This window comes from Diorhabda carinulata, chromosome 5 (assembly GCF_026250575.1).
Source record: "Diorhabda carinulata isolate Delta chromosome 5, icDioCari1.1, whole genome shotgun sequence".
NCBI classification, from domain to species: Eukaryota; Metazoa; Arthropoda; class Insecta; order Coleoptera; family Chrysomelidae; genus Diorhabda; species Diorhabda carinulata.
In genome coordinates, this window is record NC_079464.1 from 13,099,850 (window position 1) to 13,388,207 (window position 288,358).

Consider the following 288,358-nt stretch of genomic DNA (forward strand, 5'->3'; position numbering starts at 1 on the left):
TTTTGAGAGTCAAAAATTCCACCGTTGACTAGAGATGATGGATCAATCGCAGTTACAGCTAAAGAAAAACTTGTTGGGTCGCTTCTAATTTGCCTTGAATCGCGGGAAAAACTATTTACATTGGTTCATCGATGCCAGGAATAGAATTTGACAGAAGAAATACGTAGATGAACAACAAGTCTGCAACTCTTTTCTGTATCATACAAAGAGATCCTAGCAGATTGGGAACTTGCCCGGGTTTAGACCATACTAAAAAAGTAAGAAAAAAGACGGTTCCCAAAAACAAAGTTATTACAACAATCACATCTCTAGAGCTGGAAATTCCTCGAAAAATTCTATCGGCCTCGAACTAGACGAATCTAGGTAAGAATATTAGCTCTAGAATATCTCCAAATCGTTATGTCTCTTCCTTAGATCTGTAGATAGATTTTAGCTAGAGCAAACCATACTCAGCATTTAAAACAAGTCTTCTTGCGGCAACGATGGGTTATCAGTTATTTTTGAATTTTCTGGAAGTGATGATTTACTTTTTATGTTCTCTTTGGATAGCGGTGTCTCCCTAACTACCTTAAAACAAATATAATTGCTCCCCTGCACAAGGGCCGTCATAAAAACACAAGTAACTAGTGTCCTATTATATTATTACCAATCTTATCAAAGATAAACGAAAGACAAACCAATATGAGCGAAGTTGCGATATGGCTATTTTTTATTCTAAATAGTTATATTCATGAATAAAAAATGAAATATGTAAAACATTTTATTTATCTTCTTCATACTTCATGCTATAAGGGGTTAAAAAAGTTGAAACTTATTCTTCTTAATGTTATTACTAATGGATTCTACAGAGTGTTTAAAAAAAAGGAGATCCCGCCTGTAGAAAAGATATAAAAGTGGAAAATATTTGGGATTTGCTTGGTAAAAATTTTTCGCAACGCCATCCGTATTTAAAATAAAGGACGTTGAAGCAACGAAATTTGAACTTTGGAGTTGTGGGAAGGTAATGGTAATGGAAAGGTAAATAAAAATCATGTTTTCATGTAGTTCACAGTATAATAAATACTGGTATACTTTAGAATTACATTATAAATATACAATGTGTATCGTTTTTTTTGTATTTTTTGTGGTTTTAAAATATTTTCTGAAAATAACAATTTCCCACAAAGCAATAGTTCAAACATCTAACTTTAATAATAAAACATGATTTACAAGTCACAGATATTTTACGAACAGTAAATATGTTGCATTTTGAGAAAACTTTTGGACTTTACATAATTCTCTTTGAATTTTATTATCGGATACGTGTATACACATATAAAACGGTCCAAAATTTTTCTATTACATTTAAAATACAACAAGTTTGATATAATATTATATTTGACGCTAAAAAGGCAATTATACTCACAATAATGTTGAACGGTTTGCGTAAAACACTAGTTTTTTTTCTTCAATTCATGAAGGGCAAATTATTTTCTTCCATAATTAAAAATTGTACAAATTCATTCTATTCTTTAAACTTTTTTATTTATATTATATAATTATGTTTCGGAAGATAGCAAAAAAATGGTTTTGTTGAATAAACAATATAAAAATTTCTAAAGCCGGCCTTATACGAGGGCAATATGTTGCCAAATATTGCCACTGACGTATACGATCTTGCTACAGAATTCAGCCGGTTGCTGCTGATGTCAAATTGAAATAGAATTTGGGCAACTATTCGTGTGATCTTAAACGTTCTCCCGTTTACTTTTGAATACTTTTGATGCAGTTATGTAATGGCCAAACTGTTATGTTTACAGAAGATTATCGAAATAACGATTTTCTGAAATCAGAGAATCCAAAAAAAATAAGAATCTTCGCACGCAACGTTATTGAGAACATAAAGCACTACTAGAAGACAATCTCCAAAGAAAAACTTTAGATGGTGTTATAAAGATTGTTTATCTTTTCTATTGGATGTTTATCTACCTCGAGAGAAAACCAGTGTTGTATTTCACATTTTTTCTTTCTCGCTGAGTTAAAACGACGAAAATTGCAGTTTACTTTTGAATATTTTTGAAATAGCTATGGAATGTCCAAACTTTACAGAAGATTAGATATAAATAACAAATTTCTGAGATCAGAGATTACAAAAAAAATAAGAATCTTAGACGCAACGTCATTGAGTGTTATAAAGATTGTTTATCTTTTCTATTGGATATACCTCGAGAGAAAACTACTGTCGTTTTTTACATTTATGGGGAATGAACTGATTTGTGCGACTGACGTCTTTCCTAAAGACTGTTGCATGCTACTTATTGCCAATTGTAGCCTTGATATAAGACTGGCTTAAGCTTTTCAATCAAATAATACATCTTAATGTTTCGATAATTCGGTATTGTTTGGAATTGACATTATGTGGCCTTACATCGAACTGAATTGTAGTCAAATTTAATTCAATTTAATTTGTACAATTTTTAATGTTAATTCCAAAGCTGAATATTTGACCTTATGATTTGACCAAAATTCAAGCAAGACAACTGTTTTTACGCAAATTAACACGAAAATGGATTCTTAAACATAATTAACATAATATTGTCAAAATATGGAATAAATGGTCAATGGATATTCAATACTCTAAAATGCTATATCCACCAAAACAAAAATTAAAAATTTGTAAGTAGTCAACTTTTATGATATTTGTTTTTGATATTTCGGATATGAATTGGTACTTTTGGTCCCAATATTAAAGAAAAATAATCGTGACAATGGCATATTTTAAAATTGAAGACATTCAAAAATGCACTAAAAATTGAATCAAATAGAATTTTTTTCTCGTACATACTTCTAAAGTCTTTTTCAGTCTTCATAGATATACCTACTACCAATCACATTTTTATTTTAATTTTATAAATTTTCGCTAGCAATTATTTTGGATTCGACTAGAATTTGAGCTGATAGATCTACCTCAGGAAATGAGTGGGGTTGATCTATCTCACGAAATTTTTTTATAAATTTTCCAAATTGAATAGTTTTGCTGTGCCCATCGTTTTAAAAACGATTTTGGAACTTACGATACAATTGTTCAACCCTTATTATAATGACGTGTGCTCTGCAAAACCATTTGAATTAGTTTATTTCTTGTGAAGATCTTCACTATACTGAATTTAAAAAAAAAGTGAGAAGACACTTTTTGGTGATAAAAGCTGTACTAATATTAAACTAGACTACTTATAAATAAATAAACTTTGGAATATGTTAACAGCAAATTTTAAATTAGGTTTTTGATGTCTGAATATTTTTTACAGATACAATCCGAAATTAGTTCATATAATTTTTATTTTCGAAACAGACAATTTTTTTAAACGGGCAGTTTTATTCCAATCTTTAGTATTACGTTTCTGTGTATAGTTCTTCAATGTCATTTTTAGAGTCGAATTACCACATTCATAATCAAATTATTTTTTAAACTTACATCGACTTGGTTTTTTACTAAATTTGCGATTTATTTTATTGTGACCACCGTCACATATACTAATATTAAAGTATCAGTTTCATACCCAAACAATCATCATGATACTTCAATTATAATTGTGTTCGATACGGCCCCGTAATTTTTAAAATAACTAACTACATTATTTTTTTCGATCTACTGAAAAGAAGTTGCATATTCGTTTTTTGTTTTGAAAACGAAATAACAATATAAGTATATGAAATAAAAATTAATGAAAAGACCATAAAATTATGGAACCGGAAAGTATACCAGGGCAGGCATCGAAAATAATAAAAATTGTAAAAAAAATTATAGTAGGACGAAACCTATTAAAAAAGGTAGAGAATATAGAAAAATAAATTCCAGGTGATCCGAGCTGGGGAAATGAATAGTGGTGAGTTTTTAAGGGTAAAATATGTTTTTTTTATTTCCGCCAAAACTATGAGTTCTTTAGGAAAAACTCGAAGGATAAAGTTGTAGATAATCAAAAGATCTATAACCATTGTTCGTACACTTTTTTCACATAACCTCAAAATTTATGTGAAAAATTGGAAAAACATGTTTTTGGGTTTTTGTTTGTATCTTTTACAAAAATTACACTGTAATTTATTTGGTTTGTAATATTTTATTTTTTTACTTTATTTTGGCTTAAGATCCAAAAAGCACCCTAATTTTTAATGGAAAAATCTCATATCAAACTATTCGATTTTCGTGAGAAGTTGATGGGTTTTTTCTTCGTCGAAATGTCTACTTTTTGATGGTATAGAAAATATACAATACTATGGAAAATTTTTTAGAAAATGCACAAAAACGAAAAATCTGAAAATTTTTTTCGTCATTATTGAGAATTGGTTTTAAATTTACACTTAAAGAATGTTACACGGTTTAAATGCACAAATTTTCATGGTTATAAATAATGCTCCAATGTGGGAGAAAAAAAACTTTGATATAAATCAAATTAAAAATCGAAAAGCGTTTGAAAAACTCTTTGACAGTTTTATTTTGAGTCCTAAACCCGCAACACTATTTGAAACTGCATACTTTTGCAAAAAGTGTCCTTTTTTTACCCCAATATTAATCAAACTGCCGTTTTTTCTATTTTTTAGTCATACATACTTTTTTTGACGTGAGGAGGGCCTGGTGCAGATACGAGACCGCGATTTAAGCGACAAGATTGAGATAAATTTTCGTGTGAATCCCTTTTTGAGGTTGAAGATTTTGACTCTTCAGAAGTTTAGATTTGCATTCTCTGGATTACTTTCTTAGAGAATATCAAATTTTATATAAGGATATACCTCAAAATAAATAAATTTTAATAAATAATACAACTAGAATCAATAATTAATAAGTAGAAAATTGGATTGGTCGATGGATTCAAAAAATAGTTATTTACATTATAAGTCCGGGAAGTGATTTAATACGGTACGAGATAGATATTTATGGACGGGGCGACGAAGAGCCAAGTCAAGAATATCTAATAGAGTATTTAGAAGTGGACGATGTACAGGATACTGGTTCTCAGTCAATGGTTTCGGGCTTTTACTGTGATTTACGGTGCAATATTTGGATGTGTTTAGAAAATATAAAAGCTGGAATACACACAGTTGACGGGGCACGTAAAGAAATTGCTGAATTAATTTTGAGCGTCCAGAAAAGTACACTGGATATTGCTTCAGAAGGACTTCGTCAACGCTGGGGATGATATTAATGTTTTAAAACGGCATGGTGGATGGAAGAGTTCATCATTAGTTATTGATGTTAATTGATTTTTTATTTCTAATTATTTTAAACGGGATTGGGAGAATTTAAGGATAACGTAAACTGCCATTTTCCAGACTCAACTTAGTACTGTAAAGTCGACTTTACTTATGGATATATCTTTGAGCACTCGCTTTTACATATTTCTCATATTTTTAAGTGCTGAGTTTCATTGTCTTGCATATACGTTGATTTGCTTATGTGAAAGGAATATTCAACTTCAATCCTGTGGATATTATAACTAACACGCGTTTTAAAAATACTACGAAAAATTTCAGGGTTGTATTAAATACAATTATATGGCGGAAAACCGTCGAAATTGTCGGATTATGGAACACTGCCACAATCTCTTGTAGTTTGGAATATTATGGAACTTGATGATGACTTATTGGGTACGAAACAAACACCCTAACGTAACATATGAATTATGGTAATCCTCATGAAGGAGTTTATGAGAATGACAAAAATCCAGGTTTGTATTTAGAAAAAGTTCAATTAATGATGAAAGTGGGAAGCCGAAACATGTATTTGGTTGTTGCAATGAAATTCCCATATTCGGAACACTCAGGACAACTGATAATAAATTTCCAAATTTACAGAATAGCTCTTTAGCTTGTTTATAGGCCGTTTTGAAAATATTTATGATTAGTTAAAAGAACGTAGTGCCAATTGTCGAATAAAGTTTACCTTTTACAAACTTCCATCGACTCAAAAATTGAATTTAGTTCAAAACTATATGAGACTATTTCAAATAAATTTATATAAGGAGTTTGTCAACTTACATATAGTTCAGCATCCTCACGAATCCATAATATTCAAAATTTTTCGAAAAAACAAACCGAATTGGAATCAAAACATTGTCATGGATGAACAAAGATGCCGAAGCAAATTTAGTAAATTTTATTATATCTAATTGAAATCTACGGTTCTGTTATTTGGAATAACACCCTGTATAATATTTTCGCGGACGATAACATAAGTAGAACATTTCAATAGTACAGAGTAGCTTCTAAGTGTTCATTTATTTTTTTTTTCAATATTTCAGTATAGATACTACTAAATTCATAATACAGAGTGATACTTATGATAGTCCAGTCATTTAAGGTCGTTCACCTGGAAAAATCGAGATATCCAGGTAGAAAGTCCTTCAAACTTGTTCATTTAACATCTTAAAACTCCGCTTAAAACTCTTCGGGGGTCAAAAGTCAAAAAAATCGATTTTTTGCAAATAATTCGTTTCCTATGGTTTCCTATGGTCTATTTATATTTATTATCAATATTGTAGAGCATTAAATTTTCTACAACTTTTGTTTAAAAAATTTTTTTCATATGGTGAATTGTTTTTGAGATATAGGGCAGAGCGCTCGCGGTTAGCATTCCGTTTGAAATCCATTGGTAGTCCCGATCAAAATAATAATAATTTGGATGAACTGGCAGCAGCATTTGAAGAAAAAAACTGTCCAGTTCAACAGGAAGACGAAGAGGATGAAGAAGAAGAAAATTGAAATTGAAATAATTACTATAAATAAGATTTATATATGATTAAAATTTTTCTCACTACGATTTTGAAACTACACGGGCAGGTAAGTGCTATTAAATGAATTTATACTTGATTGGAAATAGATAATTAATCAAAAAATATATAATGAAATATAATGCAGTTGTTGATAAAAAATGAAAACTACATATAATTACATATTTAGCAATAATTTATAAACTTTATAAGAGATTATTTTGATCGGGACTATCGGTTGATTTCAAATGGGCGCTCTGCCCTCTATCTCAGGAACTATTCACCGTATGAAAAAATTTTCCATACAAAAGTTGTAGAAAATTTAATGCTGTACAATATTGATAATAAATATAAATAGCGTAAAACCCAGAGGAAACGAGTTATTGGCAAAAGATATACATTTTTGACTTTTAATCCCTGATTTTTAGAGTTGCTCACATCGAATAATATGTGAGCTTTGAGAGGAGTTTTAGCATGTCAAATGAAAAAATTTAAACGAATTTATAGCTGGGTATCTCGATTTTCTGAAAATCTTGACTAAATCTACGTAAAATGACTGGACTATAAGGTTTTTTAGTATCAGTTGGTTTCTATATATTATCGTAGATATTATCGGTAGATGAAAAATTATTTAGACCTGATTTATGGAGCTTTGAAGAATTTTGTGAACCGTTTTGAAATATGCCACGAGAATCTTGTTTGAACCTGTTTTTTTGCTACCATAATGAAGACGGTATTATGAGAAAAATCTTTTAAGCTACTGATTAGGATACAAACAAAAATTACGTAAATTTGAAACCTTTACAAAGGAAATACAATTGTTTCAATTCGAATGATAAAAACTAGATGTATCTTATTTATATACAGTGTATCACACTGATTTCTATCTTTGGAAACGTAAAGAATAAACTTTCCTCATATCGGGCTATCCATATAAAATTTGTACCCCTAACAATTTCGATTTTTTCAAATTTGTTCTAAAATTTCTAAAACAAGAATTTATTGTTGTTTTTAATTTCTTTTTCATCCCGCTAACAACAAGAACTAGCCCTTGAGAAACCTTAACGGTAATTACTTCAAACGTATTTTTAATGGACGAAGTTTTTCTTGATCGATGATTATTATTATTAAAATACCAATTGTTGAACCCTGTTTATTGTACATCAGAAGAATTGAATTAGTAAAACTGTACTATAAAACTATAACTGTACTATAACTACGACACCTGGTGACTACGGCGCTTATTGGAGTATTGTGGACAACTTCTTAGCATGTGGTTCACTGTTAATGGTATTTTGCAGTGCTGATATTTGATTGAGTCGAGTATGCCAGATGCCTAGTCTACGATTCGTGGGAGATAGTTTTCTGAAGTCGATGGACCGTTGAAGTTCATGTAGCTTAGTGTTGCAGCTTGTCCAGTGGTTTGCCCATCGGTCGCGAATACAAACGTCTCATGCTAGCTATGACATCATTGTGGATTTGTATTAAATCGCTGTTGAGGCTAGCTGTCGAATCTACTTGTATTCCTCATGTATTCCAGTCTGAGACGGTACCCAGATTAAAGTAAACCAGTGCTTGCCAATGGTCAATGGAGTCGTGAATATTCCGAATGATAGAGTGTTGTTTGTCGTCAGGGAATAGGGAGCTCAAGGCTTGGAGGACTGCATATAATTATCCTGTGTAGACGATATCCTTTGATTGTTTGATGTGAATTGGCTACGGCACAATCTACGCCGACTTCAGATTTAGATGCATCAGTATACAGAATATGATTGTAGTGAGTGCAATTGATAATATTTTGAAATCTTTGTTTCAGTTATCGTTGTTTCATGTTTAGGGAATTTGCTAAGAATATTGAGTTTTGGTTGTCTCTTCCAAAGAGGATAGGAAGGAATAGGAAGTTACACTTTTAATTGAAAAATTTGAATAAATTGGCTCTGTTTGAAATAAAAAACATGAATATACTATCAGAGATGACGCCGTTGAAGTAGTTGTCCGGATTAAGAATATTATATATATATTTGTGGTATCATAAACGAGTGTTCACGAGAAACTTTATTTTTCCGATGAAAGTACGGTGTAATTTTCCTCATAACGACATATCTAATGAGAAGAAACAATCAAGAAGTTTATTGACAAATATTTTGAGATACCACATTGTCTAGTCACTGAGTAGTGATGAGAATTTGACTAGAGCCCTTTCCTTGAACTTGTTTATCATCATATAATCACCCAAACACGGTAAAAAATTTTTTAACGAACATTAATTTGGATGGAAAGCTTCACTTTGGATTGTACATTCGTTGAATTGATCCTTTCAAAATTACTGTTGTTTTATTCCAATAATCCAAGCAGATTTAAAAAAAATTAATGATCCAAAATAACAAACAACAAACTAAAACCGAAAAAAATAGTTTCTTAAGTGCGGATCAACTGTTCCAATATCGGTAGAAAATACTAAATCTAGCTGAAAATTTATTAGATTTAAACAAAAAATGGAACATGATTGGCTTTATTTTCATTTGTATTACCAATAAAGTGATAAAAACTTGAAAGTCTTAAAAAATTATAATCCTTATAGATTGTAATGGAAACAATCTCATGCCTATTTTGTATAATCAATCCAATTTATGGTGGAGTTATACATAATGTACATTACAAGGGCAGAAAGTTGAATTTTCGGCCCGATTTTTCTTCCTAGCTGGTACAAATTACAAATTTTCGTGCAGGGACGAGAGTGAAAAGTACATGTGTTCGCTTAGGGCATTATGACGCGCAGGGCCGTAAATTCAACTTTTGGCCCGTGTATTATAATGCCCGCGGGTACTTCTCACTGGAAATTGATGTTAAACCTTCGTCCCTAAGATCGAAAGTACGTACTCTCGATCGAGGTATGAAATATTATGAAATAAGCAAACTTTTTGCATTTTCGCTATTTTTATTATTAAAATAGCATTATAATATGTTTGGTAGCAAATCTATAGACTCACACGTAAATTTATTTGATATTTTATAGAATAAAACATTTTAGGTTATATTTATATTTTGATTTAGCAGATGATGACAGTGTACTGGAAATTGAATACAAAATAAGAAATAGAAAACGAACTCTTACTTTATTCATAGAAATATCCCTTTAGGTTGATCACATTTTTCTGTAACCCTAAGGGATGCAAATACAAATTTCCAGGTGGTACACGTATACAAGTTTTTTTCATCAGATTGTAATTTTTCAGAAAATATGTTACTTTTATATTTATTGAAAATAAAGCAGATTCTGGGTGATTTTTGTTTAATTTGAATTAATTTTAGTTGGAATTCTCAATCGCAAATTGAGCTGATCGGCACTTGAAAAATCATTTTTTTTCCGGCTATTTACTTCTTGATTCAATCGAAAGTTTTCATTTTTCCGCTAGAAGTATAGATTTTCCGAGAGTACGGTATTTTCTTTTTTTGTCACTTTTTTGAGGGGTTTAAATTATTTAATAGTATTTTTTAGTAGTAAAATAAAAATGAAGCTAACCATGTGCGATTTTTCTATAAAATCAATCATTATTCTGTTTTTCCGACAGAGTTTGTACATTTTTAATACAACTCGAGGGTGAAGTGGAAACAAAAAATCATGCTGAAGCGGTTCACAGAGGTTACAAGTTTCCAAATTTCGGATCAGGATGAGGGAGAAGGAGTAAATGATTTTCCAATAATTCCAAAAGTCACTTTTGAGACTGCGCACGAGTCTCCCTGGACTGAATCGGAATGAAAAAATGTCTGAAAATGCCTCACTTAATTAATGGACGCCCCTATGCACTCTAGAGAAGAAATTCATTGTTTATTTTGTAACCATATTAAATCAGTTGAACTTAACCTCAAAGAATAAAAAAAACTTGTGCACTGGCGCATGTGCAAACACTGTTCGCGTTGGCAAAGTTTATTGGGAATTTATCTTTATATTTTGAAGATTTTTAACCAGTAACCTTCTCGAATAAAAGTTTTTCAAGGGTTCATATTTTCGAGATATTTTGAAAATATTTCAGTCTTGATTTGGAGAGTTTATACAAGAATTTAGATCTTAGTTTGAATTTAATACATAATACATGAAATACTGAAAATTATAATTTAATTAGATAGTCGTAAGATGGATGAAACGAAAGCAAATCCTTTATAATCAATCTCAAGATTGATAAATATAAATAAATAGTAGAATAAATAGTTGGATATACTCACAACTCTTAGTAAATACCACAAAACTGGGACTGAGCTATTTCTTTCTCAATGCAAAGGTTCAAAAAAATTATTTCCATTTATTTTTGTTGTATCCCACTACACATATTACATACCTACTAAGTAAAAAGTCTTAAACTACATTAGTTAAGTGCCATCACCGTGTTAGTGTCTCATTTACAAAAAAACTATATAGTGATTTTTTTAAACCTAACCTTGTACTGTAATTGTCAAGAATTTGACGTATAATAGTAACTACTATCTATTAAGTATACACTTTGTATGAAACATTTACAAATGAAGTCGGCAAGCATTCCATATGTCGTCTTCCATAACAAAATTATTTTTATGACTGTTTATCTTCCTGTTTCTAATAGTGGAATAATCAGAGGTACAAAAAATAGTGAATCACAAAGTTTTATGGAACTTTTCCACTTACCTAGTTTTGTGGCTCCTACCAGAATATTTAGTTTTTTCTGAAGGTCGCAGCTTTACCCCATAGTATCCAAAAAATACTAGATCCCATCACATGGTAACAAACCATGAAGCAAAATAAGCATCAACAACAAACCAAATACCGATTTTCAAAGGCACTCTTATAAAAGGGTGCAAGTAGGAATATGTAAAAGTACGAATCATTTTACACCGTGGATAAAGGGAACCAATACCCCCAAATATTTCGAATATCAAAGCAATACCTAATAAAACAAAAATAAAATGCTAAGGAAATTCAAGACGAAGAAGTAGAAAAATCTGACATAAACTAATTAATATGAATCAAATCAAACTAATCGAAAAAAGAACCGGCAATCGCTCTAGGGCTCTATAAGTAAATGACTTAGGAGTTGGTCTAGTCGAAAGAATCAAATGTCTAAGTAAACAAGTAAACTTTGATCGATTTTCTCGAAGAATCGTTCGGATTTCGGGATAGTCGAGAAAGTTGTGAGGGAAGGCAAATAGAGTCGCAGCTCTTTTGGAATCGTTCAAAAGAGCGCTCTTTTAGGTGAACGGTTCACTTGCCCACCTCTGGTCCCACTACGGGACTCAGTCGCACCTCGACATTCAAGATCCTACTTTCGAGTAGTAATATTTTTAGGGTGAAAGGCTTAAAATGCCATGTCTTTGGGGGAGAACTCTCCTAATTTTATAATTAAATTTTTGTATTGTACAGGGTCATTCACGGAAACCGGATGTTTTTGAAGTTTCTTTTATTCATAGCATTTACATTTCAGTCATTAAGATGGAGCTGTGGACGCTAAACCAAAGCTTGTACACGTATGACAGTTTTGTGAGAAATGACGAATCCATAACTGCTGTTCATCGAGATTTCCGCCGTCAGTTTAATATCCATCGTAATGCAAGTATCCCTTCTCGTAACACAATATTGAGATGGGTGAACAACCTTCGAACAAGTGAATCAATTGAAGAAAAAATCACCGGGTCTCCAACAAATTCCGGAGAACATTGAACAAGCTTTTGTCAGAAGCCCACGCCGCTCTATTCAGAGGTATTCAGCAGCAATTCAAATGAACACAAATACGGTAAGACAAATTCTGCATACAGATCTAAATTTCCATCTTTACAAGCTACCCATCGTGCAGCAGTTAAAATCGCAATTAGTCAACGCGTCACCCAGATTGATGTAGACATGCTGCAAAGAATTGAGGCCAGTTTCCATCAAAGGCTACGACAATGTATTGCCCAAAATGGACATCACTTGCCGGATATAATTGTTCTTAAGTGAGTAGATAATAAATGCTACGATCTAACAAGTGTTTTTGTACCAATAAAAGTTTTTTAAAGTAAATATTCGATTTTATATGATTATTTTAAAAACATCCGGTTCTTATGATTGGCTCTATATTATTATCGTGTTTGTAGTACATCAGAAGATAATTCTAATCAAAGAATTCGAAAGATTCATTTTGTCGAGATTTGAAAGCTGGGAACTAAGAAGAATGTAAAAGAAATTATTGTCAACGAAATACCGGAACGAGAAAACTCAAAATAATTTACCTCATAGGAAAAAAACATCGTCATAATGAAAGTATGATGAAATTGTGGAAGAAATCTATGTTTTTTGGAAGTCCTTTTAAGGATTAATCAACTGGACTAAAATACACTAATTCAGAATACAACTGGATTTGAGTACCCTCACGCCCATTGGGACTATTTATAGCCTTTTTACCTTTCTGGGCTATACAACTGAAACTGATCCCAACTGTACTTACAAATCATTACTGATTTCTTCTATTACTTCTTTGAAAACATTTCTAATTATTTTTAATGCAAATTATCTGCAGCTGAAGTTATTTTACAATTTTGTGGAATTATCTAGAATCAGTTTTCTAAGTCTTTGGACTGCAACACAAGTTTTTGAATGCAGTTAAAATTATTCAGTTGAAATATGTAGTTAATTGTACTAGAAATCAACTATGGATTTATTTTGTGTCATTTTACAAAAAAAATCGTATACAAAAATTTAATCGAAATTTGTTTTTGATGGTTTCTTCTTAAATTATCAAGTCCAGAAAAAAACTAAACTGCAACCATGAGATTTCTGGCGAGAGTACGGATGTATGGGAAAATTATATTAGAAACTTACGTAACTTACGCTTCAATGTTGTGCAGATGTATATGCATCCATCTGTGTGAAAAGCAGAGTACAAAGTATTTATGTTATCATAGATTTCTTATTGTTACTAAACTGTTGTCCAACTTCTTCGCTAATTCACATGCAGCCTTCTTCGTGAGGTAACGATGGTCACGATTCTTTATTTGCCACTGACAAGGTTTCGATTTGTAAATTCAAGTAAAAACTACTAGTACCGAAATTGTCTTATTACCCAACATATTTTCATATTTTGGTGACAGGAGTTCAAAATTTATAGAAAAATTGATTCAAAAAATATCAAAGAATTGGTTATAATTTGAATAATGACTATACATTATTAGGGTGATTGTCTAGCCTTTTCAAATTTTCCTATTTAATGTAATCAAAATTCTCACAAAACATGTTCTTAGGGTTGGCTTTTCAGTTTCTTATCGAATTATCTACTAAATTTGGAATTACAGATAATTTATGAAATATTTCACAATATAACTTATTATATTCTCAAATTTGTGTTTTTGAGCTTCAGAAAACTGCATAATTGAGTAAGGTTATCCTTAAAAAAATAGTTAGAGTCATTCCAAATAACCAAATTTTTGAGATACAAAAAAATTATCTAAATCTGAAGATAATACTATTTTTGACGTTTTCCATTCTACATTTGAGCTTCTGTTAAAGTTTGTGCTGAGCTACGACTAAATATATCTAAGAAATTCTCAAGTCTATTATTTTATTTGCTTTTTTTTTCAAATTATCCACTCTCATTAACATTTTAGAATCAGAGTTGGTTCACACTTCTAATAGATTAAATGTGATAGTCAGTGTTGACACACATTTTCAGAAACACTAGTACAGTGTTGCCCTACAGTACTGACTAATAGATTAAATATTATTTTGCGGATGATGCGAGAAAAATTATTGCAATTTCTTTCTTCAAACTTCAAAATTTAATAATTTTTGAATGGCTGTAACTAGTCTTTTTTTGAAGATAATCTTACTTCGTTATACAATTTTCTAAAACTCAAAGACTCAATTTTAAGAATTTAATTTAGTTATTCGTAAAACAACTGCATAAATTATGTGTAATTTTAAATTTAAAAAATAGGAAACTAAGATGAAAAAAGCGCCCCCTTAGAGCTATAGAGCTTATGTTTTAGAAGGATTTTCTTTTTCATCAAATAGAAAAAATTGAGAGGTCAGTAAGAGTCAGAAAAAAAAATATTTGGAGCATCCTACTATACATGTAAAGTTTTGGAAGACGACAGAGTATCGCTCAGAAAAAAAATTATAGCCTAAAAATATTGCAACATAAAACAAAACAAAATCTACAGATAGAAAAACAAATCTTCTAGTCCTCATATTTAACCGTCTTCAAAATGATTAAATGTGGGAAAAAGTATATACTATTGTTTGTTGTGGTTATTAAAAGAAAAACGAAAACTTTGTCGATATAAAAAACATCAAAATCGAGTTGCTGAGAGGTTAGCAGGCACACCAAACGTGTGCTGAGACGAAATAAATCTATGTACATGCTCATCAAAGCAAAAAACCTTATGTTTATTACTTTTAATTCTTTTCTTATACTCTGCAACTAAAAAATATTTAACAAATACGTCCTTGATATAAAAATCATTAAAATTATGTGAATGTAAAAAAAATATGTAGAAATAATAACTATTCAGAGTCTTATAGTTGTGAAGAAAAGCTAAAAATTGTGGAATGATAATCTAAAATCTAGTAAGACCTTGGTCGTTTGTTTTTTAACAAAAATACTGACACTGGGTGCAAAAAGAATATTTTAGAAACAGTATTCTCACAATAATTTGATTTTAGCACCATTTTTGACTACTTTAATTAAATTTTCAATACCAATACTTTGATTCAACTTCTTATCATATAGTATAATAGGTAACAAGTTATTAACAATTTTTTGCTTTATTCACCCTAGATCAGTGTTTCACAACGTGGGATCCTCGCACCACAGGGGTTTATTGCAGCTAATATTAGCGGATTGGTTTGATATATCTTATATGCAGTATCAAGAAGAGTTAGATAACGAAATTTAGTCAATTGTGCGAGGAAATTGTTTTTACCATTTCCATCTTCATAGTTTAGTTGAATGTGGATAGGTGCTGAAAATGATTTACTGAAAGAAAGGTTTGGGGAAGCATGGTACAAAAAAAGATGGGAAACACTGCCCTAGATTGATAATTTTTATCTATACATAGTTTGCTAAGATTTGAAGATATTTTGATCTGCTAATTTTGATTTAATTTCAAAATAACCGGTTCAAAAATGGTACCTGTCAACTTGGTTATGTACGTGCAAGATTACTGCCTCGGTATCACTTAAATAATTATAAAAAAGAGGAAATTTTTCACTTAAAAGGTACAGAATAGCTAACTTTAACATAGCCCAACTGATGAAAGAAAGAAATTACTCATAGTAATAAACAAGTAATACATGTACAACAAGATACAACAAAATAATAATAATAATAATAATAATAATAATAATAATAATAATAAGAGCATTTTAGGGTTAAAACAAACTATTCTGTCATAACTTACGAGAACTACATTTACTGCAGCAATGTACAAATTAATTCTTATAATTGTTAAAACAAAAAAAAACCAACGTTTGTTTTTTTTAGTACAAACATTAAATAACAATATGAGAACACAATTATTTTCCATTCAGAAAATATGTACGGTAGTGTTGGACTTCTAATAAAGGAAATTAGGAAACGAAATCGTTTTTTCACGTAATAGATTTCGAATTTTATCAATTGTTAATCTAAGTTGAACTAATCAATGATATTAAGGAGTGCTATACATGTAAAACCCAGTTTTAAAAATTCCTATTTATTCAAGTACAAATTTAAAATTAAGAACCTTTGTCTGACACAGAAAGATCAAGTTTTTTAATGTCACAAATTTTTTTTCTGATGCCTAGGATGGGTTGCTAAGTTCAAGTTTGTAGGGTTGTAGCCCGTGGTACAAATCCACCATCTTGAAATCATTTTTGCACCAAATATTGTTAAGTTATTCACGAAAAATGGAGATTGAAATTGGAACAAGATTATTAACATGGAAATAAGCTATGAAGTTGAAGAACATGAATATCAATATAGAGAAAAGCAATGGTAGTGGGGAAATAAGAAGAAGAATTCAAAATCGAAATATATGGAATACAATTGGAACGAGAGTTTCAGACATTGCATCGGATCATAATCCTCTGATAGCTGATATTAAATTCAAGCTCAAAAATGTCTGGTAAAATTAAAACTGGATATCAGAAAGAACAAATTGATAAAGATATTAACAGCCAACTGAAACAAATAAAAGATGAAGTTGACAATACAGAAATCTGGAACACTTTTAAAGATCACATTTTGTAAATAATAAAAAAACACATTAAAAAGCGTCCAAGACACAAAAACAACAATGGATGACTGACGAAATCCTAAATTTGATGGAGTAAAATATAAACAGATACAGAAAATAATCAAACAAAAAATAATAATGGTCAGAGAAGATTGGATGAAAGATAAATGCATTGAAATGGAAGATTTACAAGACAAACATGACACTTTCAATATGTTCAAAAAAGTCAGAGAAGTAGCTGGCCTATACAACAAGAAGACACCTCATACCTTAAGGGAATCAAAACGAAAAATAATCGTAGATAAAAAAGAAATTAGAATAATTTGGTGTGTGTGTGTGTTTGTATCAAAGAACTGTATAACGACTCTAGATCAGAAGAACAAATGGCATTTGATGAAGGCGAAGGACCAGAAATACTAAAGTCAGAAGTGATACAGAGTTGGAAAAAAAAGCAAGAAAGCTGTTGGACCAGAGATGCTAAAACTTGTACATGAATAAAATACAGGAATATTAGTCAAACTCTTCAATAATGTTGTTCAAAATACGAATTAGTAACTTTGCCAAAAAAAAATAACATCAAAAGCTCTATAGACTGATAAATCTTTTGAGTCACACTATAAAAATATACTTGAGATTCATCGACGCTAGAATCAGAAATAAGCGCGAAGAAGATCAAGATGAAACTCAATTCGGCTTCAGAAATTGTTTGAGAAAATGAGAAGCACTTTTTGCATTGGTATTCGATCGAGTACAACACGATAAGTTTATGAATATATTAACAGAAATAGGAGTTGATAGTTCTGACGTAAGAATCATCGAAAAATCGACAGAAGAATGCAAAATCTTAAGCTATAAATACAATTAGATGAGCAGTCGTTACAGTTATACTGTGTGACGACTTGAATGGACTGCAATGTCTTTTAAACGCCATTGACAGAGTTGGAAGAGAGATGGATCTAAACTTTAACTGTTTTAAAACAAAATATATGGTATTCAGTCGATTCAGAGTGTCCAGTTTGAAATATATTGGTGTCAAAGAGACTTTAAAAATATCCACCATTAATCGTTTAGAGGCTTTTGCTCAAGATACCGTGGGCAGATATGCAAACCGTCTTTAATAGAGCAAATGCGGTTCGTGAGTTGGTGGATAACATCAAATGCAGAAAAAGTTAAAAGTAATGTTGAAGGTCGTAGAGGAAATGGAAGGAAACAAGCCTCTTGGTTAAAGAATACTAGACAATGGACTGGAATAAGAGAAGCAGGACTAGCTCAAGATAGAGAGAGTTTTGCCATGTTGAACGCCAATGTCAAGGAGGCTTGATACGGCACGTTAAGAAGAAGAAGAAGGCGCGGAATAGAGCGATGAGAATCAAGAAGCAAAGCTTAATGGAAGAATTAGTGCGGCAATCTAACTTTATAATACGTTAAATAGATATAACAAAAAACACCAAAACGAACGTGTATAATTAAATATTTCGACCTACTCTTATATATGGTAGCGAGAACTGGATAAATACGATCTCAAAAGCAAATTTCGAGCAGTTGAAATGGAGTACGTAAAGAAAAGATCGAATAGGAAACGAAACGATAATAGAAGACTTGAATATGTAGAACATGTGATTAAAATAAATGAAAAACAACGGCTTAGATGCTTTGTATATCTCTGTAGAAGGAAAAAAGAATTTGTCAAGCTAGAGGAATGGGAAAACACAACTTTAGGTAAAAAAAAGTATCATGGAGGGAGGGTGTGAAACAAGATAGAAATAAAAAAGTTTTGGGCATGAATAACAAGTTACCAACAGAAGGTACCCACAGGTATATGATTTTATTTAATTATATATATTTTTAAGTTCGAGAAAGTCTACTAATTAAGTTAGAAGAAAACATCTTGTGTAGGCTGTCAACCTGAATAAGAAAGAGAGCGAATTTTGTAAAGCCTTTCTACTTTAACTCTTATTAGAGAAGTGAACAGATACCGCGTTCGCTTATAGGGCGTGCAAAATCTTAATCATCCCGTTCAAAAGTTTATTATTCTTTACGAAAACAACAGGAACTGGAACTGGAATAGTGAACCTGAACATGTTGTGTTCTAAAATTCTGTTAGGTTCACAGGATTCGATTCAATAACATAATGAAGCTCAGTCCATTTGACACATCCCTGTAAGTGACTTTCTGAATAACTATTATTACAGCGCCGGATAGATCGTTGTGAAAATGAAGATACTCCTTGTATTCAAGATTTAATATTTTGGGGTTATGTTAAAGAAGCTATTTCTTGCGACATATCTGAATATGAGTGCATGAAACATATAACTTTGAAATTTCCTCTTTTTATAACTAGCAAGATTGTTTTCAATATGTACTTTAATAAATATGAGCTTGTTTATAATACAGAGTTTCATTCATAGCTTTTTCTTATTTTTTTATTTTGTACAAGATTCTCAGTTGAAAAAATGATTTATTTTCAAAGTCTCATTTGAACAGAAATCTATTACGAAAAAAATTTTTTCATTACTTTGAAGATAATGTTTGTAAATTCGAAAAATTGAAGTGCCAACTCGACGCGCCTAAATTGCTGTATAAGCAATTAGAAACTTATGTATTTCAACATTTAAAAAATAGGTTTTTTACGCGTATACTCTCTAAAGGTTACTTTACATTGTTCAACTGTAACACATTCGTTTGGACCGCATTTATATAAAAAAATTTATACTCCAGGCGGCGATTCCAAATACCAAGATATTTCTTCTTTTTTCTCAATAACTACTACTTAAGAAATGGTTAAATGATTACTAGAAGCAGCCAAAATCCAAATACTCAAACATTTATAGATATAAAATTAATTGAAATACGTACAAAATGAAATTTTTTGAAATATATATCAATCAGATTTCTATGCTCTGTCCTTATTCACTTTCTATTTAACATAGTTTTGCAAGGTTATATAGAGAAGTTTCAAAGTTACAAACAGTTATATATTAATTTCGCAGTATCTTGTAACATTGTGAGATGTTGATATAAAAAATCTTTTAATACTTTAAAACCGGATTCTCACTGCGCAAAACTGTCTCGCCTTCGTTCTTACTCCGAAACTTGTGAGTATTTTTCGAAGCGATCCAACAGTTTCGCCAAATAATTTCGCGCAGTGACAACCCGTCTTATGGCATATTTGTAAAATTATCAATAGATGGAAAAACTGTGTTTGTTGATAGTGAGTAGAAAGTCGAATTGGTGATTCAAATATAAACCGGAATTTGTGAATAAACGAGGGAAAAGTTGCTGCACTGGATGTTAGACTATATAGTCTGTTACGAAGCGTAGAGAATTCGCGTAATTTCGCTTTTTAGTTTAATTCTAGAGGAAGAATGTTGTATCAGTGTCTGTTGCGCAATGCATCGTTGTTTTATCGAAGATAATGTAAAATCCGCGGAAATTTCCCCAGAAATTCGGATGAGTGTCTCTCCAAACCTCAAGTGTATAAATAGTTTCAAAAAATTGCGAGAGGTGGTAGACTTACAAACCGACACGATATAGCTGGAGGGCATCGGCTTAAATAAATAACACATGAACGGCTCAACCACCACAAATTCCAGCCAGTCGGTTGCCAAAACTTTCGAGCAGAAATTCACACGTTTGGAACTTAGCACGCGTTTGTTGTAACGGTATGAAAAGGAAGGAAAAAAACGTTTTGTGTACCGTGTTGTGGGATATTAGAGTGATAATTGCGGTTGATTTTCTCACTGAACAACGGTCTGTGAATGCGCAGTATTGTAGTAACCTTCTAAAAAACACGGTGTAACCTGTATACAGATAAAAACGAAGCGAAATTCCAATAGATCAGTGAACAACGGTTTTTACCTCAGTTTTTCATCAAGACGCATCGATTTGCTTAAAATTTTAACAATAGATACTTAACAGCTTAAAAAGAAAAGTCTACCCTATGCCTATATGTGCTTTTACTCTTGGGGTGAATACCACCGTAACTAGGGAGGGAAAAATTACTATATGGATTTTGATTATGAAGAATCAATACTTTTTGACTCATTCTTGATTGAATTTTTATTAAAAAAAAGCAAATTTTGGATCGATTTTTCACAATTAACTCAAACACTTTTTATCGAAAAAACTGTAAGGAGGTTGAATGTACCTTTGAAAAGAATAAAAAGAATTGGTTCTAAATCTAACACAAAACGAGTTATTTCACTTATTTAGTGAACCAAAGATTTAAAAAAATTGAATACATGAAAAACGGTCAATTTTACCTGTGACCTACCTAGTGAGTCTTTTTTAAAAAACTTCAAAAATCCATCCAAATGAGACTTTTTAAGACTTCGTAATACATAAAATAATGAAGTGATGATAAAAGTAAGAAAGCATCCCTTCATTTCATAGATAAAACACATCATCTCTAACCTAATTGAAAAAAATATTTATAAATTTACAAATCACTCTAATTGAATAAAAATAATAGGATCAAGACGTTTGAATGGTTTGGAGAAACCTTTTTAGGAGATTGTAAATTGTAAATTTTCCCCCAAAATGATTTTTAATCGACTATCTAGCTCATAAACTAAGAGAGTTTATACTTAAAACAAACACTTGGATATAATATGGGATGAAATATATTGATTAAGGGTTGAAAAACATAAATAGTATCCTAAAACATCATGCGATCTTAATTTTAATACTACAAATGTTTTTTAACTTTCTAAATGTATCAACATTTATTTTATTGAATATTGAAAATGGTTATATAATTTCCAAAATTTCACGCAAATCCATGCGTCTTGATGGAATTCCGACTTTAGCAGAACAAAAAGGATTTTTGTAAGGAGAAGGGTTTGTTGGAGTAGGCCTTGATATAGGAATAGCTCCTCTGTAGGGCTGGATAGTGCTAGAAACATTATAACGCCCTACTTATAGTTTCGATTTGTCGCCATGTGAATTTTATTTATTTGGCCCGAGTATTAAGTGACATGCCGAGTTATTTTCACGAAATGGTACTAAACTTTCTCTTTGTGTTGATAAATTTTTCATTTCAAATCCTACATATTAATTAAAGAAATTATTGAGAAATCAATATAATGTTGCTTGTATCGTTTAAATCACCCTTCATAACATTGCAATATCTGATACAGAAAATATCCAGGATATTCTAGTTAAAAAAATGTTTCTGGTATCAATTTAAGTCAACCTGTATATTTTAAAATATCTTGTATGATAACTGAGTAGTTGGACTAATGCTATACTCTATATTTCGAATAATCTTGTAGTGTTTGCCTTTTAAAACTTGTTTATTAAAAAAATACAAAAAGAAAACCAGACGCCTGAAGTATCAAATAAAAGGCATTGAAAAATGTCTATAACAAATTATCACAATAACTAATGTAAACGTTTACAAACACTAGGTATTCAAAAATTGCACAAATGGTGGCACACTTGCAGTTTTTTTCCACATAAATTTCACAATTTTCGTATATATATTACAATTTTGAAGCCGAAACTTGTTTTTCGATAGAGGAAAATTAATTATTGGTTACAACAACTAGTAGAATATATTTAAGCTTATTTATGTGAAGCAAATCATTTCATATTCACATTAAATATAAATTTTAGTAAAAAATACCAGTATGTAATCTAATTGTTTTATGAAACAGTTATATGCCACTAGATGTCGGACTATTCGAAAGAGGTCAACAATCTTGATTCGAATTTTAGTAAATCATTACTAAATTCAATTTTCGTTTAATTTTCCGCTACCTTTTTGTTTTTTTGTCCGCTCAAACTCAAAACCATCCTAACCTTTTTAAAAATTAACAACAAAAAAATTTGGCGCAAGAGTTTAGTCATCAGAGGTATTTCAAAAGTGAGGTTATGTATAAGTTAGGTTTGTTTTTGAACAATGAGCTTCTATAGAAATTGCGATGCAAGCGTAAAAAGTGAAACACACAAACATTTAAAACAGTGTTTTCAGTATTTATGGGAATTGGAAGAGCCACAACAATCTAAACTTGAATATATGCGAATTGTTCAAAATTTCTTTATAGTTGATACGACTCAATTACATTATAATATCATTAAAGTGAATTTATCCAATTGTTATACAAATTATATTGAAAAAAGTCATTTGACACCTTTTTTTTCTTCATCTACAATGCGTTTACAGTTTCTATAAATTATAAGAAAAAACTGTAGCTCATGATGCCTGGATAAACAATTCGAATTTGTTTACTAGATAGAAACCAAATAATATAAAGTCCTTTATTGTTTGTTATTTATTACAAATCGGACCAAAACGAATTATGGGCCTCACAAAAAGTTTTTCACTTTAAAGTCAAGGTGTGTACAAATCTCACATCAAACGAGTTTTCTAACAACTTAACTCTCAATTGTCAATGATTGTTTATATACATTCCAAACTTTTTTTGAGAAATTTTGTATTTTCTGTGAAAAATATCTGCCGGTGAGAAGAGGATTCCCATTAAAGGTTATAAAGTATGATGGAGAGCCCTTGAACGATCGAAAATATAATCTAATCAAAATCACATTGGAAAAAGAACAGGATAAGGTACAGGAAGAGGGATGTGACAGATTGCGTGATTTATAGGGGTATAAGGCTGAAAAAGTGAGCGAGAATCAGGATAGTTTCAAAAAGAAAAACTTAGTTAGTGTTGCAAATTTTCATAAGGTATTCCAAAACAAATATTAAACATGAAGCTCTTCTTTGTGGATTTCAAGCAAGTGTATGATGCAATAAGTAGAAAGCATTTGATCCAGGCGCTAGCAGCACTCTGAGAAAATACTACATTTGTTGAAAATAACATTGATTAACAACGGGATCTAAGTAGTTGTCGAAATAAGTCTATCGGAACATTTTGAAATAAAAAAAGGTTTAGAGCAAGGAAACTCACTATCAAAAATGCTGTTTGCCCTTCGGAACTACTGAACAACGAACTGTGAATGCGCAGTATTGTAGTAAGCTTCTAAAAACCACGGTGTAATTTGTAGACAAGTAGGCAAAAAGTAGCTTAAAAAAAAGTCTACCATTTGCCTATACGTGCTTTTAGTCTTGGAGTGATTACCAACACAAGTAGAATGTGTTCATTTTTTTGTGGAAACTGACCGTGGAAGTTGATATAAAAATTACTCTATGGATTTTGTTTTTGAAAAATCAATAATTTTTGACCCATTCTTGATTGAATTAGGCAAATACTGGGAGTGACAATCAAGGTAGTTTCAAAAAGGAAAAGTTAGCTAGTGTTCAAATTTTCACAATATATTCCAGAATAAATATTAAGCAAGAGATTCTTCTTTGTGGATTTCAAGCAAGTGTTTGATGCAATAAGTAGAAAGCATTTAATCCAGGCGCTAACAGCTCTCGGAATATCTAAGAAAATGCTACATTTGGTAAAAATGACATTGAATAACAACGAGATCTAAGTAGTTGTCTGTTGTTTGAAACAAAAAAGGGTTTAGAGCAAGGAAAAATTTCACTTGTTACGTTAGTTAGCACAAAGTAGATTATTTTGCACTATAAATTCATAATTTTAGTCAAAATAACTGCATAGGTTGCTACCAATTTCTAAGATACTCAATGAACTTTTTTATTGGTATGATAACATCAGAAATAAAAAGTACCACAAAGGTTTTACACCTCCAGACCACATACCTTCACAGAAATGATAAAATGAACTCGTACTGATTAGGTGATTTTTAAATTTTTTTTCACTGTGCTCTAAATCAACGGAAAAATGAGTCTAATATAGATAGATGCTTGGAAACCTTTTACTGAACCGGAAGCATTGAAAAGTACATCTACTAGAAAGAGTTTCAAGGGAAGGAAGAATCTGGAAGACGCTCTTATGATTTTACCATTGTTATAAAATCTAATAAATATGTTGCTTCTCAAGGCTTGCTGTCTAAGGAAGTAGGTGATGAAACTAGCCGAAATTGACAAGTACAGATTATATGGGGAAGAAAAGAAATATAGTTACAGAATGTCCAAAAACCAACAATTATCAATAGTGAAGCTTAACCTTCTACTAAAAATAATCCTGAAAAGTAATGGCATCCGAACCCAGGGGATATTTTACAATAACAAAACACAAAATCTTGTCTTCGTAGATGACTTATAAGTAGAGCGACAGAGGATTAAGAAAAATGAACAGAAATTGAAAGCAAAAGGAAATAAACTACTCATAAAATAACTTTACTCAATTGAAAGTAACGTCAAAGAAAAATATGGATTAGAGATTTGATAGCCTCCAGGAGTTCGATTACCTGGGAGTGACAAATGGAGAAGGTGGAACTAGGGAAATCGACACAAGATTAAGATCAGAATATATTTCAGTGTACAAGACAGTTATACAACCAACGGTGCTGTATCAACATATGCGACAGAAAGGTACTAAGAAGAAAGATCAAAGCTGTGGTCAGAGAAAAAAAGATTCCGTTGGATAGACGAAAATAATTGAGAGAAGAGACGAAAGGGAAAAGAGGGTGTCCACGAAAAAAATAGATATATGCATGTAGATAATATTTATAAATAATAGAAAGTAGTCATGAACAAAAATAAACGGAGTGGAAGCGCAGAGCGGGAAAAAATTGTTGCAAACATAATTTTATTCCCATTCCTTATGTTTTGAGTAATTCAAGCGAATGTTGTGTAAATTAAATCCTTTTTTCTATATAACGGACAATCTGTAATAATTCAAAAACATTGGAGTATTCAAATTGATCATGAGACCTTAGACCACAACGAAATGTTTTATCGGCATTCGATTACTGTTTCTATATAGTTAAGATACAAATGAGTTTTTTTAACCATAAAGAATTTCAAAGAAATCGCATATTATTTAAATTACATTCTATCCGAGATCACGAAATCACAAGTCCTTGGAGTTCTTCCAATTCAAATTCTGTAGTTTTTGTGAATAAAAAATCTGGCACATATATGGTTGGAATGTTTCGATTTGAACATCAAACTAAATTTCTCACTTATTCTTTTGATTAAAACGCTTGTGTTTATTTCTATCTCTCCAACTATGTTTAGACAATATACTTGAATTAAGAGAAAGTTAGTTTTAACGTTCAAAGGATATGTATAAAAGCATACCATATTATATACACCTTAGTATTGGATTATTTGGTCCAACTTAAATATGTGTTGTTTTACTGTAAAATCTGGTTGGGTTTGCGGGCGTTATTTCAATAAATATCAGTTTTTTTACCATTTTTCAATAAAGTATTCGCCTCATTTCATTCAAAATTATGGTAAATCAACTCGTTTTTTGCAATTTATACTTTTATCGTTCATTAGAAATGATATAAAGGAGACTGACATGAAATAAGAACGAAAAAAATTGAATTTTCTGATATTTTCAACAATATTTAGAAAAATATCACAGTTTCTAAAACTAAAAAAATTCCTCTTTTTGTTTATACTTAGGTATATATGGAATGTATTAATAAACCTGAAAACATTTTCAAAATCATTTTGATGTGTACAAAACATGGAATGGATCAAACATTAATATAACTTCCTGTCCTGATAATTTTATTCCGTCTTGCTATTGTTTTTTATATTCCTTTTTACTCATCTTCCACCTTCCATCATTAATATGAGCAGTTCAAGCCTAGTATTCGTTCAAGTACTCAGCTAAGTTAAGTCCAGACATCCTAAGTCAAATTAGGTGAATGTCTCGGTAAATCGACACACCCAGTATATTACCACGTAAACATTTGTATTTTAACATCGTAAAACTATTCTCGAAACTCAAATATTATTGGATTATCGCAAGTTTTGAAGTCATGGGTCAAAGGTCACACAAATCGATTCTTTTTACATTTTTTGCAAATATCTCGTTTTCTATGGGTTCTACGCTAGAGAATTTAGTTCTCTACAACTTTTATGATCACTATTTTTTTATACTTTGAACTGTTTTCGAAATACAGGGCGTAGAGCGCGCGGTCAGAGAATTATTCGAGGTCAACTGGTAGTCTCGATCAAAAACTTATAATATTATTGTCAAAATTAATAAAAATTTCGAGAACAAGTTCTAATTTCAATTTTCTTCTTCTTCTGAACTAACAAAATCAACAACAAGTACTAAGACGCATTGGTTGCTAAAGAAAACTGTTGACAATTGTTAAACAGAAATCTAAACCTCCACGTCAGAATAGGATTCATGGAATGTTATGTGTGATCAGTACTGCTGATAACTTGGACCTTGAAAGCACAAATGATCAAAAAACTTGATATATGGCTCTATAGACGCATCCTGGAGACACCAAGGACTGATAGAGTCATCAACGACGAAGTATTAAGACGCATTAGTCGCAAAAGACAATTAAGATAAGAAACGACAAATACCTACTGCTACAGAACATAATTGGACAAGCGTTAATTGTTGCGAGGAGATGCATTTAAAAACGTGGTCGCCAACCTTCAATAAGAAAACGGCGTAAAAAGAAGAAGAAAAAACTGTTTTTAACATAATAAATCGTAAGAGAATTTGAAAATATTCATTTAATGAACCAGAAACTAAATATTATTATAGAAAAAAACTATTGTATTTCAATAAAGGATATAAAAAAGATTGTCCGCTTGAAAAATAACAATCCCTTGCAATTGTTTAAAGGATTTCAGTTCAAACAATATGGCGCGTGGTTGCCACATGGTAACATGCAGTCGTATCATCAGTAGGGCAATTTGAAGAGAAATTTAAAGATGAATTCAATTCAATGTTTTTCCATTGTTGTATAATCGTTGTTTTTTCAATTCCATGTTATCATACCATAAATATTTGTTTTAACTGATACTTATTGAAGATGGAAAATGTTATATTTATATATGTAGATGTTAATACGAATGGTATAGAATGATATTTTTTTGAAATAACGCTTATAACTGTCGGAGTCGGTTTGGTAATGGTTGGTCGTAATCTGACGGTTGTTGAAATGGAGGAAAGGGGAAAATGAAGCATTTTTTTAAAACTCTACCTGGAGTCAATCTTTTTTCTCTCAAAAAACAAAATAGCTTCCTTTTTTTCAAATATATAATATATTCAATATATCTTATATACTAAGTAATATTGATGTAAATATATATGTATGTATATACCATCTAATTGCACTTCATTGTTTATATGACAAAAAAATCAACAAAAATATCACTTGGAAAATCGATGGTATCACGGAATTTTTTACAATCAATTTTCCATTATTTTTTTTTGATAGAACGAAGTCTTCACACAAAAATATAAAAATAATTTTTAATAAAATCTATGTTCAAATTTAAAAATTACGATAATTGTTAATTTTATTTAGACTAAATTTTTGGTTAAAGAAATCTGGAAGTTAACTCAAGTATTAGAATATAGAAAACAATCAACTTCCATTTTTAAAAATTAATATTTTATTTTTTTTTGTGTGTAGAGTCCGTTAAATATGAAAAGTTCAAAGTATTTTCATCAATCAACTACTTCTAATTGTTTAATTTTATATAATAATATTTAAGATATTTTTAGAGAAAATATACATCAAAAATTTTGATTAAATCACAGATAGATATAATTTTTTTCAATTTTTGGGAGTATCCCGAGGGTTTTTCGATATATATATGATAAATCTTATCATCAAAGCAGTTTTAAGATTCATAGTACATAACCATCATTCACAAGGCTAGTTAGAAGTATGGAAACAACTAAATATCTCACTAACGGACGAAATTAGAAAAAAGATTTTCCAAACTTTGTTTTAGGTAATGAAAGTTTTTTATATTTTTCCGTTTGTGTAATATTCATAAGTTTGACAACTTTCACTGTAACATCTAATTGATAAAATATATTGCGACAATCATTTTTTTAACAGCATTTTAAAATTAAATGAATAAATTATCAATTTTTTCAAGTTTCCATTAACAAAATGGTTATGTACTAGTCTTTAGGTATATTCTATACAGGATGAGGTATATTTCACGTCGAGGACACATAGAAGAGACATTTATATGTTGGGGCATGCCAAAAACACCGAACAATAAACATTTATCAACGTAAGAAAGTCAAACTTTTATTTTTCAAGGTAAAACTTTTGCGTACATAAAGAAATATAAAATAAAAAGAAATCATGTTGCATTATACGAAATCTACTAGATGGTCTAGAATCTATATCAATTTTTATAGTTGTTATACACTTTTTTCAAGAAAAAAAAACCAAAAAAGGCAACAGAAGGCACTTTAATCACAAATATTCTCTATAATCATGTTTATAAATTGCTCACATGGAGCCAATCAAACGATCTTTATAATAGTAATAACGAAAATAATTTTCAAACCGATAGAAAATGTAATCAACTGAAAAATATGCTGAAACAAGTCTAGACGACGTACTCTTTTTGAATAATTATTTTGCGTTTAAGTCAACTCTCGATCGCTAAAGTATTTCTCGCACAAGTCAAACGAAACTTTTGGATATGAATGAGGGTTAGTCGTCCAGTCCAATTGCAACCAAAACCCATGAAAATTAGTTTGCGCTCTATCGATACAGTAAAAGTTAACATCAAAATTTTGGCCGCTAAGCCATATATTTTTGTTTAAATTTTCAAAATTTCGAATTTTGCAAATAACTCGGAATCTATGCCGAATTTCGAAAAAAGTAAGGGGATCAAAAAATTTTCAAGAAAAAAGGTTTTTTGTGATTTTTTCCTAAAATTACTCTTACAAAAAGCGAATTTCGTGTTACTGGATTTTTCAACAGTGTAATTTTTGCGGATAACTCAAAAAAGACTCGAAAGAAATCCTCTTTTAAATTTTTGATTGTTGTAAGTACTTTAAACTTAAGTGTGGGACAGGGATGATCCTTAAAAACGCTATTCTTGTAAGAACTTTACTTAAACATTTATCAAAAATAGAGAAAATATAAAAAATCGAATATAAGAAATCAATTGCAATCTAGTCGATTTCATCACCACTCTCGAGCATTTCTTCGAAGAGTAATTCCGTGCTCGTCAGGGTGTCTTCACTGTCTTCTCCTGCAGGACTGGTCTCTCCGTATTAAAGAAATTCTCCCAGTAGATAGAATAGATAGAACCGGAAGTCGGCCATCTTTGAATATATTTTAGTTAAAAATATCGTATCCAAAAACCCAAACGTAGATATTTTCATGATTTATTTTGCCATATACAGATAGTTTTAACTCGTCGTGGGACACCCTGTATATTTCTACAAAGAAATTATATACAAAGAAGAACGATCTGATCAGATGACCATGTATAGAAAAAAAAAAAAGAATAAGGAAATATTAATGGATGGAACTGAAATGATCCGAAGATGAAAAGATCACTACAAAGAAATATTGAATGCAGAAAACGATGGAGGACAATACCGGAATTAATACAGAAGTAAACGAATGGTAAATCCTCAGGAGATGACGAAATACAATCAGAATTGATTAAATATGGTGGAACTACACGTAAGACTCCAAAACCAGTTCTTGAAAAATCTTAAAAAGGCAAAGCCACATCTGTACAAAGTAATAATAAGACCTTCAGTGAGCTACGAAGACGAAACGTGGATTCTTAACAAAGCAGAAGAAGTGAAGTTAAATATATAGGTAAGGAAAGTAATCAAGGGGATACCAGGGGATAAAAGGAGAAGAAGAATTCATTTGGAGAAGTAGAACTGAGAAAATTCTATAGTTTTCTTTTTCCACCCTCTATATTTATAGGTTTGTATTTTTTCAGCACAGAGCATTGTTTTTTTGGGCACTTTATTGAAATTTTTCAATATTCTGATCATTTTCAAAAAAAAAACGCGTATTATAAACAAATTCATTTACAATATAGCAAAGAGATGGCATCTTAGATGACAATGTCTGGTTAAAGAAACCAGTCTGCAACTAAATTTTGCGCCTGTTTGAGTGCTTAGGTTAGGTGTATGCGTGGAGTAGTTAATTGGTAAGATAAGCATAATTTATGAGAGCCTTAGCTCATGTTCATCCCAGATATTATCATTAATTTCTACAGAGTATATTTAACGGACAGATTACTCACTTCCCAAGTCACTGAGAACCCAAAATAGCTGGATTACCAGAAGACGCAACAACTTGAAATTAATATTATATTTGAAAAGAGTGTTTTATATATTCTAGAGAAAGCTGAGTACTTATAAATATATCCAAAAGCAAAATTATAGAAGTAGAAATGAAGTTCCCACGCAGAGTTGGAGATGTTAGCAGAAAGTATCGAATAAGAAATAATAAAGAGAAAACAGTTCAAAATAGAGGTCTTTAGACTGGCAAAAACGATTTGGTAAGCTAAAGAAAAGGAAAAGAGAAAATAACAACGCTTGAAGAATTATTGAGAAAATATAATTGCCGTAATTTTAACAGAAGAAGATATGAAAATAGAAAACTTGAAGAATATGATTACAATTTTCTTTACAAAAGTGAGGAAAAGTAAATACGTAGGAGGGAGCTATCGGAGATTGCTTGGACAGCTGCGAGCTCGTTCGCCAATGAGATGCTGAAAAAATTTCGCTTGGAAAACAGAGAAAAAAGGGATAAGCATCTAGAGAGAGGAAAATATTGAGAAATTTCTGTATAGCTAGGAATTTCCATGGAGAAAATAGAGGCCAGAGGTTAGTTTAATGATATGAATTGTCAAAAAAACTCTCGGTCAATAAGTTCCTCAAAAAAAAATCAAAATTCCAAAGCAAAATATTACCATGAAAAATATACAAAGTCTGAGAAAAAAATTCAAAATTGTTGAAAAATTTACCTAAACACATTTTCACCTATTTGCAATTATGATTCCGAAGATACTGTGATAATTTATGAGAATGAATTTTTTCAAATCCGCGATTAAACACGTTTCAATTTATTAATATATCAATAATCGTGTTTAAAAATTATTGCTTCATATATGGAGTGTATAATTGTTTTTGTTTGATGAAGGAGTTTGTAAATATAACTTCTCAACATAAGTAAAATATTTTACTCTTTTTCAATTAGTTTGATATGGAAATATAAAAAAAATCGTTTGACTTTTTCACGTATTTTGTGTAATTTCAATTTGATTACATTTGTTTAGAATAGTTAAAAACATCTAATATACAGTTGACTGCTTTGATGGTTAGCAAAAAACCTATCTCATAATGGAATCAAAAATAAAATTTTAAATCGGTGTAAATGAAGACCGTTACCGAAATAAAATATACAGTTGATTCCACTACTACTACTACAAAAAAAGAGAAATTGAACAGAATAAAAACAATAATTTATTATTATCATCAACAAACACCGTCATATATCGAGCTCATTTTTTTACTTACAACCACGTATTTTTTTCCAACATGGAAATTTTGTTATCTATATATTTCTATATATATATATATATCTATATATTTTTTACTTCTTTTAAGAAAGTACGTCTTCAGAATAAAATTCTGTCACTTACGATAGGTACTAACGTTTCGGGTTGATGTCAGTCTTGTGGCCCGTCTGTCTCCGAGGCACTACTGGGCGCACTTTCCGCCATTCCTGAAAAAGTACAATTAAATAATATATCGTCAAAAACATAATGAATTTTAAAAATAGATATAAATTATAAAAATAATACTTTTTAGAAAGAGTTCTGATATAAACAAAAACCGATTCTTCAGGTGTAGAAAAACGTCGCCCTAGTTATGTGAAGAAGAATCCAGAACAGAAAATTAAATTACGTAAACAACTGTCAGCATTTTATTAGTATAAATATGAATATTATAAACATCAAAATAATGAATCTAGTTCATTCGATGAATCTTGTTAATTCAATCGTGAAAATAATCAAGTTAATTCGCTTATAAAATTGTAAATTGTTAAGTTTTGTAATAATAAAGTTTTAAAAAAAAGTTTCCAAAAGTAAAATCCTCAACACGTTGAGCCCTAACCAAAATTGATAAGCCTTTCCCTGAGCCCAATTTTTTTTTGTTTTTTTAACATTTCATATGGCGTGTGGATCCTAGTAAAAATAATTTTGAAATAGACAGTGCGAAAAAATGATATTTTTTTGTGTGCGGTCCTTGGGCCCATTCTGGGCTCGAGGAAAATTTCTACATTTTTTTGCACTTTTTATTCTATATAAATTTTTTCATTATGTTTCTTTGAATGTACATACATTCTATCTGCAGTATGAAAAAATGAAATTTTGTTTGTTCATAAATATACACAAAAATATACAATGTGTTTTCAAAAATATTATATGAGATCAAAATAATGGTTTTGGGTGAGATCATATTTATTTATCTGCTATGTTTATTTTGCGTTAAAACATTTAGAAATATGTTTGATATTGAGTGAATCTCTTATACCTGAGGTCTTTCTCAAGGATTGATAAGACTAGTTTGATTTATGACCCATGCGAATTTTGAATAGCCCTCGCAACGGATGTGGATTAAGTGTAGGGTAATGTTTCAAAGACCCAGAACTGTCCAACCAAACTGTAAAACACATGTTTTTTCTTGGGCTCTGGAGAAGATTTTAAATAAAATATGCCGTGGTCCATAGGTCTGCTTTGGGCTATGGGAAAAGTTTAGTTGCGGCCCTATAGTCCGCACTGGGGCGCAACGTGTTAACTCCCCCGTAATTTATTTTTAATCTACGGGAATAATAAGAAATAATTGCGTGCCAAATGGCGGATGAGTCATCAATTTTTGATTCGGTTTCTGCGATTGGTTGACAAACAGATGCTTGTGTACCATTCAGAATTGACCGTTCTACCTTGCTAAAACAGTCGATTGTTGTTTATTTTCGGGTTTATATATATAGATCCATGATTCTTTGCCTGTTACGATCTTATAGACGTCTTTTGAAGCATCGCGATTTAATTTTTTCAGCAAAAGGAGATTGTTAAATCATGCTTTTTGACAGCCAAATTTTCATGCAGTATCTGAAATAAAGATATCAGTTTACGCACTGCATCGATGTTTTCTGGCACAACAGCTTATTTTGGACGATCTTCACGAAATTAATCCTGTAGAAAAGTGCCACCACGAGATGGGCTTCACCACCAAAAGTTGGAGCGAGTTAATAGACACACTGATTTTGATTTAATCCACGTCGAAAGTCTTAGAAAATCATTAAATCAAAACAACTCAAATTGCACGTTCACCGTCAAAACTGTCCAGCTTTGATTTGACATCTTCCCATCAGTGTTGTCACGTCTCAAAACTACCCTCGGGTATGTATATTGAGGAAAGATGGAAAAATTGATGCGAAAATGGTTTTTTTCTTAACAAAAGCGTATCCATTTAATATTTTAAGGGATTATCTAGGACGATATATATTTTATCACGATAGCAAAGCGCTTGACCTCATCTGTGAGGAGTAAAGGTGGAGCAAACTCTCTCTTATGGGGTTTAATTCAAGTTATCGTTACCCTAAGTGTTAAAAATTTCAGTTATTAACATTGTCTGTCGTATTTTTTTTAATAATATCCTCTTTTCGTGGGTCTACTGGTGCAAACAAGATCTTTTATTTGAGTGGTCAAATAAATATACTTCCACATCCTATTCACCTAACAGGTATGCTCGATCTAAAAAATGCCAAACATATATGAAATAATGTGCCGGGGAACCATTACGTTGATAGAATGGCATGAAGTGACAATTCGGATCTTAAAATGTGTAAATATCTTACTCCATTAACTGTTTCATAAAAAAAATGTACCAATCATTTGGTAGACCGACGATCCTAATGTTGGATTTCCCACATCTATCGAGGATTCGTTTCGCACCAGTAACACATGTTATAGCGATTTACATGACCATTACTATGAAACATGAAACGTAGCATTATCTGTCCACAAAATTCGTGAAAATAACAGGTAATTTATCAAAAAACGTACTCAAACTTCCTAGCTTCTATTTAAGTTTGTCAAGAGAAATCGATATATCTAAAATATATGAATCAACGCCCTCTAGTTTATAAAAATCGGCTAAACAGAACCGGACTTACAAGCATTTTTTTATAACCACTTTTCATCTATAGACTTAATCTTAATCTTAATACGCAGAATTCGTTGGAGAATGCGATTCTAGTGTATTGAATGCCACCTAATTGGGTAACTTATAAGAAACTTTGCATTTTTATTTCATATTTTCAAATCCGCACTATTGGTGCACCTAAAATTCTGAAAATCTAGAGGCCACTGAAGCTGTAGAACTCTTTTCTGAGATATGGTCGACGGCCGTTCTTTGTTGCCCACCCGTTAGTATCTTAATAACCTTGGATCTATTCTATATAAAGAGTCCGTATCTGTTTTTCCTCAAAATACTGTTACTTCATACTTCAGAAAATTCTATAAGCTTTAGAAGCGTTTTTGTTCAGAAACCGCATTTGCTCGATGGACGAAAAAGTCTATAATTGATTTTCACAAGCAGATGACGACGTTATAACTTCTAGAAATAATTTCAATAATTTAGAAACTTACCATTATGGTCTAGTTCCGGCAGGACCTCTCGAAAGCGCACCAACATTTCTGGTTTCAAATTTTCAGGTTTCACTAGGTCCTGTTTTAAGAAAATTCTAGGTTGTTGCTTTCGGTCTTCGTCAATTATTTTTCTTTCGCTAGACGTATTTGAGTCGTTCGAAAGTTCAATCGTATGAACCTCCGAAATGTCTTTGTCAAATCGAGATGATGAGTCATCGTCAATGTTTTCATCTCGGGAAGTTTCGCCTATGAAATATAAAATGGAAATGTAAATACACACAAAGTGATTTTCGGAGAATCTCAAAATCGACGTACCTGTGACGAAATTTAAGGGGCTCATACTTTTTCGACACGATTCGTCTTCCGAACTATGAGTTCCGTCTAAAGTAGTTGGTTTGGATAATGGTGTTAGTCTACTATTTCTACACAATTGATCCAATAGCGCTTTATTCGACATATTTTCCGGAGCGACGTTTTTATCTTCATTCAAAGATTTATCTTCGTTTCCGGGAACACCAGATTCCAAACTCGATCTTATAATACCATCGAGAAATGAACCGTTCGCTGAACCACCATCTAATAAAGCTTCCGCTCGTTGCCTTGCGTTTTTAGATAGTGGTGGAGCAGATGAGGCTTGAGGTGTTGACCTTGAAGAGTCTTCTTGAAGTTTTTGCATCATTTGAGATGCGAAAAACTCCGTATTCGGACCGGGAAATGGTGATGTTGGAGCCCTCGTATAATCTAAAATAGGAGGAAATCCCGGGGGTGCCCAAAAAGGGAAAGGAGGAGCGTTATATCCCGCTAAAGGTGCCATACCAGCTTCAAATAATGGCAACTTCATTCCATTAGGCGAGGTTGGCGAAAACTTCTGCGGTGGTTTCATTAGAGGCTTGAGTTTATCTTGGGAATTTCGTATGTCGTTTTGTTTGAGACTCGCAATTTTTTCGTCAACTGGATTTGGTTTTGGATCGCGCTTGCGAGGTCGCATCAAATGCCTTTCTTTTACTTTGTATTCGAGGGTGGAATGAGGTACTCCGTAGTAACTGCCTGCACGATGGACTGACATTTCACCTCTTTGAACGGCGCGTACAGCTTCCACTAAACTGTCTCGATCGTAATTTCGGTATTTTCCTCTTTTGGGTCTTGTACCTGTAAATAATATAGGAATTATGACAATAAGAGCTTAAAAATGGGAATATTTACCTTTTCCACCAGTTGGAGCGTTATTTGTTTGAGGTTTTGGTGGTTGCTGTTGTTGGTGTTGAAATTGTCTGTTGATATCATGTTGAGTTTTTATAACGGAAATTCCAGCTCCTAATGGGGGTGTAAATCCTCCACGTTTGAATTCAATATCTAGCATTGGCCTTCTCGGTTCCATAGACTGTTGGAATTTTTGACTAATACTTTGAGCTATAACATCTTTAACGTCTTTTATTATGTGACCTTTTGAAGGTAGTATTGGTGGAGATCCGGACTCGCTGGTTACGGGGGGAGAGATTATGCTTCCAGCTGAAAACAATATATATATATATATATATATATATATATATATATATATATATATATATATATATATATATATATATATAACTCACTTTAATACATGGAGATTTCAATTTATTAATCAGAGGAAAGAGAAAATCATATCATGAGATACTTTAAATTACTTAGCAATTTATTGTTTTACTCACCTGTAGGTTCGACTTGATTTCTAACGGGATCGCTTCCATTTTTATTTGATGTCGTCGGTTTGTAGGACGGAATTTTAAGTATCACATTTGATGGAGAATCTTCAGTTTCCATATCGGATTCCGATTTAGTTCTCTCACATTTCGTTATCACCGAGTTACTCGGGCTCGGCCTCGAAATAAGCTTTTCGCTGGCTCCGTTATTTTGCATCTTCAACAACTGATCTTCGGTGATCATTCGTTTCATTAACTCGGGTATCATATTTGAGACAATTGAGCCGTCAGGGGTTTTATGGGGGAGCATCGATTGGGAGGCGAGGAGAAAGTTTTGAAGGTAGGGCATTTCGGTTTGATCTAAACCACCCTTTTGAAGAAGTGTTTTCAATGTGTCGGGAATCTGAAATCATTAAAAATTATAATAATTTAAAATTCTATGGATATAACTGTATTTACAAGAGATATTTCGCTTATTTTTACCTCTCTACCAGCACTAAATCTAAACAGATCTTCCATAGATAGTAGAGGAGCTTCTAAAGCCTTTTCTACTTCTTTTTCTTCCTCCGTTCCGGATAAATCTTTTTCATCTTCCATAGCTTCTTCTTCTATCGGCGTTGTACTATTTAGATGCGATTCCCTCTCTTTTTCCAGAGCTAACTTATACACTTTGTTGCGTAACGTCGATCTGTAAATAAAAAATATTCATGTTCTGATACCAACAATACAATTCTGAATAGTATTACATATTACATACAGAACCATAGAAACAAGTTTGGAGACAAAGCTCTTGTCACCATAAAAGAAATATATTCTATTTAGGTGAAACATGGAACAATAAGGAATATGCACAGAAGAAATTTTGGCAAGATGGAACAGATACAAATCGAAAGCAGATTTTTCCAAATAATTCATCTACTGGATTGAATCCACTAATAGGAAGGGGAGGCAGACAGATAATAGTACAGATAATAATACACACAATAATTTATCTACTGATTTGGATCCACCAACAGGAAATGGGTGCAGACTGATGATAGTACACATCGGCAGTTCAAATGGTTTTGTTAAACGTAGTTTATTGACTTACGAATCTACTCGTTCAGATGATTACCTTGAAGACATGTTTGCTGATGTTTTAAAAGACTAGTTTGAACAAATTTCAGAAGTCTATGGGGATAGAAAGAAACATGGATCAATAAGGGACATACAACAAATAAATTTTGGCCAAATGGAGTATAAAAGAGGCTTTTTCAAATAATTTATCTACTGATTTAGATACACCAACAGGAAATGGGTGCAGACTGATGATAGTACACATTGGCAGTTGAAATGGTTTCGTTGAACGTAGTTTATTGACTTGCGAATCTACTCGTTCAGGTGATTACGATGAGGACATGTTTGGCGATTTTATAAAGACTAGTTTGAAGAAATGATAGATCTTCCAGAAGTCTATACCAATAGAAAAAAAACATGAACCAATAAGGGACATACAACAAATAAATTTTGGCAAGATTGAGTTTAAAAGAGGATTTTTCAAATAATTTATCTACTGATTTGGATCCACCAACAGGAAATGGGTGCAGACTGATGATAGTACACACGGGCAGTTCAAATGGTTTTGTTAAACGTAGTTTATTGACTTACGAATCTACTCGTTCCGGTGATTACCTTGAAGACATATTTGCTGATGTTTATAAAGACTGGTTTGAACAAATGATAGACTAGAAAGAAACATGGATCAATGAGGGACATACAACAAATAAATTTTGCCAGTCATTTTCATAAATTGAATATAAATTGAAAAATGTATCCAGTAATAAATTTTTGGATGCATTTGAAAACACTGAAACTGCTAAATGTAAAAACAGCTAAAATAGGGATAAAGGGCATATTCATTACAGCCCACACTATAGTTTACTTGTTAATGAATAAGTGTGAAGATTTCCGCCAAGGAAGTTTTCCTGCTGGAATCAATTTTCGCGGAAGGTTTATTGGTGGGAAAATTTAATATAAAACAGGAAGGTTTTAGTTTATCTTCCTTTTCTGAAGACGATTACTTGGTTATCGAAGCGCGCGTCAAACAGTGTGTGTTGTTGTAGTGATATTCTAAACAGTATGTTTCCAACAAACAACAAATATATTGAGGCACACTGTATATATCATAAGAATAAGACCAGGTAGATTAACAAGAAAAATAATAGAAGCAGCAAATACTGATAAACAACGAAAGGCAGACAAAGAAAGAAGTTGATATAGCGAATGAAGAATGAAGAAACAAAGTGTTGAAAGACAGAGATAGGTATAAAGGATTTTAGTACTCTAGTTAGATACTTGAAAAGAAAAAAAGAAATGGGGAGAAGATGAATAAAGTAGCGTGTTTACCTGGGAATCCCATAAATTACGGCTGCTCGTCTAGTACCCAATTTTCCCGATTGTATGTCTCTGAGGGCCGCTTGAAGTTCGTCCTCTGTGTAAGTTCGTCGGCCTGCAACGGCGGACATTCTAGGTTTCGCTCTGAAATCAGAACTAAAATTATAGATATATTAAGAGGTGTTGTTACGAGTCTATGTTTTCAAAATTCATTATTTTTTTGATAACTTTCGTAATAATGCAACGACCGATTAGAAGTTGAATATTATTTGGATAAAATGTTTGTTTACAAAAGACAAATTTGTTGTAGATAAACATCTTCACGAAAACAAAAGTTTTCTTAAGCCCGATAGAACTTTAAATTGTTAATACATAACAGAAAAAATTGAATTTATGAGATAAATTCATGCGTGGTTGTTTTGAAGGAGCGTGCAATTTTGGGGCAATTTTTTTGGGTATTACAAAGAACATAAACTATGTTGACGTCCAAGATTTTAATTGCTGCTAGTATTTCAGCAAAAACAGGAAATTATTGAGACGTGTACATGTTTTAATTACAATAAATCTTACATCTCGATCGAATCAATGTCATCCATATTCGTTAATTTTGTTTATCAAACAACTGAGCAAAGCTAAATTAGATTTGTTGTAAGTATTCCCAGTAACCAGTACAAATTGACTTATAAACTATTTTTCCCTAAGAAATAAGTAACAAGTACTTAGATTAATAAGTTATTTTACTTGAAATTGAAAATTCAAGTACCCAGAACAAAGTATACTAATATCAATTGCATAAGTTATGTGAGGCACAATCAATATTTAATAAATACGCACGATACGTATAATTAGTCTCCAGAACTGAGTAAAGAGGTTATAGAACTTGTAAAGAAAGTTCTAACAACAAACTACCAAGAGCTTTGGAAAAATTGTGTTGAACATGTTATCAAAGAAGAAGATGTAGAGTATGTGGTACCACCCTCTTTACAACCCTTCATAATTCAATCAAATAATGAATTTAATTCAGACGATTCTGACTATCATTAATATATATATATATATATATATATATATATATATATATATATATATATATATATATATATATATAAAGATGCTTTGGAATTGAAATGTTTTTTTTTGTAAAAGTTATTTTCGATTATGGTTTTTGCTATGAAATTTCGTTTTCCAGAAAAAAAAAACGAATGAGGTACAAAAAGGGCTCAGTTCACGTCTGATACCCGGCTTAAGCCAAAACAAAATATTTTCAAGTTCCAAGTAGGACTACAATTAAATGCATCTACATATTTTAAAAAGTATTTATAAAATTAATACATTTACAAAATGAGGTATCTACGACTATGGTAGATCAAACAAAATTGTCCGCAAGGGTTTTTATAATCTGCAATTGATATTGGAAGAGCCATAACTATTCCTTTAAGTACTTTCGTCACTTCAATTACGTATATTAATTAAAATAAATGAATGGAGGTACGCACATGGAAGAAACTTGGGATATTAGAGAAAAGCTAAAAAGGAATTTTCTGCCACTGATCCGACTTCAAAACAAAAAATATAATAATAGCCATGTTTTTCTCTGAATGCCATAGTACAGTGTGGTACAAGTGTGTACCACTAAAGATCTATGGTAAGTTTATAATTTATAAATATTTCTAGCTTTTTCCTTCGTTATGTGCTTAGCTTAAAACTATTCTATGTAGCTAGGTACTCCGATCAACAAAAAAGTTTTCTGAATAGCAGCATCTTTCCTGGACATCTGTTTGGCTTCTTTCGCTGCTAGGCTCTAGTAGGACGTTTAACGAATCTGCAAATCAACTTGTCGATGGTTGATCTGGAATCCACGGTTGTCACATACGCTTTTGTTTAAAAAACTATTTTTTAAGAATAATTTGATCTCTACATTTGCACTACTCACAACTAACTACTAACTGTATTTCGACTTATATATAATATCGTATTTACGTTCATAATCTTCTCAGTATTATTCGAAACAGTAACCAGTTCTATTCACGAATTCTGAAGTATTAATTATTTGTATAATGTTGTTGTTTATGTATACTTTCAAATCATTCACTGATTCTGAAAATTAAATATTCCAATGCGGACCTGGAAAAGTCATTTACTATTCATTGCTCTTTTTGTAAAGATATAGTTGCCCAATAACCACTTTGAAATGAGCCTAATATTCTACATCTTACTGGAATTCTAGTCTTAGAAATAAATCTGATGTAAATGTTGGAAGAACTTCTTGGCATTGTCGGTCAATTCCTTTACGTCTATTTACTACGAATCTGCGCGTTCTAATTGTCTCTGTTGTGCCTCTTGAGATTGTGATTGACGCAACTGCACCGTGCTCACACGCACATCTGCATTGTTTTGTTTGCCTGATCTTCGTGCTCTTATATCTTGCAGGTCTTGCTGGTATTACTTGACTGTACATGTAACCTATAAATAAATCAAGTTAAAATACTATTTGTAAAAAACACTGACTTAATATTGTATTCGTTTGCTCAGTATTTGACTTACCCTTCACAATAAATAAAACACGTATATTCATTAAACACGTACACGTTTCTGTTTTGATTTAAAACTATTTTCAAAAAATTTTAAGTACAATATGTACCGGTACGGTAATGGCCGTTGTTAGCAGGAGCTCACAACACGTGTTTATTTACATGAGACGACTCAGTTATTAATATATCATTATTGCACTGGAACGTAATGATAAGTTCACGATAAGAGTAAAATTAACATGAGGGTTGCGAAGAAAAATCGAAATGATATGTATAACAGTCAAAGGAAATTGAATTGAATTGCCATCTTGCAATCCTATTGCGAATCTGTGGATAAAATAGAAGTAAAAATCGCGTTGGAAAAATAGGGGTTGATCGTAGCAGGGTGAAGGATTGAGAATTTTGACAGTGACAAAGTAAATACAAAAATGTTGCCAAAAAAAAAATAAAAAATTCATAATTAACTAATAAAAAATAGGAGTCGATCGTAGAGGATTGAAAATTTGTAAAATTTTATCTAAAAAATAAAAAAAATAGGAGTGGACTAAACTTGACATTTAGGGGAATTAAAAAATAGATGTTCGATACTCAGACCTACCGGATATGCACACAAAATTTCATGAGAATCGGTCACGCAGTTCAATTACAAACATCGCAAGAATTTTATATATTAGATACTCTTGAATAAATTGTATTATTTTACTGATTACTTAGTCAAAGTACTGGAAGTAAATTTCATCAAGTTTCATCAAGTACTTCTTGATGAAACAAGGAGAAGTACTCAACGTAAAAAAGTACTGAAAACTTGCAGTACATTTTTACTACAAGTACCTCATTTCTGAGCAAAGCACAATTTTTCTACTAAACACAACTTTTCTATGTTATATAGGTTTAATTTTCAAATGAGGTGCAAATATTGGTCTCAATAATTATTTTCAGTACGATCAGTTTGGGTAAGAAATAAATTCACAGATTCATTTAAGTTAAGCGAGTCTGGATAATTTGATGGATGTGTTCAAGCGTGGGAGTATTCATGATGATTTGCTGGAGTGTATTGATAACTGATGCAAAAATTTAAGTTAGGTTAGGTTAGGTTAGCACATTATGACAGTTCGTTTGACAGTTATCATCTATCTGACTTAAAATATAACCAGTTCATTTTATTTTTTAGTTGTATCACGGTTTTAACATTTGATTAAGTTTTATGACATACGATTAAAAAAAATAATACTTGTCTCATACATTCACCTCCTACGCCTCTGTAGTTCAATTAAATGCAGAATACCTAACGTAATAGATGAATATATACGACGACCTATGAGAGAGACATATAAATGCAATTCTGCCCTTGTCCCACTTCAAATTCGCCTCTATGGGAAAATTCATTGACACTAATTCAAAACCGGCAATTTTAAGCACCGACAGAACTTGTGATTTGCATTTCATCTACGTAATTTCGAGTTTCGTCAGAACTCAAAACATACCATTACTTCAAAATGATTTAATTTTTATATCAAGAGACCCAACATTCATTTTTGAACTATAATAAAATACGATTACTTTTTTGACACGTTTTCATTTATTTATGTGAGTTTAGGTAAGGTTCTATCCAAACGTTGGACGTATTGTGTAGTAGCGCAGTACAAGATGAGAAATAAGTGAAAAATTTCTAGAAAATTGATAAATATTGACGATTCCGAAAATACTGACAAAAACAGGTAAATTATATGCATTATCAACTGCAAGCTGGAAATTAGAACAGAGGAAAAGTTGGATAAATGTAAAGAAATGTGAATGCCGGTAAACTTTGTTCAGCCTTAGAGGCAGTAAATTAACAAATTTTTGGTTTCATCAAGTTCTATTTTTCTTTGGGACAATAAATATAACTAGAAAAAATCAAGTATTTTGATGAGTCTTTTATTGGTCAGGTATTTTAGTCTATTAGTTGTACTATTAGTGAAGCACCTTGTGATAGACACATTTTTTGTTTATTATCAGGTTCCAGAACAAATATCTCAGATGTTATTTCGATCCTTCAACATTCCACATATAATTGACTATGGTAAAAATACGGATTTTCTAGATTCAGACTACAAACTTTCAGAGACTGACCTTGAGATTTTGGTCATGGTCATGGCAAATGCAAAAGGAATGGAAATTGAAGTCGTTTAACTCAAACGGCAAATCATTTGGGGTCATCGAGATCCTCTGAATACAAACTTCAACAACTTCGAATTTTCCTTTAAGTATAATCGTGTAAATCACATCATACATAAACTGAATTACTATCAAACGCGTCTAGTGGTTGGTTCATGTTTAGAAGCATGATTACCTACTTCCAACCTAACCTACACTCTTACATTCTACGCTGATGAACCAGACACCAGCCAGACCTTCAATGTTGGTTTAAATCCTTGTTCTTTGACGATATCTGCCACAAATTAGATCATTTGGAAGCAACAAATGTATTTTTGTATCGTGGCTATTAAACCATGTTTCATGCGTTATCTTACACAATGATACTGTTTACATGTAGTGCTGGTACTAAATTTTCTTTGAACGAAGACTAAGACTCGGAACGAACCCCTTCAATATCCTGGTGATAATATAAACAGCACTACTCAACATGTTTTGTTTTTCTTCTTTATCAAAAGACTAATTTTCATCTACTGAATATGAAATATGGAAGTTCTTACAAGTAACCGTCACTGAACTCATTGAAATATTATCTGCCTATATTAATAGGATCCCCGCTTGTGGACCCCCAATTTTTAGATTTTCTGTTTATTTCGTTTTTTTATATCACGTCTGATGTCACGTCCAACGGGAACAAGATGAAAAGTATTCTATATTCTTTTCCTGGCTTTAAGCTATTTCCATACCAATTTTGGGCCAAATCTGTTCGGCAGTTTTTACTCAAATATTTATTAAAAATGAAACAGTTTTGATTCATATAAAATATCTCTAATATTTTGGTATTCTAAATTTTTTTTAATTCCAAGTTTTCTTCTGAAATAATCTCAATCGGTATCGGAAAAGTAAAATTTCCAAGTTTTATAATTTTCTATTCTTACTGTTGCTGTGATTATAGTTTTTCTTCCTTTTCACTTTTTCAATGTTTATTATCACTTTAATTAATTTATGAATGATTTGTTTATAAATCTGTATTTTGGTGATTTAACGGCGTTGCCAGATGTCGTTTTCGATGGACTTTCGGCGATTATTTTAACCCTTACACTGCTGAAGAAAAATATTCTCAATCTACTCGAGACAAAATGACTTTAATCATTGTCTATTTTTCTGAACATGAGATTAAGAAAACCTACTTACCAATCCAAAACTATACAGAGCAATAGAGAAACGTTCAGACTAGTCAGTAACCTTATATATTGAATATTACATAACCTTTTCATATCATAGATTAAATACGTATTTGCCAATGAAAAAATTTTACCAAAAGCTTCAGCAAAACCAAAATTTCTAATAGAAAATCAATTAAAAGAAATACTTAGAAGGCAAGTACTTTTTTAAAAAGACTATAGACAAAGTTCTTAATCGGTTATAGATGATGAGATAAACCCAGAATTGAGTCAAAATAGGTCATGGGAACTTTTAAAAGAAATAGCATTTCAGAATGTTTAGTTTAATAGAAAAAAAAGTGTAGTATTGAGAAGAAATTACCTGAGGACTATAAAAAATTAAGGAGCCAAAGTAGAAATATATATTATATTGAGATGGATCGATGAAAGACATACATCTATTAAATTTTGATGCTGTTGAAAAGAGGCTTTTTCAAATAATTGATCTGCTGGTTTAAATCCACTAACAGGAAAAGAGTGCAAACGGCAGTTAAAGCAGTTTTGTTGAAGGTGGTTTAATGACTTTTGGATCTACTTGTGACTACCATGAGGATATGAATGCTAATGCTTTTAGAAAATTGATAACGGTTGTGGGTTTCCTCCATAAATAAAAATTTAAAAAGTATGATATTGATGAAATTGCAGAAAATCGTGGAATGACCTTTGCGAACTGAACCCGATTGAACTGGTATGAATTCGGATGAAGGGAGAAGTTTCAAGAAAAACTAATTTCTTTAAAGGCATCTGATCTAATTAAAGAAGCTGGACAATATTACTGATAGATCGTGCCACTCACTGTAAATAGTGCTTGCAACAGTTCATCTAATTATTCCGATTCTAATTTATATTTGTAAGAATAATTATACCGATTAATTTTTATATTAAAATTATTCTTTCTAGGTTGTTAAGAAATCAAAGTTTTTACCTATTTATATAACCACTACGCCACGATGTTTTTCAGGTGTTTGGAAGTTATCAGGTAGGTTAATTAGGTGAAAATATATTACATCAATCATTTAGTCGTATTTTTCTAGTTTTTTTTTGGTGAAATTGATAACTTTTCTGAGCTTTTCATATCAATATACGCCCCTGTGTGAAATTTGAACAAAATCGGAGGCAGAAGATTTTTTTGTAATTTTTATAACAAATTTTATAACCTTCGAAATTTGAAAAAATAGCCTACATCGAAAGTAACGAAAAATCACGTGGTATCATGTATTTTCTAATGGAGATTTTGAAAATCACATCAGTTTTTCAGTTTGAGCAATAGTTTTCCCGAAAATCCGATTTTCATAACTTTTCTACCTTTAAAGAATTTTTTCAGTGAAATTGATAATTTTTTTGAGTTTATCACATCACAATACGCTCCTGTGTGGAATTTGAGCGAAATCGGAGGCAGAAGATTTTTTTTGTCATTTTTAAACCTTCGAAAATTTTGAAGAAATGGTGAACTAAGTAACGAAAAAAACACGTATTGTCATGTATTTTCTTATGGAGATTTCGAAAATCAGGCTACCATTGTCAAATCCATATGACATTTAAGTAAGTACCAGCTCTCACGACTTCAAGTAAATTTTCATGACATTCGATTAACCAGAGTTAATTTATCATTCGTCCTTGATGAAAAAAAATTAGTTTTTCATACCTTGTGGAAAAATGGAACATGTTTGGAAGTTATAAGCAAGTTATCTAGGTGAAAAGAGTAAACTGTCTATACAATAGTGATACGCCTATGGATTACGAATGCTTCTTCATTTATTACTCTCTCATTAATAAAAATAGACTATAGAAAATTGGTTCATCCTTGGGACCTCTGTATGGTACAACTATAAAATAGGTAAATAATCGTAAAATGCGTAGAAAGTTTTTTTTGTCCATATCCTTTATCTGGAATACATCGATGGGACTACAGCTTCTATGGATAAAATATTTTTACATATTTAAAGGCTTCAACCGAGACCATTGAGTTTTTTTTAAACGCGAGACGTATTTTGGAACATTATTTTAACATAGTAGACTAGATAATTTCTAATATTACTGCGTAATAACAATTTCTTACCACACCACGTGAATTTATAACCTAAATCCAATCAAAATAAATTAATTACAAATACAACATAGAATTAATTCACTTATTCGGCTATATTCGCTTGTTTTGATTTCCAAACCATCATCGTGATTGTTTATCGAGTTACCATTTTGCGAGGCCTAAAAATTGAAGCGTAATTTGTTTTCGAGTGGGATAGGTTAGTCAACTCTGTACTGTTATCAATGTTTTATTTTCGATTCTACGAAAATTTTAGTGGTAATACTCTCTGATAATAACGTATCGTTTCCTAACTAACTTCGTATGGAATTTAATGATTTTCATTCGATACAAGTTTTTATTTTTAACCATAAAATCCTAAAGCTTCATTTTTTTACGTTAATACAGAAGACACGTCAAATTCAAGTATCTTTAATTTAAATGTATATAGAGTTATAGGCCAAATTAATATATTTTGAACAAATAATTTCCAGGAATCTGAAAACCGTTTCAAAACCTCTAAAACCGTGTAATTTGAGATTGTATCATCCCTCATTGGCGAGCTTAACATTTGGTAGCCAAAAAAACCACCAAATTATTTCACTATTTAAAGTTTTTTGCTTGTAGTTGGGAAACGGTGAATCAGAAAATGTAATTCTATTTAAAAATACAGAGAACTAAATTCTGTCTTTTTGTAAATTGACATACGAAACTTCAAATTCGGTTGAGTGGTATAGCCGAAATTGAATGTTTAAAACGAAAAAATTTGTATTTCGGTGCAAACTCACATTTTGCGGCTTTCCAAGACCACATATTTTGAAAACAGATACTCTTATTGAAAAAAAACTCGTGGAATAAAAGTTGTAGAGTATAAAATTCTATGTAAACTTACTGCCTCAGTTTCTCAATTGAGTCAATTTAGAAATGGATGATTAAAAAAGTATTCAATCATTACATGCTGAGATCTTAACTACAGTCGAAGAAAAAAGAATAGAAACATTGACAAAAAGAAGTATAGAAAAGAAGAATGAGAAGCATCTTGGAACGAACAGAATTTTCTCTGGCTGGACTGCTTCTTCAGGAACCTTCAGCTCTTCTACAGTAACTGTTGTCTCTGGTTTCTTGCCTTCTTCTTCGACAGTAATAATTTTTGTCTTTTCTTGTTTTCCGTTTTTCTGTTTCTTGTTGACGCGTTTCTTTATAACCTATTTATTTGACTCTCGAACGGTACCTTTAGGGTTACTTGGCGGAAAACTACTTGATTGAACTTAGTCTTCAATCATTTTTTCCATTTCATACCATTTTCTTCTTCATCGTCACTTATATGATCAACATCACTTGCCTCTCATGGATATAAAAATTCTTCATACTCATTATTCTCCAAAGTAACTGACTCTATAGAAACAAATCTATACTCATGCACGAAGGGGTTTTCACCAAAATTAAAGGTAGAAAGATATAATCTTTGGTAAAAGTGTGTAATAGAGTGAGCTACATATTACTAGACCTGTATTACTCCAAAATTTTTTTTTTACAAAAAAGATCACGGAAATGTTCGCTTGGGGTACATTAGTACCATCCTCTTAGCTTTATGAGAGTTAAAAATTCATTAATTTCCGTTTGTTATCTTGGATAAGCTGCACTGTATATTTTATTGAAGCTAATGAAAAATTTGTTTCTTATAATAATTGAAAACTATTCGAAGTTTCGACCGAACCCCGTATATGAGTTAGCAAAGCAAATTACACAATGTTAGCATTTATTTTATGACACAAACAAATTAAAAAAATAAATAAAACGGTGTTTAACACAACCACTCACCGACGTGGTATCAAAGAAAGATGATGCGATCAAACCCTGGCACTGCACTTTTATCCATGGCCACTTCACTTGCAGTGATGGAAAAAACAAAAACCGAATTATTTTCGCGAGTTGAATGAGTGTGTGGCACTCGGCAAACATAGACGGTAAACAATTGTGATACATACGCAGATATAAAAAACAAATAGACCATATGCAGTGTGGTGATTGACCCCGATGATAATAGGAACTGCATGGAAATTATTTGGGATTTAAAAAAAAATACTCACAGCAAATATTGAATATATAGGGAGTGAAAAAATTCAGTGATAGGGCTTCTATCACCATTAACATATCACTTACAAATAATTGGTTTTTCTATTCGCTCAATCATATATTGATATTAATCAACTAGAATTTATTTCAATTAAGAAGCTTTTTTTCTAGTGAAGTAGAAACCACTACATCCTTGTCAATATGCATACCAAACAGATATTGCATTGGCACAATTGACAATCGGATTTCAAAATGCTTCGACGAACAATGTCTTCGACAATACTCAACAAGAGGCTGTCGAAAGAGCACTAGACGCGAGAGGAGTAGATAGGACACAACTTTTATCCACAAGAACAGCAGAAATGAAAGTAGGGGAGACACCATTTCTATTACTGCTAACAGAAGATGTTCACAAGGGGAGTTGCATCCCCATTTATGTGGAGTTTAGTGGTAGACGAACTCTTATGCGAGTTGACTGACCTCTGTCAAGGATACTTAGAGAATCAACACTAAGATATAATTCAGAGAGGACACAACTACACAAGTAGGTGGTGTCGATCGTTGGTATTAAACGTCAGCCCGGATAATACCTACCCAATAACCACCACTAAAGGAAAAGCCTATCGAACCAGAGAGGTAGGTCATTGAATGGAAAACACTGGGATAATATCTATGACTCACACTAGATACTAAACTTTTGTGGAACAAACATGAAGAAGAGGTAATCACTAAAGCCACGAAAGCACTGAGAGGAATTGGGGTGGATGTACACGGCACGGATTGTGAGACCAATCATCATATATGGAGCAGTGGTTTGGGTTACTAGAGCTATTCTAAACACCACGAGGAACAATCTTTCGAAGATACAAAAACTAAACCGGGGCTGAACTATGATGTATAAATTATTTCTTTTTTTCTGGAACTTCAAAGTTGAAAAACTATGTGAATGGATGATTTCCGCACCCAACATATATACATCAAATTCTTAATCATAATTTTCTCTATAACATACTAAAATTTTTAACGAAATCTAGATAATTACCAAATTTTCACTACTGTCAGTATCTATATTATTTATTATAAATTGTTATAATTATGTCCTACTAAAATAATATTTAATGGAAATTGCGATTTTTATCAAACCACGAATGAAAACTAACTTAAGAATTAAGAAAACTTCTATTATCTGGCAGTTGTATCAACTAAGTTTTCATCGATTTTGATTCTCCATATTAAGTTAGATATGAGAAAAACGTCCCTTTTCATAGCAGTTGTAAAAAAAGTATTTAGGGGCTGAGACAGGCAAAGACTCTTCTGAAAAACTATAACCAGTGGAGATCTGCTGAATGTATTAGTCTAAATAAAATATAATGTAGGTGAGAATTATATATTATCACAAAATTTGAAACATCAAATTATTTGATTTTGAATAGGAACCGAACAAAATAATAAAGATCTCTAATTTTACGAGTCTCGACAGAGCATGAAAATGTCCTGTAAGCGCGAAAGCATTTTAATACGGTCGTTATTTTACGAAAATGTACAACTCTAAATCTAGTTTTCATATTAGTATTTCATATAGTAAAAGACTCAAGATAAACGTAGCTATAAACGTGAAATATCTGAAAGGTTACGACGCCGTTTTCGTGAATTGGAAGTTTTATTGGTTATTTTACGCAGTGGAGAATATAACAATTGCGTTTATTTAACTTCGCTGGTTTTGTAGTCATAAAAAGTAATTTTTGTTATAACCTTCATTTAAAGTTATAAAGTAACGAATAAATTCATCACACATACAAAATTCTGTATCGATTACGAATCGCAGCTCTTTTACGTATCTTTATTTTCAGTTGCTGAATATATCAGAGTGATTCATGTATAAAAAATAATTTTCGAATAATTCAGTGGCGTAAAAGTGCTAGACCGGTCTGTTAAAAAGTGTAGGAAGTAGCCGGGACCGCTTAACCTCACTTTTGAGTTTACTTATAGATATAAACGAGAAGGATGTACTAGTGTCTGTTGAACTACGCATCAAGGACGAGTAGTGGTGGCAAAATTCCACATGTATGGCACCCCTGAGCAAATATTACCGATGAGAACGTCAGCGCTGTAGAAAAACTCACTTTAGAAGTCCGACGCAGTATTGGGCGTCAGCGTAGGTGATATTGAGTAAATAATCTATGATCTGCTCCGTTAACGTAAAATTTCAGCGAGATGGATGGGTGTGAAGACGTTCGAATATTGAGCAGAAATTCACACACTGGGAAGTTTGCACGCGTTCCCTGCAACGTTATGAAGAGAATATATAAAAGACACTACAATACCCATAATGAACTACACCGCTAAGACACGGCTAAAAACCGCGAAAACCAAAAGAATGATGGAAACAGCAGAGATGAAAAAGCTACGGAAAACCTACTGGACAGGGAAAGAACTGACTACATCAGAAGATTGTATAAAATAGATGACGTCAACGGATGGATTCTATCAAGAAAGAAAGGATGGAATGAGCAAATAAGTCGTATGTGTATCAACAGACTGGTCAAGATAGCACGCGATAAATCCCCATTGGGCCGAAGCAGAATCTGAGGCAAAGATTTCGAAAATAAAACAGGCAACTACGCCTAATAAATGGAAGAAGACAAAACTCAGGTTTATTCCAAATGTAAAAATAAAAAGGTTGAGGAAGTGACAGATGTCCGTTTCGTAAAAATGTGCTCCCCTCAGAACAAAAATGTAATACCAATTGGTATGAGAATATTGAAAACCCTCTTATTATATGGATTTCACCTCGTATTTATTATTTTCCTAGATATTTCATGTATCATCTTGATTTACTCGGCACTCTAGTAAAATTTAGAATCTACAAGTATCTTTAGTACATGCATGTTTATAATATAAAATAAAATACCATTAGTCTTACAAATACCGTTCTACAAAATAAAACATACGATAAGAAAAGCTTGTGACCGATAAAAGCAAAGTCGTTCCAAGAAAAAATATTTAAACTTTCATTTAACAAACCATCTTTTAAATGGCGCTGCATTTATTTGTTATTGACCCCTTTCGTTGGATTAAAGTATGTGAGTTCATTTAACTGCCTATGTTTTGTTTTTAACGAGAAAACGTCTAATTTTAACACAATAGTTCACTTGAAAGTACTTTGCCATTGGCGATATCACAAAATGAATGACTTATTAATTTTATTTCACTCGATTGCACTCGATTTATTATTATTAGGACAATGAAATTATTTGTCATATTTTGTTTCCATTTATTTTCCGCCATATTGAGTTATTTCAATTTATTTTCCATCGTTTTTTGAGTAGTCAAATGACTATATTCGAGTTGAATAGTTTTTTGAGTGAATCAATTATATTTGAAGACATAATTATATTTGAAGACATTGAATAGTTGTTGAGCCAATCGACTTTATTTCAAAACATTTTGAGCAATTTCAATTTATTTTGGATCGTTTTTTGAGTGAATCGATCATATTTAAAAACATTTTGAGTTATATGTATTTATTTTCCGCAATTTTGAGTTATTTCAATTTATTTTCAATCGTTTTTTGAGTGCAGCGACTATATTTGAAGACAATATAACGTTCTTTGAGTGAATTGAATATATTTCAACACATTTTGAGTTATTTCAATTTATTTTAGATCGTTTTTTGAGTGAATCGATCATATTTAAGAACATTTTGAGTTATATGTTTTTATTTTCCGCTTTTTTGAGTTATTTCAATTTATTTTCAATCGTATTTGAGTCAACTGACTATATTCAAATTCATTGAATCGTTTTTTGAGTGAAGCGACTATATTTGAAGATAATATAACGTTTTTTGAGTGTACCGACTATATTTCATAGCATTTTGAGTTACTTCAATTTATTTTGAATCGGTTTTTGAGTAAATCGACCATATTTAAAAACATTTTGAGTTATATGTATTTATTTTCCGCAATTTTGAGTTATTTCAAATTATTTTGGATCGGTTTTTGAGGGAATCGATCATATTTGAAAACATTTTGAGTTATATGTATTTATTTTCCGCAATTTTGAGTTATTTCAATTTATTTTCAATCGTTTTTTGAGTCAATTGACTATATTTGAAGACAATATATTGTCTTTTGAGTGAACAGAAATTTTATTGATGCTTGTCAAATTCACTCTATCATCTGAAATCTGTATGTCTACTTCATATATTTTTTCAAAACACGGCTTGGATTGAATTAAATTAAATCTCGAAGCTTCATTTTTATCTTTAGAAAAACAACATTGAGTATCTAAACCTATCTAGAAAAGCCCCAACCAAGTTTCTAGTTAACTTTCAGTCTCTGAAGACGATAACTTGGTTATCGAAACGCGCGTCATACAGTGTATTTGTGATTGTTGGTGTATTGGTAGTGGTGTTCGATATGATTATCACGAGTAATACAAGTAACTTCAACTTTGATATATTATTTGTGTTACGTAGATGTTTATTATAGACGATATGATGTACTATGAGTTTATTCAATTGGGGAATGCACCTGTGACCATCACCGTTTTTCAAGATCGCTGCAGCACTCTCCAGGGAGCGGTTTCCCCAATTTTGGTATTGATAATATTTGATTTGAAATATACTCACTTGAATATATGCCTGGAATCTAAGGTAGGCAATCTAACATGGTTCGCAGTCCCCACTTTCTGCTCGTGTGTTGTAACGCTGCTATTATTATTAACGGAACCTTTACTTAGGTCCAATGGTTGTTCTCCACCCACATTGTTTGATCCTCCATTACTTTTCTCGGCGTCGTTCAACGTCGCCGCAGTATGGAACGATCTCGCAACGTTCGCCAGGTACCAATTGGGATTAAGGAGAGTGGGGTTGTAGAAGGGTAAATTGGGGGTAGGGGTTCCTACGGGACTGGGGCCCCCAGATAAAGCCGCTACTGCTAGCGCGGCCATAGACATGTTTTCGATCGTTGTCATTGCCGTTTGTGGTGGCAGTGAGTGCTGAATGCTGGGTCTGAAAAAAAAAACAACATCAAATTGGACGATACTTACTATCAATTATCGTCAATTTTCATATTCGTTCCGAGATATTTCGTTTTGACTTATTTACTTATGACTAACAAGAATCTTTGGAAACTGTAAATTTTGAATAGTAGAGTGAACAGTAATTACTACGCAAATAATTTTATTTCATCTTTCTGTCGTATATATTAAATACAAGATCCAATATTCTGTTCGATTATTTCAAAATATTGTAATGAAAAAGTCGGCCCTGGAGTCGGTCGTGTCCGTAGTGAAATTTTACAATTCGGCGAAGGCGCGGCACATTGATATACGTTTTATATATCCGGAATTCGTTTGATATTTGTTTCTATATAAGATTTCATCATAGTAGGCGATTTGTTTACATTGTTCTTTTTTGAATTAATTTCTAGAAAGGTCTATTTATTTATTTGTTTTGTTTGTTTATCTTCTAGAATTTTCGAGAACTTTGTTTGGATATATAAACGGGTGTGTTCATCGAAATTTACTTAGTTTGAAATGGGCATAGTGAACAGGACGAAATAGAAAGTAACCGAAGAATTTAAATAAATTATATAATTTAGTCAAGTATTAGTATTAATCTAATTATTATAAGTTAGTTAAGTGTAGTTTTCGAATAAATTAAGTTTGTGAAAGACAGTGTTTATAAAGACCTTCGCCATTATAAATAAATAACAAAAATGTAACATCGGTGTCAATTGTGGGGTATTGTAAATAAATAATCACATAAACATGGCTAAAAGACTTGAAAGTAATCGCGAGTGGAAATGTCGTCCTTTTCGTCCATTTTACTAGAAATTGATCAGACCAAATTGGGGGACTCGTCTTTGAATGCATTAATTTTTGACTCTTAGGCATGTTTATATCACTATTTATTTACAATACCCCATCAATGTAATGATTTTCTCATTTATTCATACAATAATTATATCAGTTGGGTGAATCTATAAGAAAAACAATATATTGGTTAATCTGAGGAACGATCTTTCTGCGGATATCTTGTCATTTAGAACTGATATAGCCAATGACATGGAAATTTCATTCCTTGAATTGGATATCGAGAAAAATATGAAAACGTTGAATGAGAAGAAGAAATCTGATATGGAGAATGAAATGACAACGATGAAAAATCAGATGGACAAAATAACCAAAGAGTTAGAAAAAAAGATTGGAAATTCGAGAACAGAAAATATTTTAGGAGAAGAGTAGGAGATCGAACAAATGAAATCCTGCAATTCGAAAATACTACTCAAAACCAAACCCAACGACAGTTTAACACGTGTTAAGGTTTGACGGTAAGACGTCTTGGACCAATTACGTTTTTTGAGTGAATCGACTATATTCAAAAACATTGAGTCGCTTTTTGAGCGAATCGACTATATTTAAGGACATTGAATTGTTTTTTGACTTAATCGACCATATTTGAAGACATTGAATCATTTTTTGAGTAAAGCGAATTTATTTGGGAACAATATAACGTTTTTTGAGTAAACCGACTATATTTTAGAATTTTAAACATTTTAAAACATTAAAACATACTTAAAACATTATATTTAAAAACATAAAATTTATTTTCGGTCAATATTTTGGGTGAATCCACCATATTTGAAAACATTTTGAGCTATATGTATTTATTTCCTGCTAGTTTTGAGTTCTTTCATTTTATTTTCAATCGTTTTTTGAGTGAATCGACTATATTTAAAGACATTGAATAGTTTTTTGTGTGAATAAATTATTTTTGAAGATGTTGAATAGTTTTTTGAGTCAATCGACTATATTTCAAAACATTTTGAGTTATTTCAATTTATTTTGAATCATTTTTTGAGTAAATCAACCATATTTGAAAACACTTTGAGTTATATGTATTTATTTTCCGCAATTTTGAGTCAATTCAATATCTCTTCAATCGTTTTTTGAGTGAATCAACTATATTTCAGAACATTTTGAATTATTTGAATTTATTTTCAATCGTTTTATAAGTGAATCGACTATATTTGTAGACATTGAATAGTTTTTTGAGTGAATAAATTATATTTGAAGAGATTGAATAGTTTTTTGAGTCAATTGACTATATTTCAAAACATTTTGAATAATATCAATTTAATTTGGATAGTTTCTTGAGTGAATCGACTATATTTCAAAACACTTTGAGTTATTTCAATTTATTTTGAATCGTTTTTTGAGTAAATCAACCATATTTGAAAACATTTGGAGCTAGATGTATTTATTTTCCGCAATTTTGAGTTAATTCAATATATCTTCAATCGTTTTTTTAGTGAATCGACTGAACTCAAAGACCTTGAATCGTTTTTTAAATGAATCGACTGTATTCAAAGATATTCAAACGTTTTTTGAGTGAATCGACTATATTTCAAAACACCTTGAGTTATTTCAATTAATTTTGGATCGTTTTTTGAGTGAATCGACTATATTTGAAAACATTTTGAATGATATGTACTTATTTCCTCCAATTTGGAGTTATACCAATTTATTTTAAATTGTTTTTTGAATGAATCGACTATATTCAAAGACATTGAAACGTTTTTTGAGTGAATCGACTATATTTCAAAACACTTTGAGTCATTTCAATTTATTTTGAATCGTTTTTTGAGTAAATCAATCATATTTGAAAAAATTTTGAGTGAAATGTATTCATTTTCCGCAGTTTTGAGTTATTTCAATTTATTTTCAATCGTTTTTTAAGTGAATCGACTATATTCAAAGACACTGTAACGTTTTTTGAGTCCGATTTTTTAGTGATTTGCTGACAATGACTCTAACTCTGTATTTTAGCAGATACTACTAAATAATATTGTAGTGAGAGTAATATGTTATACGGCTGGAAGGACCATAAAATATTATAGTCTACCGAATTATTTAGTACTTTTAACTTAAAATTGATTCAATAAATGAAAAGTTGGTTTATAATACCAATGTGGAGTTGATACCTGTGATGGTGATTATTGTTGAGCAACCCCCTAGAGGTAGGTAATAAAGATGTCGGTACTTCGCCGTCGCTATGACTGTCGGAAGTTTCCGAGTCCGAAAGGCGGGGACTCTGAAAAAAAAAAAGAATTATGAAAATAATTTCACATTTATATGAAAACATCTTTCAGTTCGCTTAATAAAAAGGATAACAACGTTATATTTGGGCTGAGAAGACTACTTCTTGCAGATGGATAGGATAGCTGAGTATATGAGGTACTCGATCAATTATACTTATAATGGGATAAAAATGTTAAGGTCTCAGTTTATTTTCAATAAGGAATTAATGACCTAACTCATTCTATTATAAATATATTAAAAATTTGTAAGGTACATTCAATTTATAAGTCTTGGGATATAAGTAAACATTGACAGCATTATTGAACTTCTTCGGGAACAGTACTGAGAAAAGGAGACCCAGCCACCATCTCTATTCATAAGAAAAGAAAGAAGTTAGCAAATACCGAGGTATATGTTTACTTAGCACCATAATTAATCTTCTAGCTCTATCCATCGCAAAATATGGTAATATGTTAATAGCAATAAGGCTTCTGACACAGTTGTACTGAGATAAATTATAGAATATAATAAGCCTATGCTTGGTTAACCTAAAAGAGGCTTTAGACTAGGAAATCTCAGAAATTCATCACGATTACACACTCAAATATGACGTTCCAGTAACAACAGGAATTAGACAGGGTGACAGTCTAAATCCAATGGATTCGAACCGTTTCCTGGACCACATGATAAACAGAGTCAAAATGAATCTGTCCTTATAGCAGAATACGAAGACAATATACGACGTATGCTTCAACCAAATGACAGAAGAGTCCATATCTATCACCAAGGCAAAGTCTATAACAATAAGTAAATACCAAGTACGTCGAAAATTAGTAAGTTATGAACTTCAACTGTCTAGTCTAGGAAGTATAAAATCAAGAAATAAGCTCACACAGAAGTCAACAAGGCCGTCAGAATCTCTGGAAGGTTGTGCGACGTTCTATGGCGCAAAATATTCATATCCACTGTACGTCCCATATTAACCTTTGCAATTAAAACAAGAGCGGGTACAAGCAGGACAAAGCAGCTTCTCCGAAGAACAGAGACGAAAGCCCTTAAATCAATAAAATAATCCCCAGAGACAGTAAACGCAGTTAGATAGGCTTACGACCAGATAACAGATGTAGTCTGATAGTTACAGAGAAGAAGATCAGAGTGGAAGGCACACGTGAGGCGAAAAAAAAAATTCAGGGAGAAGCCAATCATCAGAAGATAAGCAGGCAGATCTCCGAATAGTTGGGCCGAATCATGGACATTCATATTAAAAGCTCGAAACTAATTGAATTGAAGATGTATATCATACAATACTCCATCAAACTTCTCCCTGATTTTCTTAATTTCAAATACGTTATGAATAATTTTTATTAACTTTAAGATTCTCTTTTTGGAAGTGCGAAATTGGACTTGTTTATATCTCTAGGGTAATGGAAAGTCAGTTAACTTAAAAAACATTTATGTATGGAAACTATTAACATGTATAGTTGACAAGTATCAAGTTATTCAGGAAAGATATACATATATATCAATGATTCAATGACCGCGATTGAGTTTGTTCAGCATTTCCTTGCGTCAATTGACACGAGCTTTCTTTTGAGAGATTGTCAAATTATGCGGTATCCAACGCGAACTAATCTTCTTGACAGTCAAATGTTCAAGCAATATTGAATGTATGCGATGGAACTTATGCTTTAGTATATCTCAATATCACTGTATGTCACATGACGATCCTGCAATATCAGTTGAACCACAGCGTTGATGTTTTCTGGCACCACAGCCGATTTTGGACGACCTTCTAGAATTTCATCCTGTAGCGAAGTGCGATCACGATTGAATTCGGAAAACTAGCTAAACACAGTGGTTCGAGATGGTGCTTCAAGAAGAAAATTGATGGGTACTGCTATTGGTTCCACGTTGAAAGTTATAGGAAATCATGGCATGAAAATTTTGATCAAGACGAATGTTTCAAGTCAACTGAAACAGAACTCGTATGACAACAAGTTTTCAGTACGTTCTCCGTCTTTATACTTTATAATGACTGTGTCAGATTTGACATATTCACTCCGATGTTGCCATATGTCAAAATTTAAGTAGCAGTCTTCGTTCCTGCTTAATATTGATTGCCAAGGAACTTGTGGTCAGAATTTTTGGAAGAGGTTGGATTGAGCTAAGGGAATCTCTAAGAATAAAGTAATTAGGAAAGTCTGTCGAAGCAGCGGATCACATTTTTATCTAATACTGCCATCATTTGTGGGCTTTCTTGGAGCTCAAGCATAATATCCAATTCTGTATCATCACTTTCATCATTGATAGGTATTTATATCTGTCGTACATGAGCAAGAATTTTACATAAACGTAAACAGGATGAAAAATACGCATCAGTAGTATCGTTTTGTGAAGAATACTAAGGTGGGTATATAAGATTTCAATTTTTCACAGAAATTTTTGTTTTTAGTAATATTTTCGTATACTTTCAGATATAACCGCTTATTTAAACATGTAGGTGACAACCACAGTTTTGTATCTTGTTCTTTAAGAGAGAAAATAACTACTTTCCTGGCTTATACCTCGACGAATATTAGAAACGAGATGTAATTCAATATTTTGATATATTGGAAGCACCTCGCCATAAAAAACTTCAGTTCCTGTATGTAAATATATATTTATATACAATTATCGAAATATTTGGTAGTTTCAAAACCCCTAAAGGTTCATGTCCGATTAGAATATATCAATATTTTTTATCAGCTCAAAAAATGTAATGTATTGTAAATTGAAACATAAACATCCTTTCCAAAATCACGGATGTTATTTGTTATTGTTCAAAAATAAAGATCTGAAACTAAAAATTGAATTAAATAAATTTAAAAGAAACTCATCTTACAGCATTTATTTGATTTATCATTAGTAAGCTAGAATTTATAGAAAACTCACAATTATATTGTCTGACGCGCGTTTCGATAATCAATTTATCGTCTTCAGAGACTGGAGGTAAACTGTAGTAGACTTTAGTCTCTGAAGACGATAACTTGGTTATCGAAACGCGTGTCAGGTAGTGTAATTATGAGTGTTGGTGTAGTGATGGTGTGAATAGTGTATTCAGTTTGATTTATTATTGATTAAAATCTTAGTCAGATCATGTGAATTGGACCCCTATCACTATTTGATAGAAAACTTATTAAAATTTAATTATCGAAAGCATAAAAATCATCCCATAAAATTATTACCTTTAAAATTTATAATTTCACATAACATTTGCAAATTTCATTTATTATTATTATCATATTTGTTATCAACTTTTTATTAAGCAAATTGATATTTTAATGAATTTTCAGTACGACAATCGAATTTTTAACGCATTTTTTATTAAACGCTATCACTAGTTTTTTGTGCGACTGTTTGTCTATTGCACTGATCTTTCCTCATGGGAAGCATGTAGCAGCTCGGGTTTTTCGCATTTAATTCCTGTATTGCTGTAGATGTGTCTAAACCAAAGATATTTTTGGGCATTGTCAGAAAAAAATTCAATAAATCAAAATTTCATCTCATTGATCAAACAACCTCAAATGATGAATATTCGAAGTCTGATCGAGTATTAAATAACGAGACTGATTACGAAAAAACTGTTTTATTATAAAAATTATTCTACATTCGAATGCTCCCTTTCAATATACTATACCCTCCTCTCTCAACACACCTTTCCATACGTTTTTTCCATTGATAGACGCAGTGCTGGAAGTCTTCTTTGGTGATGTCCTTTAGGAGCTCTGCCGTTTTTTGCTTTACCGGTTCCATCGATTCAAATCGGGTCCCCTTCGACCTTCGTCTAACTTTTTAAGGAAATCTGAGGAGACCCGTTGTCGCTTTTGGTCAAAAGTAAAATTTTTTGGCATCAGCTTCGCACAGACTTTTTTCATGTGTAATTCCCTCGTGTAAAATTTTTGTAATCGTTTCTTTATCGGCGTTTACAGCCTCGGCAATCATCCGGATGCTCATTCGACGATCTGCACGCACAATTTGGTTGATTTTGTGACTGTTTCCGGAGTTGAAACAGTCACAGGGCGACCTGGGCGCTGATCATCTTCAGTGGTCTTTCGGCCCTCACTAAAGCGCTTAAACCACTCAAAAACTCGCGCACGAGATAGAGAATTGTCCTCATAGGGCTCTTGCAACAATTTATAGCACTCAGTCGGAGTGTTTTTCAATTTAACGAGAAATTTTTCGTCAACCGCTTCTGCACAAATAATATAATAGTGGCGGAAACGTATTTTGGGACGTTGCACCCGTCTAGGGCGCCCTCTAGGCGAGCAGTTTCGTTATTTAATAGCCATACCTTGTATGATAAGATGTAAATGTGAATCAGCATTAATCCACATCAAATGACAATATTTGCGTATAAAGGGAAAACCTAGTTTTCAGAAAAAAGTTAATTTTTATGCCTTCTAGTTAATTTTAAAGCACTATGATTTTTGGACCAAATATCCGAATATCCAACCATTGTGAAATTGCTTCTAGTGATAAATTTACTCTGAAGATCGCTTGACATGATACAAGTCAACTTGTACGGAATTGCATGCAAGTTATTGGTCAATACACTGCATAGATAAATATTGCATTTCATTTAATATTTGTGTAGGGTTTAAATATGAACATTTCAGCACTAGGTAAACTAAACAAGAAAAAAATGGTCAGTGCAGTAGAGAAAGGAGTATTAATCAAAATCCTAACCTCAAATTTCATTCAATATTTTGTGCCTAGATTAACAATGAGAATAAATTTAAGTCTTACGAAAGTCAGCTGATCTATTGAGCAATAAGTAACTAGATTTCTTCAAAGAAATGCAGCTCACATGCAATAAAATGACATTAAACTGATAAAGTTCCAAGTATGAGATCTTGCATGAAACAATCTGCGCATGCTTTTGATCAAGAAATATTGCGTCTTGCATTGCATTGCATTGCACGTTGTCTTGCATCATGTCAAGCGGCCTTTAAGAATCAATTAACATACATAAACCCTTTTAAACGCTTTTTCCTCAGTATTCCCTTTCGGGGATACTGAAAATTTTTTATTAAAAAAAATTGTTGTTAAAATCAAAATTTTCGAAAACTGTTTTAAAGGATGATTTTTAGGTATGACTACTTTCGATAATTTATATTTCACATACGTTTTCTATCATTAATTTGTAAAGGGGGTCCGATTAACATGATCTGACTCCCCTTTATACCATGTTCTCGTTAAATAAAAAGTTTTTTCCAAGAATCACCAAAAGAAAAAGGATAAAACATACAAATATAAATCATTTTATAGACATAGCATAAATGAAATTTTAATAATGTAAGCATTTTAATATTTTAATTCGAATTTCGCGCTGTAGAAAGGGAATTTTGAGAGTTTAGGTTGGTAACACCGATAGAGACTCGCGTCAGATAGATGTTAACACAATGAAGTTGAAGATTATTTTGAAAAAGTTTTTTTTGAATTTATTCTGGCCATCCAAGAACGAAGTTTACAATAATGCTTTTACTTATTTGCTTCTATGCGAATCGTAAGCAATAAAACAGCGTATCCACGCTGTTTGGTTCAAATTGCATTCAATTATCAGCTTGAAATTATCATAGTCTTGATATCGACAAGTATAATTTGCTTTTTTAGTATGTTTCCAATGAAATAAACCACATCCTGTGGATTTTACAGGCTTCTTAATATAATTTTGCATATTTAATGGTTTCCAAATCGGATTAAATGACGCATCGCTACCGAACGAACAATCACTTGTTAGATATTTATCTACATTGGTTTGGAATTTATGATACATTGATATTATGTAATATAAATGTTAAGAGTCAAATAATCACAGTTAATTAAAAATTAAGATAATTCTTGGTATAAGAATTGATGAGAAAGTAATGAGTTTGATATCGAACACCCCACACTTATAGGTATGACATTGAGGATCTCTTCAGTGCTAGTACACGAGCGTATCCAGTTATTTCTTTGAATTTCTATAAATCTTAAGTCTCCTTTCGGGAAATCGTTAAACCTAATGAATAAACTGATAGTGCCTATAATGACAATGAAACAAAATGATTGGATTATTATATTGCCATCGGTTACTAACAAGTGTGAAAAATCTTAAATTAATCTGATCGGTTAAAATAGGTACAGACCAGAGGGTTAATCTTATATTAATCTTGTGAACCAGAAAAAGATAATGTGGTAACTACTGAGGAATAACATTAATCAATACAACAATGAAAATATTAGAGAAAAGAATCAGATTATAAGTAGAAGACAAACTTGAAGAATCTCATAGTGGATTTCAAATGGAAAGAAGTACTCAAGATCATGTATTTATTTTAAAACAAATGATAGAAAAAGCAATACAAGAAAAAACGGGATTTTACGTGGTCTTCTCAAATTTAGAAGCCTTTGATAGTGAGTAAATAGAGAGAAAATATGAAATATACTGACCAAAAGAGGAGTCAACTTATGGATAATGAAGATAATACAAAATATCTATGGAAATAATGAGAATTCAGTCATAAGAAATCAGAAAATATCAGAAGGCTTCACTACAAACATGAGATTAAGACAAGATCAAAGGTTGAGTCCAATACTATTGTGTGATACATAAGAATGAAAATAAACAAGAACAAAACAAAAGTAATTGTTGGAGAAGAAGAGACCAAGATAATCATGAGATACAGAAAGAATGGAACAAGTTAAACATAACCAATAACTACGAACCATAATAGACGACATCGGAACATAAGATGATGATATAAACAACAGAATTACAAGAAATAATAAGCCACGAACACTAAATTCATCAATATAAAACAAGACGTCGATTCATGTCATTTTAGGGCATAAACACAAAATTATTGGACATTTTAGTTTCTATCATTAATTTGTAAAAGGGGATCTAGTTTTCTGACTCCCCTGTATACCATGTTTTCGTTAAAGAAGAAAAAGAATTTAGATCTGGCGATCTATGATAATAAATCATGAACATTAAATGCATCAATATAAAACAAGATACAGATCAATTTGGATTTTAATCTTGGGTATTCACAAAACGACAAAAAAATGAAATTCGGGCCTCAGATCGACATCTTCCATATTTTGCAGCATGGTATGTCACAGTTCCACGTATTAGTAATAATATAACAAGCTAAAAGTAAAATTAATCAGCTATACTATCCGGGCATAGAATCATTGAATCTTCATCACCAGTAACATCGCTTGGATGCGCTTGCTTTTAAGCTGACCAATTTCTATGAGCTTGGAAAAGACATTTGGATTATTATGTTAAAGAGAGTGGTTACGTTATAACTCAAATTTAGCAATTTATTTGATTTGTCAAGCATTTTTAATTATCGCACAATAAGTTATCAAAATTCGAATAAATACGTCGATCCACTCGTCTATTTTGTAACGGCTCGGCCGACAAGCTACGTCATCAGCGCCGATCACTTGACTAAAGGATTAGTCAATTCAATACCTTAGTATCTACTGAAGACAATGTTGATTTTGACCAATAGAACTTCACAGAAATCGGAGCTGAGTAGACGATTCGAAATAACAAGATCTTTATCTTATATCTTACGAAGTTTATGTTCCGGTGTAACTCGGGCTTTTACTGATTCTCTGGTGATAAAATAATTAGTCATTGCAAGGGAATCTATTTAGGGCAGGTTGTCTGATTGGCCACGAACAAACCAATGCTCCATATTTATCAATAAATCACCACTTTAACTTGCGAATCAAGTAAAGTCAAGTCTATACAATCGGCGCTGATGACGTAGTATCTATTTGGATCGGATCTTGGGCAGTCTAAAATAAATCCACACATTTTCTTTAATAAGTATGCTATCTATGTTATATTTCAATATTTACTAAGGTGAACCTCATTTAATTTGGAGTATTTTGGTAAAGCATCCATTTTTTCTTAATTTTTTCTTGCCAGTTGCCACTTGTATTACTTTTTCATTTTTGGGACAGAATTTTGTTACCAATAATTTCATATTATAATGAAGTGCCAATGAATTGGTTGCTTCACCACTTCTTTTTTTCTTTCATTAGCTCCTTAGATAAATTCTATTTTGATTATGGAATTAAAAAATTTGATATTTACAATAAATTCTTGTATTTATTGTACTAATACTTTCGCTTGGTTTATTAGGAATAATATTAAATCATTACTCAATTCATAGAAATATAAAAGCTGCGAGAATTGTCAGAGCATATTTTAGTATTGCTCAACATTGCCTACACGAATTTTGTTAACACTTTCTTTAGTAACCCAATAAACAAACCTCCGCATTGTTTTTATAATGATATCAAATAATATATTATTCTCATACATAGGCGTAACTTTATTAATGAAGAAATCCCAATTAGTTTAAAAAAAATTAGTTAAAAGTTTAAAACATTTTCTGATATATCACACTCGTCACTCTGAATTTGTCCCTAATTTATAAAAACTCCGCTTGGGGTTAGTTACTGGGTGGATTAAGTCACCTAGTGGCTACCCCTGCTTGTCCCAAGCCCAGATAAAGGAAAAGGTTTCGTAGATGAGGCCTATGCTTAAAAACACTCACGTTTACAGAACCAACGCGCAAGCCTCGAAAACAAGATGGATACAACGGCACGAACAAAGAAAAAAAAGGTATGGAGCACAAATATGCTGCGAATAGGAAATTGGAATGGAATCATGGAAAATATTTTTGGAACTGAAAGAAAAGGGAAATGTCTCAGATATGAAAACTTCATCTTGATTTGTAGTCGAAAACAAATAGTTCAAGGCTCCAGTTCTGGAGTTTGGCTGTTACTGCATGAGAGAGAAAATTCCAGGGAATGACAACGTAAAAATCAATCAAGACAATGAAGTTATAGATGGGTTGAAACAGCGATTCAACAAGAAATAATCATTGACATTGTTTAAGATATTTTCGATATTTTCACCTGTTTTGACGTGGAAGAGCGACTGATCTTCAACCTCTTCTCGATCATTTTGAAGACGTTCAACCCACTTAGAAACAGAACATTCATTACCATTCAATTGATTAAATAAATTATTAGTTTCAGTTGCAGTTTTTGTAAGTTTCATATGAAAAAATAGGTAATAGCTACATCGCATTCGAAAGATTAGGCTAAACAGCTGATAGTGTCTGCAGCAGCGCTAGTCTCGTTATTAATAGTCACACTTGGTACTTGTTTCCTTATTCTATTCCAACCCTGTATAATCTAAATTAGTTTAAAAAAAAATTGAATACGAAATCTAGATCATAATCCATAAGTTGATTGTAACTAATAGCAAAGTTAATAATAATTTTGAACGAATAGGAAACAAGGTCTTGTCCACATGTGTGAAGTAGGAATGTCCGTTAGGCTCTAATTATTTCTTTAATTACTTTGAACGCGAAACAAGTAAAACTAGAACTTTAAAATGGAATTAGAAAAAAAATTAAATTAATGGTTTATTAGATTTCCAATTACGCTTTCGATAGTTACATAGAAGGATCTTTTATTGCTAATTTAATTATAGCAAAAGTTATTGGAGTCATATTTTGTATAAATTAATTTTTATATTTTAATATACTGAATCACTTAGACATTTTTAAATTAAACTTTCCTAAGTTTTCAATATTTTTTTGAATGTTATTTTCACGTAGAATCTGATTCCAAGAAATAAAAAGAAATAAGCTGAAGATAAGTCTAGACTGCGAAGAGGTCACGCAATATCCTTGTAGCAGCATCCATGTTCCAATGTTGTGATTATCAAAATGTTGTAACATTTATAGATTATTTAGATTTAAAAGTTGCTGAATTGTAAATTGTAGTTGGACCAATGAAAATTTGAAGGTCTCTGATATTTTAATCCAGAGTTTTCGGTACTCCAAAATCTATATTAATTGTGATTGTTGGTATGCCCATAAAGGTAAAAGTAGGCCTCGTCCAAGGAGAAACTGATTTGTCAAGCTCGAACATGGTATAGACGAAGATTTTCTTCGAAACTAAATCATTTACTTCAACTTCTTGTACTAACCAGCTCCTTTGTCGACCGGTTTGTTTTTTATTAGTATTTTTCAACGCTTGATTCAATGAAATTTATATTGAGTGTGAGCCTCACATATCCAGTAAGGAGTTTCTCTACTGTAATATCTACAGTTTTGTTTTTTAACCGTTTCGTTTAAATGAAACGTCGTTTCATCGGAAAAAATTATTTTGTTTATGAACTGCAAATCTGCGTTCATTCTATCCATTACCAATTCCCAGTATTTTTGTCTTTTATCAGGATCATCTTCATTAAACTCCCGAACCAACTTAACTTAGTAATGGTGGTGATTTTCTTTATGCAAAACTCTCAAAATAGATGATATACTTACATCATTGTCGGAGGCAAGTACTGGAGTTGTCGTATGCGGATTTTCCTCAATCTCTAGACGTACGTCGAACTTTTTTTCCTCAGTAAATTCAACATGTCTGCATGGTTTTTCAAGATTTTTTACGTCTCTAGTTTTACCAACCGTTTTTTCAATTTTGCTAACTTTAGACCGCGAAACGTGTTGACCAGGATATTTATTAATGAAAATTTCACAAACCTCATTTTGAGTTCTTGTTTTATTACCCCAACCAATCATAAAAAATGTCTATTCTTTGAGCCATAATTGAATTTAATACCTAAATGACAGCAGCCTACTAGATTCATATCAATTTTTTATTTGGCTTTCTGACTAATATTTTAGTATCTTCAAAGATTTTTTCTTGATGTTTAGCAGAACTGTATTGTGTCTAATTTAAGAGATTAATAAATGAATAACCAACAAACGGCAAATCTGTAGGTCCGCTACAGGATATAACCAATAAAAAAAAAACAGAAACAACTGAAAAAGTAAAAGACTACTTATTCTATCGTTAGAAATTATTATTGAATATCAATTGAAACAGATAACGTTGGTACAACTGCATTGACATTCCTGTCAATGTCAATTTTGATAATATGTTTTGGCTGTCTTATGTTACAGATTTTCACTTGAAAAGTTTCGTTAAAAATAAAATATATTCACTCGACATTTCTGCCTTTTTCCACAATAACAACAGCAATTCGTAAATATTAACAAAAATCTTAATATATAAAAGGTTTCCATGAAAAATAAAACAAGAAAACTAAATAATTTCATTTATTAACAAAAATATTATAGTACCAAACAGAAAAAAATTGTACTAAATAAGCAGTAAAATATTGATAAGACTATACAAAGCCGAAAAATCAATGGTACGAGAAAAATTGAAAAAAAAAAATTTGATGAAAAAGTTGTTGAAGAATATGAGAGAACACCTAGGAAATTGAAATTAATATTGCAACTCTATAAGTTTAAAAATCAAATAATCAAAAGACAACTGAATCCTTATACAGGGTGAGTCATGAAGATCTTTACTTACTTCTACCATATGAAGAGACCCTTAGGGAAGATATCAAGTGTCAACTCCTCTTCTTTATTAATTTACAGGGCGATTTTTGTAATTTACCTTACATTTTAGCTGTTTAAAACAGCTCTTTTGATTTTTTAAATTTTTTCATGTTTTTTTATGTACAAAAAGTGTTATTCGAACTACATAAATACCAATGAAAAGGACATATGTGACAAAGTTGTCGAATTTTCATTCAATTTTCAGTGAACGATCAAATATTATCAAATAATGAGGCATTAATTGGAACAAATTCTATAAATTTTGAGTATTTTAACTGAAATGAGTACCTACAACATAATTTAATATGTATGTATAAATCTGTCACTTTGTATTATTTCCAAACGCAGAATTGATTGTTTTTTAATTTTGAATTTTCGGACAAAAATCGCATTGGGCATTAATAAATTAAATTCATTGAAAAGTCAAACCTAAAAAGTTTTAAGATATCCAATTGAACTTTATATTGAATTCCAAAAATCATTTTGTATATTAACAAAGAAGAAAAGTGGACATGTTTTATTAGGCTAATGATATGGTAAAATTTCTTCATAACTCACCCTGTATATACAGTTGTTTTTTGATTTTCTAAAGGTTTGAAAGAATTATTTGATTTTGCTGTTTTTGACAAAATAATCGAATGAACTCTTGGACTTCAAACAATTTAAATGTAAATATGTACAATTTGAAAAAAACTATACCATTAACTTCATTATACTGGTCAAATTACATCCACCTTGAACCAACTGCAATTACTCAAGATAAATTAAAATTGGCTAATTGCAGCCTGGTAATTTTATTGACACAAAAATTATAGCAAAAAATTATGCAAATGTTTCATCAACTTATAAACAGCCTTACTACATTTAGGCCAAATTTAAACAATTATCTGTAAAAAAAAATTAGATGTCATATTAAAACGGTTCAAAGTTTCATGTAACTCGGATGTTATAATTTCCTTTAGCGTTATTAAAATCTAGGACACAGTAAATATCAAGAATATCTTCTGAATGAATATATGAAGCTGATGATAATATCAGACAAGGCCTAAATATAAAAATAATCAATCAGTTATTTTTTACCCACAGCAATCAGTAAATAATAACAAAAATCTTAATTTATAAAAGAAATTTTCTCTTCATTATTTCTTATTATGACATGAATTGACCTCTTTCAAAACCTATTGACGTCTATCGTCATTTGATGTTGATAGAAGCTCTACAGTTTTGTTTTTGACCACCTAACTACAGACTTGATAAAAAAAATCGACTCAGGCGACACCTCCACAATCGCAAAAGATCAGTTAGACTGCAAGTGTCAACCGATTCGTTAACAAAAAAACAAGAATTCTAACTAAAATGGAGACGACAAGTGATAAAGCTGCTCAAGCGGTCATCGAGAAGTGGCCATTGCGCTGAGCATGAGTAAGTCTGTTTTTGCCAGGCTTCATCGTCGTTACTAAGAGACTTCCATCGAAGACGCAGTTCCGAAAGAAAAAGATGCACATTCCAGAGATACGACCGATGTATTGTCTGCTCACTTCTGAGAAATTAGAACCTCACTTGGGTTTAACTACAGCAAGAGCTCAGTGAAACGCGAGGACAGTCAGAAGAAATCTTAAGGCATCTAGCTTTGAGTCAAAAAGGTCAGCCCGCCAAGCTGCCGGTCCACCTGTTGCCAGAATACACGTTATCTGGACTGACAAACAATGAAGCTCCGTTATTTTCTCAGACTGACGCCTGTATAGTAGGTATAGAAGAGAACGAGTCTACTGAAGACCTGGAGAAACATATGTGCAGTATTGCATTAAAGAAAACTGGATTATGGAGAAGGTTCTTGAATGGTTTGGGCGAGCATTTCAATGAAAACAAAAATCGAGTTGATTTTTATTGAAACTGGCAGTGGAGCGGGGGGATTAACATCGTACCGATATATAGAAGAAAGTTTAGGGAATTACGTCGTTTCCTATTCCAGATTAATCGGTGAAAATTCAATCATAATGCGCGAGAATGTACGTCCACACATTGCAAATTTCGTACGGCAGTACTTACAGGATGTCGAAATTGCCATTACGGATTTGCCAGCGCGTAGCCCGGATTTAAATCCTATCGAGAATTTATGAGATAAACTATGAAGAAAAGTTCGGTTTAGAAAATTTGCACCAGCCACGAACTCGGACCTCAAATCGAGGATCACTGAAAAATATAATGTGATTTGAGTAGATTTTTTGTTCATGAGTGCAGTTTTTGTTCATTGTAATTCCTATAGATACAAATACAATTAAATGGAATATATGCTACCACCGACGTTTACCAAATAAAGATGAAAAAAATCGTAGAAAAATACTGCTGTTATTTTAGTACAGGCAAATTAGACGATTTTGTGCTAAAGCCTTAAATTAAATTGGGCGGCTTTCATTTTCTAGATTCTGGGAGATTTTGTAAGATGTAGAATACAAAATTCTATGCAATGAAGTAACACAGGTTACATTACATTTTTCCCTAGCCTCAAAGTTTTCACCGTAAAATGGGTTCATGTAATCAAAAACATTTTTAATTGCGTATAACTCGAAAACTATGAGGATTCCGACACAAACTGCAAGAAGAAAAAATGTGGAGCACAACATTCTGTACAAAAAAAGTTTCAATTTTCGCTTAACCTCAAAATTTCCATGATGTAATGGGTTTGAACGCTCAAAAATATTTCGAATCGCGAATATCTCGAAAACTACGTGGAATTAAGTAGAGTCAAAACTGTAGAGCACAAAATAAGTATTCACATTTTTGTGAAAGAGAAACTATAAAGAAGTCTGTAAAAAAGTCTGAAATAAAATAAAATAAAAAGATAGACACCAAGAAGAGGTTCATGTGTGTTATATATATATGAAAATATTGATAATAACACGATCGAAAATTATGCATTTTGATTTTTTGAGCTCTTTTTTGTAGAATATTTTGAGCTATGAATTTTTTGTTAGGGCAGTTTTTCTCGAGTTTCTCTGAGTTTTCGAGTTATTCGTTATTTTTTTTGAGTTTTAATTCCCAAAATTTCGAAATTTCGAAACCCAGTGCCTGTATAATCTGCTAGGCTTATACAGTAACCTAAAACATCTGAGAATCTAAAAAATCGTCTAATTTAATTTCGGGTTTAATCCTATTTCAACTGTACTTTTTAAGACGTTCTTGAAGAGGTTAATTATCCGTTTTTGATATCCAGACACCGAATACCTGGATGCCGCTGTATCGGTGCACTCAGAAATTTTGTTTTGGTATCGCATAAAATCTGAATTTTTCGTTTATTTTCATTTTCATCCTCACAAAACGTTCAAAAAACTCCTTGTGTCCCAATTAGAAACTTCGTTACAACTCGTTGGTTCTCCATATGTATCTTATTTATATATTTATTCATTATCAACTTCAACATAAGGCCATCCTTTATCTATACATCGCTCCATGTTCATTGAATTTGGTAGAATATTTTGAATTTGAATGATGATCATCTTGCCTGCAGCAAATTTTTCATCGAAGCGATTTACCTATTCACGATACCTGATCGGTATGTAATTTTGATTGGTCAATTATGAGCTCCTTTTTTACAAATTATTAGTAGAGGCAAAGAGCGCAACGATCATTAACATATTAATGCGATAATTAATGAAAATTTATTTAAAAATCTTGTTTGCGTTTTAATAACCAATTCGAAATTGGCTTGAGAAATAATAAGGAAGCAGCCTTCAACTGTCGAAGGCTTTTTTTTTTCTAATTTAGTTTGTTGATCTATGCTAGAAACAGAGGCGTAGATTTCAATTGATCTTTAGATAGTATTTTTCACCATAAGTGTATAAGAGGTTTAACAAAATAATGAAGAAACTGATATAATTTCTATCTCTGGCAAAAGCTTTTTGAAAAATACTTTCATCGACTCATTCATTAAACATCTCTGTTAAAATAAAATTTGGGGTACAATCTATGAAGGATTTAGCGGGACCAATTGTGAAATGATTAAAAAGGCTTTAATTTTGATGAGGGATGATATTTTTTCCTTGCAAAAAGGTACGCGTTGTTCATTTTAAACGTTCTGCAGTCCATCATGGCAACTGTAGAATGACCTTTCAGCTATAAATTCCAAATAGTATCAAGCCAAGAACTCCAAAAAAAATTACAGTAGAGTACTAAGAAATAACCAAAGAGAACAAACGAAATAAAAATGAAAAAACTTGCGAAATGAACGGGTACGTTTAGATAATGCAGAAGAATGATCATAATATCCAGCTGTCAAATTATCTCGAATGAACAGAAATAGTGATATTCAGAAAAGCATTATGGAAATGAATTGTTGGCCTAATAATCTTTCAGATCGAAGGGTTACTTAAAGGGCTACTCGATCACCATTTAGCAATCTTTTGTCAGAATCTTGGGGGAAATATACGTCTTAAAGGAATGCTTCTTCTAGTTTCAGCTCTACTGGAATATATACAACCTAACGTTTCTAATAAAAGTCAAATCGCAGAATCATTGGGTCGTGAGTCGAAGTCATCCCAACCAGGAACCTCAAAATCTGTTACAGGTTACAGTTCCAGGAATTGACCACACTGCAAGAAAACGTGCAAAACAAGTAGCAGAAATACTGACTTCAAAAGTATTAAGAAAAGAAAGAGAAATAGAGAAGAAAGAAAATAAAGAATTCCAAGCTTCGTTTGTATAAATAGTAAGCAGAATCAACTTCTGAAAATGAATGTAAAATAGATTTGAATAGTGAAGATTCAGCAGGAGAAGGTGATATGATTGTGTAGTTAAACCTACTATAAAACCGAAAGAATCGAAGATTTGATTTAGATGGATTTAGTATATTTACTGTCTTAAATGGATGCATGAACATTGTACTTCATTTGAAAATACAAACATGTAGGAGAAAGGAAAAGGAAAAGACTGTTGATAAGGAAAATGAAAGCAACGGGAAAAGAAAAAGAAAAAGGAGGAAAAAATAATATGGTTACCTTCTATTACTCGCTATGGCCTTCTGACACGGATGGTCACTCATTTAGTTTAAAAAAAGTTAATTATTGAAATGTCAATTGATAAATCGTTATTAAAGTCTGTATCACGGAAATTGATTAATAGAGTACCACCCTGAACTACCCTATTATCGCAGGGGTGGACAAATACTTCCCTCTAGGCACGGTACATAATGAGATTTGAGATAATGAGAATTGTTTCTGGGGCCAGAGACTGTATGTTACACATACGTTTTGGGTGGAGTATTTTCGCTGCCCAAGAAATTATTTTGACAAAAACATTATAAGTGTTATTTTGAGGCATTAGAACAAAGAAATTTTACTCTCAATAATATATTATAGTTATAATAAATTGTCTTGCTTATGTACATGTAAACAATTTGTGCCCTGTTTAATATTTAAGTAATTTTTAAATTAAGTCCATAGACTAAAACAAACCTAACCAAAAATATCTCAATATATACGAAAACACCAGAAAGGGGGCAATTAATCAAAATGATTATCATCCATTATAAATTCCACACAATATTTTTTATATTGGTCCCATCGATTGTTTCGTTTTTAAGGCGGATTTACGAAAAAAAATATGGGAACAAAAACAAAACTCATATTGGTTTCAAGTTTTCAGGTTTTTAAATGTTTATGAAAATCCAGTAATTCACGTATAATTCTTGATAACTTTTTTCCAAATAATCAAATGAAGTTGTTATATTTTTTTCATAATCTACACAAAAAAAACGAACAAGTTGAGAAAAAAATGTATATAAAAATGTTGATTTATCATGTTTTTACAATTAAAAATAATAACAATTTCTTTAGAAATTGACCTTTTCTCACTTCTAACCTTTTTTATTAAGTAATAATTGAAGTTATATGAACAAAAACATTCTCCTAATCAGTTATTGTACAATATTAAAAGTTGACTTTGAAAAATTGAAAATTTTCACCATTAAAAAATCTTACTAAGGTTGACTGTTAGAGATAAAAAATGAATAAACAAACATTTTTTTCTGTAGATTAACAAAAAAAATATATGAACTGCGTTTGATGGTTTGTAAAAAAGTTAATAACGATTATATGCGAAGAAGTACGTTTATGATCACATTTAAAGTCATAAAACTATATGAAATTTCCAGGTGAGATTTTTTCTATATTTTTTCCTAAAATCCGCCTTAAGAACGAAAATTTGAAAACAAATCATGGAAATCGGATGATTTGTTGATTTTCTAGAGCCAAAAAACGAGGGGACCGCGAAAGACAAACAAATGAGTGAAAAAAAGAACCATCAAGATAACAAGATTTAAACTGCTCTAAATTTACCTATTTTGTTGCAAAGAATCAAGGACAAGAAATTACTCATTTTGTATATCACTGTCTCTGAGTATAATACATTTTTTCTCAATTTATTTACTGTATAATTTTCCTTTAAATATCAATTCACATCGTATACAATAATTAATCGTGCATACTAACTAATTATTTATACACATAACGACATATTTTAAAACTATCTCAAATATCTTTGTATCCATATTTATAATTATTGTTTTTGTTTGGTTACTGCCCTGTGCAGTAAATAAATTTAACACCTGGAATATTTTCAAGTTCAGCTGCGGCCTGCGGGCATGTGAAAGCAAATTGCACTCGCTAGTAACAAAGCAAAATGATTGCAGCATGATTTGCAACAAAATTAGAGAAATATTATACATACGGAGCATAAAATATCAAACTAATGTTTGTGTTGCAACCGTGTGTAAATGAAATTTGATTCATTATATCCAAAAATAGAAGAAAAATTTCAAATCAAGGGTTCGTATCAATCGAAGTTTTACACAATTGTAATGTTTCAATATATTATTGTTGTAAATTTATAAATTGTAGTCATATATTTGGTAATTTTGGTAAGAAGAAATGCTTTTAACAAATATGTTTTTTATATCGCATCAAGCATTTCACCAAAAATTACAAACTAGTTATCATTCCGACGAAAAAATTATTAATAATAATTATAACTTGATGTTAATCAGGGAGTGAGTAGATAACGTGAAATTATAAACAAATTTTCTATTACGCACTCTGGATTTTGAGTTATAGGGCTTTAACGCCTAATGGTAAGCAATCCGTAACTTTTGAAGGGACAACCTGTACAATCTGAAGATTACTCTATGCATAACTCTATAAAATTTATGGTTTAAGAGATTTTTAGATCGTTGTACGTTATACCAAAGAAATCGTTCGCCAAAGAGACATTCTGGAAAAAATTATTATAAATTTGATTATTTATTAAAAATATTTACAGGAGGTATTTAAACACAAAACATATTCAATTGAACTGCATACTGTCGAACATCGTGTTACTTACATAAAGAAAAAATTGAAATATATAAAAATTCAGTTGGTTAGCCTACAATTTATCGAATAAAAACAAAAAAAAATATAATAAATGTTCGAAGTAGGTACATCTACGGAGGATATTTCTTTGAACTCGGAAGAGTATTCCAAGATTCTGCCTTTGTGGGAATCCCCGAATATGTGGGATCTCTCGTAAATAGAAATAGACATTAAAAAAACTCGAAAATTAGAGATAAGAATTGACTTGAATTGGTATATTGAGATTTTATTATTTAGATCATGAAAATTGTGTTATACTTTTATTCACGACATTTTCTTTCCTTCGACAGTTTCCACTAAAAACTTCCTAAATAATACTTCGACCCCTGACTTACCAATGACTCACTCAGAAATTTCCAAGTTACCTTCTTTTGGGACTTCCAATTTATTATTATTTTATAACATTTCTTATGTTCTTGTAGCATGCAAATAACTTCATTCTCTCTTTTATACCTAATGCACGTTTTAGGAAAAACCAACGTACTTGGACAAACTCCGACGAGACGGTTTGAATAGAAGAGATGTTCACTTTTTTTAGAGATCTCGAAATCTACTTGAGTTTTATATATATTTTTTGTGTATATTATTTTGTTGATGTATACAGGGTGTTTCGGGAGAAAAAACTCAAACGACTCCTCGATCTAAAAATCTACAAATCTTGTAAACCATAAATTTTATCGAGTTAAACAAAGGGTAACTTTTTGTTAAAAAATCGATTGGAAAATTTATTCATTGTACAGGTTGTCCCTGTAAAAGTTACGGATTGTTAACCATTAGGCATGAGCCGCCCCTGGCCTTCAGATAGTTAAGTAGAATTATTTATTATGTCAAGCACACTACAGGGACATACGTAATCATCTATTGAAAGTTCATAATGTTCGAATGTATAATTTAGGAAAAATAGGTAAATATAAGTGCTGATTTCGTGAGGGTTCTTATGGGAAAATTTCAACGCTAATTTTTCTCTTCTACGATAAAAGTGCTACCACGTTTCTTAGGATTAGTATTTTCCATAGCTTAAGAATAAATTTTACTCACAAAAAATATGTAAAGATCATCAAAACCTGCACAAACCGGAAATATTTCACCAATATTTAGATTTGGATGTCAGTCCTCAAATAACTATTCCATAAATTTTGTTTATTAATTTCATAAATAAATTATTTAAAAATGATGATGAAAATTAATTGAGGAAGGTGGAAAAATCTTAAAGTGTTTTCCTTTTCCTTGAATGATTACTGAAACTGCATCTATATTTTTGTCTTCAATACACTTTATCTTGAATACGGATTTCGTTACGAAAATTTTTCACTGAGCAAACCCCGAATATTTTTCAGTTTTCTATCTATCCTAGAGACGGGATCACCTTTTTTGAAACACCCTGTATGTAGATACCTAATCTGGAACATTTTCTTATTCTTCATATTTAACCATTTTTTTAATCAACTGATCTTACTCTACAATTTGCGTTCCTTGTGGTTCCTTCATTCTAAATTATTTACATTTGATCAGAGGCGACTCAGATTTAATACTTGCTTTACAAACGTAGTCACCGACCTTGAAATTCTTTGAAGATTTATATATTACATTAGTTATTATTTAGTTTGTGATTGATTATTTCCAAACTTCATAATTTTAGTATGACTAGTATTTTATGTCATCGCTTCCAATCTAGTAATTTTCTCGTGATTTTTGATGGTGTGATTCAGAATGAGATTCACAAAATGTCTAGTATATAATGTAATGTATGGTATGGAAGGTTGGACACAGAAACCTAACACAATGATCATATTGGAGGCATTTGAGATGTGGATCAACCAAAGAATTTGATAATGAGAGTTGGCAAGGCAAGGAAAACCAACGAAGAAAGTATGAGGACAATAAGAAGAGATCGTGTATTCCTGAAAAGAAGAAAAAAGAAGATTGGGCAGAAAGAGGATGTCGTGGCTCCACAATATCAAAAGCTACAGGAGAATTAATTCATAGCGCCAAAGACAAGATAAAATAATTTCGTTTGCATATGTTCTGAACATGGAAATTATATCTATTAATCATTTACCTAATCAAGTAATTGATTTGATGTTAAAATTAATTTAAATTCAACTTACCAAAACCCCGTGGGTAGTATGTTCACTATCCAGCTTGCCGTCCACACAAAAATGACACTTGGTTTGCGGCGTCCAGTCTTTCAGTTTCTCTATATCCTTCTCGTTTTCCTTTTGGTATTCCCCCTTTATTTTTTGCTGTTCCCCTTTTCCTTTTTCTCCACCCGTTTCTATTCCGTTCACTTGTGCGCCTTTGTCCAACTCTACTTCGACGGTTTGGGCTTGTAGACGTATGGACTTGGCTGATTCTTTTTGGTACTCGTCTTCTATGTCGACTTGGGAGTTTGTTCTTTTTATATTGTTGTTCAATGGTTGCAGATAACTTCTCGACATGGATTCTTGATACAGATTCCATTTCCTACGGCCCATCAACTCTTCAGCGATCCGTTCCAACCCTGTCAAACAACAAAAATGTATCATAGACATTCAGTTAGATTGATACATATTTTATAAAGTGAGTCCTACATATAAGTAATTGTGAAAATTCCTTCAATTTATACATGTCGTAATTTCTTAAAATAAGTCTCTTATCCTTAGGAGAAAAAGATCGCCTTCCTTCTTTGTTTAGAATAGTGTGTAGTGCTATAAATAAATGGCACAGCGTTATTGGTTTAATCGTGTTAATAGTGGCGATAGTTCGCGCTCAGATCCTCTACCTTTATGGAACATTGAAGTGGCAAGGAAAGTAGAAGAAAATCTACTTAGTACCAGCACTCAACGAAAATGGGACGCCGTTGGACCTTCTCAAAATAGCATATATCGCCATTTAATTATTAGGTAAAATTAATGAAAGTTGTGCCACACGAATTAACCCAGATTCAACCGGAACGTCGAATATAGAGATCGATTCGAGTTGAAAGCCTTCTGGTGGAATTATGAAGGTTTAGTTAACTTCGAAATATTTCCATATGGTCGAACTATCGATGCCACTGTAGACAGTTTATGCGAATGAAGTTATATCAGAGAATTATCCAGGTTTAGGTAAGACAACAAGGTCGAAGAACTTAGTGGTATTGAGCATCTGCAACATTAAGTCCAGATCTTACAAGATCAGATTATGATTTATTTAGATCTTTGGCGAGATTCGTGCTTGAAAAAAATTCGAATCCAAAGAAGATTTTTATAATGTAGTTCGACAAGTTTTTGCATCTATGCCCAAAGAGCTTGAACGTTGGGTTAAAACCATAGAATATGATTGGCTACTAGCTCCTTTTTTTTCATTATTTGATAACAAAATGATTTTTAGAAATCAATATTATTAATGAGACACCCTCTATGATTAATGTAGATAATCATTAGAAAATGAATGATGAAATCTTACATGGAAATCAGACTAGGAAAAAATTAGTGAACACACATTGTATTGTCCTCTATGTTTAAGTACAAGGGGGTATTTAAATCAAAAAGTAAGAAATGATACTGTGGGTATAAAAATATTTATACAAAACTAATCACCAAAGGCGCGAGCCCAACTATCGCACTGTATAACGAGCCAAAGTATTTTCTATTTCCAGAATTGTGTTCATGAAAATGTCAAATGTCAAATAAAGAAACAGCTTTGAAATATATTATTTGAATTTAATCAGAGTCTATAACAAAGTTGTTTCAATCTTTACTTTTCTATATTTTCCTTGTATAAAAACTGAATACACTGCTTAAACAAACCACTCGCGAATAGTTTACCTTCAGTCTCTGAAGATGGTAACTTGGTAACGTCAGAAAGTGTAATTGCGAATGTTGATGTAGTGGTGATTTGAACAGTGTGTTCAGTATGAATATCATCAACGGTTCCAGAAATTCCAACTTGTACAAATACATTTTAATGGGTAATCGATGATATGCTCAGGAAATTATTGATACGGTACGATTGAGGGATGTAACAACTCTACTGAAGGGAAGGAAGGTTCACTTTAACATAATAAAAGTAGACCTCGTGGACAGAATGTCATGTTGGCAAAGATTGCAAAAGAAGAGAAACCTAATACATCCCGACCACCTACAAGATGGTATGAAAGCTGGTCTTCATCATCCTAATTGCAGCTAGGTAACTATTAATGCAAACACAGGACTAACTCCTAACGTATGATGGAAAAGAAGATTGAAAGTCATCAAATAAAAACAAAAAAATCTATGATGAATGTTCAAAGTGGGCACCTTGCATTTCTACACACTTCTAGAGCCTAAAGAAGATATTTCTTTGAAGTTGGAAGATAATTGGAAGATTCTCCCTTACTAATTTAGACTTCTTATACGATCAGACACTCACTGAGAGTTTATTTATTAAAATTAATTGGATTACCACGCACCTAATTTCTGGTTCTAAGAGACCAGACCTAAAAATAAAACGAAGGTTTATTTCTGGCAGCAATCTTATCAATATGAATATTCTGAATTTTCCTTTGAAAAATTCGAAAATGGCGATTGTTAAATACATAATTAGCTTGATGACGAACGTATACAGTTTTTCATTTTTTAACTAAGCAAATTTTTGGAATGCTTTACTAAACGTAAGCAAAAATTTTAAATAGTATTATATTTATTTATTTGTATCATTAAAAAATCTAATCTAATTTGACTTGTACGTCAATTAATTATGCGAAAAAAAGGTTGTCTCCTTGTCTGGTATTCTACTGCTCAGTGTAATTATCGGTGTTTAGGTCTTCGATTACTTTTATTATGTTGAGGTGGATCTTCCTTCTCTTCATTAGAGTTGTTACGTCCCTCAATCGTACCCTATCAAATATTTGGGTGAGATCGATGAAGTACAACATATAGAACTCTATAGCATTTTCCGTAATTCGGCGGATCATAAAAATAGCGTCTTTCTGAATCTCTGCTGTTCCTCAGAGATACCAGATGACATCACTTCTTCCAACAAAATTTTTGTGAAAGGTTTTGGATTGCACACATCAAGTTAATACCTCGATAATTTTGTGGATTGTTTTTTTCACCACCACAAGTTTCAGTCAAACCAACTAATTTTTTTTACATTTCAATTTTTTCTTAATATAAGTAACACGATGTTCGACTTTATGTAGTTCATTTCAAAATGTTTGATTCTGTTTTAAAATCTTCTGTAAATATTTTTAATAAATAATCAAATTTATGATAATTTTTTTCAGAATGTTTGTTTATAGTGAATGGTTTTCTTGGCATATACAACGATCTAAAAATCTACATATCTTCTGAACAATAAATTTCATCGAGTTATATAAAACCTTTTTATTTAAAAATCGAATGAAAAATTCATTTTTAGATTTTACAGATTGTCCTTGAATAGGATTGTTAACCATTGGGCATGCTCTTGGACTTATAGATGTCCAAGAGATGGTAATGTAGAATGATTGATTCTTTGAAAGACGTTAAAGGCCTATAACTCAGAGAAGAAAGGTTGTATGAGAAAATTTTTCACGCCTACTCATTCCTGAATTTTTTCATCAAGTGTTAGAACACCCTGTAAATATTAACAAGTTCTCGATTAGACGTTAGATGATTTTCTTCTATTTGGTTTATTATCTTTTGTATACTTTGTATATCCGGATTCATGCATATCATATTACTCATATCATCTTTATATTGGTTCCGTTTTCTTTCTCATCCATCTGATTACATAACCTCTCTAATTGTTAACGGTATTCCTCTGATTATCAACTATTGTCTATCTCGTTATAATTCTCAAATTTAAAAAACTGTAACAGCTCGGTACTGATTCGAAAAAATAAATAAGTTAATTTAATAAGTCAGTTAGTTTCTTATGTTTCAGTAAAATGCTTGATCCTTTTTTTTTGTTTGATTTATATGAGTTAAATGAAAAATAACAAAAGAAATAATCAACAATTACTAAAAGTAACATAAATATACATGAACTGAAAATATAATCCTACCCCAATTTTTTTTATTAATATCCCCATTTTTACAGACAAAAAAGCTTATACCTCCCGGAGAATTTTATGAGGATGATATTGGGTTATGTACTCACAGAAACTCATAGTATAAATATTGTGAGTTCTTTACTAATTTCGAATTTATGAAAGATATTTGTAAGTACTCCATTGGAAGGCGTTTGCTTTAATACGATCAAAAATATATGTTTCTACTTTGAGTTTATATAACTGTTAATTGGAGATTTTGTAAGTAGCAAATTATATTTTACCAAAAATTAGTTTTCGGAAAAAATAATACCCACATCCTACCCAATGACCTATTTAAGTGATTCGTCCACAAAACACGCCCTCGCTTCGTTGTTCAACCCACGTGTGACTATTTTAGTACAGACAACGATTTTTAATGGGCGATCTTTTGTACTGAATTATTCATCGGTATAGGGTGTCTACAGAACTTGAATCTATGAAACAATTTCAATCAATATTACAAAGATAAAGATATAATAGTTCAAGCATTGCGTATTTAAAAACAATACCTAATTAAAATCTTTCTTTCAAGTCATACATTAAATAAGGTATAAATCCTGATGTATTTTAGGGTACGTGGATAAAAAATCGATAGACTAGCAATTTGTATGGGGGAAGTTTTTCTCTAACTTAATGAACTTTGAGATTTTTTTTCCAATTCTAAATTCAAAGAAAAGAACTGCTTTTTAAAAGTATTCTCATATATTTTTGTATAAAATTTTTCTTTAGTAAAACAGATGTTATTTGAATACTGTTTTCTGGACCTTTTCGTGAAATTTTATATTTGGAATGGTCTCAAACATCTGTGGTTTATAGGTGTTGTCTCAAAGTTTCTTCGAAAAGACCACACAAACAAATAGTCATATACATGCAATAAAATTTTCCAACCAAAATCAGTCAATTTTTGGGGAATCATCAGAAATTATCTGACGTCCTTAACCAAACACTCCTTTTATAGACTCATGGTGCTCCCTTGGATTTCCTTCTGTAGTCTGGTCAATTATTAACTATGTACTGAGTTTCAGATATAGTTCAACGGTCTCATATTCTATCAAGTTTTCATCGCCCGTTATTAATTTTTTGAGAAATGGCTGATTCAGCCCAACAAGTGATAATTTGACGTTTCGAGCTACTTCGGTCTCTATCAAATTTTAAATCAAAAGAAACCCAAAATCAAAACGATTTAACAACATAAACATATCAAAAGGTCTAAGAAATACAAAATTGAAGATATATAAATAAATTCCTTTAATTTCCTATTTCTTATTGTATATTATAAAAGAAATTGATTTTTAATCAGAAGAGATCTAAAAATAGTTCTCACCATTAATATAACAAACCCATACTGCGAGATACGACGGCCAAAAAAAGAAGAAGAAACTAGATGCATACGTTGTAAGAAGGTTAAGCTGGAACTAGAATTTAAATCCCTGAGATTGAACGATTGACCTTATGGCTATACCGACTCTTTCATGACCCTAGCCTTGTCGGGGCAAGGTTATTTTAGGGATTACCTTTACAAAAGGAAAAATCAAATGTATCCACATAGTGTTGCATCGTTGAAAGTTCAAAAATATCACCGGGTAAAATGAAACTAGACTTCGTAACATCTGAAATAGGATATAAAAGTTATGCGAAAAATAATACAAATTAAAGAAAAAGAAATTAGAATGTGAACGAATGGAAACCATCTTAGAGTCGCATGTAAAGCACTCATGTTGAAATAATGCGAACTCCGAGTAAGCTCGTATCCGGAAGAAAGTTTTTCGAGGATTTTTCTAAACCAATAAAGTTGACCAATTATCAATAAATAATTTTTTTCGCAAATGAGGTTTTAAACTAATAGAAAATAATCTGCCAAGCAACGGAGTGTCTATTCTTCTTACTATACTTTTTTAGCTACATCCCGATTGAATAACTTTTCGTATTCATCATTGAAAACACCGATATTTTAAAGGAAAAACCTAAATGTGAGTATTCACTTTTTGTATAAACGAATTCAAAAGCCAGATTGAACTACATAAATTTAAATGAGTCTGTTTGTCTTGGACCTTTGTTCATTTCACTTATTCCTGTTTCTACTTTTTTTGTAAGAAACTTTTGATATTCTTATAAAGCATTTCAATTTTTAATTACTTCTAGTTTTTTAATTTCATAATTACGATCCAAAAACTCATATTTAATATTGATGCTCATAAGATTATTCCATAATTGTTCAATTTGTTCAATAGTATATATTGCATCTGTTATTTCCAGATGTAGCTTGCTGGAATGTTCGGATTGACAATATTCATCGGAACGTTCAGATTTAATCTATTTCAAATGAAATTAAGAAAGTCATAAGAAGACATGATTACAATCTTCACAAACATCCCAGACTCGAGATGCTACTGCTTCTAGACAATCAATCAAGAGCCGAAAGCTCAAAAGATATAATAAATCTTTTGTTAATTGAAACCGTAGATTGACCACAGGTGACATTAATATTTCAAGATTGGTTAAGAAGAGAAAGAGAGAAATGCTTTATTGTCAAAAAATTGTTACTATTTGTAGACAAAAGTTTCTAGTATCTAGGAAAATGTAGAAGGCACTTTCCAGGAAATATGCCCTCAAATCATTGCGGAATGCGGGAAAATATGATAATTCAATTGGCAAATGATTGTGCATTTTTTCTGCATTGTAAAATATTGAGCCCTCAACTAATTCTGAACGTGGAGTAGGTAGGTAAAAGTCGCGCTCCGCATTCCTAAGTGGATAATCGTACAACGACCTTTCTGAAATTGGAGAACCATGCTTACGAATTACGCAAACGGATTCAAAGATTAATAAGGAAGGAAGAGTCTGAATTTTTAATCTTCTAAATGCAAACAAAACGGCTGACTAATAACTATCGTTAGACAATAATATTTTTATACACTATCAATTATTTATTTAATATTTCCATTAAAAAATAATTGTCGAATTCTATAAAAACTTTCGGAAAGTTTTCCCAAATAGCAAATTGACGTATTTTCCAAGGTTGTTGTGACTCACTTGAAATGTCGATAGCATTAAATTCATGATAATATGAAATTATATATATACAACATATTTTACATATTCGAAGGTCGTGGTATAATAGATACTGTTGGATAAATGCTTGTGAAAGGTTCCCTTTTTTCAAATAAGAGTTATAATATACATTTTACCCCGAAATAAACTATACTAAAACTGAAACATAGGTATCTGTATGTACGCGCTGGCATACAGTATATACCTGTATAGTAAACCTTGATTCATTAATTAGTAGGGCCAAATTGTTGAAAAACTTGTTTATTAAAGAGGAGACAGTGTTTTTAGTAGGGCATTATTTTCGCTCACACGAAATTGGCTGACGTCTGCGATAAGTGTGTGATTAATTTACACAACGAAAAGTTATAAAATACGAGTAATGTAAAGTGTCAACGAAACTAGAGGCGTCCAAGGACAATTAACAACAACAAGAACGTGTTTTTAAGCGTATACTAGAAAATCCGAAAGCCAGCCAGACAAAAACAGTGTTAGCTTGACTGCTAGCGACGCCACTGCTTATCGCAGGCTTTTTTAATGATTCGTTCTTAATGTGAGTAATATTAGCTTTTTAGACACACATTTATTAAGATATCTAGGGACACAAAAGAGATATGGACTTGCGGTTTCCCTATATGAATGTTAATATACATAGTTTATTTTCAAAATTCTTTTCAATCTGTTAAGAGAAATCACAATATCTAAAAATTAGCATTCACGTTGCTAATAAAATTGCTTAAATTTCATATTGCTGGGTAAAAGCTCTTTTCAAACTTGGATTTTTTCATACCAAGGCTCTCACTCTCCCACAATTCGATTATCGTATTTAAACTACCATTTAATTGAATGAGTTTTTACTGACACAATGTTTTCTCAGTGTACTAACGCTAACCAAACTGAATCTTTAATTCTGAGAAATCGCAGTTATAATCTTGAACAGTTTTTTTTTAATGGTAGATACACTAAAATCGTGACTAGATTTTAGAAATTTAGCCGAAAGGTTTTTAATACATCGTACGCCTTTTTTGATATACGTGTAATCGTCCGATATCGGACTATGTTATCCGCTTTCTCTTAAATTTTATCAACTTGATTCTTGATTCGCAAATATCCATCATATAGAACATACAACATTTAGTTTTATTTTAATTTGAAAAAATGCCAAAGAATCTTACGGAATATTACAATATGTCCTGATGTTAAAATTTCTGGAACCGTTGGTGATATTCATACTATTTATACGCAAGCACTCCATCAATAATTTTTACACTGTCTGACACGCGTTTCGGTAACCAAGTTATCGTCTTCAGATATTTAAAGTAAACAGTTTACCTTGAATGGATATTATATATTAAGTGTTTTGTACAAATTGTGATGCTGTCTACATAGGGCAGACTTCTCAATATTCAGAAAATTGACTAAAAGATCATCAATACGATAAAAAACTGCATTAACGAGCCGTGAAATATCAAAAAAAACATAAACTCAATTATAAAGATTCAAAAATTCTTGGAACGGAATCTAATACACAAGAATTTTTAGAAATGGTTCACATTTATAAGAATGAAAAAGCTATAAATGATAAAAAAGACCTAATAAATAATTTGAGTTAAATTCATAGCTCTAATTTGTAATTCCAATAAAACTACAAATAATCAGCTTCAATTCATATATTGATAAAGACTGAAATTAAGTCGAAGCGTCAATTTTTATCTTCTTTAAAAAATTATTTAAAAAAAAACTAATTTTAGAACAGAAGAGACCTAAAATTAAATACATTTAGAAGTATTAATTATAAGTAATAGTAATAGGTGATAATCATAATCGATTTGATTTCAATTGGCAAGTGATTGTGCATTTTTTAGCAATGTAAAATATTGAGCCCTTAACTGATTCTGAACGTGAAGTAGGTAGGTAAAAGAAGGAAGGAAATTGAAGAAGCGTGCTTACGAGTTAAGCAAACGTATTCAAAGATTAATAAGGAAGAAAGAGTCAGAAATTTTAATCTTTTAAAGAAATCCCTGCTGTTCAGTCCGAGTAAATATCTAAAAGCTCTCTTTTCCAGTTAGAAGATTGGCTAAAACTGAGTCGCACTTTGTACGACAGAAGGGAAGGGCATATCGGGAATGCAACTCAAAAAGGACATAATAATCAGTTAAGAAGATGGATAAGTTTAGTTCTCAGCGCAAAACAGGAGTAACTTAATTTTTTAGATTTAGATTAGATTAGAACGGCAGTACTTTTATAGTTGACAATCATATTTGTTTAATCCTGTTATTTACATCCAAATTTATGAAGACGACATTGAAATCTCTGTCTGTACTGATCCGTATTTTTCGTTAGCTCAGCTTTTCTTTTGAAAATAAAACAAATTGCTATTGAAACCGTCACAACAGAGCAGATGAAAGTCATTTCAAAAACAAGTCTTCCCGAATAGTTTCCAACCATTGGTTCAACATTGGTGTGGCTTCAGCCAAGGCAGTACTTTGAAGAGGATAAAGACGACATTTGTATTCAATTAAATATTGAGTTAAATATTAGTCGCGCGCCGTATTTAGAACACACCTCGAAATCACTGGCTTACGTTACAGTAGCTTAAATTTGACACGTAAGAAATAAATATCGAAAAAACAACAAATAGATATCAGGGCGATAAAAGTGGATTAATGATAATAAATAATATTCATAACAGAATCTATAAGTTGAATTAACAAAAAGAATAATGAGAAGTGTTGATATTAGATTAATTTTTCAAACCCTTATCAGATGAAAACTTAATTTGGCAATTGTCTCAGATTATTGTTGAGAAGAAAATACTGTATCAGATGCGAAAATATAAAATATGAAAAGTAGAGTCATGCTATAGATATATTACCAAATTAATTATAAAATAGGTAAATTCGAAGAAAAATGCTGGTTTATAAAAAAGTTGTATCTAAAAAACAAAAGAATATCAAATAATGTTGGCGTCGGTTAATGGATTCTAAGAAAACTACATCAGCAAAATTTTTATATGCATTAAGTTTATATAAAAAAAAAATATGTTGATAATGACAAATTTGATGCCTCGAAATGGTGTCGCCCATTTTATACACGTACTTAAAATTCATCCACAAGGTCACATTGGGAATTAGTGCATATAACCTGAAAAAAATTTTATTCCGTTGCAGATTTTATGAAGAATAAAAACTGTAATGTGACTTCACTTTTTATTACCATATAAATATTCAATTTTTAGTATTTCATTTCAACAATTAAAAAAATTGATGAAATTATAATAATTACCAAAGCAAATAAGCAAAAAAAGCGAAACGCAATATTCACAAAAACAGTATTTCGTATAAATAATCCAAAAAAAAAATGTATTAGGACCTTCTGTGTCTTAACGTTTCTAAAATTAAAGTTCGGTCAGATAAAAATACTTATTTCGCTAAATAATAGGGTTGTAGCTGCTTAAGTTTTGAGATATGGCAACATTGATGTGAATATGTCAAATCTGACGTTACCATCATGAAGTTTGACATTTTTAATGATGAACGTAGTCAGAACGTGTGCTATGTGAGTTGTTCACAAATACTTAAAACAGTACGGTAACTAATATTGTGAAACGAGAAACTTATTTTTTTTTATTTAATCCTCGTATAGCGTTTCATACGAATCATAAAGGATTTACTTTTTGTTTTAGTTGCTATTCGAAAAATAGTATATGTGCCTTATAAATTTACGTCAATATCTGTATATACATATATATTTTACGTTTTCGTAATTAATACTGATATTCCCGAATAGTCGGTCGAGTGCATTTGATTGACTCACGAATAGCGTTTTGAATTGTACAAAATGAAAGTCAAATAAAGTGAATAGTTCTAGTTGATTTAATGAATTTAAAAGGATCATTATGGTTAAAAGATAACTGCCAGTTCGCTAAAACGAATGATTTATTAGAAATTGGCATTTGGAAATTTAAACTAGGCCATGGTATTTCACTTAAAAATGTGCGATTTCATTTCAGAATTTAACAGATCCGTACTGGAAGAATATAATCCAATTAAATTCACCTAATTTTGGATTTCTATGATACTGTGGTGGGGAAAATCACTTAACGTTTTATTATTTATAGATTATATTTTCATTTGAATGTAAATTCTTGGTGCATATTGAAAGTTTATTCCTTTTATTTAGGAAATAGTCAAATCAAATAAATGAAAAATTCTAAACAACGAATTGATCCGTATCTGGCAAATGTTTATAAAGCTGATTATAGTTGCTTGACTAAACTAATATACGTCTTTTGATGCAACACCCTATATATTCCGTTATCATATATATATATATATATTTATATACAGGGTGTATCAAAAAAGATGATCCCGTATCTAGGATAGATATAAAACTGAAAAATATTTGGGGTTTGCTTAGTAAAAAAATTTCGTACCGTCATCCGTATAAAGTAGTGATAAATGTATTGATCAATTATACAATATTAATAAAAAAATTAAGATAAAAGATGAAAATTACAATAAAAACCTTATAACATAAAATAGAATTAAATTAGAATAGAATACAGTCAATCCTTTTTTCTAACGAATCAACCGATTTCGATGAATTTTTTTTAAATCTTCCTTGTTACGGCGGATTCACGAAAAAAGTTATGGGAATAAAAAGAATGAAAACTTATTTTGGTTTCATTCATGTATAATTATTGATAACTTTTTTCCAAATAATCAAATGGAGTTGTTATATTTATTTTCATAATCTACACAAAAAATGAAGTAATATTTTGGACCAAATTGCAAACCACGGATTTCTGTGAAACGTTTAATGTAGCAGATAAATTTTATAATGAAGAAATAAAAACTAATCAAGAACAAATCGGTGATGAAATACGGGAACCAAAAATATCTCAATATTTGATATATACGAAAATGCCCGCAAGAAAAGGGGTAATTCAATCAACACGATCATCATTTGTTATAAATACCACATAATATAAAAAAAGTCCCCTCGATTTTTGGCTCAAGAAAATTAAAAATTCAACCGATTTCGATGAATATTTTAAAATCTTCTTTTTTCCGGCTGATTTACGAATAAAATTATGGAAATAAAGAAAAATTAAAACTTATATTGGTTTATTGGGTTTTAAATGTTCATGAAAATGCACTCATTCACGTATAATTGTTGATAACTTTTTTCCAAATAATTAAATGAAATTGTTATATATTTTTTTCGTAATCTACACAGAAGAACAAATTGAAAAAAAACTTATGCAGAAATGTTTTTACAATTAAAAATAATAAATATTTCTCTTAAAATTGAACCTCACAAATCGATTTTGGATTAAATATATACAAAACCAACAGAACTTTATCGATGTATAATATTCCTTATCAAGCTATATTTAAAGTCCACAAAGTCATAATCCCTAATTACACGGAATCTAGTCGCATTAACGCGATCCTGTTGAAATCCATCAGGGTTTGCTGACAAAACCATAATATATACTGATGGATCTAAGACGAGGGTTGGAGTTGGATGTACAGCATACAGTTAAAATATAAAACAATTTATACGAATCAAATTACCCGATATTTCTAGCATATATACTGCGGAGCTCTATGCTATCTTACAGGGTCTTTCCTGGTTGAAATTAAATAAAAAAGATGGGGGTGTGATTTTATTTGAATCTAGATCAGTACCATAAAAGAAACCCATCTTAAAAGAATGAAATGTCCTATTTTATGTGACATCAAAACTATATTATTAAATTTGAGTATTACCTTCATTTGGGTTAAAGGACATATTGAAATACGTGGTAATGAAACAGCTGATCGATTAGCAAAAGATTCAGTACTAAATGGAGTTTTTTGTAACGTATATACAGAAAGAGATGCGATCAATTCAATAAAAGATAAAATGTACGTATACTGGCAGAAACACTGGGATACTGCCTCACGATCCTCAAATAACACCTATTTTCAAATTTATCCTACTTTACCCTCACCCCCGAACTATATATTTAAATACACAACTTCGAAATTTTACTCAGCAAGTATCCGTAGAATGAAGACTGGTCATGGGAGTTATCCCGCCCATCTTGCCAGGGTAGACATTATACAATCATCAGTTTGTACCTGCGATGATAATTCTTGTGCTGATCTCAATCACATATAGAACTTTGACTACTGTCGTAAACTCTTTTCTAAAGAAGTGCTTTTTTCGGTTAGATGATTTTCTATTTAAAATTTCAGTTTTCTTGGAGCTCATATACCAAACAGATTCACACAGTTCTAATTAGTTGAAGTTATTTTTGATTTAATTTAAGTTTTGATTGAAGTAGAGATTACGTATCGATATGTTTGTTCTTAATTTCAAATAATTTCGATTTGCATGCACCAGAGAGTGCGATTATTTATAAAGGGATCATATATCGACTATATCACTTTACGTATACCTACCACAGAACCGGTTAACAAAATTAGATAATTATAGATTGCACTTAGGGATCTGAAAATTATTCTACTAACTTATCTGCCAGTCAACCTTCATTTCATATGGATTTTTGATAAAAAATTATTCTGTACATTTTAGTAACTACGTAGATACAGTGATGTTTCTTAATGTAATTATGTCATGTATTATATACATGGAGAAAGCATTAGTTTACCGTTTGGTGTGATCACAAGCCTAATTAACTACAAAATAGTTTACGCCTCTGTTAAAACCGTTAAACAATAGCGGTTATTAAACTACTTTTACAATTTTCTAGTTTTCGTTCTAGATATCGTCGGCTAAGAGATTGAACTTCATTTTTGGTCCAAAATGACATTTTTATACTACCAACAAGAGAAAAACAAAGCACATGGATGTGTGAAACCAGCTAAACTCACTTTTATTGTTAAATATTCAAAAAAGTGTGATTCGTAAAACAGCCAAAGCAAAATTCAAATTGCGCGGCTAACTCCATGATTGACGCCATATTTTGTAATGTGTCTTCGGCGATATAACGTATCCATGCAATAAAAATATGTTTTCGATGGAATAAACATTCTGATTCAAGATTTTAAAGTTGAAATCTATTATCTAAAATTATAAGATCAACGACTGAAAGTTCGTAGAACAATGATTTTTCATATTCTTAGCATTGGGAGATCAATCAACTACTTCGAAGCATTTTCAAAAGAGCGTCAAGAGTTACTACTGCTACAACTGAAAAAAAATACCTTTTACCAAAATGGACATCAAAATGTTCATGACTTTTATGTAAAAAATTGGTGTGATCCACAAAACGTAAAGCCTCTTTCTCTCACTCTCTTTAATGAGACATTTGGTAATAAAAACTTAGGATTATTCATCTCTAAAAAAAATCAATGTAAGAGGTGTTCTCTATATAGATTGTCCCACAACGAGTTAAAACTATTTCTTCCACCGAAAGTCGACTATAACTTTGTTATTTTAAATAGAACACCTTGTATATTAATTAATATAATTGTATTGTATAATAATGTATTAATACATTTTTAAAATCGACGTAAACTTTTAGTAGACTTTTGTCCAAAAACTTTTTCCGAAAAATGCATACTTTTTGAGTTATTAATTTAATGTATAACCGTTTTTGATTTGATTTTGACCGTTGCAGACCCTTATAAATTATTTTTTTAAGAGAACACTCTTAAAGATATGAAAATGGTTTCTGTCCGGTTGCTTTTAGCAAGGTCAGGCGTATTTGAATCTATGGAGAAAAATTTCTCATTTTTTATAGGGTGTGTATGAAAAGTGTTCAAAGTTCAACGTCATAAATATAAAATTTAGACCACACCTGCATCTCTAAAAATTTACAGCAACACACAACATTTAATATCTAGATAATGGTAAAGTTTAGGTATAGGAAAGTTACATATGAATTTGCTTCTTTTTTCACCCCCGAATGCATTGAAATAGAAAAAACTGGGTGGTTCTATTTGAAAAAATAAAAAAATTTAATATCTATGAAGTTAAACTTAAACATTTTATACACACTCTGTATAAAATGGAACATTTTTCAACTTAGATTCAAATACGCCTGACCTTACTTAAAGCAACAGAACAGAAACCATTTTCATATCTTTGAGGGTATCCTCGTAAAAAAGAGGATCTGCAACGGTCATATTTTTTACAAAAAAATTAATAGCTCAAAAAAAATACAAAGAAAAATTTTTTTATACAAAAGTATACTAAAATTTTAATAAATGTATTAATATATAGGGTGTTCTATGTAAAATAACAAAGTTACAGTCGACTTCCGGTAGAACCGGAGAATATTTTAGTTAAAAAGATCGTATCCGCTAACCCAAACGTAGAAATTTTCATGATTTTCCTATAAGTATTTTGCCATATACAGATAGTTTTAACTCGTTTTGAGACACCCTGTATAATACATGGCAATCCAGTAATACTTTTATGACTTTAGTAGGCGCTACCACCCCCCTCTATATTGGATGCAGAAGACTCAACATCAGGGTTGTTGGTTTGTGAATGTGTGGTACGGAATTCCAGACGGACAAATAATTTTTTCCATGTCACTGTTAATAGAGAAAGATATTTAGACTTTCAAATATACGAATTCCCACTTTTTTTAAAAGACATTCGTCATGACATGTTACAACATGATGTTTAACCAACATATTATTCCATATATGTAGGGCATTTTTTAAATTAAAACATACCCTTATAAGACGTGGAAGTTTGTTTATTTGGCCACCGCCAGATCTCCAGATTCAAGTTGCTTGGCCGTTCTTGATTACTCACCCGGTACATGTGGAATTGAAGAACGTATATCAAAATGCAGTATCTTTGGTGTTAAACCAATTAAAAGTTTGAACGCAGTGTATATAGTCTAGCGACGCATCAAACAGAATAATGAATCATCTTTTTATGATTGAAAACCTCTTGGTTGATAGCTTCTTAGATCTAAATGCTGAATGCACGTGTTCTTTGGTGGTATTTTGATTTTGTATCGTGTTTACTAAGAATTAGTTAACTAGTGACATCCTTTTCTATTATCCTATATCAATTTTATCATCGGAATCTTTTGAAATTTTTATATTGCATTTCAAGCAAGAAAAGATATTTCTTATTTGAATTGAGCTGAGATAATTGCTCTTAATGCACACGTTTGTGACTGTTAGAGATATAGATATAGTAGTTGGTGTGGAAAAACCGAGTGTTTCAGTATCAAAATTTGGGACATTATATCCAAAAATAAAAAGGAAAGATATGAGCTCACAGAGAAAACAACTGAAAAAATTGTTAATACGATAAAAAAACAAGCACAGGCCTTCGAAGGAATTTATTGGAACGTGGTGATGAAGTGAGTACTGAAAAGTTGACCGGAAGGCTAGAAAACCAAAGAAAATCTAATTTCCAACTTAGGGGAATGGTGATTTTCAGCGATAAAACACACGGATATCAATCAACGACTCTTAAATGAAGTGGAGGTAAACTTCGTCGACAAGAATATATCCAATTGACTGTTAATCATCCTTCTAAATTGATTTTTGGAAATTTTCTTATAACTAGTAGTATTCGAGGCTTATTTCTCATGATGAATAGCATTCATATAATCATTTAATGGGATCTTTCAACGTGGCAATTTCTAATTCATCGAGGATGGTTCTAATAGACCCATTATTGGTTTTGATAGTTATAATGAATTACGACAATAGTGGGAATTGCTGTTCAATTGAGCGATGTGCCAAAAGTTAAAAGATTTAAAAGTTTTCTTCAGATCTAAAAATTATGATTATGATGAGCCTGATTATCATGAATAAGTGATTTAGTCGAAAAGAGAATAGCCTCTACTTAATATATCTACTACAATCAGTTATCGCTATGAACATCGTATCCTAAAACGATGTACCTTATCCTGTAACCATTCGTGCGAAGGACTTTAATTACTGTTATAGACGGTTCAAGGCAAAAAAAAATTAATTATGATATGAGTGTTGAAAGTAACATTTTATTTTACGAGTGAAAAGTTTGCGTTATATCTAAGCGAGTAGAGCAAATCCACAAGCAAAATAAAATTTAATTTCAACATAAAATTCATAGAAACTTTACCGAAAAAATTTTCTCAAGTGGTGTAAAATGATAAATTTTAAGAGAAAGTATTAATAACATGAAGAATGTCAAAAATACAGATATGAATCGAATTCTAATACAGGCGAATAAATAATTTGATTAAAAATATATGGGAACAAAAGCAAAGGTCAAATCAATGGAATAAGGTGATTATTTACCCGGAACATATGAACTGGGATGTCAATTTGTTGGATGTGGAATACAAAGTTTTAGCTAGAATTGTTATGAAACAAGTGAAGGTAATCCAGAATGACTATGACCAAGGATTAAACCTGGAGCCCTTTTAAGGCACTAACAATACTCGAAATACTTGAGGAAACACTATATTTGTTGAATAACTAGTTCAAAACAAAAAGAACCACTATCAACAGTACTGTTTATATTTTTACTAACAATGATTCCTCGAGTTTGTGGTAATTAAAAGCTAGAGGATGATTTACAATAACCAAACGCTAAGCCTTGTCTACGCAGATGATTTAGTACTTATAAGTAGAACGAAAAAAGATCTACATAAAATGTTCCTACTCGTTGTATGGGAAGTAAATGAACATGAACTACGCATGAAAGAATAAATATATAAAGATGGGAAGGTATCTGAACAGCTGCAACCAATTGAAATTGACGACAGACAAAACAAGGAGTATAGATTTGAAAAAATCCAGGAGTTTGAATACCTGGGACTGACAGTGACAAACGAAGGAGGTAAAACCAGAGAAATCGACAAAAGACAGACGAGAGGAGGAGTATTTCAAGATCATAAGATATTTCAAGACCCGCCATATTTACAATACAGTTATACAACCAACAGTGCTGTATGGCAGCGTTTGTTGGATCATAAATAGAAAAGAAGAAAAACATTGTTAATCAATATTTAAGACAAAACTTCGGAAAAAACAAATAATTTCAGAAAATTTAAGGTTATGCAAAATCATCGAAATGAAACTGTCAACTGTCAACTGTCAACTGTCAACTGTCAACATTGAAGTGGCTAGAGTCACATTTAAGGAAGTTAAAGTTGTCTACTCCAGAGTTTCCCTAAAGTGTTTTACAGTACGGTACTATCACTTTCGCTACATGGAACACTTAAAACGTAACTTTCCGTATGTAAATGAATACAGAACGAACAACTTTCAGATGGCGTCATCTAAAAACGCTTTTTTGTTCATCGACAGTTTTATATAAAAACTTCTGGTTATGAAAAAGTGCCAATTGGCTGAAACGCATACAAAAGTGTATGTATATAATTTGTGTACTTTTATGTATATATAAATATATATTCTGTATAAATATGTTCGACTCTAGTCTTAAAAATATGTTTAACATTATCGATATTCATATTTGGATTTAAAAGTTCAATACAGTCACTTTATAAAAAGTCGAAATAATCCAAAATCTTTATGAGGTCTCATAAACAGAATAAATTTTGTTGTATAGTTTGCAAATGTTAAATAACAAATCGATTAAATGTGGAATCATCAACAATAGAAATTATCATTTTCATTACAGTGTAAGTAATCGTTCGAGATCGAGGTCGTTCTTTATAAATATGCAGAATAAAACGACTCGAAATCGTAGTTTGATTTTCTTGTACGCGAAGAATGGGCTAGAAAAGATCTTCATTTTATAATAAAAGCCTGTCAAGTTGTCTCAAGTAACAGATCCGTGACATTGACATTGACAGCAAAGTACGATGTAAAAATGTGTCAAATACACTACAAATACAAAAGAGACTATACTCTGTTTAAACAAGGACTAATTTGAATTTAACCTGTAGATTCCTCATTGGTCAAATCAGGTGAATATCATTATTTGAATGTCATCTAGGAATTATATAAGCATTCGAAGATACAACCAAAATATAATTCGATGATTCACATTGATTAAAATCTCAATTAAGATAAAAACATGCACAGATTTACCACAAAATTATCGTTTATCATTACATAATTATGAAAGAAAAAGATTTTAATTTAGCTACAAATTATATTTATGTTCATATGAAATGAAAGCTCCTTTATTTATTTTATGGTGTGTACTAAGAAAACTACATTTCTTAGATACTTGGAAATGGATTTGTTGAAGATTCGTTGCTAACATTTGAAAGTAAAAAAACTGCAGATTATCATAAGGATATTAACGGATTGGTATTTGAAAATTGAATTTACAAAAAAAAATTCCAGACGCTGGGGTAATTATAATGGACAATGCATATTGTAATTAAAAGTTCACTCAAAACAGGGCAATTTCCAAAAATAATGTTATAATACCAAATTTTGAATCTGGAGACAGAAATTATGTGGCAAATTGAGGCCCAATTTCACTTATAACAAGCCTAGCGAAACTATTATAAAATATTGTAGAAACTTGAGTGAACAAATTCTTTGAAAAACATAATTTACTTTCAAACTCTCAATTTATGAATGCATAGATAAAGATAAACCAGTAATAGGGATATGTTTTGATTTGGCAATGGCTTTCGACGCCGTACATTATTCAGTTTACTAGAAACCTCAGAAAACCTGGAAATAAGAGGTCCAGCATATATTTTTTTTTGAAAAAAATCTAAAACAACAGGTCAGAACAAAAGATAAAAGAAGTATAATTAGAGCCTAGATAAGGTGTACATGCCAAAGAACAAAACAGGCAGTTGCAAAGAACTGTGTGTGGTGGAAGTGAAGTATGAACGGGTTCTAACGTATTGTTGACTAACTCTAACCCCAGTCTATGGGGTCTAGCTTAAAACCAAACGACACTTGGTAATATACCAGAAAAAGATGTTGATGATCAGTAAATGAGGCTGGAAGAAAACAAGCTAATTGAGTTTGTTTTTTTATTATTAGTATTTTTAACTAAACGTCTATATCGATACTTATCTAAGCAGGTAGTTGGTAATAACTTCTTGTCAACTTGAATTATTGTTTAATACATGATTTTATCACTTTCCAAAAGTAGATAAACTTTTTGATGAATAGATTTCCAGTTGATGTTGAGCTTTTCCTGGTTTTAAGGGAAAAATTGTTTTTTTAGTTAAAGTTGCATTTTTTGACGATTACAATTTCTCGAATCCGCTATATCTCAGAAACAACGACGCATAGAAAAAAAATATCCATACGTTTTTTTGTAGATAATTTTATGATCTACATTTTTTGTATTAGGTATTTTTTTGATAAAACTCACAGTTTTGCTGAAAATCGCTAGAAACTCATTGTTGACATTTGATCTTGAATAACATTTTTTTTCAAACAAGAGAATGATGGGGAACTTCAAAGTTTTATTTTTAATGATATTTTAGACAATTTTATTGATTTTCAGCTTGACGGGAAATTATGTATCTTCAATCTTATTTTTTGGTCCAATTTGACCGGACTACTATTGTGTTGATTGTTATTTAGTTTATGTTTCATTATTTCCACTACCTGTCTACAGCTTTTTCAGTAATTCTTAGTGTGATTCTGGTTTACCTAACAGTCATGACCATGGTATCCAAATCTTTATTTTTTAAAATAGTTCAGTATATGAAATTAAAACAACAGTTTTTTAACGAACTTCGTTTTGTACGTTGAGTTGCATGTCACATTTAGGGCATATTAAGGAAGGACATGCACGTAAACAACAATATTCCCTGGATAGGTTGTGTGCTTCACGTAAATACAAACGATCGCATGATTGACTTTTAGAATTTTAAATGTCCTCAGGTCGCTACTAAAAAACAAAAAATTACCACTGGCATTGTTTGTTAAATTATGACCTTTATTTCGGCGATAATTTTTTAAAACTTTTATTTAAAAAAAATCACTCACATCATACAAGGTAAACTGTAAGTTAAGTTGTTAGGTTAGGTTAAATTAGATTACATACAACATGAAATTGCAAAACTCTCTTCCGTAAATTGAAATTTTGTAGTGAAACTGTGAAAAAAATGGAACACCAGAGTGTACTAACTCTAATATCTTCCCGAGCTTTCGAATATTTATGCGAATGTAATCGAGAGCTCGGAAATAAATTATAGTTAGTCGATGTTTAATTTTTCCACAATCCCACTACTAAAACTCTCATAATCTAGCTGGTGAAGACTTTGTTCTAGTTTATATGTATATAAATAAAGGAAAAAAATTAGACCAAAAACATATTAAAGGTAATGACGATTCAGATGATCTACAAACAAAAAGTTTACTAAAACAAATTATTACGAAAAATTCGTTCTTTATATAGGATATGATTGTTACGAAACATTCAGTTTATACCTACCTACACACCCATTATTAATAGGACCTCGAATAACTATAAAAATGAAATAAACAATTTCCTACTATATTCTATATATTTCATAGCCTAACCTCTCATATTTGATAGAAGAAACTGATAAAAAAAATCCATGGTTGGTTGCATAATTCGAACATGCCGCATAATGTAAAGTCGTGACATTAGAAACTTGTCTATCATTCAAGGTCTTCCCTCTCCCATATCTTCAATCACACGAGATTTATGTCGTACACAAGAATTTTATTGTGAGCACGTTGATTTATTTTGTGTAGGTATAGTTATTTACTTTATAATTAACTGGGAATATAACAGATCTTTTATTTTGTTTGGATAATTCGCAGGGGTGTGATTAAACTAGTAATGATAATAATAATTTTCGCCCTTTTTTGTTACATTGTACAGTTCTCCCAAAATCAAATCAAAACTCATGCCGACCATTTTGTTTTATGAATTTAGATCTTCGGTAGTCCTTTATATGACGCAAATCAACTGATTTCAGTTTTTCCTTATATGTATTTCGGTGTTGTGAATGATCCACAACAACCCATTTCGTGACTATTCGATAAATGGGAAATTTATTTACTCAATTTTATTCAGCAATTCGTTTGTATGGTTGCATTATCAGATTTCTGAATATTTTCCCGCACGAATTAAGTTATAGACCAATATATCTAAATCTTTATTATTAAATTCAATATCTTCATTCGCCTATGCTCTAAAAAACGCCCATATTTCTATTTATTTAGAGAAATTTATAAATTAAATGAATCTCACCGAACGACCCCTCTGCTTATCGCAGACTGTTTGGCCAGAATATTTAAAAAAATTATGTACATACGCCTTCCGACAGCTTCGATAAATATAAATGCATTTATGTTTACGATTCGATGTTTTCATTGGTAAACAGTGGAGATGATGAGTCCACGTGGACTGACGGTTTGTTACATCTTTAGCGAATTTTATACGAAGAGTAAACATTATTGTTCATTTCTTAATTTGGTATGAGTGCCATGCGAATTTATGAAATATTGATTGTTCCTCGCATAATTGTCTTCTATAATTGGTATTGGACGAACATTACTCGTATATATTCATAAATTTTTGGTACTCCTAACTTCACTTGAGTTAAAGCGGATAGAACGCAGTTCGTCAAAATAACGCATGTACAATTTCAGTTATATTTCGAACTTTATCCATATTTCCTGATTATTTTGCAGTTTAACCGGGTAAACATAGATTTGACCTTTACACAGAATTTACTTATAACATATACAGCTAATAGTCCGGTCAATTTAGACAATCGAAGTTACATCAACTCCCATCAAGCTGAAAATCAGTAAAATTGTTTAAAATTGAAAGTGAAATCTGAATGTTCTCCATAATTTCCGTGTATGGAAAAATTTTTATTTAATGTCAAAGGTCAAAAAAATGAGTTTTTCGCAGTTTTCAGCAAAACTGAGTTTTATCATAAAAATACCTTGGACAAAAATTGTAGATAATAAAATTATCTACAAAAAACGTATGAATCCTTTTTTCCTATGAGTCATCGTTTCTGAGATATGATTCAAAAAGTATCGATACGTTGAACGGAGACTTGTGAGTATTTGTAAGAAATTTTTCAGTTTGGAACTGTTATAAGCTCATCAAATGAATTATCAATTGACGAAGATGTTGCTAAAATTGGACGATGTTGTTCTGCAGTTTTGATCTTTCTCGTGCAATCATTATAGCTATTAAATACGACAGTAAATCTGAAACATTATAACAATTGCAACTTTTTGAATCGTTATATCTCAGAAACGGTGGTTCGTAGGAAAAAAAAGTATCGATACGTTTTTTGTAGATAATTTTATGATCTACAATTTTTGTCCAAGGTATTTTTATGATAAACCTCACCGTTTTGCTGATAATCGCTAAAAACTCATTTTTTTAACTTTGACCTTGAATAACACACAAGGGAATGATGGGAACTTTAAAATTTTATTTCTTAATTAAATTTTAAACAATTTTATTGATTTTCAGCTTGACGGAAATTTATGTAGCTTAACTCTTATTTTTTGGTCTAATTTGACCAGACTATAAGTCAGTTGTGCAATTTTCTATATTTTGGACCCTGTAACGTTTTCTATTGCATAAAAGAAAAAGCCTGACAAAAAATAATGATAGATGATCAAGTATAAAACTATACTGAAGCTGAAGAAAATTCATCATCGAAAAGAAATGCATCTGATGGGATTTAGATTAAAAAAAATTGAAAATAATCGGAAAGTATCGGTAGAACGTGATTCAATACGATACTAACACTTTTGAGTTCAAAAGAAAAATGGAGCGATGCAGAGAAACCGAATTATGTCTTCATACGAGTGCGAGAAATTTCTCTCAAAATAAATAGACGAGACATTTCTGAGAATTGTTTCATTAAAAACGTTTTTCATTGAATTTCTACCAGGAACATGAAATTGATAATTAATCTAACATCAATTAACTTTTTGTTTACAAGCAAAATTTTCATACATGTAGATACATGTAAAATAGTTTTTTTATCATATCATTTTGCAAATCAATGGTAAGTTAAAAGGAGAAGAAATAAGAAAAGTGGATATAAATGATACTCTTGCTTAAAACGTTTTAAAATGTTCGTAGTTGCGCATGTTTTTCCCGTTTATTCTTAAAATACTGTTTCTAAATCCTTCCGTAAAACGTTGATTATATAAAATGGAAAAAAAAACTCAATATTATACAAAAAAGTATTACTATTGAATAGAGTAGATGAGAATTCAAATATTTAGATTAGTGGAAGGCTCATGTAAAAGTTTTCCTCGCACTCTTTAACTATGCTGGAATCTCTAGAAACTTTGTTGATATTTGAACTGAACACACTGTTTGTATCAGCACTACACCAACACTGGCAATCATACTGTCTGAAGGTAAACTGAAAGTTTTAGTTTATGAAGATAACGTAGGCAGATAGTGTGATTCCGAAAGTGGTCCATGTCCACCCACCAGGGGTCCATGGAGATCTACGTTTGTTGTGACTAAGGGTCCATGAAGGAAGCCCAGCTGTTACTTACAAAAACTTTCATATTCCTTGCTCAGTACAACGCGTCGAATCTAGCCGTTACCGCGCCGGCCGTTTGTTCAGACGTGCAAATGCGAATTTTCACAATTTTCAGACTTGTTGCAGATAGAATTCCCCGAAGAAGATATTCAGTCATACGTATAACATAATCTTGCGTGATAATTTTAAAGTCGGATTTGAAGATATTTTGTCGATAGAAAAACCACTAAGGATCATAAATATTTTACAAGGGGAGCTACTTGAGCTTAGGAGGTGCTAAAAATGACATTTAAAAGATTGTATCAAAAATTTTGGCTGCAGGTGAAAATGCTAAAAAGAAAGGAGCAGATTGAATATCACAGAACGTGGAGATTTGCGGTTATCATACAAAACTTAAACCAAATATTGATAATTTGAATCATAAATTTCTTCTCTATGCTGCATATACTTATTAAATTGAAAAAAAAATGTGTTCCAAGTGCCTATATTAATTTTATGAAGGTGTGCTGGATAACATGCATTTCCAAACTTGACTCTACTTATAGTGACTACTTCGAGATAACCCATATTTCCTATGCCAGTATTAAATGGAAATTTCTTGATGTAATATTTGTACCAAAACTGCTTCCAGTCTTCCCTTATTTTAATTTTTGTTTCACAAATATCTTCTTCTACAGTTATTTATTGGTATTCCGTTTTTGATGGCTTCTTTTGCTAGATCGTCTACTTGTTCTGCGTCCGATATGATTTTCAATTTACAAATATTTCATATCATATTTATACATACAAAAATAATAAAAAATATATACTATATATCTTTTTACCATTCGGAATGGTAAAAAAAAATAAAATTGTGAGAATTGATTGGTACTTGTGCTGTGAGTCACTCTAGATGTTGGATGAAGTCACTTTTTCGATTGGTCAACTTTGATTTTTTCATATCAATATATAGCCAAGAATTTCTTCATTTGATTTTATTATCAAATAATTAACCCTATCAAGTAATAAATTCTAATCTTTTTTTTTTTTTCGAAAACTATTTATTTGTCCTCAACGTAAGATTCCATAGGTAGATTTAATCTTCACTTTGGTAATTATTTAGAAATAACCACCCCAAACAAACTCCAAAAATTTTTTCGCGCATATAGGGTTGTTTTTTAGTGCTCCGAAAGTACTTTAAGGTTGGGGGAGACACATATTTTCCATCATAGCACTCATCTTATGCATGTTGAATGTCAAGGGGATAAAATAAGTTTTGTTAAAGTGGGGGTGATGATATTTTTTCAACATATTCAACATAATTTAAGTTTACTGCTTCATAGTTTCGTTATACATCAATAAAAAGTTATTTTATTCATTATATGAATTATCAACAATTACAAAATAATTAGCAATTACATTTAATATGAAAATCGCGGATCACTGGAGCCAATGCATAAAACCGATTGATGTGATTAGCATAATATCGTCTAAACACAAATTTCGCGATGTAACCATCATATAATCACGGCATGCATATTTTGGCATATTATCACGTGGATCAAGTCACATTCACCCCACGTTTTGAATGTATGCACCGGATGAGGATCTAAGAAATTAAAAGTATGATTAACTGTCACGTCCTTGATACCTATAATATTAAATAAAAGAAATACATACATGTTTCACGATGAGCTTTCAACGATTGACTTAACCTAACCTAACTTAACGTATCCTAGCCTAACCTAACCTAACTTAACGTATCCCAACCTAACGTAACCTAACTTAATCTAACCTAACCTAACCTAACCTAACCTAAAAAAACTTTGGGAACCAATGGTCTAGTGTTAGTGTATAAGTATAGAGATTTAGTGAAAGATTTTTCTCTATAGCTGTTATAATAATGACTAAAGCACGTATTTCATTATATGGAGATTAGATGCTAACATTATTATGTTGAAATTCTTATTATCTTGTGTATTATTAATGTTAATAGGGATATAATTCAAACAATGAATTATTGCTATTGAAAACACGATTGCTGCTTTACGAGGTCTAGCTTTTAAATAACGAGACTGGTTACGAAAAAGGGTTTCCATACGTTTTTTCCATTGATAGAAGCAGTGCTGAAAGTCTTCTTTGGTGAGTGCCTTTAGGAGTTTTGCCGATTTATGCTTTACCGCTTCCATCGACTCAAATCGAGTCTCTTTCAAAGCAAATCTTTCTCTAACCTTTCAAGGAAATCTGAACAGACTCAAGATCTTTTGGTCATGAATAAGATTTTTTGACACATACTTTTGTCATGTGAAATTCCTCGTGTAAAACTGTTTCTTTATCGACGTTTACAGCTTCCGCAATCATCCGGATCATCCCCAATTTGGTTGATTTTGGTCACGCGCAATCTCGTTATTTAATAGCCAGTCCTCGTATTATGTGGCAGGCTGTTATCAGTAATCGATTTTTCAGTTTATCATCCATTGGCAGGTTCTGTCATTAGGACTATGTTTTTGAAGTATTCCCATAAACAATAATTTAAAGACGTCAATAAAGAAGTTCTTGTTGATCACTGTATTATATTTTACTTTCCATTCTATCTGCTTTGGACAACTCCGAATATCGATACTAAAATGTGGTGGTAAATATTTTGATTTGTTGAAATTGCATTCTACAAAGAATGTTGTTTAAAGAATGGAGCACTAAAAGTAAAGTTCAAAGGAATTTCTATTCTATGGTCTTTTAGATTATCTCGCTTTCAAAATGAGGGTGTAGCATGTAGTTAATGTAGTTAATTAAAACAAAAACATTTTTTTCGAGAATAATATTTTTCAGATAAAGTTATTTATTCATTTAATCAGAAAAAGTTAATTCAAAAAATAGGTTTTCCCCTTTTCTCAGATATCCAAAATTTTATCAAAATAGAAGATACTGTTTCTGCTGGAGCATTCGTAGCAGGCGAACATAAAATATATTCAATTACAATAAGAAAGTTGTTAAGGTGAATATTATTGACATGAAAGTGTTTGATTACTTCAACCCAACAGATTACCGTTGAAACAATTGGATCCATTATGTTATTTTTTGCGATGTTGGATATGAAAATTCGTCTAAAACTTCTAAAACAGTATCTTCATCACAGGCTTCTACAATTAATAAATGAACATCTTTCCATTTCCTTTTTCAAATCTTCCAAATAAAATATTCCCGTGTCTTTTGATATAATTGCTCCATATATTAACTGCTTATTTTATGGCATAGTTAACTGCTACAACTGAATATTAAATTATAGAATATAAATAGACGATTGAAATGTACCTGCCTGTAAGGGAGTTTGGTTTAAACAGGTTACCAGACGTGAACTGAGCTGTTTTTGTACCCTTTTTGTGTCTGGAAAACGACATTTCAAACAAAAACTATACATGATTGAGGAGCGCAATTGTCTCATTGTAAAAAGCCGCGATAAAATTTTTGAGCTCCCCAATTGATAATGTGGTTCCACAATTTCACAGATTCCTCTCTAATACCTCGTTTGGCAGAGGTCAATGCTTGAATGCTTCAGTTTTTGCTTTTTTGTCTTTTTCAAATCTTCCCAATGAAATATTTCCGTTCAATTTGTAAGATGCAAGTCCATTGCTCCAGATATTCAATGCTTATTCTATAGAATTCCTTAGCCGCCCTTTTCACAAATTCTTCATCGATATCATTATCAATTTCCACATTAATTGACAGATCATATATTGAAGAAACTGATTGGTCTGTTGAGTTAAATTGTCTTAATGTATTGATTTCATTTGCAGTTTCAATTGCTGATACAGTGTGACCTTCAAGTTCCAATTTGGCTTGATGAAAACTTGCTGATTGAGCGTGTGAAAAAAAGCTCCAATTAGGATGTGAGATCTTCAAAAAAGTTTTTGTCAACGGCTGATACATTTTTAAAACCCTTTCCAAGGCTAGCATGATAGCAAGCCATCTTGCTATAACCGTCTGCTATTCAAATTTTCGTGCGGCTTCTAAAATAGCTGTCACTTTTTTTTCACTAATCGGAACGTCATGAAATTTCACGCTTAATTTTTTGAAAGTTGGTACTTCATAAACGTGGTATGAATTTGACAATGGCAGCGCCATCTGTGTCTCAGTTACACGACTTATCGAGTGTTGTTTTATCTGCATTAAAATGTTATTATTTGAACAAATACAATTAAACTGTTTTAGCAAACTATGGAAAATAAAAAAAAGTAATATAAATGTTCTCGATTTTAAGTCTATTCTGATTCAAAATTAGTTTTATCAAATAAACCTATCAAAAGGTCTAAGAAATAAGAAATTAAAGAAATAATATAGTTTAAGTAAAATTTATAATTCCACTGTATAAATTTGATTTCAATTTCGTTAAACTCCAGTCTCAGTTATATTTTCCTCATTGAAGGTCCATTACAACTAATAACAAGCAAAAAAACGATTCGCAACTAGAAAAATTCTTAAGTGTGTCATTTTAATAAATTTATCCCAATTAATATTAATTTCAGTATTGACACAGACGTCACTGATTGCTGCCTCACTTAGTTGTCACATTAAGATAGGAACCAATTTACTGTGTCTGTCGATGGTGATTGAAAATAGTATCTAATGCCATCATGTCTTCATTTTCAATAAAAAGAATGAAACGTGCTTCATACAACAACATATTTATAGAAAATATAATACATAAACAAAAAAGATTAATTAAATTTTTTCCAGTTGAAAGATCCCACCCTGTATGTTTGCATTATTCAACTAGATTTTTTTGTCTCATTGATATTATCAAAGAGCCATACGAACGAACCCAGTCGCCCAGTTATAAGGCTGGTTCTCCCACCTACCGAACAAAAACCGAACAAAATGTCTATAAATAAAACCTGCTTTGTTCTGTCTGAGTGCGTTCTAATGTTAACTGCTTCACAATAGAAACGCCATTAGAAATTTTAAGCAATGGTACCACCCACACGGGTCAACCATTTGGTACCCAATGATATTTCACAGTCATTTCGTAACAGGCGATCGAACCCAACCTTATTGAGGAGTCGAAGTAAATGTGATATTTTTTCATTTCACGGATGAATGAATAACAACATACTGAGGAATATTATTTTCTTGTCCAAAGAGGTAACTATGTATTAGGTAATCATTGAAAAAGAATGTTATTGAGTAATTAAATTATAGAAATGAACGAATTAATTTTCGTCAAGTCAAGTTTTCAACAATTCTATTTTATTTTTAAAAATGAATACATAAGGTATTGTTGAAATAAAAGATATGATGATTAGGTAATTGAATGAAATTTATTTTCTAAAAATAACATCATCTAAATGACGGCCATCTTGAGGACGGCACTCCTCTAAACGCGAAAACTCGTAATCAATAAATCTGGGATGATTGCTGCCATTACCTGGCGGATATTTTCCTTTAGCTGACTGATGTTTCTCAGATTATTCATGTAGACTTTGAGGTGTCCTCACAAAAAAATCAAGTGACGTTAAGTCAGGGCTATGTGGAGCTAAGGGATATCTCCTCTTTCGGAAATTAGTCTTGCAGGAAGCATATATCTCACATCCACCATAGAGTCATTTAATGTGTGACAGGTCTCTCCGTCTTATTGGAACTGTTGATCTCGCAAGTTCTGGAGTCAAATATCCCTCTAACATCGCAACATATCGATCGGTGTTAATGGTAATGTTTCGTCTTCGTGAATCTTCAAAGAAGAAAGGGCCAATAATTCCCTTGTTTGAGATTACTGCCCATACCGTTACTTCCGGATTACCCAGTGGCTTTTGATGTTTCATTTTTGGATTTTTTTCGGTCCAATAACGACAATTTGTCAGTTAATGAGCCCATTTAAATGAAAATGAGCCTTATCTGAAAAAAGGATATTGTCAAAAGTGGAAAATGGACTAAGAAGCATTTCTTCAGCAAATTCCAACCTTGCTTTAAAGTCGATATCTTTTAATTGCTGTGTTAGCGGGAGCTTATAAGGATGCAGTTTAAAACCAGCTTCAAAATTCGCTGTAAACTTCTTCGCGACAAATTCAAAGCCGCCGATCACTTCCGAGTAGACACATGTGGATTTTTTCCTGTACCTGCCTGTAAGCAAGTTTGGTTTAAACCGGGTACCAGACGTGAACTGAGCCCTTTTTGTACCCCTTTTTTTGGGAAAGGAAATTTCAAAGCAAAAACTATAGTCCATTGAAATGTTACAATGTACCTTGTTTTTTTTGAGGACGCAATTTTATTTTATCGATGTGTGGGGGGTCAAGGAAAGCTTAACCTCAAGTTTGTGGGGTTCCACTTCTTATCTCCCGGCCGCCATGTTAAATAAAGGGGTGAAAAGCTATTTTTGACGATATCTTGCGAACTATTGTCCCTACAAAAAATTCGTGAAGACATAAATTGTGGCAAATCGCTTTGCCTATAATTTTGTTTATGACACTTTGTGTAATTAACCGCGAATTTAAAAAGCTATGAGCAAAAAAGTGCAAAAATTTTGTCAACAATTTCTTTTGTCGCTCAATAATTTTATTTTTTGATTTTTCAATAAAATTACCTCAGAAAATTACCTTATTCTTGTGGCTCATAGAGCGCTCCAAAAGTGCTCACAACATTGAGCCAAAAACAAATTATTTGTTAAAGCTTTTCACCGCTTATTTAAGATGGCGGCCGGGGGACAAGGGGTTAAGCTTTCCTTGACTCCCACACATATCGATAAAATAAAATTGCGTCCTCAGAAAAACGCAAAGTAAGGGTACTAAAATTGTAACATTTTAATGGACACATATAAAATAATAAGTATTTCTACCCTCATCAAGACCCTAAGCTATGCCCTCAATAACTTTCAAAATTGCATGAATTGTTGATTTGTATTTCTGAAACTCAAATTAACATTCTGATATCAAACCTTATTTTTCAGTATTTCAAATATTTTGAAGATCACAAGTATACTAGCTATGAGTCTATAGTTGTTAACGAGATTGAAATCGCCAGTTTCCTACACTGGAGGTTGTCATTCTTCAAACAGTGAATTAATATTCAAATTACAAATGATTCGTTAACGTTTTAACGTTCCTTCTATAAATTTCAAACGTTATTATAGCAGCTACGATCACGATTCTTTCTGTAATTTATTCAACGATTCCATCTAAAAATTTTCAACTTAAACACTTAACAGAGTGAACGTTTCAATTTTTCATTCGGCCTTGACTGTAATACGGATACGTTGTTGCATATTTACAAATTTATTTATACGAGGAATAATGAAAAGAGTTACAAAATGAAAACGCAGAGTCGTAGTTTCTGTGTGCTATTTATACCTAGTGGGGTCCAATAGTTCGAAGCCTAACATGGAAAGATCTTAAAAAAAAAACTGTGGCTATTTTTTTATTTATTCTTATTTTATTATTTTCTGTGTAAGTCAGTGGGCTTATTGCATTGTCGATTCGAATCCATATTGATGGCAAGGGATCCATCCCTCTGGAGGTAGATCATCAGTTAATCTTTGTAGGAATGGTTTTTCAAGAAGTTTGGACCTTGGTAAGATGACACATTGGTTGGATCAATCAATATGATTTGTGCAATTTTAAATTACTTTGGCCAGTATTTGAGCCTTACTATTGTGTTTTAAATGAATCTTAGAATGACTACCTCTTTTGGCTGTAATTCTTTTTTGGGGGTTATTAGATCGATGCCCATTGCTTTTTTCAAGTTCAGTAATTTGATCTCATTATCTTCTTTTTTTGGAGTAATTGTTTTTATGAGGTGTTTTGTGTTTTTTTGGATTTGATAAATTTTCTTCTATTTCTTGATCTATTTCATGACCTAGTTGCTGGAAAACTGTATTCATCTGTGAATGAATTTGCTGTTTCTTTTTCTTACAGTGGCTAGACTTTTTTGAATTTTTCATAGGCTTTTAAATGGAATTATCTATTCTTGTTACTTTAGGCACACATTCCTCAAATTGTACATCCCTTATTTCTTTGAGTTTTTTCTTTACTTTATGATTGAGTCGGTTATAGTTGTTTTTGTCTGCAGGAGTATGGACCTTTGCCATTTTGCCCGAGCCTGTCTCTTTTCCGCTATTAGTCATCTTTGTTTTCTATTTTCTGTTTAATTTTTCGTGTAACTGATTGGGCTTCTAGATGGAGTTGTGAGCTATCGAAAATTTTCTCGATAGTTATTTTATGTTTTTTATTCATTACTTTTTATTTTGATTAACCAAAGCGGTTTTCAACTTTTTAAAATAATATATCGTCGTTTTCACCAACCGTATCAACTTTTGGGGTACTTTTAGTCTTTCTATGTCCATATTTTTGATACTCTCATATTTAAAAACTCACGTGAGCAAGAACTTGAAGAGTCTTGATCTGGGAGTGAATAGTCTTCTTAGTTTTGCAAAGATACGAAATGTTTTGTTTTTTTCATCAAGAATTCAAAACTGAAGTTGTATGTTTATGTAAGTTTGCTTTTTATAAATTTTTATAACTTTTTACAGACAAAAGTTGTACGAATTTGTGTTTTACTAAGTAACTGGATGAAATATTCTGCCGAAGTGAGTCCTAGAGATGGTCAAACGAACTTTTGAATAATTATTACCATTAAGACAAAACGAAAAGCCTTTAGCAACATCTAAGATTTTCCAAAATAAAAAAATGTTCAATATTATATAAAATATTGAACAAAAATTGATAGAAAAAATTATTTAAAAAAAAGAGTGCATTTTTGGTATTTAAGAATGGATTAGTTAGGTTAGTTTTTGTTAGGTTAGGTTGGGTTAGATTAGGAGACTATGACTATAATCGCATTGATGAGAAAGTTCGTCAAAAATATCGATTTTTTTTACCAGGAGTTTCCAGGAAATTGATTTTTCTGGATACCTAGTTGTTGTACTAAGCTCACGATATGTTATCGATAAAGATAATAATTTCTATCGCCGGCTTGTTCGATATTATAGTGAAATGTATCTAATCATTTCTTCCAAAGTATTAATTGAGTAGATGTATAAATAATTGAATGTCTGTAAATTTGAATAATTGAATGAATTTTCAACTCTGTTGTAATGAAACGCCCCAATTACTTTATCAATACCGTATTGACTAGTTCTAAAGCCATAAGACAGATGACGTTTATTATCAATCGAGCAAAAAATGTCGAAAGATCTTAGAAGAAAATAAGAATCAAGTATTGCAAGAAAATTTATACGGAAATTATTTCAAACAAAATGTAACTAATTGCATAAAAGCAAATTTACATTAACAATACAAACTGGATGAACAAAAACAATATAAAAATCAAACGTTCAAAACTAAACGAAAAAATATAAAATTCATTGAAATTACACTGTCTGAAGCGCGTTTCGATAACCAGGAAAGTGAGAAAATTACCTGCAGTCTTTGAAGACGATAACTTGGTAATCGAATGGCAACTCCAAGGTCGTCCTCACCAAGGACCCCGAATCCATCAGGGAAGGCAACTATCAGCCATGTGGCAAGCTCCAAAGAAGCGAAGCCGGAAACAGCCGTCATGGATGCTGTCTCCAGCGACTCCAGCGAGGAGGACTAGTAAGCGCTCAGACCTCCATCAGGTGCCGGCATCTCACGATAAGTCTGCACGTCTATAAAATTCTTACAGGCCATCCTTCAGCACGGAAAGTCTTCAATCGCCGTTCCGTGCAAAAGACTCAGCGAACTTGACACAAACGTGGCTCTAATCCATGAACCCTGGACCTTTAGAGGCGCGCTCAGAGGACTAGGTCAAGCTGGGGGAACGCTACATCACTGCGATCCCTGTGACAACCCGCGCGCCTGCATCATAACCTAATATATTCATATGTGTCGCAGGAGGTCTCAATATCGGACCACATTCTCTTCGAGCTGAACAAGGACTTCGACCTTGTAACTCCTGTCTTCAGAAACGCGAGGCTAACCAATTGGGAACTCTTTCGAGAGGAGCTCACTGACCGCCTTGTGGACATGGCGGCGAGACTTAATCTTGCTGCCGACTATGAGATCAGTGCCATCAGTAGTGGTGGTTTAACCATAGTATTCAGTAAGCAATATTACGTGTTCAGTATACAAACTATCCAAAAGTCTTGTTATTTGGATGGAAAATAAATATTCTTCCAACTAAAATAGGAACCAGTATTTGTTTATTTTTATACTATCCAGCTAGTTTACAAAATATTTAACATTTGCGTTTTTTTTTCACAGAAACTCTTCTGCGTATACGTCAATCAACATGACTTTTCACACACAGATAGATCTTGATGAGATCTGTCGACAAAAGTTATTCATGGTTCGATTCCTAAGATAATGGCCACTTCCGGTATCTCCGAAAGTAAATGTATTTGCAAAATCGATTTCTCGTATCATCAATAGTCTATGTATCTAATTTCATGATGATTATCGTGAAATAGCTTATCATACTCTTACCTATATTTTTGTAATAATAATTAATTCTTAAATGCAGAGTACGGTCCTGTTACATGCAGGGCGTTGGCGTTTTCAGCTATGATCACGTGCACTATGCGTGAATATGTTTTGATTTACTATTTTTCTTCCATAAATAGAGTATAATAGACTGTAAGTGATCTTGATAAAATCTTGTATTCCATAAAACTGAGTTAAGTTATGCGTATAGATTCCTGATACTTTTGATAGTTCGTGTAAGGTTTGGAGCACTTATCAAACACCCTGTATATGATTTTATATTTTTATAAACACGTCCATCGACGTTCGTCCATCAACTTTTGCGGCACAATGTATTATTATATTTTTTCTGTTTTTATAAAGAAAAAGTAGAGAGAATTGCTTTAGAGTTGTAAAACCAGTCTAACCGAACTGGTCTTGCGGATTAACTGTAAATTCGCTTGTTTTAAAAGTCTTTTAGTGTTTGATTTAAAGTTATCGATTTAATCGTAGAGATGGGAGAGCATTAGTTTAGTTCAAAAATGAAAATAGACGTGGGCAGTATATTTCAAGATTATATCTGTCGGAACGCTATCATATTTATGAATTTTGATAACAAAAAAATATAACATAAAAAAATACAAAGTATGTATCTATTACTTATTCAAATTCGTTATATCGCTTTGAAAATCATACAGTGTGATCGTGAATAAAAGTTAACTGATATTACCATTTCTGTTCGATTTAGAAAAGTTTAAGTTTTTCCAGAAAAATATATATTAACAACCTTTTTAAAATACTCCAACAGTAGTGGAAGCTAGAGGAACTATGTATTTCTGAGAGTAATCAACTCAATTACTACTAAATACACTGTTTACAACAACACTCACAATTACACTGTCTGACGCGCGTTTCGATAACCAAGTTATCGTCTCCAGTAAAGGTAAAGGTAAAGGTGAAGGTTTACCTTCAGTCTCCGAAGACGATAACTTGGTTATCGAAACGCGCGTCAGACAGTGTAATTGTGAGTGTAAATATTGTGTTCAGTATAAATATCGCCAACGGCTTTAGAAATTTCAGCTTAACTTAACGTTACTATTTCGGTAATTTCGAATATTATTTCAAAATAATTCCGATATTCTTTTAAATTTTCATAAATCTACAAGAAATTATAATAGTTTTTGAATTTCAATTGGTCTTTCATAATCATAACAATAGTAAAAGGTTTTGATTGGTCAAAAACGCTGTATATTAATATAATCAGTGATTTTTTAAGAGGTAACGGATTTGATATTGAAAAAAAAAACACAAAAATTTTTAAAAAATTGATGAAATCTTTATTGGAATCGATAGAACGATCAGTATAATTTAATGTTTGGAGATGATTTCATGCAAATGTTGGCCGCGGCTCCACTTTAAGGAGCCCAAGCGCAAGGTACAATTTTGGCACACTCTCTCCAACATATCGGCCGGTATTTCTTGAATAAATGCTTCAATTCCAATGCTTGAATCGTTGCTGGTTTATCCCTGTAGACATTATCCTTAACATGGCCCCACAAGAAATAGTCCAAATGCGTAAATCCCACGATTTAGGCGGCCACCAGCCCATAATCCATAAATTATAGACCAAACTGCACAAGTTTGACAATGATACAAGATGATTCACGCGTGAGCTGTCAAAAATAGTGTTGCCAAAAAGATACTAGCGAAAAAATCACTCATTATAAGTAAGTTGTAAGTGTACTAAGTTGTTTTATTTTGATTCCATGAATCTGTGCACTACAAATTTCATCGAATATACTATTTTTGGTTTTTCCATATAATAAGGAGTATACTGAATACACTGTTCATACACCACTACACCAACACTCACAATTACCCTATCTGATGAGCGTTTCGATTACCAAGTTATCGTCTTCAGAGACTGAATGTAAACTGTTTACCCTCAGTCTCTTCAGACGACATTAGACAAAGATGATAAGAATTTTTTGAATAATTTATCTACTGATTTAAATCCACAAACAGGAAAGGAGCGCAGACTGATATAAACATCAGTTCAAACGTTTGGTAAAGGTGGATTACATTGAGGACTTAATAGTAGACTTAATAATAAACTTGATTTGAAAAAAAATTATTTAAGATGCTGGGTAGGCGTCAACAGTTGTATACAAGGTGGATCTATATTAATTGGTGTTCTGACTGCCCAGACAAGAGGAGGGGTCCTAAATTTCATGACGTCACATTTCAAAATCTCTTATAATTTAATCGTTAAAACGCGACCTTCAAACTATTACTTCACGAAAACCTCAAAAACTTATACAACTAAAACTGTATAAATATAAAATAATATATGTAAAACTAAAAAAATAGTTACAGATAAATTTTCCTGGTTTTTGTCCGCTCAAAGCATCAATTATATCATTAAAATTAATTTCTTGGACTGGTTGAACTTCAAGTTTATCTAGGTCCATGCTTTAGCATAAAAATTTTCTTACTATTTTCAGAATGGAAAAAGATCTTTCTCCTGAACAATTTTTAGCCTGAATTCTAAAGAAATTCGTATATACACATTAGGATAAACATCTCAAAGATTTCGTGAATGCAATACATTGCAAATTTTGTGTGCATGTGTGTACATCTTCCGTTTTTGCTAAGGAATCTTTCAGTTGATAATGGAAATGAATACCTTCAGTACCTAAGGTCTCTTCCAAACCATCAGGCTTCTTATTACCTAGTTTAATGGCAAAAGTTTTTAACTCATTTGTATTTCAGATAGATCAACAAAAAAGTTTTCATATACACTTTTACGCCAAGCTAATTGTACACTCAAAATCTCTAGAATAGGGTAAGAAATATTTTTATAAAAATTTTGTCCAGAGGAAAGAGGTCTTTCACTTGCCCTTGAGTCATCTGGTTGAATTTTTCTGTTTTTTGTTGCTATGATTATCATAATCATGAACTCCAGATAGTGCTTCGATTTCTTCATATTCAGAAAGTTGTATATCTCTCATGTTTTCAAGAAATAAAGCCATCTGTACAGCGGATGATAGATTAACTTCAGATTCTTACTAGCAGCATTAAAATTATAAAAAATTACATTTGAAACAAATACTAGCATTGCCGGTTCTAAATGTTATAATTTTCGCTGCAGTCTCGTGGATTCAGACTGCGTAGTTAGCTTTTCATCTCTGCTTTCGACAATGAATTCCAGTGAATCATTTATTGCAGATCAATCTTTATATTATGGCTAACATGCATCATGTCGATCAGATTAACGAGATTGACAAAAACTCTTCCAACGTGTAGATATAATAAATAAATTGCATGGTTCTTGTAAAGTAAAGTCAACTGTTTCTGTTAAAAATTCAACTGCACGAGATCTTAACTAAATTAGAGGAATGGGTGGCACAAGTATCATAAGCTGCTAAAGGATTAATTGTTTTGATTATTATCTGAAAATATACGTGACATATTGATCGCATTATAATACTATTGACCACAACACAGGGCCGTAGCTAGAGGGGGGCTGGCCAGGGCAGAGCCCTGGTAAAAAAAATTTGAGCCCTGTTAAAAAAAATACTATAAGAACGCGTCAAAAATTTCGGCAAGTCATTTGACTTCACAAGTTTTATTTTCTATATGTATATATTTTTTTTATACGGGTAGAGTCCTGTCCTGTGCCATGCCGACCACCATACCACCGCGTGCCGCGTAGGTTAAGACGCGGCGGCGTAAAGATTTACGTTTATTATTATTATAGTTTTATTTCTTAGGGAAAAAACATATTTAATGGCGGTGTATGTTTCGTCCGTAAATCGTCCCTTAAAATTAAAATATCAGTATATTTCAATGTGAAAATATGGGCCCTGGTAAAAAATCTAATAGCCCTGCTAAAATTTTGGTTCTGACTACGGCCCTGCCACAACAGTTTAGATTATATATATCTAAACCACTATTTTCTAGAAATTTTAACAAATCATCATCAATTTGATAAGTTATTAAAATTTAGTCATTCAAAATGTTTTGTCCAAGTACATCACTTGATAAAGACTATAATTGATCTGTTAAAAAATTAACATTTTACCCACAGATTAAGAAGTACATTAATGAATTGAATTATAATGTATTAAAAAACTGTCAACTTCATTCATGGAAAAAAAATTTACACGAGCCAAGAAAAGTTTTTGGTGCGAAAATTTTTCTCTTAAATCGAGTTAAAAGTTTTCTCAGTGTACATACAATAGAAATTTTTTTATAAAAAACTGATTTGAACCAATTTTTGAGATGAATTTTTGTCGTGTCTTAACGTCTGCCATTTAAAAAATATTACTGCCCTTAAAATTATGCCACCTTAGGCTAAGCCTCTAAAGGCGTTTAGAATATACACAAATCTCCAAAAGTCTTGGTCTCCCTTGTAAACATGCCTATGTTTGGAACGCATTTTTTGTTTTTAAATTTTGTAGTACCTGATCATAAAAATAAAAACAATATTGAAACACAACATTATTTTAGTCCATAATATATGAATTTTTGTGAATGAAATCAGATTTAACGATTTAACTTGACACCGAGTTTATTTAGTGGCCTTACATCTAGAAGGTTCATCTAATCACTACACTTTTTGCTAACATACTGAAGGGCAATTTCGAGAAGTACCATCAGAAGGAGATGACTTTCATAAAATATAAGGTCAAGAAGACCTTGAAGAGTAACTGCATTTTCACAACGACACATAGCAGCCCATCCCCAATGGGCTCAAGAACACAGGGATTGGATTTTACAACAATGGAGAGGCCCAGGTAGACAGGAACGACTTAATTTTACCAAAGATGTTGTTCCGTATCATGGATCCGTGATGTTTTGGTGGGATTTAATATATAATCGCCGCAAACCACTTATTGTCATTGAGCAAACAATGACAGGTACCATATATGCTGAAAACATTATAAAAACGCTAGTTCACCACTTGCGCAATGAATATGGAGCAAATTTCATTTTTCAATATCATAATGCCAGACCACAAAACATCTTAGAGGAAGGAGATATCCAAAGAATAGATTGGTCAGCAAATTCACCATACATGAATCCCATTCAACATTTGTGGGATTATATTGGCAGAGCAATATCCGATCGAGAAAACTCTTCAAGATCTGACTGCTGCCGTCCAAGAAGAGCGGGACAATATGGCTGACCATGTTATCGATAATTTGACTATTAATTTGTTTTTTTTTATTACATTATCACACTTAAATATATTGCAAATACACTCGTATAAAAGCACATTTGATAGATTTAAAAATATTTTTTTATATAAATAACAAGGGGAGCAAGACTTTTGGAGATGTGAGTATTTGCTATTAAGTTAAAAGCACTAATACGAAAAAAATCCTACCGTAGCAGCAGTTCATTATTTTGAAATTCACACTAACCGAAAAGAAACACCACCATAAAACACCATCAAAAATAAAATAACGATTACTAAATTGAAATATTGATAAAATTCAGTTTATCTCAAGTGTTGATCGCAGCAAATAGAATAAAAATAAAGCTTATCGTTGTATAATTGAACTGATATATATTTTTTTGGTTAGGTAAATCGAAAAAAATATTGAGGTAGGTTATTTACCTCATATATTTCAAATAATCCGTCTGAAAGATAACGAGTATATGTTGTTATGAGTCTAAAAGTGATTAGTATTTATTGATAATAAAACTTTTATGTATCGCGGGTCTGATTCGGAATTAATTTAGGGACTTATTGCATGCGCACTTTAAAAAATTGTAGTTCGCTGGGAGGAAAAGTCATCGATTCGCACACGATAATTCCCAGTGTGGAGATCATTTATCAGACCCTGTTACAGTCAAGTATAAATATAAGGGTGAAATCTATTCTATTGCATCTCATATATGAACAGGAAGGTAGTCAATTTCTTAGATCTTGATAAATTCTATGCCTACATAAGTCAAAAGGCAATTTTTTGTCTAGAATTCCTAATCTTGAAAATATAATTGAAAATCATAATGAATTTCGTCATGCAGTAGCGAAACCGTTTTGTAATCGTAGTGCAGGAGAAAATTGAAGTTACCTGAACATTTTTCCATTTTCAACATAATTTATTGATGTCTTCTGATATCTATTGACTTCGTTTAAGGTCGAATCGTATCAATTCATGTATATACTGGTGTCTACTTTTGTCAGATATTGTCGATTAACAATCAATTGAAGCCGTTTGAAGTTAGTTGTTTGTCAGTTCAAATTAATTGATTCTTCTGGTATCCACTGACGTCATTTGAGGTGGAATCACTTTAATTCATGTATATTCAGGTGATTTGGCGTCGACTTTTGTCGGATATTGTCGATTAATAATCAATTGAAGCCTATTGAAGTTAGTTGATTGTCACTTCAAATTGATTGAGTCTTCTGGTATCCACTGACGTCATTTGAGGTGGAATCACTTTAATTCATGTATATTCAGGTGATTTGGCGTCGACTTTTGTCAGATATTGTCGATTAATAATCAATTGAAGCCGATTGAAGTTAGTTGATTGTCACTTCAAACTGATTGAGTCTTCCGGTATCTACTGACGTCGTTTGAGGTGGAATCACTTTAGTTCATTTATATTTAGGTGATTTGGCGTCTAGTTGTGTCAGATATTGTCGATTAACAATCAATTGATGCCGATTGAAGTCGATTGAGTCTTCTGATGTCTACTGACGTCGTCTAAGGTCGAATCGCGTCAATTCATGTATATTTAGGTGATTTGATGTCTAGTTGTTCCAGATGTTGTCGATTAACAATCCATTGAAGCCGATTGGAGTCGGTTGTTAGTTCAAATAGATTGACTCATCTAATGTCTAGTGATGCCATTAACATTTCTTTTATAATTTTTAAAGCGCTTTCAATTAATAAATTCTTCAAGTTTTGGAAACAAATGAAAACTTTCATTTATGTTAACGTATCGTATATTTTTTACTAACAACCAAAAGTTTTGCATGTATGTTCATATAGAGACATAAAAAACCTTCTAAATTATGAGTTAATTCCATATCTACCTAATAATAGAACTAAAAATCTTTCTAGGTTACATAAAACAAAAGGAAAGCGATGACTAACAACTTATTTATAACCCTGTAAAATTACTGCTAGTATTCTAGTATACTACTAACGAGAATTGCATGCAATCGGCTTGCAAATGTGAGGTGAAATGCTGAAAGAGACGATAAAACGAATACACTATTCATTCATAAAGTTTAGAGGAAGCATTATGAGTCATTATTTTATTTAAAGCTTGTATGCGAGTGTAAATATGTTTGTAGACTATTATTTTTATTATCGCTAAATAAACTTTTGTGCTTTTATTATGTGAACAGAAAGCTCAAGAATATAAATAAGTATATTTACTCAAATCACATCTTCCAGCTTTTAAAGGGCTGTAATCAGATTTTGATCAAATATTTATTTATCGTTTTCTTGTTTCAACACGATACTAATTATTCATTCGTGAAAACATACTTGCGCTCGGAAGAACAGAAAGCTCGTCAAAACAATCAGAAATACGCGAAAATTTCGTAAATACACACAAAAATGTGGATAAACAGACAAATTCGCATAGACTGCGCGTGTTTCTACATACAGATATAAAGAAATGAGCGCGCCAACTTACAAAGACGCGCGGGCACACGGTTTCGAAGAATACCGCCGAGGTAATTACAGGAATATTACCTATTTACCAATTAATTGAGGAAAGGAAGTACATCTAACGCCTGGCAAGAGCCAATAATGGAGATGCACATCATATCAAAACTGAGGAGACTCATGCGAGTATGCAACGATAACAAATAAAAGTTTTAAGAGTCTTCCAAGGGAATGTGGACCTACCGCTTAATTTCCAACGTCCATTAGTGGACACAACGCAAGCAAAGTAGTGCTAAATACAGTGCTCATATTCGATAATCCGGACATTCGATAATCCGAATTCTTCAATTATCCGAACAAGCATTTTCATTACATTGGATACTTTCTAATCCGAATTTTATAGTACTCGATAATCAGAACCTGTACTTTTAGGACTATTTCCTAAAGAAATTTTGACTAGATGTTCAGGGATTCCCCCAATTACCCTTCTGTTTATATCTGTGACTCACATTTACATTACTGAGATCTTTGTAATACCATTTTAGGTGATAAAAGTGGATTTTTATGTCAATATTTGCTTAAATAAAAATGCCCCTTGAAAAAAAACACAAGATATTGTCCTTAAAACAAAAAAAATATAATTTTTGGAAGACTTGACAAGAGAGAAAGTGTTGGCCTCTGAATATGAGGTTGGAAGATCTCTACAATCTGTAAGATAAAACAGAAAAAGTCTAAAATCGATATATAGGATTAATTTTAAAACAATTTCACTGCCTTTTTTTTGTACAACTGGTTCCTAAAACTTTACATACAATCTAAAAATTTATTTTATTCTTTTGAGCAGTCTAAACCACATTATCAATTTGACGTGAAGACTTTTGACATATTTTGCAAATTTAAATCAATTTTATGTCAGATTGACAAGAATAAATAATCATTGATATGGCCAGTAAATCAACATCTGGCCAATATTTTATTATAAAATATAATAATAAGATATTAGAGGCACTAAAATAAGTTGCTCAAAGATGTGTGAAGCAAACAAAAATTACAAATTACTTTAAAAATTAATACATACCATATTGCTACTTTTTTAAAAATATTTGTTTTATTGTTACTTATTCGTAATTATTATTCTTTTTGCGTTTCATAATAAAGATTTTGATAAAAACAACTGTTTCGGTAATCCGAATTATTTATTAATCCGAATCGCCTTGATTTTTATAAGTACGAATTAACGAGATTATTTGGGAATAGGTGCTATCGGGCGTACCTATGTAAATATAAGTACCAGGAGATCTTGGAGTACTCAACTTACAACGGAGTAGACGAAGATGAGGACCAATGTCCAAGATGTGAGATATACCGACATCTGCTGGAAGCCACGCTGGGTTAAGGCATCACATCTTAAGACAATTGAAATGCAACGACGACCTTCACTACAAAAGTCTTCCAGGTATACGATGTAGGACGTACCACAACTGACACATAGTGGAGGCACTAGGCTATGTAACAACAAGCTGCCTACACCGATACAAAGGAATGTGGGAGATTGGATAGTACCCAATCGATGACGACGAAGGAGAAGAGCTAGAAAAACTCAATTTGTTATTCTGAACCTCCAACCAGCATTGATTAGCTAAAGCTTCCTTGCCAAGGAATGCCTGACGGCGGTTTGCCCAAATTTGGAGTGACACACTTCTATAAGCAGTAATTGGCAGTGTAGAATGGTGGAACTTGCCCTTCTAGCTCGAGTGTGACTGTGACTGTTTGTTTAAGTGAATGTGAGAGTGGATTGGGGTGTGACAAACTCCCTAGTGGATTTTAATTCAAAATAATGTGTTTTTTCTTTGAATCTAATGTTAATAAATAAGATGAGTGTTTATAATTTGATCTTATCATTATATAACAAGAATATGAAACATATTAACACTTAATTTTTTAAATTGCTCTTAGTAAGGGTGATTTCTTCGAAGAGGACGATCAATCACCTCCTGAATTTTAAAGCAAAAATTTAGAAATTCTCTGAATATTACACTTTCTTTTGAGTACCTGTGCATTCTGGAAGACTCAAATCCTCGAACCCTGATAGTAATTCTCAATTTTTCAAATAAAAAAAAACAGATAAAATTCTTGTTACGGTTCGAGATTAGGATGACCCTGAACTGAGTCAAAATAGACTTTGAAAACTTCTGAAAAAAAAGTCTCACAATTCCAGAATAGTATATTGAAATACAGAAGACTTTTCGATCATTTTATATTTATGAAGTTAAACTTTGATCACTTTTTATACAAATACTGTATAAAATGAAAATTTTTTCAAGATAGATTGAAATACGTCTGACCTTGCTAAAAGCAACAAAATAGAAACAATTTTCATATCTTTAAGGATATCCTCGTAAAAAAATAATTTATAAGGGTCTGCCACGGTCAAATTTTTTACAAAAAAATTCAACTCAAAAATAATGCATTTTTGGAAGAAAGTTTTTAGATAAAAGTATACTAAAATTTCACGTAGATTTCAAAAATGTATTAATATACAAGGTTTTCTATTCAAAATAACAAATCTTTGAAAAAATTTTAGTTAAAAAAATCGTATCCGAAAACCGAAACGTAGAAATTTTTATGATGTTACTATTAGTATTTCAGCTGTAATAAGCAGGTTGACTAGATAGAAGTTTTCACACGATACATCCATTATTTTTATAGTATACCAAACTTATAAAAATATTTGAATTGAACTTGAATGAATTCTACATGTATGTTTCCAATCGAAATGAGTCACACTGTATATTGATATTGACAAGTAAATTGCACGTAAAATAATTTTTTATTATCAGTATTATTCAAATAAGTGATCAATATGAAATATGAATTATAATAGCACGTATCTTATGTGTAAATACTGAGTAGACATGAAAACAATAAATCATATCATGAGTTTACAATTTTATTCACTCAAGTGTTTATATAAACTTAGTTGGGGTAGGCATGGTACATATAACTGTATTATTTTCTCGATAAACAGTTATTAAAATCGTCTTCAACGATAAGTTGAATTCATAATATCAGTTAGAAACTATTTGTTATAAGAGGGTTGCTACTTAAATTTTGAGATAGACAAATAACATTGAACTAATGTGTGAAAGATCGCATTGTCGTGGTGGAGAAAGATTCGTCTTCTGTAATTGGTTTCCCTCATTTTTTTTAACACTTCTGATAAATAAATGCCGGTATACCATTCAGAATTGAAGAGTTATTAAAGAAGAAACATATGGCGAGCTTCGAAGAACACGTAAAGCTATAGGAAAACCAAAATTTGAAATAGAAAATCATTCTAAAGAAATATTACCCTAAATACATTATGGCAATTCGCAAAAGAAAAACGTTTTTGAATTCCAAAATAGTATATCAAAGTACAAGTAATAGATAGCTTTTCACTTTACCCAAAATTCCAAATTGAAGCTAATGCTGGAATTGCCTTTTGTTACAAGTGTTTTATACCATTTCCTCTAGGGAAATTACACCATAAAGTAGGTGGTCGGTTGGTAGCACTGATTCATGTTTGACAGTTGGCGACTATTGGCTTCCAAGTGTTTCGTGCGCAAGACGTTTTTTTAAGCCCATGATTGGATTTTTTCAGCATATCTTTGCACTAATCGACACGGGCGATTGTTTGCGGTATCCAACGCGAACAAATCTTTTTGACAACCAAGCCTAAATGGCAAGTATGCTTCAACATCACATGACGATCTTGCATCAGTTTACATACAACATAGATATCTTCTGGTACAACAGCCAATTCTAGACGATTTTTACGGAATTCATCTCGGAAACACGGTAGCTCGAGATGGAACTTCATCACCAAAAGTTAAAACGACTTGATCTGTACACTACTGTTAGTTTAATCAATGTCGAAAATAATAGAAAATCATCGCACGAAAATGTTCGTTCTTCAATCAAATAGCCCTTGTATGAAAACCATTCACTATTACAAATGTCAAACTTCATGATGATAATGTCAGATTTGACATATTTACACCAGTGTTGCCATATATCGAAACTCAAGTAGCAACCCTCGTATATTCCTTTTACATTCAATCATATACAATCATTGATAATTTAAACCGGCTTGTAATTTACAAATTCTTCAGATATTTCATTCAACTAGAACTAATTTCTGGTAAATAAAAGCATTCCACAATAAATATATAATTTTAAATAAGATTTGTGAACTTGAATTTATGGTTATGTCAGAAAGCTATTAGAAACCAAGATCCACTTAAGGCTCATTTAGAGCTATTACTCTGGGTGTTCATCTTGAACAAGTTGACACCCTACAGACTTTTGAGGAGGAAGACGTTCATCAAAACTTGACAGAAATACTCAATGAAAAATTTGAACAAATCTGTTCATTTCTCCAAATTTTCTCAATAGTTCACGTTCTACTAACTTTCAGTGCAAGACAAGTATATGATATTGTTTATTAACAATTAATGTCTCGAATGAAACATCCTGCCACCTGTTACCACAATTGCCTTTATATTACAATAACAGACATAAAATTGAGGACAAAGTACAGATGAGAACACTAGATGTAGTTATGTAAACAAAAATGAACACTCCAGATTAATTCACATCCGGAAGATTCAAATGAAGCAGTGCAAATTCTATTTTATGAATGTAGCGACAAGCTCACAATCAAAGGTTTCCAGATCAAGAACGTGTAATGAAGATAATGAATAATGTATGTCAATGTCGAAAAGAATTTTTCGTCCGTTTTTCACATCTTCGGAAACATACGAATTATATCCATCACATTTTCTGAACGTGCTGAACGTGTGATTAAATCTCAATGCCCCACGACGAGCTAGAGCAATCTGTATATGGCAAAATACTTATAGTAAAATTATGAAAATTTCCCAACCAAAACTAACTTAACCTAACCTAACATAACCAAACCTAATCTAACCTAACCTAACCTAACCTAACATAACCAAATCTAACCTAACCTAACCTAACATATCATAACATAACCAAATCTAACCTAACCTAAATCAACCTAACCAAACCTAATCATTCTTAAATTAAATGGCTTTTTGTGGAACTTTCAAGATACACATAATTTTTTAATTATTTTGAACCTAATAACAAAAATTCACTCGTTCTTAGAAAAAATAATTTTTTCTATTGATTTTTGTTCAATATTTTATAAAATATTAAACATTTGCTCATTTTAAAAAATCTTGCTAATGGTTTTTCGTTTTGTCTTAATGATAATTATTGAAAAGTTTGTAGTTTTGTCTATCTCTGGGACTCACTTGGACAGATCAAATTTTCTTTTGCGCTCGTCGAACGATCTCTCTGATAGTGTGCGCTAGATACACGAAATGTTTTTTAAATGTGCCTGTGCGCTCGATACACGTGCGCTCCTCGCACCCCACCATCACATTTCTCAAATTTTTCATTACCCACAGTTATGCCGATCGTTGGTTTCCGTGTTGAGCTTGTTTGCAATTTAAAATTTTCAACAAGGAGAAATTGTATGGAATATGTCATATTTTATAGTGGTAATCGGGAATATTCATTAATGTACGTCTACGCGGAATATTTGAAATTTTGAAAGAAATTATCCACTGGCGTGCTGTTAACTCTTATACCGAAATTATAAAATTAATTTATTTTATTCAGTGAACGTTGTACTACCAATATTTTTGCTTCTCCATTACGTCCTTCTATTCCCCATGTCAAAAAAAAAACCGAGCGAATGGCTAATGCACATTTCGTGTTTACTTTTTTTTGTTCTGTCTAGACTTTGTGAAAAATTTCTCTGTTTTAGTGGCGATGTGATAAACGAATCTGATGTAATCATATAAGCAACTACTCGTACCACTTTAAAAGAGAAGTTGTGGCCTGTGTCGTTTTATGGAACCATAATAAAATTTAATTGATTTTTTTCCAAAAAAAAAAAATAAATTATACTCAACATTTTATAAGTAAAAAACTTTATTTTACTATTTATCATCTAATTGTATGAATATTCAGTCCAACTTACACGGCTGAAGTTATAGCCCAGGAATTTTAACTAAAAAATCACTGCAAGGTGGACAAAAAACGTGTTTGGGTTTGTTCAGAATTTCATGCTCTTTAAAAAAATCACAAAATTAGAAAAATCGCAAAATAGAATCTTATTCTAGGACTTATTTTGATGCGATTTCCTTTTACAATCACTTTTGACAGGTAACATCAGTAAGTGTTTTAATATCAAGTAGTTGGCAAGATGGACAACTACGGGGAGATTCTCGACGACAGGTGCTGTAAAAATTTTTGAAAATTGTGCTCTTTGGAGTTGCTAGCCGATCGTGGACTATTTCTCTCTGGTCTTCTGTAGTTGGAGTTACATATGTCAAAATTTTTCGAGAAAAAAACAACAAAAAACATTATATCAGCGTGAAGCTGAACATAAATGCTATGCTCAGGCAGTTGTATATTCACTAACATTAGGTCTGCGAACTCTTCACGACCCAGCCTATACATTCAGTTTTTCGGGATATTGGGTGCGAGATACACGCATCCATCGAAGATTGTTACGTGACTAGTATCTTCAATTATGCCGATTTACGTTTCCATTTCCATTTAGATCGTTTTAATTGTAACATTTGTTCATCATTATGTCTACAAATTCTTTACGTCTATCAAAATCATCATCTGACTATTCTTGAATCAACGTTACTTTGTATGCATGGAAATTATTATCAGGTAAAATTTTTATTAAGGATATTAGCGAAATATCAAGTTCCTTGGATATTTGTCCAGTACTCAAATGTGGATCATCTCCTAACAGGACATCTAAAGATTTGTTTTCAGTTGATGCAATTTTTCTGCACCCTGATTGAGATAAATCTTTTACTGAACCAGTTTCTTACACTTTTTTACTAATTTATTGATAGTAGATCTTGTTATTGCATTTCGGTTAGGATATAAATTATTATTAGGATATTACACGTTTCTTGTTGATTTGTTCAATTCGTTATTTTTCAGATAAACGATCCATTGTGACTTTTAATAAACGTCAACGATAATAATTGATTGAAACGTCAAATTTGTCAATTGTAGTAGTTATACCCCCTAAAGGTATTATTTTCCCTTCGGCGGAGATAACGTAAATGTATTAATAACTTCATAATGATCAAAATCTCATACTATTCGTGCAGATATTTTTTGAACATAAAATGCCTCTCCTAATTAGAATGTATCCAATTAAGAGCGTGTCTAAAACTGGACGGAGTAAACATTTTGCTGTCGGAAGTCGACTACTTGCAAGCGAATAATCACTACAGAGGCTTCCAAAACGAAGAAGAAGAAAATTGGAACTAATTACTTAACTGACCTATGCACATCACGAACTAGGTGTAATTTTCTAGTAGAGATACTGATATTACTTTTCTAATATTCGATGAATAGAGATATATAACGGTAGAGGTGCGCAAGGATGGAATAAATCGTATCACTACTTTTAAAACAGACGATAGATGGGCATATACAGAAAAGTTGTTACAAAAATTTTATTATGAACAGAAAACATATCACTTGGTATAAAAGATAGATCTTCCTTCTTCTAATCAACCATGACAAATTAATCACCTGATAATAGTTTGTCAGATTGGAAATTAAAAAACAATCAGTATTAGAAAGTTATTACAAAACATATAAATTTGGATTCAAATATTGTAGTCAACTAAATTTCAATCTACTCTAGATTTTCACACTGTGCAAAATGGAGATGACTTCTGTACTTCATCGCACTCCACAAAAAGTAATACCTATATTTGTAGTTTTACCCACTACTCAGTCCATGTCTACTTGGAGCCCTCTTCAAGACCTAATCCTCTATGAAGCTGAGATACGTCCATCTTTGGAGTATTGCTCCAGAGCATACTTAGCAAACTTGGACTTAGAGCATAGAAAGAAGCTATTTTACCATTACTACCACGCCATCACACACAATCCCACCTAGGGTAGTAATTGCAAGATCTACTCGACAAGCAGAGGTGATTCATAAACATCGAATTCGCCATCAAATGTCCAGAATGTTAATTTATCAAGACTCTTTTCTTTGGAGGAGTACAAGCCTGTGGAATCGCCTACCAAGGCATGTCTTTCCTGAACACTGTAATCTACGGAAGTTGAAGATCAATATCCACAGGCATTTCTCAAATTTAAAAAGGTTCACCCTCTTTTACATAAAAAAAACTTTCTTTGACTCGCTTCGGATAAATCGACACAAAGTGAAACGATAGGGTAGGGAAAGTGAGACAAGACGAGTCCACACTCTCGAACTCGCATTCCCTCGTGTACTCTAGGGGATTGTCTGGATTGGGCTTTAGAGAATAGTGGAAATGTGTGAAAGAGGCTCGTTTTCATTCAATTCAAAATATACATATTACATCAGAAAGTGCAGATATTGGAATGGTAGGAGAATCATTTTTAAAGTGACTTGATTGCACACCGTTTCCAGGAAACATGTCAAGTGACGTCAGCTTAAGGTCAGCCACTGTTCACAAATTTCTCAGTATGTCGCTATTACATTTTACGTCATTTGTCAATGTTTCGTTTGTCGCCATGTTAATCGGTAATCCCGCCGACTATTAGTTTGGTAATTCGATTTTTAAATACTAAAAATTTCGTCTTGCTGTTTGTGGTAGTTTGTAGTGGAAATCTACTGGATGATATAAATTATGTTTCATATAATAGTGAAGTTCTAGATTAATATTGCCACCGGGTATCGCGTCTTACTCTCAAAATAGTAAATGTCAATTCAGTGATTGTCATGAAATACTTTAGTACGACCACGAAAATTGTTTCACGATAATACTCAGACTTACAAAGACATTACTCGAGGATTTTCATTGGGAAATACAAGATCATCCAACATACAGTCCAGACTTTCAACTGCGTCAAGACTTTGGGGAATTTTTGAGTGTCAAGGTCTTGGAAAATGTTGAATTTAAATAAACTGCAACTTATTGGTTTCAAGATCAACAAGCAGATTTCTTTGAGGGAGGGACTCAAAGGCTGTTTGAAATGTTAATGATTGAAAGGCGATTCATATTTTACTTTGTAATACAATTAATTTTTTCTACTATTCAAATGAAAAACGGTTCTTACATATAAAGTACCCCGTGTATTTTGGGGACTACTAATATTAACAAATAATTAATTTGTTTGAACTTATGTAGAAAAAATAGTTGATGATGAAGGTTGTCATCCGAAATATCATCTGAGTACTGTTTTTAATACAATTATGAGTGTCCTTAGTTTCTCGATAACTTTTCATATAGCTATATAAAAAAAATCGGCAGTTTTTGATTATCTGAACAAAAATAATTTTATTATTATTATTAAACCGCTTCTCTATCTCGAATTAGATTTAGAATGGATCAAATTGAACATTTTGCATTACGAGTGAAATTTTATACATGCAAAATCGCTAAAAATGATTCATGTTGAATAGGCATTCTTCATGGTACATATTAGTCCTGTCATTAACATAATATTCAATTCAGACTCCCAATACTGAAGTGAGGGAAAGATGATTACTGAAGAGGGTTATGTGCTGAAATTTATATATTTCATGAATCAAGTCCCATTGAAAGTTCCAGAATTACGTTTCCAACTGAACTGATTCTGAAGTCATAGGCAAACAAACAATATAAAACAAACAATTATAAATCAATTAACCCAGGAAATGAATCAAACAATAGTTATTTGTATGCCAAGGACTGAATGTGCTACTTCCTTGGACGAGTCTGAAAATTGAGATTAACAACCTTTTTTTAGACGGCGCACTGAGGAAAGAAAATAAATAATAGAGAACTATAAACATCAGGTGGAGTGGATTCGAGTAACTCTTCATCGTTGATGTTTTCTTTTTCATCATCATTCATTGTTATTCATTAATTTAGACGAAACTTCGGATAAAACAAATAATTTCAGAAAATTAAAAATTTAAGGTTATGCAAAATCATCGAAATGAAACTGTCAGCATTGAAGTGGCTACTCCAGGGGGTCCCGAAAGTGTTTTGCAGTACGGAACTGTCACTTTCACCACATGGAACACTCAAAACGTAACTTTCGGTACGTAAATGAATACAGAACGAATAACTTTCAGATGGCATCGTCTAAAAATATAGTTTTCCACTGAGATAGCTCTAGTGAATTTTTTTTTTCAATCGCGGATTATCTCTTCGAGAAACCTTTTATGGTGGAAGACATGCGGAACAAGTTCTTTTTCTATTTCTACCAAGCAGATGGAATTTGATCATGAACGAAATCGTAATAAACATAAATAGTCATAATGAATCAATTTCGAGTCAGAAATTCAACAAAATGCATGAAACAAACTCTCAGCTGGCCAATCCCCCCTAGAAGCAATAAATTCTGCATTTTATCAAGTTAAATTTTTATTAAGATATAGATATAACTAAAAAAATAAGTATTTTAATAATTTTGCTTTTGCCAGGTATTTTTGTACTCATATTGAAGTATCTTGTGATAAACGATATTTTTTGTGTTATTATCAAGCGCAAGAATAAATAACACAGATGGTCTTCCCACCCGTGAACTTGCCGCACCATCCACACGTTCCATTTTACCAAAACCTGTATTCACTGCAACCAACCTTCAGTTTCAAATTGTGTGCTGGTAATCCAAGCATATCCAAATAAATAAGTACCTTAAATGTCGGATTAAATCCTCGTTTTTCAATAATATCTACCTCAAATTAGGTCATTTGGAAAAAACCATGTAATGGCAATTTCACATTCTCATTAAGGCGGCACAAACCATAAATCTTCACTGCCTGACAATGTTAGCAAAAGACGTCCATTAGTCCAATAATCAGTGCCGCAATCGTATCGAAACGCTGCTCGATTCAGATCAATACTTCAGAAATTTCTTCTTGTGTGTTAAAAGTTATCTCTGATGTTTGATCCACAATTTCGAATTGCCAACCAAGCTGTTTCGCGGGCTGTCCCGCTTTGCTCTTGTGATTGAGAAGCACGAAGTAGCTTCCTTCCAATCGCTTGTTGTCTTCTTCAATCCTTGATTAGATCGTCTTGGTTGCGGCATTGTTAATGATGATATCGGCATGATAAGCTAATAGAAACTCGAAACAATCACATTGAACTATCAACTTCAAAACTTCTAATTGTTGAATTATCGATCATACTTAACCCTAGATAACATTGAATTTAGCTGTTTAAGATGAAAAGTTGTCTCATGTAATTTTCCTAATTCTAAGCTACCATCAATTTTCAGCCAAATCAATTCGGCCGTTTTTGAATTATCGGCCGTTTTATCTTAAATGTATCGAAAATATTGTTGGAAATGTTGAGAGAAAATCCTGCTAATATTAAGATATCCCGCATGATAAATTTCAATTTTCCGTATGATTGACATTGGAAAGTTTGTTTTTTGAGTTTAGAATATGAAAACTCTTGAATGGTTCATCAAAAAGGTCAGACCAAATCATTCTCTTATATAAATTTTATTGTGCAGCTTCAAAATATGATTTTTGTCGAATTTTTCATTTTTTTGTGTTCTAAATTTCTATGCTTTTATTGAACTTTCAAATTTCTAATACTATCTCAGTATCTCAATTTTTCAATAAGTTAAAATTATTTTTTTTTCTAAATAAAAATTATTTTTTTCTCTTAACTTTGTGACATTAGTTTTATTACAATTCTGGAATTTTTTCCTATATTCACTCATAACAAACATATATTTTGCCGTGCTTCAAAGGAGAAAACAACTACTTTCCTGGCTAACGCTTCGATGAATATTGAATTACATCTCCTCTGAAAAGCGTGATGTCAATCGACCTATTAATCGATATTAACATCCCCAATGACTCGTAGTTGCAAGGAGAGGTTTGTAACCACTGATTAGTTTCGACGTTATTACATATCATCAGAGTGGTTTAACATTGGAGATGTTAATATAGACAAAAATGTCGATTTACATAACGCTCTTCAGAGGAGATGTAATTCAATATTCGTCGAGGCGTTAGCCAAGAAAGTAGTTGTTATCTCCTTTGAAGAACGGCAGAATATATTTTCGAAATATAAGATTTCGAAATTATTTCAGAAGTGATTAGTAGAAATCGTTTATTTTGATATTTAATCACCCTGTTATTGGAATAAAAAATAATCAAAATTACAAACAACTTGGTAACTATCGTAAATCTGTTGATCTTTGCTGTCGAGTATCCAAGGACTGCTATCAACATGTTGAATGAATGTGGAACTTATTTTTGGGTCATGGCTGACACATTGTGTTTAACGCCGTTTGTGCATTCAGTCCGTTTCGAGAGATATTTGTCCTTCAATAGTTACAAACAACAATTTCCTTCATTTACAATTTCATTATAACATTAAAATATAAAAGCAATGGGTGATGTTACGAGGGACAAGAGATTTGTATTTAATCTAAAAGTATCATAATACATTTTAAATATTTCAACACAAAACAAATAAATTTGTAAACAATGGGCAAAATAGTTTTTAGGAACATATTTAACATATTATACAGAGGGATTAGAGATAAGCAATACCTCGCAATTGTTATTTTGCACTAAAAACCTTGTTGTTAACACCAAGAACATTCAAAATATTTACCTATAGTTATAACCACCATCATGTAGAGTTAGAAGTACTTACGATTATCACAAATGAAAAAGTGTTGAATATTAGTTACAAAACAAATACAGATTTCACTCAAGACATTTGTAATGAGCTGGTGATGCTAGAAGATAAATTACAGGTTTCTGAACCATCAGAGAAATCTAAAATTTATCCGAAACATATTTGGTAACATAGATTAAAGGGGAAAAAACAGAATGAAAATTAATCAAGAAACGAGAAGGAGTTAGAGTTTAAAGAGATGAGAATAACTCATGAGATCATGAGTTATTTCTGATGTTAATATCTTCGTTAAGAGTATCGAATACGTGAATTAATTGGTGTATTCGGTACAAAATTGTACAACATTAAAGATATTTTTTATAGAAATTTCATTCAAGAAGAATTTGAAGGGTAGAATGCTAACCATATGGGTTGATATACAAGGGTTGTTACTTAAGTTTTTGAGATTTTGCTTCACTGATGTGATTATGTCAAATACAACATTGCCATCATAAATTTTGACAGTTTTAATGGTGAACGAGTGCTATTTGAGCTGTTTACAGAACTTGGAACATTAATCTTGGATAAAAATTGGAATTAAAACATTCAATCAAAATGAAACAATCAACTCGCTCGGATTTTTGCTGATTCAATCGTGGTCGCACTTCCGGATGAATTTCTTTAAGGTCGTGCGTTAACTGATATTGCAAGATCGTCATGTGACATACCGTGAGATTGAAACATAGTTGACATTAGTTCCAATCGCATAAATTCAATATTGCGTGAATATTTGGTTGTCAAAAGCGGTCAATTTTGAATGGTATACCAGCATTGGTTTGCCAGAAGTGGGGTAATCAATCGCAACAATCAACCACGACAATAGAAGCTCTCATATATCAGTTCAAACAAAAGCGTTTTTGAACTGTCAAAAAATCGATTTGATATACAATCCTGGTTTAGTTGTTTCCTTTTTTCGCAGATCAAAAATAAATTGCGAGGTCAACGTTTTCCTATATCTGAAGAAGCGGTTCAAATCACATGTTTTGGAGGTGGCTGTTTATACCAACACTGACAATTACACTGTCTATCCCCCGTTTCTATAACCTAGTTATCGTCTTCAGAGACTGAAGGTAAACTGTTTACTTTTAATGAAGAGCGTTTCGATAACCAAGTTATCGTCTTCAGAGACTGATAGTGAACTGTTTACCTTTAATAAAGCGCTTTTCGATAACCAAGTTACATATCCAACTATAAATATTTGTTCTCATTTGTCTATCACAAAATTCAAATAGTAGCAGCGCTCATTTTACGAGATTTTCAAGACAAAAAGAGAAATTGCAAAAAAATCTAACGCTTACATGAGGTAATATTAGTAAATATTTGTTAATCGTATAGAGAAAGGCAGAAAAAATAGCAAAAATCAGTTCGGGTACAGTATATCAATGAATGAAAAGCGTGTAATATTTTTAATAATCGAAATTGAAATCATAACATTTTTCCATTTTTCCATAATCTTTATTACGACAATAATAAACTTAAAAAATTCAATAGGTATAAATAATGATGATAGAAAAAGATTTATCTTCTTTTATATCATAAGATATTTTGAGTAGGAAAATATATTGATCGTTTTGCATTTACTTAAAGTTGAATGATTGATGAGTGTTTAGCAACTTATAAAATGAAGCAGATATCGAAGCCTGCATGCAATTGAATTCAACTTTGCTTCAAAGGTTTCTAGCTTAGCATCATGAATTAGGTATTAGATCTTGAAGTGCAGAACAAATTCAAAAAGTAATCGAGTGAAAAAATTAATGATATGTCATATAAGCTTTCTAAAGTGTATAATTCAATTGAAAAACATTTTTAAAATTTTTATAAGACGTACTGTTACTAACCAATGATAGTATATTCTTCAAGTGCATATTTCATCTATATCCAACAAAGAAAACCATGTAACACAAAACAGAACATAACGAACCGTTTTACGTATAAAAACACTACATCAAAAAAATTATCCATCAAATATGGCGAAGAAGAGGAACGAGGAGAACAAAAAAAGATCACAACTGTATATTTACCGGCGTCCGCTTTAAGCCCTTATGGCCCCGTTTTAGGGCGACGGACTATGTGCAGCAAACCCACTGTCGGGTAGGTCAGGCACTGCATATGCGCGAACTAGTTCGGCTACTCGTCGGGCACGAACGGCACATGCATACGATATGTTTCTTCTCTTCTTCTTTCCTCGTATGTCCGTCCGTTTTCTCGGTTTCAATGTCCGCTGTGTGTATGTGTGTATGATTGGTTTCGAGGACTGTTTCTTTACCACCGTCGTCGCCGGCTCGATTTCGACGCTTTACCTTCCAGCGGCGTACCGGACAATTAATAAACAAGGGTTCAAATTATAAAATAACGGGTTTCAAATTAATAGAATGTTTCTCAGTTAAATATAACCCATTTTTAAATGTCGTCGAAAAAATTTAATATATAATATAAATATCTGTAGAAATGGACCTCCTAGGAGTCCCGATTTAACGCTGATGGATTTTTTTGTGTAGGGTGTATGAAAATAGGAATAATTATACAGTGGTAAATCTGAAAGGAAAATTACCAGAGGAAATTGATTATGGGGAATACATAAAAAAGAATTGTAAAATGCCGATCTTTGAATTCAGTGTATTTTATTAATTTTCCACATATTCATACTTCAATTCTTTCGAGATGTAGATAAAATGTTTCTTCGAATGTCTCTATGTATGTATGAAATAATTCTTATTTTTATGTGCGTTCTATTAAAGGTATACGAGGTCTAGCTATTAAATAACGAGACTGCGTGCCTAGAGAGCGCACTAGACAGGAGGGGTATAAAACGAGTAGTGCGTTGGGTACCTAGATATCTTGTCTATGCACGTCCCAAAACACGTTTCCGTCACTATTATAGTATTTGTACAATAACGGTTTGAAACGAACGTGTCCTTTTCTCGTGGAGTAACTTACCAATCTCAAATATCTCGTTAAATTGAAAAAAAAACTCCGACTGAGTACTATAAATTGTTGCTAAAGGCATAAGGGGATAATTATCTATCTGTGGTGCGTGTTTATGAGTGGTGTAAACGCTTTAGTGAGGGCCGAGAGAGCACTGAAGATGACCAGCTCCCAGGTCACCCTGTGACTGTTTCAACCCCGGAAACAGTTGACCAAAATCAATTAAATTGTGCGTGCAGATCGTCGAATGAGCATCCGGATGATTGCTGAAGCTATTAACGCCGATAAACGGTTAGAAAAATTTTATACGAGGAATTACACATGGCAAAAGTCTGTGCGAAGCTGGTGCTAAAAAATCTGACTCCTGACCAAAAACTCTTGCGTCAACGAGTTTCCTTGAAAGGTTAGAATAGTTAGAAGAAGATCTGCATTGAAAGGGACCCGATTTGAGTCGATGGAAGCGGTAAAGCAAAAAACGGTAGAGTTCTTAAAAGCACTCACCAAAGAAGACCTCCAGCACTGTTTCGATCAATGGAAAAACGTATGGAGAGGGAAGGGGAGTATGTTGAAGGGGAGCAATCGAATGTAGAATAATTTTTATTATTAAACTCGTAACCAGTCTCGGTATTTAATAGCCAGACCTCGTAATAAACGTGTATCATTTAAAAAAAAATGAGATTTTGTTATTTACGAAACTCATACACTAAGAAAAGATGATTCTAGACTCGAAAATCACGAAAATTTAATAAATTGTGTTTAAAAATACATTTTTCGCTAATCGTTTAATCTTTTTTGGAGTTTTCCTCCTTCCGCCCTTTTTTCCTTTTTTCTCTTTCTTAGTAGCCGTGCTCTGACCCCAATATTGGATGCAGATCTTTTTTTCTACCCCGAGCAGGATAGAATACAAGTCCGACTTCCGAAAGTGGAAGTCGCTGCTACTTTCGTCCTCGTCACCCCTTTCTTCCACCATGGTCGAATGCTTTACAGATGAAAAAGATTCATCAACCATCTGCTGGTGTGTTCTTATTTCCTGTTCGAAGAGCTCCCTATCGAGATCCTCATCTATTTTACCCTCCTCATCGGTATTTTTGTCAACCGATGACACAACTTCCTCATCAATGTGTTTTTTTTTTGTTTTCTTGGGACAGGGATGTATCTGTCCCAGAAGACGTATTGCCTCTTCGGCGTTTTTAAATTTTTACTGAACTCACATATGTAGTTTTATTTTTCTAACGCAATAAAATATAGGGCGTACTATTTAAAATTCCAAAGTTGATATCGATAATGAAGAGACCATGTATAATCCAAAAGTCAACAATCTAAAAATTCGTTTAAATACTGAGAACTTTTGTACTTGAATTTTTTTGGTAACTCTCACAGGTTTTGAGAAAAATAAATGGGTCACCTTATGTTTGACACCCTGTACGTACGAGACGCGCATTCCAGATAAATAAATTCACATCGCAACGAGTTTTTTTCAGATAAAAATTTTGGTATAAATTTCGATACAGCACATCTAATGAGCGAAGGTGAATTTTTTCGAGATTAGAGATAAGATAGTTGAAAGGCGTTGATGAGTGTAGTGTTATTACAAAGTTCATCCTCAACACATCGATTGCAGTCGCTATGCTGACTTGAATTATGATCTTATCTAGCAGCATTACGTTAACAGTCAATGCATTAAATTGATTTGAACTGTTTTAAATAATCTCAGATATCCATTATTCTGGGAACATTTATATATAAATCTCTTGTTATTTGCATATTAGTTAATAGTTATGTATAAAGGCTAAACCTTTAACCGGAAAGGTGTCGTCTCAAAGACTACTAATGCTGGATTCTAAGAATATTTAGAATATTTATTATTATGTCATATTTCCATAGCTTCTGGGGTAACTAAGTACTTTCGCTTTTTACTTATAGAGGGCGTTGCTTTATTCTCTAGATAACTTATGTTAGTGCTGTACTTTGTCACGTGATACTGGTCACATTGACGTTACTTTAAAAGCAAGTAGTGCTAAATTTTCATTAAAACTATAAGTTGAAAGTTAATTTTGAATGAACGAACATTTTCAGTATATTTTACTTCTTTATTTCCGTAAAGGAAAGAAAGTTGCTATGGCTCACGAAGAAATATGTGAAGTTTACGGAACTGATTGCTTAATAGATCGTACGCGTCAGAATTGTTATCAAAAATTCCTTTCTGAAGATTTTTTCCTCAAATGTGAGCATCATGAAGCAAATACGATGAATCAGCGCAAACCACATTGAAAGCTGAGAAAAAACAAAAAAAAAGATGTGTTTTGTTAGCTGCTTCCAAGGTACCGAACGTACAATTCTGATATTTACTGTCAAAAATTAATGAAACTGGAAAATCGAAGAAAATAGGCCAGAATTGTGGAATCGGAAAGGTTTAGTGTTCCATCATGATAATGCACATCTTCTTTGGCCACTCGTGGGAAACTGTTGGAAACCTGATATGATACTCTCTGATTACCATTTATTTCGAAGTTTGTAGAATTGTTTGAATGGTCAAACTTTCACAAATGAAGATGAATTTCAATCGCACCTGGTTCAGTTTTTCGCTGATAAGGACCAGAACACGGAATCATCAAGCTGGAAGAAAGGTGGCAAAAGGTCATTGAGCAAAATTGAAAATATATAATTGTTCATTTTTCATTTCATGTTTTATTTTATACTACAAAATCGAAATCACTTTGTCGCCAACCAATTAGAATCTACAACAACAACCTCTAAAACTAGAGTTTAGTCTAGTATCGCCGACTATACCAATCCATTTACAAACATTATAAAAATTGTCTATGAATTTATTAATAATTTAGAAAAATTTATCTACGGCATCTTCTTGCTTGCGAGTACCTAGTATAGGGAAAGTCAAACCTCAATACTAAAAGAACGAAAATCATTTTTGGTTAGTATTTTGGTAATATTTCTGCCCATCTATGGTTCAATGGTTCAATCATACTAAATTATAGAATTATTGGTAAGGGAGTGTATTTTTTCACAAACATTAGATAACGATATCAAATTTCGTAGATTATGCAATATCCAAATCGAAGTAATGAAGAATTTCGCTTGTTGAACATTAGTAAGATAAGATAGTTGTATTGGTCTTTAAAAAAAATAGTATATCAAGTACCTTATCTATCCAAAAATAGTTGTTAATATTTCGGCTGATTTAATATTTCACTTGATAACATTTTTTTCGGCCGTATCTCAATTTGCAAAGATATATTGACACACGTTTCAAAAATTAGGTCGAGATATGCGTAAAGGAACAATTTTCATTTATTCTTTTCATTTCTGTTTCACACATCCACACGCGATCATTACTCATTTATAGCAGGTTTTCTAATCGAGTCTCCTTCGTCTGAGATCTGTATGTCGGAAATCTCCTCTAACAAGCTATTAAATATCTCAAGAACAATATCAAAGAACGAAAAAATTTCTGTTTCTGTTTCTGGTTTACTCCCTTGAAATAATAACTTAAAAAATCTTCGGACCTATGCCATATTGAACTGTTCCTACGAATTGACTTAAAAGGTAAAAAAAGAACGTTTGCAACTCGTAGAGGACAGCGAATTCGAACTCACCACAAACAACGACAAATTTTTATTCAATTGTTTTTCGTCCTTGCAGTGCATGGCTATCTTCTTCAAGTCTTGGTAGCTCCAGCTTAAGTTCATCATCGTTTCTCAATCATTGTCGCCTTACCGTTTGTCGCTACTAACATGTCTGGGCTCAAACAATTCAATATATTGGTATATTTTTTTAGAATTGTTATTTTTGAATTTTCACTTCACCTCCATAACCTGGAAGAATTGTAGCTTTTTTCTTCTATATGTTCCATCCGCCATTGTTTCTTGGAATTTTTATAGTGTTCCTAAGCTCGTTCTGCAACATTTTTTGATATTTCAAATTATATTAAACAATAGGGCCAGCAGCAAGGTCTTGCTATCCCAAAAAAAGAAAAAAATCTACTATATCAAATGGACAGCACGTATTGTAGCCGAAAGGGCAACAGCTGTTGCATTAGAGAAAGTATCAAGAAAAAAGTAAATGAGAACTGAAGATTAAATTGAGTTATCCAATTTTGGTTAAAGTGATAGATTTAAACGATGATTTAATTAAGGAACTACCATTCTATTCTCGGAAAACTGTCAATTTATTTTAACATCCAGTTGTGCAGCTTTTTTGATATAAATAAATCAAATTCAAATTCCGTTTTGTCCCTGACTGTCAGTTAAATCTGAAACTGCTCTTGCCCGAACATCAAAAGGAGAAAAAATCTTCGGTTGTATATGAGGATATTTAACCGAAGATGATCCACTCAATATACCCTTCAATGGTTAAAGCCCATCTCAAGTAAGGAGCTATCTTTTGCTGGCCTTGTTCAAAGAAAGGAGTTCAGCAAGTCGCGTGTCTTACCACAAGATCCATTACCTTATATAGGAGCAGATTATTTTCAATGTTTAGACATGAGGTGCTGCCAATTAGTTAGTGCATTTTTCTGAATTTGATGTTCGGTTGTTAAGATATTTTGTTTTATTTTCTTGTTTCAACTCAATGCTGGATATTTGTCTTTGCGTAAAGTAAATGTTACCTGAGTTGTCTCAAATACGTTAGGCTTTAATTTCCACATATTCATCCAGATTCTTGCAATAATTTCTGAGTCATCAGCAAGCGTTACTATTTCTGTTTTCCTGGTGGTTGGCAGATCAGAATTATAAATTAGATAGAGTATAGGTCCAAGTTTAGATCCTTGTGGTACCCCTGAGTTGATTGGGTGTAATCCCGTATGTTTATCTCGACATTTGACAAAGAAATATCCATCCTCCAAATATAATCTTAAAATCGGTTAAAAGGGACATGGAAGTTGATTCTTGATTATTTGTTGATCTTCAAAACAACTAATAGGTTGAGAAAAATTTACAGAAATCAATAATTAATCATTTGAAGATTTTCTGGTATCATCATCCCATTCGGTAAACTAAAATTATTCCTGGTGGTTGGCAGATCAGAAGTATAAATTAGATAGAGTATAAGTTCAAGTTTAGTTCCTTGTGGTACACCTGAGTTGATTGGTTGTAATTCCGTATGTTCATCTTAATATTTGACAAAGAAATGTCCATCCATTAAATATAATCTAAATATCAGTTAAAAGGGACATGGACGTTGATTCTTGATTATTTGTTAATCTTCAGAGCAACTAATAGGTTGAAAAAAATTAATAGAAATCAATCAATCAAAGATTTAGTATCATCATCCCCTTAGGTAGACTAAAATTATTCCTGGTGGTTGGCAGATCAGAAGTATAAATTAGATAGAGTATTTATTGATTTTCAGTTCAACTAGTTTGCTGAAAAACATTAACAGAAATCAATAATCAATATTTTAAAAAGGCCACAAAAGATATTTCCACCAGTGAAAGACACAGCAAGTAGATTGGATAGAAATAATACTGAAACAGCCTAAGCGATCGGAAAATATCTATCTGAAGTGTTTCAACCTTACGCAAATGATGGACAAACACACTCTATGATAAAAGATTTCCGCTGAAATCAAACGAGTGATCCTACAGGAGATAAAAAGAAATGTCTATTAAGGGATCTATATTCATACCACTTATCTTCAAGGCAGCCCTTGGGCTATGAAATTTTCCTTTCCAATGGAAAGTTAGGAAAATATTAATGGTTCGAAAACCTGGGAAGAATCCAAGTGAGCTAACGTTATATCGTGCAAGAAGCTTGTTTCATATACAAGGCTCTTGAAGAACTGCTATTATCTTAAGATCTATTTCAAAAACTGATACAAATTAACCCAAATTGTTAATACGTATATGAAATATATTTTTGTTGTACTAGCAATAAGAATACTCCCTGTATTTTATCGAATATATAGTAATCTGTAAGAAGTAGGTAATGAACCACGTTCCGTGACTGAGCTGTCATTTATTATCCCATTAGCTTACATAACCTATAATTTGGTAACCTCTCTATATAGAAGCAAGGTGCAGAACCAGATGTTCTTCTACCTATAATTTTACAAGCGATCAACTACTAACTATAAACAAAACTGAAGATGAAAAAAGAAGTTGAAATAAATATTTCTGAACCGTTAGATATATCTAAGTGCTAGTCTGGTGTGCTAACGATACAGTTTCATTTGTAAAATATAAAAAATAAATTGATGCTGTCGATATCAATAATAGGAATATTATGTTTTTCATGCACGATTAGCTGAATAACTGTAAAAAAACGTATATTTCAATCTATAAATAGTGACACGGAAGATGCGAAGATTGATATGAATAAAAGAATTTATAGAGATAGGAACGTTACATATATAGAGTGATCATTAATTCTCAATAATTTTGATCCTATTCTATATAGTTCGTTACTCATTCCGTTCTTCACCTTCAATTGCACCCATACGATGGTGTCTTTTAGCTACAACCCTATCCAATTATTCTCAAATATTCTAATGAGAAGCTCAGCGTACATTATTCTTTTGGAAATAAAAAGAGTTGCAGATACCTTTGGGAGTGAATTGGCGTAGCAGATGTTAAAAAATTCACCACCCTCTATTCAGGAAAACCTATCTATGGAAGTCCGAATAGCCTTAGCTGGTCTGAAGTCTTCAATATTAGCTAGTTCATTTTACAGAGACTTGCATGCAATTTCTCGCACGTTGTATTGCATTATGTTAAGCGGGCTTAAGGAAGAAACGTTGCATCATTTGAAATTTGTAGAGAATTACTGAATACTGTTTTTTTAGAATAGCTAATACCTTGCTCTCCCATATTTTAACCAATTTCTTTACATTGTTATTAACTTATTATAAATTGCTATCAAATAGCTATAGTGTTAGACTATAAGTGACATTTTTGGTACTAAAAGTACATGCAAATCAGATAAACATGATCCCTCACAGTCAAACTTCGATAGATTGGAATTTGCAAATCGTTGAATTCATTTCGTTAAATGCATATGTGGAAAAGTTTTTTTGGTATGTTTATATTATTCAGAGTTTCTATGTTATTAATATCCGCTTATTGGTCAATTATAGTAGTTATATAGTATTGGTCAATTATATAGTATATACAGTATTCAAGAAGAAGTTGATTATTTTCTTGTCAGAATTTTATTTAGTGCTCCCTTATATATTCACACCAATATTTTAACTCTATTTTTTTGGAAAATTTGAAGTACGCAACAGGATTTGTAAATCCATCTTTGAAAAACTTTCGTTTCTTCTTGTTTCTTGGGTTTGCCTATTGTCACAACCTTTTATTTTTCTGAAAGTTGTTTTTATTATAAGATAATACGAAGCTGTAAGCGTTTCTAGAACACTAAAAAGACTTTTACACCTCATGAACTAAATGGTGGGCTGAGGAAGTTTTGTTATAGAAAAGACCCATTAATTTCATACGAGCAATCACCTCCTGAATTTTTATTAGGTTAGGTTATGGATTTAGAAACACCCTGTATATTGCCGCTTTTCTGGGTTCTTTAATCGACCAACTACATTCCAAACTTCCTGTATTATTGTAAAAAGTATGATATAAATAACCCACGTGAAATATTCATTATCAGAATTTGACATTATACATGACCTTTGTTTAGTTTCGTAGCTATTGAAATATAAATTGTTCGATCGTTTTATTTATCTACGTCTGACTCGGTGCGACAGGCGAATCATTAATTATATTTCAAGTCCTCCCATCCTAAACTCACATGCATCAACTAATATGTGCCAACGTGACGAATTTCCAGGGCCACCGTGGCAAAATTCTATCCAAAACAAAGAACATTATTTTTAAAACGATAATATGATTCATATTCAACTTTATCGGTTGAACAATTTCAAAAAATTTGCATTTATAGGCAAGTGCGATCTATTTGATTCATGTGACAATAATTTTTGTAAATTTCACTTAAAATATTCTGCAACTTTGAAACAACTTAAGGATTATACTGAAGCAATTTTGTAAATTTCTCCAGTGAGTAGCTACCAATCAAAACAGTTCTTTCTCTTACACTTCAATAGGAAATGAAATATACATTTTATTTTCATAATCAGGGCTACAACCCTTCCATTAAAATCTGAATCTATTCCTTGAATGCGTGCAACGAGCGCACATCTGCAGGAAAAATTATAAAAGAGTTTTCTCATCAATGCGGTTATAGTCATAGACTCCTCACTTAACCCAATTAATTTTGAAAAGCTCTTTTTAGCGGAAGCAGTACTTACAGGTATTATTAACAAAATTCTAATGACAATATTAATATTTGGGTAAATTTCTTTCACATTGTTCTCAATGATATATTGGAGCAGATATGTCACTTCTTTAATGGAGTTGGGTAAATTTGGGATCATATTTTGTAACTCCTCATATAACTCACAAAGTTGGAAGTTACTGCTCTCAACTACTTGCAAAACTGTGTGTAAATCCTGATAGTTTTTCAGTATTTCATTTTTGGAATTCTTTTTAACTTGTTTAAGTCATAGAGAAAACCAAAATTTTCAAAATGTTGATTTAAAGACATAAATCTCGATTCCAATGTACTTATCACAGAATCAATCATGGTGTTAAAAAACTCTGTTTCATACCGGCTTTTGACAGTCTCTACAGGTTGATCGGTGCCTTCATAATCAAAAACCATTTTCTTTTCTCAACAAACTGACCAGCGTCAGACAATCATTTTTTGAATCCAGTCATAAAATGTACGCAAAAATTCAAGAGTAATGCTTAAATAGACTCATAATTTGCTTATGATATGATAAATTCCAAACTAGACATTTCGTTTAAAACGGAATCACAATCACTGAGTCACCGATTATTCCGTTTGGCATTTTAAGTTTTCTAATCATTCAACAACATCATCAAATTGCTATAATACAGCCTACACCGCCTGGATTCTGCTTTTCCACCTTGTGTGTAGAAGCTTCATAGTAAGCTCTAATTTATCTTTGATTATTTTCCCGCATTTGTTGAAAATGGAAATTTTTTTACCATCAATCGAAAGCTTATTGTCCATATTGTTTAGTAATCATAATATACAGTAATTACGGAGATATAGGGATTCAAATATTTTCTAGTGACCAGTAGTCTGGTACTCTAGAATAAGAAATACCTCGTGGCGGGTACTTTAGTTAGGATTTCCCATACTTTTTTAAATTTATTTTCGGCTGTGAGGCGCGAGGCCCTTAGCACCGCGAGGCCGCCTCTGACAATGTTATTGTAGGTTTTAGGAGCTGCCTAAGAGAATTCGTGAAATTACTGCCGGTTGGTTGATAGATATTTTGAACTGATTATAGCGTATTCTGAGAATTTATCATATTTTCCAATTTTAATGGAAGCAATTGAATTTTTAATAGTTATTGTTACACGTTTTTCGAATCACTTTGTATATCATTAATAAAATCGATTAGTTTCTCGAAAGTCCATAGTTCTTCCATTTAAAATCAAGGCCATTAATTTGAAAGTCAAACCAATGATATTTGGACTAATGACGTTACAGTTCTAAATTAGGAACCACAAACATCTAACCAAATTTAATGGTAGAAGGGAAGGATGTACACTCTCGCTCTATTGGTTGGAATAACTGGTCTTTTGATAAACGTATCAACTTAAATTTATAGTTTTTGTCGAGTTATGTCGATCTCATAGTGCGGTAAAACTGCGTTTTAATGATAAAATTATTATAGAAATGTATGACGTATTTTTAATTATAAACTCTAATATCCAAATCAGTGGTGGAAAAACTATCTTTGTAGAGGGACGAAATGCTTGAGACAGTTTGCTTTGATATACAAAAAATTACTCATTATTAATAATTATTTGAGCGTGAACAATCTGCGTATTCATATTAAGCTAAAGTACCATAAAATTAGAGTTTTCTGAAATTTCGTGAATACAATGAGGACATGATTGTTGATATATTTAATGAATAGTTCTAACAAATGATAATTTTCTTTGTCATAACGAGAAAATGATGAAAATTGACGAAAATCGTGGAATAGTCGTGGTTGAATCTCTACAATAACATTTCGAACTAAAACTGATATAGGCACAGATAATGGGAGAAGTTTCAAGAGAAAATAATTCTTTAAAAATGAGTGATGTTGTTTTTGGAGGCTGTTGATAATGTAAAGCCAAAAAAAAACAGTTAAACGTATGATTAAAGACGAAGGAAAATTATGGACGTTGGAGAATAATACATCAGTCAATAAGTCGTCTGACTAACACACAAATGGCACTGCTAATGTCAAAACGATGCATTTAAGACAATTTCGTGAATCAATTTATCATCGTGGTCGTACAGACGCCGTCCACTTGAGGTGGTTACTCCAGAAAACATCAAAAAATTCCACAAATTGGTTATATCTTATCGAAAATTGAAATTGGATGAAATAGCTGAGGCCGTACAGATATCAGAAAGCAGTGTGTTTACAATTATGCAGAAAGCTTTTTACAAAGTGGTTCACCCATAGTCGATCAAAAACAACGTGTTCATGATTCAGAGTAGTATTTGGCCATATTCACAAGTGATAAATCAGATTATTCGTCTCGACACAATGGATGAAACATGGATCATCATTTGAGGGGATTGCAGCCGGTGAGCTACGTCTGAAGCGTCAAAAGGCACAACAGTCAGCTGGGAGATTATAGCTGCAGTATTTTGAAATGTGCATGCGACTCTAAAAGGGGGAGACACCAATAGTGAATACCACATAGAGTAGTTAGATAGTTTGAATGCGGAAATCAAGGAAAAACGGCCTCATATATCGAAGAAAAAACAACTGTTTCACCATGACAATGCACGGATTCACAAGTCGATAGCAACGATGGTTAAATTGAACGAATTACACTTCGAATTGCTTCCTTCTCCACCGTATAGTTCAGATCTGGCCCCCATTGACTACTGTCTATTCGCTGATCTCCAAAAAATTCTCGCCTTTAAGAAATGAAGAGGGAATTGCTGAAACTGAAGCCCATTTTGAGGCAAAAGACAAATCCTTTTACAAATACGGCATCAAAAAGTTAGAGAAGCGTTCGAAAGATTGAATAAAATCGATTTTTAGCAAAAAAATGTGTTTTTCTTAGTCATTGACACGACTTATTGAGTGATATTTTATTACTGATGACATGATCGAATCCATTGGTGAATATTGGCAGCAATAGTTCATCTTGTAGTAGATACGCCCATGTATTATAAATCATTTTATTAATCTCTCATTCTTAAAAATAGACTATAACTACAGCACGTCTCATATTCTGAAATCTTGAATATCCTTTTTTCAATGAAACTTTATTTTACTGCTTTGCGAATCCTAAAGTTTCAAACAAGCATCCCTTGCTTCCCTGGTAGTGGAAGGATTCACATCTCCGATGAAAGGGTTGGTGAAACTAACTGTGAAATGTGTCTTAATGTATAAGAATTCTTAAATTGACGATTGTGTAAATGTAAATAAAATAATTATCTGACAAAAATAAACGTAGGTATTTTGAAATACTTGGAATACTCTGGAATTTATTTTGCATGATAAGAAACATACTTTTATTGTAACAAATCCAAAAAAATATATCTAAATTAAGACATCAACTGTCCCGTACTATTAACTGTCCTGTACTATTAACTGAATGAACTAGGAACCATTATCTACGAAATTTATTTGGGAAGGGGACGAACAACTCACATTCTATTGGCCTACAATAATTTCAACCCATGTTGTATAATAGAGGAAAGAGATTAATTTACATTGGCCCCCCAGATATTTCAAATTTTTAGACGCAGTATGGTTCCTAGAAAGCTGTGAACGTGGTTACCATTTCAAATTTGGTTCGTGTTTGGAATTATTACATCATCGTAGCGGTCATTTCGGGTCAACTCGATGTTTTCTAGATAAAATTATTTTAAAAGAAACACTTCCACAGCCTATAGAAATATTCTTATCTTTATAGGATAGATATGTCTAGATATATATGACACGACTAATTGAATTATACAGGGTGTTTCAATATTCGACCGACAGAGCTCTAACACAGAGAGATCTCAATAAATGATTTGTTGCTGAGATATAGGATTTTTAATCAAAATCAAAAGTTTCCCATAAATCAATAAAGACTTTAAATTTTTTTTTTCTAATTTGGTGACCAATATGCTCCTTAATAAAGTAATATTTTGATGTAGACAAACTATGGAAAAATTTAATCATTGACGCGCTGTCAGGGTTAGTTGTTACTTTTATCCTTCTATTTTTTACGCCACTGGAGCAGATTCTTTTTTCAATTTGTCTTTCAAATGAAAAATTCATTTTATAACAGCAAAATTAATGTAAAAACTAATTTAAAATTCTATGATTTAATCTACCAAGATCGGGTCAAATACACAAAGTGTCAAGAATTATCAAAAATATGACACGTGCCTACTAGATTATAATTTAGAAATATTGAGTAGGATTTAATTACCTGCAGAGTTTCGTTTAGGGGCAAATTTCTACAACACCGTTCATTTTAGCTCCATAAAAGTTTATTAGATTTTTAACTAGAGATAATCAGGCAATTTGAAGCAAAATTAAAAAATGAATTTGCTCCAGTGGAATAGAAAATAAGGGGATGAAGTGACAACTAACCCTGGCAGCACGCCACTGGTTAAACTTTTCCAAAGTTTTTTTTTGTCAAAATATTTTTTAATTATGGAGCATATTGCTCACCAAAATTCATAGGCGTTCTTGATTTATGGTATATTTTTGATTTTCATTTAAAATTATGATTTAGGGTTCGTATTCCTATATCAAAAAGAATCATTCAATGAGGTAGAGCGTTGTCGCCCGAATATAGAAACACTCTGTATAAATGTGAATTCAGAATAAATTCAAAAACTTGAGCTCTGCTTCTAAGATTTTAAATTTCGCGCAATTATTCGGTTAGTGCCATAGACAAAACTGCAACTTCACTCAGATTCCAGGGAGCGTCCATTTTTGTAGTGGTTGACATTTTTTCATTTCTTATAGTCACAAATTCTTGAGTATTTTCAAACACATACCGTTCTCGTAGATTTTTGTTAATATTAAGATACCTACTAACAGCTGGTAAGTTGATAAGGTAAGTTGTTTCGTTTGTATTTATTGTTCATTTTCATTTAGAAGAAAAAGTTGTTGTCAGTAACTGTCCTTAAAAAGGCCCACCACTAACCAAGAAAGATTTTCTATATCCAGAATGAAACTAAAGATCTGTTAAGATTTATTCGGCTTTCACAAAATGTTTGTTCAACGTCATTTATTCTAATATTTTACTGTTTTCTTTATTATTTTTTCCTATTTTCCTAATAATTCCTATCGCATTTTCGAAAGATATAATTTTTGATTTTTAATCAGGTTTTTTCATCTTTCCCCAAAATAAGTAATAGAAGATCAGGAAAAAATGTTTTTTTGTTCAGCTGTATCAGACTGTTTACTGTTTGTATTTTATACAGGAGTATGTTAAATACTTTCATAGCTTTAAAAATTACGTTGATAAAATCAGGTTTTTCTAAATTATCGTTTTTTTTTTAAACAAATTGAACATGTTGATTTATACAGAGTGAGTTTTATGTATGGATTGCTTCAATTATCTTGGAAACTGCTGGTATCTACAAGGTCTAGTGTCAGTAAGTTAGTAAAAAATTTAACGAAACTGATGCAGTAAAATATTTATCCAAATCAAGGTGTAGAAAACCTGGAAACAACTGAAGACAAATCTTTATATTTTGTGTCATGTTAGTTAGAAGTAGATCCACATTTGTGAAATGGAAAAATTACGAATTGTATAAAACATACAGACGATTACAGAAGATGCTCAAAATGTTATTTATTTCAATACAACAAGCGATTTTTAAAAATTTGCAATACATTTTGCAACATCTGTTTTCAGTGATGCAGTTTTTCTGTGTCCTTATTTTGATAAATCTTTTACTGAACCAGTTCCGTTAAACTTTTTTACTAATTTACTGACAGTGAATCTTGTAATGTCATTTCGGTTAGGATATAAATTATTATTACACGTTTCTTGTTTTACGGAAAAACGATCCATTTTGACTTTCAATGAACTTCAACAAAAATAATTTATAGAAACGTTGAATTTGTTTTTTTAGCAGTTATATCCACCTAAATGTATTATATGAACTTCGGCGGAGATAACGCAAATTTAGCTATAACTCCGAAATTATGGCATTTAGGGAACGTTAGATGAAAAATGAGCCTCACACATCTATCTATCTACAGTTCTGTTTGTTAACCATTCCGTTTATATGAGAGCTTCATCAGAAAATCCATCTTCAATTCACCGAATTCTTGCCTTCAATCAACTTCTTGTTGAACTTGTAGAAATTGAACATTTCTACATGGTTTTTTAAGATTTTCTTCGGGTCCAGGTTCACCAACAGTTTTTCCAATTTTGCTAACTGTAGACTGTTACGTGTTTGACCAGGGTATTTATTATTAACTAATCATAATTAAAATGTCTATTCTTTGAGTCTTCGACAAATAAGTCATAAATAAATGTAGATTGAACATGATTCATATAAATTGTTTATTTGGCTTTCTGACTAATATTTTAGTATCTTCAAAGATTTTTTCCTAATGTTTAGCAAATACGAACTGAATATTTCTAAGGTATATTTTAATAGACCAGACAATATTATTATAACGGAAAAAATTAACAAAATAACCCCTTAGGTCATGCAAAATGTACGAGAATTTTAAAATCGCCTCGGTTCTTGTCAAGAATGGTGGTCATTTTGAACAGTTAACTTAATTACTAAGTACATGGATAGATACATTCTAATTATTATTATTTTCATTATACGTAAAGTTTTGTTATAGAGACATTATAAAAATTTTACATCAATAGGCTACTAAAATTCCTTTCCAACAAGGTACCACACGACTCCTTTTCTTGGTTAACATTTTCGAGGGTGTGCTGGAGGGGGATAATATTCTCATGGTGTAAATTGTCAATTTAACAATAAAAATCGTCCTTTCTCAAATTTTCATCACATAGTATATAATAATGCTGAAATTAAATCTATCCCATACATATTGACCGCATTATATGTAATTGATTGTTGATTTGAACAAATTTATTTGAAAATAAGAATGTAGAATTCCACAGAAATGATCGAATCTAAATACTTAAGTAATATTAATATCAAAAAGGAATTAAAACTTTTCCAAAATATTGAAATAATTAAGAAATTGTTTAATGAACGACCTGTGAAAAAAATGTATTCTAAATAAATGATATTTAAGTGAAAATACTATAACTGATTCATTGACCGTTAACAAGACGTAGAAAATTGATTTTTTCCTTTTTTTTCATTCAATTCATTGAACTTCACTTAACATTTACGTTTTTTTTTGGAAAATGTAATCGTTTGTGACGTCTACACATTGTAAAATACCGAGGAAGTTTTTAAAATTAGTTAAAACATAGTTCGTTTTAAAAAAAGTTGAATAAACTATCACTCAAACTCCATTATGTATTCAACAAGTGATATGAGAAACATTTGAACGTACATTGGCGGAGATCAGTATTGTATAGTCTTGTATAACAATCGAATCATTATAAATTGGAGGGCATTATACGACGTTATTTCTACAGATGTACTTAATCGTAGTGCTACTTGGAACTTAAATAAAAAAATCATTATTATAACTCGTAAACTTGCTAAAACTGAATATTGAATTATACAACGTAAATAGACGAGTAAAATGTAAGGGAGTTTGGTTTAAATAAGATACCAGACGTGAACTGAGTTGTACCGCGTGTTTTTACTGGAAAAAGTAATTTCAAAGTAAAAACCATAAAGGAAAATAAACTCTTCGCAAATAAAACAACAACAAAAATTTTCAATTCCAAAGTATCTTTATAAATGATAATGGTAGTCAGAATCGTCTGAACTAAAGTCATATTTGTTTGAATCATGAAGAGTTGTGAAGAAAGTGATACCACAAACTCATCTTCTTTTTTGATATTATGTTCAACACAGTTTTTCCAAAGCTCTTGGCTGTCTGCTGCTAGAAATTTCCTCAGTTCTAGAGACTGATTACATATTCGTAATTCTGATTCTACCTTACAAGCCTGTTCTTTGCATTAATGTTCATTTTGAAAACGAGGATTCGTTGAGTGGACCGCACGGTCAAGTAACCTGACACCTTGCCATTTCTTTCTGTGGAGCTTTCTTCAGGACCCCATTTTTGCAGGAGGACCACGCATCCTTTCCAATTGAAGAAATATTCTGACAATTTTATATATGCTGCGTCTCCAATAAGAAATGTATTGATCAAGATCGGCATAAATTTAGAAAGTTTTCGAAACCCTTTTGTAATTTCTTCTAATAAATTCGTTTTGACGCTGAATTTTTTCTCTTGCCTTGACTTTTGTGTGTCAAAATGATTTCATAAATTGTGTAGAGAAGCAATATAAAAATTGAAAATTGCGTGCTTCATTTTTGAGTACGAATGTTGTATAAAGAAATAATCTTATCAATAAATTCTTGGTTTGTGAGGGAGATCACAAGCTTTCGTTCAAACACCACGTATATTTAATTACGTATATCAGTTGTGCATTCAATTGAATAATTAAAAATATTTCAATGAGTAATAAAAATAGTAACATTTCAATAGAATCATCCATTTTTTTTTCATAGATATTTTCTTCCCATACTGAAGATACTTAATCACTATCATTAGAAACAGTTAACTTTACACAGCCTACGCTAATTGAATTATATGTTTTAAGTTGCGAAAATAAGTATTATAAAATCGTATCGGGGAAAAAAATTTAATCTTTGAAAGAATTTTATTTGGAAATCTATTTTTATATATTTTTTTCAAGTATATTACAATTTATTTAACTATAAATATCTTGCTTGGCAAGATACCTTTTTGAGATAAAAAAAGTAGCTGGCAGTAGAGAAATTGAGTGCTATTTAAGGGATGAAAACGGTTTTTTGTTATTTCTGACGAAACGAGAGTTGCTAGAGAAAAGTGTTTTATACAAAAGTTGTAGATAATAAAAAATTTAAAACATTTATTGGTTATATATCTCAAAATAACCTCAAAATTTGCGAAAATAATGACGAAAAACCGATTTATCAACAAAAAAAATTAAAAAATTAGTGCAGGGCTTTCATAGAAATGGCCTTACAGTAAACGAGAAGTAATTAAAGTTTATCAAAATGACGCATCCCAAAACGCATGAATATAGAAAGGAAAGTTTTAGTGGAATTACAACCACAAAAAAATAATTCATTTCGAGCAAGTTAACAGTTGAATCTATATTGGAACACTTATTAAAAACAAAGGCGATGAGGAAGAAAACATAGAAGCAAGGTCAACTCGAGGAAGTAAACAGGCAAGAACAATAAACAAGATACTAATCTCCAAAAAAAATTTCGAAAATAATCTAAACTACATTTATGTAAGATAGTTATCAATCTTACAGTATTTTATGTAGGGAAAACGTGGATACTGATTAAAGCGGAGAAAAAAAGTAGTTATATGGGAGAGAAAATTACAAGAAGCATATTAGGAGAGAAAAGGAGGGACACATATGGAGAGGAAGGCCAAACCAGGAAATAAAAAACCTGTATGATGAACAAGAAATTAGCAAAATCATAAGATCCAGAAGAAAACGATGGCTGAGACACTTAAAAAGAACGTCTAAATAAAGAAAAGAAAAGAAATGACACATAAATATGACAGGGACACGAAAAAAAAACGAATATCCAAATAGAGATGGTATATGAAGACACAAGAATATCTTATGGAATGAGGAATTTGAGATTGGAGGGAGAAGGCAAGAAACAGAAAATAATTATTACCATACTAGATGACCTGTGTGTAGCACTATACAGGATGTCCCATGACGAGTTAAAACTATCTGTATATCGCAAAATAATTATAGTAAAATCATGAAAATTTTACGTTTGATTTTTCGGATACTATCTTTTTAAATAACAGTCGACTTGAGTTAGAACCGGAAGTCGACTGTAACTTTGTTATTTTAAATAGAACACCCTGTATATTAATAAATGTTTGAAATTTCTGTTATATTTTAGTATATTTTTGTCTAAGAAATTTTTTCGAAAAATGCATACTTTTTGAGTTATTAAAGTTTTTGTAAAAAATATGAAATGAAAATGGTTTCTATTCGATTACTTTTAGCAAGGTCAGACGTATTTGAATATATGTTGGGAAATTTTTCATTTTATACAGGGTGTGTATAAAAAGTGTTCAAAGTTTAACTTCATAAATATCAAATTTTTTAATTTTTTCAAACAGAACCACCCGGTTTTTTCTATTTTAATGTATTCAGGGGTAAAAAATAAGGCAAATTCATGTATTCTTCCCTATACTTAAATCTTACCGTTATCCAGATATTAAATGTTCTCTGTAAATTTTTAGAGATGCAAGCAAATAAAGAAATTTGATATTTATGTGGATGAACTTTGAACACTTTTCGTTCACACCCTGTATAAGATGAAAATTTTTTTAAAATAGAATCAGATACTTCTGACCTTGTTAAAAGTAACCGATTAGAAACTATTTTCATATCTTTCAGGGTATCCTCGTAAAAAATAATTTATAAGGGTATGCAACGGTCAAGTTTTTTACAAAAATATTAATAACTCAAAAAGTATGCATTCTTCTAAAAAACTTTTTAGGCAAAAGTATACTTAAATTCTACGTATATTTCAAAAATATATTAATAGACAGGGCGTTCTAATTAAAATAACAAAGTTATAGTCGACTTTCGTAGAACCGGAGTCGGCCATATTTGAATATATTTTAGTTAAAAAGATAGCATCCGAAAATCGCAATGTGGAAATTTTCACGATTTTACTATAATGATTTTGCCATATACGTCGTGGGACACCCTGTATATAAGAAAAATCGGAAACCAGAGAAGAAATATATTTTATTTGAACAAACATGGATCAATTAGACAGATACACCAAATAAAACTGATTTATTGACTTTTGAATCAATTCCTTCCATGAGGAAAAGAATGTTGTTGTTTTAAAGAATTGTTCGAACAAATGAATATCTTTTTCTACTATATACAGTTATACAGAATTGGCTAAATTTAAAGAATAATAATTCCATTCTGATTGTGTGAGAAAAAAACTCTATTTTTTATGTTCTGTTCATAAAAGGGAATTCAGAAAACATGAAATTGCAAGGATTCTGGAATGACAGTGCTTAGATCACCTCCATAGGTATTATTGATTACCAAACCCGATTGAAGTGATATGAGCACAGATAGAGGAAGAATATTCAAGAAAAAAGAATAATTTGGCAATGAGGGATATTAAACAATTGTTTACCCTTGACGATTCGGTTATTACCATCCGTTTATTCAATTAAATACTCTAGTTAATTCAGCAATTCTTATTACGATTGCTGAATATTTTCCTTTTTTAAACATTCGAATATATTTAAAATAATACCTAAATCCTCATTATTAAATTCATACCTATCTTTATTCTCACTACTTTGTGCAATTTCATTTATTTATTTAAAAAAATTTATGAATTAAATAAATCTCCCAAAGCTACGCAGACTGTCTAACAGAAATATTTCAAATAAATTATGGACATACGCCTTCTGACAGCCAATAGAAATGCATTTATGTTTATGATTCGATGTTTTCATTGGTAAACAGTGAAGATGATGAGTCCACGTGGACTGACTGTTTATTAGATATTAATTTTGTGTGAGTGCTGTAGGTTTTGACATCATTATTTTTTCACTTTATTCCGTAGAATTTTCTATAACACGTTATAGACATCGAATTAAATTGATTATTACGACAGTTATGTGGATGACTGTTGATTTTTCTAAACCAATAATTTTGTGTGTTCCAGTTGAATGATTCCGCGTGCTAGTACGTCTTGCTCTAGATATCAATAGTTTTTCAACATTTTGAAGAATGAACAAATTCAAAAAATTATTTAATTATTTAAAATTTCACCAAATAGCAGTGATTCGAATTAACTAATTTCATTCGAAACTGTCAAGAATGTTTCAAATTCTAAATACTTTAATGGAAACAAATCAGGTAAAAATCGCGAAAGTTGATTAGAAAATCTACATTAGTGAAATGTGAAATTGGAGATTATTGAGTATACGAGGATGATACAGAAAATAAATTATGATTAAGTTTTAATTCACTATTTGATTATTTTCTACTTGTTATTATTTCAGCTTGATACCAAGAGTTTCATCACTATTTTCAATAGTTACAGTTTGAGCTAACAATGTTCAGCTACTTATGGAACTATTATTATTATTTATCTATCAAGGTTTATCATTCTCGTATGCTTTAACTATTGCAGTATACAGCGAACGCTCCATATCTGTGGGATATTGCAAGACAGACTCAAATAAAAGTTAGATATGATCTATGCTCGTATCTTGAGATACTTTTTAAAGTTTTGTATTAAAAAATATCACTGCTTTTCTTCAGATGATCATTATTATTTGTTATATTAGTTGAAGTGAGCAAAGAAAACTAACCTATTTCCAGAAAAAACAAATAAAAAGTATCAATTGAATAAATAAGCAATACGGGAGCTACTCCTCAAGTTTTGAGATATGACAACACTATATGATGGAAAGATGTCATATCAAAGCTGGACATTTTTAATGGTGAACGTATTCAGAACGAGTTTTGTTATTTGAAACATTCATCTTGGTCAAAAAATGAACTTAAGTCGAGAACATTCTCTTATGCCGATCAACTTCCTTCAACTTTTGGGGATGAAGCACCAACTCCAGTCACCGTCGTCGTCGTCGCTACAGGATGAACTTCGTGGTGAAGGTCGTCCAAAATCTGCTGTTGTGCCAGAAAATGTTGATGCGGTCCGTAAACTGATATTGCAAGATTATCAAGTAACATACTCTTGAGATTGAGGTCTAAATCGTATGTTTTGGAAGTACCTCAATCGAGATAATGCTTCGAAAATTGGTTCAAAATCATGCGAAAGTGTCTATCGCAAAACTCATGAAGAAATCCTCTAGTAGTTTATAGTACACGCAAATGGTTGTGGTGTCTCCGCCGATTGCACTCGAATATTTTTATTAACCGTGATTGTAGTTGATCAATTTCCTTTTTAGTTTAATTGATTTCACATATTAACAAGGAGTTGTTTTTAAAAGATTTTAGTGCCATTTGCAATATAAATGTATTGATAATAGTTGCAATAAATTGAGTAAACGACATCTGGTATCGAAAACAAAATAATACGAAGGTCATTCCAAATTTACGACTAATATAATTTTATTAATTCCTAATGTCGATGTTAGGATTTTTCCTGTTTTCAACAAAAACGCTAAAGGTTACAACAACAACGTAGTTACATTAATTCATTTTCAAATTTTTTTTCTTTATTTAAATTACACCATTTCTGTTATCGCCCAAACATTTAGGTCTAATTGAAATTTTTCAGATATTGAACTCATTTTCGTTGTTACGAATAAATTCGTTGATAATGTGTATACGAGGGTGGGCCCAGAAGTACCTGGCCTGACCTATCTATACAGTTTCAAGTTTGAAAACGTCGCTTTGTTCAGTATTTGTTTAGCAGCTATCAATAGTGAACGTTTTTAGTAAATTTGTAAACATTGAAAAAATTGGACATAGTTATGTGATAAAATACTTTTATTTGAAAGGACTTAAACAAACCAATATAAAAACATATTGGAGATGCGACTTAATAAGGGCATAATAGAGTGTTAAGGGAGTGGATAAGTTCATTTCTTTGGTCACTGATCTCAGCGCAAAACAGGAAAAACTTAATGGTGCATACTATTTATATATGATAAAACGTTAGTTTTGGGAAAGTTGGGACAGAGAAAATTAGAGTCGCAAAATGATTAAAAGGTAATTAGGTCACTAGTGCCGTGAGATCAGGGCTGCTCCATGAGAATCTAGTGTCGTCTGCAAATAGACACATTTTACCACTGATGTCGTTTATGAACAGAAGAAACAAAATAGGACCTAGTACTGAGCCTTGGAGTAGTCCACATCCTATTGGATTGCAAGAAGACATCGTTGTATCAACGCTTACAACGCTAACTACTGTTGGTAAGGTATGACTCAAGCCATGCGAGAGATGTTAATTAAAATATTATGATTAAAACAATCAAAAGCCTTAGAAAAATCACAAAAATTTGTTCCTGTGGAGTGATGGCTGTTCAGGCTAGAGTAGACATTATTAAGGGTAAATATATAGCATCATTCGAGCAATTCGAAGTTAGATAAGAAAAGGGATTATTGTAAAATCATTTGCAGAAAATGTTTTTAGCTTAGTATAGGAACGAATTGATAAAAACATAAAACGAATTCTATTCCGAAATAAAACTACCAGAAATATATGCTACCAATCCAAGAAAACAACAACAACAAAGTTAAATAATGGTAAATTCTAAATCTACATCGCGTGATTCAGCACTAGTAGACTATTTTAAATAGGTATATGACAAATAATTTGACAACGTTTTAAACAAGTAAACGAATGATTAGGAGTCTATACACTCAGTTTAAGGATGTTCTAACTTTTTATATCTAAATAATAGTTGCCGTCTGTCTCCTTGAAATCTTTCTACTTACAATGAGAATATGAGGTTAGGAAACAGAAAAAATTGCTGGGATCAGATCTGTAGAATACAGAAAGTGGTCAATCAATTCAAAATGCAATTCTTGAATTTTAGTCAGGGCAATTACCGAAGTATGAGAAGCTGATTGAAAAGCTCTTTATTTTCTTCATATGTGGTCGATTTTTGCGATTCCTTATCGAGTAATGATGCGTAATACACTTCAGTTATTACTTTTAAGGCATGCGCAAATATGTTTCCCAACTTATATCGGTAAGTTCCAACATCTTCAGGTTGATGGTGGTAACTTATTAGAAAACCATCGTATATGACTCATTATTCATTACTCATTATTTAAACGAAATAATATTTGTATTTTTAGGCTTACAATTATCAATGAATTACCAGGAGTTTGTAAATACGAAGTCTGGCTATTAAATAACGAGACTGGTTAAGAAAAGGGGTTTTATTGTGGAAATTATTCTACATTCGAATGCTCCCCTTCAATATAATCCCTTCCCCTTGCCACACACCTTACCATATGTTTTTTCCATTGATAGAAGCAGTGATAGAAGTCTTCTTTGGTGATGGCCTTTAGGAGCTCTGCCTTGCTTTACCGCTTCCATGGACTCAAATCAGGTCCTCTTCAAAGCAGATCTTTTTCTAACCTTTAAAGGAAATCTGAACAGACCCGTTGACGCAAGAGCTTTTGGCACCAACCTCGCACAGACTTTTGTCATGTGTAGTTCCAAGTGTTTTCTTTATCGGCGCTAACAGCCGCGATTATCATCCGGATGCACACAGATCGTCTGCACGCACAATTTGGTTGATTTTGGTCACTGTTTCTGGGGTTGAAATAGACAAGAGCGACCTGGGCGTTGGTCATCTTCAGTGCTCTCTCGGCCCTCACTCAAGCGCTTACACCACTCAAAAACACGCGCACGAGATAGAGAATTGTTCCCATAGGTCTCGTTATTCAATATCCACACCTCGTATAAGAAAGAAACAGTATCTATATTAAAAATGAAGTTCATCGATAGTCGTTGAAAAATACGAATAATATAATTTATTGGAAGCTATATTTGAGCTTTTAGTCACATCTATGGTTGGTTAAACTATCTAATTGGTTAATCATTTTACAGCAATATGTAATCCAGTTATAGAAATAAGTATTTGTTCAATTGTTATTAGCAATAATTAGTTTGCTAGCTATCTACGAAGATAGCAATGACATTTTTATTGAGTAAGGTTACGGTTAACAATTATTATCTTTAAACAAACGGAACTGTACTTTTGAGCTTGCACTGTAAAACATTCTTTGGTTCTCAATCGTACCAAAAATATGTAGGGAGTTTTAACGCACAACAATTTAGTAAATTTATCAAAGAAAATAATTTAATTCTGATCAAAAAATTACAAAATATTTTATAAAACTTAATAAGCGGTACTAGAAAATATGATTAGTAGTTTTACTGTATAATTTTGTAATTTCAATCAAATATTTATCATAAAAATACTCAGTAAAGTGTTGTAATTCAATCAGGTTTTATTTTTACAAAAAATTCCCTTCTTCTTCTGAATCAGAAACTCACCAAATTTATTTGAAAATAAGAAGTTTCTTAGATTCAAGCATAAATGCAAACGGCGTAGCTAGCGCCATCTATCAAATACTTTCATCAAATTTTTGTGTAATTCTAGAATAAACCATAATAAATCAAAATTGAAAAAAATTTGGCAAACGAGACAATGTGAAGACACATTAAACGAAAGGAAAAACGGCAAACGTGATAAACCAAAAAATAGATGGGACGATCAGATTGTACAAGATATGGAAAATCTGGCAGTACGTAACTGGAGCAAACAGATGCAGGACAGAGAAAAAATGGAAAACAATAGTTGAAGCTGCAAAAATATGTGATAAGCTGAAATTGAATAGGGTAAAATGTTGACTGACCACCCACAAAAAATACAAGGTCCAAAGATCTCAATTTGAGTGGTTACAATTCTTAATAGAATGTATAGCCTTATATATATATATATATATATATATATATATATATATAGGTATATAAATCAAAATCTAGAAATTTTTTCCAATCTTCAAGCATTTTTATTGAAAAATAATAAACATTTAAGTATAATTACTTTCCAAGTCCGATTTATATTTAAAAATCGTAAAATTACAACAAATATAAGTAAATTTTCTCAATTGTCTAAGAAAGTCACTCAAATTGTATTATAATTTAAATTCACATAAAGTGATTAGTATTTTTAGTTAAGTTTAGTAGTATGTTTTTGCAGTGTATTGATAGGACACTTTTTTATCTAAAAAAATGTGATTTTTTCGTAAAAAAGACTAATTAACTCAAAATGGCACAGAGAATTATTTGGTTTTATCATGTATTTTCATTCCTAAAGTTAGAGCATGTACGATATCTCCCCACTCTTTTCGAAAGTTACGAAGAAAACTATTGCCCAGTCAAAATGTGACATGTTCTTACGCAATAGAACGTGCATATTGCATCATCTTTTTTCGTGAAGTAAACGGTGCGTGGGCGGGGGAGCCTTGCGTGGTTGGAGGAGTTTTAGTAGCCATGAGTCACTTCGACAGAAAGCGTTGCGCTTTTTGAATCCGCAGAATATGGATTAAGATAAATTAATGAAGCTCCGAGTGCAAATTTAATTAAAATATGTGTTAAGCGTTTTGAAGAAACCAGCACCAGCAAAAGGTCGTCCAAGAATGTCTTGGACCACACACAATATTGATAGGGTGAAGGAGAAAATCAGAATGTCTCTACTCGGAAGCGATCGGCGGCTTTAAGCTTAAGTAACGGAATGGGCAGTAATCTCAAGCAAAGGAATTATTGGCCCTTTCTTCTTTGAAGATTCACGAGGACGAAACATCACCGTTAACACCGACCGCTATGTTGCGATGTTAGAGGGATATTTGACTCCAGAACTTACGAGATCAACAGTCCCAGTTCCGGCAAGACATCACACATCAAATGACTCTATGGCGGCTGTGAGACAGATACTTCCTGCAAGACTAATTTCCAACAAAGTTGATATTCCTTGGTCCCCACGTAACCCTAACTTGACGCCTCTTGATTTTTTTGGGGGGGAAACCTCAAACATTAAGTTTACATAAACAATCCGAAGGACATTAGTCAGCTAAAGGAAAATATGCACCAGGAAATGGCAGCAATCACCCCAAATTTATTGACAAGAGTTTTCACAAATCTACGTTCGCGTTTTCGCGTTTAGAGGAGTGCTATCTTCGAGATGGCCATCGAGATGATGTTATTTTCAAAAAAAAAACTTCATTTAATTAATCATATTATCATCATATTTTTTATTTCAAAATTACTTCCGCATTTATTTTTTTATCATATATTTAATGTTAACGTTCTATTGAGCTACCCTGTATATATTTACACCACCCTACAGCCCAAAGGTCAAATAAAAGGTGGAAAAGACATACCTAAAAGTTAACAATTAAACTTGAAAAATACAAGTAAACAATGCTACATTTAGAAAAAGTATAAATAATATACAAATAAAAATACAAAAAAGAATCCCATGATAACTATACTAAATACTAATTATGATTTCCTTGAAAAGTTAGAAAAAGATCTGCTTTGAAAGGGACCCTATTTGAGTCGATGGAAGCGGTAAAGCAAAAAACGGCAGAGCTCCTAAAGGCCATCACCAAAAACTTCTAGCACTGCTGCTAGAAGCATAGAATAATTTTTATAATAAAACACTTTTTCGTAACCAGCCTCGTTATTTAATAGCAAAACATCGTATAATACTCTATTTGAATCAAATTTAACCTCGTTCTACAGACACACCTGAAATACAACTTACAAATAAAACATTCTAATCCACAAAAATAATGTCAGATATGTTTTCTTTTGAAAAATATCTATTTCTAGACCTCATTTTCCAGCTGCTTTTCAGGGATATTTCAGCCGAAAGAATCTGGGAGTCACACCTATATACCAGGGACAAAGTAATTATCTAAATTGTTAACACGGAATTATTAAATTGTTGATTAATTTTTTTCTCAAATGATACGCAATTTTGTGTCGTCTAATTAATAATTATAATCGCGGTTTGATATAAGAAAAACAATAATTCTGAAATTAATTTTTTGGATAAGATTTTAAAGATCTTCATTGACTATAATTGATGCTTAAAATAGTGACGGCTCTTATCATAATAAAAAAAAAATACTTCACTAGTTATATATGCCGGTATTATGGTGATATTTACATTGTTGTCAGATCTTTTCTTTCTCCAAAAAAATTGTTGTTTCAAATTGATTTTTAAGTTTTCGAAATCCTCAAGAAATACTTAATATTTTTCATCTAATGCTTCTTATAAATAAATGCCATAGTTTAGGTGGGTATGACTGCTACAATAGCAAATTTGATGTTTCAATAAGTTATATTTATTGAAGTTTATGGCAAAGTCACAATGGATCGTTTATTTGAAAAAGAACGATTTGAACAAGTCAACAAGAAACGTGTAATATCCTAATAATAATTTATATCCTAACCGAAATGCAATAACAAGATCTACTATCAATAAATTAGTAAAAAAGTGTAAGAAACTGGTTCAGTAAAAGATTTATCCAAATCAGGGCGCAAAAAACTGCATCAACTGACAACAAATCTTAGATGTCCTGTTAAAAGACGATCCACACTAGATTACTAGACAAATATCGAAGGAACTTCATATTTCGCAAAAATCCTCAATGAAAATTTTACGTGATAATAAATTCCATCTTTACAAAGTAACGTTGATTCAAGAGTTGTCGAACGATTTTGATAGACGTGAAGCGTTTGCACACCTAATGATGGAAAGATCAAAACGATCCAATTTTTTTGAGTAATGTTTCGTGATAACTTCACTTTTTGTATTAATGGAAACGTAAATCGGCCTTTTTGAAACTGTAGCACCGAAAATCAATATGGTCAATATGAAATTAAGAGCTTGTATTGGACCGAAGAACATAAAAATTGGACGTATGAAGGTAAAAAGTTTTATTATGGAGCGATGAGAAGATTGAGGTTTCTTGGTCTAAAAGAAGAGTGTTTGTGCGCACTGCAAAGGAAAAATGGATATTAGGTCCATGTGTAATCCTGATTGTAAGCACATCGGAAGCTATGCGATAGTTTAGAGATGTTTTAGAAGCCGGTCGGATGGTAAAAAGTGAGGGAATTTTGAAGAAGAAAAGCTATAAAAAATATCAAAGCAAAATACATTATAACCACGATAACAAACATTCTTCGTAGCTGTGCAAAGAGATTTCAAAGAATAGGAAAAATGTTGCGGGACAGGTTAGACAGGGAAGTCCCTTAGCAGTGTCCTACTTCCATTTCACATCTTTGGAATATATTAAAAAACGAATGTAATCAAATATGGAACAATAACAACATGTAGTTTTATTATTAAATATATTCTCTTATATATGTTCTTTGAAATATAAATATCAAATTCGAATCTTGTTCTTATTAGTTATGTAACACGCAAACTATAGGTTGGGTAAAAACTTTTGACCGCTAGTGTATATCATCCTCGTATCCTATTGCGATAGAATTGGTAGTTTCCATTTCAAGTTATTTGCTAATCTTTTTTATTGCTAATGGCACATGATTGTCTATTCCAATTTAACCAAGCTGTTCATAAATATTTATAATTTTTTCATTTCTAGTATAACTTGTGACCTTCAGATAGTTTTTAAAGCATTGTAACGTCGAGAATATTAGTAAATATCACCCACATTCGTTTTACAAGTTTGTGAAGACACAATGTGTGGTCTATAGCTCATAGAAAGAACTTTTATACAGTTCCTATTTATGGAACACCTCAATATCTTTAATAATTCATATCCTAACTAACCCCATAACAAGATTTAATGTTAGTATCAGGACGTAGAAAAACTGCACCATCACTAGACCTTGTTACGAGATTTGTATTAGTACATAATTTATCGAAGAATATTCTAATTAAAAGAGTTAATTCAATAAATATACAATTTTTATAATAACTTAGCTATAACTCCGAAATTATGGAATTTAGATATAGAGAATATCACATGAGAAATAATCAGTATTTCTTAAAGATTTCTACAAACACAAAATATATAGGGTGATCTATTTGAAGTAACAAAGCTCATTATTTTTCCGGAGAGAGAAAAGATCTGATAACAATGTAAATACCATCATAATACCGGCCGTTGCACACAAAAATTTATAAAAATCGTACAAAACGTTTCCTAGATAATTAAGGCCTTTCAAACATAAAACTACATACATAAATATATAGGGTGATCCATTTGTAATAACAAAGTTTATTATTTATTTTTGAGGAAGGAAAGATCTTTACAACAAAGTGGATACCAGCCGTGTCTGAGATAATTGAGGCGTTCCATACATAAAACTCACTCTGTATAGTTGAAAAACAGTTAAATTTATAGTCAATATGAGAAAATAACATGTGCGTATCGTCCATCGTGGAATCAAAAAGCATATTTGTGCATGCATCAAAGGCGGGAATTGATATTTGTAACAGTTTTTTTCAGGTAATCGACGATGAAACCAGCAAAACGACTTAAAGTGGCGCGCTACTTCCGTTAGATAAAAAGTCGTTTCCAACTAACGTATAAGTGCCTATTTATGGATACATTAACTGTTTCAGTTCTTTTCCTGACTTAACATTTGTCAGAAATCCAACAATGTTTAAATAGAAGCATTCACATGAACAATTACGGAAAAAGATTATTGAAAATTGTAGTTGTCATTTTTGATGGGGAAAAATATAGATTTTAACCTCTATAGTTGCGACATATGAATAGTTTTATTTTAAGAATTATTTCTAATTTAACCCTGGAGAACCCGCTGGAATTTCCGTCATACCAGAACTCGCTAGTGAGAATTTCTATCACGGTGACTTATTTAAATAATTTTATTATTTTATTATAACAATTAATGTATTTGAACATTTTATTCATTTTTTGATGTTTATCTAGAAAAAGAATGTGATATGGTTTATATATTAACTAAATTTTCTATCCAAATTGTTGAAAAATTACAAAATACAAAAATATAATATCTTAACATTCATCTTTTTTACAAAAAGTAATTATTATGCAAACAAAAATTTATTCTACTAGAAAATGGGTGTGTTGCAATTACCACAAACTTTTTGGGTTTGTTTTGTTCTTCTTTCCTGGAGAAAAAGCACAGAATTTGCTCCCACTAGGTATTTGCTTCTTCAGTATTCAAGTCAACAACGGCAATTCTTTTCTCAGCGGTACGATTTCGAGGTTTTATATTTTGGACAGCCGATCTGATAATAATAAACCCTCCTTCCAATCAAATTGTCAGTATTTGCTTTTATAAATGATCTGGCTGCTGATGCCACTTGTATTGATCCTTCCGAAAAATATATATGCAAGACACCTTGGCTACTAACTAGGAGGCTTCCATTTCATCCATAATATCGACACCACCTTTTGTCAAGCTGTAAAATTTTATTATTTCGGGCTTGGCTACAGCTCCGGCGCATTCATCTATATTGTCACCATTATGGAAGCTAGAAAGTGCCAAAACAATTAGGAACCGCTTCGTTTTGTAGAAAGCTAGAACATATTATTTAGTACCGATCTAATTTCTTGACCACCTCAGTATTATCTAAATTTACAGCGCACACTAAAAGTTTCAAGCATCTCGTCGATGGTAGTTTATTCCTCTACTTGATAGCTTTCTTTGCATCTATCGTTGAATACTCCAAATATCTCTTTGATTGGGGCTAGATTATCCTGTCCCTATCTGATCTTACTGTCATCGAGATTTTCAAATCGAAGAGTCCTCAGTGATAAAAGGCCAGCCATGTAAAGTAATCCTGATAAGTCATAAATTTCTGGCAAATCGATCTGTCGACAATCTCGAGTTCGTTTATAATTTTTCCTCATTCGATCTAAATAAACATTTGTGTATCGTACCAAAGTCTCAAACATAGAGTCAGGGAAATCAGCAATCAACTGGTGACATCGAATTGCGAGCAGAAACTCTCACACCAGGTGGACGAACGACAATGCAGTACCGGCATTTTTTCGGGGAGGATTGCGATACCAAACTGTTGTTTTTTCTCTTCCCATAAAACAGTTTGAAGATATATCATTTTCATATGAACTGAGATCATCTTCTGATTGCTCGGAATCCGTATCGTGATTAGAATGATCACTTTCACTATCAGTTCCTGGATCATCAAATCTGTTTGCCTGGTCATTCAGATCCTGTCTGGATGCTGGACATTCCATGCTACCTGGACTAGAAAAATAAAAATTATTAACTAGAAAAAATCACAAAAAAATTCGGAGTCATAACAAATTTACTTACCAGACAGTTATTCGGGGTAATATGAAACCTTATTAGGTTTCCCCAATGCTGTAAGAATTCTTCTTCTACTAGTCACAATTATATTGAAATACTATCAAAGAATTCGGCTGATAAATTCAAAACAAGAGAAAATGAAACAAAATTTATAATACAGGAACTCGCTTCAAGAGAAGCGCTCACATTTGGAGATACTTCAGAAATCACCTCCCAGATCACGCTCCAGATAGGTACTGAAACTAAAACAATGATTGCGTCGCTTTCCATCCCCTCCCACAAGCAGCTAGATGGATGATCATATCTTCCGCTTACTAAGCAGCCATTTGGCACCAAAAAAAGTCTGCAGGCTAGAGAAAATCTCTCCTAGCGAGTTCTCCCGGGTTCTCCCAAGCAACGCATGTTTATTTCAACTAATCCAAACAATTATCTAATTAAGAATTAAGTTTAAAGAAAATATGGGTATTATGGCCCATCGGCTTCTGTCACGCATTCTTATAAATCACTACTTGGTTCTTCTATTAACAAATGCAGAAGTAGTAACCAAAAGCTCAATTCATTAACAATAACCTACTGGGTGGGTAACTAGGAACGGCCGTTGCAATAACCTAATAACCCTGGAACAGATTATATTACAGCTTCAGAAAAAAGAAATTAGAACAAAAGTAGCCCCGAGAAACAAGTTGACATTTCAATGCTTGTTTACAACAGTGCTAATCAGAGGTAACTCACCCTGGTCATCTAAGTGACTCACCAGCCATCAAACGTTAACCGATACACATCTCCGTTAATAATAAACAAATCTTCTATTTGAAAAAGGACACAACAACTGATAAAGCTGTTCAATCGGTCAACCAATCTTCAGGGACAAGTGGTCAGTGCGCTGAACATGAGTAAGTCTGTTTTTGCCAAGCTTTGTCAGCAGGAATTGGGCTCTCACTAGCTTTCAATTCCAAACGCGAGGAGTGGCTGGACGGTCAGAAGAAGATGTTGAACCGTCGCAGCGATGGAAGAGGACGAGTGTACAGAAAACGTGGTTTATAGAGGAGCTTCCTGTATGGTTTGGGTGAGCATTTCAATAAGAGCAAAAACTGTGTTGGGTTTTATTGAATCTGGCTATGAGGCGATAGAATGAATAAAGAAGAAATGCTATGAAAAATTCATCCTAATGCAGGACAATTCCTGTCCATATACTGCAATTTCCGTACGGCAGTATTTACAGCTATGAATTGGTCAGCGTGTAGCCCGTACTTAAATCCTATTGAGCATTTATAGGAGAAAAGTTCGAGCTAGAAATTCTGTATCAGCTACCAAAACGAACCTCAAAATGACGCTCACTGAAGAATGGGCTAGCATCGAACAAGATCCGGTAAAGAAACAGACGCTCTATTATTTTCATGACGAACCATAATTCGACAATGTAGTAAATTATGTTTGTAAATACAAATGTTATATACTTCATTTTTTTGTGGAATAATTCCGTAGAAAATTGCAGATATCGTACAGATTTGAAAGAAAAAACATTTTTCCAAACTTCTTTCATTATTTTGACCAGAAATTATTGTGAAAAACTGTTTTTAGTGATAAGTAGACATATTTTAGACTATGATATATTTACTCTGTATATAAACAATCTATAAAACGATCAATTAAAGTGAATGCGAAAGGTATAAAAAGTATAGTTGCATAAAATGCATTGAAAACAAAAAAAAAGTTTCTATCTGTGAAATCGTCAGATGGAAACAGAATGACCTTGCAATTTTAATTATCTACATAGCTAAAATCTCATTCAAAAACCTTGTGTTTATTCAAACGAAGCAACGACTTGAATTTTTATTAAAAATTCTAATTGGTGTAATTATATGCTACAAAAACTTTCCTATTAGCCAGGCTGGGGATGGAGTGAATGACAAAGTTTACAATAAGCGTCATACGAACAAGATAAATGAATTTACAAGAAACTATGAATAAATTTTTTGAAATTTTGCTCTTATAGCTCTGGGAGCAACAATAAAAGTTCGATAATTCAGTATATAAATAAACAAAAACAATATACACAATATTATATACTAAGCGAAAAACTAAGTCGCGCGTGCCGAATATCTAGGAGCTGCATAGCTCCACTGAGATCTAGGCGTTCGAGATCTGATCGTTTCGCTGTCCAGAGACAAAATAAGCTTCTCATCTGTGCTGCCAGTTATATCGGAGAGGATTAAGTTAATTGAATGCTGAAAGTGAATTGAAATTTCCTAAAGAACTTAGCTTGGAATTTCCTGGGTCAGGTATCGGTCAATCAGGGGTCGATGGATTATTATTGAGAAAGTTGTTTGGGGAAATGTGTGAGGGTACATGTCGTGGTCACCACATAGGTTTGTTCCAACACTATTGGAACACAATTTTCATCATGATCAACGTACAGACAGTCTACTTGCTGGAACAAATCTTATATATAGTATCTGTCGCAATGGTGATATGTTGCCTGGCAGAGGAGCAGCTCCTATATCAGGGACAACTCATCCTATAAGACATTTCCAATATCCTACTTAAAAATTTTCCAACAAATATCTTTCTCTACTTTTGTTTTTGTGGCAATATTATTATGAATTATATTTGATTTCCACAACGACCAATATCAGGTTTTATTAATTTTTTTTAAATATTTTAAAAATGTCAATTGATGTCTATAGCAGGTCATTTATGTTGAAAACCGGTTTATCAATAAATTTGTATATAAATATGCGATTTTGAAATTTTATATTCTCTATAACATTAATAAAGAAATTTTATCCTACAATGTGTGTTTTTCAACGATTTGAACTGAATAATTCAATTAAAAAATTTGTTTTACCCAAAGCAATTAGTCCAGTCATTGGGTCAAAATAACTTTGAAACCAGAAATAATTAACTGGAATCTCATATCTCGTTTCTGCATAGATAATCAAGATCAAATGTCACAAAAACAGTTTTTGGAAATATTATTTCTACAACATTCTTCGTAGATCCATCCCCTTTTTGTCATAGACGAAAAACGCGCAGATCTGACAACAGTGTAATCATAGAAACAATTATTGAAGAATTTAAACATCCACAATCACAATCATGAACATATTAAATAGTAGTTTTATCTTAGATAGTTGGCAAGAAATTTTTAAACCAGAAAAAACTTTGATTAATATACTATGCACACTTCAAGATTTGAGATCAATACTTGCTACAATCAATTCATCAAGACAACAAATAGTCCAAGAGCCGAAAAAAGGGGGTTCTGAAAAAAACGTAGGGCAAGGGTGACCACTGAACGTAAATCTAAGTAGTCATCTTGAAAAACCCACTTCACCCGCCATATTAAGAAACATGTTTTATTAAATATCTCACGAACCCCGCATTGTACGACAAAAATTGTGAAGATAATTATTGTTGATAATAATATTTGCCATCTTTTTTATTTAAAATTTTTTTATGTATAACGCATAGGTTTTTAATTATAGCGCTCCAAACTTTTTTCAATATGGTTTTTGCTAAATATTTAGTTAATGTTCAATGATAAATTAAAATGGTGGTAACTGAATTGTAGAGCATAGAATTTTCTATAAATCTGATTAGAAACTTTAGAGAGAGAAAATAAAATTTAGACGAATACACACAGTATTTTACAAAATTTGCAACAATTGAAACGGTTTAGCGATTTTTCGAAAAACTAAATATTTAGCAAAAACAATATTGAAAAAAGAATGAAGTGCTATAATTAAAAACCTATGCGTTATAGGCAAAAAAGTTTCAAATTAAAAATATGGCAAATATTATTATCTACAATAATGATCTCGACAATTTTTGTCGTACGATGCGCGGTTTACAAGATATTTAATAAAACGTGTTTTTCAAGATGATTCAAGATTCAAGACACCCCCAAACATACTAAAAAAAATACCGTTTCCCGTTTTTTGTTACGAAAAAAACAATGCACCTAAGCTCACGATAATATTGAAAAAAGTTTGTTCAAGATGAGTGTTCGAATAAGCCTCGTTCAAGATATCTGTATCTTTTCTTGAGCAAAAGAAAATGTTAATACCGGAATTATGGCCAAAAGAAGTACCAGTGAATCGAATTTCTTAGCCAAGATGACCCCCATTTTGATTAATCGAAAATATATAATCATCTCCCAATTTTTCACATATCAACAGTCTACAAAACAGGTTATATGACCCTTCTAGCTTTTTTTCCTTTCGCGTAGGCGTATTGCCTTCCAGAAATAAGTATTTGATCACTTATACCAGCGGAGTTCAAATATAAACCGGAATAGTGAAAGCGGCAACACTGGATGTTACGAAGCGTAGAAAACAGCTGGGACCAACTAACCTCAGTTTTTAGTGTACTAACAGCCATGATTGATTATTACGCAACGAATTATTAGTCGTTTTTAGGTTGAAGAATTATAGTAATCTCTTAAAAACACGGCCAAAGCAGATCAAAATGTATAAAGCGCTATAGATGCAAGATAACACCAGTTCAAATGAAAACGTTGAACGAATTGGGTAGGGAAAGATTGGAACACTCTAATTATAGTCCCGATTTGTAACCATGCGACTATTATTTATTCGTTACATTGAAAGAGGTGCTTGGCCGACTGCAATTCGAAAGTAATGTTGAGGTAGAATCCTTCGTGCGCAAATGATTAAGTGACAAGCCCAAAGAATATGATGACTGAAAAATATGTTAGCTCTGTAACTTAATAATAAATTTTTTGTATCATAACCACCCTCGTAAAACAGAAACTAAGCGTCTACAATAGATGAAATTTTACTTAGAGCTTTTCAAAGCATGTAAAATATATTTTCCTATTTGTAAAGTCGGCTTTTCAGCCATCCCTCGTATAATGCCACTAATGATTGACCTTGAATTAGTTACATACATTTTCCGCCATATATCTCAAATTTAAATGACCTTGAGTATTTTAAGACGCGAACATAAAATGTTATGAGACTTCAGAAAGGACATTCAGAACGCTATGGTGAAGATCTTCATAAATTTGATTATGTCTTTAAATCCAGGTGCTTCTCCCAGAAATTTTCGTATATTGTATAATAAAATGCATTCTAATGTAATCTCTAGAAGCTCAACAACTAAGAAGAAATAAGGAAGAAACGAAAAATGGTAGGATGTTCAATCTTCTCGTGCCCTAGGCATACCTCGGAATCAGATTCTTCTACAAACTGTAAATTTATACTGTTTGAAAAATTATCATAATATTATTATAATCGTTACAACGATGAGAAACCGTTACGAAAATAAGCATTTAACTATTAAATTCTCAAAATAATGTTTATAAATTATGGTGGTTTGTTCAAGAAATTAAAATATTTGCGTACCTAGTTGGTAGTCACTCATCAAATATGACAATCTAATGGTAATAATGTTTATTATTGTTGATGGACTGATTTGTTTCTGGTATTTATTACAAATCCAACTGTCTTATTACTCGAGATGATGACAGAAAGATGTTTAGATATGTTTTTCATTTCTATATACAAAAAAAGTTAAATATACTACTTATGCAGTTAGATTATTCTTCTTTTCCACTTAAATGGTCTTTTACTACTATGAGTATATAGCTACAGAGTAAACAACAATGTTCTATAGGGAAATGTGACTGAGTTGGTATATCGAACGAGTAGGCCCACTGGTATTTTCTCGGTTTTTAAAAATAGTCCAGTGATCACAGTACCTGACCCATGAAAATTAGTTATGTCTCTAATTTTCTGGATTTAGGTAGTTCTAAGGGTTCTTTATCGATACAGTAAAAGTAAAACATCAAAATTTTGGCCACTATGTGATATACTTTTGTTTAAATTTTCAAAATTTTTAATTTTGCAAATAACTCGAAATCTATGCCGAATTTTGGAAAAAGTGAAGGGATCAAAAATGTAGTATAAGAAATTTTTTATAAAAAAGGTTGTTTGTGATTTTTCCGAAAAAGCAATCATTACTTTATAAAATACGCACAAACATCGGGGTCGTATCTTACTAAAAAGTTTTTGCGCCACGTAAAATCTCAGGGAAATTACGTCCCCGGCTGTATCTTCTCGAAAACATTTCAAGACGGAAGAAAGTGCATTTTACTCGTTAATGTCTCTCCTTTTAAACTGCATCTGCAAAAAATTCAGACTTTTGAAATTTTCTGGGAAAACAACGCGAACGGGATTGTTTTTTGCTAGTTGCCTGAGTGAACTTAAAACACATGTGTCTGTGATTCTGTTACACCCAGCAGCGAATCCTTGCCATCACAAATCTCACATTTACAAAAAGCTGATACGAGCTTCTTCTTCTTCCAGTGCATGCTTCATTCTAATGAAGGTTGGCAATCATCCTTTGGGATTCCTCACGATCTTCAGTCATGCGTATTAGATTTACGGCATTACGTACATGGAACCAATCTCGAAGGCTTTTCAACCATGAAAATATTTTTCTAAACAGGCCGCGCCTGCCTTCTATCTTCCCCTCCATGGTCAGCTGTAACAAGGCAAATTTTTTATTTCTAAAAATGTGGCCAAAGTAGGAAGCTTTCCTTCTCTTTTCAATGGTTAATAGTTCTCGTTCTCTGTTCATTCGTCTTAGTATCTCGTCGTTGGTCACCCGACCCCTCCATGGTATTTTAAGGATCCGTCTAAAGAGCCACACTTCAAAAGCTTCCACCTTACGCATATTGAAGACCTTCAAAGTCCAGCGAGCAAGAAACGGAAACGCGAAAATCTTTCTAAATATGTCGTTTTGAGCACAACATCCGAAAGAGACTTTTTAAAAATGAGAACTGCTAAAAAAATGCTGAGTTAGCAAGAAAGGATGCAAACCAGTCAAAACATTAATCTGGTACAATTGCGAGAAGGTTAATAACAACCAAGCAAGATCAATCAGAGACAGAGATCAGTGAGGATGAAGATGATACAATCTGCATCTTTTGCATCTCGCTCCAAACCAAATGGAACATTGATTCATTACTTGTCAATAATGGTTCCACTGCGAATATGCGGATTGCCTTTTCAAAACAAAGTGAAATTTTTATTTAGTAGCACCCTACTTTGTCACTTGCTTTTTGTTTATCAATAATATTTGTGCTTTTTATATTTTTAAGTTTGGTTAAGTTCAGATTTGCGAATTAATAGTTGTACCTAACTCCACTTGAGTTGTGTATTCCATCTTACACGAAATATTCAGTCCGAGATAGAATACCCCAAGTAATTTTTTTAAAAAATTTACTTAACCTAAAAACACAGTTATGGTACTAATAATTTTTTATACTGTTAAACTAGATATTTTTTTATTCAACAACCAAATATTTGCCCGAAAAAAATAATTACGAGATGTATGCCAACGCGGGCACATCTCTCCTAGATGTTCTAGAGAACTTAATTGGATAGTTATTGAACATTGATGGGAATAGTGTATGAAGCTTTAAGGAGATTACGTTGAACAATATATATGTATTTTTTTAACAAAACTTTTGCAGAAGACAGTTATACAAGGAACAATCAATATTTCATAAATACTCACGGCACTCATACCAAATTAACAAATGAAAAATAATGTTTATTCCCCGTATAAAATTCAATAAACATTTAACAAACCGTCAGTCCAAGTGTACTCATCATCTTCACTGTTTACCGATGAAAACATCGAATCGAAATGTCGGAAGGCGTATGTACACAATTTCTTTGAAAATATTCCTACTAGACAGTATGCGATAAGCAGTGGCGTGGTCAGATTAATTTAATTCATAAATTTCTTTATATAAATGTAGTAGATTATCCGAAGGACATTATACCAGCTTAGAAACATTGCATCAAGTTTTGTCATCATGTGGTTTCAAATACAAAAAAATCTAATAAAAATCTAAAATACAAAAAGCGCTCAGTTCGCGTCTAGTATCCTGTTTAAACCAAACTCCCTTACAGGCAGGTACATTTACTCGTCTATTTCATAATTTAATATTAGGTTGTAGTAAGGTATCGAGGTATAATAATGATTTTCTTCTGAGTTCCAAGTTGGACTACAATTAAGTGCAACTGTCTAAACAACGGCGTATTATGTGCCGTCCATTTATAATGATTCGATTGTCTTTTATCGAATACTTTCTCGCATAAAATATAAAGTATTTATAAAAATAAGAAATTTCTAAAATGAGGTAACTACGCTTATGGTAGATCAAACAAAATTGTCGGCAAGGATTTTTATAATGTGCAATTGATATTGATATAATTCTGGAACCATCCCCGTATATAACATAGAATTTTTATAGTGTTATATGGGCTTTAGAGAAAAATGTATTGGAAACAATTCATATATCCAATAGAACGTTTTTTTTATTCTACTTTATGACACCCATGGATAATTTACCGTAATACTGAAGGTGCCCATTCATGTGACGCCCAAAATAGTGTAGGCCCGGCCTTGATTCTAATGGTTTGTTAAGAAACGCCTCTTTCGAAATCTAGAATCGTATATTAATATTCTGATATAACCGGTTGGAATTTGATATTTAGAAGGAGATAGAAATATTAGTAAATCGGAGGAAGTTTCTAATCTAATCAAGTTACTGTTTGCGGAACGACCACAATTTTATTATATTATCGACAAAAATCGTACAAAATAGGTTGCCAAAAAAAATATTTGTTTAGAATTTCAATTAAAAGTATAAAAAACTGTATCTGCCGTACCATTCGTAAACGAAACAACTGTAACCAAACTGTAGCCCAAACAACGAGCAATTACTTTAACATCTCCAAAAATTTTCCAAAAATGTTCATTTAATTTGTTCAAGAAGAAACTTCAAGTTCTCGTAAGTCTCTTTCATATCATGGACAACCGTTACTGGTTAAGTTAGGTTAAGTTAGGACATTTGTTTCCATTGTATAACAACACTGCTTTTAAGCTAGTTTTTGAGGAGTTGATGAACAAATCTCCAGTGACTTGAATTCATCACTACAGGAATGTTATTACAGTGAACTAAATCATCTGTTTTAGAAAAGTAAAGTTTCGATATAGGAGAAATTAAATTACAGTCGTTTAATCTGGACCACAGAAGCTTAGTTTGTTTTTTACACAAAAACTGAATCGTTAAAATCACTTTGTATCAATAAATGCGGTTCTTTTGAAGGTTAGAGGTTCATAATTCTTGACTAAGAATAAATTCCGAACTAGAAACAAAATCCTGACTTTCTGCTTGATTTGTAGGCTTTGGCACAGGTAATTCGGCAAAATGTAGGATTTGTCTGTTCTGATTATGACAAGTTTTGGTGCTGTGTGTGTATGGACTTTGTTGTGAGGCCTTTTGTTTGAATCAAACAAAAATAACAATCACTTGCATTATTTTCTGGTTCCGTCCATCGTTGATATATGAAAAAGCAAATGTCTAGATTGTTGTTTAGCCCAACTTAATAGGAGTCTCATAAACGTTAAACAGCATATATGTGGAACCCAGGATTTATGTTGGTAGCACACAAGAAAATTAGAATAGTTTAAATAGCACTTTGCAATTAATGCAGTAAATTTTCGCGGAATATTGAAAAAAAAAACTCGCGAATGAGGTTAAAAAACAATCTAGAGCTGCCACGAAAAAATTGGATGTGACTGAAAAAAAAATGATGGTACATTCAAACAAAAATCATCACAAAGTTCCTGTGACAAAAACAGTTTTCACCAGTATTAATCAATGCATATACAGTTAATGTAGAGAGAAAGAGAGAGAGAGAGAGAGAGAGAGAGAGAGAGAAAGTAAAATATTGTCAAAAAATTGTTACAATTTGTAAACAAAAGCTTCTAGAAAATAAAAAACAAACATAAAAATAACTGAATAAACAAATGAAAACCACAATAAGTAACAAAATTATAGGTAATTATTAGTATTTAAGCCCATAGCAAAATTGAACCAGTATGCAGCATGCGCGGACTTAAATATTATTATTAGAATAGAAATCCTTCAGAGAATAGAAGGCAATTTCCAGTAAATATGTCCTCAAATTATTGCGAAATGCGCGATTTGATTTCAATTGGCAAGTGATTGTGCATTTTTTGTGGATTGTAAAATATTGAGCTCTTAACTTATTCTGAATGTGGAGTGGATAGTCGTGCAACGATCTTTCTGAAATTGGAGAAGCTTGCTTACGAATTAGGCAAACGGATTCAAAGATGAATAATGAAGGGAGAGTCAGAATTTTCAATCTTTTGAAGAAGTCCCAGCAGTGAGAAAATTAAAAAAAATTACGAGCACAATTAAAACCAAGATACGTACATGTAGATGTATGAAATGAAAATAATCCATTTACAAGATCTTGTATGAGCTTTGTTGTTTAATGTGTCAAATTATCAAAGGTTCCGACATGTAACCAGGAACACATTCTATTTAAATCACTAAAATAGTAAATGTACGACTCAGAGAATTGGAATAAACAAATTTATAAAAATGAGGAAGGATTTCAAGCAATCGGGTACGCTATCTGGTGGCGAAATTTAATATCAGAGTAGGTAGGTCGAACCGATTACAGCTGATTGCAAGTATACAAATATTTATGTGGAAATAATTATATTTTTAATTTTATCACTTGATTATATATTATTTCAAGTAAAAATTAATAACAATTAGTATCTAAAAATTATGGTTATGGAATTCCCAGCAAGGAAAAATAAGTCAAGTGTGTTGTTATGTTTTTGTTGGTAAAAGCAAATCTTGTCGTGATGAATAAAAGTTTTCCATTTTCCACCTTCCAACATTTTGTTTTTAGAATAAACAAATTTGGTAAGAAAGAAATGATTGATAGACGTATAGTCGAAAATCGGAAAAAGTTTAACTCTCAGAGAGAGTTTACTTCATTTTATTATCTAACGATGATTTTTCACACCCACTTAAGTGATTTAAAATTTTTTTCTTGTACTTATAAATTGTTCAATCAATAAATTTATTTTTGCATCAATTATTTTGAGCCTAGATATTAAACTCGCTCTTACCTAAAAAAAAGAGTGTTCCCACTCTTCCTTTACGATCATCATTAATTTCTTTAAAGAGTTTAATCTTAATGAGAAACAAGACTTTAAACAGGAGGAAACAAGCAAATTCCTTGTAACGTAATTTTCATTTTATTTTTTCAAATTATAAGAAAATTATTATTTTATAGAAATATTTTTAGATACTATCTTCAAACTGGAAAAGAGAGTTGTTAGATATTTACTCGGACTAAACAGCAAGGCTCACTGCTTCAAAACACTTAAAATTCTGACTCTTTCTTCCTTATTTATCTTTGAATCCGTTTGCCTAATTCGTAAGCACACTTCCCCAATTTCAGAAAAATCGTTGCACGACTAGGGAGGCGGAGCACGACCTGTACTTATCTACTACACGTTCAGAATTATTTAAGGGCTCAATATTTTACAATGCAAAAAACTGCACAATCACTTGGCAATTGAAATTGAATCGATCTCATCTTTTTCCGAATTCTGCAATAATTTGAGGGCATATTTACTGGAAAATGCCTTCTATAATAATAATAATAATTAATTTCGGGCATGTATATATATATATATATATATATATATATATATATATATATATATATATATATATATATATATATTGAAATTTTATTGCATTTTCATCTTTACTTACTTATTTTTATGATTGTTTTTCAGTTTTTACAAGCTTTTGACAACAAATATTAAAAATATTGTATGAAATTTTATAAAATAATAGTGTTTCAAAATTTTCCAACAAAAATATTAAATAGTCGTGGATAAAGTGTAGTATTCTACTACACTCGTGAATAAAATACTATTAACACTGTTAGCTGTCATTAGAAGTGTCATTTTTAATGGAAGTTTTACTAAATACAAAAACTAGTTTTATACACCTAGTATGAGAATAATTCTCAATGGATAATCCTGTATAATGAATAATTAATTAATAAATTTTTACAATATAAAAAATAAAAATAAATACAATAAAATTTGTTATGGAACTTCCAGGAGATTTTCTCAGTTTATATTTTTTTTGTTACTGAACTAACCACTAAATACATAAGTGAATCAAATTAAACCAAAAAGTTGCCTCTGAAATTATTTGTATTTCAAAAACGATTAAAATGCAGATTCAAATATTTCTTTGTTCGAAGTAGTTTCAGCGATTATTTCGTAATAAGTAGAGAGAAAGTTAACGTACATGATACATCGAAAAATATTTTAACGGATATTTCTGTTGGTAAGACATACGAGATTCCTTGTTACAGATGTATGCGAAACGACAAAAAAATAACCAAGGTCTTAAAGCACCATAAATATGTGCGACGCTATGAAAAAAAATGTATATAAATAAAACACAGTGCCCTTTATTAACTTAACGAAATAGTTAATTTTGTATTGGGTTTGTGAAATAATCGTTTTCTTAATGGCATATGAGATTGTTTAATTATTCGCCGAAACCGCAGGTCTAGATTAAAAATTCTTTCAAATGTGCCACAAAAATACGAATTTTATGCTTAAGATACAAATACAATTTTTGTATAACTATTTAAACATTTTCAAATTAACAACAACTGGAAACTAAAAAAATTAGAGAGAGTCATGAATCATTCAATTAAATTTTTTGAAAACTCTTGTCACAATAATTTTGTGTTTCAAACTGAAAATATAGATTGAATTAACTACAGTTGTTAAAAATTTGAAAAATACTAGTATACCTAAAAATTATAGGGCTTCAATAAAACAAAAAAGAAAACCAGGTTTCTAGAATTGTTCAACTTTTCCCGTAATTTGTTTGATCCACAATCTAATACAGATTCATTGCAATGTGATTATTTTTCATCCAGTTCACGTTTGAAGTAAATCGATATTAATGACAAAGAGATAATAATTTTTGTTTCATTGATCAAATCTAAACATTTTCAAATTACTAACAATTAGAAACTAAAAAAAAATAGAGAAATTCGTGAATTATTCAATTAAATTTTTTGAAAACTCTTTCCACAATAATTTTGTTTTTCAAATTGAAAATATTGATTAAATGAACTACAACGAGGTTTCTGGGATTGTTCAGCTTTTATCGTAATTTGTTTGATCCACAATCTAATACAGATTTATTGCAATGTAACTATTTTCCATTAGAAAACTCGCACAACCATATATTAGTTATTAGCCTGGAAAGTACAATTTGAAATTTTAGTATTTTATTCACAGATATTTACTAGTAATATAAGTTTATCAACAAGAAATTTTTGGAGTAATTTTTGAAGTTGGTTATAGTGTATTTACTACAAAAATTTCAGATATTGTTCATTGTGATCTTCCTGCGTTAAAAGAGGGACACTTTACGATTATATTTTTATAGTGAATTTGTCACATTGTAACAATCAATTAGTAATTAGTTTAATAAACTATCCTAATATATATTTATTTTTAAATTTCTTATTTCTTGCACCTTTTTATATATTAATGCTTCTAAATGTTTTCGATTTTGGTTCTTTTCTGTTTTAAAATTGGTTTTTCTTGATAATATCTTGTATTTGTAGATTTATTAGAAGTTACAAAATATAAGTTTTACTTAGGTAAATTATTTAGGTCTTTTTTATCATTTATAGAATGTAAAGCATTTCTAAAAGTTCTCTTTTTCGTGTTAAGAATTTTTGAAACTTTATAATTGAATTTATGTTTTTTTGATATATCATGATGACCTTTTAGTCTATTTTATAAATACTGAGATGTCTGCCCTATGTATATATCGAAATTTACATTATACAAAGATTTTTTGTTAAAAACAAGAATTACATAGATTTTTTCCCAAATATTAATGTACAAACATTTATTATAAGAAAAGTGTAAAGAAAAAAACTTTTAAGGCGCGGGTTCTTTACAAAAAGGATGCTGAAAAATCTAAAAAGTAGAAGAAAAATATTTGGCTTTGGATCAATACTCACTCGAAGTACTATCGTTTTAATGAAGGAAATGGCGAATTTTCCAGAAAAAATAAAAGAAAACTAATAATCCGGCGCCGTTATAGAAAAATGCGACTACGACGCATATAAAAAAGTGCATCTTAAAAATCATTAAAGTGTACATAGTTCCCAAAAACGAGCTACGTTTCCCCTCCGATCCCTTTCTTCCCCTCTAAAATCTGTTTATCTCTATTGTTTGAGTTTCTAGGAGAAATAGAACTTATTTAGAACACATTAGAGTCAACAGGTTAGAAACTGTTTTCCTTTCATAAGGCCGTTGCGCTCTAATATTGATCGGACGGCGAATATTAGAAGAAACATAAGTGTACATAATACATTGTCTACTTACCGACTATATGAACCATGTTTTTTGTCCATCTTTGCAACTCTCTTCTAATGTTCCTTCTTTGTTGAATACATCTCGAAAAAGAACAATCCGCCATTTTTCACAGGCGGCAAGTTTGTCACATTGCTCTCAACAATATTACCCATCGCATCAAATTATTCATTACACACAATTTTCAGAGGTTGTTTCGGTGCCCGCACTCATTTAAAAAAAATAATTTGTGTATAAAATCTCAAGTCACTAAAAATATTCGTTCAATTAATCACACTTAACCACAGTTTGAAAAAGTTTTAAAAAACTCAACACTTAAAAAATTGATATTCGTAAAGACGGTGTAGTTTTCTCGCCATGATTTTTTTCCTCTTAATCTGAAAAGAAATAAAATCCAAAAGTTTGTTTTTGTAAAACTGACACTGAAATTACAATTGGGAAAGTATATTTTGAACAAACACGTACACATCAAAAACCGGCTTAATTCGGTTCAATGTTGAAAATTACATATTGGCGGGCTCGTATTTTAAATTGTTGCTAAAGTAAATTCGTTTTTGATGAAGTTGTATGAATGGTGGCGGCATCACAACTGTAGTAACGTCATAGTGAGTGCAACAAGTGCTAGCGACGCCACACGGCACTTGCATGCACTTGCATTTTCCCTTCCCCACGCCAGCTAGATCGCCGTCGTGCATCCCTATTATCTATCGTCTCCTTCTTGCGTTTGCCGGGTGTATATACCTTGGTTTGTCTTTGGAAATACTCCTGCCATAGCCGCAGTATACTAGTGGTATAAAGGTAACCATTTAAAACATTTTATCGGTATTTAAATCCAGTTATTGCCATAATATTGCAATAATATTGATGAAATCATCTATAAAACGAATTGAAACTTTATATATTCATCAACAATAAAAATAATAATAGAAAGCAAAGATATAATTGGAATAGATAGAAAATTTCGAAAAAAAATTGGAATATTAACATGAAATTAACAGAAGAGTAAATTTTATTATAATATCGAAGGATTAACCCATAGACTTATAGAACAAAGAATTTCTACGGTATTTGTAGTATCCAAAATTTTTTCCGCGACTTTGATTAGAATTTTAGTCGAGGTATTTACCTTTTGGTGAAGTAACGGAATTTTAGTACAATGAAATAAAAAAATATTAAAATTGTTTCATATATAACTGAGTTCCACTTTAATTCCTGAAATTTCAAGGAGATATGGTTCTAATGAATAATTTTACCACTTCAGTTAACGTTTCATTTAAAAATGGCACTTTTCCCAGTTGCCTTAACACGTTGAGCTCTGATGCGATCCATAGGCCCTCAACTGAACTTTCCCCACAAACCATCCTATGGACCGCACGATATATTTTATTTCAAACCTCCTTCATGGCCAAGGAACCGTATTTAAATATATTTTACAGTAAAATTGGACCGTCTCGGATCTTTGGAACATTATCCTACACTTGGTTCATTTGATTTTGTTCTAGTTTTCATATTAAGTGTTTTCTTTGACATAATTGTTAATTCTGTATACAAAACATGACGAAAAACATATTATAATATAAATATAAAATTGAAAAGTTGTTATTGCAATCTGAATTATTTCTATTTTTCGCAAAACACTGATTACAAAAATGTGGTTTTCCAAGACAAACACTGCAATAAGTAATCACTTTTTTCACTTTGAATTTTACAATAATTTTTTTCACTGTACCCTACACCATCTCTTCTCACCTTTTGACTTACACCTTCTTTTTTCACTAGGCAATGCATTTTTTTGGTTTTGGCGTATTTTGATCAATTCTTTCTTCAGTAACTTATTTGGTAAACTTAAAACATCAGTAATTGCTACATTCTCTTTTTTATTATTTTATTATTCTTTTATAAAGAATATGAACATTTATCGTTTCTACAACAAATAACAGCTCAATAGCAATATTTGGTCAGATAGATGTATCGTCTTGGTCATAGTCGACCACGGTTTGAGGCTACTAATCGTGTGTCAATCCTTAATGTCACATCAGCATGCTTTTTAGAAAGCATCAACACCTCTTGTTCTGGGCCTTGTGGAAAGTTTTAGCGGTAAACTTTACTTCAGGGCCAGAACACGCCTTGTGACCACACACACACAAGTTTGATTGGGGCTCAACGTGTTAAGACGGCTATATCTCTGTATAAAGAAGGAGATAAAAATGAAAATTAAATTCATCCTATATTGCGCTGAGATCAGTTTAAAAAAATTGGACTTATTCACTTCCTTGACAGTTTATTATGATCTTATTGAGTCGCATCTCCAATATGCTTTTCCTTTCTGGGGGGATTAAAAATTTTGACTCTTCCTCCCTTATTAATCTTTGAATCCGTTTGCCTAATTCGTAAGCACGCTTCTCCAATTTCAAATCCACTTAAGAACGCGGAGCACGTCCTTTACTTACCTACTCCACATTCAGAATTAGTTGAGGACTCAATATTTTACAATGCGAAAAAAATGCACAATCACTTGCCAATTCGAATCAAATCGATATCATCTTTCCTCGCATTTCGTGATAATTTGAGGGCATATTTACTGAAAAGTGCCTTCTGCTTTGTAAACGACTTTTAATAATAATATTCAATTCCGGGCATGCGGCTTACTGGTTTAAATTTGCTTATATAATTATATACTAACTATTACCTAAAATTTTGTCACTTATTGTGGTTTTCGTTTGTTTATTCAGTTATTTTTACGTTTGTTTTTTAGTTTCAACAAGCTTTTGTCTACAAATTGTAACAATTTTTGACAATAAAGCATTTCTCTCTCTAAACTGCATCAAAGCGCTTGTCTGAAGTACAATCATTGGACATATTGGACAAAACATGGAAATCATATGGTAAGATAGAAATATAATCTTTCTTGGTGTATGCTTATGCATCTGGTTGTTGGTACTATAACAATACAAGCTATGAAGTATGATATGGATACAAATTTGAAAAAATCTGCTTGGAAAATTGATGTCCATTCAAATAATATAAAAAATGAAATGAAAGTAAAACCATTGCTCAGGACTGGAAAGCAAAGTCGATGAGTTACTAAGAGAACCAAATCAGAGAATATTCTACAATTATTTTCCTGATCCGTCCTTAGCTTACTTTCAAATAGACTCACTATGGGAATGGTGAAAAAAAGAACGAAAGATTCAAACCCAAAGATTGTGGAAACTTTCACTGAGAAAGTTTTATTGAATTCAACAGAATTGAAGGTGGTGTGGACACGTTCACGAACATACGAGAATAGTCCCAAAAGTAAAATACAGCTTCATCTACAGGCAAGGTCATGGCGTCGGTTTCTTGGGATAATTTTCTTGTAAAAGAAAAAAAACTATTGCAACTTTTAAGCGAAGAAATCAAGCAAAAACGGTCGCATTTGGCTAAAAAGAAAGGGCTGCTTCATCAAGACAATGCATCAGCTCACTTATTGGCCAGATTTATCCCCCTAGGATTAATTTCTGTTCCCATGATTAAAAACATGGCACTGTAGTCAAAGATTTTCTAACAATGAAGAAGTGACATCGGCAGTTAATGGCTATTTTAAAGAGCTTGACGATTCCTATTATAGAACTTGATTTTTATCGACATCACAGTATTTTAGGTGAATTACAAGTCGACTGCCTTAACCATTAAGCTGTTCGGCTTCCTTCAGGGGAACTAAGAGGTGAGTTAATGTCTGTTGGAAGAGCACCTGGATGACCAGAAAAATGGATTATAACAGACCACGTTATTGAAAAATGTATTGGAATTGCTATATGTAAGAATAGTTAAAAAAGAATCAAAGGGTATAGTACTTACAGTCAATTTTAATGGTTTTTTCCTATTGGAATTCTTTATCGTGAAAAAAAGTTCATTGGCGAGAAAATTTAGCTAATTTTTGAAGTGCTCAAATTATCTATAATTTGAAAGAAACCTTGGGTAAATCACTTCACATCCGAAACAAAAGAGTAATCAAAGCAATGGAATGAAAAGAGATAACTGGCTCCAAAGAAGGCAAAGACAGTTCCATCTACAGGCAAGGTCATGGCGTCGTTTTTTTGAGATAATTTTCATTGAATATCTTGAAAAAGATTAAAATTATCAACGGCGAACTTATTGCAACGTTTGACTGAAACAATCAAGCCAAAACGACCGCACACATCCGTTGTTGCAATGACCAAAATTAATGAATTAAAGTTTGAATTGCTACTTCATTCACCCTATACATCAGATCTAGACTCTCTGTTCCCAGTTTGACAAAATGGCTGTTTTCTGGATCTTGACGAGTCTTATTATGGAAAGGGTATCGAACTTATTGGACATCGCTGGGAAATGTGTATGGAGCCAAAAGGGGATTACGATTTTTTCCAAGTACTTCTAGGACCATGCACAAACTGTTGGTTTCTTGCATTTTTTATGAATATGTTTCATCCAACCGAACACTTTTTACATTTTTTGATTTTTAGTGGAATATTCATGTTAGGTTGAGAAAATTTGATAGAAAACAAAAACAGTTTGCTGCCATGTTCAGTCGACTGCAAATATACGCATTAAATTCCTGTAGATACATTTTTAATTTGGTAATTATCGAACGTAATAACTACCAGGTTAACATTCTTCATTACCTCTATTAATACTTTGTGTATAAAACGCGATCAAGGCGAAAAAGTAAAATGAAAATAATAAGCTTGGATTATTATACCACATTCTAACTTAAATTTAGCAATTTATCTAGTTTTTCTAGCATTTATAGTGCTTCACGATTAATTATCAAAATTCGAATATCTACATCGCTGCACTCGTTTCTTTTGTACCATCTCAGCCGGTAGTCTACGTCATCAGCGCCCATAGCTTGACTAGAGAATTAGATACAAGTAAAACATATTATTAATACGCCTTTGATATTTAAAATGTTTGCTCGATACAATCTATATTAATATTATATCGAGACAAAATGTATAAATACGATAATAACTACACCAAATGAAGGTTTAATTAGTGTGAAAAGGGTCAATCATATAAACAAAGTTCTCTAGGGTATATATGTAATCCGTATTGTGAAAATCATTTCGTTAAGTTGATTTTTAATTACTTGAGATACCTCACATAGTAATATATTTAGTTATATTAGCACACTTGATAGTTAAAAATAAGTTTGAAATTATTAACGAGCAGAACACATAGCAATGGAATGCGTACTTTATTTTGAATATACATCAATATAAATCATTATATAAGCCATTAAAGACCAGACGGATTTTCCGAACCTTATGGTAAATTTCTTATTTTTACTAGTAAAATAAAATACAGAGTGTTTCTTTCTGATAAACAATTCTGAAAAGACAGTTACTAAAGCTGAATTTTTCTAAAATATCAGTAACCCTAGGAACTTGAAATCCGTTAATTTTCGGGCAGTCGTAGAAGATTAACTACGTTTTTTTATTCAATATTTCTGTTACATTGTACGGGGGTGAAATCAGCAGCCTTTACTTTATTTCATATCAAAACTTTTTTTCAATATGAAGACTAATAGTTGCACGGAGAAAAAGAGATTATAATCATAATAGATTTTGGTAACAACCACCTCCACCTTGTTTTTAATTACAAAGTACTTGCATCGGTTGAGAAAAATATAGTTGGGGATAATTTATATACAATTTTTATTATAATTTTTTTTAATTCTTTGATTAATTTATAGAGAACAAAATTATTGAAAATTCTAAAATTTTATAGGTAGTTTAAATATTTCAGTGAGGCCGCCATATTGCGTGACGTCATAGATATAAGACAAAAACAATAACACTAAATTGCAAGAAAATATCAATAGCGTGGATGTGGATGATCTATTATGAAAATTAATCATAAGAATCAGTGATTATTAATGGACAAATTTTTATCAGATAGTGTATTCAAGAACAATAAAAATATATCGTTATTTGTTAGATTCATTATACAAGAACAAACATAAAAAATATATTGAATATTCGGTTTACACTACCACCACACCAACACTCACAATTATAGCGTCTGACGAGCGTTTCGATAACCACGTTATCATCTTCAGACACTGAAGGTAAATTAAGTTTATCGAAACGCGCATCAGACAATGTAATTGTTAGTTTTGGTTTAGTTCACCAACGGTTCCAAAAACACCAACCTAAGTGTTCTATTTCAATTTCCAAATTTATTATCATCTCTAAGTCGTTCATTACATGTTGTTTTGTCCTCACCCATATAAATAAGCGAGAGTCAAGTCCGTTAACCGAGGAGGCTTAAAGAGGTTTAAACAAGAATCCGCCATCTACCATCTACAGTAGCTCTATACGACTCATCTTTGCAAGCAATGAATATTTATTATTTCAATCGTCCCAATTAATTGAAAAATGATTTATATTAATAGAATTTGGAATTTAAACCACGTAAAATTGATTAAACAGTTTCTCACAGCATCAGAAAGACCACGCTGTTCTAAGATTTTGACTAAAGAAGGATTAATACAACACGAATCAAAAACAGAATAGAACCTGTTGACGGTGACTTGCGTCCATCATTTTCAACAATTGGAAATTGGTCTGAGTTGCTTCGCTGGGGACGAGAATCATTAGAATATGACTCAGGTGAAATGTCTGTAGCCGAAGCTAAAAGATCTCCAAGCGAAAAGACACGAAGTAACATCGAAGCTTTTACTGATCAAGAGATAGCCAACTTAGCTGGAAGTATCCAAAATGGCAAGCACCAGAGCCAGACAAGGCCTTTCAGACGCCATAAAGATACTAGCAAACTGCGCACTAAACTAAATTAAATAAATCATGAACGATCTTCTGGCAAAACAACTGAAAGCTTACCAAGTTCTTGATCCCAACACATGCTGAATTCGCTTACTAAGTTCCTGGAAATACTAAGCAAAAACAGACTAACTGAAGAGATAGAATTGAAAGACGGATTCCACAAGTATCAGCTCGATTTTTACGAAGGGAAACTTAGTATTGACGCAACGCTGTCAGTTTTACCAGCGGTCATAGAATTCAAAATAAAATTTTGTGCACTAGTAGCAATAGACGTCAGGAACCTTTGTCATAAATTGAACATAACCAAATTTCGACAAAAAACATCTCTGAGAACCTGATCAACTTAATAATGGTAGTGGTACAGCAAGTTATAATGGGCAGAACATTAATAGACTTAATAATTGTCGAAAGAAGCTACAAAATGAGAACAAAACATGATTTCGAGAGAATTCTAAGAAACTGTGAAGAAAACTTTATTTGAAATAGAAACCAAAAGAATAGACTCCAACAAGAACTGAAGGAAGCAAGGAGAGTTAAGAATGCTAGTAAAGAAATGAAGAGCTTTGCAATGACATCGAAGAAGGGGAAAATCAATTTTTTGAAGACCTCTGTGTAGAAATCAAAAATAGTATTTGGGGCGATACCAACGTAGCTGGAAGTATCCAAAATGGCAAAGCACCAGAACCAGGCATCTTGTCAGATACTATAAAGATACAAAACACCAAACTGAATTAAAGAAATAATGAATTATCTTTTGGCAAAACAATAATTTCCTGACAATTGAAAGCTGACCAAGGTCATGTTGATCCCGAAAAAAGATCCCAACACATATAAACCATCAGGCATGCTGAATACGCTTAGTAAGTTATCTAATATGGAAGCGATACCATAAAACTCAAAGACATAAGAAGTTATCTGAGCAGAAAAATATATTCACACACAAAATGTCACACTTCATATTGCTGTAAAAAATTACTTAAATTGATTTAAAAATGGAGTGGTGCGCCACATCTTCCAATTTATCGATTTTAGACTAGATTTATGTGAATATGTGGAACACATTGCATACAATAAAAAAAACTGACATACAGAATACTGATAAAAGCCCGTCAAATGACAAATCATAATCTATTTTTATGAATTAGAGAGTAATAAAATGATGAAGCATTCGTAATCCATAGGCATATTTAGTTAAAGTTAAAATATTATCTTATTTATCTCAAGTTATACCTATTCGTTCAAATATTAATTAATCTGCTCCCAACCGCTGAAGGTAAAAAAGTGAAATTTCTTCTAAAATGCTCTATTTTTCCACAAGGTATAGAGAGCAATGGAATACTGATTATATAGAAGAATTTTGATATATAAACTTCTCAGTTTAAGTGGAACTACTTCTTATTAATCCAAATCTGAATCAGAATCAGATGTTGCAACAAATATGCACAATAAGTGTAATCATTTTATCAGTAATATTATCTCTTTTTTCTTCAGTGATCCGGCTTCACATTGTATATAGCCCCCAAAAACAACCGTCTAAAATCACTTATTTTGGAAAAATAATCTTTTCTTGAAGCTTCTATCTTTATCTGTGCCGATACTAGTTCAATCACGTTTAGTGGTCAATGATATAGCCGTCGTCATTCCACGATTTCCTACAATTTCACCCATTCCATATTTTTTGAGTTTTCCTAAGAAATACAATTTTTTTTCAAAGAATCAGGATGGAACTTTATATTATTTGAATTTAGCCAATTCTGTAAATCTCCTTTATCCATTACTATTATAGAGTTCTGAGGTAGAAGATCTATCATAAATATAAAAGTCAACAAAGTATCTTTGAAAAAATCAAAACAAAAGTTGCAGATGAGTACTATTATCAATCGCACCCCTTTATTATTGGTTGATCTAAACCAGTAGATAAATTCATTGAGAAAGCCTGTCTTCGTTCTTGATATATGTGACTCACTGATCCATGTTTCATCTGAATAAAATAGTCAGTCTCTGAAGATGATAACTTGGTTATCGAAACGAGCGACAGACAGTGTATTTATGAGTGTTGTTAAAAACAGTGTATTTACCTAGTATAAATATCGCCAACGGTTCCAACTTAGATTAAATAGATTTCTACTTTGGTTTTTCATTTCTTTTATAGTCCGTATGTAATTTCTTCTCCATAGTACAATATCGTTTCATTTTATTGGAATCGACTTTTTCTGAAATGTTTGTGTTTCCAGTGAAAACCTATTTATTTGGAAAGTTTCTCTTGACTCAGTTCAAGCTAATCCTTATCATCTTGAACTGTGAACAAACTTTCATCTAGTATCAGAAAGTAGAACTTCCTTCGAAGTCTTTCTTTCAAATGATTTTCTATTTGAAATTTTGGTTTTCCCGGAGCTTTATGTGCTGTTTTAAACTCGCCACATTTCTCTTTTTTAATAACTTCGTAAATCGTTGATTTCCCAACATCATGCATACTATTAATCTATTTTCATCAAATGTTCCTAATTTTTCCCAATTACACTATGATTCGCAATAACCCTGCACCTTGCAAGATGCAAATAAACTAAACTGTTGAGAATACACAACTTATACTTGGACTAAATCGTATTTTCGTGAAATTTGTCGGGAAGAGATACTTGGAATTGAAACTTTTGGAGGTTTTATTAGTTTCTCGTAAATAAAAATAGTAATTACGTGACAAGAAACTTTACAACTAAATGAAAAATCAAAAGTGTTTTTCTTCTATGAGCTGTGTCTGAATACTGTTTCCTCTGAGTTCAATTTTTTCCCATAGTTTTCGATATTGAATATTATACAGAAACGCCATTCCCCATCTTATTTCTTTACAGCTCTGCGCTAATGTCTGCGCTAGTTTCTACACTAGTTTCTACGCTAGTTCCTGCACTAGTTTTGCGCTAGTTTCTGCGAAATATGTGTCGGTGTCGTGTTTATGTTTGGCGTACAACTTAACTTAATGTCATTCCTTGTTGAAATTATTTTTTTCAGTAGTTGGATATATAAATTATGTTCCAAACTGTTTGCCAAGACAATTCTCGGAATAAGCAAAATAGATAAAGCCTTTGATTCAAAGAAAAACAAATCGTTTGACATCGAACGTGTTAAATTTTTTGAGTAAAGAGCTTCTGCAAGAAATTCCAATAGTATATAAAATCTTTTCGAGGATGTCTCAGACCTATTTGATTAATCTTTTTAAAATGGAACCAATTAAACACATTAACATAAGAAATATGGTTATACAATGAAATAAAAAATCATAAATATCAATTAACAATGTCCTTTGGCAGTTCTATACCACCAATCAGAGCTATTGTTTTCGTAAATATCAATATAGATGGCTACATAAATGTCTTACACAATTTATTGAACATGGAAGTTCCCTGTACAGAAAACTGTACAGTTTCTTTCGATATTAACAACTGTATAGAAAACGATATCGAAAACTACATAATGTATCACGGCCTTAACGTAAGATTTTTTTTATTAGGGTTGGTCTTAATATTTGGCAACAGCGCTCTGAAAACTTCGTCCTCTGCACTCTTTTAGAATAATTTTCGCATGTAAAAATGCAGGCGGTAGGAAGTGCACAGTTAGGATGCATTTAGCGAACCGTAGGTCGTGAAGAGGGGCGGCGAAGGGAATGGGGGGGTGGGGCGAAGGGAATGCGGAAAGGGATCAAAAAATGCGATCAATAGTGGCTCTCTGCTTCTTAAACTCTCCACAATTGCACTGGAAGCGCTGTCAAAACTGCCCTCATAAGGTGTCTTCATCGAAGTAAAAATTCGGAAGGGTGTTGGGGTAACGCTTAAATGAGTTTTTGGGAAGTGCAGTGGTGGTCTCATCTAGGGATAATTTTCTTTTCGACTCATGAGAATGGAATTTACAGTTGGATAGAGAGATTTACAATTCAAATTGGGAATTAATCGATTTTTAAATGAATTTTGATTTTAGTACTAGAAAATTTACTTCTAATCATAACTACTGTCATTATTTTGCATATAATGTTGTTTCAATTTTGTGAAATAACGTTTATTTTGCGAGTATAATCTTTCGGATAAAGTTCGTTTTGAATATATTTGTTATTTTCGTAAATTATATTTAATCAATGTTACACAAAGAAAAAATATTTTCTCTTTTTCTGGTAAGTTGGAATTGTTGAAACTGAAAATCACTAATACCAACCCTCACAATTACACTGTTCGACGCATGTTTCGATTACCAAGTTATCGTCTTCAATTATTTATATTTATTTAATGATTTTTGGTAGCAAGATCAACAATACTCGATTTTTGGGTTAGTCCATATTTTATATGCTCATTAAACCGCACATTAACAGATCTCTTAGTTTGTCCGGCAAGAGATATATGGAGCAAAACTATTTCCAGTACCAAAACGAATTCAAAACGAAGGAATAGCTATAGACGATTGCCTATTACTGTTTATGGTTGAATAATTCACGAGTCAATCTGAAAAGCAAATTAGTTAAGAGTTTCAGTATTTTCCAAGGGTATGGTACAGGTATGTGGATGATATTTTTGGTGTATTCAATACGAAAAAGACAAACGGAGAAGGTTTCATTTACCTGCAGGTACATCTCGGCTGATTCTTTTCGTTGTGTCCAACCTGAGATGACCATTTTCCTTTTCCTGGCTATTACAAAAATAAATTAAGGGAAGGACATTAATTGAAGCTGTAACTGTTCTCAACGGTTATGATAAAACCTTCTTCCAAAATCAAAATGAAAAACAAGAAAAAATATCCCTGGTACCTTTTAATCTTGTTTATACAAAGGGATTTGGAGGAATTTTCAATACAGTACGTTCTAAATTGGGTATTAAATCAAACAATACATTAAAACAATTGTTGGACAATCCTAAAGATAAAATACCAAATTTGAAAAAGAGTGGTTTATATGAAATAAGCTGTGGTGATTGTGGCGGAAAATATATTGGGCAGACTAAGAGGTCCGTTGATGTCCGGTTTGAAGATCACTTCATCAGTAATATATTCAAGGAACAACATAAAAAACTGCTTATTCTACTTGGTATTACTGGAGCATTGGAAATGGGACATTTTTGTGTGTTTAAAGGAATTGTTTCCGTTTTGACAACAAAAAAGAACAAACGACAAGAAAAGTAAAAGGACAAATTTGCTATTATCAAGTCACGTTGAGATTCTTCCATGTCCAACAGTAAAAAATCATACTCTATCTGAATTAGTAACATTAGATGAACAATTAAAATGTACATACTAATCAAACCTAGAAAATATGAGCATTTTATAATATGTAAACTGCTAAAGACAAAGAACGTTCTGATGATAACAGAAAGTATTTTGAACTTAATCTGTAATGTAAACTAATTTTCGTTCATACTTTTAGCAAAAAACTAGTTCAAACTCTTATTTCTCATGTCTCCAAGAAGATAAAGGCGGAGACAACAAATATATACTATACATTTTTTAAAACAGTGTTTGATAAGACGGAAATATCAAAGAAAGTAAAACTAAGCGTTTACAACGCCAACAAATTCTGTTCTGTAGAGAACTAACCTAAAAGTGAAGCATGGGTAACTAATAATAAAATAGATAGTAAAATAAACGAAAATGAGATAGAGTACCTTCGAAAAATAGCAGGAGAAGAAAAGATGGAAAGAATAAAAAACGGAATTACAAGAAATAACTAACAATAAGAACCATAATGACGTATACAACAGAAACTCGACCTGATACAGCAAAAACAAAAAGGCTCCTGGAAACAAGCGAAATAAAAGTCCTACGAAAAATTACTGAAAAAGCGCTCCTAGATACGGAAAGTAGCGATGACATAAGACAAAAATGCAGAGTGGAAAATATTATCGAATGGGTACTGAGCAGAAAGCGCGAATGGGACGAACACATAAGTAGAATGAGCGAGGAAAGAATAATAAGGATAACACGAGACAACTCACCACTGGGGAGAAAAATTATGGGAAGGCCACGAAAAAGATGGATTGATAATCTTACCATCAATTGAGGCAATAAGCATGCTGCGAAGAATGAACAGACAATCTGCCTAAAATGGAGTAGGAAGAAGAAGAACTTGCTATAAGAAACAATGAAAGAAAAAACAAATAAGAGAATGTTAAACTTGTTTGGACATTTAACAAGGATAGAACAAGATAGATTAACAATACAAATATGGAAAGCAACGACTATAGGAAGAAGAAAGAGAAGGGAAGACCAAGAAAAACATGGAACGAATAAATAGCAGATATAGGGAAACAAAAGCAATTAGCCCAGGACAGGATGGATGGATGGATGGATGGATGGAGGAAATAGGTCAATGGATAATAAATACATTTTCGACTACCTAGAGACGGCAAAAGAGAAAAGAAAGAAGATATAGAAATTAGTTATACATTTTTTATAACTATAATATCGATTTGTTTACTACAATATCTACTTTATCAAATAAACATCGAAATTGTAGGTTTCAAAATTGACTGCTACATCATTTTGTTCAAATAATTTAAAAACCAATTTTTCATTATCTATATTGGAATTGGATCTAGGCGTTACCTTTTATCTTACTTCAAACTCTAGCTACACGTAAGTGACTCTATAATATTCTCACCCCAATCCTCTATCCAAGAACCGGAAAAAACATGACATACATACGCAAAATGAGACGGTGCATGTATTTTCGAGCAAAATGTAGTAATTACATATTCTGTTGGTGCGTTTGCGGACTCATTGTATTCGTATGGATGTGAGGGTTCTTTTGAATCGTGCCTTTTCAAAGTTCGTTTGTGCTGGTTATATACGCATTTTTCATATTCCCTCGAGCTTTAAAAAAAACTCGTTATTATACCATTTTTTTAGGATAGCTGCGTAATTGAGTAATTAAAACTAATCATGAAAGCTTAATGGGGCTCGAAAGTTAGTTTTGTTTTAAATATAAACGAATGTTTTTCAAAAACTCTTTAAATTATCTATGAATGTCCTATATTCGCAATTGGAGCAGAATTTCTGCAATTCCATTGAAAACAAAGAGTAATTTGCAATAAGAAAATTTTTAAAACACTAGGAAAATCAATTATCATCATTTTTAAAAGTTAATACAAAGTATGGTTAATTTTTTTATATACAAGGCTGCTACTTAAGTGTTGAAATATGGCAACACTGATGTGAATATGTTAAATCTGGCATGGACATCATAAAATTTGACATTTTTAAATGTTGTACTGAGAGTTGTTTACAGATAATCGAACATTTTCGTGCGATGATTTTCTATGACTTTCTACTTGGATTTAACAAAAGCAGTATGCCAATTAACTGCTTCAACTTTTGGTGATAAAGCACCATCTAGAGCCAGCTTTTGTTTGCCAGAAATGTTGAAAGAAAATCAGGAGTACCAATTGCAAAAGATGAATTATTCTCTACTACTAAAATTTGAACAATTTCAACTGTCAAAACATCGAATATTCATGAGTCATCCACCGAACAGCCTTTGTTTGGCACCTATTGATTTCTTTTTATTCCTGCAGATCTCAAAACTTAAGTAGTGAACCTCGTATACCTCCTTTTATAATTAGCAGGTATAACTGATAATATATTACATTGCCTCAAGCTATGATAGATTCATCCTTATCAAGGTCCTAAATATATTTAGTTTTCTTGTACTTAAGCTCAATACAAATAGATTTTTATAAACTATATTTAAAATATACGTGTGAAAACTGTTATTTGTAATATATTTAACAAGTATAAATTGTCAGATTTATACCAGGTGATAAAATTGAGTATAAGACAATCCTAAAATATGTAATAACAACCATTAATCGAGTGGGTAAAATGCTCAGAATTAAATATACAAGTCGTTTACAGCGTAGAACGTACTTTCCAGTTAATATGCTTCTTAGTTCTTGTGAAATACGAGAAAAGATAATAATATAGATATAATTTCAAATGATTGTACATTTTTTCGCGTTGTATAGTATCGAGCCCTACTTCTTAACGTGGAGTAGTTAGATAAAGATCGAGCTCCACGTTCCTAAAATTGATAGTAACTGGATATATTGTAAAGTAATAAATTTAGATCTGCGATACATAGAAATGTTTAATATAATCCTCAAGCAGTGATGAATTTATGACAAGCCTTTTTAAAAATACCACAACTCTAAAATTTCGATACATAGGCCAGGTGTTCAAGCATTTCCCCTCCGAATTTTTTTCTCCAGATCAATAGTTTTTGAGTTATTCGCAATTGAAAAGTACGATTTTTCGTCAAAAAAATCGCATTTTTCAAGAGCTTTTTACGTATAAGTGTGATGAACGAAACGAAGCTTATAAAAGAATAAAGAAATTAAGCTATACTTTGAGATCTTAATGTTCTACCTAAAGCAAGTTATAGATACTTGAATAGCTTTTGTTTTACGTAGTAGAGCATTTAAACTCAAATAACGGGAAAATGGTACATTTTTCAACAAAAAGTCATGGAATACTTTTTAACGAGCTTAAGAAGACCTTTTAAAGGACCACTGATAAAAATCATTGCGACTGAAATTTCAGTGGGATATGATGGAAATTAGTTGAAGCTAAAAAAATTGCACTAAAACTAATGCCATTTCATACAAAATCAAAATTAATCTTATTCCTTGTACTAAATACTTTATTTGGATGTTATTCACGACATATGATAGTTTTACAGATTAGAAATGCATAATTTTGAAACAATAATACGTAATTGTAAGTTTTAACAAACATTTTTTTTGGCACATTTTTTCTCCATAACTATAAGAGATACAAAATCAAATAAACAGTCAAATTAAAGCATTTTTTATGAGAATTATTTTGTTTGTTTTATTTTTTTTTTGTAGCATGAAAATTAACGGAGTTAAAACCAAATTAATCTGTCACTATAGTGCGAGGATTACTTATCCACAGCCCTTTGACCCTTTATTAATAGAATGTGGAAGGTCTCAAGCCCTTCTAACATACATAGGCTTGTAGCCCTGAAAATTTCCTTTAAATGGTTTTTTGTGGGATGCGATAGCTTCAAAATTATTGGAGTCACATAAAAAATAAGAATTTGTGAATTATAGGATATGAAAAAGTTTCAAATTTTGGCGCACGGATTTTTTCTGTTGATGCTAAGTTACCTGTAGGTACATGTGAGAGTACCAAGAGATGACATACTTATAATCTTGGCAAAGGGGTGTCAAGGTGTAGAGAATGAAAACTCACTACGTGGTTGGAAAATACACTTGAATGCCGAAAGAATTCAAAATCAAAACATTAACAGTCGTTAATTTTTTTCATTTTTTATCAAAGGGGTGGTTCTTAAGGGTTGACAGAGTATAGACAATTAAAAATCACTTTAATACCAAAAAGGGTGTAAAATCTAAAAGTTGGCAATCATTAGATTTATTTTTATTTCATTCTCTGCAAAGAGGTTGTTCGGAAGGGTTGAATAATAAAAATTAATAATTAATTAAATTCTATTAGAATTCTACAAATTTTTCACAGTAAAAATGAAGTTGCAATATTTTAAATCATTAAAAGATTTTTTCCTATATTACTCTCAACAGAAGGGTGGTTTTTAAAGATTTTTAAGGTTTGATACTTCAAAATATACAAATTTTTTCTATTATACAATATGTTAAGATATTTATGCTGCATAAACGAAAAACATTTGAATTGAAAAAAAGTAGGAAAAACTATAATATTGGTATTTTTCGATAAGGGGTGGTTTTGAGCTTAAATACCTTCATAGACAGTAGAGACTTTCATATATTAAGATATTTCTGATGGGTTTTTACATCTTTGGAGGTTTACAAATTCGATTACCTTTCTTAGGTCGATATTTCTCAATAATATCTAATTACATCTTTTAAATATACCAGATTCGTAACTTCTGATTCTATAACGAAAATTCATATCTGAGTGATCTCATTGCTTTTCTCATGTGTCAGTTAATATGAGTTTAACATGCTTATAAACAATGTAACTTTTTATTTAAACTAGACGATTTTGTTGAAAATTATTTACAAATTCAAGTTTATCAAATGGGGTTATAAAAATGAGAGATTCTTTGCATATTTAGAACAGTCGTGACGCAACCCCTGAACCATTGTATGCAATCATGCTACAATTTTTTTCGACTACACATTAGTTTTTATTCCATTCTTTTGTTCGTGTTTGTTCATTTTTACGGTTATATGAGCACCGAACTAATTAATTATTTAACAACTTTATCCCCTTTCAAAATGTTGGTGCGCATTAAATAAAAAGCATTTGAAATGTTGATATCACAAAATCGGTTTTCATAAATTCATATATTTTCATTTATTTATTTATTTGGATGTGCTATAATTTATATCGTTGTGAAAACTGAATTTCGAATTTATTTAGTTTGTATTTTATACAAAACGCAACGAATTTTTTTTTAATTTATATAAAATCTGCTTTTATGTTTAAAACAGTGGAAAGAGTCAAAAACATATTCCGTTTTATGAAAATATTCCAAAAATTTATGAGACGTATTTGTTTCAAAATATATATATTCAACTAAATATATGAACAGGAAGTACAGTTATAATACGATACATTTATCGAAACTGATACAAGCAATTATAAAAAAATTGTTGTTGAAAATTATCGGATAATAAAGATAAAATACGGGGTTATCTAAAAAGGTGTCCGGTTTTTTCTTTTACAACTACTCGGGAAACAAATGAGTTATCAATTCGAAATTAACAGATCCAACCTTTTCGCATAATAATTCCAAGGTCTCAATCTGCCTATTCCTTGAAATTCCAACGAGAAAAATACACTAAAACACTCACCGCTAGTCTTGAGCTAACCGGTGTGCTAGTCCTCTGGACCTTGTAATTATATTGGTAGACATTTGGCATTAAGTGGAACCATTCCCCCACAGCTCGACTCCGCTCCTTCAAGTCAAGAATTAGTAGGGAATCTATCGAAATAGAGAAACGTTCAAAATGTCTGAACAGAATAGACGATAGACAGAGATTACCGTCAACTTGGAAACACCTTTTTCATCCACTTCTTTCCATTACCACTCCGGCCAACAATAACATTTCCTCTAAAACCCCCCGAGAAGCCGACCTCCACATATCTATTACCCACCCCATAAATAATATACGAGCTCCAAAAACCCAAAACCCACCAAAAGGTCCCCTATAAATACAAGGTCCAGACGACTAGCTCACCAGTTAGCTCAAAACCAGTAGTGTCACAGTGCTCTCGATGGTAAGTGTATTCATTTCCTCGGTGAAATTCCAAGGAGTAGGCAGATTGAGACCTTGGAATCAACCAAGAAAAAGGGGGTGATTCGTTGCGTGGAGTAGGCAGATTAAGACTATAGAATCTGATCACTTCTTACCAATGAACGAATAACTACTCTATCCCTACTCTTCTCTTGATAAAGGCTCCAAAGCGGGAGTCGAAACGTAAAGAATTTTCAAAATTGCAGCGCTTGAAACTACTTCTTTAGTATTCAAAACTATTTGTACATGAACAATTTCTAATCTGTTGGGCAAGATGACCAATTTTGAAAATACTCAGTAAAAAGTTTTGTATTATAAAGATAACTTGAAATTGTTTGAAAGATTCTGCATGATTGCCACTAGAGGACTATGTTGTGCTGACTTAATTCGTTCGAGATATATCGACAGTTTTTCATCTCCGACGGTACACTACGCTTATATAAAGTTGTAGCAGCTTCAAGCCGAAAATCAGCCGATTTTAAAAGTTTTTCCAACAAGCTCTTAGCTTTTAGTCCATGCAAAAAAATGGCATATCGAGTTACCGGATGAAGGATTTTTTAAATGATACTAATGCGCCTCGCACTTTATATTTCTTCAACCACTATACTATCACTAATTTAACCTATAACAGAAACCTTGAGGAATAGATGAATAAAAAACTGATAAACAATTACAGGGATTTTTTTTCATTTATACGTGTATATAATAAAGTATAAACATAAATTACAATGAAAGTTTTCTAATATATTCTACTATAAAATTAATAAAAAAATTTAAATATCTAAAAATATACGTTGAAACATATATATATATATATATATATATATATATATATATATATATATATATATATATATATATATATATATATATATATGTAGAAATATTACTAATTGTCTCATGATCATCATCATCACTATCGTCATGATCATCGTCACTTTTATCATAATTATCATCATGGCCACCTTTATTTTTATAATGATTATCATTGTCATTATCGTCATGATCACTCTCATTCTTTTGTTGTAATCATCATCATCATCATAATCATCGTCACAATTATAAATTTCATCAAGTTCTACCAGAGAGGTGTTAGCTTCTATACCATTTTGCCACATTGAAGCTACATAAATGGTTCGTAAAATTAAGTGTTTTAATGGAAGTTGAGTTGAATCAAAACTTTCTGCATTTTCACTTTACCTGGTTCAATAACTGGGACGCTCAATGTTCGCTTCAAGTTTGGTCAGCGTCTCCATGAATCTTTTTCTAATACTAAATCTCTCTCGGTATCAGGAATGAAGCAAAGTAAAGCACGGGAAGTATGGTAGTAGTATATAAAGGCACTCAAACTGCAAGGCAGGACGACACTCATTATTGTAACTGAGGTTACTTCTTAGATAGGTAAGATTCAAAAAGAACGACATTTTTGTAAAGAAGCCGTATGTTTGTTATTCTCAAGTCCAAAAGATTATAAGATATTCGAACCTGCCACCTACTAATTCCAAGCTGTATTCAACGGCATCTCATAATTGTATCAATGAAGTTATGTTTTTTATTTCATACCTTCTCACCTGTACTTTGTACTTTGTATTTATTGATTGCTAGGTATTTCTAGTAATAGATGCCAGATAATATTTGAGGAACTAGCAAGAACTAGTTCGCTTAGACATTGCCACATTTTCTACACCAACGCCATCAACATTATTTGTGTTAAACTAAATCGATACATAATTTTGAATGACAAACAATCGGATCGTCGCGATATTTTTTCTTTCAAATATGATAATAATCTTGTTCATTGAATGAATCCTCATTGCTCTAAAGTACCTATCGGGCAAAATACTAAATGTCTTCCGTACATCGGGGAGCTAACATATTATACATAGTGCAGTCCATAACTTCTTAGCCTAACACAGAAAGAGAGATTATAAATATAAAGCTTCTATGCCATTATACAAAAATGCCGTCTGTTTAATTTCATCGTCGCCGTTAAAAATTTCACCCAGTTACTTAGCATTTATCTTTGCGAACAGAAAATAATCGCACAGGACCAGATAAGGGCTATATTGTGGGTGGTCAATCTCTGTGAATCCGCATTCGTCAATAGTGAGAAGCACTGTGAACTGAAGCATTTTCATGAAGTGAGCGCATCAATGAAAAATGAACCTACGATATAATTTGAAACAATTCCTGCACAATCATTAATTTTTTTAGGATATTGCGTAGGTTCTTTTTTAATCCAGTGATTCTACCAGAATTGATCACTACTTTCATGTAGGAAGATAAGCCAGCTAGCTAAAGCTATAAATTTTGAACGAAAATGAAGAAAACTTTTCTTTTAATCATATCAGTGAAAAACGACGCCGAAATGGCTTTTGTGCACTTTCGCAATACCATGAGATAAATGAAAGTACTGATTGTAATGTAGCGAATTTTTGAGATAAAATCATTTTCTTTTTTTAGATGTTAATTTTATAATAAATACTTAATATTTTTGTTGAGAATTAATCGAATTGACAGCTGACCCTACCTATCTATAATGTTCATGTTAATTTTTAATTTAGTTAATGAGTTTTGTTAATGAAAACAAGTATTGTCAACCGATTTGGACTTCATCATTTCTCAACAAAGAACCCAAACCCACTGCAAATAACAACAAATTTCAAAACAGTTGAAGATAGATTAGGAAACACGGAATTTTCTGAAGGGAGCTGCATTTCAAATAAAAAAAAATTATTATTGGTTACTGCCACATCGATAATTTTTTTATTTCGACAGAAATACTTATTTTTCTTTCTTCTTTAATAGATTCAACTCCTTCTTTGATATCCTTCCTCTAGGTTGTACCTACACCTCCTCAGTGGTCGACAGCTATTCCGTGTCTGATTTTCGTTTCTGTGGACTCAAAGAATTATGTCGTTTTTGATGTCCCTGGTCTTGTTTCTGATGAATAGGTCATTACAGGTCTGATTGTCGATTCGTGTACTTGTATCTCATTATCTGTTGTATTATTTCACCTTCTAGTTATAATTTGCATCATGTTGTCATTGGCACACCACAGGATTTTCATTTCTATGTCACACATCCTGTAGAATTTGCTTAGCTGCATCTTTTTTATGATTCCATCCATTTTTGTTTACAATGTATGCAAGCATGATCTTAATTGTCCGAGCATATGTTTTAGATGGTCTGGATAATATTGATAGGTATGTTTCTATTGTACAATAGGTTAATAACATCAAAGGCTTTTGTGAGGTCAATAGAGCATAAGAATCCTGGTTTGTTATATGGATTTTCCAACCAGTTGTCGTATCTTAATCCTTGCTGTTCTTCTTCTAGTGTTGCGATCGAGTTAATTTTAATGGTGATAATTTATTCCAATGAGTTTCTATGTTGTATCTAGCAAATTTATCCCCCTCTAATTAGCCGGATAATTGTACTGGTATGCTACTGTTCACATCGAAAATGTTAGAGAGCTAAAGCTATAAATAGCCATCCTTCTAATTTCTGTCTTAATCATATGAGCTAAATTATTTGATTTCAAACAAAAAATAATTTAAAATCAAATATTTTGATAAATAAAGAAGATATGAAATATGTCATGCTTATTGAGTGGATTTATTTAATTAATTTATTTATTTTTTTTTTCTTCGTAGATTGTATCATTATCTAATGTACTGATGACTCGAATTCCACCTGTAGATTTTCAGGTGTTTGCGAAATGGACATAGACATTTTAAAATTCGTTCTTTTTTTTCTTTTTGAAATATATTTCTAATCTTGTATGTAAGTACATGTAATATTTTTAATAAACGATGTATTTTGAGAAGTATTGCAGTGACATATAAAGTTTTCCCTTCCAAAAACTCAAGTGCAACAACCCTTTCCGTAATAAATATCCGTCAGCACACGAAGTTAAAACGTTTCTTCTCATGTCTGGGAACATAATAAAGAACTGGGGTGGATTCATCCAAATATTTACACTGTCGGGCTAAAATATTGTTTTTGAGGTATGTTTTCAATTTAGAAATTGATATCGATTTCCTCGAGCCGTGGGCTTGGTTTTAGGCATACGCAAACAATCCCTTGTTAGACGAAGGATTGTCTTAAATATATTTTTTGTTTTTGTTTGTCATGTTATCTCATCAATAGCAATCTTTGTTAATAGATAGTTGTCAACTATTTTGAATTTTGAACACGTAAAACACTAAAATTAATGATTATTTCAAAAGAAATTTCATATTGACAATATTTCATTATTGAATACAGGGGATCAAATTGATTTTCAACCTGGCGTCACTAACAATAAAGTTTATTAAGAACGGCTATACCTCAGGAACGGATTATATTACAGGGAAAAAAATTATCACCAAAGTAGCTCCGAGAAATACGTGGGTTTATAACTAGGTGTTTTTTAAAATATAAAATAAACAAATAGTTTTTTTTGATATTTACTCAATTAAGTGGCACTTTAAATGTGACTGTTGGATTCTTAAAAAAATTCTGCTCATTTTTTATTGCACAAGTTTTGGTTTATCTCTTCAAGTAAGACGTGGGGGAGAGTGAGAATCTTGATGTGAAAAAATGCCGTAAGTCCGATTCTGCTTAGCTGATTTTTATAGGTTTATTAAAATTTAAGTCTTCTGAAATGGAATCATAAAATAGCTAATAGAAGTTTTCGGGCTTTTGTCATTCTTTTATAATCATAGTAGTACAGTCGAAGAAAATTCCGAAGAATGTCGAGTTTTTCTGGATGAAATATTGACCAAAATTAAAGGTGATTGCCGTCCACAAATAAAAACAGTGAAAGCACTACTTTTAAAAAAAATATAGTGATAATATTTTGATTACTATCTCTGGTTTGCTTTCGAAGTATAGAGTTTAAATTATTGAAGGAAACATGATTCAGTGAAAAGTGAAAGTCAAACTCAATTTTGCAGAGCGCCATATATTAAATTTTGAATTCGTAGGTGGGCCAGATTGAAAATAAAAAAAAATGAACTGAATTATTATAAAATTTTATTCATTAAATTATACAAATATCAAGATCATATCAAAGTTATAAAAGATGGTAGGTTGAGCTCGAGGATCCAGATACCTGACTTCTCTTGGTTTTGACAAACTCATTGATACCAGGTGTCATATTCGTAGTTATTTTAAGAATTCTTTCTGTGACACATTGCGATCGCAGGTCTTATTGACACGGCCTAGGGTCGTATCTTTGACATGACTGGTCTAGGGTGTACGAAACATTATCCCCCATCAGACAATTCGATCAGATATATTCGAAACCTTGAGAATTTTAGTATAATTTTCAAAAAGAAACGCGCGTCGTCAAATGGAAGAAAAAAAGCATTGCTCTTGCACATTCTATTCTTGCTGCAGCAAAATCTTTTAAATCATCGGTTCAAGTCAGAGTAACAGTTCAGCTATAATGAGCTGGCCATTGAATATCGATGATCAGTCATTTTCACAGTTTGTTTTCGACTATGCCGATTTCAAAACGCAGATATGAATTGTGCACAACATTTTTCTTGCTAATGGGTGGTATTAATTGTATTGTATCAATACCTAAAAGTCTATTGCTCCAGACCAAAATATTTAACAATTAAAGTAAATGCCGTCTGCAAAAGTCGTCGGTAGTTTTGGTGCCATTGAATTAAAAACATTTACGAAGAAAAACGATACGGGCTTGAATACAATAAACATCCAAACCTTGGTAGCATTAGGGCGGTATCGGAAATGATTATACCATCAGCTTCTGATTTATTGTGGCTATATGGAAAATGGGTTGACCAGCCGAACATACCTGGAGTGAGTGGGTTCATGGAACAAGCGACAGCAGAACTGCCCTTCGAAAAATCTTCGATTATAACACAATTTTGACTGCTCTCTTATTTGCTTCTGAAAAATAGTGAGTCGGATGTGAATAAGGCTACTGAGGATACGACGTTAAAAAAACGTGCCGCTTTCTCTACCTCATGGTGGTGTGGAAATGAGTATTTCTGTCGAAACGTGGGTTGAACTAAACTTTACGATTCTCGTACACCGAAACTATTGATTTTTTCTACAATTATTTTGTATGAATATGATTTTCCCGTAAAATGTGTCGGAAAGGAGTTATTATCAAAAAACTGCTTTTAGTCGCCATTTTACCTATTTACCAATAAATATTAGAAATATTGTTTTATTTCAATTCCAAAAACCTCTTTTCGATAAACCTAGCCGAAAATATGAGTTTAGATTTTTCCATTAGAATGTGGAAGTTGTCAATTCTAAAGTAATTGTTGATAATGTGAAATTATACCCGTTTTTCGAACTAAAAAGACCATTTTAGAAATCCCGAATTACTAGAAAAGTTATTAGATCGAAAGCCATGATTTAAAATACTAATCGTACTAAAATTGTAATTGTAAAAATAATAATTAAGTTCAAATGGATTTACATTTTATCAACTACAAAGACACGTTATATTATTTTTTCAAGATATAAGCATATACTAAACGTACCGGTATTAAAACTATACAGTGCGGTCCGAAACAGGTCGATTTTTATTCTTAAATTGACAATATTATCCATCTCCTTAACAGTTTATCACGTCCTTATTGAGTCGCATCTCTAATATGCCCTTCTCTTCTGGGGTACATGGGGTGTGACTCAATTTGAGCGAATCTTCAGAGACTAAACAGCAGGGCTCATTGCAGGGACTTTTTGAAAAGATTAAAAATTCTGACTCTTCTTGCTTCATCTTTGAATCCGGTAGTTTAATTCGTAAGCACGCTTTTTCAATTTCAGAAAGGTCGTTGCACGGCTAGGGACGCGAAGCACGACCTGTACGTAACTAATCCACATTCAGAATTAGTTAAGGGCCTAATATTTTACAATGCCAAAAAAAATGCACAATTATTTGCCAATTGAAATCAAATCGATATTATCTTTTCCCGCATTTCGCAATTATTTGAAGGCATATTTAATGGAAAGTGTGATCGAATTCTATTCTAATAATAATATTTAATTCCGGGCATGCTGCATACATATACCTTTAATTTTGTTATTAATTGTGTTTTTCTTCTATATATTGAAATTTTATTTTATTTGTTTCTTTATTTAGTTATTTTTGTTTGTTATTTAGTTTTTACAAGCTTTTGTCAACAAATTTTAACAATTTTTTCTCTCTCAAACAGAACGTGAAGCTCAAGAACAAACCAAATTTTGATTAGAAAATTATTTGCAAGAAGGACTTCCAAGGAAAGTACAATTCTATTAATTGAAAAAGCATACATTCATATTTATCCTGCGTAAATTATTGTCACTGTCATTGTCAGTGACATATACTTCAATAATTTGAATTCAGTTGAAGTGAAAGTGTATTTAATGTCATCTAAATGAACTGGAATTGAATGGTAAGGATTTAACAGAGTCGACTGAAACGGTTAACAATTATGATACAATGAAAATTTTATGTAAATACCTACCTGATAAGTTAATATTGGTAAAAATGGCAATAAACGTCAAGCACTTATCTTTAGACAACTTAATTACATAATTACAAAAAAACTGTTTTAAGACTTGTATGCTTTTACAATAAACAGAAGTGTACATGCTATTTCCTCAAGAAAAGAGATTTTTTCATCAAGATTCGATGTGATAAGGATTATTCTGAACTGAATCGAGGCAAACTATGGAACTTCTAAAAGAAATCGGCTTTCGCTAGTAAAAGCATTCCAGGAAATCTATTTTGAATACGATATCCTAGTATGGAGTAGAAAATATCTAGGAACTATCAAATAAATGCGAAAACAAAGAAGAAAGATATTTTATTTAAATGGAACATGAACAATGAGGGAGGACATACACAAAATAAATTTACACAACATGTAATCTACAGGAAAGGGGTGCAAACTGGTAATATTTAATATCTGCAGTTCAAACTATTTTGTGGTGACTACCATAAGGATATTAATGTTAATATTTTTAAAGAATGGTTAGAACACAAATGATAAATCTTCTTCCTCTGAATTGTATAATAGTAATGGATAATGCAAGGTATCATTGGAGACTTTTTGATTAATTTTTCACAACCAAATAGTTGTAAAAATATTAACAGAATTGGTTAAATTCAAAGAATATTAAGGGAAAAGAACTGTATACTTTGTGTTCCCTTCGTTAAAAGAAATGGAAAGAAGATAATCATGTAATGATGGGGGTTAGAGCTCCACCTTACCATTGTGAACTAATCCCGATTGAACTGGTTTAGGATAAAGAAAAGAGTTTCAAGAAAAATATTGACGCCACGTGTTTTCACCCTCTAAAAGTTTGGATCATTATATCTCTGGAACATTGGCTTGTAGGAAAAAAACACGTTTTTTATAGATAATTTTGTCATCTATAACTTTAGTTTGAAGTATTTTTATGATAAAACTGCTGAAAATCGTCAAAAACTCCTTTATTTGGTCTTTTATATATTGAATAAAATTCTTTTCATACATGGGAATAATAAGGAACTTCCGAATTCTATTTCTAATTATATTTTAAACACTCACAGATTTTTATCTTGGTGGGAATTTATGTAACTATTTATGTGAAGATAAATTTCCTGACCCAAACGAAAGTTGGACTCCAACAGTCCGCTACTATCCATGGTAAACATAGTTCAATGGTCATCACAGTCATTTAGATTGAGGCGGTTCCTATGGACAATAGGCTATGGGAGAAAAAAGAATTTTGAGAAAAACTCCGGCAACTGTCAGATCCAGTATTTCATAAGTAGATGCAACGTTTAAATACAAAAATTAAGAGAGCGAAATGAGTGTTTATTTTATAGATTAAATAGTAAATAATTGAATTACAACAGTTTGTTCAGATTTTTTGTCTCCACGCCCATAATTTATTCATCATTACTAATAGTAACTATTTCTAGAACTTTGTTCCACTCAAAGTTTCTCCAATACTGCAATTTACTTTTTTCGGTGAGGTAGTGCATCGAGCGCAGGCACATTTAAAAAAAATTCGTGCAATAAAACCAACAGCAACATCTAAGACTTTCGAAAATGAACAAATTTCAATGTTATATAAAATATTGAACAAAAATTGATATGTAATATTAGTAGACGAGTTAAAACTATCAGTATATGACAAAATACTTATAGTAAAAACATAAAAAGCTTGCGAAAAAAATCATTAACCTCTATAGTGGCTGATAAACTGCACTGCACGTAAATTGTGTGGGGTTTCTTTTACTATTGGTAGAACGATGAATCTCGTAATTTATCAAGGTCGTTTACAGCTGATGCACACGTTAGCTATGTGTGGCCCTTAAACAAAGTGGTTGATTTTTTTCATTACCATTTACTTATGATAAGCGGACGTTTATTTCTAAAAGTTTGATCTACTAAATAATTTTCCTTATATGAGACACAAATGGCGAGCTCTTATTCATTTGATAGATATGGAAAATGAAAACTTGCAGTAAACCAAAAAATAGAGAAATAACTTGAAAAAGCAAGTTGAATTCACTCACAAGCTTATTTTATTCAACAAGATATTTTCCACAAAATAATGAAAAAGATATGAAAAAGTTTTTTGATACTGTTACTTTTTCTGAAGCAGTACGAAATTGTTTTGTCATAAATAATATAAAATAAAAGTATATAATTTGACAAGCATACTAATACTCGGATTTGAAGGAATATAGAAACTTTGAACTCATAATATTTTCTACAGAAACATAATCCTAAATCTTTCGGCTTATGTATAGAATAATACATACACACCCTGTATAAAATGAAAAATTTTTCAACATAGATTCAAATACATCTGACCTTGCTATAAACAACCGAGTAGAAACTATTTTCGTATCTTTAAGGGTATCTTCGTAAAAAAATAATTTATAAGGGTCTACAACAGTCAAATTTTTTACAAAAAAATTAATAACTCAAAAAGTATACATTTTTCAAAAAAAGTTCTTTGACAAAAGTATACTAAAATTCTAAGTAATTTCTAAAAATGTTTAATCTACAGGGTGCTCTATCCAAAATAACAAAGTTATAGTCGACTTCCTGTAGAACCGGAAGTTGGCTGGTTTGAAAATATTTTAGTTAAAAAGATCGTATCTGAAAACCCAAATGATTTTGTTATGAGTATGTCGCCATATACAGATAGTTTTAGTAGAAAAAACTAACATACATTTCTTAATAAATCAAGTGAATTTTTTGTGGTTCAATTCGTATTTTTTTTATTTTCTTACCTTTAATGGTTCTAAGAACAATTAGATACCAACAAACAGCAAAACGGTAATTTTAATTAGATTATTTCTTGGAACTTCACTTCGAACACCAATCAAGCAGATTCCTAATTAATCTAATTGTGCATACTATTTAACTTATGTGATAGTCATTTATAAATAAACCGAAACTACATTTTCCATTAAGTGAATTTTTCCATTATACAGTGCTTCTCAAAAGTCCCCACTCCATCTTTTTTCTTTCGAACCGTGATACTTAGTCGATGAAATTTAGACCGTGAAAACGAATTTTTGGAAACTTCTTCACTTGCAAAAATTGCCTAATCACAGTTTCTCATGGAACTAAGAGATGGCCCCACTAAATATCTTTTTCCATAGTAGTAACATCTTACAGCAGAAGCGACTTAACTCTGTAATTTAGAGGGATAGGTTGACAGTGACATTTGAAGCTTGATGTTAGATATCGAAAGATTTTGTTGTTTATTTGTAAAATAAAATAATTTTCATGTGTAAATAAGTATATAAATACTATATTATTCGTAAAAATAATTCTGCTCTTGGTTTTAAATGAAAGACTCTATTCCTGCCTAGCACATTACTCCATTCATAGACAATAAACATCTTATAATGTACTCTGATCAATGTGAAGGGCAAAATAGGAATATCAAGATGGCTCTTTTTTGATGGGTTGGAACCTACCTAATCTTTATGTTCTAAAAGTATGTAATGGAATAGAACTTTCTTCTTACAATTATTGCAAAATTCGAGTTAACGTGTGACAGGCTTCAATTTCGTCTTCAGATATTTGATCCTTCATGTTTTTTATTTTAATACTGATCGATTTTGATACTAATAAATAAAGTATTTAACGATTAAAATGTTTATTGCCTTTCCATTCTGTATACTATATAAATACTACATATGAATGTGAAAATATTGATTTAACTTTGCGTTAAATTCATCTTGCAATAAAACAGATATTCATGGTCCATGTATTACTCGCTGAATATTTGCAAGAACAATTTCTCTGCGGAATTCCATTTGAAATGTCCTTGTTCCCATTTAGAAAACGCCAAAGTTACAATTATATTTTATCAACATCAGATTTAAAAAATAAAATAATCTTTGCTTCTAAATCGTCTTGTTTTCAGGTCTCTTCTGTTTTAAAATTATTTTTTTTTATAATGTTTGAAAGACAGTTGACGTTTCGACTACTTTCGGTCTTTATCAAAATATGAAAACATTTAGAAACATAAATATATTGAACAAATAAGAAATAAGCGTTTACTTATTGGGAACGTGGCAATGAAACACTAAAGTGGACTAACTTTGATATATTTTCTGAACTTTTGAATACTTATGTGATCATCGTCTGGGAAATAATTAATTGAGATTTGTGGTGGCTGGAGTTGTAAAAAGTCTTGCCAAACTTTTAATTTCATAGGATTCAAAATTCAGTGATGTTGATAGAAATATTGATTAATTGAAATATTTCAGTGAAGGGTGGGGATAGGGTGCAACAAACAGTCGAAACATCATTTGTTAACAATGGTACAACAAAACGAAACTGATAGCTAAACGTAGTGTTATCTATGGTAAAGCAGCGATCAGAACAATCATATCCATCCTAACAAAGCTGTAATACAACTAACATTTGAAATCCTTCGAATGAAAGGAAAGCAAGAAATTGCACTGGACGTGGTTTGCGAATATTGTAGCGCATTGAAGTTTTCCGAAAAAACGAGGATTCAACCCGACATTCAAGGTATTTATTTGTAAGTGAATAGCTGACCAGCATAAACCAACCAAAACTGTGCAACGGAACGCATTTGCTGCTACGTAAATAGATGAGCAATGTGAATTACGCCGAAATACTCAAATAAAAATTAGGAGATGAGGAAGTTCTTTTTCCGAGAAACCTGATAATCCCAACAGATTTACCGTTTAAGTTTAAATTACTTCAATTTTCAAACCGTTAGGCATTCGCCATGACCATCAACAAAGCACAAGACCAATCTTATCACCTAAGACAAGGTACTTCACTGAAGGGTATCACCTATGCACCAAAATATCTGGCCAAAAAAGATAAATTAGAAAATGGCAAAACATAAAGTAAATTAAATGTACTCATAAATAATTATTTCGCTCTTTGAAACATCTTAGACAGTGGAGCGGCATTAATGTCTCTATAAATCATGGAACAGAGAAGGAAACTGAGTTACATGTACTCCATAACTGTCAAACTCTCATGAACCAACAGAGGAAAATTCTAGATTCAACCTAGCGTAAGAACCTTGTTTCTCAAACAGCAATGATTGAAGAATTGTCCAGGTCTAATGAACTTCCGTGGCATATGGGGAAGATAACCAAGAAAACTCTGAAGAAACCTTCTGAAAAGGAGGAAAAGTGGTGGAAATCTTACCCCATACGCCCCATACTAAGTACTAACGATGTGCTGCAGAAAAAATCATTTTGAGAGACCATAGCTGTACTGAACTTGGCATCAGCATTAAGCAAATATAATTTGAAATGTTCGGTTACTGCTGAATTTTTACCAAATAGGTATCAAGGAAGTTTGTAACGGTATGAAGAAGAAGGAAAAAATTTATTTCACCAAATAATCACAGTAAAGAAAAAACGGAGGCGTGCTAGTTCAAGCGAGGGTTACACTGTCAAAATGAAGAAACTAGGTAATTTTATACTTTCGCGATCCTCTCGTTTTTCGGCTCTAGAAAATCGAAAATCATCCGTTTTCGAAGAATTTGTTTTAAATCTTCATTTATGAATAAAATTATGGGAACAGAGAAAAATGAAAATTTATATGGGTTACGTTAGATTAGGTTAGGTTAGGTTAGGTTAAGTTAAGTTAGGTTAGGTTAGGTTATGTTTGGTTAGGTTAGGTTAGGTTAGGTAAGGGGTGCTAAAATTCAGAACAAATGTTTACATTTTTTTTTATTTTCCAAAGTTAACTTTCAATATTGTACAATAAGTGATTTTAAGAATATTTTTGTTCATATAACTTCAATGATTATTTGATAAAAAAGGTACAAACGATTATATGTGAGAAAAGGTCAATTTTAAAAGAAATCGTTTTTTGTGTAGATTATGAAAAAAATAACATTTGATTATTTGGAAAAAAGTTACAAATAATTATACGTGAAAAATTGCATTTTTATTAACATTTAAAGCCCTAAAGCTAATATAAGTTTTAATTGTTCTCTCTTCCCATAATTTTTTTCGTAAATCCACCATTAAAACGAAGATTTAAAAAAAAAAACATCGAAATCGCATGTTTTTTGATTTTCTAGAGCCAAAAAACGATGAGACCGTGAAAGTATAAAATTAGCAGTAACTATTTTATATGGGTTTCCCACACTATATCATTTAATGGTATTTTATATTTCCCAGAATGTATTGTTGTTTGAGACGCTACTGTTTTACGCCAAATTGTATAAAAATGAAGTAATCGCGGTCATAGAAAATTGGTAACCTTGAATTTAATTGCAAAATTGCATCAAGATTCATGTTCAAGTGATTCACGCAAATTGTTTGGCATTTGAAAATTGTATGGTTTCTAATTTTTCTAACATATCTGATATACAGTTCGAGTCAAGGCTGCGAATGTACACGATGCCTTTTACGGAATTATTTATTTGAAACTGACCGTTTTCCTTATTTATTACTTTTCATTGCACCGTTATAATATGCGTTTCTAAATTCTGTTTTTTAACATTCATTTCAGAGACTGGTCTTTTCAAGGAGAAAGCCAATCGTAAACTTAAAAACATTAGCGCAAAAAATATATTTGTTGGCGTTTTAAATATTTTAGATGTCCATGAAAAATTGATTTTAATAAATAATTTCATTTCAATATGCATACGGAATAATAAAATTTACTGGTTATTATATTTTCAAATCAGGTACGTCTATTGTACTCGTAAATTTTTATTATTTTACTGCCTCTCATCAATAATTTAAATTTATTCTAATTTAGCAATAAACTATTTAATACAATATATATTTAAAATTGCTAAAACATTTTTATATTTATTATCGCATAAACTTTAAATGTCAAGTCGTACGCGCCGCAGCTGCAAAACTTTTTCTACAAATTTTGGTAATTTGTGTAGAATTTTAGAAAATGTAACAAAGCTTATTTCAAATATTTCAAATATTTTGGTACTTTAATTGAAGACCAAGACAAGCAGTGGGCCCTCCACGCGTGCTGTTTTAGTTGTAGCTTGTCATTGGTGCAGATGATGAATGGAAAGAAAAAAATGCCATTTGCAATTCCAATGGTATGGCGAGAATCTACTAACAATTTTGTCGACTCATATTTTTGTCTAACAAAGACTAAAGGTTATTCTACGGAAGGAAAGCGCAAAATCGAGTATTCAAATTTGCTATACGATCTGTTTCCTTTCAGAAATTATCGCTTCTTTCACCTTTAGCCATTTGGATGTTATAAGCAGGTTAATTAGGTGAAAATATAAATATAAATTATTCATTAAACACCTAAAATATAGTCTACTTAAAGAAGAAGAATTATAGAAAGAGTGCTAAAAAATTTTCAACTTATTATCAAGCTTCTGTTTTGTAGATTCTCAGTCACTGGTTTGTTTCTAGTTTTCAATTGTTGATTATCATTCGAAGATAGTATATAAGTCCTGCTAAGCTCAATTTAATCGTGACTATTTATTTATCTTCATTCCTTAATTCGGTTTATCTTCTCTCACATGTCCTTTTAGATTCTTTAAACAGTTATAAAAAATTGCATATTTAAAAAAGTTATAAAGCTTGATTCATTTGAATACAATTTGATTGTAATTAGGATCTCACTACAAATAATAAGAATATAATATTTTCAGCAATTATGAGATCAATTTAATTGATTAGCAGGCACATTTTATATATCCGTATTAATTAATTATGCAACTAAGGATAACTGCAAGAAAATCTGCAGTTTATAGAACGAGGTGATTATTAATTTTTATTTTTTGGATCTTCTGATAACAAATATTATATAATATTTTAAAATTCATAGCTCAATTTTTAGTTAATAGGGAAACTAGAATCCTCACTTAGTTTTAAGGATTGTAAATTGAAAATAGTTCTGATTAAGATTCAGTCTATACGCAACAAAACGGCAGAGTTGTATTTCTTATTGGAAGAATCAGGATTCCCGCAGATAGTTGCCATTATTGAACACTGGTTACATGAAAATGAACCGAGATATCAGCAGATATGACAGCAGTAATTCAGCTTACAGCGGGATCTTAATTATGTCTAAATGCGAGGACTCTAAATGCGGCTGTAATAAAATATTTTTTACTAGTGGTAAATCGTATTACGTATTCGATAACTTAAAACAAAATCAAAGATTTATATGTTATTTGTAGTTATCTAACATTCATTCCTTTTTCGAGAATCTTTTAAATTTACTCGAAGCTCTCCCTACTAAGAGCAGGAACGTTCTATGCGGTGATTTCAACATTGACTTCACTAGTGATTGTGCCACTCGGGAATCTCTGATAAACATTTTTGATTCATATCAGATAAATATGCACGTGGATTCACCCACTCGAATTACTAAAACAACTTCCTCATTACTAGATTGCATAGTATCCGACTTCCTATCCCATGCTAAGTGAATCAGTTTGTACTTAATTCAGGTTTCTCATGAAGCTGTATTCGCCGAATTTGTAATCCCTTAAGAAACACACTCAGTTGGTGAGGATTCACTCTAAACAAAACTTCATGAAACTTCACAACTTATATCTAGTAAATGATAGATCTTTCTGACCTCTCTGACTATATTCTCGAACTTCCTCGACAAAATTATCATCTGCTACCAAACGGAATATCCTCATTTACTCAATTATATCGATAATTATTGATCATTGTATCTGAAAACTATCAAAACTATGAAGCAAAACTTTTACTACGATCATATCTCGAGAGCTAATAATTCGTCGAAAGAAACTTGTTATGAATGATTTGAGAAACAAATCGTTTCAACAAATATTATTGATCTCGATCCAAAGGAATTTAAAAATGATTTCCTGAACGTTAGTAAGAATGTAAACTCTAAAATATCATCAAATAGAGATGCACTCTCATTTCTGGTTCCGTCTAAAAGAATCAGTGAAAGTCTTTTCCTCAGATCTGTAGGTAGATTTGAGGCTTCAGCTAGAGCAAACCATACACATCATCCACAACAAGACTTTTGCGGCAACGATGAATTATCAGCTAAGTTATTTTTGGGTTTTTCGGATGTAATGATTGACGTTTTATGTTCGCTAATAAACGCATCCTTTGAAAAGGGCACTAATAGTTATCATCCTATTGCAATATTTTCAATTATATCGAATGTAATTGAACGACTAATGAAAAGCCGTCTATTACCCTTTCTTTTAAGACATAAAATCCTGATAACTTAACAATTTGGCTTCATATCTAATGAATGCACTAATGACGTTTTGTTTTCTATTCTCACTTAACAATAAATTTTATACGGCTTTTTGATATTGTTTATCACAACATTCTGATTAACAAACTAGAATATCATGGCATCCGAGGTATCTTATCTTGAATGTCGAAATCAATTGGTACGAGCTAATGGTAAAGTTTCAAGTAAATTGCCAATTGACAGTGGTGTGCCTCAGGGTTCAGTTTTGGGTCCAGTTCTTATAACTATTAAGTCCTGGTCTGACGCAAACGTTTTGTGTTTGAACACTGAGAAAACTTTAGTTTCATCCTAGAAAGGAGCTTTAAAACCTCTGTATATGTAGAGATTTTGGCAAAAATTTATCCTCTGCTTATTTTGCGATTAAATCTGTCTTGTAGTTTGCACATCTTCGATTGTATCTAAATTGTATCTAAATTACAAAAAAAAGCTATTTGTTATATTTTTAAAAACACAAAATTCTTGCTTTCCCCGCTCTCTTCATTTTAGAATCTGTTTGTTTGGTTCGCAAACAATTCCAAAACTCAACTGAGAGATCCATGCATCTCTACTCTCCTAGAAGAAAGAAGTTGGACATTTACTTGACTATACCTACTTCTGATCCAGTCAAAAATTCCATTATCTTAATCAGCTACATTCTGCAATAAAAATGGCAAAAACTTTTGATAAGTTTCGAGATTTGACAAAAGTATTTCTGCTTTAAATATCTTATTATTCTGTGGCTTAATTCTACAGTTAACTATAAACTCTAGAGAATTAGTATTTTTGTATTATGTAATATAAAATTATATAGCTTTGTCCATAAAATTGTGGAAATTTTCTAGTAACAATAAAGCTTATCTCTCTCAATTATTAGCCCTTGAATAATATCGTCATGTTTAGCAACTTATCTTGTATTATTGGGTCATTTAGGACATGAAACTTTTAATAACGTTATAGACATCATACTGTATATCCTCTCTGAATTATAAGTACCCCTTCAAAAATTTTAAATAAAAAAGGGGATCAAATGGCACCTTGTTGGAAAGGGATTTCAATACTCTGTTCAGCATGTTTTTTTTTTAATTTTGTTCTAATAACAACTGAGATTTTGTTTGGGTTGGTATTGAAATATACTTTAGATTTTGAATAACTCTTTAACGTTTTTTTGGTTCTGATAACTCACATGTGATAAATTCATCCACAACGATTCACTGTTTGGAGGGCATTTTGGTTTATAGACATAATTGAACCATACTTTTTTGAAAATGAGTCAAGCAGTGACTATTGCTCGTGCTTTATAAATGATAACACAATTCATTTTGCGAAATTGCATGATACTGATGTGGCCAATATTTGGTTTCAACAAGACAGTGCCGCATGCCATGAAACAGTTACTGCAGGAGATATTTCCAGGTCGTGTACTCGCTCGTTTCGATAATCAGAATTAACCCCTCAGATCGTGTGATTTCTTTTTATTTAAAATCACAGATCTACGTCGATAAGCCCACAACAACAACATACGTGCATTAGAGGAAATTCAACTTTCCATCAACGAAATTCATCCACATTTATGCAGAATGGTCATAGAAAAATCAGATGTGCTATTTTTTATGTACTTTATAATACAAAAAATTATCAAATATTAAAATACAATTATCAAAAGACTGAAAACTGTGTTTTCTATTTAATTCAAATCTTGCGGTAATTTTGGGACAATCTTTACTTTTTAAAATTCTTCGTCACTAATTTGTGTTGAGTTTTTTTGTTCTATGAATCATTTATTAAAAATTATGAAGAAACATTTGAAATTTTGCCTCAAATTGGATATTTTATTATTATACGTTAAAATCAGTGTTTTAAGAAGTATGTTTTAAATGTCATTTCGCATCACTACATCAAACTCTCTAAAACAAACATTTTTGATACACCTCCGACAAATATTTTCTTAAGTCTTCAAGCCTGAGACATTCGAGAATGATAATTGAATAAAGAAGAACCTTGACCTACCTGGAACCCCAAAATAACCGTATCAACGACGAAATCGAAAGTCACTGAGTCACAAAAAAAAAACAAAAAAAACACTCGCCCGCCCGTTCGTTCTGTTCGCAAAATTTGAGTTGGTTTTCCTTATGCCGGCATGGCACAACCGACGACGTACTGTTGCATTGGTGCAATTGCAGTCTCGTTGTACGACCTTGACACTCTTTATACTGTTCGGGTATTATGCACCGGGATCGACAACAGACCACATGTTTCATGGTTCTTTCGTACACAGAGAGAAATGATATCAGTTTTTGAATAATCTACAATGAATATATTTATTTAGGAAAATAATCGTTTTCTAAGGGTAAAGGACGAATTTAAATGGGTTTTAGTTCAAAAACATTTTATAGTTAATCAAACTCAAATTTCAACATAAACTTATGATATTTAAGTGTTGTGCTTGAATGCAATAAAAAATATAAATATAGAATACTGCTTGAATATTTCTAAAGGAATTAAAATCTATTCCTGACTTGCTGAATATTTATCTCGAAAATTCTCCCTTCATCTGCGCACATACCAGTTCAAACGGGCAAAAATTTTATCAATTTCATGTTTTTTCAATTTCCAAAGGAACACTTGGTACAGTTCTTTCCTCTCGGAACCGGGATGGAACTAAATATTCTTTGAATTTAGCTAATTCAGTTCTGAGGAAGAATATCAATCATTTGTTTGAATCATTCTTTAAAGACATGTAAATAAACCGCTTGCTATAAAAACAAATATCCAACGAATTCTGCGTATTTCATTAAAGACTATCCTTCAGCGAATTTTAGAACTCTACTATATCCAAGCAGGACCGGCTCTAACGTGAAGATGAGTTCGTAACAATAAATTTAGTTTCTTAGAAACTGCTCTCACCGCAAAATAGGCAGAACTTAATTTTTTGTCTTCAGTTGTAGTGCTATTTAATACAAAAAGCTTCATCGTCTCTTTATATGAAGAAATTAGTTTTAGAAACGCCAGAACACAGAAGACAGACACATATCCATGTATGAGCCCCCAGACTTGAACGACGGGGCTAACGCTGGGAATCCTGGCCTTGGCAAATCAATAATGGCCCAAGCCTGGCTAACTTAGCCCCAGCCATTCTATAGTCACCCAAGTCAGACTGAACTTTGGGTAACTCGACCTCGGTCATCCTATAGTCAGCCAGGCTTGGCAGAACTGTGAATAACTATATAAAGTTTTGTTCTAATATATTATCCATAATAGTTATCTTAACATTAAAAGTAATTTATAATATTATATGTTTAAGGCCTGGTCCAGGCTTTCAAACCAAACGAGGGACATTGTTATCATCCCAGATTCCCACCAAATCTGGGCCAATAACGGCTTCTTAGCTAGGGCCAAAGCTGTACATACTTGGCCCAAGTCTAGACCTATATCGAGTCCATCGTAAAATCCTATATGGGTAGACATATTTGACTGAGCCTTGAGGCTCTCCACATTCTATTGCATTGCAAAAAGAAATCGTTGAATCAAACCTTTATAAAATGACTTTTATTGGTAAAGTATAACTTAAACCATACGAAATTGAAAGCCTTAGAAAAATCACAGAAAGTTGTTGCAATGGAATGATGGCCGTTGAAATGATAAAATACTCTTCTCGACCAATTTTTCAATGATCTTAGATAACGTGGGAAGGAAAGCAATTGGGTGATGGTTCAAAGCTTGATCAAATGTGTAATTATTGTCGTTTTCTGGACAATTTGTGTTAAAAGAGAAAAGTTTTGATACAACTATATCTAGGGTAGAATGAGACGAAATAGAATAAGTTATAAACGAGTCCATAGTTATAAAACCAAATTCGATAACCAAACGAGAACGTTGATTTGAATACATTCCAGAATGTATCTCTTAGAAACTATGAAAAAGTTTATCATTTCGAATGATATAGTCAGTACTTCTTGATAGTAACCTTTTTCTAGTAACATAAAACTCATCATCAAAATAGTTTTGAGCATTATCAGGCATTGGTGTGATCAATTTTAGGTTTTCTCTGCTAGAGGCTGCAGTTGATCCCTCGCCAGAAGATGCCTGTATTAATTTCTTTCTTTTAGTCGGTCATTTCATATTGATGATCGTTTTGTTTTATGAATGTATACCATACGTAATAATGAATTTACGAAGAATTTCGATAAGTCCAAGTTTTGTATATTAAATAATCATCAAACATTGCTGAAGCATATTTTTCTGTGTGTATAAGCACCGCCTTTGTCGTTTGATTACCTTTTTTGCCACCTTCGGTAGTATATAATTTTATTTGTGTCTTTGTGGGCATAATTTCCCTCCGTTATTTGCTTGTTTCGGTTTTGTCAATAACGTACACAAACTTCATGAAATTTAGTTGAGAAGTCAGCCAGCGAATTTCTGGTAAACAACAGATACTATAGACGTTTGGAATTTCAGAGGTTTCGTATAAGGGAGTAGAATGGAACAATAACGAATGCAGATTAACTTTATATGTTTTCGTATAAGTATAGTGCGAATATGTGTAAATTCCGGACATTAGATATACATATAGTTGACCATCCAGAGAATCGGGGCTTTTCTAAATGCACTCCCGATAACTCTAACATCTGCCTTTGTTATGTTTTGAATTGGAGTGGAAGTTCATTGGGAATAATTGGAATCATAATGAATAGCATCTAACCAAAAAATGACACGTAACCTCAAAAATTCAAATAGATTTATTAGCGAAAAGTTGATTGTGGATTTTCTTTCAAACTTCAGTAGAGGTAAACAACAAAGCCAAAATACCAACAAATTTTGTTGTTTTATAAACAATAGAAAGTGTTGTTTGAAATTTTAGTCTAAATAATAAAATAATATACTGATAGAAAAACAACTACACATCCATTAGATGCAATTCAAAAACAATAAAAACGTGGTAAATATTGTAAAGTTGCAAATGGCCAATAAAACTCTTTTTGATAGTTTCGTGTCGATATGCAAGTATATCCCTCCCGTACTTACATGAACAAATACATTTCCAGTATTTAACTACTAATCCGATCAATTTATACATTCGAAGTTACATAAATAAAGATGAAAATCAGTAAAATTGTTTAAAATACAATTGAACATAGAATGTTCCCCATCATTTCCGAAAATGCAAAAAATTTTATTCAAGGTCAAAGGTCAAAAAGTGAGTTTTTTTAGCAAAACGGTGAGTTTTATCATAAAAATACGTTGGACGATAATTGTAGTTCATGAAATTATCTATAAAAAACTTTTTTTTCTACGAATTACAGTTTCTGAGATTTAATGATTCAAAAAGTTGTAAAAGTTGTCCTATTTAATGGTTTTTAGCAGTAAACTTTTCATACAACATTGAAATGAACCGAGACTTGTTGTGAGCATTTGTAAGAAATAGGTTCATGAAATAAATTATCAATTGACGAAGATATCGCTTAAGTTTGACGATATTGTTCTGCAGCTTTGGTATTTCTCGTGCAATCATTATAGCCATTAAATACGACTGTAATTGAAACATTATAACTTTTACAGCTTTTTGAATCGTTATATCTCAGAAACTGTGGCTCGTAGGAAAAATGTATAGATACATTTTTTGTAAACAGTTTTTTGATCTACAATTTTTGTCTGAGATATTTTTACGGTAAAACTCACCGTTTCGCTGATAATCGCGAAAAACTCATTTTTGACCTTTGACCTTGAATAAAAATTATTCCAAACACGGAAATGATGGAGAACATTTATTTTCAATTGTATTTCTAACAATTTTACTGATTTTCAGGATTGACGGGAATTTATGTAGCTTCACTTTTATTTTTTTATATAATTTGACCGGACTATACATCATTCAGATTAATTAACTTTTAATCAACCCCAACAGATTCGAAAGTTTGCCCTTAGGATTTGTGAACACTTATGGCAAAAAATGCCGATCTAACTGGAAATTGGTGACGCTGCATGGTGCATCCCAGTTGTCTTTTTGATAAGTCGAAAGTTATCATTGGAATATATACTTTTTTGCCGAATTGTTCGCCAGTAAAAATTGTTATCATGAATCTCACACCATTGCATGGTTCTGTCTAAAATGTTGACGCGAAATTGAGAAATTTTGTTGTAAATTCAACTGCTTCTTCAGGTTGATCTTACATTGAGTCATGGGTATAGTAAATTTTGTATTCTACGGGAAGTTTGTCTACTATATCATCATCAATTTTTTCAACATCTTTGTTAACAGGCACGAGTTTTGCTCTGTCTTTCATCCCCTCATAATTTCCATTGGCTAAGCAGTTACCAAATACTTCATCAATAAGTTCTATATCAATGCGCAGTTTTTCTTCTAGAAACGTACCATTTAATATAAAAATTTTCTTCCAATTATTTTATTTTTCTTCCAATAAAAAAAAATTTGTGTTCAAGATGATTATTGATAAAATTGATTATAAAAAACCCAAATAAAATATTTTCTAAAAATAAATTTAGCTAGATCGATTTACCGCCCCCGAAACCTCTTGTATACTAAAATTTATGAAAATCGTTGGAGTCGTATGTATGTAAAAAAATAAATAATGTTATTAATGTTAATGTAAATGCTAATGTTAATTTCTTTAACATGAAGAACGTAATATCTAAAATCATCTAAATTCTCCTGTACTATATATAACTTGAAGAAACCATGCACATGCTAAAAATATCTTTGCTACAATCCCAAGCTTGATACCATCGTCGGATTGGGCGAGGCCAGCCGAATATAAGTTCCTCCACTTGACCTTGAACTTGAAATAACCACTAGCTTAATACTAAAATTTCGTTAACCATAGGCCGGCAAAAGGAACCAATGACAAGAGAGGTAACAAATTTTTGGACCATTGAGAGGCTAATGTTAATAATAAAATGGCACATTTATAGAAAAATCTTTGATTTTTTTTCAAATTGTATTTTCAGTTAATCATTGCACATTTATATACTTCTCACATTTTTGAAGCTTTATTTTTTTATTTCAATGTTTTTTTTTTTTACTAAAAAGTCGGTTAATGTATATATTTTCGCATTTGATTAGTTCATTTTTCGAAATATCCGTTATTCAAATAATTAAATATTTAATATGGTTGCTTGCGAAGATTAACAAGATTTGTTTGATAAGAAAATTATTGAGCAAAATGTTCATTTAAAACAATAATTTTATTATTGGTACACTTTTCGAGATAATCACCAAAGACATTGAGATATTTGTCATAACTGTGGACAAGTTTTTCAATACCCTCTTCAAAGAAAATTGCCGCCATTGAATTCAATTAGAGTACAAAACATACCTCGAAATTTCTGGGTATTCCGTAGACAAAGCAGTAATGGTGAATCTGTAACCCTTCCTATCAACTCGTTCAACCATCTGAAACAACAGATTTGCGTCCTTGACCCCCTTCATGATTACGGCCATCTTTAAACTTTCTACCCCATTCACGCGCAACACCATAATTCATGAAGTTTTCCCCATATACACGACTCATTCTCCGATGGATTTCTGCAGCACTATGCCCTTCAGTCTACAGAAAACAATTTATACTTCGCAATTCACAGTTGGCAGGAGCGTCAATAATGGCGGATATGTTTACGTGGCTGTAGCACAACGCCGACTGACGCCTGAATGTCAACAATGGCGGAGTGTGTACGTACGAGAGCTTCGCAGTCGCCTACAGCGCATGCTTTCTTCTGCTCGCGTAGCGTCTGCACGGAGCGATCGGAGGTTGAAAAAAACCGGTTCTCGTAAAATTAATCATAGATAGTGGTCACAAACCCAGATCATAGGAAACAGTCGATAGAAGAATTTTTGTACGTTTATTTCTTATATAAATGATCCATTGCATCTTCATGGTTTTACCAATTTGTTAAGTACGTAATAAAGTGACAAATACTTATTAATTAGTTTGGATTCAAACCAAGTAGGGTGAAGAAACGATAAACATTTATTCGACAATTAAAAGTTCCTATCAAAGTTATGTGGCTAATAATTATTTGGTACTTCATTATAACGTGAAGAAACCAACCATTAGTGAAATAAACTTCACTTCCACTTATTAATGCCTTCATAAGATGTAGAGTACAGTAAATAAATAAATAAACTGTATATTTATGATACTATACAAACAATAAAAATAATGCCGTTTCTGTTCTCAATGATAATCGTACACTGAGGTATTAGAGGGTTTCTAATAATAATTAAAAAGCTCAATTACTATAAAATAAATTTTCTATTTAGTGAACAGAGAACGCCTCTGAGCACTTACAGTCAAAATGTGTCAATAATAAAAAAGGTGCAGCTCAGGTATCGACGTTAGCGTTGGATCGGAAGGAAGTAAGGGAGAGGAAAACTGTGGAGGAGGAGAGAGAAGTGAGGGTATTTTAGTTTTAAGCCGGGAAACTCCTAAAATAACCAGTAAAAAATCGATAAATGCAACGATGCCAACAACAAGCAACTCCACGGACTTACAAGGGCGGATCCACATAACTTCCTTAAAAGTGTATTTAAACATATAACATTCCATTCTTAACAATTTATTGGTGGTTTAGTTGTTTTATGATTATAAATGAATAAATATATAGTTTTTACAATATCAGTTGTGAAACACACTTATACGAGGTACAGTCAAGAATTGAGAAATGAAAAATAATGTTTACTCCCCGTATAAAATTCGGTAAACATGTAACAAACCATCAGTCCGCGTGGACTCATCATCTCCATTGTTTACCAATGAAAACATCGAATCGTAGACATAAATACATTCCTATTGGCATAAGCGGTATGTGCACAATTTCTTCGAAATATTCCTGCTAGAAAGTCTGCGATAAGCAGTGGCGGGGTCAGATTAATTTAATTCATAAATTTATTACTATAAATGTAGTAGATTATCCGGAGTACTATTATACCAGCTTAGAAACATTGCGTCAAGTTTAGTCATCATGTGGTTTTAAACACAAAAACTGAATAAACGGATGGCGATAATCGAATCCTCAAGGATCGTTCAATGGAAACAAGATTATTTGCTTCATTAAAAGAATAGTTCTAATAGACATATGATTTATCTAGATTAAACACGGTTTTACAGTCATGATGTAAATTTCGATTGGGTTGACAGCAGAATTATTTGAAAAGTGGTTCTATGAACAGCTTTTACCTAACATACCACCACAGTCAGTAATCGTTTTGGAAAACGCATCCTACCACTCGTGGCAACTCCTTAAGATACCAAATAGTAGTAGTAGCTCAAATTTTAGTAGTATTTAAGTCTAAAAAAATATTTCTATTCCTGTCAGAGATTGAAATAAAGGTCCAACAAACAAAGAATTGCTTACAGTTGTTAAAGGTATAAAGTTAGAGAAAATTTATTATATTGACTAGCTGTGCAAAGAACAAGGTCATACTCTTCTCAGACTACCTCCTTACTATTGCATATTCAACCCTATAGAGTTAATATTGGTAAACGTAAAATCAGAATTATTAAAATGTAATCAATCTCCAGTACTGAGTAAAGATTGTAGAACTCACGAAGAAAGTTCTAACAGCAAACCGCCAAGAGATTTGGAAAAACTATGTTGGACATGTTATCAAAGAAGAAGATGAGTATGTGGTATCACCCTCTTCACAACCCTTAATAATTCAATCAAATGATGATTCTAGTTCAAACGATTCTGACCACCATTCTAACTTATAAAGATTCTTTCGAATTGGAATGTTTTTTTTGTTTTATTTACAAAGAATTCATTTTCCTTCATGGTTTTTTCTTTGGAATTTTGTTTTCCAGAAAAAAAACTAATGGGTACAAAAAATAATCAGTTCACGTCTGGTATTCTGTTTAAACCAAACTCCCTTACAGGCAGGTACATTTTAAATATAACAAATTTATAAAATGGGGTATGGTAGATCAAACAGAATTGTCGGCAAGGGTTTTCATAATATGCAATTAATATTGGAAGAACTATAATGGATTCTGATTAAATCTTTAAAAAAATTGAATTTCTATGTTACTTTACTACTTACTCGACCAAACTTTAACCAACGAATCTCTTTCTTTCTCTGACGGTTTCCTATGAACTGTGTTTGTGAAAACAATCTGATTAATTTTATTTGCATGTGTTTTGGTCAGGTTAATAATGAATAGTCACTAGTTGGAAAAAGTTGTGTTGGTTTGAAAATTATAGTTTATATTAGTTAGGTGTCGAAAGTTTAAAGATGGCGTTAATAATATGCATGATGAAGGAGGCAAATCTGTCATGTCAGATGATATGGTTCAACGAATGGTTAAAAAAACTGCAGATTCACTATTACTGCTTTTTATATGGAATTCCCAAAAGTATCAAGGTCTGTTTTGTACTCTTTTTGAATTCATTGGCGGCAACTTATTTTGAAGAGGGCATTGAAAAGCTTCTCCACAGATATGACAAATGTCTTTATCTCTTTGGTGATTTTGTAGAAAAATAACCGTTAGTGTATCAATATTTTGGTAATAAATTATTGGTTTATATGAACTTGTCTTTTATTTATAGCCTATCGGAGGTTGAAAAAAAACGACCTTCGTATTTGCACGTGCTCTGGCAGCTTTGGTAAGGTTAATGTTGAAGTAGTCGCTAGTTGAAAAAAGTTGTGTTAGTTTAAATATTATAGTTTATATTGAAAATAATGGATACGAATGTTCTGAAATTAACATTCTCATGGGAATCGTGGTGTTTAACGATATATTAGAAGATGAAATTCCAGATATGCACACTTGGGAGAAGAAGGTTATATTTGGAAGAAAAGCAATCTTAATAATAATATTTTCCTCATTTATATATCACTAGATATTTAGCATATCGTTTAAAATGGCACCTCACCCTGTAAATAATCGTCTTTCCCAAAACTCCAAAGAGTTGCTCAATGCAGTTTCTTGTTCTTATTTGTGACTCATTATACTAATTTCGCTACTCTCCACGTGGATTGGAAAATGAAGTAAAAAAATGAGGGTGAAGGGATATCCACTATCTCCAAACAACTCTTTCCAATTTCAAACCTCATTTTTATAGAGTGAGTCAACAAAAGTGTGGCAATCGTAAGTGGATCCTGACCATCTTGCCACAATAATTAAAATTTGAAGCTTAGCATCACAGATAACTTATGTGTTAACTGAAAAGGAATATTTTCTGTTTGTAAATAACAAATAAGACATGTATATATGTAATGTTCCTACCTAGACTTTATATATTTATTTTGAGTATAAATTAATTTTTTCCTATCTCTTATTTCTTGGGTTCGTAGGTTGTTTGGATAAAATAATAAACCTAAAATATTAAACATCAAAATTATTTGATTAGTTAATTTTTCAATGTAATCGTCATACAAATAATTAAATATTTGACATGGTTGCTTTCGAAGATTTGTTTGATTAGGAATTGATTGATAAACGATTCCTCTTACAGAAGTCCTCCGTCTAGGTTATTTTTCAAGAAATAGAATTGAACACTGTTTATAAAAACAAATCTTCAGCTAATGAGGAAAAAACGAAAACTCTTGAGGAATTTTATAGAACTCCTCGGTTCTCCAGATTATTAGGAGCACTAGATTATGAACATATAAAAAAAATTGTTTTCTCTTTAATTTCTGGGGTTCGTAAGTTGTTTGGATAGAATAATAAAACTTCGATGAAATATCATATTTATATGTATAAGTTAACGTTTCGCTCATTTCTTGGGAGCAATTTCAAAAGAATAATTAATATATGATGATTAAAATAATTGTAGAATAGATAAAAACTTGTTAGTATATATCTTAAAAACATTATTAATGAAAAAAATGAATTTAATTTAAAAAACAGAAAAATCTTAGCTCAAGACACGAATTACCAAAAGTTATTATTCGAAGAAATAAAATACCTACATAATACAAGATAAATGTTCGGTGAATGATAGACAAGATATAAAAAACCTCAGCCAAATTTACCATAATTTAATTAATTAGTTTATTTCAATCAAACTCGATTTATTGAAATTTCGAGGTAAATACATTGATTCTAATACTATGTTTTTAAGATTTCAACTAATATGTTTTTGACTATTCTACAAATATTTTAATCATCATATATTAATTATTCTTTTGAAAATGCTCCCAAGGAAAGAGCGAAACGTTAAGTTATACATATAAATGTGATATTCCATCCAAGTTTTATTATTTTATCCAAACAACCTACGAACTCAAGAAATTAGAGAGAGAAAAAAATTAATTTATACTCAAATGAATGAAGGAATCTATGAAAATAAATATATACAGATATTAAGTCCAGGTAGGAACACTACATATATACATGTCTTATTTGTTATTTACAAACAGAAAATATTTCTGCTAAGCTTCAAATTTTAATTATTGCCACACTTTTGTTGACTCACTCTATAAAAATGAGGTTTGAAATTGGAGAGAATTGTTTGGAGATGGTGGATATCCCTTCGCCTTTATTTTTTTACTTCCTTTTCCAATCCACGTGGAGAGTGGCGAAATTAGTATAATGAGTCACAAATAAGAACAAGAAACTGCATTGAGCGACTCTTTGGAGTTTGGGAAAGACGATTTTCTGTATTATTTATAGGGATGAGGCGCCATTTTAAACAATATGCCAAATATCTAGTGATATATAAATGAGGAAAATATTATATGCCGTAATCTTTAATTTTTAATTCCAATTTAACATATTCTGTTTGTTTTTCATATGAAAGCATCTTCTTTTTATGTTCTTATTCTACCGTCTGCCTCTCTTAAGATTGCTTTTCTTCCAAATATAACCTTCTTCTCCCAAGTGTGAAAATCTGGAATTTTATTTTCTAATATATCGTTAAACACCACGATTCCCATGAGAATGTTAATTTCAGAAAATTCGTATCCATTATTTTCAATATAAACCTTACCAAAGACATTTGTCACATATGTGGACAAGCTTCTCTATACCTTCTTCAAAGTAATTTGTCGCCATTGAATTCAAGTAGAGTATCTATACACAACAGACCTTGAAACTTCTGTAAATTCCGTAGACAAAGCAGTAATGGTGAATCTACGGTTTTTCTCTAACCCTTCCTGGTAACTCGTTGAACCAGGTCTGAAACGACAGATTTGCCTCCTTGGCTCCCTTCATCATTACGGCCATCTTTAAGCTTTCGACACCTAACCAATATAAACTATAATTTTTAAACCAACACAACCTGACCAAAACACATGCAAATGAAATTAATCACAGATTGTTGTCACAAACGCAAATCATAGAAAACTGTTAGAGATAGAGATTCGTTGTTTAAAGTTTGATAGGATAAGGAGAATTGTTTGTAAGGAGGGGGTTTCGTTGGATGTAGGAATACGCCGCCAGCTCCTCTCCGTAAAAGGGCGAAATGAGGCGTTGTAGCGTTTCGGCTACTAGTGCGCGAGAAGAGGAGATGTCATTCATGATGGTAGTTGCCAGGATTTCGGTTGGGATTTTGATGTCTATAGAGGTGTCGTAAGGGGTTTGGGGTTTTTACTGGATTACTAGGGCAGTTTCCTGGGTGGCTTTTGGGGCTTCTATCCTCTTCGGACAACATGGGTGGTAAGCCATACATTTAGTATTTTTGGTATTAGGTCCAAAATTATTCAAAAATTGCATATTTTGAATTTTCCACAAAAAAGCCGCCTTTTAATTTAAAAATCGTTAGATTAGGTTAGGTTAGGTTAGATTAGGTTAGATTAGGTTAGGTTAGGTTAGGTTAGGTTAGGTTAGGTTAGGTTAGGTTAGGTTAGATTAGGTTAGGTTAGGTTAGGTTAGGTAAGGTTAGGTTAGGAGACTATGACTATAATCGTATTGATGAGGAAGTATTAACTCTGTTATTAACTCTTTTATAATTTTTCTTCTTTTAATTGGTGACACCTACAGATGTGCGCTAGATGCACTCTCCTATACAATCTGTGCGCTCGGACCACCGTGCGCATGACTCACGTGCGCACGATGCACGCTTTCAAAACATTGAGTGAATTTTTTTTTTTTTAAGAAATAAACTATCTCAAATATGAATTAGAATATAACTATTTAAAATATTGTAAATATGACGATGAAACGAAAACCATTTCATATAAATGTTCACGATCACAAAGAGACTATCTGCAGACATTTTTCAACAATCGAAACTTTTCATTCGTTAGCCCGGCAACACCGTGGAACGAAAGCAAAAGTTGTTTTAAAATAAAAAGAAAACAAAATGAATGAAACGTCGTCTTCACTTTTTAACTGGTCGAATATATATTTTCGTCTGGGTGTTGGCCATGATACAGTCATGGCCAGACGGATTTTATGAACTCAACGCCGTCTGCCGATACTGGGCCAAGCTAGTACTCGTATTTTGGCAACTGTATGCACTTGAATTCATTTTAACTACATTGGCGTACATCTTCATTGCGACAATGAAATTCCAATTTCAATTTTTTGATTCGATCACATTTTTCTGTTCTCTCAAATTTTCACTCTCTATACGGTTTTCAAGTTTATATTTTCATCGTTTCTGTGTTATATACTTATATTTAAGTATATTTTTTAAATGATACATTCGAAGATTATAAATTTCCAATGGATCATTACGAATGATTTGTAAGGATTTTTAATAAAAAATAACAGTTTATGATAATTTTCTTCAGAATGTTTCTTTATGGCGAATAGTTTCCTTGGCATGCACAACGATCTGAAAATCTTTATATTTCCTAAACAATAAATTTTATCGAGTTGAACAAACAGTACCTTTTCGTTAAAAAATCGATTGAAAAATTCCAATTTGTAATATTTAGATTGTACAGATTGTGGATTTGTAAACATTGGACATGGGCCTCCCCTAGCCTTCAGATAGTAGTTTAGAATTTAGAAAATATACTCAACAATAAGATTTGATTTCGTAAGTTCAAACTATTACTAAGAAATGAGTGGTTGCTAGAAAAATGTTTCATGTCACAACATTATTTTCACGTCATGTACTCCCGAACTTATGTTGCGCGTGCCGAATCTCTAGGAGCAGAATAGCTCCGCTGAGACGTAGATTTCTAAATCTGCTCATTTCGTTGTCTCGAAAGAAAGTGAACTTCTCTTTGATCCTAAATGTCTCGTTTGGGCTCTTGTAAGTATGTTGGTTTTTCCTAAAACGTACATCAGGTATAAAAAAGAGATTGCATGCTCCAAGAACATTAGAAGGGTTATAAAATAATGGTAAGTTGGAATTCCCAAAAGAATGTAACTTGGAAATCCCTGAATCAGTCATTATTCAGTTAGGGGTTGAAGTATTATTGTTTTCTTGAAGAAGTTGTTTTCTTTCGCAAAAGTGAAATTGTTGAAGATTTCGTATCAAATAGACAAATTCAAGTTACGCCAAAAATTGTTCGAAAGTTTTAGAAAATCTCATATAAATACAGAAGTAGAAAATGTACAGGAATTAGTTAAGGAATAAGCAAACTCCGACAATAAATTTGATATTATTGTCTCTTAAAGAATTGAAGAAGAATTGCAAGCAGAAACTATATATATATATATATATATATATATATATATATATATATATATATATATATATATATATATATATATATATATATATATATATATATAAATATATTAATGCTTCTAAATGTTCTTGATTTTAGGTCTCTTCTGTTTTAAAATTAGACTTTTCTATCAAATTTGTTGAAAGATTGTAGCGACTAGAAGTCGCCAAAAACTGTTTCCTTACATTTTGTCAAGAAAACATTGATTTAGACGTTTAATGATCAGAAGATTATGATCTACATCGAATTTTATAGGCAATGTTCATTAAATAGATTTATTTCTCATGATTGATTCAGTCAAATGGTCACAAATAATCAAATTTTCTGTTCGATTCCCAGTTGTGTTTTCTAAATTATATTTAAATGCAGTTTTTATTGTTAGGCAACATCCGTACACAAATTATATAACTAGTTTTATATTCTAAAAAACAGGCAGAAGATGACATAAAACCCAATGTGTAATCACAACAACAATGCGAATACAAAAAAAAATATAGATAATATAGCCGAAAACAAAATCTTTTCAGAAAGCTATGGAAAATAAGATTTTGCCATAGATACTATGCCAGGCTAGGTTAAAGTTGTAAACAGATCATTAAGTTGAATTTCAAGGGAAATTGATGACTATTATGTTATGGTCGATTTGGGTGACCTAGATCTTCCTAGTTTTCCAAATACTTGATTCAAATTGTGAAATCTAAGAACATTGAATGCTGTCGACCAAGAAGAGGCTTATTTAGATTACTAATTAACACCATCAGCAAAAGTAAAACAAACAGTTAATGATTTGGTATCGGATGATGAAGGACAGTTGCTCTTCCAGTTAATTCAGGTCTGCACTCAAATTCTTTATATCTAAGATTTTCTGCAAATATCCTGCGATTGTTTTTGTAAAATTATCTGGTCATCGAGAAGAAAAAAAAGTAAACACGCACACTGATATAAAAGTTTAGTTTATAAGAGTAGCTGCTTGTCGTGCTAATAAACTGATGTGCAATATTCAAAATTTAGATCATACGAAATGTTGCTAGCTCGATGAGAACGACGTAGACGTCAGGATATGTATATAAGGAAAAATTATGATTATCAAGTTGGATTTCAAGGGAAATTGATTGTCGATCTGGGTGAACTAGATCTTCCTAGACTCCCAAATACTTGCTTAAAATTGTGAAATCTAGGAACATCGATGCTGTCGAGTGGCTAAGACTAGCTGCTTGTCACATTATTCAAAATTTAGAATACACAAAATGTTGCTAGCTCGTAGACGTTTCAAAATCGGATAGAAGTGAGCAGACACACAACATTGAGCAGCAAACATCAAACGGATTCTGGTGTCATGGACTGAAAGGTGGAATTCATATGTATACCAAAAATTTGTTTTGTTCATAAGTACGTTACTATATGTTAAATACTATGTGCGTTGAAGTCCTCTGTTCAAAGTCTATTTTCTTATTTCTAGAATTATATCTGTTGCACATGACTCAATAAAAAAACAGGATACATTGAAAAAACGCATATACAATAGCTCCTTTCCGTTTATATCAAAACTCAGATTATTTTCTTTTGTGATGTTATAACTCAGACTTTTGAATAATTATTATCATTAGGACAAAACGAAAAACCATCAGCAACATCTAAGATTGAACAAAATGAGTAAAAATTGATAGAAAAAATAATTTTTTCTAAGAACCAGTACCATTTTGGTATTAGGTTCATAATAATTAAAAAATTGCGTATGCTGAATTTTCCACAAAAAGCTTGTTAATATAAGAATTGTTAGGTTAGGTTGGGTTAAGTTAAGTTGGGTTAGGTTAGGTTAGGTTAGGTTGGTTTAGGTTAGGTTGGGTTAGGTTCGGTTGAGTTAGGTTAGTTTAGGAGACTGTGGCTATAATCGTGTTGATGAGAAAGTATTGACTCTGTTAATTTTTCTTCTTTTATTGAGGGTAATAAAGAGACCTAACGGAATTTTCACTCAAAATTTGCATAAGCTTGAGACCGTGAGCTTTAGTGTGTTTTGTAAACACAGATTGAAAGTAAGATTAAGAAAATCACGTTGTCAGATTTTGTCATCAAAATAAGCAACTAAGTACATAATACTAAACGATGGCAAACAGTCATTGATGTGAATAATTTTATAAATAATATTATTCTAGTTATGTCAGACAATTGGATCACCAATAATAACATATTCACATAACTGAGTGTCTCGGTTCACATGTAAATGGAAAGTTTTGCTTACTTTTATTGATAAAAGAAATAAGGGTGAAAAATTTCATTAAATCTGCTTACGTAATATTTGATTGGCCCCATATTACAAGATTTCTCATAGATAATTTGTTGTTTCCATGCTGTATATATGAAGAACTATATGAATATTATTAATAAAACAAAATGGGCAAAAGCAAAACTTTAGTGGGTTTGATAAGAAAATGCATAAAAATATCAGGTTATATCAGTGTATAAAAATATTGCAAAATTATCTCGAATCTATTCACAAACACACAGGATAAAATATCGAAATTTTAGGTCATTGACATTTCCGTAAAAAAACAACGCAGTTAAAACCGCGTAAATATGAAGCGATAAGTATTCTGATATTCATTATACATATAGTGCAGACTTCACGAAAATGATTTTAGTTGATTTTTTTTTGGAAAATAAGAAGGTTGTACCTTTCTGTCAGTTACTAAGACGAATCGTTTATCAGGAGACACCTATGCTGCGTATAATTATTTCAAAATCAACCTTGAAATCCCACTTCTGAAAAACGAATTATCCGAATGACCATACTTGCTCAGCGAGACAACGTGCGAAACATGAAAATATTATTTATGGCCCGAATATTCGCAGTAACGTTGAAATTAATTTTTGTTTGTCGGCCTTGGGAAGAATAATAAAAACCAACGCATGAAACATCACGATCAGATATTTCGAAATGACGGACCTTTGTTAAAATCGCGAAAGAGGTTATGGAGAATACTCCAGTGGCGGCACAATACTAAACTTTTAGAAAAGGCTCTAGTTCAAAAATTAAATTATAAGACGAGATGTTACAATTTTCTGATAGAATAAGCTTCCTCCTCTCTGATTTTGCAATAGAAAACGTTTTTTGATTCTTAGTCGCATCTACAGCAGAAAATTGTAATTTTACACGGTCCTCTCGTTTTTTGTCTTAGAAAATTGAAAAATCATCCGATTTCGATGAATTTTTTGTTAAAATTTCATTTTTAAAGCGGATTTACGAAAAAAGTTATTGGAATAATAAAAATGAAAGCTTATATTGGTTTCAGTGTTTTAAATTTTCATGAAAATGCACTAATTCACGTATAATTGTTGATAACTTTTTTTCGAATAATCAAATGAAGTTATTATATTTTTTTTCGTAATCTACACAAAAAAAGAACAAATAGAAAAAAATATCAAAAATGTTGATTTATGATGTTTTTACAATTAAAAATATTGACAATTTCTTTTGAAATTAACCTTTTCTAACATGTAACCTTTTTTTATTAAGTAATCATTAAAGGTATATGAACAAAAACATTTCTAAAATCACTTATTGTAATCGAGTGTACAATATTAAAGGTTAACTTTGAAAAACCTGGAACTACGATAATATCGGATTGTGGAGGGTTTATGATTGCTTAAATGATAAAGGTAATTATCAATATTCCATTTCAAGTATTTTTTCTGGATTTTTTGAGACAAACATTTATGGATATGATTGTACTTACTGTTCTATATAATTTATCAACTTGTTTATAAATATTTCAGGGTTCAAACATTTAACAGTGAACCACACTTATAATTTTGCTGACCTCGATAGTGGAGCTCATACTCAACATATTGAGAGAATTTGGTCAAAGAATGCATATTTTGTTACAAGATGTTTTCGAAAATAATATGAGTAATTGATTTATTTTTTAGAATATAATATACAGTTAATGTCCTTTATTTTAAGATCATTCATTTAAAATTTCCTCTATTATTTGTTTAAAATACAAATAACTTATATTTTTTACCATTAAACATGAAAATATCAAAGTTTGAAGTCATAAATTATATTTAAAGTTACTTACCATTCAAGAATAATAAGTTGTACCTAATTTTTTTGTAAATACTATTTTTTTTATGTAGAACAAAGAAATAAGTATAATTTGACTATGTACATAAATTTTATGCATCATTATTAACGATAAAACTTGATTTCGTAAAAAATTAATAAACAAACTTTATTATGTGATTTTTATTTTTCAGAATAATCGTTTGTTTTTGGAGATTAACAAAAACATATGAAACTGCGTTTGATGCTTGGCGCAAAAGTTATGAACGATTATATCTCAAGAAGTGCATTGATGTGCACATTTAAAGTCATAAAACTATATGAAATATCCAGGTGAGAAATTTTCCATATTTTTTTTAATAAATCCGCCGTAAAAACGAAGATTTAAACAAAAATTTGATAACACTCACCGTTTTGCTGATAATCGCGAAAAACTCATATTTTTGGCGGTTTGACCTTAAATAAAATTTTTTACATGAACGGAAATGATGGAGTACATTCAAATTTTATTTTAAATTTTATTTCAAACAATTTTACTGATTTTCAGCTTGATGGGAACTCATGTAACTTCGAATGTCTAAATTGACTGGACTAACATGCACGATATGTTTTCTAAATGTACCTGATCATCTAAATGTATCATTATTTACTTGTACTTTACAACTTTAATTGTTATCTTCTATGTATGACTAAAAATTAGAATAAATAGAGAAATAAATAAATTTGTAATCCTTTTTTAAAAGTAGTGTTAAAAAATCGATTTTCAACGGAAACTAACAACGACGTTGCTGCGTATTTTATTTTTATGCAATATTTGCGTCATTATTTATTTTTTTTTGTTTTTGAAACTGTATCTAAAGGATTGTAGATTGTGCATCCGAAATACGAATATATTATATATAAAAAAGAGGTTTCGTAAGGTCGTTAACATTACAAGTATTTATAAAGATGTTGAAATCATTGTCAGTAACACTCCAATAATTGTTTTTTATTTGTGTTGCTAATCTTAAATTTGTTTTGTTAAAAAGTGTGTCACAAATAAAAAATGCATCTTGTTTTTTTTTATTTAACTTTCGCAATATGCGCTTTTTATCTCCAGACAAAACAAATAATAGCTTCGATTATTGCCTTCGATGAAAATTTACAATTGATGCCGATTTTTAAATACGATGTCGTCATAAAATCTTTCGAATATTTGCAAATTTTATGTCACGGATTATACAATGCGGTCCATAATAATTATGGAATAAATCCAATGTGAAAAAATCTAGTAGGCTGCTGTCATTTAGGTATTTAAAGTTACTATCAGTATAATATTTGTACGCGTATTGAATTTAATTGTGGCTCAAAGAATAGACATTTTAATTATGATTGGTTGTGGTAATAAAACAAGAACTCAAAAAGATGTAAAATTTTTAATAATAAATTAGCAAAATTGAAAAAAAACTTCTTGAAACTGGACACGTAGAAAATCTTGAAAAATCAGGTAAAAATTTTCAATTTGCTGATGAAAAAAAGGTCGATGTACTTCTAGAGATTGAAGAAAATCGTCATAAGACAACTCGAAATTACTGCCGACAATGATGTAGATAACTTATCCATTTTGCATAAATAATAATACCACCTTGCGTTTTTCTAAGGACGTAATTTTATTTTATCGATGTGTGTGGGGGGGTCAAGGAAAGCTTAAGCCCAAGTTTATGGTGTCCCCTGGCCGCCATCTTAAATAAAGGGGTGAAAAGCTATTTTTGACGATATCTTGCGAACTAGTGTCCGTGTAAAAAATTCGTGGAGACATAAAGTGTGGAAAATTGCTTTGCCTACAATTTTGTTCGTTACATTTTTTGCCATTAACCGCGAATTTAAAAAGTTATGAGCAAAAAAGTGCAAACATTTTATGAATGATTTCTTTTTCCACTCAATAGTTTTTTATTTTTTGATTTTTCCATAAAACTACCTCAGACCAATCATTTAGATCGTTTTTCGAGGATTAATTTTTCGATTTCCACTCATTGTGGCTCATAGAGCCCTCCAAAATTGCCGGGGCGCGTCTATGCTCTCCACATTGTGCCAAAAACAAAATATTTGTTATTATTTCCATTTTTTTTCATTTTTCTCTTTTTTATATATTTCTCTGAACATTTATATATAATTTATATATTTTTTTCTACGTGGTATCCCTAGAAGGCCCAATCCACAGATAAGTTGTAGGTGAAAGAGATTTGAATAATGATTAAATTTACCTGGAATTTTGTACAACCTAGTCTATTTTAGTTTTTTTTGATAGTCCAGGTTGTGATTCAAGGTCAGTATCTACATCTGTGTCAAAAGTAAAGGTTTGGGGAATGACGGGAGTTAAAATTGGCGAAAAGTGTCAAAAACAAAATTGTAGGCAAAGCAATTTTCCACACTTTATATCTCCACGAATTTTTTGTAGGGACATTAGTTCGCGAGATATCGTCAAAAATAGCTTTTCACCCCTTTATTTAAAATGGCGGCCAGGGGACAAGGGGTGCAATCCCACAAATTTGGGGTTGAGCTTTCCTTGATCCCCCCACATATTGATAAATTAGAATTGCATCCTTAGAAAAACGCAAGGTCCATTGAACATTTCAATTGACTAACAAGAAGATGACTGAAGGCAAGAATTCTGTGAATTAATGATGGATAGAAAGAACGCAGATTTGCAGTTCATAAACAAAATAGTTTTTTCTGATGAAGCAACCTTTCATTTAAACTAAACGGTTAACAATCAGAACTGTAGATATCCGAACAGAAAAAATCCTTTACTGTGAGCCTCACACTCAATAACATAAAAAAAGTGAAGGTGCCTACATTACAAAGACTTTTTCTTATGTTAATCATCCAAAAGACCGATCTATTTATTATCACCAAGACGGATCTCAACCCCATTTTACACCTATAATTAGAAATTATTTAAACGAGGTTTTTCCCAATAGGTGGATTGGAAGACGTGAAACGATCGATTGACCGGCTAGATCCCCCGATTTGACGAAGTTTGGTTTTTGAATAGTTTTCACAATCGTCAACGTATCTTTCAAAGTAGAATTATGGTACAGGTTTTCTCAAATATTGAAAAACCTTTTATTACTTCATAGAATCCACCTTAAGTCTGATATGTCTTTTATTGCTGTCAAAAACCCTTACTGATTAGACCAGGTCCAATCCATTACTGTTAGTGTAATGTAGTGGAAGATTTTGTCAATTTTATTAAATGTATGATGTATTGGTATCCCTAACCGGATTGGTACAGAGAATTATAGTATCTAAAACCTTTCCTCGATGAAATAAAAGAAGTTTGATGAAATATAGAAAAGAGAAAAGTTACAAGAAATCGATCGAGAATGGATCGGAATTCGGGAAAAATTTTGTATATAGCCAATGATCGAGAAACCTCGTCAATAGTGATCGGCACATACTAATTAGAAGAATAATCGGATTATTTCTAAGATAATGGAAGGAATTTATTTTTCTTTGCCACTAAAATGTTTATTCCGGTTCCAGATCAATTCGAACACATTTCCCTTCTCCATTCACCCACCGACGCTAATGTTATTGTCGGTTAGTTGAGAATTCAGGTCGTTTTGGCAAGTTAATGATCTCATTTTAGTTCATGAATCGAATATATTTTATACTTCTACATCGACGTAGTTTCTGAAAAAGTAAAAGTTACGAGGTAATTAACCGTTGCAAACAAATGGATAACGAATTAAGGGAAATCTGATAATTGGTAATCACAATAATAAACGGCCAGTTAAGTAATTGAACAATCCCTTTGAAATACTATAAATTTGTTTATTAAATAGTAGCGATACTCTAAAATGTACTAGTAAAACTAAGGGTAGAAATTACAGGGTAAACATTAAATGAGTCCCTAATTGATAACGCACTCAATACATAAGATCATTCACACACTTATGTATGAGTATAGGACGAGCTCTTGTGTTTGCACCTGCTTGCAAGTATCTGTGAGCAGTTCAAGTGTTATTTGTCTCCTCTCGAAGTAGAAGGTAAAGCTCTACCAACCCACTCTGTCAGCTAAAAAAGGCAGAAATGTCTAGTTACTAATATCTCATTTATTTCCCCGCGGAAACCGCTGAGAGGCATTATATCTCGTGGAAGGCTTTAGCTGATTTACTCTCTTTTCTTGATTAATTTCCCTGCGTCCCCCAATCAATACTGATTAATTCGAGGTTCAGTATTATTGGACCCTTCTTGCGCTTGTACTTCGACGTCTTTTTCTTACTGCATCGACCGATCGGTTTCTTCCTGCTGCATCAAGTTGTCGTCTTCTTTTTTCGTCATAATCTGATTAAACTCTGGACGGATTCGACTTCGACACTGATTTTTCATTGTATTGGATGAGGAAGTCTGAACTCAACCCAATGTCCTTTGTTATTTTGCAAAGGTAAGGGCGCATCTGGATAATCTCCAGGACCTACGTTCCTCTGCATTCGTGGAGGGATATTGCTGTTTCCATAGTCTGGCGCTTCGCAACTCTCAGTTGCGACGCTTCCTAGTTCGCTTTTCGCGCTGCAGGTCCTGGAGATACTATCTTAGATTGTAAAAAGTACGATACCACAAAATAATAATGCATAATCGTATAATGACCAATTGTCCCATAACTGAGACATCAAATTTTCTTCGATATTATATTTAGGAATAAACAAATGATTACTTTTTATCCCAGGCATTCAATTTAAACAAAAAGGTTCAGTAAAAGTATAATTATTATTTTTAAAATACCCTGTACGTCTCCTATAATGTTTTGGACGCACTTTCTACCAGTAGGGATCTTATATTGATTTGGCCGACTGTTAGGGAGGTCACCGACCTACGACAAATCCGTCTGAATAAGTTCGAAAAGAATTGCATGAGTACGAGTTGAGTGTAATGATAATAGGGATACATTCGGACTATCTCGTTTTCAGTCAAAATCGATCTCTTATGACGCATATAGAAAAAGTTATTTCGAAAAAAAATTCTGGATAAAAGATAATCAATTGAGATATTATGTAAAAACGAAACATTTCTCATTTCTGTATGTACAAGGACTTTTCCTACAACGATCCCAATCGAATTATTTCAATAAATATGATATTAAATATTAATATAAGTCATCAAGGACATAATAGATTATCCAAATATTTCACTAAATTAGAATCTAAAATACAAAAAAGCAAAAGAAAAAATATTGTATATGAAGTACCTTGTACGCTGTCTACCTAGGGCAGACATCTCAGTATTTAGAAAATGGAATTAAAGGTCATTAATACGATCAATAAATGAAACTGCATTAACTAATCATGAAGTGTCAAAAAAAATTTAATTTAAAGATTTAATCATTTTTGGAACGGAATCTTATGCACGTAAAAGAGAATTTTGAAGAATAGTTCACTGAACGAGAAGGCTCTATTTTTTAAATTCTAATAAAACTACAAATAATTTGATTGATGGCCGCTACATATTTTCAAGATGTAAAAACTAAGGAAAAATTTTTTATGTTAAATCAGATTTCTTTTCTGATTAATTTTTGTTTTGGTATTCAATTTTTGTTTTGGTATTCTTGATTCAAGTGATTTATTGATTAATATAAATACACGAATTGTCAATTCGAAATCGAAAGCTGTAGCTTTAGAAAACTGATACAAAAATCTTGAAATCGATAAATGTTTACAAACAAATTTATGTTCTAATCGGTATTCACCGATATACAATACTATTATACTATTTAAACCTTAAGAATTCCATTAATCGATACATCGAATACGAGAAGTTGGAATATGTCATTCGGCCTGTCACTTTTTTCTTCAAACAATTCAACATTTCTTGGTTTACTTATAAATCATTTATTCCCATTATTTTCATTCAATAAAACTAGGTATCTATTCTAAAATGTCCTCTATCTATCATTCTACAACTGAAGTTTGAAATTTTGTTCTTTATATTGGAGCTGCCAAGCTGGAGTTTGAATACTACCAAGGACCCAATAGGTGCACCACCATGAGCACATCAAAGTCAACTCTAACTACTTGGAACTCATTTGAGGGCTGCTACCATAGATAAGTCCCAGTTTTTATCTTCAATATATAGGATAATTGGATACGCAGATGATACTTTTTAAAAAATTCGTAGTGACTACGCCATGTGACATTGCATTTAAAAATACTCAATACATGTAGATATTTCTCCGAACAAACTCCCTCAATAAAACGATAAATCGTTCACATCTAATTGAAACCTGACCCAGGTAATTTCAAGTAACCTTCTTGATGTCCAAATAGCATAAAATTAAATTAACCCTTCCTGTTTCTTCTTCATACGAAAAAATTAAGTCAATGGAACAATCTACAGCGCAAATATAAACCTGAGATCATATAACCAAAGAAGATCATTGGATTTTTCATCACAAGTAAAAACAATTTACTGATATCAACAAGAGTTTTGTCCGAGAATTCCGCTTCAATAAGCACATAAGTTTAGCAGATAATGCCACAAGCAGATTTTGCCACGTAGAGGACGAAACCTCTATCGAAGTGTGAGATACTATGTAGCTCTAGAGCATTAAACCTGGGAGCATATGAAACAGAAGATGAAGATCTCACGTTCTAAAGTTTCTTAAAGGAGTGGTATTAATAGATCAGCTCTTAACATTGAGCATCCTCAGTGTGGTACCAAGAGGGATTAATAGAGCAAAATATATATAGTTCTTAATAAAATATTTGAGGTTTTTCGTATTTATTTACATTCTTCCTATTCGTGGGGGGAATTGATAGAAACTGTCACTAACATTCTTACTTTATTTACGCACCATACAATACACTTAACCCTTACAATAATTTACTTATAAATATCGCTTAAACAATTTCTGCAATTACTTTTACTAATTCGTTCTTTTCACTACGGCTATTTATTCAAAACTGAACTAACTGCGTCTATATAAATCATTTATATACCTAAATAAAATTCTACAAAGTTCTAGAACAAAAAGTAACAAAAGAAGTAAATAAATAGATTTTCTTATAAATGACCGTGAATAAACCGCCTGCTATAATAAAAAGTTCTAAAAGCAAATATCAAAAGTGAGCCCGCCATTTATAATTCGTCGAATTTTAATATTCCATTGTAACTGGACCTAAGAACCCATTTCGAGAACTTTTTCGTAACATTATTTATTGGAATACATTTTGGAAACAATTATTGGTAATTTGAAAAAAAATTCATTCCAAGGTATAGTATTTTTCACAATCTAAGGAACAGGAACTCTTATAAAATACGATAAGACCCAGAAGTAGTAAATTTATGGCTATTTATTGTACAAGGCCGCATTTTCCTTATAGTTTGAAGAGAAATTTGATAGGTACTGTTTCATGGCTCCAAATGAACTGACACAGACAAAGGCGCACCTATTCTGAACCTGTTAGAGTCTAATTTATTGCATGTACTATATTAACTGGAGGCTAGTTACTTTCTTTGATAGTGAAAAAAATCTATACTTTGTAGAGTATGATACTCGAGCTCTTCGATGAATACAATCTTATGACAATTTGGTGGTAAGGATATGGAACGAATTAAATATCGACGTACTTTGACAACAGCAAATGGCATTATTTTTGAATATTTGTGGTTAGAGAATGTGTTTTATCCACCGGATGTATAACCGCCTACATTACCGATATTTTAGTAACAATAAAAGTTCATGAAATGATTGTAATTTTTTTTTACCGCCGGTAAATTGTTGATGTATATATAAAGATACAATAAATTGTTTCCCCCATGAGGCGAATTTTCAACTGCACCTGGTGCCACTTAATTATATAACTAACTACAAGGAAAAAAACTGTTATATCATTAAGGAGCATAATTTGTCGTATAAATAAAAACTTGACAAAAAAATAGATATAAGTTTAACGGAATAATTGTTGCCATTCGTGGATAAACTTTTAGATGAATAAATTACGGCGATAGGAAATTTCAAGGTGATCTTTTTTTATTTATGTTTATTATTCGTTCAAGATCAAAGCGCACACTGTGACGTTTATTTAACAAAAGAAACGAAGTTGATTATGGCGGAAACGATTTGCACTCTTTTATTGCACTTGTTAATAGATAATTTATCAATAATAACAATTTATAGACAGTTACTTATTGTTTTAATACGATTGTCATATAAATCAACGATTTTTCGAATAAATCAATACCAGAAACTTATGATCTCTTATGATCATCGACTACATTTTGGGAATCATAGTTTCAATTGTTGGAATGGCATTACGACAATATTTACAGCATCTACTAAGTGTCTTGTTCAAAATGAAGTAAAAAAATGTGAAATATATACTTGAGTCTAATAATAGAAAAAGAACGGAAGTCGGTTTAATAATTGGTGATTTTAAGCGAACGGCATACCTACAAAAAGACGCTCAGAAACACGAAAAAGTGACCACATTCGTATTATGGCTAAAAGTGGTAGATCAGTCATGTCAAAGATACGGCCCCTTAGCCGTATCAATAAGGCCCGCGATCGCAATGTTTCACAGAAAGAAGAATCATGCTTTTTCGAGCTCTTAGACTTCATTCGATTCCTCAACGGATGTTTTAAATACTTGTACTCTCAAGTCAATCGGAAATGTTCTATTATTATCGTCGAGAACGATAGAATCGTCCACGTGCATCGAGTCTAGACTGGAACCTTCCTAAAACCATGTAAAACGAGTTTGTCGGCGCGACGTGAGTCAGTTGAGTCGAGTAATCGAAGCGATACGGCTGGAGAAGGATTTTAATTATATTGTGTATTGCGAAGTAGTATTGTGCATTTGTTTGTGTCGTGAGCATGCGATATTCATAATTGTTGTGTCGAGTTACATAATTGTTACGATTTTGGCATAATGTCACAAAAACGTTGATAGTGAATGCAGAGTTTTTCAAATTAAATGGTAAATTGTATATTTTTTCATAGAATGGATAGATAAACCACTGTGTTTGATTTGTAATCGAACAGGTGCTGTTTGTAAGGAGTCAAGTCAAAATTCGTTTGTTACACTGAAAAAATAATTCAAAATATTCCGCCCTCAAAAAACACTGTTGCTTCCTGAATTTATCTCAAAATTTGATTCAAATGAAGGAGGAAATTAAGAAATTTGCAAACTTTTCGCTGGCTGTTGACGAGAGTACTGATACTGTTGATGCAGCTCAACTTGCTGTTTTTATACGAGGCATTTAGAATAACTTTGAAATAACTGGAGAACTATTAAAGTGCGTTCTATTGACAGGTACTACAAAAGCAAATGAAATTTATTTTGCAATTGAGCATTTGATAGCAGAATATGAACTCGACTGGAATATACTTAGCAGTACAACTACGGATGGCACTCCTGCCATGGCTGGTAAACATTCGGACGTTGTAACTAAATTAAAACAGAAAACATCAGGAAATTTTATGGGATTTCACTGTATAATTCATCAGGTATCATTAGCATCCAAACATTTAAAAAAGGACCATGTCATGCAACCTATAATCTACTACTAAACGACTAAATCACCAACAGTTCTGACAATTTTTACATGATTTGGACGAAAAGTTTTCTGATGTTTTAGAAAGATTTTTTGCATTCCGTGACTCTATTCAAGCTTTCATGTTAGAAAAAGGCAAACCAATTGATTATGACAATGACTGGTGGATTGATTGTTCCTTTTTGGTAGATATGAATAAACACTTGACTGATCTGAATATAAAGTTGAGGTATAAAAATCTGATATCTTGATCTTGATATAAAAATCACATAATAAATCAAACTTTGGAACATTTCCCTCATTTAAAATCATTTGGCATAATGAACCAAAAAAAATTAGATGAATATTCTCAACTTTTGCAAAATTTGATTACGGAATTCAACAATCGTTTTGAAGACTTCCACAAAATGAATGAAATGAAATTCCCAATTTTTTAACAACCCATCCAATTTTGAAGCTTCACAGACACCAGCTCATTTGAAAATGGAGTTGATATATCTTCAATCAGACAGTATTTTGAAGGAACAATTTAATGAGATTAACGCTCTTACATTTTATACACAATATTGCAAGAGTTTTGATAATTACCCGGAACAAATAAGAACAAACATCGCAAAAGACTTACGAATGAACATCTCCAATCAATTCTTAAAATAACTACAACGAATATGATACCTGACATCAATGAGCTTGTCAAAAACAAGAGAAGTCACGTATCTAGAATCCTCCAGCTCAACATACGATCTATTATAACTTTGATATGATTTTAACAACATTATATTATATATTTTAATAAAGAAAATGTTAAAATAATTCCGTTCATTTTTTTTATTTTCAATTTGGCCCACCTACGAATTAAAAATTTAATATATGGCCCTCTGCAAAATTGGATTTGACACCACTGGTAGATCTTTATGTTTTCGAGATCGCTGAATCGGAATACGAAGGAAAATTTTGAGAAATGTAATTTTAATTATCTATCGCTACATATACAGGAATAAAGCGTTACATTTTTAATAAAAATATCGAAATTCCCAAAAATTTATTGACCAAATCCAAAGGTCGGAAATTTTTTCTCATAACTCATATTTCTTGTAAATAAAAATATTTTTTTATTCAAAATATTATGGTTAATTGAAAAATTACAACACAATTTATTTAAACAGTTTCATCATCATTTATTATATCTGTTTTATTAGAACACGAATCTCTACAACTACATAAATCAAAACATTCAAAATCAGATTTCACGTAAAGGCATAAATCAGCTGAACATGAAATTTTCTGTGAGAAGGAACAACAAAAACTTTGCAAACACTCATCGCAATAATCAGGGGAAATATTTCAATGATTATCAAAAACTCTCATTAACACTCATTGATTTGCCAAAGACATCGCAAAACGTGCTTTTGCAAGGCTTGGATGGTGGTAATTTCTCTGTTCTTACATACTTGATTATAGCTAAATTATATCTTGAAGAATTAACATCTAATTGGACAGCTTAAAATGTTCTTATTCCTATTTGGGAAGTGTAAATACACAAAAAAAACTTAACTTCAATCATCCCGCGAAGTTGAGTAAGATTATTTTCTTGTTTCTCTAACTAGACGTCTCGAAAAACTAAAAACTACACGGAACTTCAAAGATCGACATCTTTTTTTCAAATAGAGATTAAGGGCTGGAATTTTCTGAAATGCTTCCTTGAACTATGTTCTTTTAGATTGTATATGGGTAATTAAAAACTTTGTCACTCAACTTCTCATTTCAATGTGCCATGTGTCATAATAGGGGCCATCCACAAAGTACGTCACACGTTAATGCGGAGGGAGGGTATCAGCGTGACATCGTGCATGGGGGGGGTCAATAGTTTTGTGACGTCACATGTTAAAATTTAAAATACTAAAACGCAAAGTTTGGATGTGAATTGAAAATTTAAAAAATTTTATGAAATGTTCGACTTTATGTTGATTTTATTAGATTATTTTTTAATAAAAATAAGTAAAAAATGAAAATAGCTGTTTTCTCTCGATTATTTTTAAATACATACATCAATTTAAAAAATGTGTGACGTCACATCAGGAGGGGAGGGGGTTATAAAAATGTGACAACCTGTGACAAAGACGGGGGGAGGGGGTTCAAAAATCCTAAAATTCGTGTGACGTACTTTATGGATGGCCCCATACTATGAAAAATAATTTTCAAAATTTCCTGCTCGGTCGGAAAAAGCTTTCGGATACCTTACAAAATAGTTGAGGAATATGGTATCACATTTTCATAAAGAATTATAGATTTTTCGCTGACTTGTCGTGAGTTGAACGCAAAAAATGGTAAGTCTTTGTTTTTCGAAAATTTTTCTTAAAACTTAATTTTGACAAGGTTACCCAAAATTTATTCAAAACTAAACTTCATATTCGGATTCAGCAACATGTAGATCAACCATTATTACGAATCTGGTCACTACTAAGCATTTTTGGGGGTGATTACCCACGCCTATTTGAACAAGAACAATTGCAAAACAATTTTTTGTAATCGATTTGGATTAAAGGCATATTATTGTTGAGCTCACAATCAGTTTCTTTAAGAGCTGTGTTAATTTAACCATTTCATTTTATATTAGTACCTAAAGATTTATAGTCTATTTTTATTTATAAGAGAGTAATAAAATGATAAAGAATTCATAATCCATAGGCTTATAACTTTATTCATAATACTATATATTTTATTATATTTCTGATGGAAAGTAAAAAGCGCTATTTTTTTTAAGATATTCCAATTTTTAACAAGGGATGAAGATCATTGTGTCATATAGGTATAAGGATTTAAATTTTGATTTTTAAACAACCTTACTTATAAGTATTAGAAGAGCTAAATTTCAAAAATTACAATCGGGATCAGATGAAATCGTCGTTGCTTCTCCAAAAATCGCTATATGCAATTTGGATAACTTTCAAGGGGACACAAATAACGTTGATAACAATTTTTAATATACAAACATTGAACCATTAAATTGCTTACAATTTACATATTTTGTATTTCTGAACAAAATCCCTCTACCACTCATTTCGTTAATCAAATTGCTTAGAATTTATACATTTTATATCCAGTGGTGAACGTAAAATTCCAAAAATAATATTTTTTCGTGCCATTTTTGTTATATTTTTTCCCCAACACCGTATTATAATCCGTTCCTGAAATATGGCTAGCGGCTGACGTTTTACGTGGTCGTAGATAAAGTATTGTATTCAGCTTGTGCTAATAGTCATAGCTGATGATAAATTACAGCAAACTCCATCTGCGTGTGTCATTACAATCATAATCGCTCGATAAATAATATAGTTATATATAACAATTAATATAGATAATAATATTGTTTTGTCATCCCGTTTTTTGGACATTATTTGTTAGGATGTTCATTGCGCGTTTTTTTATGAATTTGAACAACAAATAAATTGAGAAGAGATGCCATTATTTCTACCATAGACGATCCGCTGTTGGTATTTAAACAATTTATGTGTAAATAGCGAAAATATCCAAACGAGTTAGTTATAAAAATGCAGATAGCCTTAGCATTAAATTGAAACGATTTGAAATTTTAATTCTAACGAGCAGTTGAGTGAATGTCATAAGCAATAGCATTAATTTCGAATTTAATTGTGAAAAATTGTTGAAAGACATGCAGCCGTTCGATTTTTTATACTATTTTATACGATTAAAAACGCAAATGCCATAACGACTTCCTAGGCCATTTCAGAGGAAGTTATTCAAAAATAGTATATACAAGGATAACATCAAAATATTCATCATTTTTACCTAGACAAATAATTATCAAATGTGATGTCAAACAGTTTCTTAATATTTACATTAAACATCATAAATTTACCTAATCAAATTCAAGGCTCATTGTATTCATTAAAAATTTATTGTACACGATCCTAATGGGGACCTACATCACAGATGATTGATTCTATTAGATACTTGAGTTCCATTAAAGTATCAAATAACGTACTTTATTTTGTATCGATGTGACTCTAACGACCATACTTATAGTTAATTATAACCTTTATTACAATAAGAATATGATCGGCCATTATTGGTTACCGCGAAGATACATTACAACCACTACAGCGCATGTATGTAAACATGGAAAAGGACTACACACTGTGGCCAAGGTGTAAGTGAAACTTATAAGACCGAGGCTTCCAACAGCTGTGAAAGCTATTTGATAACTATTATACACAAAGCCGGTATTATGAAGAAAAAAATTCGTGACTACGAACCAACAGCAACAGAGGTATGATACGGATCACCGAAGTGGATGGACTGCAAGCCTCTTACCATACGTCATAGGCTGGATAGAGAGAAGTCACTGTGAGGTGGACCTCACTTTGGACACGGTTACTTTGGATCTTATCTGTTCAAAATAAAAAAAGTGGAGCTTGCGAACAATGCAGAGCACACATTCTTCATATGCAGTCATTTGAACTTCCAAGGAAAGTTACAAGATGAAAACAAAGATCGGAAAATTCACTTCCGAGAATATCGCTGGGATTATGATAACTACGTGATGATGACAAGGTGAAAGAAAGAATGATCGGAGGAAACGCAGATTTAATCAAGTTTTATCTAAAAGGGTCTCAGTTCAAGATAAATTTCCACTTGATCCTATTGAAAATGGAACATTCTGTCAGTTACATCTCACCAAATCTAATGTAAGCCGAAGGGGATATAATCTATTGATAATAAAAAAGTTGTAGGACATGTGGTATTTGCGTGTAGTCAAGCCTTGTGCTGAAGAGCTGCTGAGCGTTGTGGATGAAAGCTTGGAATGGAGAATCGAGAATCGAGAATCGAGAATCGAGAATCGAGAATCGAGAATCGAGAATCGAGAATCGAGAATCGAGAATCGAGAATCGAGAATCGAGAATCGAGAATCGAGAATCGAGAATCGAGAATCGAGAATCGAGAATCGAGAATCGAGAATCGAGAATCGAGAATCGAGAATCGAGAATCGAGAATCGAGAATCGAGAATCGAGAATCGAGAATCGAGAATCGAGAATCGAGAATCGAGAATCGAGAATCGAGAATCGAGAATCGAGAATCGAGAATCGAGAATCGAGAATCGAGAATCGAGAATCGAGAATCGAGAATCGAGAATCGAGAATCGAGAATCGAGAATCGAGAATCGAGAATCGAGAATCGAAAATTTTGGTATCGATACATCTCTAATAAAAATATCTTCCAAATTCCCCATGAAGCATGGAATACAGAATCGATAATTAACTTTAAATACCGCATTATATTGTTAAAAGCGAAAAAACTATTATCAAATTAATCGCAGCACTCAGTTGAAAATCGTCTAAATTACCATATTCACTAGCAAACATAATGTATCAGTTTCGGCCTCAATTTATAATGCTAACTAGTTGAAATAGATAGTTTAAGGTGACCTTTTATTTGATATACAAAAATGCAGCTCATCAATATGCGGCCGGATGTAGAATGACAAATTCTACATGCTAACCTATACATTCATTGCAATTTATGCAACGAAAATTTTTAAACTTCATAAATATTATATCTACTGCATTTCGTTTTAAATTTGAGACCAAGGTTGGTAAACGCATTCGTTTTCGTTTAATCTATACACGAACTATTTAAATTAACATTTAATATTATTAAGGAAACATAAAAGTCAATCACAAGAAATTATAATATACCGAGTGAATCAACTTGACGCCGCGCCGTTGTGATGACCAAGCAAAACAAAGTTAATGTGATTGGGTAAATTTCATAGTCCGGTCAATTTAGACATTCGAAATTATATGAATTCCCATCGAGCTGAAAATCAGTAAAATTGTTCAAAATATAATTAAAAATAAAATTTTAAAGTTCGCCATCATTTCCTTGTGTGGAAAAAATTTTATTTAAGGTCAAAAGTAAAAAAAATTAGTTTTTCATGATTTCCAGCCAAACGTTGAGATTTATCATAAATACCTTAGACAAAAATTATGGAGCATAAAATTATCTACAAAAAAAGTATCAATACTTTTTTTTCTACGAGTCACCGTTTCTGAGATATAATGATTCAAAATATTGTAAAAGCTGTATCATCATAATATGCACACGTTTTCACGCCATCTATGAGGCAGTGTACTTAGTGCGTTTTCTAACGTAGTTTCCCCAGTATTACACGGGTCTGTTGCTATCATATTTAATTTAAAATTATCACAAAATAATGGAAATTCGCAGAGATTGAAAAAATAAAAGAGATTTAAATTGAAAACAATTTTGAAATTTTATCGTCCTAGTCGTAACTTTCAAATTGTTCTTCTTCTTGTCGCCTAGTTGGAATCAAACGGATCCTCCACTATTGGTGACTCAATATTAGAGCCTTGACATGAGAAAATGCCATGTAAATGCCAGAGAAAACCACATTTAGCACTACATCCCTTACGCAGTTGCAAAAAATTGTGTGTGGTGGGAGTAAAGTATGAACGGGTTCTAATGTATTGTTGACCAACTCCAACCCCAGTCTGTAGGGTCTAGCTGATACCCAAGCCACACTTGAACTTATATACCCGAAAAAGATGTAACTGAGGCTGGAAGAAAACAAGCCAATTGAGTTTTTTTACTTTTACCATTTTTAACTAAACATGCATATCGATTCTTATCTAAGCAGGTAGTTTTTTTGGAGCTTCATACATAGAAAAAGAAGCGAATGCCGTTGGTAATAACTTCTTGTCGACTTGAATTATTGTTTTTAAAAACTAAATCTTGTTTTTAAACATTTTGAAAATTGTTATTTTGCCCTTCCTATCAAATTATGTTAAAATAGTACATGATTTTATCACTTTCCAAATGTAGATAAACTTTTTGATGAATAAATTTCCGATTGATATTGAGCTTTTCCTGGTTTTAAGAAGAAAATAGTTTTTACAGTTGGAGTTGCATTTTTTGACGATTACAATTTTTCGAATCATTATATCTCAGAAACGATGACTCGTAGAAAAAAAAATATCGATACAATTTTTGTAGATAATTTTATGACCTACAATTTTTGTTTAAAGTTTTTTCATGATAAAATTCACTGTTTTGCTGAAAATCGCGAAAAACTCATTTCTTTAACCTTTGACCTTGATAACATTTTTTCTACACAAGGGAATGACGGGGAGCTTTAAAATTCTATTTTTAATCACATTTTAAACAATTTTATTGATTGATTTTCGGTTTGATGGGAATTTCTGTAGCTTCACTTTTACTGTTTGGTCTAATTTGACCGGACTATCACTCATTCACACATTATACACTGTGAGCCCTAATGACGATATTTTAGTACTATTGTGTAATTTATCTACTATTGTGTTTATTTGGTAAAAATGACAGCACTTTTTGATAGGAAACATTTATACAGAGTGAGCCATGAGGAACTTTTATCAAATATAGAATCCCTCAGAAAGAATATGTGTGTGTGAATAAGTGCAACTAAAAAGTATCCTCTTCTCTATTAATTTACAGTATGATTTCTGAAATTGGCCATAGCCTTTAATTGGTTATAGTGTTTGTTTATTTTAATTTATCTACGATGCATTACACTACTAGGACTGGTATTAGCTAAACCTAAAAGCTTATGTTGCTGGTATAGTTCTTCCAATATCAATTGCAGATTATAAAAACCATTGACGACAATTTTGGTTGATCTACCATAGGCGTAGATACCTCATTTTATAAGTTTATAGAAATGCATTTATGTTTACGATTCGATATTTTCGGTTGGAAAAGATGAGTCCACGTGGACTGATGATTTGTTAGATGTATACCGAATTTTATACGGGGACTAAACATGATTTTTCATTTCTTAATTTGGTATGAGTTTGGTATAGAGTTTGGTATGTTTCATCGAAAATTACCAAATGTGGGTTAGCCGTTATTTCAATCAGAATAATAAAGGAATGCTTGTTTTTTTCAATAAACTTTATCATGAACTTAAAAAATATAATATTTCGGATACTATCCCGATTGCAATATATTAAAATATGGGTGTAAAAGATTGAAATGTATGCGGATAAATTCTAATCAAGTGGGAAATAGTTGTAAATAGAATAATTTTCAATCAAAAAAATTTGTTTTATAATAAATTGTGAGAGGTTTAATATACTTCAAAGTACATTTTTAATATCTGAACTATATACCTTAGTCTAAAATTCTGTATTGTGGTTTGTAAACATTCAAATTACATCTGATTCATATAATTTTTGTTTTTACAAGTTGATTCTCACATTAACATTGACTATTCATCATCGTAGTTTTCATTAATTATTCCTATTCAATATTTTCCGTCAACTAATTCATAAACTATATTAACTATATTATATTCTGTGTTGTAGGATACATATCATCAAATTAATGATGTCTTGGTTGAATAAAAATTATTATTCTCCTTGTATAAAGTTACAATTTATGATTATAGTAGACGAAACCTAGTTTTTAAATCTTAAAAGGTATTACATTTCACAACACAAACAGCAGTTTTGAAACCAACCAAGCGCCAAGAAGAATAGCCAACTAGTATCAAGGTGAACATATTCTATAGCCAAACCTTGTTTGTAGCAAAAAAATAAAATACCATGCCGCTTAACCTTCTAATTCTAAATAAAATACGAATTAGATTATTCATGATTGTTTATTTCTAGAAGTAACTAATATTTTTCTAATTATTTGAATGAAAAAACCGATTGGATGTTTTAATCAATATTCAATGTCAACTATCGCTAGATAAAATGAGATACTAACAGAGAACGCCAAGCTAAAAATAATTGTTGTATTTAAATTTAAAACCAGATAACGATAAGGTCCTTCAAAGAATAAATATTGCATAAAGGTGTTTTGAATAAGTATTTTGCTACAACTACATAAAAAAATATTGTTTTTATACTATTGGTATACGTGGAAAATCGTTTATTCCTGAACTGTGCAGAAATATTCACGCACATGTTTAAAAATTATGTATATTCACTTTTCTACGCATATTCTACATAAGTCTCTAAGGTTTCTCCAATTGAAAACAATCAAAATTCTGAAAGAAATATTAAACATAACCTCACTTATATATCTTATAATCGATGAGCCTGGAGGCTAACCCAACGAACGAACACCAAGGTGAGGTTATTACTCAGTGCGCTAGGCAATACAAAATGTCAATTGAAATCACCTGAAAAACATATGACAAAAAAAGTGATATAAATAGGAACTTAAGTCACTAAACCGTACAAGAACAAGACAACACAATACAACAACAACAACAACAGAAATAAGACTGTGAATAAGAAAACAAATGCTTTTAAGATTCAACCAAATGAAAGAATAGTTCAATATGAGAAATGCTGTCTCTATGACAAAGTGTATGGTAATAAGTAACTTCAATATCTAATAAATATGAAATCAAGCATTCAAGTGCTTTCTCCGAAAGTTTGCACGACGTTCTAAGTCCACCTCAAGCAAAAGGTGGGTATATACAAAACAGTAGATACGTCCCATATTAACCTATGGAGTAAAAACGAGAGCGGATACAAGCAAAACATAAATGAAAATTATTAGATCGATTATCGGATTAACCTTATGGGAAAACGCAGCTCCGACTGGTCTGCGACCAGATAACTGATCTAGTCAGATGGATACGGAGAAGAAGACGAGAATGGATCCGTAGACAGACCGCCAAAGAGATGGGTCGAATCATGGGCATCGACATACTGAGATCGATTCTGAAGAAATTGGATTATACCTACAGGACAAGCCTTGAAATAATAGGAAGAAGAATGAATGGACGTACTGCTGACATCCATTCAAATAAGTAACATTAGAGGAGTAGCGGAATTAGGGGCTCAAGGCACCAGGTATAAGCAGGTGCTACTGGCGAGATAGTTGAGCGAGGATTACTTGCACCAAAATTTTGTGAAAAATTTGTTATGTTGGCGATACTACGAAGTGTATCCAATCGCTGCCTTACATGCAATTAACGAGCAAATCTTTGGAAAGAGAACTGGACAGGAAGGATAGGAATTCACGACTGCAGATAAAGACAAGACTGTTTTTTATTACACCAAATATGTCATTGGTAATGATAAAAAAATACTTTGCAAATTACAATTCTTATAATTAGTTTTGAGAGGTGTGGGATCGCCGGCTGGTTTTTGGGCACCAAATTAATTTCAGTGAATGAGAGATTCAAACAATTGATTGAGTATACGGAGCTACAATATGAGACTGATTCTAGAAAAACCTGACCTTGTAAAACTCTGTGATTATCTCCAATGGAAATTAACGATAGACTAACAATGTATGCTATGTGATGAACTTACAGGTCTGAAACCTTTTTTGGCTTATCTGCTTTTGTTATAAATTTTCTCAAAGATCGTAACAAGGATTGGGTGCGAGGAGCGCACGGTGCATCGAGCGCACAGTCACATTTAGAAAACATTTCGTGCATCTACCTGTATCGAATCGGAAATATCGTTCGACGAGCGTACAAGAAGATTTGATCTACCGAAGTGAGTCCTAGAGAAACTCGCAAATTCGTTAATCGAAAATGAAATATCGATTTTGATAACTTAATAGAAGATTTAGCTGATAGAAAAGCTAGAGTTTCAGATTTTCCAGTTTTGATTTGTTCCCGTTGGATACTGCATAATTTGAAAATAGCTGGAAAAAAGCTCGTGTCGTATGAATTTTTCAATGCCAACAAAAGTTGTTCGTGCACGAAGCACTTCGAAGCAAATGGTCACTTGTTTTTTCGAAATAACTGGACATATTTCATTTGAGTATCGTAGAACAGTGAATTTATTTGCTTGAAGTGTTTCAAAAAATCAGGGAAACTAATCGCAGAGAACGAATCATTCTCCATCATGACAATGCGAGCTCTCACACTTAAAAAAACTTTTTTAAACAGTCAAAACAACGAATTGATGACTCATTCCTTGTATTTCACCCAATTATTTCTTTGTACATATCTAATCAAATCAAAAATGAATTGCGAGGTCAACGTTTTTCTACACCTGAAGAGTGGTTGATGCGTTCAAATATGTTTTGAAGGTACCAGAATCAGAATGGACAAAATGCTTCTACAAATGGTTCAAACACATGCATTGATCTTGATAGAGAATATTTTGAAAAATAATAAAACCATATCCAATTATAAATATTTGTTTTTATTTGTATATCTCAAAATATGAGGATCAGGACCTCATTAATGATCTGCTTCATCAGGTCCTTGTCAAGTTATCCTGACTTACACCTTACCAGATTACGGAATCACCAGCTAAGGCTCTCAAAAAAAATTCTAGTTGGGTATAGGGGGTTTTTTAAACGTTTGGTTAGTTGTATGAAATATAATCTGTATGTACATTACATTGTTAGTTTCTTGCTTAAACCAAACACAGATAAAACATCATTGCTTAAAACTTCGTAAGCGGATTGTTTTCTTTTTTACATCGGAGGACCATAAAGGCAACTCCGAGAAGGCAACACCGACGTTGGGAACTGAGAGAGAGCAAGGAACTCAATGCTCCATACAAAGATATAAAAATTATAAACTGATATATAAACCTTCGTCAGGTGCATTCAATCTATGAGATGAGAAGAATATATTTTAGACTACCAAGTTTCTGTGTTCCACAACAGAGAGCAGAGCCTCCAGCTATCTTTTCAACTTATTTCTTAGAGATAATCCTTGGAAGAATTGAGAGGTTAGGAAGAGTATGGAGTGAAACGGTTTCTTGAGGTAAGCACTCGATTTGACAATATTAACACCAAAAAACCTCAAGAAAAATTGGTAGTTGTCCACTATATGATTCAATCATTTATAGATAACTAGAAAAAGTTTTCCCTAGTATGTAAATCGGACAATTAGAAGCATCAGGATACGAAGATATTCCAAATAATGCGCAGCTGTTAAATTCTCGCGAAAGAAATAAGGACGACGACTCCTATCAAAACATAATTATTAAGGGCGCTGGAGAACTTACTGGATTACTGTACTACTTGAACAAAACTTTGATTCGTCTAAAATACTATTTCTTTCCTAAAAGTTAAACTATGGCCTGTTTTCTTTGTGGATTTATTTCAAAATTTCTGGAATCGTACACTTCAATTAGTCGACCATTAAGATGCTGGTCTTCTTCTCTAGTTCATCTTCTCTATTGGTTATAAAAAAGTATCGTATCGCTGTTAAACAAATATCAAAAAACGAGGCTTCTTCAAACTTTTCCACGCAACTACCGTCCTGCTGTAGGTCAGACCAGGTACTTCTAGGACCACCCAAAATATCTGACTTTGCATCGTCGCTTAGTCCTGTTCTTCCAGAGTTTTGAACATCCCTGACCTACAATAATTCTGCTTACTGAGCGGTCTTCGTTTCGTTAAACGAACCATATGCTTCAGTCTACCGTCGTTAGAATTTTCATCCTTTCTCTTTCGGTTAAAATAAAAATAAATGTACTTGATCTTTGCAGATGAATTGTGTCCGATCTTTCCGAGAGATTTTTGACACTATATTCCTGACAACACCTTCTTTTGGTTTAAATTTGTTGGTTTTAGTTATTGTACACATTTACGAAGTGGAAACCTGGACCTTCAAAGCTCAAATGATCGAAAAACTTGAGATATGGTTCTATAGACGCATCCGAAGATACTCTGGACTGACAGAGTCCCCAATGACGAAGTACTAATACTCTGGAAAGCTGGAAAATTGTTATTGATATCGATATCACTATACGTTCTTGATTATTATGAGCACCAAAAGAGAAGATTGCCACGCATCGTACTTGAAGGGAAACCAATAGGGAAAGGAGAACCGGGACGACAACCAAAGAGATGGATAGACAGCTCCCAGAAACTGAGGAACTTGCAAAATAACAAATCATGAGATCTTAAATATGAATAAGAAGAAAATGAAGACCAATATTTCCATATTGCATACCCTTTCTGGGTGCCGAACTTCTGCTTCAACAAATGGGTTAAATATTTTATATTTTACCATTAATTCAATTTAAAACAAAATTCCTCTGTCTACTGTATTCTAAAATATGAATTTTTTTCTATTGTTGTTAATGATAAGATCATTTCTATAATCACTTTCAACATCGTTAATGTCTCAATTCAGTGAATGAATAAATGACTTCCCATATACATTTTTTTCTAAATTTATTCATCGCGTTATGTGCGGCAATAGATATGGCTTGTTTAAAATTCTCTTCGCCGATTGGCCCAGTCGTTTAACGAAATAATTTTAGGCGCCAATTGTAGAGGGGGTTACCTGCGTACTACCAACTAATGTTCTTTCGAACGTTCACAGTGGGTGGAGATTAGAACTAATACCTAAACAAGCATGGTGGCTCGGTCTAATCTATGGCCATTGCGTGCTATTGAAAGTAATTATTAATTTAACAGTTGTGTTGGGGTAGAAACGGTTCACTGAGAATTTCTCAGTAGCGTACACGATATGTATTATTACAAAGATTCATATATGTGTTTATATAAGCCACTCTTTGGAAACTAATTTCGACCACTTGAAAATGTCAGATTCATTTTGATATTTTCCACACAAATACAATACAAAAGTTATTTAAATACTATAATTCTATCATTTTATTTTATATCCTTGATCAAGTTCATGATCGTTGATGATTTTTTTCCGAAAACGTTGCTTAAGAAGTCCTACTCAAATATGTAGGTACTTCAGTACTTGACGAATGGTAATTTATAATTCTTGATTGAGAAACGGATGAACCAAGAAATTAGATAACGACATAAGAATACAGAAGGCAAGAAAATCAAATAGACCTCATTTAACTCTAAATTTTCCGAAGGGAAAAATAGTTTCCCAATCAAATCTCCGGGGCGAACATTGTTAAATGATAAATACAGATAAGTCCATGTGAATTTAGGAAATAAGATGGAAATTGGAACATGGAACTTACAAAGTTTATATGAAGTAGAAAAATTGCATAAATTAATACAAGAAATGATCAGGTTGAAAGTAGAAAAATAGAAAAATGTGTGACTGAAGGAAAAGTCTTTTTCTTACTTTATTTCACATTCAGATCGCACGGCATTACTTTGATTCAAAGCACATTCTGACACAACTAATTTATAAAAATGAGAGAAGGAAATGAACGAGGTAGACGGTTACAACAGTTTTACCAAGAAGAGCACGTAAAAATAACTAACTCTTGGTTTAAACTACCACCCGGTCGTCTCTACAAATTGAGAGCCCGAGCAGATTGGAAAATTCTTAGCTTACTGTAGAACCAAACCAAATTTCAATGTCAAAGTATTTTATTACTCAACATATTTCCTCTTACTTGGATACATTTATTACAGCGAACCTGCAACATCTGTAGACTTTTCAAAAAAATGTTTCTTCTTGCTTTTATTATTTCCTCGTTGGAAGAAAATTTACGACCGTTTAAACTTTTTTTCAGTTGAGAAAAGAGATGATGGTCGGACGGAGCCAAATCTGGTGAATAAGGGGGGTATTCTGATAATTCAAACCCTAAATCACGAATTTTTTTCATGGCAACAAGAGATTTGTGTACAGGGGAGTTGTCCTGCAAAAACCAAACACCTTTGGATAGTTTTCCGCGTCTTTTTCAGCAGATTTTTGGACACGAAACTTCTTAGGTCTTGGAGAACCATAGTGTCGTCGTTCCATTGATTGTTGCTTTGTTTCTGGATCGTAGAAATGTACCCACGTCTCATCCATAGTAAAAATTCGGTTTAAGAAGTATACATCGTTTTTAAAACGAGCACAGATCGAACGCCATGCTTCTACTCTTGCACGCTTTTAGTCAACATTCAAACATTTGGAGATCCATTTTGCAGCAATTTTTTGTCATGTCAAAATAGTACTAAATATTTTAGTATTTACTTGAGTTTGATTATCATGAATTACTTATTTGATTATATTCAAAAATTCTTGGACGGTAACATTATTAAGTAGAATAAGTTTCATACTCATAAAGTCACTGAAGATAATTATTATCACAAAATGGAGTTCTTGTAAACCGCACGAGGTCAGCCAAGGCCCATTTTACAAGTAAATCCACGTTCGTACCAGGTTGTATACTTAATCTCCGAATTTCTCGATACTAATCCCAAAAGATGGGTCGAAAGGGCTTGAACGAATTTAGACAAGTAAATTGAAATTATTACTTTGAGAGATTTCTGCCAAAATAGGTTTAATTGTTATTGACATGAAGGCAATTATGAACGTGTCATTTGTGTCAAACTAATTTCAGCTTCGTAATGATGTTTTTTAGATGTATTATCAAGAAAAGTAATAAGGTGAGTCGCTAAAAATCAAATTACCGTTTAGTAAATACAACTATTCCATTTACAAATAACTGATAATGATTTTTGTTGAAGATAGTAATGTTATTATTTGCGAACTAAAATTATATCAACCTTCTTCGAATAAGTCACATTCCATAATTGAATATTCATATTATACTCCAGTCCAATTAGAGCCAAAACCTACGAAAATAAGTTATGTTGCTGATTTTCCGGAGGTGCTCTATGGATACAGTGAAAGTTAACATCAAAATTTGGCCGCTAAGCGATATATTTTTGTTTAAATTTTGAGAATGTCGAATTTTACAAATAACTCGGAATTTATGCCAAATTTCGAGAAAAGGGGAGGGATCAAAAAATTTCCTACAAAAAAGATTCCCTGTGATTTTTAACCAATCTCGAAATTACTTACAAAAAGTAAATTTTGTGTTATGGATTTTTTCAACAGTGCATTTTTTGCGGGTAACTCAAATAAGACTTGAAATTTAGAGGTAAATTTCTGATAAAAAATGCCAAGCAGGAAATTATATTGAAAGAAGGTCAAATATGATTTTTCCTAAAAACACTAAAATGCCAGAAATCCTCTTTTAAAATCTTGATTGTTGTAAGTACTCTAAACTTAAGTGTGGGACAGGGATAATCCCTAAAAACGCTATTCTTAGAGAAAATATCTCTTCGTATTGTCGAAACTCTCCCAGCAGAAAGAGGTTTATTTTTTTATGAAGCGTTAAAACCAAATACTCGAAAATCGCAAAAAAATTTAAGAAAAAAATGTCGAGGAAATTGAAGCTCGACAACTCAGCTACAAAATGTATACTTTAGTTTTTTCATTATTTTGCGAAAATGGCTGGTATTCAACAAAAAAATAAACAAACTTGTCAACTATGAAAAAATCTAACATTAGTAAAAGTAGTTTTTTTCCTATCACAGAGTGTATTCAAAGGTATAATTGGTCTCATTTCAAAGGTAATAAATAGTCTAATTGAGGACCTCAAGCAAGGATTCGTTGCTGGGTGTAGCAGTGTTTTAAGTTCACTCAGACAACTAGCTAAAAACAATCCCGTTCGTGTTGTTAAAATGCACTTTCTTCCGTCTCGAAATGTTGAGCTTTCGAGGAGATACGGCAGTTTATTTTTCAGCCGGGGACGTAATTTTAGTAAGATTTTTGTAATAAATTTCTTAAACTATATTCTTGATCCCTTCGGAATTTTGAAAAATTTAACAAAAATATATCGCTTAGGGGCTAAAATTTTGATGTTAACTTTCACTGTATCGATAAAGCATCCTGAAAACTACCTAAATTCAGAAAATAGGCGACAAAACTAATTTTCGTGGGTCAGGAGTTGTGATCACTGTACTAATAAGCAAAAGCAATTCCTGAAATTTTTCTCTTCCATGTCTTCCATCGACTCAAAACTGGTGATTTGTCGTAATCATGGATTTTATATGACTAATAAAATGGACAATCAAATCAGGGTAAAAAAAATTTAATAGAACATGTTGAGTTTTTAACTAAAAATACGGTAGTAGGGCAGTAGCTATTCGAGATATTGCATTATTATTAAAAAAATTCCATTGAAATCGGGAATATTCAACAATGTTACTGAATTTTCAACATCTATGTCTTACTTAAGACATATTTAGTTTACTATATTTTCAACTAGCCAAAACAAAAAATATTTAAAATATACCATAAACGATTTGAAATATACACTACCTTACATACTTATGCGTTGTAAATCAATGGTATTAGAGCTTTAAAATTCGAAATAAATAAATAAAAGCTTTAAGCAAATATCCAGAAAAATCGGGATCCAGAGCTAGCGAAGGCCGTTTGTTACTGAAGCTTACGGGTTAAACAATAATCTGCTGTTATATATCAACAAATAAAAGTACCCAAGACTACATTAGTGAAGTCGACTACTTGATAAAACAAGCAAAACATTAATAAAACATCCTCTATCTGGAGCTCACCAGTGATATAAATCATCCCGACAAAATATATGATATTTATTAGGTCCACAAGAAGAATCGCCAGAAACATAAGCCAATGAGAAGTGCCGGAGAACAAAACACTAATTGATCATTGGTATCAAATATGGTGAATACAGTTAGGAACATTTTTAAGGATATCACAGAAATGACACGCAAAGAAAACGCAGCACACGAATAAGTCACAAAACTGTACAACTAGCATATAAAAGCAGTACCTACTAAATAATAGGCAAACACAAAAAATGCCCTGTTGGTGGAATATCAAAAACGACAGACTGCAACAAATACAGAAGGAAGCTGACACGAGACAGAGGCAAAGAAGCTAGTGAAGAAAAAATCAAAAGCATAGAAGTTACTTTAAAAAAAAGTACTTCAATGAAGGAAAAAGTGAATTTTGGAAATAAAAATAGAGAAATGCTTGTCAAAAAATTGCTAAAGTCCATCAATTCCAAAAGAGTATTTATTTTTGATGTCATTAATTGTACTGCGGATATCTGCTAAAACAACAGGCACAGACAAGAAACAGTCTATACTCATATTAGCATCAGGGAGATATGAAAGAGGGGGTGTTATAGAATTTGATAAATTTTTGGCCTTGGAAAGACCTCTGTATAGAGCTCATCCATAAGATTTGAAGCAATGCGTATAAAATCGTAATGAAAAAACTCACTCCCTACGAGTCAACTATTTACCAATAGTCACAAAGTGACCTTTTACTGATAAGAGATAGCCAACTTAGCTGGAAGTATCCAAAATGGCGAAGCACCAAGACCAGACGACAAAATACTAGCAAACTGCGCATAAAACTGGATCAAAGACATCATGAATGATCTATTGACAAAGAAGATTACCAAAGTCATCTTGATCCCAAAAACGAATCCCAACTCATATAGAACATTATATATGCTGAGCTCGCTGAGTAAGTTTCTGGAATTATTGATTTTCTTTTTTACAGATACTACATTTTCAGTGGCAACAGAGTAGGAAGTTAAATGTACAAGAACACATCAGCTACACGCTGCTTAAAAATGCTGGAATACCAGTTCCTAATTTTGGGGTAGCCAAATCTAAGCAAGAAGCTAAGCAAATCGCACAAAAATTAAATACTAAAGATTTAGTATTGAAAGCGCAAGTTTTAGCAGGCGGACGTGGAAAAGGAACTTTCAAAAATGGACTGAAAAGTGGTGTTCGTATGGTGTTTACGTGAGTACTTCCTTTAAAAGTTGATTATATTTCGACAACAACAGGTGTCTATCAATTCGTTTCGAATCTTGGTGATGAAGCACCATCTAGAACAACTGTGTTTTATTGGTTTCCCAAATTCAATCGTGGTCACACTTAACTACAGGATAAATGTCGTTAAGGTCGTCCAAAATCTGATGTTGTACAAGAAAACGTCGATGCTGTGCGTAAACTGATACTGCAAGATAATCATGTGACATACCGTGAGATTGAAGCATACTTAAGGGATGGCAATAGTCGACAAAATCAAGAAAACAAATCGCAGAAGATCAATCATTCTCTACCTCAACCACAACGAGCTCTGACGGAATGGATTAAATGCTTTAACAATTGGTTCAAACTCATGCAAAAATGTATTGACTTTAATAGAGAATATTTTTAAAAACTATGAAGCCATATCAATTATAAATATTATTTGGATACCTTAAAACTTCAGTATCAACCCTGATATTATAGGTTTCGGCCTTTCGAATTCCTTGCAGACTTGAAAACCTAGGAAAAATATAGTACGTACTTTCTTATCAGTTAAGGAGTGACTAAGCATTTAATTATCCAAAATAAAAAGATAATCACTTTATTATTAAAAATAATACTCTAGAATCTATGAATAAGAAAATATAGTCACGAAACAGCTGAATTAAAATGTCCCCTCTCAAGCCAATGAGCAGAACCTCACCTCTTTCAACGCGTTGTACGAGGTATATTTTTTATGTAAGTACCGTTTTGCGATTCCGCCACCGCAACCCCAAGGTCGACGTTCCGCACATGCGCGCTGGTTACCTACATCTCTCGTCTGCGAACTGACGCCATTACAGTCTGATTCTTCATTGTTTACACCTTGTTTACTGAGTGTTTAAGATGCCTCCGACAATCGTGAGTCCTGCCGATTATGAAGTACGGGCTGTTATACGATTTCTTAGTGCTAAAGGCGTAAAACCGATTGATATTCATCGTGAGATCTGTGAAGTTTACGGACAAAACAATATGAGTGATGGAATGGTAAGGAAATGGGTAAGAGCATTTAAAGATGGCCGCACAAATGTGCATGATGAAGAACGGATTTCATCATTGTGCAACTACGAAGAAACACCTGGGCGGTCAGCGTCTTCAAGACGATAACGAAGTCAAAACAGTTGTGATACAGTGGTTAACAAGTCAAGCGGCAAAATTTTGTGAGGATGGTATTCAAAAACTGGTAACACGTTATGACAAGTGCCTACAGGCTTTCCTGTAAAAATAAAATTATTGGGATATCTTTGAACCCTTTTTTTTAATTCCAAAACGGTACTTACTTAAGAAATATGCCTCGTAAATGGTCCTCGGTGTGAGGTTAAAATAATATGGAGCTTTGGTTTAAGCAAATGATTAAAAAGTCTTTCATCGAGAGAATCTGGTTTCCTTTCAATGTATATTTTATTCATTTTCCTATGTCTTTGTCAGCTTAAAACGACCTTTGTTCTTTCATCAATTTTACGTTGTCATATTTTGACAAACACAATATTTGTAGTACTTTGAATCCTTGTAGAGATATTGTATTGAGTCTTTCCAAAAATTTGCTACATTGCAACTAAAATCTTAATTTCATTACAATATACAATGCTGACCACTATGTCGAAGGACTAAATTAAATTCATCACTTAACACATCACTCAAAAAGTCGTGTGACTAACTAAGAAATGAAATCTTTAAGAGCAATACAATCATTCCAAGGCTTCTCTAACTTCTCGATGCCGTGCTTGTAGAAGGATTTGTCTTTTGCAGCAAAATAGGATTCAGTTTCAGCAATTGCTACTCCATTTGTGCAGTATATATCATCAGCGAGCATTTTCTAGAGATCAGCGAATAACCAGTAGTCACTAGGTGCCGGATCTGGACTATATGATAGATGAGGGAGCAATTCGAAGTGTAATTCATTCAATTCAACCGCCGTTGCCATCGACTGAATCGGTGCATTGTCTTGGTTTTCTCTTCAACATATGAGGTCGTTTTTCTTAGATTTTTACAATCAAACGATCCAAGAACTCTATGTAGTATTCGCTATTGACTGACCGACCCTTTTGGAGATAGTCGAAAAATAATATTCCATGTGCGTCCCAAAATACTGAAGTCACAACCTACCCAGCTGACTTTTGTGCCGTTGGACGCTTTGGACGTGGCTTACCGGCAGCAGTCCACTCAGATAATGATCGTGATTGAAGTGATAGATCCATGTTTTAACTTTTGTCACATATCAACAGAAAAAAATCTATTTATTACGTGTAAACATATCCAAACACTGCTCTGAATCATCAACACATTGTTGATTTTGATCGACTGTGAGTAAACGTAGGACCCACTTTGAGAAAAACTTTCTCAACATCAAATGCTCAAGTACAATTGTAAACACACTGTCTTCTGATATATTCACGGCCTCAGCTTTGTCACGCAATTTCAATTTACGATTAGATATAACCAATTTGTGGCCTTTTTTGATGTTTTTTGGAGTAACCACCTCAATTGGACGACCAGAACGTTTATCATCATCGTTAACATTCAGCAAACCAATCCAAAATAGTTCTTTTCGATGAAGTAGAGTCCGGATAACATTAGTGGAGCATTGATGAGCTTGTACAGTATGTTTTTTTCATCAAGAAGCAATGATGATTAACACACTAAATTGTTTTAAATCCATTGTTTAGAAAATACCAAAAGTATTAACACTTAAATACTTGTCACTTTATCCTGACTAATTGAAATGTTATGAAATTTTACAAATAGTATTTTGAAAGCTGGTACTTTATAAAAGTCGTACGGATTTGACTGCGCAATCTGTATGTCAGTCATACGACTTATTGAGTTATGTGTTATGTAGAATGTCTCTTTATATGAGTTCCTTCGCTGGATTATTTATATTTACAATCGTATTAGTTACAAAAATTTAATATTTATTTTATCCAGACCCGATGAAGCAGAAAATATCGCAGGAAAAATGCTTGGGCAATATCTGGTAACTAAGCAAACGGGTGCGAAAGGTAGAATATGTAATTCAGTCATGGTAGCTGAAAGAAAATATCCCAGGAGGGAATTCTATCTGGCTGTTATGATGGAACGAGCATTCAACGTAAATATACACCATCGATCAATAAGTTTCCAGTCTGAAATCAGCAGCATATTTTTTAATTCAAGTAAAATAATAGCTCTCAAATTATTAGCTAATTCCCTCCAGTGGTTTCTTTATTGCTATTTGTTAAAACGACCAATCTTTTCATTTCATTAACAGCGAAGGTCTTCTATCACATGATTAATATGTCACCAACTATATTCATATGAATCAAATCAAATTTTCTGTCAACTCAGTAGAAATAATCGTTGTGACTTTTACGAACTGGTGATTAAAAAACAAATTTAGCTTCTTCTATTGTTTGTATTTTATTTATATGGTTCAGATTGACATATTTAGTGAAAAGCTTTTGACAAGAATAACAATACACTGGGTGAATAAGAATATTTGACTTAGCAGCAGAAAATCTTGCTTTAGAACCATCCTATATTGTTATTTTTGTTTATACATCATGATTTTGATATCAGAGATAAATAAAAACCTGGATATTTCTGAGAAATGCAATATTTTGAATCAACTCGAGATTAATCTATAATTTTCGATATTAAGAAGAAGGAAAAACAGATCCGATCTTATGAGAGAACTGAAAAGGGTGCTTGAAAGACATTAAAAACGCCCTAAAATCCACAACTCGAAGATACATGGTATACATTGTTTTTGTAACGTTCCTTTATGGGGCGATATGTTGATAGAGAAGGCGAAATACTTTCATGAAAAGCTTGAGCAAGAAGATTTTTTTCTACTAGTAAAGTTGGTTGGAAAAATTCAAGAAAAGACACGGAATATATCAATTCAAAATAACCGACGAGAAATTGTCAAACAACGAAGACGCCATAAAACCATATCAAACCCATGGATATGATAAAAAGGAAAATTTGTATCTGTAGATGAGTGATTTGTATGGGAAAACGAAGTTAGAGCCCAATGCTCTGCTTTCAAAGAAAGAATAACTTCCATGTCCTATGTGTATACTGCTGGTACGCACAAGCTTTGCAGCGCTGACACGACATCTCAAGTTCAACTGTCTCATTTAAGAATTATTGAGAATCATTGTTTTTTATGTGCTGCTGTATTTGAAAACTTGCTCAAGCTCGTATTGATGATTGGTACCAAGCAATCGTTGAACGTCTTGAACAGGTTAATGATTTAGTACCAGCACAATTCTTGCATGAAGAAATTATACGTGATTGAATCGATTGAACGAAATTTTGAAATACGATGTACAACATCGATGCAGGATACTTATTACACCCAGTCGTTTGACAAAAAGGCGAATGGTTTACATATATTTGCTATAAATACATTATCTACGTCCGATCTATTATGTATATAATGCCATTATCGTATTTAACTGATATCCAGAAGACGAAGCAGCCCGCTGTACCAAATATGTAGAACGATCCCCACGAAAAACAGTATACATACTTTTTGACCAAACAATGACGCCAACTGTGTCATAAAGTAAATTCCTAAGTAATGATGCGCCTCATTGGAATGTTGAAGACTTTATGGTTAAACAAGACACCGAAGATAAAGCGTATCATCGGAACGTGATTTTGTAGTAGTTGTCGGTGAAGATGTAGATCTCTCCGTTCTTTTGACGATGCTATCAACTCATCCAAGCAAATAAAACAGCTGTATTTTATTTTTGCATGCTTTCAGTTGTTGTGATACAACATCAGCATTATTTTATCAAGAAAAAATGACAGCACGACAACATTCGTTTCGAACTTATTATCAGGTTCAGCAGTGGTATGAGAATGAACAAAATGTAGAACAATGGAGATGGAAAAATCACAAAAATGGGCTAATTCCTATTATTATATTTGAGCTTGTTGAAACTTATTTCTTGCAAATACAAGAAAGGTTGTCAAAAAGATTGCAGAAAGGCAGGGCTAAAATGATCCGTTGTGTGCACGAAATTTGGTGGTTCTTGTGATAATTTCCATCAAGACGAAATTGAAAACGGAGAGGACCGCGATGAAACTGTTGATCTCATCGCCTATGATGCAGAAGAAACTTCCGTCTTTGATATTTCAATTAGTACTGCAGACGATGAAACACCTGGTCCGTCAACAACAACGGAGACCGAACTAAATTTGGAAATAGTGAGTCAGGGGTGGATTAAACCTACTGGGGATACCAGTGTATGTTTAGCTACACTTCACGGCGCTCGCACGCCTAAATTATTGATCTTAGAAAAAAAAGTTGACATAAATTTTCTGAACAATATTTTTTATCAATTTTTTTTCTGTGAAATGCGCTGAAAAGGAGTTATTATCAAAAAACTGTTCTTAGTCGCCATTTTTCCAATATGGCGACGAGATAGGTAAATATACGAGGTGACAAAACTGAAATTCGGTAAGAGCACATCAAACTCTATAAAATAAATACCCAATGAATGTACTGAAAGGTGACTTGTAGGAAAAAACTTTTCCTTTAAGTTTTCGCACAACAGGAGTTGGAATCTGGATGTACTTTATCCGATGTCCTTAGAAAGACCACTATGAAAAAAGCCTAACCTAATAAAACAATCTTGGACGCCCTTGTGGCTTTAATTAAACGCCGAAAAATATACAGACGATTACTTCGAAGCCGAAGTTGAGATTCCTTTAGATTTTTTCGTTGATATAGGCTAAAATTGACGGTTTTTTACTGAACAATGGTGATCTAGATGAACCTGAACGTCTAACTGATGTGTCTACCTTAAATAAGTAACAAAATGTACTTATATAACTCTGCTAAAAAAATAATTTAATGTAAATTGCGAGACAAAGCTTTTTATTTATAACTAAATACCTCTCGATAAAGTAAAATGTTGGATTTCTTTATAAAGAATTTTAAAAAAATGTAAAGTTTACACTAGAATATACTATACTAGAATATTCAAAACTTCACTATAGTATTAATTTTATTTCATAAAATAAATACTCTGTGCTATAATCCGAACGCTTCACGAATCCAAACAGGGGATAAATTTTCGGATTCGAATTATAGAAGTCCTGCTGTAGTATCTATAAAGATTAATTAACATGGGGTGACAATTAGTTTCAGTCTGAATTAAGTCCTTTCATGTTTCTTGTTACAGTCATACAAAATATTCATTGTCTTCCACAACAAAATGTATATAATATATGGGGTAAAAATGTATTAAGTCTACGATTGTCATTAAGAAGAAAAACTTTGCAGACTATCCAATAGTGTGATACAGGTATGAAGATGATATTTCTGCTATATTTGGAATTGCTCAAATTTAGGTCACTTCATTTCAGATCATGAGTTAAAGTAGTAGTAGAAATAGGTAGAAATTGATAAAGATTTTTTGTTTTCAGTTGATGCAGTTTTTCGTACTGATTTGGATAAATCTTTCACTGAACCAGTTTCGTTAAACTTTTTTACTAATTTACTGACAGTAGATCTTGTTGGAATGGAATTTCGGTTAGAATATAAATTATTAAAGATATTACAAGTTTCTTGTTGATTTTGCAAATCGTACAAGCCGTTTCCAAGATAATTGAGGCATTCCAAACATAAATCCCATCCTGTAGGTATATCCACGTTGTTTCCTCACAATATATCCAGTATAAAATGTCCTATCAATTACCTAATAAAGAGCTTGATGGAGTTCTTACTTGTACCAAAATTGAGACAAAAAACTAAAAGAAATTGGTTTTATTAATTTTTATTCTACTTATACAAAGATTATTAGAAAATATGTTTAACAGTCTGTTTGAAATTATAAATTATGAATTTATCTTTCATTCATGGTTGAAGCTAAAGAAGCGTCGGTTATAGAAAAAGCTTACAAATGTTGAATCAATTATTGGTAGTGCAGGCATTCAAGCTCAAAATAAATTTTGATGACTGTTAATGTTTTGATTTTTAAATCTTTCGGTATTCAAGTGTATTTTCCAAACACGAAGTGATATTTCATTCTCTACACCCTGACACCCCTTAAGAACCACCCCTTTACCTCTTGGTACTCTCAAAAATACCTACAGGCAACTTAGCATCAACAGAAAAAATCCGTGCGCCAAAATTTGAAAATTTGTCATCTCCTATAATCCACAAAAAAATTTCAAATTCTCATTTTTTTATGTAACTCTATTAATTTTGAAGCTATCACATCCTACAAGAGATACTCCACATTTTATTAATAAAGGGTAAAAGAACTGTGGATAAGCACTCCTCGCACTATAGTGACAAATTAATTTGTTTATAACTTCGTCAATTTTTATGCTACAAAAAAATAAGGAAAGCAAAATAATTATCATAAAGAATGCTTTAATTTGACATTTTATTTGTTTTTGTTTTGTATCTCTCATAGTTATGGAGAAAAATAAAAAAAATTAAGTTTCATTTAATGCTCATTTTCTTTCAAAATTATGCATTTCTAATTAGCGAAACTTTTAGATATCGTAAATAACATCCAAATAAAGTATTTGGTACAAGGCATAAGTTTAATTTTGATTTTTAATGAAATGGCATTAGTTTTAGTGCAATTTTTTTTAGCTGTAACTATTTTAGATCAAATCTCACTGAAATTTCAGTCGAAACGACTTTTATCAGTGGTCATTTTAAAGGTCTGTTTGAACTCTTTAAAAAGTATTCTATGACTTTTTGTTGAAAATGTACCCTTTTCCTGTTATTTGAGGTTAAATGCTGAATTACGTAAAACAAAAGCTATTCAAGTATCTATAACTTGCGTTAGGAAGAAGATTAAGATCTTAAAATTCCTTCCTTTGCTTTTTCATAAGCTTCATTTTTGTTAATTATTTTTTTTTTTTCGATAGAATGCATTATTACAGAGTTATACGTGAAAAACTCTTGAAAAATGCGTTTTCTTTGACGAAAAATAGTACTTTTCAATTACGGATAACTCAAAAACTATTGATCTGGCGAAGAAATTTATATGATATTTTTTACTTTAAATTTGCTGATCTTTCAATTTCGAGTTATTTTGGAAATTGAGTGGAAAAGTTATTTTTTCATTTTATCAGACCAGGGACTTATTGATCGATGTTATTCTGATTAATCGTAGATTCACGTCCACCAGCTTTATTATAAATCAACTAAACTATTGTATTATTATAGGGTCCAGTAGTGATAGCTTCTTCTTCAGGAGGCGTGAATATAGAAGAAGTAGCTGCAGAAAATCCAGAAGCAATTATTAAGGAACCAGTGGATATTGTGACGGGATTAAAGAAGGAACAGGCTGATAACGTTGCTGTTAAAATAGGATTACAATCTCAAAAAGATAAGATATCTGATGTAATAATGAAAATGTATCATTTGTTTGTCGAAAAAGATGCGCTCTTAATAGAAATCAATCCATTTGCTGAAGATACCGCAGGCACCTGTGAGATGGTGATTGATGGAATTGAACATTTAAAAAGTTAACAATTATTTCAGATTATGCTTTGGATGCTAAATTTCGTTTTGATGATAACGCCGAATTCCGACAAAAAGAACTTTTCAGTTTACGTGATTGGACTCAAGAAGACGAGAAAGAGGTAATGGCGGCTAAATACGCACTCAATTACATCGCGTTAGACGGTAATATTGGATGTATGGTTAATGGAGCAGGTTTAGCTATGGCAACGATGGATATCATTAGTAAATACGGTGGATCTCCAGCGAATTTCCTAGATGTTGGAGGCGGGGCAAATGAACAAGCTGTTAAAGAAGCTTTTAAAATCATCACCTTAGATCCAAGAGTCAATACTATTTTGGTGAATATTTTTGGAGGTATAATGAGATGTGATATCATAGCTCACGGTAGGTATTCATAGTAAATCTATTTTTGAAATATAAGCAAACTTTATTAAAGCAGCAATCGGTAAAAAAAATTCCTTCCTACCCTCCAGGGTATAAAGCTACAAGAATTGACATTCAATATTTATCAAGTAAATTATCTACAATCACAATATTGATACCAAATTTCTTGGCTTCGTATCTTCAAAAATTTTCGTATCACGTCGTTCAATGCATTCATTCTTCCTTGGCTTCTTCTATGATGTCATTGGGCTTGCCAAATTTTACTTGTCTTGAATTAGCAATTCTCTATATATGTCCCCACCAGCTCAATTACCTTCATTCGATGAATTGGGTTACTGGTATTACTTGCAACTCTTCTTTAATACCACCATTTCTAATTCTATTCTTATTTAAGCGTTCTACACAATCCTTTCCTGCCACTTCTTCTATTCTTCTCAAATATTCAATCTCTGTAGCTTCTATTTTACTTTGTTGCTGCTGATTTAGCACCGAGGAGAAATTTTCATGTAAGTATGTGCCCAAATTGAGTTGGAAATGCTTTCATTTTGGTTTTTCTTGATATTTCTTTCTAGTTTGACTCCTAGATATGGCCTGTTCCATTTCCTCGCCTTCTAAATGTATGTACATTTTGAAATCTACGTTGGTATTATTTAAAGAAAGAACCCGACACTGGAATTTGGAAGAGAGATAAAAAATGCAACGATATGTTATGCGGAACAAGGATAGTAAAAAAACAATACAAGAGGACTAGATATTGAACAAAATAAATGAAGGAAGTAATAAAACAGGAAGAAGAAACAAGCATTGAAAAAATATATACAATCCAAAGAAGATCAACACAGAGAAAAGTAGACGCAACATAAACGTTGGTGAGAAATCGGAGAAGAGCTGAACAAAGATTATATTAATAATAACAAAAAATTCTTGCATAGTATAGAAACAGTGGGAAGAAAAAAAAGGAAATAAAAAGAATAATAGATACAGAAAACAAAACCTGAAGAAATATTAAATACATGAATCTCCTTTTATTCAAAGAAATTCAAGAAAGATGCCGAATATACATCATGGCAGAAGAAGAAGAAGAACAAGAAGAAGAAGAAGAAGAAGAAAAGGAAGAAAGATAAAATACAAATGTGGAATGCAGAAGTCAAAAAGGTAATACGGATAAAATTAACAAAACGAGCGGAGGAGATAAGAAAGATCCAGAAATGGTCAAATATCTGGGTGAAGCAGGCAAGATATGGATATGGGAGATGATGGAGAAAGCATGGAAGTTCGAAACAATGCCACAAGAATGGGAGGAGAATTTGCTAGTTCCAATCCACTTGAAAGGAGAACAAAAAAATTGCGATAACCACAGATCAATATACCTAAAATATATATAAAATAAATTAATAGAAATAAGACTAATAGAATAAGTAGATGAGAAACTGGAAGAAGAACATCATTCTGGAAGGCAAAACAAACAATAAATAATATTTTTATATTGGAAAATATAATATAACTCTGTAGATCTGAGAGCAGATCAGACTTAATCCAAAGAAGCCAACTTGTGGCTCGAAGAAATAAAATAGCTTTCACGATAAAGTACAACTAAATGGACAAAAATCAGGAGGATTTATGGTAAAGGTGACAAATAATCATAGAAAGATGGTAGAACTAGGAAAAAGGAAGAAATAAGGAAAGAAAAAAGAGAGAATTGATAAAATATGAATTAAAATTACAAGAAACAAATCACAACAAGAGAAAATTGGACATCTAACAAGGATGGAACAAGATTTGTTAACAAAACGAAGGCAACAGACAATAAATCAAATGTTACTGGACAGGAAAAGATGGAGAGAATGATTAAATGGATAATAAATACATTTCCGATACCTTAGAGAGGGGGCAAAAAGAAAATGTGGAGAAGAAAAACAAAAAAATCTGAAACCACGCAATAAAACATGAACATCTTTTGGTGGTCATGTGATCTAGATATTGGTAAAATAGAAAGGATAAATTATAATCTAGGTCCCATTGATCACTATTTCTAATCTTAACTTTGTTAATACAATAAGAAAAAGTCATAATTGAGAGATAGCTAAGAAGTCATCGTTGAATTTGTTAAAGGCCAACACTCACCAACATTAAAAGAATGTTTTCTTCTGAAATGCTTCACGAGTTTAGTTGATTCATAATTTGTTTCTAAAGGATTGTATATTTGCAGAAATGTAATTCATCTGGGTATAGACGCGGTCTTGGGATCGGAATAGAGAATCAAAATTCGATTGAATACATAGAATTAATACTTTCCTCAATGTCTGCCTTCTGATGAAGTTTGGCATTTGAGTCTACTGTACAAAATCTGAAAATTATTTCATCATTTTCGAATGCTATTTTGACAATAGGCATTCCATAGTTTAGTATCAAGACGAATACTCTACCAATACATATAATAAGATACATTTTTGGTCCGCTTCTATATCTTCTATACACAGACTTAATCTAACAAATGACAATGACATTCTTCACACCGAGATCCTCAATCTGCATTAAACTACCTTCAAATAAATCTCGACAGTCTACAGCTATTGTTAATTCAAGTTAACGAGTCTAAATCCATCGATCGTGACCTTCTCGATGAAACTGACCCTCCACCGCAAATAAACTAGCTAGAAATTTCACAAATGGAGGAAGTCAAACTCATTTGGTTAGGAGGCTTTTTCGAAAATAGCACTTTTTCACGAAAAAAGATAATAGCTTGGGATTAAACTTTTACAACTGTATCGGATCGTTGAAAGATATTTACAACTATCCATCAAGGATAAACTGTTGGTATTCAAGACATATGTAGTAAAGCTTCAGTGTGTACATCAAATATTATCGAAAGATTTCAGTCAAAAATTCTGGAGGATGATAAGTGATAACTAATCCCATATGGTATCGGTCTATATAATTGTAAGAGATCTACAAGTTCTCGATTAGAGTAGAAATTAAACAGACCAGTGAAAAATACTTTTCGTTCATAATATTTCTCAATTTGAGCGAAAATAAAATCTACAACTAGAAAAATCAAAATGGAAATACGAGCTGTTTCTATTGTATGTGTCCAACAGTTGGTGGTATTCACAAAAATTTTATGATGATATTAATGATTTTCAGGAATAATTGCGGCCGCAAAAGAATTGAAAATGAAAGCTCCGATAGTTTGTAGATTACAAGGAACAAATAACGACGAAGCAAAAATCGCCATAGCTCGATCAGGTTTGAAGATTTTACCTGTAGATAATTTAGACGAAGCTGCGAAACTTTCTGTTAAACTATCAAATATAATTACCCTCGCTAAAGATTCACACGTAGATGTCACATTTGAAATGCCACTGTAGTTTTATTTAAAATAAATATATCCCTTAAATTACCGCTGAATATTCTCTTCTTCCATACAAAAACATTTTAAATGACTTGGTTTTGTTTGAGCAAAAATAAATTCAGGAAGCTTCGATAGTTACATATAAAAACTATGTTTGAATTATTTACTAGGAGCCATAAATTTTATTTCCCGTTAATGCCGACGCCCCTGATACAATTTTCGTTTATTTCTTTGGTTGATAGACCGTTGGAACCCGCATCCATTCGTCCCGTTTTAGCAAAATATTTCAGTGAATACCATGCAAAATAACTGTTTGAACCGTTAGCAGAATGTGTTGGTTTGAACTCGATAACGCATATGAAGTGATTGTCGATTTTTTCCGAAGTGTATCATTAAAACTCGTCTATAATGGTAAATGAAGATAACTACATTATTATCTACAATGGGAATTTTTTGAAAGCGCCATAACTGTCGGTAGACGCGAGATTCTATGACCTTTCTTCTGAATTTCGATATTTCTTTTTGGTATAACTACATAATTGATACTACATACGTACAAATTCATCTAAATTTATCACAAAATTGACTTCATCAGTGGAAATTTTACTTCAATGGCAGTAAATCAGTGCAAATAAAATTTACGACAAGAAAATCTGTTTGTAAATGATCATCAATTATATCCAGATTTTGAAAAAACCAGTTTTTCAAGTACTTAGATTTGCCTCTAGATGGCAAACTTACAAGGAAAACACATATCGAAAACAAGAGAAAATAGTTATAAAAGAACTATAGGGCTGCAGTAAATCTTCAAATACGAAAATACATTCCACGTCGTTTGTTGAGTAGAAACCCCTGGTAAGTTACTTACCAAACAGCTCATAACGATCTGAACATCCCACTAGACACAAGATACAAAATTCGATCCAATGACCACAACACTGAATTAATAAATAATCTAATCAATCATCTACTAAAAAAGAGAAGATTGAATAGATTATGGCCAGAAGATCTCCCACAATAAATACTCTCAATGGATGGTTCCTGTTTTACTTTATTGCATTTTATATAATTTAATTATCAATCTACTTATAGAGTAGTTTGTATAAGTTCTGTAGATTAATCAAAAAGATAAATGCTAACAAAGAGAGAGCCATAAAAGTATTTAGCTGCTGCAGTCATTTTGAGCTAGTTAAGTCCGGACTTTTAGGCGGCCATGCAATGTCACCTCAGTGGAGATATATATATATATATATATATATATATATATATATATATTTGGCTTACGAGCGCCAAAGAGGCTTTAGAAGTATGACAGGTCGAGCTATCTAGTAAAAACCATATCGTAGATTATAGGCTTCAAATTGTTGCAGTAGCGGAAAGAACAAATCCCTTAAAATGGCTATGTATAGTTCAGAATTTGCACTGGTGATTTTGAAAGAAATAGCGTCCGATAATTCCGTGCACTGATATGGCCGTCCAAATGATTACTTTCGGTGAATGCAGAGGCTTTTAATGTTTTGCACGTGGGTTCTCTGTAGCCCAGTAACAGCAGTTCTTTCTATTGACATGCCATTTAAGTCAAAACAATGAAGATAAAATAGACAAAACGTATGTATAAATAAAACGCTATAAAATGATTGTATTGATACAAACTTAACCTAAACTTATCCTACTTTAAAAAAATTTGTAAATAAGTAAAACTTAGCCTAACTTACCCTAACTTAAAATGTTTGTATAAATAAAAACCTATCTCTATCGTATAAATAGAACCTGATCTTATCCTACTTTAAAATTATAGATAAAAATAAAACTTATCCTAGCTTAAAATATTTATATAAATAAAAACTTTAAACCTACTGTATAAATAAAAAATAAATGGAAGAAGCCTAAATCTAAGTAAAAAACTGTATAGATAAAAGATTAAAAACGGTGTATAGATAAAAAGAGTTAAAAATTTCGAAACTTGTATATATAAAAACGGATAAAATAAATAAATTACGACGGCACATACACGTTAAAATAACTCAATATATTTCCTCTTTAGCCCTTATTATCCCCGTAACAATATCTATAACCCGGTCGTAAACCTTCTTGTGTCTTTTTATAGTTCCTCTTTTCTTCTTTTTTATAGTTCCTGCCGGTGGACTCGGCACTCTAGCACCTCGTGACGTAGGTCCTCCGTCTCACCGCAGCTGGGGCATAGGTCGTCTCGCGTTTTTTTTTGATTCCATGTGTGTATTTCTTGAAGGACCCATGCCCCATTAGAAATTGAGTGAAAAAGTAGTTAGTTCTGCGGTGTGCGCGCTTGTATCACTTCGTCACGTCCGGTATCACCGTCCTTGTCCACACAGCCTTGGCACCCTCCTCTTGCCACTCTCGCTGCCATTTGTCCAAGCTTATTTTCCTTTCTTCCTCTTTAATTTTTTCCGTTGTTTCCTTTCTCGACCAGTTTGGACTCTCTTGTATATTCTGACCCTCTCATCGACCAATATATGAATTGGAATTGCACCTGCGCTATTGCGGAAACGGTTCTATATGCACTGAAGAGCCGAAGCAGCGGTTTTCGTTGTGTCATAGTGTATATGTTTTCATATCTTTTTTATTTTCATGACTTCCGCCCTTACTGGTGCCCCGTAGAGGAGGATGGAGTGGATTATCTCCAGCCACACCCTCCTCCTTTGATTACCGGGGCCCCCTATATTCGGTAATATAGGCAGCACCTACCTCTACTACCACCACTGGTAGGTGCTGTGCCCATACTCTAGGCACCTGTAGCAACGGAGGGGGTTGAACCCTGACTATGCAGTATTGCCAATGGACTTTTACTTTCTCTAGGGATATCCGGGTGGCCGCCATATCCTCCCTAGCCTAACCTAACCTAACCCAATCCAACCTAATCTAAACCAGCACAACCTATCCTAAACTAACCTAACCAATTTTATATCTACAATAATTGCATCGAATGGATCTTTTGATTCCTCCCCTCGATATACTTCTTCTCGTGTGCCTCCAGCTGGATTCAATATTTTCAATGTTTCAGGGTCAACAAAGTACTCTTGATGATTGACTGTAAAGTGCTGATAGCCTTCACTTACTAGCGTCAAATATCCTTTCCGAGCTCGACTTTGACATGCTTCTTTATCCGCTCCATCAATGTTTCGGCACTTCTAGAGTTATCAGGACATATTTCCAATCGGTAGCCGACGCCGCCACGCTCAATCATTCCTAATATCCAATGACCCTCGACCATGCGCCTTTTATTGTATTTTCTTCGTCCAATTTTACATTCGTCTATTTCATGGAGGCAACCATCCCCACATCCTTATCTTCATATGCTCGGTCTAAACTGACCATACAAATTTCACGGGCATAGTTGAAGACGTCGCTTACTGATCCTGACGAAACTGTTGTTTCCAAGATTAGGCCTATTTTATAGTCTGTTTAAATGAAAATCCTTTTGAAAAACAATAGGTGATGATTATTCTTTGGCGAACGTTAGTGTGCAGTCGTTCGAACCATGTGTCGTTTTCTGCCGCTGAACCTTTATGGTCGAACGATCTGCTTTTGATTTTTCCGAAACATCTTAAGTGGCCAAAAACGGTACCATCATTATACCATTTAGCAAACTGGTTGTGCTTGCTGCACCATCTATTGACTCGCACAAGAGTCCATATTTTTGGTTGAACCTATGTTGGCATAATTGTTGCTAATTTGAAAAGGTACCATCTTTTCGAGAGCGTCTGTGTCTGGGATGATGTTATATGTGAATAATATGAGAGCCTAAAAATAAAAAATTAAACATCAATTGATGAAACATTGGATTATTTAATAACTACTTAGATTTTTGAAAGTATTCCTTTTAATTTTATCCTAAAAAAACCAAACCACAAAAAATGTTTTAAACTTGTTTCAACCTTGCCAGGTCGCGGGGATTTCAGAAATATCGAAGTCACCTGTAAAATTTCATTGGCGTTTTTCGGAAGTTCAGCCAACTGTCCCTGTGTCCAATAATAATCTTATTATTGCCGCTAGATGGCGTTATCTAAGTGTAAAGCTGATAATACTAATAATGAGAAGCTAAAGCCTTCATTGAATTGATTAGAATGAAAACCTGCAATGTATGGCGAAAAGAGTTATTAAAAAAATAATAAAATAATCTTTGAGGAACTGATTTTTTCAAATTTATTATATAGAATAACAACCATTGATTCCTCTTTATCGACGCTACTGTCGAATTCGTTAGTTTCTCAATTTTATTGGATTATAAAATTAATTCAATTTAAGGATTCAGGACAATTCGGTATAAGCCTTTTATTTTACAGTCATCGACAGAATAATCAATAATTAATTAAAGTTCGGACAACAGGTCACGACATTTGGACTACATTCTGCCTCTATACGAAATTGACTCGCTTATAAATAAATTTACACAGCTGTAGTTTATTACATAAAAATTTTTCGATCACAACTTAAGTAACGAACGTCGATTGATTAAAACTCCATCACATTGTTGTTTTATTAGTATACCAAAAAAATATACAGTAAAAATTAAAAAAAAAATGAGATCCAATATTCACGTTATTTAGATTAGAAATATTGATCCTCCTATTATGAGGTATCTGTTAATAAGCGTATCAACTAGATTTTTAAATTTAGTATTGACGGATTGATCGCTGGAGAACTCGTCATGGCGAAGAATCTATTTGGATGGATGGCAATCTTTACCAACAAGTTCGTTCCATCTGTTGTGAAGGATTTGAATAAAAAAATTCCTGTTCTATATCTATACAATTGATGATTCATGGGAGGAACTGAAATCTTACAGTGTAAGCTTTGGCCGAAAGTTATGACTGAAAGTGACCAGATCGTAGATGAGAAAAACAACGACAACCAAGAAATCATTGAAGACCTTCAAAACGTACAACCAAATGTTCCTGTCAGTAAAGCTGGGGAGTGGATTGCTCAATATAACAAAGATGGTGAAGTTAGTGAAGAGCTGTTGTGACTGTCATGGTAAAAGCAGTGACATCGTGAAATTATAACATTAATAAGATAGTTTGCAGTGCTTTTTTAGTACTTCCCTTTTTTTCAAGTTATCTAACCTTGTGTAAGATATAAAAACACTACTGTCAATAAAATTAGTGTTCATCCAATTTCACTGTTTTGTTCGTCTACACCTTAATAGTGGTGATGACGGTTGGAACGCCTGATATCAGTAGTGGGAGTCTCTGGAGCGGCCCCTGCAACTGCAACCTCTGGTGTTGAAGTCTGACTCGGGCCTAAATTTGAAGGTCTCCCCCGTTGAGTACGATCAAAATCTGGATCATGAATAGGTTGAAAGCCATGTCGGTTTGGAGCAGTCGAGATAGGTTGCAAATCATCTCCCTCGGGTTCATTGCCATAGTGGACCCTCTTATTTGGAATTTCTAAACGGCGAAGCTGGTCAATGTGTCGCTTTATCTCCACTTAATTGGCGGCTCTAGAAACCATGATCGACGTTTGGCTTGTGATTAATTGGACGAAGTACATCCAGTTGACATCTAATGTTTCTTCCAAGGTGAAGCTCTGCTGGAGATTTTTCACAAGCCAGTGGAGTGGACCTTTATCTGAACAAGAGCTCAATTACGACCAGATTATTACCACTGTTTCGGAAAATAGTGGTAAAAAAACTTTGAAGGAGGATTCAGATGGTGATAGTACCCTTCAGTACATAGAGCAAAATTCAGCCTCAACTCCTATGGGCATTTTGGGGATCAACAAATAGAGGAATATTGCAACTAAGTCTAGAATGTCATTTGCTAAACAAAAATCTAATATGATGATGATACAACTATGAAATATGTATGTGAAAGTGTTCCGAAGGTGACGGATTAGAGAGATTTTACTGTACCCGTGATTCAACGTATTGTTACGAACGCGTCCTACCAAGATGTATCGGCATTCTAAAATTCGGCGAAAGCGGAAAATACACGGAATCCATTTGTTTGTTTTATATAAGTTTTTATTGAAGCAGGTGGTTGGTGTACATTTTTTCTTTTGAATAATATCTAGGAAGGTCTATCTATTTATTTGTTTTGATTCTTTATTTTCTAGAACTTTTGAGAATCCTTTTGGGATATTAATATATAATGCATCTAAATGTTAGGTCTCTTCTGTTTTAAAATTAGTTTTTTCAATGATTTTTGGAAGAAAAAAATTGACATTTCGACTTTAGTAGTAGAAGTAGAAGAAGAAGTAATTTAAAAAGTTTTAGATTCGCTAAAGAAAACCATGCAACTTTACTAAACTGAGTTTACCTTCTGTCTCTGAAGACGATAACTTGGTTATCGAAACGCGCGTCAGACAGAGTAATAATTGTGAGTGTTGGTGTAAACAGTGTGTTCACTATGAATATCGCCAACAGTTCCAGAAATTCCAACTTAGTTATCAGTAGACTGGGTAAATAAAAAGATAGACCTATTTTATAATATGTTATTTGAATACGATTCTTCAATCAATGAATTATCGGCATGTTGCAAACTAACAATTCAAGGTTATTTCAGAATTAGAAATCACATGGTTTTAATTCTGGAGATAGAGGTCACAAATATTGCGGCACTCCTAGGTCGATCTCACGGTTGGAATATTATATTTTTCTGTTTTTTTCACTGAGTTGATTCTAGGAAAAACCTTCAAGAATGAAGAAAGGGATCTTATGTAATAATTACGTTAATTTAATAAAGATTGGTTAATAAATAAAATGAAAGAGTCCGTTTTAGACACCACCATATATGAGAAATATCTCGGAAAAAATTGGACTGGGGAAATTATCTTGAAATATCCTGAATTATTTCATTTAAATTTGAAGTTAAATATCTAATATACGAGATCTTCGCTTAGCATACAAAGAAATAAGAAAAACTGTGATAATTTTCTAATAAATTTTTCCTTAATTTCCACAAACTTTTTAAAACATTTGACGAAAGCTCAGCTCCACTATAAAAACATGATGCATCCTTAGAGCCAAAATATTCGTCTACCTCCTGTTAAATTTCATCGTCGCTGTTAAATTTTTTACCCCTAAACTCGGCCTTTAACTGAAAAATAGACAGGCAGGTCTAGATCAGGGCTATATGGTGGGAGTTCAATATATATGTAGAGACATTCGTGTACATTCGCCTTGAAAAGGGAAGCAGTGTGAATAGTCATGAAACAAACGCAAACCTCGGCAAATTTGAATCCTCAAAGTTAATCAGCACGGGCTCTTCTTTTCTATACATTGGAATATCTTTTAGAAGCCAGTTATAGTAAAAAACCATAGTTACAAAGTTACAAATGATCGGATTACACTTTCCTGATTTTCGCTTCAAAGCTCAAAAACATTCTACTTCATGCTGATTTTGCACTGCCCTGAGAATTCGAATCACGCACCTCGCATAATGATATGCATATTGACAAGGATGGAATAGCTTCCAATTCGGAATCTCTGTTCTAATTTAGTTACCGACAGCTTTTTTCCATTTTTTTTAAGATAAAACTTTTGGTACTAATGTTACTTTTGCCATTCCAATTTGGTTCGATCATGATCCATGAGGTCTGGATATTAAATAACATTTCTCTATCTCGTGTGCGTGTTTTTGAGTGGTGTAAGCGCTTTAATGAGTACCGAGAGAGCACTGAGGATGACCAGCGCCCAGGTCGCCCTGTGACTATCTCAACTCCAAAAACAGACACCAAAATCAACCAAATTATACGTGCAGATGATCTGTGTGCATTCCGATGATTACCAAGACTGATAAAGAAACGATTAGAACAATTTTACACGAGGAATTACACATAACAAAATGAGTCAAAAAATCTGCCTCCTGACCAAAAGCTTTTGCTCTAACTGGACTGTTCAGATTTCCTTGAAAGGTAGAAAAAGATCTGCTTTGAAAGGGATCCGATTTGAGTCGATGGAAGCGGTACACCGATTTAGATATTGTCTGTATGAGAGACTTTTTGGAAGATGGATTAAAAGAAGAGAAGTGAAAGAGTGGTCACTACGATCTTATTGCTTCTTTCTATTAGGACATAAGCGTCGTTCTGCAAGATATGATGAAAACAATAATAGCTACATGTGAAAAAATTCAGACAGAAGCATTTCGAAATGTTAGAAAGTAGTTTCGGAGCATATTTATAATAATATAATGATTTTATATATTTTTATTGCAAAGCACTTAAATATATTCACGGTTTTATACGATTTGTCCAATAAAAGTTTTGTAAAAGATAGTCGAAATATAGTAGTATTTTTTCAAATTGACATCCTGTACATATACAGTTTATATTTTATTATTGATTGGAATAAATATTGATAATTTCAAGCCCTCTCATTTATTATACTTTTGTCACAGTCTGATTACAGAAACCTTGACAATATCTAAATAGTCTACTTTTTATACGACAGAAATCAGTCACTAAGTGGAATTAACTTAATATCATTTCAATGTCTTGTGGCAATGAATTTACAATTTTCTATAGAAAATTTTTATGCATATCATATGTTATTCATATTCTTTGAATCATTAGGTACATTTTAACTAACTCCATAGATTATGGGTTTGGAAATAATGTTTACTCCCCGTATAAAATTCGGTAAACATCTAACAAACCGTCAGTCCACATGGACTCATCATCTCCACTGTTTACCAATGAAGACATCGAATCGTATACATAAATGCATTTCTATTGATCGAAGCTGTCGGAATACGTATGAACACAATTTCTTCGAAATATTTCTGCCAGACAGTCTGCGATAAGCACTGTCTTTGCTTGGTGAGATCAGCAGGTTTTTTTATATATATTCGAATGTTTATAAAAAGGAAAATATTAAGCAATCTGATAATGCAATCGTAATAAAAATTTCTGAATTAACTAGATTAGATAAATTTTCCATTTATCGAATAGTCACGAAAGGGTTTGTCGATGATCATTCACAGAACCGAAAAACGTGTAAAGAAAAACTGAAATCAGTTGACAAAGCTTCTCAAGCTTAGAAATATTTTCAAGTTTTGTCAGCATCTGGTTTTAAACACAAAAAACTGAATAAACGGATGGCAATAACCGAATCATCAAGGATATTTGGATGAAAACAAGATTATTTGCGTCAGATAAAATACTACTGAAGTTCTAATAGACGAATGGGGTACAAAAAGGGCTCAGTTCACGTCTGGCACCCTGTTTAAACCAAACTCCCTTACAGGGAGGTACATTTTACTCGTCTATTTACGTTTTATATTTTAACATTCACTTGTAGCAAGTTAACGAGGTATAAAAATGATTTCTTTGAAAGTTTCAAATAGTACTACAATTTATAATGATTCGATTACCTTTTGAAAAATACTTTCTTGCATAAGATATACATATTTTTAAAGCACAAGAGGTGAAACCCGATTACTGTCGAATAGTTCGAGTAGTGCCTGCTGACATTCTGGGTATCTACTGTCGAACTTGGTATTCATGAGCCACGTCTGCCTGTCGAGTAGGTCATACCAAATTCTCCTCTAGGAGGTATTATATTGAAAAGCTCGAAAGAGTATCTGCCGTGGTAGTAACGGTAGAACAGATTCATGTCAGCGACTTTTCTTGTATGCACTTATATTGTACTCAATCATAATTTCAGTCCCAGATAATGAATACATATGTATTCGAAAGCTCGGAATATATTAAAGTTAGTACACTTTGGTCTTTAATTTTGCCACATTTCCAATACGAAAACGTTTATAAATACCCGTCACTGGAACTTTGCAATGAATGGATCACCTGTAAAAGACAAGACTTATTCTATAAAAATCCACCTTTCGCAACGACATTCTTGTATTTTACTACCGAAGGAGGAAAAATTGGAGAAGTGACAGTTGATTCTTAGATAGTATCAAGATGAGAAGGAGAATAAGAGAAGGTTTTCAGTGCCTACTCGCCATTTTTTTGTTCTAGTTTGTCGCAATGTTTGCTATTAGGAAATTCCCTCTTCGAGTAAATCAAGGATTACGACTAACAATGCTTCGATTTTGAATGGTTTTAGTTTGTGATTTATTCACTGAAGTTGCTTAAATTCGTTCAACTGAAAGGTATACAAATTTAGTCCAGTAAATTAAACAAAGATTCTGTAAATAGTCAAATAAGCACATTGGAGGTTATTCGTCACTTTTTGGGATATATTTTTTTTAGTACTGTTTTTTCTTTTTCAATAGCTGTATTTCTAAAGTTAAGATACGGTAGCTGGAAATCCTCATCAACCATGGCAAAAATCAATGATATTTGTTGTAAATAAAATGAAATGAAATCGAAATTAATTTTTTAAGACAAGTAAAAATTCGACGTTTCGGCATGTTGGGGCTTTTATCACAATACGATTTGGTATTGACAACTTCCAACATTATATTGATTAAAACATGAATATCAAAATAGAAAATTGTTTCAAATACAACTTTTGTTTTAGTTATTTCTTAAAAATATGTAAAAAATTTAAATTTTAAGACAAAACTCTCGTTGGATCTGCTTGTTTATATGGCGAATGATGAAATATAACCATTGAAACTTCAAATTGCTATGTGGCCAATATACCTTTTAGCTTACTCGAGAAAATAGAGATCTTAACCATGATGATACATTTTGATTTTTTGAAAACGAAGTAGTTTTCCAAGAGTTAAAGCAGTTATCTGAAACGTCAATTGGCTTAAATTCGCACTGACGGAAATTCGCGGGCTAACATTCGGCATTGAGGGAAATTTACTCACAAATAGTAGCTCAAACGAAAAAATAACTAAATACCTTTTCGGTAAAAAATTTTGTGTTCTACATTTTTTGTCTGGGCAGCTTTTTTCGAATTCCTCTTAGTTTTTTAGAGTTATTTCGAAAACCCGTACCCGTAATTTTATTCACAGCTGGTATGCTTATTCAGTTACCGAAAACCTCTGAGAATCTAGAAAATCAGAAGAGCCCAATTTCAATTTGGGGTTTAATCCTGTTTTACCTGTACTATAATTAATTATGTATTTCAATGAGCTATACGTCTGTAGTTTTATTTAAGTTAATAATGATTTTTCTTTGAAACCCGACACTGCTAATTTTTATAAATTTTTTAATAGTATCTGAATCTCATAGTATTGACATAAATAAGAATGATTCAAAGAAATTATTTACATATTTTGTTAATAACTCGAAAACCTGTTCGCAATTAAGGCGGTGTCCAGAATAGAAAATTCTTAGTTTGGTCATTATCTTAGACTCGATGACATTCACAACAATTAATTCCCTTATAGATTTATTGCTTGTTTTCATGAAAAATTCATGGTAGACCAGTGAATACAAGTTTTAGTAAGCAAATACAATTGATTGAATAAAATTAAAATAAGCTCGTTCAGTATTGAGATCATACGATAAAAAAAGAGAATCACTCTATATTATGTTAGTTTCCGATATATTCCTAATATCATCTATCGAAATTTTACGTAATTTCGATCTGATAAATTCGTTCTAATGATAATAAAAATAACAAGGATATATTTTGTAAAAGGAAAAATAGGATG

General features: G+C 31.9%; 2 protein-coding genes and 1 long non-coding RNA gene across 6 annotated transcripts; 2 read left to right on the forward strand and 1 right to left on the reverse strand.

The window, feature by feature from the left end:
* Positions 1-1,033: 1,033 nt before the first annotated feature.
* LOC130894414 (mushroom body large-type Kenyon cell-specific protein 1) lies at positions 1,034-218,992 on the reverse strand. 4 transcript variants are annotated; one of them, XM_057801254.1, is made up of 12 exons: positions 218,824-218,992; positions 182,041-182,405; positions 78,551-78,942; positions 57,466-57,575; positions 54,108-54,488; positions 39,498-39,629; positions 37,596-37,800; positions 37,122-37,515; positions 36,634-36,939; positions 35,746-36,579; positions 35,431-35,676; positions 1,034-32,498 (listed from the first exon to the last, which is right to left on the reverse strand). In XM_057801254.1, the coding sequence occupies exons 2-12, from the start codon at positions 182,132-182,134 to the stop codon at positions 32,443-32,445; spliced, it is 3,150 nt and encodes a 1,049-aa protein (XP_057657237.1). In that variant the 5' UTR covers positions 182,135-182,405; positions 218,824-218,992; the 3' UTR covers positions 1,034-32,442. The 4 variants fall into 4 exon arrangements, with proteins under 4 accessions (XP_057657237.1, XP_057657233.1, XP_057657236.1 ...); XM_057801250.1 differs by having other exon boundaries at positions 37,572-37,800; positions 39,498-39,641; XM_057801253.1 differs by lacking the exon at positions 218,824-218,992 and having other exon boundaries at positions 39,498-39,641; positions 182,041-182,635.
* A 17,707-nt stretch (positions 218,993-236,699) lies between these two features.
* On the forward strand, positions 236,700-237,184 carry LOC130894416 (uncharacterized). Its single transcript, XR_009059325.1, has 2 exons — positions 236,700-236,795; positions 237,010-237,184. It is a non-coding gene; the product is annotated as an uncharacterized LOC130894416 (long non-coding RNA).
* Positions 237,185-261,275: 24,091 nt separating this feature from the next.
* Positions 261,276-276,862, forward strand: LOC130894418 (succinate--CoA ligase [ADP-forming] subunit beta, mitochondrial-like). The gene is made up of 6 exons (XM_057801256.1): positions 261,276-261,333; positions 264,290-264,537; positions 267,514-267,676; positions 272,771-273,035; positions 273,089-273,454; positions 276,599-276,862. The coding sequence occupies exons 1-6, from the start codon at positions 261,295-261,297 to the stop codon at positions 276,820-276,822; spliced, it is 1,305 nt and encodes a 434-aa protein (XP_057657239.1). The 5' UTR covers positions 261,276-261,294; the 3' UTR covers positions 276,823-276,862.
* Positions 276,863-288,358: the final 11,496 nt, after the last annotated feature.

Coding starts and splice junctions, on each gene's coding strand:
- LOC130894414 (XM_057801250.1), bottom strand. CDS start 182,134: ATGGCGGATTGTTCTTTTTCGAGATGTATTCAACAAAGAAGGAACATT. Junction 39,642..54,107: donor GATTCCAGGCATATATTCAA/GTGAGTATATTT, acceptor CTATAATTTTAG/TTCTGATTTCAGAGCGAAAC. Junction 37,516..37,571: donor AAATAAGCGAAATATCTCTT/GTAAATACAGTT, acceptor TAATGATTTCAG/ATTCCCGACACATTGAAAAC.
- LOC130894418 (XM_057801256.1), top strand. CDS start 261,295: ATGATGTTTTTTAGATGTATTATCAAGAAAAGTAATAAG. Junction 273,036..273,088: donor TGAAGATACCGCAGGCACCT/GTGAGATGGTGA, acceptor CAATTATTTCAG/ATTATGCTTTGGATGCTAAA. Junction 273,455..276,598: donor ATGTGATATCATAGCTCACG/GTAGGTATTCAT, acceptor AATGATTTTCAG/GAATAATTGCGGCCGCAAAA.